The sequence below is a fragment of the Homo sapiens genome, chromosome 7 (assembly GCF_000001405.40).
Source record: "Homo sapiens chromosome 7, GRCh38.p14 Primary Assembly".
Classification (NCBI taxonomy): domain Eukaryota; kingdom Metazoa; phylum Chordata; class Mammalia; order Primates; family Hominidae; genus Homo; species Homo sapiens.
The window spans coordinates 97,737,745-98,013,360 of record NC_000007.14 but is presented as its reverse complement, the minus strand read 5'-3'; the positions used below and the strand labels follow the sequence as shown (position 1 = coordinate 98,013,360).

Genomic DNA, 275,616 nt, shown 5'->3' with positions numbered 1-275,616 from the left:
CGTGGTGGTGCATGCTTGTAATCCCAGCTACTCAGGCGGCTGAAGCACGAGAATCACTTGAACCTGGGAGGCGGAGGTTGCAGTGAGCCGAGATCGCGCCCCTGCACTCCAGCCTGGGCCACAAAGTGAGACTCCATCTCAAAAAAAAAAAAAAAAAAAAGTTTGAGCAGGCCAAAGCAGCTGGAATTTGCAGGATGGAATCCCGCAAGAGAGATATGCAAAAAAAACCAAACTCTGCAGCTTTGCAAAGGAAACCTCTTGACTCGGAAGCTGAGGGGGATCAGCTCACGCATGGAGGAAATTATCCGAGCAAGACCAGGGGAAGGAATCACACAATAGAAACAGGCAGAATAATTCCAAAGTCTACAAAAAGCTGGGAACCGTTCGTGTTCCCAGCAGGCAAAGTGAAAAACCTCGTAATACACAGAGCACTGAGTCAAGCATTCAGAGGGGTATTGCTTTCGTGGTGCGGCAGAATTGGCCCTAGACTAAGGGTTCTGCAAGTCTCAAAAGGACCATGCATCTGGGCACGGAGGTTCATGCCGGTGATCCCAGCACTTTGGGAGGCCGAGGAGGGTGGATCACCTGAGGTCAGGGGTTCAAGACCAGCCTGGCCAACATGGTGAAACCCCCGTCTCTACTAAAAATACAAAAATTATCCAGGCGTGGTTGTGCGCACCTGTAGTCCCAGCTACTCGGGAGGCTGAGGTGGGTGCATCGCTTGAACCCAGGAGGCAGAGGTTGCAGTGAGTCGAGATTGTGTCACTGCAGTCCAGCCTGGGTGACAGACCGAGACTCCCTCTCAAAAAAAAAAAAAAAAAAAAAGGATTATGCCATTTCCAAGTCACTTAACCATGTCCCAGAATAAAGCTCAAGAATATATTTTTTAAACAAGAATATTCAGCACCCAACCAGGTAAAATTCACAATACCTGGTGTCCAGTAAAAAATCACCAGGCATGGCAGGAAGTGTTGGCTCACACTTATAATCACAGCACTTTGGGAGGCTGAGGCAGGAGAATTGCTTGAGGCCAGCAGTTCAAGACCAGACTGGGCAACATAGCAAGACCTCATCTCTACAAAAGTAAAACTAAAAAATTAGCCAGGTGCGGTGGTGCACACCTGTAGGCCCCACCAGATGAGAGGCTGAGGTGGGAGGATCGCTGAAGCCCAGGAGGTTGAGGCTGCAGTGAGCTATGGTGGTGCCGCTGCACTCCAGCCTGGGCAACACAGCAAGATCCCGTCTCTAAAAAGTAATAATCACCAGGTATGCCAAGAAGCAAGGATTATACCCCAGGAAGAGGAGAAAAACCAATGAAATGAAATGACAAAGATAGAATTAATAAAGAGATTAAAATAGCTACTACAACTATTTGATGTGTTCAAGAAGGTAAATGAAAATATGAGCATGTTAAGGGTAAGTATGATGGCTCACACCTGTAATCCCAGCACTTTGGGAAGCTGAGGCGGGTGAATCATGAGGTCAGGAGTTTGAGACCAGCCTGACCAACACGGTGAAACCCCGTCTCTACTAAAAATACAAAAATTAGCTGGGCGGGGTGGCACTTGCCTGTAATCCCAGCTACTCAGGAGGCTGAGGTAGGAGAATCGCTTGAACCCGGGGGGCGGAGGTTGCTGTGAGCCAAGATCGTGCCATTGCACTCCAGCCTGGGCAACAAGAGAGAAACTACATCTCAAAAGAGAGAAAAAAAAAAGAAAACTCGCTAGGCATGGTGGCTCACACCTGTAATCTCAGCACTTCCTGAGTCTGAGGCAGGTGGATCACTTGAGGTGAGCAAGGTGTCAGAGCCCCAGCACCAAGAAGTGGTCGATTGGAGGGTTGGTAAAAAGAATTTGCTGACATCAGGCTGGGCATGGTGGCTCACATCTGTAATCCCAGCACTTGGAGAGGCCAAGGTGGGTGGATCACTTGAGGTCAGCAGTTCAAGACCAGCCTGGCCAACGATAGCCAGGAGAAATGTAGCGATGGTGTAACCCCATCACTACTAAAAATACAAAAATTAGCTGGGCATGGTGGTATGGGCCTGTAATCCCACCTACTCGGGTGGCTGAGGCACGAGAATTGCTTGAACCTAGAAGGTGGAGGTTGCAGTAAGCTAGGATGGCACCACTGCACTCCAGCCTGGGGCACAGAGAGAGACTCTCTGTCTCTCAAAAAATAAATAAATAAAATAAAAATAAGAAAACTGATGTTCTGAGAGATTAAGTGAATTTCCCAAGGGCAGACAGCTAGAAAAGCCCAAGATAGGATGGGATATCCTGTCTCCTGAGCTTCTTTCTATACATTCAAGGTCATATCTAGATAAGAACATGAGGGTTTTTTTAAATTATTATTTTTTGGAGACAGGTTCTCTCTCTGTCACCCAGGCTGGAGTGCAGTGGCACAATTGTATCTCACTACAGTCATGAATTCCTTGGCTCAAGCAATCCTCCCACCTCGGCCTCCCAAGTAGCTGGAACTGCAGGCATGCGCTACCATGCCTAGCTAACTTTTTACATTTTTGTAGACATGGGGTCTCACTCTGCTGCTCAGGCTGGTCTCAAACTCCTGGCCTGCAGCAATCCTCCTGCCTCGGCCTCCCAAAGTACTGGGATTCCAATCGTGAGCCACCGCACCTGGCCAACATGAGAGTTCTTTTTTTTTTTTTTTTTTTGAGACAGTCTTGCTCTGTCACCCAGGCTGGAGAGCAGTGGCACGATCTCGGCTCACTGCGAGGTCCGCCTCCTGGGTTCACACCATTCTCCTGCCTCAGCCTCCCCAGCAGCTGGGACTACAGGAGCCTGCCACCACACCGGCTAATTTTTTTTTTTTTTTGTATTTTTAGTAGAGACGGGGTTTCACCTTGTTAGCCAGGATGGTCTCGATCTCCTGACCTCGTGATCTGCCCGCCTCAGCCTCCCAAAGTGCTGGGATTACAGGCGTGAGCCACCGCGCCTGGCTCATTGAAGCTTTTGGGTGACAACGTCTCTTCCTTGATGGTTTTCTTTTTGTTGATTTTTGTTGTTTGTTTTGTTTTGTTTTTTGAGACAGTTTCACTCTTGTTGTCCAGGCCGGAGTGCAATGGCGTGATCTCGGCTCACTGCAACCTCCATCTCCCAGGTTCAAGCGATTCTCCTGCCTCAGCCTCACGAGTAGCTGGGATTACAGGCTCCCACCTATAATTTTTGTATTTTTACTAGAGACGGGGTTTTACCATGTTGGCCAGGCTGGTCTTGAACTCCTGATCTTAGGTGATCCACCTGCCTTGGCCCCCTAAAGTGTTGGGATTACAGGCGTGAGCCACTGCGCCCGGCCAGTGTTTTTTTATTGGATGGTTTTTCCTGGGTTCTGAATCTCATGGGGATGTCTGCCCAATACAAGGAGACCCCCCACAAAGAGAACCCACATCATGGACAAGTGCAGATAGATAAAAATACGGGACCCTGGAGCGAGAGATACCGGCTCTCTCATTATGTGGGGTTTAGTTGCAATTTCTCCTTAATTAACTCACTTAAGTCTTCATTAAATGTTGCCTCCAGCTCATCCGTAAGTTGAGACGGAGCCGCTCATATTTCTTGTTCATGAAAAAATCAGCGTCCTATAGCATTTTGTTTCTTTTCTGCTATAGCATTTCACATGTGCCTAAGCAGTTTGGGGCTCTCCCGATATGTGTGTGTATATATATATGTTCTTATTGTTCCTGCTCAAAAACTGAAACATTGATTTAGTGACCACAGAGTTGGCCAGAGAGCAAAAACAGCAAGAACAGGTTTTGGGTGAAAACTGCTGGAGAACTTCTTGGCAAGAAGTCCTCAAATGGGGTAGCCTGGAGGTGGCTCACTAATGCTGACACCAAATGTGTGTGCCACAGGTGGTGGTGGTTATAGTTGTTGCTGGTTTTTAGCAGGATGGGAGGGAGATGTGCTTTAAGAATCCCAGTTCTGGCCGAGCACGGTGCCATGGCTCACGCCTGTAATCCCAGCACTTTGAGAGGCCGAAGCGGGCAGATCACCTGAGGTCAGCAGTTCGAGACCAGCCTGGCCAACACGGTGAAACCCCATCTCTACTAAAAATACAAAATTAGCCGTGCTTGGTGCCGCTTGCCTGTAATCCCAGCTACTTGAGAGGCTGAGGCAGGAGAATGGCTTGAACCCAGGAGGCGGAGGTTGCGGTGAGCTGAGATCGCACCATTGCTCTCCAGCCTGGGCAACAAGAACGAAACTCAGTCTCAAAAAAAAAAAAATCCCGGTTCTTGGGGAGGAAGTTGGAATAGAACCAGTTGCGTCATGTGATAGACACTTCCACTGTGTTTTCCAAAGGAAATTTACATTCAGGAAGGAAAACATGTTGAAGAGTGGAAGGAGAGCCAAGAGAGTTGCTAAGTACTTGGGTAATGCATTTCTTATTCAGAGGAAAGTGAGTTTAGCAGGGAAGGAGGGTTCCAGTTCCTCCCTCACCAGTGCTTGGCATGGGTCAGCCCTCCTCATTTTGGACATTTTCATTAATGTGTGTTGGCATCTCATTGTGGTTTTATTCATTTATTTATTTATTTATAATTTGTTGTTGTTGTTAGAGACAGGGTCTCGCTATGTTGCCCAGGCTGGTCTCAAGTTATCCTCCCCTGGGCTCAAGTTATCCTCCCACCTCGGCCTCCCAAAGCATTGAAATTGCAAGCATCAGCCACCACACTCGGCCTAGTTTTTAATTTAAAAAAAATTTTTTAGAGACAGGGTCTTGCTATGTTGCCCAGGCTAGAGTACAGTGGCTATTCACAGGCACGAACATTGCACACTACAGCCTCAAACTCCTGAGCTCAAGTGATCCTCCTGCCTCAGCCTCCTGAGTGGGTAGAACTATAGGTGTGTGCCACTGGGCCCTCACGGTGGCTTTAATCTTCATTCTCTAAGGATGAATAACATTAAGCATCTTTTCATGTGCTCGTTTGCCATCCATATTGGAAGTTCGTTTTAAAGATAGGATCCATACACCAGCATGTTTGTACTGTGAAAGAAGATAAATTATCAGGACCCTGAACTCACTATGCCAAAGAGAAAGTCAAGCTTGGAAACTGAGTCATGCATTACTGCCTTCCCTTTTGTTCCCAAACGGAGAGCTATATTTTCATAACCCCATGTCCTAGCCTCAAGCATAAGCCAGGTGCCCACCAAGATAGAAGGTTACGTATCTTCCCAGATGGCTCCCTCACAAGTTGCTCACAAAGTGAGACCCTAATTCTTTCAGGATATATCTCCCCCTATAAACTAGCCCTAAAAGCAAGTTCTGTTAAATCTCACACTGACAATGTCAATTACCAGCTTATTTTCACATGGATAGGACAAGGACAAGACCATAAATCATCCTTCCACCTACCCTGAGATAAATGCAGCATGGCCCTATTCCCCTACTCCCTCTTTTCATGTTTACTTTGTTATGTAAAATGCAGATTTACTGAGCTCAAGATGAATGCAGCATAAACTCTTTACTCCCTCTTTTCACATTTACCTTATGTAAAATGTAGATTCACTGGGCTTAAGATGAATGCATCACAGACTCTACTCCTTTTCAAGTTTACTTTATCTTGCGTAAAATGTAGATCTACTGAGCTCAAGATGAATGCATCATGGACTCCTCTACTCTTTTCACATGTTTATCCTATGTAAAATGTAGATCTACTGGGCTCAAGATGAATGCATCATGGACTCCTCTACTCTTTTCACATGTTTATCCTACGTAAAATGTAGATTTACTGAGCTCAAGATGAATGCATCATGGACTCTTTACTCCCTCTTTTCATGTTTACTTTATCTTATGTAAAATGTAGATTTACTGGGCTTGAGATGAACGCAACATGGACTCCTCTACTCCCTGTTTTCATATGTTTATCTTATGTAAAATGCAGATTTACTGAGCTCAAGATGAATGCATCATGGACTCTTTACTCCTTTTTTCACATGTTTTACTTTACCTTATGTAAAATGTAGATTTCCTGAGCTGGAGACAAATGCCTCATTGACATGTAAAATGTAGATTTATTGATCGCTAATCAGAGCCTTGAGAGAATGGGACCATTTGCCTCTCTGCCTACCCTCCCTTCCTTTATCCCTCCTGCTTGCTCTTTCCCCTTTAAATAGTGAAGTCCCCAAACCCTCTTTGGAAACTCACAGGTCACAGATGCTCCTGTGGCTGATGTTCCTCCTGGGCGTGTCCTCAAACTGCTGCATCAACCTCAGTCAATGGGGACTCATGCCTCAGTCCCTTTTTCAGTTAATATTATGTTAATGGGAAAGATCTATTAGGGAGAGAGAAATTGATGGCACAGGAGAGGGAGGGGGGAGTACCTGGAGTGATGTGCTTGAGAGGGTGGCAGGAATGGAATCCAGTTTAGATGGTGGAGGGGCTGGCTTTAGATAGGATGTGGATGGTTCATTTTTTTTTTTTTTCTCGAGACGGAGTCTCGCTCTGTCACCCAGGCTGGAGTGCAATGGCATGATCTCAGCTCACTGCAACCTCCACCTCCTGGGTTCAAGCAATTCTCCTGCATCAGCCTTCCAAGTAGCTGGGATTACAGGTGCGCGCCACCACGCCCAGCTAATTTTTTGTATTTTTAGTAGAGATGGGGTTTCACCATGTTGGCCATGCTGGTCTCAAACTCCTGACCTCATGATCCGCCTGCCTCAGCCTCCCAAAGTGCTGGAATTACAGGCGTGAGCCACCGTACCCGGCCTGATGGTTCATTTTATAGCTAAGGCAGGAAGGCAGAGTGAGTGGATGCAGACGCTGGGAGAGGGCCGATGTTGTCTAGGGAACCTGGGGACACTCTCTTCCAGTCGTTACTATTTTCTCAGTTAAGGAGAAGGCAAGGTCATCTGCTGAGGATGAAGACATGTTGGGGTTTGAGAAGGAGATCAGGAATGCAAGAATGATCTGGAGAACAATGGGGCAAAGAGGGGGCCAGGTGCTGTGGCTCATGCCTGAAATCTCAGCACTTCAGGAGGCCGAGGCAGGAGGGTCGCTTGAGCCCATGAGTTCGAGACCAGCCTGGGCAACATGATGAGATCCCATCTCTACAAAAAATAAAACATTAGCCAGGCATGGTGGTGTGTGCCTGTGGTCCCAGCTACTGGTTGGGGGGGATGCTATGGTAGGGGAAATCACTTGAGCCCAGGAGGATGAGGCTGCAGTGAGCTGTGATCACACCACTGCACTCCAGCCTGGGTGACAGGGGGAGACCTTGTCTCAAAAAAAAAAAAAAAAAAAAGGAGGAAAAATGACCTTCACGGTGTTCTAAAAAGCAGTGGCTTCCAGTTCAGAAGGGGTTTGCTGCTCTCTGTCTAATGAGTTGGGGTTCTCTTTTCTCCTCCACGTTCTAGGGTTTTGATGCCTCTTAGCATCACCATCTCTCATTTGGGGAGCAATTATGATTGTTTAGTAAAAGCTCAACTTTTTTAAGAAGCAAAACCAGCAAGAAAATTCAGCATGTCTCGGTTTTCTAGATGGCATCCTCAAAGATCACACCCAGGCGCTTAATAATTTAGCCTTTTGGGCAAAGTTCTCATTAGAATATATCAAATAGGCTGGGCACGGTGGCTCACACCTGTAATCCCAGCACTTTGGGAGGCCGAGCCAGGCGGATCACCTGAGGTTGGGAGTTCGAAACCAGCCTGACCAACATGGAGAAACCCCATCTCTACTAAAAATACAAAATTAGCCGGGTGTGGTGGTGCACGCCTGCAATCCCAGCTACTCGAGAGGCTGAGGCAGGAGAATTGCTTGAACCCGGGAGGCGGAGGTTGCAGGGAGCCGATATCGTGCCATTGCATTCCAGCCTGGGCAACAAGAGTGACACTCCCTCTCAAAAAAAAAAAAAAAAAAAAAAAAAAGAACTAGGGAAATAGAGTGTGATTTCCTGGCAGGAATTTTGACTGGCATGAGACATTTGACTTAAAAGACCTGCGGAAGACAGTGGGCAGCGGCTGTAGTTTGATACCATTGGATATGACCTGGGATTCCCATTAACCAAATTTGGTGTCATCATGACCCAGTCACCCGATCTAGTCACCCTGAGCCCCTCTGCAAGTGCTTCAGGTGTTTCCTGGCCAGTGTCGGCCGACGAGTAGTGTGATTTGCAAATGCCTGCATTATTCATGTTTTTGATCTATTCTAATGAGAACTTTGCCCAAAAGGCTAAATTATTAAGCGCCTGGGTGTGATCTTTGAGGATGCCGTCTAGAAAACCGGGACATGCTGAATTTTCTTGCTGGTTTTGCTTCTTAAAAAAGTTGAGCTTTTACTAAAGATTCATAATTGCTCCCCAAATGAGAGATGGTGATGCTAAGAGGCATCAAAACCCTAGAACGTGGAGGAGAAAAGAGAACCCCAACTCATTAGACAGAGGGCAGCAAACCCTTCTGAACTGGAAGCCACTGCTTTTTAGAACACCGTGAAGGTCATTTATGGTGGCCATCCCATTCCCATAGCTTGTCAGCCAAGGCGTTTTTTTATTAGGCTGGTGCGAAAGTTATAATTGCAAAATTATATTACAGTTGCAATAATGCAAAAACCACAATAACTTTTGCACCAACCTAATTAATAAACATGAGTCACCTCTAGCGATGGGAGAACACTAAATTCATGAAATACAACATACTCAGCTGTGACCTGGAAGTCCCAGAGAACTGTTCTGGGCTTGGGGAACACATACCCTGTGCATTTAGAGACAGTGAGTTTAACTGTGCATTTAATACATAGGTAACAACAATACTGAAATCTTTTGTTCTTTTATTCATTTTCGGAAAAGAAAATGCATATACACATCTAGATGTAGGTCAAATATGCCACACTCTTGATAATAATAGAGTTGTCTTCATTTGGATAAAGATTTTAATCACTTCAGTCCCATAATTTCGGGGCAGTTTAAAAGCTATTCATGAATAGTATAGGTATTTGTACAAAAGTCCAGTATTTTTCTGCTGGGTGCAGAAATTTTTCTGGCTCGTGCCTGCAATCCTAGTGTTTGGGGAGGCTGAAAAAGGAGGATTGCTTGAGGCTAGGAGCTGAACACCAGCCTGGGCAACATAGCAAGACCCCCATCTCTACAAAAAAAAAATTTAATTAGCTGGGTGTGGTGGTTAGCGCCTGTAGTCCCAGGTACTTTAGAGGGTGAGGTGAGAAGGAGCCATTGAGCCCAGGAGTTCAAGGTGACACTGAGCTATGATTGTGCCACTGCACTCCAGCCTGGGCAACAGAGTGAGATGAAGGACAGAAGGAAGGAAGGGGGGAGGGAGGGAGGGAGGAAAGAAGGGAGGAAAGAAGGAAGGGAGGGAGGGGGGAAGAGAAGGAGGGAAGAAGGAAGGAAGGGAGGGAGGGAGGGAAGAAGAAAGAAAGGAAGAAAAGAAGGAAGGAAGGAAGGAAGTTAGAAAGGAAGGGAGGGAGTGAGGGAAGGAAGGATGTTGAATTTCCTACCTCCTTGATAGGATGGGAGGGATTGGAGTGAAAATTAGATTGACTTATTATATTAAAAAACCAAATGTGTTGTTTGATTTTCTCACATCTGACCTGTGTACTGAGAATTTAAACTCACTCAACTCCCAGTAATAACTGCTAAAACCATTTGGGTGAATTTCTCTGTAGCCTTTTACTGATATGTGGTGGATTTGTATTGTGTCAATTTAGCAAAACTGGGACTGCATTTCCTAAAATTCCCCTCCCTGCCTATTTCCAGTTTATTGTGAGCAAGAAGACATATCTGTGGAGGGTGGAGGTTGGCACTGGTTACCATGTGACCCGCTCCCACAATTGTGTAAGGTCCAGTCCCTATAACCGCCATCCTGTGTCTATAAATATATATTTTCCAATTTACAAAATGCATTTAGCATAGTGCCTGTTTCACTTTACAATATGTGGTGGATATTTTTCCGTATCATTAAGTAGACTTGTAGACTATCCTTTTATTTTTTATGGCCCATCAATTAACAAATCCCCGCACATTGGACGTTGAGGTGATTTCCAATTGCTAAGAGAAGCAAAATCTTTGTGTCCGTCTGCAATAGTTTGTTCATTTTTCTTGCAGTTCTTTAAGAAAAATTCCTCCTTGCCTTCTGGCCTGTATTGTTTCTGATCAGAAGTCTGATGTCACTGGGTGCAGTGGCATGCACCTGTAATCCCACCTACTCAGGAGGATTGCTTGGGCCCAGGAGTTCAAGACAAGCCTGGGCGACATAGCAAGACCCCATCTCAAAAAAAAAAAAAGAGAGAGAGAAGTCTGATGTCAATCTTTTCTTTGTTCCTCTGAACATATTGTGTCTCTTTTTTCTGGCTGCCTTTATGATCTTCATCTTCTCTTTATCACTTGTTTTAAACAATTTTATAATAATGCGCCCTTTATACATGTTGGCTCTTCCTCCTCCTCCTCCTTTTTCCTCCTCTTATTTTTTCTGGAGGTTCATTGAGCTTCTCGAGCCTACTTTCATCCAATGTGGAAAATTTTCTGCCATTATTTCTTTAAATATTTTTCTGTTTCTTCCTCTTTCTCCTTTCCTCTGAGACTCCAATTACATGTATATTAGGCCACTTGAAGTTGTCCAATAGCTCACTGATGTGTGGTTTTATTTCTTCCAGAATTGTTTCTCTCTGCGTTTCAGCTTGTATCTTTTCTATTGCGATGTGGGGGTGTTTGGGAGGGGATTGGTTTTGTTTTGGGGGGTTGTTTTTTTTTTTAAGACGGGGTCTTGCTATATTGCCCAGGCTGGAGTGCAGTGGCACAATCTTGGCTCAATGCAGCCTTGACCTCCTGGGCTCAGGTGATCCTCCCTGGTAGCTGGGACCACCAAACCTGGCTACATTTAAAAATTTTTTTTTGTAGAGATGGAGTTCCACCATGTTGTCCAGGCTGGTCTCAAACTCCTGAGCTCAAGTGGTCCACCCGCCTCAGCCTCCCCAAGTGTTGGGATTACAGGAGTGAGCCACTGTGCCTGGCCTCTTTCCCATTGCTCTGTTTTCAAACTCATTACTCTTTTTTTCTTCAGTGTCTAATTTGCTAATCCCATCCAGTGTATTTTTCATTTCTAGCTTCACTGTGTTTTGTTGTTGTTGTTGTTGTGTTGTTTTGTTTTTTTGGAGACAGGGCCTACCCAGGCTGGAATGCAGTGGCAAGATCACAGCTCACTGCAACCTCAACCACCTGGGCTCAAGCGATCCTCCTGCCTCAACCTCCTGAGTACCTGGAGTCACAGGCATGCACCACCACACCCAGGTGAACTTTTTAATTTTTGTAGAGATGGGGGTCTCACTATGTTGCTCAGGCTGGTCTTGAACTCCTGGCTTTAAATGGTCTCCCACCTCAGCCTGCCAAAGTGCTGGGATTACAGGTGTGTGCCACTGCGCCCAGCCACTCTCATCTTTATTTCAGCCTTTTCTTCCCCCAACAATGCTCTAGTAAGCTCAGGAAGACACAGCCAGCCAAAGGTCTAAAGGGCTTTTGCCATCAATTTCACTGAGTAATTTAGAGCAAGTGTCTAAGAGTGAGGGGGAAAAAAGACATAGCCAATAGTCTCTCAGATAATTTTAAGGAATTTTCCTCTCCTGCAGCATTTGGATAAGAAATGATGTAGCTTCTGTCTTCCTTTGAGAGTCAGTTAGAAGGCACTGGGAATGTGAAGTCTGACACCCATAACAGCTCTGGGCTACCCAGAAAGTCAGCTAAACCAATACTCATGCCAAGAGCTACTGAGTCCAGGCCGGTCACAGTGGCTGACGCCTATAATCCCAGCACTTTGGGAGGCCAAGTCAGGTGGATCACCTGAGGTCAGGAGTTCGAAACCAGCCTGGCTAACATGGTGAAACTCTGTCTCTACTAAAAATACAAAACTTAGCCAGGCATAGTGGTGTACGCCTGTAATCCCAGCTACTTGGGAGGCTGAGACAGGAGAATTGCTTGTACCCAGGAGGCAGAGGTTGCAGTGTGCCGAGATCGCGCTATTGTACCCCAGCCTGGGCAACAGAGTGAGACTCTGTCTCAAAACAAACAAACAAACAAACAAACAAAACAAAACAAAACAAAAACGACTGAGTCCTAAGTTCTAAATAGCTGGGTTGACTTCATACCATTGGCATTCTGAATACAGTACTAACAGAAAGCTGCAGGAAGAAAAGAGAGAAGAGAGGAACTCAGGAACCATGAATGTTCCCCACGAGGGGGTGCCAGGCCCTCCTAGACCCACCTGTGAACCTACCCCTTCCCCAAGGCCATTGGCAGCTGGAGTCTTAAAATACTTCCTGCAGCTCTAGCTGGGCATGGTGGCTCATGGCTGTAATCCCAGCACTTTGGGAGACCGAGGCAGGCGGATCACTTGAGGTCAGGAGTTCAAGACCAGCCTGACCAAAGTGGTGAAACCCTGTCTCTACTGAAAATACAAAAATTATCCGGGCATAGTGGTGTGCGCCTGTAGTCCCAGCTACTCAGGAGGGTGAGACAGAAGAATCACTTGAACCCGGGAGGCGGAGGTTGCAGTGAGCCGAGATGGCGCCACTGCACTCCAGCCTGGGCAACAGAGACTCCATCTAAAAATAAAAATAAAATTTAAAAATTTAAAAAATATATTTCCTGCAGCACTGTATCCTCCCCTATGATCTCATTCCCACCTGCACCCTTCTCCAGTCCCCTCCCACCTGCACCCACGTGCATTACCCCAGAACAGTTTCTTCTGCACTACCCAGCAACAACTCACCGCCCCACCCATCATCCGCACGTGCTCACCCTGGCGGCCTCATCCTAACCTCTCGGAAGCATTCAACTTGCCGGGTCCATTCTCGAAGCATTCGTACCCTCGCTCCCGCCCCTGACATTGGCTGACCCAGGACAAGAGCACAGAGGCCCACGTGCCACGTGTGTGAATTGCAAGTGAAACTGACAAGTGGTTAAATACAGTATGTTTGTGCCATCCTCCAGCCTTGACAAGAGTATTCTCATAGCAACAAAACCATAGCTATGACATCTTTGCTTTGTTTTCTTTGTTATTATATATTTTGGGCAGAGGAGTAGGCTGACATTTGCAGAATCCTTTATTTTTATTTTTATTTTATTTTATTTTATTATATTTTTGGAGACAGAGTCTCGCTCTGTCACCCAGGCTGGAGTGCAGTGGCATGATCGTGGCTCACTGCAGCCTTAATCTCCCAGTCTCAAGCCATCCATCCTTCCACCTCAGGATCCTGAATAGCTGGGACCATAGGCTTGTACCACCCCGCCTGGCTAATTTTTAAATTTTTTTTAGAGACAGAGTCCCACTATGTTGCCCAATCTGGTCTCGAACCCCTGGGCTCAAGCGATCCTCCCTGCCTCAGCCTCCCAAAGTGCCAGGATTACAGGCGTGAGCCACTGCCCTCAGCCTTTGCAGAATTCTTTATGCATTCTCATAGCAGCCTGTCCATTGGCTGGGGCCAGAACAAGCCCTTATTAATAATAATTTCTTCTCACTGGGGTTCTGAGCTCTGTGTCCTACAAAATAAGCCATTAGTCCAGGCCGTGTAGGAAAATCAGGGAACCAGAGATTTCAGCACACATCTGAAGGCTGGTACGTTCTGGCCATCTAATCTCTGAAATTTAGTTTATCTTCATCTGTAAAATGGGAGCATCAATACCTGCCTTAATGTTCTGAGCAGTGAGGTATCTTGTGGAAAATGTTTGCTGCTTTGCTGAGTACAGAAGTGCTTGACATATCAGCACAGAGGCTTAACGCATGTTAACATAAGTATGCAGTCTTAGCCAATGTTTAATCTGGGTACCCCATGGCCCACTCAAATTGACATACAAAATTAACTATCACAACTACCACATGAAATTCTTGTAAATATCACGCTAATTGGTGAATATCTTTTTTTTTTTTTTTTTAAAGACCGAGTTTCGCTCTTGTTGCCCAGGCTGGAGTGCAATGGCACGATCTCAGCTCACCGCAACCTCCACCTTCCAGGTTCAAGCGATTCTCCTGCCTCAGCCTCCTCCCCAGTAGCTGGGATAACAGGCATGGTAATCCACAAATTAAAATGCCCAGAAAGCCGGGCGCAGTGGCTCACGCCTGTAATCCCAGCAGTTTGGGAGGCCAAAGCGGGAGGATGGCTTGAGCCCAGGTGTTCGAGACCAGCCTGGGCAACATAGTGAGACCCCCCTCCCCGTCTCTACAAAAAATAAAATAAATTAGCTGGGTGTGGCGGCGTGTGCCTATAGTCACAGCTACTCGGGAGGCTGAGGTGGGAGGATCACTTGAGCCCAGGAGGCAGAGGCTGCAGTGAGCCATGATTGAACCACTGCACTCAAGCCTGGGTGACAGAGTGAGTCCTTGTCTCAAAAAAAAAAAAAAAAAAAAGAGATAGGGGTCTCACTCTGTTGCCTAGGCTGGTCTTAAACTCCTGGCTTCAAGCAAACCTCCCAAAGTGCTGAGATTATAGGCTTGAGCCACCGCACCCTGCCTGACCTGGGATATCTCTCCCTTGTTCATCACGGGGATAATAATATTTCAGAGTTGTTGCCATGGTTAAATGACACAACATCATGTTGGTGAACTGGGCAGTGTTGCACACACTGTGAAGCAGGGCAGGCTTCACGGGTGTGAGACCTGTGGTCTTCAGGGTCCTGCACTTAGAAAGCCTGCACACTTGATTCAATCCGCTGAGGCCCCCATAGTGAAATTCTTTGAACAAGAGGACTTGCATTTCCTTTTTTCTTTTTCTTTTTTTTTTTTTTTAGGGATGGGGTCTTATTATGTTGCCCAGGCTGGAGTGCAGTGGCTATTCACAAGCATAATCCCACTACTGATCAGCACAGGAGTTTTGACTTGCTCCGTTGCCAGCCTGGGCTGGTTCACCCTCCTTAGGCAACCTGATGGTCCCCTGCACCCAGGAGGTCACCATATTGATGCCAAACTTAGTGGAGACACCCAATCGGCAGAGCGAACTGCAGCCCAGAGCTCCCGGGCTCAAGCAATCCTCCTGCCTCGGCCTCCCAAGTAGCTGGAACTACAGACACCAGCCACCGCGCCCGGCAGGACTTGCATTTTCACCGTGCACCGGAGCCCACAGATTACGGGGCCAGCGGTAATTAGGGGACTTGTGCCATTTCCACACCCACCATAGGTCACGAGGGATGCATTTTGCCCTGCCCCGTGGGTAATCAAAGCTGTAAACCCAGGAGAGGTCAGCTCTTATAGATGGGGGCTGTGCGCTCCTGGGGATCCCCCATCCTTGTTATTCATTCATTCCATTGGGAAACACACAAGCTGTCCTTTTCACGCAGCCCTAAGACACTTTACGGTCTTCGTTTGTAAATAGCAGTCACTTCGTTTCACGAAGGAGCTTGTCCCAAACCCCCATGTGTAAACTTATTTAACCAATTATTGCTCAGTCTGTGAGTGGGAAAGGAAATCCACTCGTAGAGAAGTATCTCATTTATAAATAAACACTCCCATAACTCTGGATCCCACCCCATCCCCCACGTCACTACACAGAGATGGCTGGATGCAGAAACTCAGATTCAGAGAGCCAGTTCATTCACTGCTCAAATGTGTTCATTGAATAGTTACACTGTGACAAGGAATGTGCCAATGAAAGACCGAAGATAAAAATGGACGATGGGGCTGGGCACGGTGGCTCACACCTGTAATACCACCACATTGGGAGGCCAAGAAGGGAGGATGGCTTGAGCCCAGGAGGTCAAGACTGCGGTGAACCACAATCGCATCATTGCACTCCAGCCTGCATGACAGAGCCAGACCCTGAATGTACAAAAATTAAATTAAAAAATTAAGGCCAGGCGCAGTGGCTCATACCTGTAATCCCAGCATTTTGGGAGGCTGAGGCGGGTGGACCACTTGAGGTCAGGAGTTCAAGACCAGCTTGGCCAACATGGTAAAACCCTGTCTCTACTAAAACTACAAAAAAGTCACAGGGTGTGGTGGTGCACACCTGTAATCCCAGCTACTTGGGAGGATGAGGCAGGAGAATCGCTTGAATCTGGGAGGTAGAGGTCGCAGTGAACCTAGATCTTGACATTGCACTCCAGACTGGGCAACAAGAGCAAAACTCCATCTCAAAAAGAAATTTTTTTTTAAATTAAATTAAATTTAATTTAAAAATCAGCCTGGGGTGGTGGCACATGCCTGTAGTCCCAGCTACTCAGGAGACTGAGGCAGGAGGACCACTCAAGCCCAGAAGCCTGGATAATTATTTAGTTATTTTCATTTTTTGTAGAGATGGGTTCTTGCTTTGTGACCCAGGCTGGTCTCAAACTTCTGGGCACAAGCAATGCTCCCGCCTCGGCCTCCTAAAATGTTGGGGATTACAGGCATGAGCCACCCAGTCCAGCCATGCTTGGGTTTTTTCAAAACCCACCTGGCTAGGTTGGAGGTGACCCCGAGTGGAGAAGGGTTAAGAGGCCACCACGGTTGTTTCCATTCCCAAAAGAGATGCTGGTGGCTTGGGCTGGGGTAGTGACGGTGGTCCATGAAGAGAAGAAGAAGTTAGGAGATATTTAGGAAGACATCTGTTGAGAGAACATGGAAGTGGGTCCACGGTGCTCTCAACTAGCCCATCATACATGATGGAAGGAGGGTCTCCCATGCAGTCAAGAGTTTTGTCCCCACAAGGGCAGCCAGGCTGGGCGCGGTGGCTCACGCCTGTAATCACAGCACTTTGGGAGGCTGAGGTGGGCGGATTACTTGAGGTCAGGAGTTGGAGGCCAGCCTGACCAACACGACGAAACCCCGTCTCTACTAAAAATAATTAAAAAATTAGCCGGGCATGGTGGCAGGCACTTGTAATCCCAGCTACTCGGGAGGCTGAGGCAGAAGAATCTCTTGAACCTGGGAGATGGAGGTTGCAGTGAGCCGAGATCGTGCCACTACATTCCAGCCTGGGTGACAGAGCGAGACTCTGTCTCAAAAAAAAAAAAAAAAACGATCTACTTCCACATCTTCCTCCTGTTCTTTCCTGGGAGCAATTAGGAATTGGTGGCCAAAATAATGAAGACTACTGAATCAACGTTTAAAAATTGTTAATATATACATATACATGATATACATAAGCATTACATTACATAAATATGCAAATATGATAAACAACATATCATTATGCATATGCAACATATGTCAGATGCATAACATGATATGCAACATAAAATACATAATATGAAATTTACCATCTTAATAATTTTCTTTTTTTTTCTTTGGAGAGACAGGGTCTCACTCTGTTAACCAGGCTGGAGTGCAGTTGTGTGATCACAGCTCACTGCAGCCTCAAACTCCTGGGCCTAAGTGATCCTCCCACCTCAGCCTCCCGAGTAGCTGGGACCATAGATGCACACAACCATGTCTGGCTAATTTTTTTTATTTTTTGTAGAGTCGGGGTAGTGCTTTGTAACCCAGGCTGGTCTCAAACTCCTGGCTTCAAGCAATTCTCCCGCCTCGTCCTTCCAAAGTGCTGGGATTGCAGACATGCACCGCCTCACCCGACCCATCTTAAACCTTTTGAAGTTCAGTGGCATTAAATATATTCACATTGTGCAACTGTCACCACCATCCATCTCCAGAACTTTCTCATCTTCCCAATCTGAAACTCTGTCCCCATTAAACACTCAATCCCATTACCCCTCCCCCCAGCCCTGCTAACCACCATTCTGTCTGTCTCTGTCAGTTTGAATATTCTAGGTACCTCGTATTAGTGGAATTATACAATATTGTCTCTTTGTGTGAATCTATCTATCTATCTATCTATCTATCTATCTATCTATCTATATATATTTTTTTTGAGACGGAGTCTTGCTCTGTCACCCAGGCTGGAATGTAGTGGCACAATCTCGGCTCACTGCAACCTCCACCTCCCGGGTTCAAGCAATTCTCCTGCCCCAGCTTCCCAAGTAGCTGGGATTACAGACACCCACTACCATGCCCGGATAATTTTTTTGTGTTTTTAGTAGAGACAGCGTTTCGCCACATTGGCCAGACTGGTCTCGAACTCCTGACCTAAGGTGATCTGCCCACCTCAGCCTCCCAAAGTGCTGGGATTACAGGTGTGAGCCACGGCGCCCGGCCTGAATCAATATTTGATGCTCAGATTGCACATAATGGAATTCAAGTTGTCATCTTAAGTGCCTCCTTGATTCAGAAAACATGTTCACTGAATATGTTATCTTTTTAAAATTTAAATAAATACAATATTTTTCTATAGAGATGGGAGTCTCACTACATCACCCTGGCTGGTCTCGAATTCCTGGGCCCAAGCAATCTTCCCATCTCGGCCTCCCACAGTGTTGGGATTATAGGCATGAGCCACCACTCCTGGCCTTGTCTCTGGTATCTTTATTTTCTTTCAGAAAAATAGCATGAACATAAAAAGTATCTTGGTTTAACCCATATGCTACTTTGATTTAAATGAGCAGATTTTTAAAAAATGTTTTATCTCTATGGACAATTGTAAACACTCCCAAAGAAAAAGAAAGGACTCAGCTAGTTTCTATGGCAACTTAATGTCAGAAACCTAATTCAAAACTCTTAAGACTTATTTTCAGAAACTTTTTTTTTTTTTGAGACAAGGCCTCACTGTGTCACCCAGGCTGGAGTGCAGTGGTGCAATTGTAACTTGCAGCAGCCGGTACTTCCCAGCCTCAATCAATCTTCCCACCTCAGCCTCCTGAGCAGCTGGCACCGCAGGCATGCGCCACCATGCCTAGCTGATTTATTTTTTTTCTGAGACAGAGTCTCGCTCTGTTACCCAGGCTGGAGAGCAGTGGCCATGATCTCAGCTCACTGCAACCTCTGCCTCCCGGGTTCTAAGTGATCCTCCTGCCTCAGCCTCCGGAGTAGCTGGGATTACAGGCATGCACCACTACGCCGGGCTAATTTTGTATTTTTAGTAGAGACAGGGTTTCACCATGTTGGCCAGGCTGGTCTCGAACTCCTGACCTCAGGTAATCCACCTGCCTCGGCCTCCCAAAGTGCTGGGATTACAGGCGTGAGCCATCGCACCTGGCCGGGGCTGATTTATGATTATTATTTTTTTGTAGAGACAGGACCTTGTCATGTTGTCCAGGCTAGTCTTGAACTCCTGGGCTCAGGAAATCCTCCCACCTTGGCTTCCCAAAGTGCTGAGATTACAGGCATGAGCCACCACACCCAATCTTTAGAAACTTCTTTAAGGGGCTGGGCAAGGTGATGCTGGTTGGGAATCGTATTTTCAACTTCTTTTTGCTATTTTTATTTATTCATTCATCAAATAACTGCTGAGCGCCTAAATATAGGTCAGTCCTGGGCTAGGCACTGGGGAATAAAATGTGGACAAGAGATAGGGTGCCGGCTGGAGGTTTGGTCATTTAAGAGAGGCTGCAGGTATCCCTGAGAGAAACTCTTCACTGACGACACTAGGGGGTATACCATCCTGGTAGGAGAATATATTTGGGGCAAAGTGAAGATGCCCACTGTTTTACCCAGGAAAGAGTCTGAGGTCTTGCTCTAGGTATCCTGAATTGTCTACTTATTTATTTATTTTTTTTTTGAGGTAGAGTTTTGCTCTTGTTGCCCAGGCTGGAGTGCAATGGCATGATCTCGGCTTGCCACAACCTCCACCTCCCCAGTTCAAGTGATTCTCCTGCCTCAGCCTCTCGAGTAGCCAAGATTACAGGCATGTGCCACCATGCCCAGCTAATTTTATATTTTTAGTAGAGACGGGGTTTCTCCATGTTGGTCAGGTTGGTCTCGAACTCCCGACCTCAGGTGATCTGCCTGTCTCAGCCTCCCAAAGTGCTGGGATTACAGGCATCAGCCACTGCACCCGGCCTGAACTGTCTACTTCTAAGCCACTGTATGTTTCTCATTGCAACATGGGATCTATTTTTGCACTTTTTAAAAACTTCAGGCTGGGCACAGTGGCTTACGCCTGTAATCTCAGCACTTTGGGAAGCCGAGCAGGGTGGATCGCTTGAGTCCAGGAGTTTGAGACCAGCCTGGGCAACATCGTGAGGCCCCCGTTTCTACCAAAAAAAATACAAAAAATTAGCCAGGTGTGGTGGTGTGCGCCTGTAGTCCCAGCCTCCTGGGAGGCTGAGCTGGGAGGATTGCCTGAACCCAGGAGGTCAAGGCTGCAGTGAGCCGAGATCACACTACTGCACTCCAGCCCGAAGAGCAAAACTCTGTCTCAAAAACAAATAAAAATAAAAATGAAAAACAAACAAACAAAAAACATGACTCCAGCTTTTAAAAAGGAGATCCTAGGCCAGGTGCGGCGGCTCGCACCTGTAATCCCAGCACTTTGGGAGGCCAAGGCAGGTGGATCACTTGAGGTCAGGAGTTTGAGACCAGCCTGGCCAACATGGTGAAACCCCCATCTCTACTAAAAATACAAAAATTAGCCGGGTGTGGTAGCATGTGCCTGTAATCCTAGCTACTCGGGAGGCTAAGGCAGGAGAATTTCTTGAACCCGGGAGGCGGAGGTTGTAGTGAGCTGAGATCATGCCTCTGCACTCCAGCCTGGGTGACAGAGCAAGACTCCGTCTCAAAAAAAAAAAAAAAAAAAAAAGGAGATCCTGACACATGCCACAACACAGATGAACCTTGAGGACATTATACTCAGTGAAATAAGCCAGTCTGAAAAATACAAATACTATATGATTCCACTTATATGATGTCCCTAGATAAAGCAGTCAAACTCTTTTTTTTTTTTGAGGTGGAGTCTCGTTCTGTCACCCAGGTTATAGTGTAGTGGCGCAATCTCAGCTCACTGCAACCTCTGCCTCCCAGATTCAAGTGATTCTCCTGCCACAGCCTCCCAAGTAGCTGGGATTACAGGCTACCATGCCCAGCTAATTTTTGCATTTTTAGTAGAGATGGGGTTTCACCATGTTGGTCAGGCTGGTCTCGAACTCCTGACCTTGTGATTTGCCTGCCTCGGCCTCCCAAAGTGCTGGGATTACAGGCATGAGCCACTGTGCCCGGCCAGTAGTCAAACTCTTAGAAGCAGAAAGTACAATGATGCTTACCAGGAGCTGGGAGGTGGGGGAACAGGGGAGTTGTGGCAGCTCAATGGATACAGAGTTTCTGTTTTTCCAGCTGAATAAATTACAGAGATCTCTCATTCAATAATGCACCAAGAGTTAACAATATTGTACTATACATACACTTAAAAATGGTTGAGATTATATATTTTATGGAATGTGGTTTTTACCCAATAATTAAAAAGAAGAGTCTAGCACAGTGCTGGCCATATAAAGCCTCAATAAATGTTTGCTGAAAATTAAAAAAAAAAAAAAGGCCAGGAGTGGTGGTTCACACATGTAATCCCAGCACTTTGGGAGGCTGAGGTGGGAGAATTACTCGAGCCCAGGAGTTCAAGACCAGCCTAGGCAACATGGCAAAACCCTGTCTCTCCAAAAAATATGTATATTAAAAAAATTAGCCAGGCATGGTGGTGTGTGCCTGTAGTACCAGCTACTCGGGAGACTGAGGTGGGAGGATCGCTTGAGCCTGGAGGTCAAGGCTGCAATGAGCTGAGATTGTACCACTGCACTCCAGTCGGGGCAACAGAGCAAGACCCTGTCACAACAGAAACAAAATCTTGAGGTGTCTAGTCCTGGCCTCAGCCTCAGAGTATTTGTTTCTGAACTTGTTAGTTTTGGGGGTTGGGGATGCTGGTTTGATTTCCTCCTTTTTGCCTTTTGAGTGTGTGCAATTTATGGTATAGCTGGGAAACGTAAAAGTCAAGAGTTTTGTAGGAAAATCACGTCACTTAGCCCTGTCTCCTGTGCCGGACGAGTCCTGTGTGTGCACTTGGTGACAATGGCTTTGAGTCTTCAACTCCAGATTGAGGTCAGCCTTACACATCCATAGTTCCCAAAGCTGAAAACAGGCCTGCCTCCAACGGTACCTGCTAACATCTGGGGAGCTTTTCAGCTTACAGAGCACCCTGTATGTGTTTGTCTTAGTTCAGGCCACCATCTCCAGCTTACCAGGCTCTAGAACCTTCTCCACACTTTGCCAACAGGGTTCGTTTGCAGAATTGAAACCTTAGTTAAGGTTTGTTGAGGTTGTTGTTGTTGTTGTTGTTTTTACAATTGGCTATTCCCACCCACATTCCCTTGAGACATAAATAGAAAAAAAAAAGAGGTTTCCTGAGTAGGACAAGACATTTGAGCTGCATCCACTTGATCCTTGAAAAGGAAATCTAAGAGGTTGTAACTATCACTTTTTCTAGCCTATATAAGGTAGGTCAGTAAGGTAGCAAAAGCACATCTGTTGTTTTGCTCCTTCAACTCTTTTTCCTGATTCTTCCTGGGGGAAAACCTAAAACGGTGAGTAACTGGTGGACCCATCAGACCCCAGACTCTTCTTCACTGCATGCATTCATATTAGGCTCAGGTGCTTAGACTCCTGTTTTCCCATGGCTCTGACATCTGGAAGGATTTTAATCTCTGGGAGATGGGCTTTTCATCCATCTGCTTCCCACCTTTCAGGACAGGTAGCATGTCTTCTTCCACAGAATGTCTGCAAGCAGCCCAAACTGTATCCTTTCCCACGTGGAATTTGCAACAGTGCATCTCTCGGACTGCTGTAGGAAAATGCCAGTGCATTTGTAACATGGTTTACGGCTGCCTATGCAAATGACTGATTATGTCAGTATAATTTTTATAAGAAAACAATTGAATCCTTCTTTGGGTCATGTTTTTTTTTTTCATTTTTGGCATATATTCAAAAGAAGGCTCTGAGACAAAAAGGGCTGGGGTCTTTTTGGTATCTGGTTTTAATTTGGATATTCTGTCCCGTCACTTAATACAAAACCATGCTTATCACATTTTAAAAATTCTAGACAGGCCTGGCTTGGTGGCTTATGCCTGTAATCCCAGCAGTTTGTGAGGCCAAGGCAGGCAGATCACATGAGGTCAGGAGCTCGAGACCAGGCTGGCAAACATGGCAAAACCCCATCTCTACTAAAAACACAAAAATCAGCCAGGCCTGGTAGTGCGCACCTGTAATCCCAGCTACTCGGAAGGCTGAGGCAGGAGAATCACTTGAGCCCAGGAGGTGGAGGTTGCAGTGAGCCAAGATTGTGCCACTGCACTCCAGCCTGGGTGACAGAGTGAGACTCCATCTCAAAAAAAAAAAAAAAAAAAATCTAGACACACATACAGTTTCAGTGGGCCTGGGAAGATGTGTTTCCCCTGGATGTGCACGTTCCTGTTTGTGGCTTATCGCCTCTCGTTTATTCTGTGTGAGTAGGTAGAAAATGAGCATCACGGACGTGCTCAGTGCTGATGACATTGCAGCAGCGCTCCAGGAATGCCAAGGTAGAGGGGACGTGGGGCGGGGGTGGGATTTCCTCACAGCTTTGCCCCTCCAGCGAGGCAACACAAAATCAAAATGTAGGCCAGGCGGCCAGACGCAGTGGCTCACGCCTGTAATCCTAGCACTTTGGGAGGCTGAGGTGGGTGGATCACGAGGTCAGGAGTTTGAGACCAGCCTGGCCAAGATGGTGAAACCCCATCTCTAATAAAAATACAAAAAAATTAGCCAGGCGTGGTGGTGGGCACCTGTAATCCCAGCTACTCGGGAGGCTGAGGCTGAGAATTGCTTGAACCCGGCCTTTTTTGTAGACTCTGTCTACAAAAAAAAAAAAAATGTAGACCAGGCATGGTGGCTCACATCCGTAATCCCAACACTTTTCGGAGGCCAAGGTGAGAGGACTGTTTGAGCCCAGGAGTTTGAGACCAGCCTGGGCAACATAACAAGACTCCATCTCTACAACATAACAATAAAAATAAAAACTAGCGGGGCATGGTGGCATGTGCCTGTGGTCCCAGCTACTCTGGAAACTAAGGTAGGAGGATCACTCAAGCCCAGGAGGTTGAGGCTGTGGTGAGCTATGATCGCTACACTGCACTCCAGCCTGGACGACAGAGTGAGACTCTGTCTCTAAATAAATAAATAAATAAATAAATAAATAAGTAAATAAGAGCTTGGCTGGAAAATTCATGGAATCAGAGAAGAAAACTACTATTTATTAGATAACTAAAATTATAGAGATCTGGGATCTGAGCACACGATTACACTTCTGTAAGACAAAAGAAACCTACTAAACATGAAAGCAAGAAATCACTGAAGGGCCAGGTGTGGTGCTCACACCTGTAATCCCAGCACTTTGGGAGGCCAAGGCCGGTGCATCACTTGAGGTCAGGAGTTCAAGACCAACCTGGCCAGCCTGACAAAACCCTGTCTCTATTAAAAATACAAAAATGAGCTGGGCATGGGGGTGCATGCCTGTAATCCCAGCTACTCGGGAGGCTGAGGCAGGAGAATCAGTTGAACCTGGGAGGCAGAGGTTGCAGTGAGCCGAGATCACGCCACTGCACTCCAGCCTGGCGACAGAGTGAGACTCTGTCTCAAAAAAAAAAAAAAAAGAAAGAAAGAAATCGCCAAAGGCCATTTAGCCTGTTGAAATCCAGTGATTGCATTTCCCCCTACCAATTAGACCAGGGATGTTGGGGGCTCGGCCACACAGCCTGTAAAGTGGGCCAGGGGGAGGGGGAGGCACAGAGGAGAGGAGGAGGGAAAAGGAAAATGGACAAAACCAAGTGGAGGAGGGAAGACCGGGGCGGAGGGGACATGGGATGCCATCACAGAGCCATCAAGTCTTGGCTGTCCCAAAATCTTAGACCAGTTGAGCATCCCCGTAGCTCAGGGATATTGTTGAAGTGTTTTTAATCATCTGTGTTTTCAGTACCTTGGCCCCAACATAGAATGTGATCCAATGAGTGTCAGAATAACCCATTCTCTGTTCTTCAGACCCAGACACTTTTGAACCCCAAAAATTCTTCCAGACGTCAGGCCTCTCCAAGATGTCAGCCAGTCAGGTGAAGGATGTTTTCCGGTTCATAGACAACGACCAGAGCGGGTATCTGGATGAAGAAGAGCTTAAGTAAGCTTTGTCCTGAGGCTGTCTGGTACCTGGCACTGCTGGGTGGGCCTGGGGTGCAGTGGGGGCCAGGTTGCTCAGTATTTCTTCAATGGCCAGCCTTGGTGTTGGTCATTCGGCCAAGCATCATTAAAGCAAAGGACATGAGTCAGTTGACCGCACATCTACCCATGCAAAGCCCTCAACATGGGCAGTGAAGACTACAGGTGCAAAGATTCTTTTTTTTTTTTGAGACAGGGCCTCACTGTCACCCAGGCTGGAGTGCAGTGGGGTGATCTCAGCTCCCTGCAGCCTCCGCCTTCCAAACTCAAGTGATTCTCATGCCTCAGTCTCCCAAGTGGCTGGGATTACAGGTGCTTGCCACCACATCCAGCTAATTTTCATATTTAGAGTAGAGATGGGGTTTCACCATGTTGCCAGGCTGGTCTCAAACTCCTGACTTCAAGTGATCCTCCTGCCTTGGCCTCCCAAAGTGCTGGGATTACAGGTGTGAGCCACCGTGCCCAGCCGCAAAGATTCTTTCATGTAAGGGATTTCCTTTGGCAAATGGACTTTAAAAAACTAAAAACTTGGCTAAGCGCGGTGGCTCACGCCTGTAATTCCAGCTACTCAGAAGACTGAAGCACAAGAATTGCTTGAAATCAGGAGGCAGAGGTTGCAGTGAGCCCAGATCGTGCAGCTGCACTCCAGCCTGGGTGACAGAGACTCTGTCTCAAATAAATAAATAAATAAATAAAAATTAAAACCACTAAAAACTTAAAAATGGGCCAGGCACTGTGGCTCACACCTACAATCCCAGCCCTTTGGGAGGCTGAGGTGGGTGGATTGCTTGAGTGAGCCCAGGATTTCAAGACCAGTCTGGGCAACATGACAAAACCTTGTCTCTACAAAAAAAAAATACAAATGTTAGTGGGGCATGGGGGGGTGCACCTTTAGTCCCAGCTACTCGGGAGGTTGAGGCAGAAGGATTGATTGAGCCCAGGAAGTTGAGGCTGCAGTGAGCCATGATGGTATCACTGCATTCCAGCCTGGGTGACAGAGCAAGACCCTATCTCAAAAATAAACAAACAAACAAACAAAACCTTAAAAATGAAGTGCCCACCATTGGTTTCTACAGCTTAAGGAAACCTTTGCTTGCTAAGACCTTGGCTAATTATTGCAGGTGCTGGAAACAGATGATATGCTTAAAGGAAAAACAAAAGTCTAAACACAGGGATGCACGACCTTTTTGAAAATCCCCATGGATCTTTATTATCCTGTAGGTTTTTCCTCCAGAAGTTTGAGAGTGGTGCCAGAGAACTGACCGAGTCAGAAACCAAGTCCTTGATGGCTGCGGCGGATAATGATGGAGATGGGAAAATTGGAGCAGAGGGTATGTCCACACGTGTACGTAGCATAAAACACTCTAGCTCAGGAAGCATCCGTGAGGGGTTGGGCTGTGAGATCAAACCAATGTGGCTTAAAATCTCCCTTTCTTAACCTTACCGAGCCTCAGTCTTCTCATCTGTAAAATGAGACTAAAGTAAGGATGCAAATGATGTGTGTAAAAACCCTGGCATAATTCTCGGTAGGTATATAGAAGCTGGTCACACTGGTCATTGTCTATGAGCTGCAAAATATCCTTCACCTGACTAGGGGACTAGCTAGCTACCTGGCCAATTATTTGTACCTGCCAACCATAATGCACCTGCATATAGCGCGAGGTATTTCTACCAGTGGGGTTTGAACCCCTCAGAATAAGGGAAAGATTTACATCCTCAGACCAGGGTCCATTGGCATGCGTAGGAAGGCCTCTTCATCTTCAAGGGTTTAGACAAATATATTTTATTGGACATTAGCCCGCCAAGGGGATAATATTAAACAGAGAACAAATAAGCCAACCTCATTTATTGAGTCTTCCGTAGGCAGAATCCTAGGTTTGAGCTTTAGAATACACTAGCATAGCTGTAGGACTATTTTCACTTGATTTTGTCATGTTGCTAGCATGCTTTTTAACTACTTTGTGTCTGCCAACTCAGCAGAATGTATGGTGGTCCTTCTGGTGGTGCTAATTTGAAATTTAAAACTGCTACGTTAGATGCTTATTAAAAAAAAAACCTGTTCAAAATTATACCACTATCGCTTACTACATGGGAGTTAATGCAGATAGATAGCTCATAAAAACAGATTAGGTAAGGGGGGATTGCCTTATTTAAACATAACCACGGGCTGGGCGTGGTGGCTCAGGCCTATAATCCCAGCACTTTTGGAGGCCAAGGTGGGCAGATCCCCTGAAGTCAGGAGTTCAAGACTAGACTGACCAACATGGTAAACCCCATCTCTATTGAAAATATAAAAAATTAGCCGGGCATGGTGGTGGGCACCTGTAATCCCAACTACTCGGGAAGCTGAGGCAGGAGAATCACTTGAACCTGGGAGGCAGAGGTTGCAGTGAGCCAAGATGGCACCATTGCACTCCAGCCTGGGCAACAAGAGTGAAACTCTATCTCAAAAGAAAAAAAAAAGATAAACATAACCATGAAGGATTTCCAAATAAACAAAGCTTACCAATAAATATAAAGCAAGTCCCCAGTTTTTTATATCAATCTGTAACATCCATACCTTGTTATTATTACTATTATCCTTCTTTTAGTAACAGAAACTTTTGGAGTTTGGTTCAATGGAGGAAAGTCAGTTCAAAGTCCCACCCTATCAAATATATCCTAAAAATGCAATACCCAGCTACAGAATAGAGAAAGAAAATCTCCCCTTCCTGTCTGCAGACAAAAAGTTAAATGTTCACAGATGGTCACAGGTAATTACAGTGAATTCATGCATTATCAGGGAGAAATGATGGGCTTGACAAGTTCTAATTCAAAGACCTCTATTGCAAAGCTGAAGATGTTTGTTAAATAAGATTGTTCAGAGAAAAGGAACCCTGTGGACTTCCTTGAGATATAGTCATTGATACCCAGGGTTTTTTTCTTTCTTTCTTTCTTTCTTTCTTTTTTTTTTTTTTTTGAGATGGAGTCTGGCTCTCTCGCCCAGGCTAGAGTGCAGTGGCATGATTTCGGCTCACTGCAACCTCCGCCTCCCAGGTTCAAGTGATTCTCCCGCCTCAGCCTCCCAAGTAGCTGGGACTACAGGCACATGCCACCACGCCCGGCTAAGTTTTGTATTTTTAGTAGAGACAGGGTTTCACCATTTTGGCCAGGATGGTTTCGATCTCATGATGTCATGATCCACCCGCTTCGGCCTCCCAAAGTGCTGGGATTACAGGCATGAGCCACTGTGCCCGGCCAGTTTTTCTTTCTTTTGTGCCCTCCAAGGGGGCCATGCCCATCATCTGACAATTTTCTTTGCTTCCTTCCCTCTTTGGAATTCTCACTGGCCACGGCATGTCTGTAAAGAACGAAGCCACCTCCACTGACCCTGTTCTCACCTCTTCTGTTCTAGAATTCCAGGAAATGGTGCATTCTTAAAAGCCCCAGTCTCTGGAGAAAAGAGAGAAAGGGATAATCACCTGGAAGGATTCCAAAGCCCTGGGAATGGGGAACCCCACATCCCATCCCTACCTAATTTGTTAATTTTCCCTGAAAACCTTCTGCAGTTTGCTCATTGTTTTAGCGAGGTCACGAGAGAGTCACTCATGACTTTCTTGGTGGTGGGTATATGCCCTGACAACTTCTGTAAGCCCCCCTTCCCCCAACAGGCAATGCCTCTAAAAATCACCCAATAAAGACAGGCTTCTCAACATCTGCTGTTGTGTGGGCGTGTTTTTTCCTCAGCACGACACTCAAGCAAGCTGGGACCAAAGGCTTTTTGTAGGATTTCTGGTCCCATCAAGCTTGGAGCGGGCCACACTGGTGTTATGGTCGAGCAAACAAGGAAATCAGGTTTTGGAGGGTGTTTTTGGTTGTTTCTTTAGAGTCACAAATAAATGCCATTGTCAAGCTAGGATTTTTCTCAGCAAATCTTCTGACACTGAAATTAATAGGAAGGGATTTTAGCCAGCATAAAATCACTCTTTTTTTTTTTTTTTTTTTTTTTTTTTGAGACAGAGTCTCACTCTGTCACCCAGGCTGGAGTACAGTGGCTCAATCTTGGCTCACCGCAACCTCTGCCTTCCGAGTTCAAGCTATTGTCCCACCTCAGCCTCCCAAGTAGCTGGGATTACAGGCGCACACCACCACGCCTGGCTAATTTTAGTATTTTTAGTAGAGATGGGGTTTCACCATGTTGGCCAGGCTGGTCTCAAACTCCTGACCTCAAGTGATCCACCCACCTTTGCCTCCCAAAGTGCTGGGATTACAGGTGTGAGCCACTGTGCCCAGCCAGTCACTCTTACCAGTGTGTTTTCTGCCATGTGTTAGAAAACCACTTTGCTTTTAATTAAAAGCAAAAGGTACAAGACAAAACAGAATACGTGTCTGTAGTGGTCTGTAAAGCTCAGGAGAGACTTGCGATTCCAGGTTAGTACAAACGGACCCATTTCCTCTTTATTATTTATTTATTTTGAGACAAGCTCCAGCTCTGTTGCCCAGGCTGGAGTGCAGTGGCACGATCTCAGCTCACTGCAACCTCTGCCTCCTGGACTCAAACCATCCTCCCACTTCAGCTTCCTGAGTAGCTGGGACTACAGGCATGCACCACCACACCCGGCTAACGTTTGTGTTTTTGGTAGAGGTGAGGTCTCACTGTGTTATTTAGGCTGATCTCGAACTCCTGGGCGCAAGCGATCCTCCCACTCAGCCTCCCAAAGTGTTGCGATAACAGGCGTGAGCCACCGCATCCGGCCTTACTTTTTATTGTTTATTTAATAGAGATGGTGGGGGAGGGTCTCACTATGTTGCTCAGGCTGATCTCGAACTCTTGGGCTCAAGCCATCCTCCCACCTCAGCCTCCCAAAGTGTTGGGATAACAGGCATGAGCCACTGCGCCCGGCCTTACTTTTTATTGTTTATTTATTAGAGATGGTGGGGGAGGGTCTCGCTCTATTGCCCAGGCTGGTTTGGAACTGCTGGTCTCAAGCCAACCTCCCACTTCAGCCTCCCAAAGTGCTGGGATTGCAGGTGTGAGCCACCACAGATCCATTTTCAAGTCCTTTTTCTTCTTTTCATTTTGAGACAGTCTCACTCTGTCACCCAGGCTGGAGTGAGGTGGCACGATCTTGGCTCACTGCAACCCCTGCCTCCCGGGTTCAAGCAATTCTCCTGTCTCAGCCTCCTGAGTAGCTGGGATTACAGGTGCCCACCACCACGTGCAGCTAATTTTGTATTTCTGAAGACAGGGTTTCACCTTGTTGGCCAGGCTGGTCTCGAACTCCTGATCTCAGGTGATCCACCTGCCTAGGCCTTCCAAAGGATTCCAAGCCACAATTAGGCATGCACCACCATACCTGGCCATCTTCTTCTTCTTTGAGAAACAAGCTATCAAAAAAAAAAAAAAAAGAGAGAGAGAGAGAGAGAGAGAGAAAAACGAGCTCTCAGAGAGGCTCACCTGCTCTCACCCAATCCTCTGACACCTCCCCCTTCTCTTTCTCAGCCACTGGTTTCCTGGCTCTAAGGCGATTCACCTAAGCCCAATACACCTAGCCTTGCCTTTGGTTTGAGGTGAGCCTCCGGGGTTCTGTTACAGGGCTGTCATTAGGGCTGGGCACTCTTAAGCCAGGAAATTCTCACCAGGCTGGTTTCCAGGTGGCACATTAAAGTTCTTCTCTCAGGCTAACCCTGCGAGTTGAGGACTCCTGGGAACAATTGAGGCATTTTCTGGAGAGCTTGTGTAAAAGCTCACACTTTTTACTAAACCCTCCAGCTCACAAGAGGCCTTGGGGCTCTTCCAGATTGCTTCTGGCACACTAACCAGCTTAGTGGCTTTTCAGCCTCTGTTTTCTAGAGGGTCATGTTAAATGCAGTTCCTCAAAGTATGGGGCACATACTAGCAGGGGGCCTCAAGATGACTTAGGGTGACAGGCACAAACTTTTTTTTTTTTTTTTTAACAGTATCACTCTCAGCATAGTGACTTTTTTTGTTTTTGTTTGTTTTTTGAGACAGAGTCTCACTCTGTCGCCCAGGCTGGAGTGCAGCAGCTCATTGCAACCTCTGCCTCCCAGTTTCAAGCGATTCTGCTGCCTCAGCCTCCTGAGTAGCTGGGATTACAGGCATGCACCACCACACTCAGCTAAGTTTTGTATTTTTAGTAGAGACGGGGTTTCACCATGTTGGCCAGGCTGGTCTCGAACTCCTGACCTCTGGTGATCCGCCCACCTAGGCCTCCCAAAGTGCTGGGATTACAGGTGTGAGCCACCACACCTGGCTGAGCCTTGATTCTTAAAACAATCCACAGTTTGCCTTCACCGCCACACCGTACACTGGTATTCTGCTCTGCTATTTTCTTTTCACTCCACCGACCGTCCCCAGCTAAGGATTCTTTATCTCATCAACAGTTCTAAATGGGTGATTCTGTCGTTCCATGGGGCTTCTGACCACCATAGACACCTCAAAGAAACAACGTGGATGATAACGCTTTTTAAATCACAGTTGTGAGTTTTTCACGGACCAAGAACTCCATTACCCACTGGAGCTGCCAAGACAACCTCACCCTAATCTAGGTTAAGAGCATGGATTTCTCTCTCTCTCTCTTTTTTTTTTTAAATAGAGATGGGGGGGTCTCACTATGTTGGCCAGGGTGGTTTTGAACTCCTTGTCTCAACCAGTCCTCCCTCCTCGGCCTCTGAAAGTGCTGGGATTACAGGCATGAGCCGTATGTCCAGCCTAATTTCTCTTATTTCTTTTCTGTCAATCAGGAGGGCACCTGAATAGGAAAAATGACTAAAGGGGTTATATGGAGCCACCAGGGGACACTGTGTCATTAAGTCTTACATAGCAAGACCCCATCTCTACAAAAACAAATTCGTGCCCAAAGAGGTTTACTTGTATTCATAGGTGGAATTAAACGCCCCAAGAGCATTCCCCAAATCCAAACACCACAGTTAAAAACTGGTGTGAGTAAAGACAAGACTATTAGCACTGGATTAGGTCAAGACTATTAGGTCTGACTGTCTTAGGGAAAATGCTTAGATGTATACAAAGGGATAAATAGCCAGAACATTTTTTTTTCTTTTTTCGAGTCAGAGTCTCGCTCTGTTGCCCAGACTGCAGTGCAGTGGTGCAATCTCAGCTCATGCAACCTCCACCTCCCAGGTTCAAGCAATCTCTTGCCTCAGCTTCCTGAGAGCTGAGATTACAGGTGTATACCACCATGCCCAGCTAATTTTTGTATTTTTTGTAGACACGGGGTTTTGCCATCTTGGCCTGGCTGGTCTCAAACTCCTGGCCTCAAGTGATCCACCCGCCTTGGCCTCCCAAAGTGCTGGGATTACAGGCATGAACCACTGCACCTGGCTGGATTTTCTATAGGTAGAATTTTAGTTGGTTATTCATAAATTTTATTCATTTTACTGTCTCAAAACTACAATTCAAATGGACAATTATTTTTGTCCATTTCGAATAACAGTACACTACTTTTTCATTCTTCCAACCCGATCTTAGGGACTTCATTTCAGAGTCTCTGTCAACAGACAATAAGCAGCAATAATGAAGCACTATCTCTATTTAACACCCAAGAATTTCCAGGTGGTACACTTACATGAAACCTAATAATCTCGTCTTTACTCATACCAAAGTTTAATTATGTTATTTGGATTCTGGGTATGCTCTGGTGGGGTTGAGGGGGGATTTATTTCAACTGCTCATACAAGTAAAACTCTCTGGGGATTAGAAAAAAATTTTTTTAGAGATGGGGTCTTGCTATGTTGCCCAGGCTGGAGTGTGGTGATGCAATCACAGCTCACTGCAGCCTCCAACTCCTGAGCTCAAGTGATTCTCCTGCCTTAGCCTCTCAAGTAGCTGGGACTACAGGTGCTCACCAACTGCACCCAGCTAATTTTTGTATTTTTTGTAGAGACAGGGTCTTGCTATGTTGCCAGGGGTGGTCTGGAACTCCTAGCCTCAAGTGATCCTCCCACCTGAGCCTCCCAAAGTGCAGGGATCACAGGCATGAACCACCATGGCTGGCCTCTTTGCACATTTGAGCATATTCATTAATTAGCACTTTTTGATTTAGTTGTTATTTTTCTAAGTTTGCATTTTGTAAAAAAAAAATAATAATAATTAGCATTTCCAAGCCTTTGATGGGAAGTATAATTTTAAAATAATTTTTTTAAGTTACCTGAGTTTAGTCATTACATGAATTTCATACAAATTTCCTATTCAACATGTATCTCACAATAAAAAGAATGAAAGGAGATGCAGTAAAATTTTAATCCTAGTTATTGCCAGCTGGGAGGATTACAGAACAGGGAGAGAAGACTGGAGCCTTTATAAACGTGCAGCTGGGTGGGGTTCAGGGGCTCACGCCTGCAATCCCAGCACTTTGGGAGGCCAAGGCGGGCGGATCACCTGAGGTCAGGAGTTCGAGACCACCCTGGCCAACATGGTGAAACCCCATCTCTACTGAAAGTACAAAAATTAGCCAGGCGTGGTGGCAGATGCCTGTACTTCCAGCTACTTGGGAGGCTGAGGCAGGAGAATCGCTTGAACCCAGGAGGTGGTGGTTGCAGTGAGCCGAGATCGCACCACTACGCTCCAGCCTGGGTGACAGAGAGAGATTCCATCTCAAAAAAATAATAAATAAATAAATAAAAAGAGATAAAATAAAGTGCAGCATAGTAACTAGAGAAAATGAAGGAAAAAAATTAAAATTAAAATTTTAAAAAAGACCAGTCTGGACAACATAGGGAGACCGTGTCTCTACAAAAAAACTTAAAAATTAGCTGGGTGTGGTAGCATGCACCTGTGGTCCCAGCTACTCGGGAGGCTGAGGTGGGAGGATCCCTTGAGCCTGGAAGTTGAGGCCACAGTGAGCCATGATCATGCCACTACACTCCAATCTGGGTGATAGAGCGAGACCCTGTCTCAAAAATAAATTAATAAAATAAATAAAATGAAAAGAGATGCAGAGTTTGCCCAATAACTATCACTAAACCAAAGTAGTAATAAATTCTTTTTTTTTTTTTTTTTTGAGAAAGAGTCTCTCTCTGTTGCCCCCAGGCTGGAGTGCAGTGGCGTGATCTTGGCCTACTGCAACCTCTACCTCCCGGGTTCAAGTGATCTTCCCACCTCAGTTTCCCAAGTAGCTGGGATTATAAGCGCCTGCCACCATGCCCAGCTAATTTTTGTATTGTTACTTGAGATGGGGTTTCACCATGTTGGCCAGGCTGGTCTCAAACTCCCAATCTCAGGCGATCCACCCATCTCAGCCTCCCAAAGTGCTGGGATTACAGGCATGAGCCACCGCACCTGGCCCAAAGTAGTAATAAATTCTGATTTCAAAAAAATCTTTCATGCCTAGAGTGTGTCCCACACTCAAATTAATGAAAGCTTGGCATGCTATTCTGTTCCCAAAATTTCTATTCATTGTTTGACTCATTTGTATGTATTTTCATGTATTGAAGGAGAATGTTAAATATAACATACCCAAAATGAAATCAAAACTCTAGAGAAAATTAGAACAATCCAGAAAAGGGATTGACAAACATATAACCACCTTTATCTTTGCGCTTGCCTTCTCAATTTTTACCTAATTTGTAGATGACCACAGGTCTACCTCAAGAGAGCTTATTCTTAGCACCAAAATGATGTATGTTGACTTTGTTGTTGTTGAGACAGAGTTTCGCTCTTGTTGCCCAGGCCAGAGTGCAATGGTGCAATCTCGGCTCACCGCAACCGCCACCTCCCAGTTCAAGCGATTCTCCTGCCTCAGCCTCCCGAGTAGCTGGGATTACAGGCATGCACTATCACGCCTGGCTAATTTTGTATTTTCAGTAGAGACAGGGTTTCACCATGTTGGTCAGGCTGGTCTCGAACTCCCGACCTCAGATGATCTGCCCACCTTGGCATCCCAAAGTACTGGAATTACAGGTATGAGCCACCATGCCCAGCCATATATTGACTTTGAAATGAAAGTCTACGGCCAGGTGTGGTGTCTCACACCTGTAATCCCAACACTTCAGAAGGCCAAGATTCAAGGATCACTTGAGCCCAGGAGTTTGAGACTAGCTGGGGCAACATAGCAAGATCCTATCTCGAAATTTAAAAGTTAGCTGGGTGTGATGGTGCGGCTATTGTCCCAGGTATTCAGGAGGATGCCTTGACCCATGGAGTTGGAGTCTACAGTGAGCTGTGATCGCACCACTGCACTCCAGTCTGGATGATAGACCAACAACCTAGCTAAAAAAAAAAAAAAAAAAAAAAAAAGAAAGAAATGAAGGTCTAGATTGCAACGTAGGTCACAGAGTTGAAAAATTAGGCATCCTATTATTTTCCCTAATTGCTTATAAAACAGGACTGGAAGTGTGGGCTTTCATTTTGACTATTTTTACTTAATTGTAATTTTGGCTTATAGTTTGGGAGAGTAGTTCATATTTTGGTAGAACATGATTTATTTATTTATTTATTTATTTATTTATTTATTTATTTATTGAGATGGAGTCTCACTCTGTCACCAGGCTGGAGCGCAGTGGCACGATCTCGGCTCACTGCAACCTCCGCCTCCTGGGTTGGCAATTCTCCTGCCTCAGCCTTCCAAATACCTGGGACTACAGGCGCCTGCCACCGCACCCAGGTAATTTTTGTGTTTTTAGTAGAGATGGGGTTTCACCATGTTGGCCAGACTGGTCTTGAACCCCTGACCTCAGGTGATCCACCCACCTCGGCCTCCCAAAGTGCTGAGATTACAGGCGTGAGTCACCGCGCCCGGCCAGAACATGATCTTAAAACCAGCTTTGTGTGTTTGCTTTGGCAGCACGTATACTAAAATTGGAACAATACAGAGATTAGCATAAAAAAATAAAAATTTAAAAACCAGCTTTGTGAATGTTTAGTTGTTGACTAATAAGAATTATTAAAATACTTCAAACATTATCTAGTATTTTGCTTCAGCATCTGTACATGATGAAGTATTTATAAGATTTTGTAAATACTATAAGTACCACTAATTAGTAAATACTTTAGTAATTTGTAAATACTAAGTATTTTAATATTTAGCACTACTATATAATTGCACAAAATCTAATTAATTAGTATTTTGTAATAGTTATTTGCTAAGTACTGCAACTCAGTAAATATGTTAGTATTTTGTAAGTAGTCATTTGCTAAGTACTGCTACACAGTAAATACTTTCATATTTTGTAAGCAGTCATTTGCTAAGTACGGCTATCCAGTAAATGTTTTAGTATTCTGTAGGTAGTCATTTGCTAAGTACTGATACTCAGTAAATGCTTTAGGATTTTGTAAGTAGCTATTACTAAGTAGTAGTACTTAGTAAAGACTTAGTAGCAGTATTTACAAAGTAGTTCTTTCTAGCTCATAAGCAAAGCATAGCAAAACAGTGAAGATAGGAAATACTTGTCTATTTGTACAGGTTTACAAGGTACGTAGTTAATTCTCTGTCATGACTGCAGTTTAAGTTTATGTAATGAGCACTCCAGAATCCAATTGCAAGCAAAAACCTATCTTCTATCTCTTCTGCTCATGTTAAGGTATGCGGTTACTTTGCAAACACTTAAGAAGACAGATGAAATTGGAATCACCAGGATGGTTTCCACCTGGCCTGTTAATTTATTCACTGGAAAGACTTCATTTGCATATGTTTTCACAGGTTTCAAAAAGTCAGCTTTTTTTGGTGGGGGGCGGGGATAGATTTTGACATTGTTTTCCTAGGGGCTCTACAATGAATGTAAATCTATTCACCTTAAATTATTATGTTTTTGAGACATGGTCTTGCTCTGTTGCCCAGGCTGGCATACAGGGGAGCGATCACAGCTCACTGCAGCCTCGACCTCCCCAGGCTCAAGTGATCCTCCCACCTCAGCCTCCTGAGTAGCTTGGATACAGGTGTGTGCCACCCCGCTCAGCTAAGTTTTGTATTTTTAGTAGAGACGGGGTTTCACCATGTTGGCCAGGCTGATCTCAATCTCCTGACCTCAAGTGATCTGCCCGCCTTGGCCTCCTAAAGTGCTGGGATTGCAGACGTGAGCCACTGTGCCTGGCCGGAACTGTGACTTTCTACTTGGAACTGAGCTCCCTTTCCAACACCAAAATGTGTCTTTCCCACAGCTCATTCCCTTGGAATTTTGAGTTCGCAAATTCTTTGTGCAAAACATCTAACTTCTATTTCTGTAACTGAACTTGATTTGAATTCCCATTGTGCTGGGAGTCAGAATCTTAATTATGTCAGGTAATTAAGCAACCTCTTCTCCCTTCTTACCATAGGCTGGGGGAAAGAGTCGAGGCCCCACATGGGACTGGAGTATTCTCAGTCAGAACAGTGAACACAGAGTCATCCTCAATCCTCTCTACTCTCGTGGTCTTGAGGGGCCACTGCTACCTCCTCCTGGTCCTGACCTTGAGGCTTCTCAGCACTGGCTTTCTCTGAATTCCTTCTATGCACAAGTAAATCATTCAGCTTCTTCCTGAACAATAAGGATATCTCGTCCAGATACCCCTGTTCCATGGTTACTCTACTGTTACTGAGCCATGCTGGACCCAGAGGGGAACTCTGCAAAGCTCACCACCTCCCCCAGCTTCCCCAGGGAGAAAGACACACACACCCTCTCCTCTGAGACCTCCAAACCTATGCGGGTATCTGTCATCACTACCACTCCTGCCTCGTATCCGTGCACACCCAAGGACTCTGTTTGGAGAGGCAGATGCATTGAGGTCTAAGCGTTCTTGCATCCTTAACTTTGAAACCATAAAAGCATGTTCTTTTCTTTGATCTCTGGATGTTTCATTTTGTTTTTTGGCATCTCCCTCTTTCGATGCCTCCTGCAATGAATTGTATGTGGGAGGAAGGGAGAGGCAAACATGTACAAGGACACAGAGGTATCCTGGGAGAAACTATGACTCATACTCTAAAATATTAATCTCACTCACTTGTATAGCACCTTGTGCTTTATTTTTATTTATTTATTTATTTTTTGAGGCAGAGTCTCACTCTGTCCCCCCGCTGGAGTGCAGTGGCGCAATCTCAGCTCACTGCAACCTCCGCCTCCCAGGTTCAAGCAATTATCCTGCCTCAGCCTCTGGAGTAGCTGGGACTACAGGCACCTGCCACCACGCACGGCTATTTATTTTTATTTTTTAGTAGAGACAGTGTTTCACCATGTTGGGCCTCAAACTCCTGACCTCAAGCGATCTGCCAGCCTCGGCCTCCCAAAGTGCTGGGATTACAGGCATGAGCCACCACACCCAGCCAAAACATGTATTTCTCATGGAATAATTTCATGCACTAGAGCAAGCTAATTGGGAAAGTCAATAGCAAGGGACAGTAGCAATCGTTTATGAAATAATGATTAGGTGCTGGCACTTGATGCACATTCATAGTCCCATTTAACTCTTCAAGTGAAATTCTCACTTGGCAGGAATTTACTATTAGCCATTTTCCAAATAAGAGATACAGACGAGAGAGTCTCTATCTCTTCTTTGGTGCAAGGAGATTGGTGCAGTCGGTGAATGGCAAAAGTGGATATGTACCCAGATCTGTCTCCAGTCCAAATTCCAACTCATCACTTCCCTAAATGTGATCTATTCTGCCAGGCTGGATAAGGGAAGTGGTTCTGCTTCCAAACTTAATATGTGACAGATGACGCAATCTAAACCAAAGTCTTCTTGAGTTTGGTCAAACCATATGCTGCCAAGGCTTGAATCCAAACAACCGTAACGAGCCATCCCAACTATGCCACAACCCACACACCTCAAAGGCAAGGGAATCCCAGGCGACAAGGTCCAGGAACAGCCACTCTGGTGAGTCTGCCACCTGTGATATTGCTCCCATGGCACACACAGTGCCCCATCTGCCTCCAGACCTGCGCTGAAGGAATGGGGGAAAGGGGCAAACTTTGTAGGTGTGGGTGATCCAGTGGTCACTTGAGGTCTCTCAAACAAGGACTCTGTAGATTATGCTAATGGGCCAAACAGAAATGTGTTTCTTTTCTTTCTTTTTTTTTTTTTTTTTGAGACAGGGTCTTGCTGTGTTGCCCAGGCTGGAGTGTAGTGGTGCAATCTTGGCTCACTGCAACCTCCACCTACTGGGTTCAAGTAATTCTCCTGCCTCAAGCCTCCCAAGTAGCTGGAACCACAGGCATGTGCCACCACGCCTGGCTAGTTTTTTGTATTTTAGTAGAGACGGGGCTGGTCTGGAACTCCAGGCCTCAAGTGATTCACCCACCTTGGCCTCCCAAAGTGCTGGGATTACAGGCATGAGCCACCGTGCCCAGCCTTGTTTCTTTCTAAATGAGGCTTCCTTTGTGTCTTTACATTTCCTTCTACAAAAAAACTGCCATGGCACAGGGGCTTATGCCTATAATCCCAGCACTTGGAGAGCCCAAGGCCAGTGGATCACTTGAGCCCAGGAGTTCGAGACCAGCCTGGGTTAACATAGTGAGACCCCAGCTCTACGAAAAATTTAAAAATTAGCCAGCCATGGTGGCATGCACCTGTGGTCCCAGCTATTCGGGAGGCTGAGGTGGGAGGATCACTTGAGCCCAGGAGTTCCAGGCTGCAGTGAGCTATGATCTGGCCGCTGCACTCCAGCCTGGACAACAGAGCAAAGTGCTGTCTTAGAATAAAATACTTTTTAAATAAACTAAAAACAAAACAATGGGCCAGGTGTGGGTGGCTCACATCCGTAATCCCAGCACTTTGGGAGGCCAGGTGAGGCAGAATAGGGCATGAGGGTAACCAAGGGTTAAGGCAGAAACAAAAGAACAGCAGGTGCAGCCAGTTCTAGGCAAGATTAGGCAGCATGGAGGCCACGTGTTCATTCCGTCAATCAGGCGGAGAGGGGGGCGGGGGGAGGGTGACAGCTTCTGATTGACGGCGGGGGGTGGGTGGTGGTGCGCAAGTCTCCACTTCAGCCTCTGATTGGTCACAGGCCAATCCTTCAGAGGGTGTAACCAATCGGAGGCATCTAACGGGCACCTAGGGGCGTTACCTAATTCTTCCAGCTTAATAAAAATCCTGACGGGTGCTATCGAACCGTTTGCTCTATCCCGCTCCTGCTGTGTGAATTGTACTTTCGCTTCAATAAATCTGTCTCTTCCTTACTCCGGTTTTTTCTTTTGTTTCTTTTCGTTGCTTTGTTCTTTTGCTACTTTGTGCATTTTGTTCAATTCTTTGTTCAACACGCCAAGAACCTGGGCAATCCACGGTCAAGACCTTCCATCCAGTAACAGAGGCAGGAGGATCCCTTGATGCCAAGAGTTCGAGACCAGCTGGGGCAACAAAGTGAGACCCTGTCTCTACTCTCTAACTCTCTCTCTCTCTCTCTCTCTCTCTCTCTCTCTATATATATATATATATATATATATATTTTAATTATCTGGGCATGGTGGTGCATGCATGTGGTCTCAGCTACTCAGGCTGAGGTGGGAAGATCGCTTGAGCCTGGGAGTTGAGGCTGCAGTGAGCTATGATGGCACCACTGCACTCCAACCCGGGTGACAAAGCGAGATCCTGTCTCTAAATTAAATTAAAAACAATACCACCAAAACAACAACAGGTTGGGCGGTGGTGTCTCACGCCTATAATCGGAGCACTTTGGGAGGTCGAAATGGGAGACCATGTGAAGCCAGGAGTTCGAGAGCAGCCTGGGCAACACAGACCCCACCTCTACAAAAAATAAAACTGGCCTTGATGGCGCGCCCTGTAATCCTAGCTACTTGGGAGGCTGAGGCAGGGGGATGGCTTGAGTCCCAGAGGTTGAGGCTGCAGTGAGCTGAGATCCCGCCGCTACACTCCAGACTGGATGACAAACTGAGATCCTATCAAAAAACAAACAAACAAACAAACAGTGCCCCACTCAGTTTTTCCTGAAACGCGCAACCCTCGCCCGTAGCCAGGAGAAAACTCCGCGAGCCAGCAAAACACAAACTCGGCCGGGAAACAGACAACAAGGCCACCCTGGGGTGCCAGAAGAGGACGCTGCGAGGCGGGTTCTTCTTCCTGGTCGGCGGCGAGCGCTTCCGGGGTGGTGGCGAGGGAGGCGGAAGTGCGGTGTTCTAGCAGGTGGCTGCTTTCTCTGGGCTGGCTGTGGGAGGCTCCCGAGGTGGGGACCCGGCCGGGATGGCTGCAGCGGCGGCCGGGGCTGGGAGCGGGCCCTCGGCGGCCCAGGAGAAGCAGTTCCTGCCGGCGCTGCTGAGTTTCTTCATCTACAACCCGCGCTTCTGGCCGCGGGAAGGAGAGGTATGCGGAGGGGGCGGCGCGTGAGCGGGCGGCGTCGGTGCCCCCCAGGGGCGGCGGCCCTGTGGTTCTGCCCACCTCGAGCGGCACTGACCTAGCCTGCGTTGTGCCAGGTGCTGAGCCCGGGCCGGGGGCTGCGGCGGGGACCTGACAGCAGGCAGGGACCGCTTCAGGTCCTGGGTCGATGTCTGTCTATGGAATAAAGCCCCGTCAGGTCTGTATCACTCCACACCCCAGGTTCAGTCTCTTTGCGCTTTGCGTTGCGTCAGTTCTGGGAAATTAAAATTGAACTTGGCTTTGTTAAGTGGGTAGTCCCCAACTAGAAGCGTGGAAGCAGAGTGGCAGACGCTAGCCTTCAAATGATGCAAGCCTGGAGGACCCTGTAAAAGTTTTCACCCAAATGAGGAAAATTAGTTCCGGGACACGTGTGTGTGTGTGTGTGTAAGTTAGTTACGGGACACGTGTGTGTGTGTGTAAGTTCCGGGACACGTGTGTGTGTGTGTGTGTTTTCTGAGGTGGGGACGGCGACTTTCTCAAAGGATGTCCGGAGCTGTGTTTCGTTACCAGCAAGTCAGAGTTCTTTTAAAGACTGTCCAGGCTGGGCGCTGTAACTCACGCCTGTAATCCCAGCACTTTAGGAGGCCGAGATGGGAGGATTACTTGGAGCCAGGAGTTCCAGACCAGCCTGGGCAACAAAGCAAGACCCCCGACTCTACCAAAAAAAAAAAAAAAAAAAAAAAAAAAATCGAAAAATGAGCCAGGTGTGGTGGCACGCACCTGTATTTCCAGCTACTCAGGAGGCTGAGGCCAGAGGATCGCTTGTGATTGAGGCTGCAGGTGAGCTGTAATTGGGCCACTGCACTACAGCCTGGGTGACAGAGACCCCATCTCCAGAAAAAGAAAAAAAAAAAAAACTCGTCAGTTCAAATGCTTGGGAACTGGCTGGATTTAATTTTCAGGGAGCTATGTGTCTGCAGATGTGCAAACCTTTATTTCTTACAAGCATTGGTGTATTACAGATTAGCTCTAGGAAAGAAATATGGAGACTTGAGTTTTCATAAAAATTACCTGGTGCTACTTCAGATGTGACTTATTGACTATCGAAATTGCCTTCTGACTGTTGGGCAGTATTTGCACAATGATGAGATAATTCCTGTTATTATTTTAAATAGAGACGAGGTCTCACGGTGTTGCCCAGGCTGGTCTTGAACTCCTGAGCTCAGGTGATCCTCTCACCTCGGCCTCTCAAAGTGCTAGGATTACAATTCCTGTTTTTCTAAAACCGGTTTTTCTTTGGTTTTGTCATTAGCATGTGCGACACAAGAGGTCGACACTGAACTTAGCGTTTTCAATAGCTAAGATGAAATGTTTCTATTCATGATGTGCTTCTGTTTCCTCATGTTTCAGGAGGAAAATAAGATTTTATTTTATCATCCAAATGAGGTAGAAAAGAAGAAGAGGCCGGGCTCGGTGGCTCAAGCCTGTAATCCCAGCACTTTGGGAGGCTGAGGCGGGCGGATCACGAGGTCAGGAGATCGAGACCATCCTGGCTAACACAATGAAACCCCGTCAATACTAAAAATACAAAAAAATTAGCCGGGCGTGGTGGCGGGCGCCTGTAGTCCCAGCTACTCGGGAGGCTGAGGCAGGAGAATGGCGTGAACCCGGGAGGCGGAGCTTGCAGTGAGCGGAGATCGCACCACTGCACTCCAGCCTGGGCGACAGAGCGAGACTCCGTCTCCAAAAAAAAAAAAAAAATAGAAAAGAATGAGAAGATTAGAAATGTCGGATTGTGTGAAGCTATTGTACAGTTTACAAGGTAATACCTCTAAGTGTGCCTTTAGAGTTCAGTGAATTCTTAAAACTGCTGCTGGAGAATTGTCCCAAACATATTTTTTTAACCTTTGTAGGACCTTTAGCCCATCAAAACCTGCAAAATCTTTACATACGCAGAAGAACAGACAGTTCTTTAATGAACCAGAAGAAAATTTCTGGATGGTCATGGTATTTACATACACAGTGTATCTTTCTGAAATTGTATGGTGAAGTTATGGGTGATCTTTACTATTCAGAATTTAGCAAAGTTCTCTGGCTATTGCATCCAAGTAAAATTAAAATAAAATTCGTTGCAGTTTTAAAATCAAGTTCTTCCTGTTTGCTTTATTCGTTCTTGGGGCTGCTTTAAGAAGCTGTGTTTCTGGTGCTGTAGCATGTGCAAAGTTTTTAAACTAAGGCAAAATAAACATGGTCTAATGAATTCATTGTATAATTTCAGTTTATCAAACTTTGTAGGTTGTTCGGAATCCTATAATTGAAAAACAGTAAAGATGGAAAACCAGTTATTGAATATCAAGAGGAGGAGTTGTTGGTAACGTGTCATTGTTTATTTATTTATTTATTTATTTAAATGTATTGCTGAGTATGTTGAATGCCTTCCTTGGTCAGATTTAAACTAGGTGGCTTTTGTGGAAGTTTCTCGGGGTATATAGCACAGGTTTATGTTTATCATTTACATGAGCATAATCTTTTTAAAATGTATATGCACCCTATCTCACTAATACCTTCTATTCCTCATCTGTATTGAAAGCCCTCCTAAAGTAAGGCTTACTGATTCACAAATTAGAGTTTAAACACTTCTGGCTGGGAACAGTGGCTCACACCTGTAATCCTAGTACTTTGGGAGGTCGAGGCAGGCAGATCACTTGAGGTCAGGGGTTCAAGACCAGCCTGGCCAATGTGGCGGAACCCTGTCTCTACTAAAACTACAAAAACTGGCCAGGGATGGTGGCGCACACGTGTCATCCCAGCTACTTGGGAGGCTGAGGCAGGAGAATCGCTTGAACCGGGGACGCAAAGGTTGCAGTGAGCCAAGATTGCATCACTGCACTCCAACCTGGACAACAGAGCGAGACTCCATCTCCAAAAAAAAAGAACGCAAACACTTTTTATCAGCACACGACTATGGTGGGACCAAGTTTGTAAACATTATCCTGTTTGGCCAAGAGTCAGTGTACCTTTGCCATCTATCCAGTAGACATTGTTTTTCCCTTGAACTGATATGTGTGCTATGTTTTCGTGTGTGTAGGACAAGGTTTATAGCTCGGTGCTGCAGCAGTGCTACAGCATGTACAAGGTAAGCATGGCATTCTTTCTCAACTCAGAGTCCAACCACTTACGCCTATCTCTAGGCTCAGGGTTGTTTAAAGAGAAATCTGTAAATGACTGCAAAGTGACTCTGTATTTGTCTTAGAGAAGAAAATAATGAGGCCTTTGAAACAGGTAGTGAGGTTTATGCCTACATTTATTCAGTAAGTATTGAACTCCCTTCTCTTTTCTCAGCCTTATAGTAGGAATGTGTCCCCATTGATGAAAAAGTGTGTCTATGTGCTCAAGGAATGTACAGAATGCAGATAATTTTATGATTTAAAAGTTTCAGCGAGACAGGGCACTGTGAATCACACCTGTAATTTCAGCATTCTGGGAGGCTAAGGCGGGAGGATTGCTTGAGCCCAGGAGTTCAGGACCAATCTGGGCAATATAGGAAGGCCCCATCTCTACAAAAAATTTTATAAAAGTTAGCCATGTATCATGGTGCATGCCTGTAGTCCCAGCTACCTGGGAGGCTGAGGTGGGAGGATCGCTTGAGCCTCAGAGGTCGAGGCTGCAGTGAACTGTGATTGCGCCACTGCACTCTACCCTGGGCAACAGAGCGAGATTCCATCTCAAAAAAAAAAAAGGATAAAAAGTTTGATGATTCCATTCATTGAGAGGAAACTGAAAAATAACAAAAATGTGGGTGATATTCTGTATGTAAATTGAAACTTCAGGATAAGTTGAAATTTTTGAAAGATGCCTAAAGCAATTAGGTGGTTTCATAAATGAGACAACATCACTTAATGGTAGTTTTTGTAACATATTTTTAACTTAAGTTTTCTCATGTAAATAGTCTCTGTATTGAAAAGAACTGGGAGATTTAATAAGCTGAATTAATAATTCCCTAGAGCCTATATCTTGCTTGGCACATAGGAGATAGCCAAAGTCAACATCTATGTGAATTCTTGAATTCACACTTCCTTGGTTCACAAAAATTGGCTGTCATAAGTGTAACTTTGACTTACTTGATTCCTCTTGTTTTTTTGTTTTTTGAGACGGAGTTTTGCTCTTGTTGCCCAGGCTGGAGTGCAGTGGTGTGATCTCGGCTCACTGTAGCCTCTGCGTCCCAGGTTCAAGCCATTCTCCCGCCTCAGCTTCCCGAGTAGCTGGGACTACAGGCGCGCATCACCATACCGGGCGAAGTTTTTGTATTTTCAGTAGAGGCGGGGTTTCGCCATGTTGGCCAGGATGGTCTTGATCTCCTGACCCCGTGATCCGCCCTCCTCAGCCTCCCAAAGTGCTGGGACTACAGGCGTGAGCCACCGCATCTGGCCAAACTTTCTGATGAAAACTCTAAGTCCACCTAAGCTAAGGACAGGAGTTACAGCTTCCATGAATTTTAAAACCAGACCCACCGATTTGAGTAAGCAATTACTCTCTTGAAGGAGAAAAGTCAGAAAACATAATGATGAAATCACTAGGACCTAACTGGCATGTGGAATTATTTTCTGCTTATGAACTATCAACTTTAATTTCATTTCCAGATGACATGGTCTCAGCTGTTCTACAGTGTTTATAAATGTTCTAAATCAAGGGAATTCATCAATCTAGTAGAATAAAATATTTGAGTTCTTAATTTCCTTTAATTAGGATAACCTTTTTCTTCAAGTGAAGAGAATGGTTTTATTACATAGTTTTCTTCGGAAAAGATAGGCTGTATTTTCTAGCAGTTACGAATTTGTTATGTATGATGATCTGGTTCTTGGAACATTCTTGAATCTAGTGTCTCTAAGGCAGGTGTGTACAGCAAGAAGTGAATAACACAGAAATCAATGATGAAAGCATTAGAAGACAATTGAGTCTGTCAGAACTGCAAAATATTGCTGAGTGTGGATTGCTCTGAAATCTGAAAACATTACTTGTGAATTGCTTCTATTCAAAATGCAGACACAATGCCAGGTGTTGGTTTACTTGTTTCCCATTTTTCAACCCTCGTTTCTAGGCAAAGGTGTCCAAATTATGCAGACCCACAGAATCTAACAGATGTCTCTATATTCCTCCTCCTAGAAGTCTCAGGGGATCCAGAACTGCAGCCAGTCCTTGCTGGGCTGTTCCTGTCCATGTGCCTGGTCACGGTGCTGGGGAACCTGCTCATCATCCTGGCCATCAGCCCTGACTCCCACCTCCACACCCCCATGTACTTCTTCCTCTCCAACCTGTCCTTGCCTGACATCGGTTTCACCTCCACCACGGTCCCCAAGATGATTGTGGACATCCAGTCTCACAGCAGAGTCATCTCCTATGCAGGCTGCCTGACTCAGATGTCTCTCTTTGCCATTTTTGGAGGCATGGAAGAGAGACATGCTCCTGAGTGTGATGGCCTATGACTGGTTTGTAGCCATCTGTCACCCGCTATATCATTCACCATCATGAACCCGTGTTTCTGTGCCTTTCTAGTTTTGTTGTCTTTTTTTTTCTCAGTCTTTTAGACTCCCAGCTGCACAACTTGATTGCCTTACAAGTGACCTGCTTCAAGGATGTGGAAATTCCTAATTTCTTCTGTGACCCTTCTCAACTCTCCCATCTTGCATGTTGTGACACCTTCACCATTAACATAATCATGTATTTCCCTGCTGCCATATTTGGTTTTCTTCCCATCTTGGGGACCCTTTTCTCTTTCTCTAAAATTGTTTCCTCCATTCTGAGGGTTTCTTCATCAGGTGGGAAGTATAAAGCCCTCTCCACCTGTGGGTCTCGCCTGTCAGTTGTTTGCTGAGTTTATGGAACAGGCGTTGGAGGGTACCTCAGTTCAGATGTGTCATCTTCCCCCAGAAAGGGTGCAGTGGCCTCAGTGATGTACACACTGGTCACCCCCATGCTGACCCCCTTCATCTACAGCCTGAGAAACAGGGATATGAAAGGTGTCCTGCGGCAGCCGCACGGCAGCACAGTCTAATCTCAATATCTTATCTGTTCCATTCCTTTGTAGTGTGGGTTCAAAAAGGCAGCAAGGTCAAATAATGATAACACAGGGTGAACACCTACTGTGATATTAGGAGTAATACCTCCCTAGGATATAAAGAATACTGTCACACAGTATACACAAAAGGGGTATAACCACTGTGATATTAGAAGCAATATCTCCCTATAATATGATGAAAATTATCACAGGGTATGCCCACTGTGTGATCTTAGGAGTAATCTTTACCCTGGATATTATGATTAACATCAAGGGTGTACACACCCGGGGTACACGCACTGTGATATCAGGAGTTGTATCTCCCTAGGATATTATGAATCATATCACAGGGTATACACTATGTGTGTACATCCACTGATATTTCAAGTCATATCTCTCTATGAGATTACAAATAATATCAAAAGGTGTACACCCCCGTGACCTATTAGGAGTAACGTCCTTCCAGGGTATTACAGATAACGTCACAAGGTGAACACATTTTGTGACATTTTGTACACCCTTTGTGACATTGAAAGAAACATCCCCCTAGGATATTACGAGTAATGACAGGCGGTGTACACACACGGTGTACACCGTCTGTGCCATCAGGAGTAACATTCCCCTAGGATATTATGAATAATACCACAGCAGGTGTACACACATGGTGTACACCCCATGTGACATTAGGAGGAACATGCCCCTAGGATATTAGGAATAGTATCACAGGTGTTGAATATGCATGATATACACCCCTGGTGACATTAAAAGTAACAAGCCCTTAGGATATTATGAATAATATCACAGGGAGTACACCCCATGTGACATTAAAAGTGACATCCCCCGAGGATATGATGAATAATATCAGAGGGTGTACATGCATTGTGACCTTAGTAACGTCTCTAGGATATTATAAATCGTATCACAGGGTGTACACGCATTGTGACATTGGTAGTAACATCCCGCTAGGATATGACGAGTAATGTCACAGGGTGTACACCCCCTGTGACAATAGTAACATTCCCCTAGAATATGACGAATAATATCACAGGAGGTACAGCCCCTGTGATTTACGAGTAACATTTCTATATAATATTACACGTCATAGCACTGTGTGACTCTGTGTACACCCTGTATGACATTAGGAGTAACATCCCACAAAACAATTACGAATAATATCACAAGGTGAACACCCTCTGTGACATGAGGAATAACGTAGTTTTAGGATATTATGAATGATATGACAAGGTGTACACACCCTGTAATGTTAGGAGAAATAGCCGTCTAGGATATTAGGAATAATGTCACAGGGAACACACCCCCTGTGACATTAGGATAATACGAATGATATGCCAAGATGTACACGCATTGTGACATTCGTACTAATATCCCTCTGGTATACTATGAATAATATCACAGGGTGTACATCCCTGTGACATTAGGAGTAACATCCCCCTTGAATAGGAGGAATAATATCACAGGGGGTACACACCCTGTGACTTTAGGAGTATCAGCGCCCTGGAATATGAGGAATACTGTCCCAGGGTATTAACCACCTGTGACCTGAGGAGTAACATCCTGTTGGAATATTACGACTCATATCACAGTGTGTACACCAACTGTGATATTAGGAGTCCTATTTATTTTTAGGATATTAGGAATAATATCACAGTAGGTGTACACAAATAGTATGTACGCCCACGGTGATATTAAAAGTTATATCTCCCTAGGGTATTCCGAATAACATCACAGTGGGTGTACACCCACTGTGATATTTGAAGTCATATCTCCCTAAGATGATAAAAAAATCAAAGGGTGGACCCTGTCTGTGACATCAAAAGTAACATCTCTGTGGCTATTCCGAATAGCATCACAGGGTGTACACAGCCTGTGACGTTAGGAGTAGCATCCCCATAAGATATTCCGAGTAATATCACAGGGTGTACACCCCATGTGACATTAAGAGCAACATCTTCTTAGGATATTACGAACAACCTCACAGGGTGTACGCCCCCTGTGACTTTAAAAGTAACATCCCCCTAGAATATTAGGAATAATATCATGGGTGTACACCCCGTGTGACATTAGGAGTAACATCTCCCTAGGATATTACAAAGAACATCACTGGGTGTACGCCCTCTGTCTTATTAGGAGTAACATCCTTCTAGGATATGAAGAATATCACAAGGCGTACACACACTGATATTCGGAGAGATATCTCCCTAGGATATAAGGTGTATCACAGAATGTACACGCATGGTGTACACCCACTGCGACATTAAAAGCAATATCTCCCTATGAGAGTATGAGAAATATCAAAGGGAGAACACTCTCTGTGATATTAGATGTAATGTTTACCATGGATATTACAAATAATATCACAGGGTGTACACACATGAGGTACACCCACTGTGGTATTATTTGTACTGTCTTAGATATAATTCTAATATAACACGGAGAGCTATAACTCTGTAGTATCTGAGATATTACAAATAATATCACAGTCTACACATAGTGTACATAGTGTACACCCACTGTGAGATTTACAGTAAAATCTCCCTATAAGACTACAAATATTATCGAAGTGTGTGCACCCCCGTGACCTTAGGAGTAACATCCTTCTGGATATCAGGAATCATATCATGAGGCATACACACCCTGTGACATTTTGTACACTCTTTGTGACATTCAAAGTCACAGCCCCCTAGTATATTACGAATAATATCAAAGGCGGTTGATGCACACGGTGTACACATCCTGTTACATTAGGCGTAATCTTTTTCTGTGATTTATGAATATCACAGAAGGTGTACACACATGCTGTACACTCCAGGTGACATTAGGAGCAACACCCCCCCAAGATATTAGAAATAATATTACCAGGGTTGCATACACATGGTGTACTCTCCCTGTGACATTAGCAGCAACATTCCCCTAGAATATTACGAATACCATCAGAGGGGGTGTACACACATAATGTACGCACCTTGTAAAATTAGGAGTAGCATCTCCCTACGATGTTATGAATAATATCACAGAAGGTGTACGCACATGGCCTATACCCCACGTGATGTTAGGAGTTACATCTTTCTAGTATGTTAGGAATAATACCACAAAGGTGTTCACACATGGTTAACAGCATATGGAATATTAGGATTAACATCCCTCAAGAATATTACAAATAACATCACAGGGGCTGTGCACACATGGTGCACATGCCCTGTGACATTAGGAGTACATTTCCCTGGCACATTGCAAGTAATATCACAGAGTGTACACCTTCTGTGACATTTGGAGTAACATCCCCTAGGATAGTATGAATAATATCACAGGGTGTACATCCCCTGTGACCTGAGGAGTAACATCCTTCTAGGACATTGTGAATAACATCACAAAATGAATGCACAGCCCCTGTGACACGAGGAGTAACATCCACCTAGGATATTCTGAATAATATCACAGAGAGTACACCCCATGTGACAGTAGGAGAAACCTCCCCCGAGGATATAACGAACAAATACAGAGGATGTACACGCGTCGTGTCACTAGCATTAACATCCATTTAGGATATTACGAATATTATCACAGTGTGAACGCCCCCTGTAATATTAGGAGTAACATCCCCCTACAATATTGGGCACCATATCATACGGTGTACACCCCCTGTGACATTAGAGGTAACATTTCATTAGGTTATGATGAATAATATTACAAGGTGTAAGGCCCCTGCGACATTTGGAGTAACATTTCCATAAAATATTACGAATAATATCACTGTTTGTACACCACGGGTGACATTAGGAGTCCCAGCCTCCAAAATTATTATGAATAACTTCACAGGGCGTACACCCTCTGTGACATTAGGAGTAACATCTTTCTAAAATATGACGAATAAAATCAAAAAGTGTACACCCCATGTGACATTAGAAGCAACATTGCCCGAGGATATAAGAAATAATATCAGATTGTGTACGTGCATTGTGACATCAGTAGTAACATCCCTTTAGGGTATGACGAGTATTATCAGAATGTGAATACCATCTGTAACATTAGGAGTAACATCACCCTACAACATCGGGAATAATACCACAGGGTGTACACCACCTGTGATATTAGTGGTAATATTTCTTTAAGATATTATGAATAATATCACGGGGTGTACAGCCCCTGTGAGATTAGGACTAACATATCCAAAAAAGCTTGACAAATCATATCACGGTTTATACACCAAGTGTGACATTAGGAGTAACATCCCCCAAAACTATTATGAATAACTTCACAGATTGTACACGCTCTGTGATATTAGGGGTTCACATCTTCCTAGAATGTGAAGAATAACATCACAGGAGGAACACCCCCGTGATATGAAGGGTAACATCACTCTAGGATATTACGAATAATATAACAAAGTGTACCCAATTTGTATGGTAGGAGTAACATCCCCTGGGATACTACAAATCATAGCACAGAAAGCGCAGCCCCTGTGACAACAGGAGGAACATCCCCTTAGGATATTATGAATAACATCACAAGGTGTACACACATTGTGACATTAGTAACAATAGCCAGCTAGTAGATGGTGAATAATATCACAGCGTGTACACATTTGCAACATGAGGAGTCACATCCCCCTAGAATATGAAGAAGAATATCACAGGGTGTACACACCCTGCGACTTTACGATAATCATCCCCCTGGATGACTACAAATAATTTCACAGGATGTGAAACCCCTGTGACAATAGGAATAATATACTTCTACGATATGACAAATAATATCACAGTTTGTACACCCACTGTGATATTAAAAGTTATACCTCCCTCAGATATGGTGAATAATATCACAGGGTGTACCCTCTGTGGGATACTAGCAGTCATGTTTACCATGGATATTACAAAGAATATCACAGGTGTAAACACATGGGGTACGCCCACTGTGATATTAGGAGTTATGTCTCTCGAAGATATTAGAAATAATATCCCAGTGGGTGTACCCCATGTGTGTACACCCACTATGATACTTTAAGTAATATCTCTCTATAAGATTACAAATAATATCGAAGGGTGTACAGCTCCCGTGACATTAGGAGTAACATCCCCCTACAATATTGGGAACAATATCACATGGTGTACACCCCTGTAACGTTAGGGGTAACATCCCCCCAGAATATTACTAATAATATCACAAGGTGTACACGCATTGTGACATTAGTAGTAATATCCAGCTAGCATATTTTCAATAATATCACAGAAGGAACACACGTGTGACATTAAGAGTAACATCCCCCGAGAATACTTAGAATAATATCACAGGGTGTACACCCCCTGTGACATTAGGAGTATCATCTCGCTAGAATATTATGAATAATGTCACTGGGTGTTATCTTCTGTGACATTAGGAGTATAGACCCCTGGAAAATTATGAATACTTTCACAGGGTCTACACCCCTGTGACATTAGGAGTAACATCCTTCTAGAATACCACGAATCATATCACAATGTGTACACCCCCTGAGTCATTAAAAGTAAAACTGTCCTAGGACATTACGAAATAGAACACAGGGAGTACACCCCGTGTGACATTAGAAGTAACATCCCCCTAGGATATAATGAAGAATATCAGAGAATGTACCTGCATTGGGACATGAGTAGTAACATCTTAGGATAATACGAAGAATATCAAAGGGTGTACACACATTGTGAAATTACTAGTGAACTCCCGCAAGGATATTACGAATTTTATGACAGGTCCGACTCGCCCTGTGACATTAGTAGTCACCTATTCCTACAATATTATGAAGAATATTAAAGGGTGTATAGGACCTGTGACATACGAGTAATATTTCTAGAGAATATGACACGTAATATCACCGTGTGTACACCCCGTGTGACATTAGCAGTAACATCCCACAAAACTATAACGAAAAATTTGACAAGGTGTACACCCTCTGTGACATTAAAAGTAACATTTCCCTAGAATATGACGATATTATCACAGAGTGTACACCCTCTGTGATATGAGGAGTGACATCTTCTAAAAACAATACAAGGAATTTGACAGGGTGTAGAAAACCTGTGACATAAGGAGTGACATCCCCCAAGTATATTACCAATAATATCAAAGGGAAAATACACCGTGTGACAATAAACTAACTTCCCCTTAGGAGACTAAGAATAACACCCCAAGGTGTACACACATTGTGACATTCTTTTTATTGTCCCGCTAGGATATTATGAATAATACAACAGGGTACAGAGTCCTGTGAAATCAGGATTAACATTCCCCTAAAATATTACGAACATCGCAGGGTGTATCCCTCCTGTGATTTTAACAGTCGCATCTTCCCAAAATACGGAAAATAATGTCCCAGGGTGTCAACCAAGTGTGGCAGTAGAGAAAATCTCCCAGGAGTAAGGTATTAATAACCCCCCACGATGCGGGCAGTAATATCGCCCCCCTCTCCCACCCTGGATATTACGATCCACATCGCAGGGGGGCGAGGGTGCCCACCGAGATGCGGTGAGTAATATAAGCCCCCTCTCCCCCCCTGGATATTAGGACCCACATCGCAGGGAGGCGGAGGCCCCCCTCGATGCGGGAAATAATCTCACCCCCCTCTCTCCCCTGGATATGACGATCCATATCTCATGGGGGCAGGCGTCCCCGCCACTCGGGGAGTAATATCACCCCCCATTCCCCACATGGATACGAGGATCCACAACGCAGGGGGGCGGGCGACCCCCCCCCCATGCGGGGAGTAATATCACCCCCATCTCCCACCCTGGACAAGACGATCCACATCGCAGGGGGACGGGCGCCCCCGCGACGCGGGGAGTCATATCAACCCCCTCTCACACCCTGGATATGACGATTCACATGGCAGGGGGGCGAGGCGCCCCCCGCGATGTGGGGAGTAAGAGCCAGCCCCTCTTCCCCCCCTGGTTTTTAGGATCCGCGGTGGACTCACAGCCTGTTTACCATATTGTGAGCAATATCACCTCCTTGTCTGGAGATTATGATCTGTTTCACAGACGGGTGTACACCCGTCTGTATTGGGAGTAATATCATCCTCTTCCTCCCTGAATATTAAGAAGAGTATCACAGGGGTGTTTCCACTCCCTCGGATATCGCGTGTCATATCCTCCTCTCCCACGTTGCAATTAGAAACAATATCAGTGGGGGCGTGTCCAGCTTCTGTGATATTGAAAGTAATGTCATCCTCTTCCCTCCAGGATCATGGGAACAATATCCCTGGGGGGTGTCCACTTTCTGCCATATACGTAGTCATATCACCCCCTCCGCCTTGGAATATTATGAAGGACCATCTCACACTGGGGTGTATACTTTCTGCGATATTGGGAGTAATATCAACCTCTCGGCCTCTGAATATTAGGAAGAATATCACAGGGTGGGTGTATACCTCCTGCTCTATTATGGGGAGTCATATCTATCTATTATGGGGAGTAATATCATCCTCTCCCTTTCAGGATATTAATAACAATTTCACAGGCTGAGTGAACACAGCCTGCGATGCTGGAATTATTATCACTCTCTCCCCCTCGGGATACTAGGAAGAATATCACAGAAGAGTTGTACACTCCCTGCGATATTGGGAGTAATATCATATGCTTCTTCCGTGAATATTAGGAGCGATATCACTCGGTGGCTGTACATTGATTGCTATGTTGGCAGTCATGTCATACTCTACCCGCTGGGTATTAGGATCGGTGTCACAGGGTGAGTGTACACCTACTGCGATATGAAAATTAATATCATGCTCTCCATCCCTGGATATTAGGAACAATATCACAGGTAGGTGTACACCCTCTGTGGTGTTAGCAGTAATAATATTCTGAATTATTAAACATCAGTCTTATTAATAATTATCAATGGTAATATTAATTAACAGTATAACGTTATTAATCATTAATGATTATTTCAAGATATGATTATGCATGATTAAAATTAATTATTAATGTCACTTTTTATATTAGTTATTAATCTTAATATTAATTATTGTTTTATTACCAACATCACTTATGATTGAAGTAACATTAATTAGTGATATCATTATTTTATTATTAATAGTGATATTACTATTATTTATAGTAACCATTAATGTTTTTCATCCGTACTAAGTTTTACTGTCTCTACTGTAATTATTAATATTGATGATTACTATTAATTGTTATTATATTTATTAATATTAATAATTAATAGAACTGTTCCCGATATCCGTGGGAGAGAGGATATTACTCCCAATATCGCAGAAAGTGTACACCCCTCTATGATGTTACTCCTAATAGCCGGGGGGTAGAGGATGACATTATTGAAAATAGCGCAGTGGGTGTACATCCCTTCGGTCATCTTGTTCCTAATATCGTGGGGTGGGAGCGGATGGTATGACTCCCAATATCGCAGGGGGCAGAGACCTCCCCTGTGATACTGTCCCTAACATCCAAAGGTGGAGAGGATGATATTTCTTCCAATTTCGCCGGGGGTGCACAACACCCTTGTGATATTGATCCTAATATCCAGGCGGCGAGAGGATGATATTAGTCTGAATATTGCAGGATGTGTACACTCCCTAGGGATATTGTTCCTAATATCCAGGGACGGAGAGGATGATATCACTCCCAATATAGCCGGGGGTGTACACCCCTTGTGTGACATTGCTCCTAAAGCGCAGCGGGGGAGAGGAAGATATTACAGCCAATATCGCAGGGGATGTACACCCCCTTGTGACATTCTTCCTTCTATCCTGGGAGGGAGAGGAACATACTAGCGGCAATGTCGCAGGGGCTGTACACACTCACTGTGATATTGTTCCGAATATCCGGAGGGGGAGAAAATGATGTTACTTCCAATATCGCAGGGGGTGTACATCCTCCTGTGATATTGTTTCTTATATTCAGCGGGAGAGGATGATATTACTCCGAATATCGCAGGGGTTGTACACACCTCCTGCGATACCGGGAGTAAGAGCCAGCCCCTCTCCCCTCCTGGCTCTTAGGAGCCCCATCGCAGGGGTTGAGGCCCCACCCCGGGGTACGGGGAGTAAGAGCCAGCCCCTATCACCCCCTGGCTCTTAGGACCCCCATCGCAAGGGGGTGAGGCCCCCGCGATGCGGGGAGTCATATCACCCCCCTCTGGATATGACGATTCACGTCGCAGGGGGGCGGGCACCCCCTGCGATGCGGGGTGTCACATCGCCCCCCTCTCCCCCCCTGGATATGACGATCCACGGTGATCACACAGCGTGTTCACGTTATTGTCAGTAATATCTTCTCCGCCTCTGGAAATTACCAACTATGTCGCAGACGGGTGCACATCCTCTGCGCTCTTTGGAGTAATAGCATCCTCTTTCCCCTTGATATTAAGAACAATATCACAGGAGTGTTTTTACCCCTAGGGGCATTCCGTGTAGTATCATCCTCTCCCACGTTGAAATTAGGAACAATATCACTGGGGGCGTGTCCACCCCATGCGATATTGAAAGTAACATCATCCTCTTCTCTCCTGGATCATGGGAACCGTATCACTGGGGTTGTGTACACTTTCTGCGGTATTGGGAGTAAGATCATCCTCTCCGCCTTGGAATATTAAGGACCATATCACAGTGGGGCTGTACACACCCTGTGCTATGAAGAAGAGTATTATCCTCCCCTGCCCTGCACATTGGAAAAAATATCACAGAGTGGGTGTACACCTCCTGCGATGGGGGGGTGATATCATCTCTTCTTCTGGATAATAGCAACAATAGTACACAGGTTTGTACACTTTCTGTGATATTGGGAGTAATATCAACCTCTCCACCTTTGAATATTAAAAACAATATCACAGACTGGATGTACACCCCCTGCGATATTGGGAGTCATATCAGCCTCTCCTCTCCGTGGATGTTAGGAATAATATCCCAGGATGGGTGTACACCTCCTGCTGTATGGGGAGTCATATCGTCCTCTCACTTCCTGGCTGCTAGGAACAATATGAGAGGGTGGGTGTACACAGCCTGCGATATTGCGAGTAATATCACCCTCTCCCCCTCCGGATATTAGGAACAATGTCACAGAAGAGGTGTACACTTCCTGAGATACTGGGAGTAATAGCATTCTCTTCTTCCGGGAATATTAGGAGGAATATCACCGGGTGGATGCACACCCACTGCTATCTTGGGAGTAACGTCATACGCCACCCCCTGGAGATGATATTCGGATCAATATCACCGGGTGGGTGTACACCTACTGCGATATTGAACGTCATATCATGCTCTCTCCCTCCCTGGACATTAGGAACAATATCACTGGTGGGTGTACACCCACTGAGGTATTAGGGATAATATTCATATTAATTCTTCCTCATTTATAACATGAATATGTATTACCAATATTAATATTAATATTAAGAAATCATTGCTAAAAATAGTGTTCAGATTATTAATATTACTGTTAATTATTAGGAGCTAATATGACAGTTTTCTAATGAATAAGATCAATATCACTCTTTAAGACCAGGCGTCATTAATCATTAATATTCATCATTTATTGTTATCGTGAGTATAACTCTTTAATACGAATTATCATTATTATCGGTATTGATTTTAAGAATTATATGATCAGTTATTAATATTGATAATTATCAGTATCAATTAATAATTGAGATTATTAATTGCGGTAAGTAACATTGCGCCATTCCACCCCTCCCTCGGCAACCCGTTTACGACCCAAAACAGGGATCCAAACGCCCCTGAGAGAGCAGCGGTATACTGGGAGAGAGGAGGATGGTCACGTGGTGGAGAGACGTGTTTTTGTGTACCAGCCCTTCACCTTTGCCGACCTTCTCAACTGGGAAAACAATACCCCGTCCTAGAGCGAAAAGCCGCAAGCACTAATTGATTTGCTCCAAACTGTTATCCAGACCCACAACCCCACCTGGGCTGATCGCCACCGGTTGCTCATGTTACTCTTTAAGAGAGATGAAAGGCAAAAGGCGGAGAGGGCTCCACGTAGCAACTAAGTGGCTAGAGGAACATACACCAGCTGATTATCAAAAACCCCAAGAGTATGGAAGGACCCAGTTACCAGGAACCCACCCCCAGTTGGACCCACACGAAAGAGAGGATATGCAAAGGCTAAACTGAGACAGGGAAGCTCTCTTGGAAGGATTCAAGAGGGGAGCTCAGAAGGCCACAAACGTTAACAAGGTCTCTGAGGTCATTCAGGGAAAAGAAGAAAGTCCAGCACAATTCTACCAGAGACTGTGTGAGGCCTATGGTATGTATACTCCCCTTGATCCTGATAACCCTGAAAATCAGCGCATGATTCACATGGCTTTAGTCCGTCAAAGCGCGGAAGACGTTAGAAGAAAACTGCAGAAGCAGGCTGGGCTTGCAGGGATGAATACATCACATTGATGAGAAATAGCTAAGCAGGTGTTTGTAAACAGGGATGCAGTAAGCCGCGAGGGAAAGTGCAAAGAGAATGAAGGTCAGGCCCGGTGAAACGCTGACCTGTTTGTTAGCTGCAGCAATCAGAGCTGTCCCCTCAAAGAAGCAAGGGAAGGGGGGCCCTGGGAAAGAAACTCAGCTTGGCTGTCAGAGTTTGCAGCGTCACTAGTATGCTTATTGTAAAGAAATAGGATAGTGGAAGAACAAATGCCCTGAGCTCAAAAGAAAACAAGGTGACTCAGAGCAGGAGGCCCCGGACAAGGAGGAAGGGGCCCGGCTCAACCTGGCAGAAGGGTTATCGGACTGAGGGAAACCAGGCTCAAGTGTTCTCAAAGAGCCTCTGGTCAGAATGACAGTCGAGGGTAGAGACATTGTTTTTCTTGTAGATAGCGGTGCTGAACATTCGCTAGTAGCCGCCCCGGTCGCCCCCTTATCCAGAAAGACTATTGACGTCACCAGAGCCACGGGGGTTTCAGCAAAGCAAGCTTTCTGCTTGCCTGGGACTTGCACTGTAGGAGGACATCAAGTGATTCATCAGTTTTTGTACATGCCTGGCTGTCCCTTGCCCTTGTTGGGAAGGGACTTGCTTAGCAAGCTGAGAGCTGCTCTCTCTTTGACAGAACACAGCTCTTTGCTGCTAAAGTTACCCACCACGGGAGTCATTATGACCCTTACGGTCCCCCGAGAGGAGGAATGGAGACTTTTGTGAACTGAGCCAGGCCAAGAGAGAAGACCAGCTCTGGCTAAGCGGTGGCCAAGAGTACAGGCAGAAGACAACCCTCCAGGGTTGGCCAGTTAAGACTGGGGCCCAGCCGCTTAGGCAAAAACAGGACCCGGTCCCCAGAGAAGCTCTTCAAGGTATCCAGGTCCTTCTTAAGCACCTAAGAACTTTGGGTATGATAGTTCCTTGTCAGTCTCAACGGAACACTCCCCTCCTGCCTGTTCCCAAGCCATGGACCAAGGACTACAGGCCGGGACAGCATTCACGCTTGCTTAGTCAAGCTACCCTGACTTTCCATCCAACAGTACCTAGCCCGTCCACATTGTTGGGGTTGCTGCCAGCCGAGGACAGCTGGTTCACCTGCTTGGACCTGAGAGACGCTTTCTTTCCTATCAGATTAGCCCCGGAGAGCCAGAAGCTGTTTGCCTTTCAGTGGGAAGATCCGGAGTCAGGTGTCACTACTCAGTACACTTTGACCGAGCTTCCCCAAGAGTTCAAGAACTCCCCCACCATCTTCAGGGAGGCGTGGGCTCGAGACCTCCAGAAGTTTCCCACCAGAGACCTAGGCTGCGCGTTGCTCCGCTAGGTTGATGAGCTTTTGCTGGGACACCCCACGGCAGTCCGGTGCGCCAAGGGAATGGATTGCCCTACGCCAACACCTGGAGGACTGTGGGTGTAAGGCGTCCAAGAAGAAAGCTCAGATCTGCCTACAGCAGGTACGTTCCTTGGGATTTACTATCCGACAGGGGCAACGCAGCTTGGGATCAGAAAGAAAGCAGGTCATTTGTAATCTAGCAGAGCCTAAGAGCAGAAGGCAGGTGAGAGAATTCTTAGGAGCTGTGGGATTTGTAGACTGCGGATCCCAAACTTTGCAGTATTAGCCAAGCCTTTGTATGAGGTCACCAATGGGGCGGGGACCGGGAACTTTTTGAATGGGGATCCCAACAACAGCAAGTCTTTCATGAGTTAAAGGAGAAACTTATGTCAGCCCCAGCCCTGGGGCTACCCTATCTGACAAAGCCTTTTACATCCTATGTGTCAGAGAGAGAGAAAAGATGGCAGCCGGACTTTGAACCCAAACTGTGTGGCCCTGGCTGAGGCCGGTGGCCTACCTCTCCAAACAACTAGATGGGGTCTCTAAAGGATGGCCCCTGTGTTTGAGGGCCTTGGCAGCAACTGCCCTGCTAGTACAAGAAGCAAAGAAGCTGACTCTTGGGCAGAACCTGAACATAAAGGCCCCCCATGCTGTGGTGACTTTAATGAATACTAAAGGACATCATTGGCTAACGAATGCCAGACTCACCAAGTACCAAAGTTTGCTCTGTGAAAATCCCCATATAACCATTGAAGTTTGTAACACCCTACACCCCGCCACCTTGCTCCCGCTATCAGAGAGCCCTGTCGAGCATGATTGTGTAAAATTGTTGGACTCAGTTGACTCTAGCAGACCTGACATCCGGGACCAGCCTTGGGCATCAGTAGACTGGGAACTATACGTGCATGGGAGCAGCTTCTTCAACCCCCAAGGAGAGAGAGTTGCAGGGTATGCAGTGATAACCCTGGACACTGTTGTTGAAGCCAGATCGTTGCCCCAGGCCACTTCAGCCCAGAAAGCTGAACTCATTGCTTTCATTCGGGCCTTAGAACTCAGTGAGGGTGAGACTGTCAACACTTACACTGATTCTTGGTATGCCTTTTTAACCCTTCAAGTGCATGGAGCATGCTAGAAAGAAAAGGGCCTATTGAACTCTGGGGGAAAAGGCAGAAAATATCAACCAGAGATCTTCCATTTATTAGAAGCAGTATGGAAACCCCACAAGGTGGCAGTTATGCATTGCAGGGGACACCAGCGAGCTTCCACCTTGGTGGGCTTGGGGAATTCCCGCACTGACTCAGAGGCTCGAAAAGCAGCATCTGCCCCTTTCCAGGCATCAGTCACAGCTCCTCTGCTCCCTCAAGCACCTGATCTTAGACCTGCTTATTCTAAAGAAGAAAAGGACTTTCTCCAGGTAGAGGGACAAGTGATGGAAGAAGGATGGATTCGGTTACCAGATGGGAGAGTAGCTGTGCCACAGCTGCGAGGAGCTGCAGTTGTACTGGCTGTGCAAGAAACCACCCATCGAGGTCAGGAGTCACTGCAAAAAGTTGTTAGGCCGGTATTTCTACATCTCGCCTTTCTCAGCCCTTGCCAAAACAGTGAGGCAGTGATGTGCCAGCTGCCGACAGCATGATACGAGGCAAGGTCTAGCCATTCCACCCGGCATACAAGCTTATGGAGCGGCCCCCTTTGAAGATCTCCAGGTAGACTTCACAGAGATGCCAAAGTGTGGAGGTAACAAGTATTTACTAGTTCTTGGGTGTACCTACTCTGGGTGGGTGGAGGCTTATCTAACACAAACTGAGAAAGCTCGTGAAGTAACCCGTGTGCTTCTTCGAGATCTGATTCGTAGATTGGGACTGCCCTTCTGGATCGGCTCAGATAACGGGCCTGCGTTTGTGGCTGACTTGCTACAGAAGACGGCAAAAGTATTGGGGATCACACGGAAACTGCATGCCGCCTCCCGGCCTCAGAGTTCCGGAAAGGTGGAGCGGATGAATCGGACTATCAAAAATAATATTATTGTCTTCCCCGCTGGATATGTAAAACAACACCACGAGGGGCATCAAACCACCTGCTACATTGGAGGGAATCTTATCCTCTCCCCACCTCCTCCGGTCCCGGATATTAGAGGCAATAACACAGGGGTAATGTACACCCACTGCTTTATTGGGAGTAATGTCATCCTCTGCCTTCTTGGATATTAGGAACAATATCACAGTGTGCGTGTATGCCTGTCGCGAAATTCAATGGAATGTCATCCTGTGCCTCCCTGGATATGACGAACAATATCACGGGGGATGTACAACTTCTGAGATATTGGGAGTGATCTCATCCTCTCCCCTCTGGAAGTTAGGGACAATATCACAGGGGTAGTGTACACCTTCTGTGACGTTGGGACTAATATCATCCTCCCGCCTCCTGGATATTAAAAACCATGTCACAAGGGGCGTGTACACACACTTCGATATTGGTATGAATGCCATCCTCTCCCTCTTTGGATATTCGGTGCCATGTTTCAGGTGGGGTTTACACCACCCGCAATATTGGAAGTCATGTTACTTTCTCCCCCCCCCGGATATTAGAAAGAGTATCACAGGGGGGTGTGAACAACCCTTGCGATATTTGGAGTCATATCTTCACCTCCCCTCAAGAATATTAAGAACAATATCTTAGGGGTGGGGGTTGTACACCCCCTTTCATATTCGATATCATCCTCTTCCCCCCTGGATATTAGGAACAATATCAGGAAGGGACGTACAGACCCTGCGACATTTGCTGTCATGTAATTGTCTCTCCCCTAGATATTAGGAAAAATGTCACTGGGGATGTGAACACCTCTGCGATATTGAGAGTAGTATCATCCTCTCCCCCCTTGCATATTGGGAACAATATCACAGGTGGGGCGTACTGCCTCTGTGATATTGGGAGTACAGTTATCCTCTCTTCCCCTGGATACTAGGAAGGGTATCAGAGGGGGAGGGTGTACATTCCCTGCGATATTCAATGTCACCTTATCCTCTCCCTCCCAGGGTATTCAGAACAATAGGACAGGGGGGTGTACACCCTCTGCGAAATTGGGAGTCATATCATCCTCTTTCGCTCTGGATATTAGGAACAATATCACAGGGTTGTGTACCCCCCCTGCGATATTGGGAGTCATATCATCCTCTCTCCCTGTGGATATTAGGAAGAGTATCACAGGGCTGTGTAAACCCCCTGCAGTACTGGGAGTAATATCATCCTCTCGCCCTCTGGATATGAGGAAAATTTTCACAGGGGTGTGAACACTCCCTGCGATATTGGGAGTAAGATCATCCTCTCCACCCAGGAAATGACTAACAAGGTCACGGGGGGGTGTACTTCCCCTGCGATATTGGGAGTAATGTCGTCCTCCCCAAACCTGGATGTTAGCAATGAGATCACAGAGGGGGTGTACACACCCTGCGACATTGGAAGTAATATGATCCTCTCCCCAACTGGATACTGGGAAAGATACCACAGCGCGGGTATACGTTTCCTACGCTGTTGGGAGTAATATCATTCTCTTCCTTTCTGGATATTAGGGAGAATATCACAGGGGTGCTGTACAATTACTTCGACATTGGGAGAAACATCATCCTCTATTTTCCTGGATATTGGGCACAAAAACACAAAAGGGTGTACAACCCCTGCGATGTTGGGAGTAATAGCATACTCTCCTTCCCTGGATGTTAGAAAACAACATCATAAAGGCTGAACACCCCCCGCGATAATGGGAGTCATGTTTACTCTTTCACAGGCCATTTGGAACAATATCATCAGGGGTGTTTACAAACAGGGGTGGTGTACACCCCCTGTGATATTGGGAGTAACATCATTCTCTCCACCTCCGGATATTAAGAACAATATCCCGGCGGGAGGTGGTACACCCCCAGTGATATTGCGAATAATGTCATCCTCTCCTTCCCTGGATATTAGGAACATATCACAGGGGGGTGTACACCTTCTGTGATATTGGAAGCAATATCATCCTCTCCCCCGCTGGATATTAGAAAAAAATATCACTCACGGTGTACACCCACTGTGATATGAGGAGTAATATCTTCCTAGGGTATTATGAATAATTTCACTGTCTGTACACACATGGTGTACACTCACTGTCATATTAGGAGTAATATCTACCTAGTAGATAACAAATAACATCGCAGTGTGTACACCCACTTTGATATTAGCTGTAATATTTTTCTAAGTTGTTACAAATAAGATCATAGAGTGTACAAACATGGTGTACACTCACTGTGATATCAGGAGTCATATCTCTGTAATATATTATGAATAATATCACAGGGTGTACACCCACTGTATTATTAGGAGTAATATCTCTGTAGGATATTACAATTAAGATCACAGGGTGTAGAGCCACCGTGATATTAGGAGCAATATCTTTCTAGGATATTACAAATAATATCACAGGGTGTACGTCCACTCTGCTGTCAGGAGCAATATCTCCCTAGGATATCAAAGATCCTATCACAGGGTGTCCAATCTCTGCCTTCCAGGCTCTAAGGGATTCTCCTGCTTCAGCCTCCCGAGTAGCTAGGGTTACCCGCCACCATGCCCGGCTAATGTTTTTTTATTTTCACTGGAGACGGGGTTTCACCACGTTGGCCAGGCTGGTCTGGAACTCCTAACCTCAGGTGATCCATCAGCCTCGGCCGCCCAAAGTTCTGGGACTACAGGTGTGAGCCATGGTGCTGGGCCAAGAGTTATATATTCAATTCATTTGGAAACACAGCTCCCATCTTTGAGTGTGCATGTACTTTTATGAAGAAATGATGTCAGAAAACTGAAGGATGATAATAAATACGAAAAGTAACAGGCATGTGAAAAGGTCTTCCGATTGAGAACTATAAGGTTTGATTTCGTTTTCAGATAATGGGTTCCTAGCTCTTGTGTCGTCCTTTTACATATTCTACATCAATGGAAGTTGTAGCACGGTGTCAGAATAAAGTAGAGTGTATTTCACGGCTTCTTAATTTCTTTCAATTAGACTGAGATCTTTTTCTTAAAGCGAGAAGGACATTGTCATTGCATTGTATTTTTTCTGAAAAGAGTAGGCCGTATTTTACTGAGATCACGGATTTGTTATATATGATGTTTTGGTCTTCTAATATTCTTCAGTGGATTTTCTCTAAAGTAGTATGTACAGAAAGCCTTGTATAGCAAAAGAGTAAATCACGTAATAATTCTGAGATTTTTTGGAATTGTCATAACTGAGAAACATTGCTGGCGGTGTATGGTCCGCAAGTGTGAAAATGTTCCTTGTGAATTGCTTGCATCCAGCATTAAGGACTGGTTTTTATCTTTTATTTTTCCAATCCTCTTTCCTTCTCAAGGTGTCCAAGACACACAGAGCCACAGAATCTCACAGATGTCTGAGAATTCCTCCTCCTGGGACTCTCAGAGGATCCAGAACTGCAGCCGGTCCTCGCTTTGCTCTCCCTGTCCCTGTCCATGTATCTGGTCATGGTGCTGAGGAACCTGCTCAGCATCCTGGCTGTCAGCTCTGTCTCTCCCCTCCACACCCCCACCTGTGCTGGGCTGACATCGGTTTCACCTTGGCCACGGTTCCCAAGATGATTGTGGACATGCAGTCGCATAGCAGAGTCATCTCTCATGCGGGCTGTCTGACGCAGATGTCTTTCTTCATCCTTTTTGCATGTATAGAAGGCATGCTCCTGACTGTGATGGCCTATGACTGCTTTGTAGCCATCTGTCGCCCTCTGCACTACCCAGTCATCGTGAATCCTCACCTCTGTGTCTTCTTCGTTTTGGTGTCCTTTTTCCTTAGCCTGTTGGATTCCCAGCTGCACAGTTGAATTGTGTTACAATTCACCATCATCAAGAATGTGGAAATCTCTCATTTTTTCTGTGACCCCTCTCAACTTCTCAAACTTGCCTGTTCTGACAGCGTCATCAATAGCATATTCATATATTTCGATAGTACTATGTTTGGTTTTCTTCCCATTTCAGGGATCCTATGGTCTTACTATAAAATCATCCCCTCCATTCTAAGGATTTCATCATCATATGGGAAGTATAAAGCCTTCTCCACATGTGCCTCTCACCTAGCAGTTGTTTGCTGATTTTATGTAACAGGCATTGGCATGTACCTGACTTCAGCTGTGTCACCACCCCCCAGCAATGGTGTAGTGGCGTCAGTGATGTATGCTGCGGTCACTCCCATGCTGAACCCTTTCATCTACAGCCTGAGAAACAGGGACATACAAAGTGCCCTGCGGAGGGTGCTCAGCAGAACAGTCGAATTTCATGATCTGTTCCATCCTTTTTCTTGTGTGGGTGAGAAAGGGCAACCACATTAAATCTCTACATCTGCAAATCCTGCCCCTTAGTCACATTATTTTTGTGGCTTGATGGCTTTTATTCCTTTCCGCATTTCCTTTGTGAATATTGCTTTCTTCGTTATGCCTTTAACTGGAATGGGTGAGGATTCTGGGATCCTTTGTTTAGCAGAAACCTCATGACTGAATCCTCTATACCTAGGCAGCCTCTTTTAGTTTCTGAGTAATAACCCTGTCATCCAGGTGGAATCACAACCATCTTTTTATATACACGAAGTCCTCACTTCGTTTTGGAATTCCCTGAAAACTGACTTTATGGAAACAATGTACAGGAGGTCCTCCAACACCATTGGTTGTTCAAAGTTGTGTAGTTATACTGTTGATAAAAAATAAGTGGTTTCACTATACATCATTTTGCTTCGAGGTGAAGTTTCCAAGAGACTTTCAAAGATGTTAAGTGAGGACATACTGTACATCAAATTCATATCCTCTTCCACAGTTCATCTGGAATTTCTTTATAAACTGCTTCTAGAGAATCTATTTAGGCAGGTTATGTGTAGAGATCCATGTCGCCCTTCCTCAATCTTGGTTTTGAGTCAACTCACCTGGGGAGCTTACAAATGATGAGGCCCTGGGTCTCAATACCTGAGATTCTGATTTCCTTGCACCTGTGTGAGCATGTGGATTTTTTTTTTTTCTTTTAAAGCACCAGAGGTGGTTCCAATGATGAAGTTTTTGGAGGCATCAAGCTCCAATGTGTAAGAACAGAAATTAATTGTAATATGATTTCTTCAAATATTATCTTCAAATGCATTGTCCATCAACACCATACAAATGTTTATTATGCTGTTTTTTCTTACCATTTCGCATTTTCTATTTCTTTCTTTTCCTTATTTTTTGAGTCAGAGTTTCACTCTTGTTGCCCAGGCTGGAGTTCAATGGCACAGTCTTGGCTCACTGCAACCTCTGCCTCCCGTATTCAAGCAATTCTCCTGTCTCAGCCTTCCAAGTAGCTGGGATTACAGGCATGCGCTAACATGCCTGGCTAATTTTTTTTTTTTTGTATTGTTAATAGGGACAGTGTTTCTCCATTTTGGTCAGGCTGGTCTTGAACTCCCGACCTCAGGTGATCCGCCCGCTTCTGCCTCCCAAAATGCTGGGATTACAGGCATGAGCGACCGCGCCCAGCCAGCACTCAGCATTTATATTTTACATTTGTTGAAGTTGTAGATTTATACACACATTGATTGCTGCTTTGTTATACACTTGCATATACATAAGATGGGAAATAGAAAAGAATAAAATGGACACAGTATCCCTGAGGTTTCACATTCTGAGACATTTTAAAAATATTTTCTCTTCAGAAATTTGTTTCAATGAAGAAACTGTGGTATACACACCCAATGAAGTATTATTCAGCCTAAAAAGGAAGAAACTCCTCTCCGCTGCAGACAAAATGGATGAGATTGCAGGTCTGTATATTAAAGGAAAGAAGCCAGGCACAGAATGACAAATATTTCATGTCCTCACTTCTATGTAGGAAGAAAAAAGACACCTTGGCCAGGTGTGGTGGCTCAGGCCTGGAATCCCAGCACTCTTGGAGGCCGAGTCGCACGGATCACTTGAGTCCAGGAGTTCGAGACCCGCCTGGCCAACATGGTGAAACCCCGTCTCTACGGAAAACACAAACAATGAGCCGGGCATGGTGACGCATGCCTGTAGTCTCAGCTACTCAGAGGGCTGAGGCCCAAGAAGTGCTTGAACTCGGGAGACAGAGCTTGCAGTGAGCCCGGATTTTGCCTGTGTACTCCAACCTGGGCAACAGAAAGAGACTCCATCACCCACCTACACACAATAGGAATCTCAGGAAGGTGGAAAGTATAAAGGTGATCAGCAGACACTAGGAAGAAAAGGGGTGGGATAGGGAATGAAGACAAGTGGATAATTGTGTCCCAAAATACAGAAAGATGGAACAAGTGAGTTCTAGTGTTTGATAGTACAGTATGAAAATTTTAGTTCACAAGAATTGCTTGCATATTTCCAGATGCTTTGGTAAGAAGCTTCCTAACTTTCTCATTATGCTGGTTTTTAAGCTCTTCTCTTTCCACTCTTGAAATCATGCTGGTTTTTTGTTTTTTGTTTTGAGATGGAGTTTCACTCTTATTGCCCAGGCTGGAGTGTCATGGTGCAATCTTGGCTCACCGTAACCTCTGCCTCCTGGGTTCAAGCGATTCTCCTGCCTCCACCTCCCTAGTAGCTGGGATTACAGGCATGCGCCAGCACGCCCAGCTAATGTTGTATTTCTAGTAGAGACGGGGGTTTCTCCCTGTCGGTCAGGCTGGTCTTCAACTCCTGACCTCAGGTGATCCACCCGCCTCGGCCTCCCAAAGTGCTGGGATTACAGGCGTGAGCGACCGCGCCCGGACCATGCTGTATCCTTATCTGTTGTCTGTTGTTGTTTGTTTGTTTTGGAGCCCAGAAATAACTTCTCACCTATATGTTCAAATGATTTTTCACATGAGTGCTAAGAAAGCTCATTGGTGGAAAAGCAGCCTTTTCAAGAAATGGTGTTGGAGAAACTTGATTTCCACATGCAGAAGAATGAAGGTGGACCCTATGTCACACCAGGTGCAAAAATTAACACAAACTGGATCAAAGGCCTCACCCCAAGGGCTAAAAGTATCATACGCCTAAAAGAAAACATTGGCCACGCTTTCATGACATCAGATTGGGCAATGTTCTCTGGGATATGACACCAAAAGCATAGGCAACAAAAGAAAATTAGATTCCTTGGATTACATCTAAATGACAGACACTTTTGTGCAGCAAAAAACACTGTGAACTGAGTGAAAAGATAACCCATGGATTAGGAACAATATTTGCAAAGCATATATCTGAAAAGAGGCTGATATCCATCATATATAAAGAACAGCTACAACTAAACAACAAGAAACCCAAAGCATCCCATCAACAATGGTCAGAAGACTTGAGTAGACGTGTTCCTAAAGAAGATATAGCAATGGCCAATAAGCATCTAAAATGATGTTCAAAGTCACTCATCATAGGGAAGCACAAATCAAACCAAGAATGTCATACCACACATTAGGATGGATATGATAAACAAAAAAGCATTGGTGAGACTAGAGGGAAGTAGGAATGCTCGAATATGATTGGAGGGAATGTAAAACCATGAAGGAACGGGGAAAATAGTATGGCATCTACTGGAAAATTTAGAAACAGAATGATCAGATGTTCCCGCAGTTTCATTTGTGGGTACCTACCAAAAAGAATTAGAAGCCAGGAGTGGAAGACAGATTTGTGTACACCCATATTCATAGCAGCATTAGTCACAACAGCCAAAATGTGGAAGCAACCCAAGGGTTCATGGACAGATGAATGAAAAAGCACACTGCAGTTCCTTTATACAATGGAAGACTATTCAGCCTTAAAAAGGCAGGCACTTCTGGCCAGTGCGGTGGCTCACGCCTGTAATTGCGGCGTCTTGGAAGACCGAGGTGGGCGGATCACCTGAGGTCAGGAATTCAAGACCAGCCTGGCCATCTTGGTGAAACCCTGTCTCTACTGAAAATGCAAAAAATGAGACGAGCGTGGTGGGGTGTGCCTATAGTCCCAACTACTCGGGAGGCTGAGGCACAAGAATGGCTGGAACCCGGGAGGCGGAGGTTGCAGTGAGCCCAGATTGTGCCACTGCACTCCAGCCTGTGCGACAGAGTGAGGCTCCATGGAAACACAAAACAAAACAAAGTCAAACGAACAAACAAACAAAAGACAAACAAAAAAAAAAAGAGAGGCACTTCTGACGCAGGCCGCAACATGGATGAACCTTGCAAACATTATCGTCAGTGAAATAAATGAATCCCAAAAGGATAAACACGCCCAGGCTCAGTGGCTCACACCTGTAACCCCAGCACTTTGGGAGGCTGAGCCAGGCGGATCACTTCAGGTCAGGAGACCAGCCTGGCCAATATGGTCTCTATTAAAAATACAAAAATTAGCTGGGCGTGGTGGCGCACGCCTGTAATCCCAGCTACTCCGGAGACTGAGACAGAAGAATCGCTTGAACCCACGATGTGGCGGTTGCAGTGGGCCGAGATCATGCCACTGCACTCCAGCCTGGGTGACAGAGAAAGACTCTGTCTCCAAAACAAGAAAATTAAACACGGTATGATTCCACTTATCTATCAAGTGTCTAGAGTAGTTAAACTCATAGAGTTGCAAACTAGAAAGGTGGCCCCCAGGGGTGGGCAAGAGAGAGGAGTGGAGAGCTTGGTGAATGGGTGCCATTTCCATTTTGAAAGATAAAACTGTTCCGGAGACGATGACGGTGATGGTTGCTAAACAATGTGAACGTACTTAATGTCATGAAACTGTAAACTGAAAAACAGTGGAAATTGTAAATGTTTATACTGGCCATTCTATATGAACTAATATATATTTATAATTTTTAATATTTATACATGGTATATTTTCCCACAATAAAGATGAAAATTAAAGCAGTTGGATGTTTAAAAAGAAAAGAAAGAAGTTAAGAATACACACCAGCTTTCTCCTGATTAGAGGAAGAGCCCCAAAGCTTCTATGGACACTCACTTTTCTCTTCTTCTTCTTGCATTATTATGAGGAAATCCTTAGTGGTTGGGGAACTTGGGCGACTTTGGCTAATGAGGAGGTCTGTGCCTTGAGCTCCCAGGCCACAGAATAGTAAATAGTCTGTGCCTCCAGCCCTGCAGTGTGAGGTTGCAGTCCTGTGGGCTCCACAGACATCACCTGTATCAGGAGGCTCATGTCTTACCCTGTCTTCTTGCCAGCCTCAAGGACGGAGTCTGAGCCTCCATGGTGCACCACACAGGGAGGACAGTGGACCTGTTCTCCGTGGTCATGGCCCAGCAGAGGGGAAGGGCAGTTCAGTGAGTGTAGGCAAAAGAAAGAGCGATCAGACTCTTACTGTGTCTATGTAGAAAGGAAAGACATAAGAGACTCCATTTTGAAAAAGGCCTGTACTTTCAACAATTTCTTTGCTGAGATGTTGTTAATCTGTAGCTTTGCCCCAGTCACTTTGAACAAACCACTTTGACCCAACCTGAAGCTCACAAAAGCATGTGTTGTATGAAATCAAGGTTTAAGGGATCTAGGGCTGTGCAGGACGTGCCTTGTTAACAAGTTGTTTCCAAGCAGTATACTTGGTAAAAGTCATCGCCATTCTCTATTCTCAATAAACCAGGGGCACAATACACTGTGGAAAGCCTCAGGGAGCTCTGCCCTTGAAAGCGCCGTATTGTCCAAGGTTTCTCCCCATGTGATAGTCTGAAAAGTGGCCTCGTGGGAGGAGAAAGACCTGACCATCCCTGAGCCCGACACCAGTAAAGGGTCTGTGCTGAGGTGGATTACTCAAAGAGGAAATCCTCTTGCAGTTGAGAGAGAGGAAGGCCGCTGTCTCCTGCCTGCCCCTGGGAACTGAATGTCTCGGTATAAAACCCGATTGTACATTTGTTCAATTCTGAGATGGGAGAAAAACCGCCCTATGGTAGGAGGTGAGACATGTTGGCAGCAATGCTGCCTTGTTATTCTTTACTCCACTGAGATGTCTGGCTGGAGAGAAACATAAATCTTGCTTAGAGACACGTCCAGTCATAGTACCTTCCCTTGAACTTCCTTATGACTTAGACTGTATTGCTCACATGTTCGTTGCTGACCTTCTCCTTATTATCACCCTGCCCTCCTACTACATTCCTTTTTGCTAAAATAATAAAAATAATAATCAATAAAAACTGAGGGAACCCAGAGGCCTGTGCTGGTTCAGATCCTTGGTATGCTGAGCGCCGGTCCCCTAGGCCCACTGTTGTTTCTCCATACTTTGTCTCTGTGTCTTATTTCTTTCCTCAGTCTCTCGTCCCACCCGACTAGAAATACCCACAGGTGTGGAGGGGCAGGCCACCCCTTCAAGTGAGTGCTGAGGGACGGTTGGGAGCCTTGTTTGTTTCCTCCTCCTCAGGACAAACAGGAGAATGCGCTGGGCAGATGTGAGGAGACCAATATGCAAACTCTGTCCTCAGCAGACTGTGGAGTTTCTGTTCTTGGTTGTGCTGGGGGTCTCAGAAATCTTATTCAAAATTTTTCTTTCCTCCCCCACTGGTTGTCCTTTTCACAGACATCTCACCCATGATAGCAGGGAATCAGTCCCTCTAAACTATTCCCTAAGAACAACAAAGAGATTATGAAGGTGATGATGAGGATAAAGAGGATGATGACAGACACCATGGCATCATGAACCCTTACTGAGGGCTTCCTAAAGGCCAGGCTCTGAGCTCTGCGCTCTATGCAGCTGGTTTCATTTCATCTGCATAGTCTCCACGTTATTAGTGCACATTTCATGATGATTTTACAGACTAGAAAAGGCGCAACGGATTTTCATGTAGCTTGTACCAGATCACGAAGTCAAAAAGGGTGAAGTCCAATTTGAACCAGGCAGTCTAAGTCCAGACACATGGCATTTGGCCAGTCCTCTCCCTGCATCCAACCTGCCCTCTCAAATCCTCATCACTCAGGCCGATGGCCCTGCTCACTGTGCCCTTCCCTTTCGGGGTTCCTTGTAGACCACATCTAGACCAGTGGGTGCCACAATCACTGTGTCATGTATAGAAAGGGCAGTTGAGATCACATCAAGGATTCCAGAAAGAATTGGCACAGGATCATTCGGGACGCATCCCTCCCTTGCCCCTGTTCCTGGCTTTCCTTACAGCTCTCGACTTCCTCAAAGGAGTCATCAATTCGGAGTTTGGCTTCCATTCCTATTGAGGAAGCTGGAAAGCGTTTCAAAAATGCTCCTCTGATGTGCCTGTGGTTAAGACCTCTGAGCTCTGCTTAAAACTTTTGGAAGCTGGGCGTGGTGGCTCACGAGTGTAATCCCAGTCCTTTGGGAGGCTGAGGCAGGCGAATCACAAGGTCAGGAGTTCGAGACCAGCCTGGCCAACATGGTGAAACCCTGTCTCTACTAAAAATACAAAAAAAAAAAAATAAAAAATTAGCCAGGCAAGGTGGCATATGCCTGTAATCCCAGCTACTGGGGAGGCTGAGGCAGGAGACTCCTTTGAAGCCGGGAGACAGAGGTTGCAGTGAACCGAGATCACGCCACTGCACTCCAGCCTGGGCAACAGAGCAAGACTCTGTCTTAAAAAAATAAATAAAGAAAAATTACGAAAAAATGTGCTTGGATGGGCTTGGCAAACTTTAGCCATTAGCTCACGTACCACTTCGGAAGGGCATACCTTCAGTCACTTCACCCTTTAATCCCTTTGCTCAAGACTAAAGTTCTGAGAGGAAGTCTAATCGGCTGAGTTGTGTCCATGTGGGCAGTGCAGGAAAGGGTGCAGCGGGAGGCGGCTCCAGGGACGTCTTTGGCTTCCATCATGGGAGAGCAGGCGCCTGGATTATCCACCCTAACAAATCTGGACAAAGGAAAACGAGGTTCTCTGAGGAAGGAGACATAGAGCCCAAGGAGCTAACCAAGAGACAAGTAGTCATCCTGTCTTGTCATTTTCTTTTACACATGTGTGTACATTATCTTACACTTATCACTTTGTTTTCTTTCTCTCCTTTAATTGCACCCGGTTGCCAAAAGTGAAAATAAAATGACAGTATTAATTAGCCAGGCGTGGTAGCGGGCGCCTGTAGTCCCAGCTACTCGGGAGGCTGAGGCAGGAGAATGGCGTGAACCCGGGAGGCGGAGCTTGCAGTGAGCCGAGATCGCGCCACTGCACTCCAGCCTGGGCGACAGAGCGAGACTCCGTCTCAAAAAAAAAAAAAAAAAAAAATTGAAAGTATTGAGATAGCTCAGTAACTGACTTTTGGTCAATTGCCTTTTCATATAGTGAACAGCTGCCCAAACGATTGTCTCTGTCACTGTGCAAATTTGCAAGCGTTTGCATGATCACTCCCAATCCCCCAACACAGGGCTGTGTTTAGTTCACAACACAGGGCACAATTTAGTTCAGTGTTTTGCTCTCTGCAACAGGGAGTTTCTGATCCATTACAGGTTGCAGTAAAAACAGGGGTACCATAAGCAACCACCTCTTTCCTCAACGATGTGATGAAAGCAAAAGCCAAGTAGCTCCATATATCCAACTTAAAAATATAAAAAGTTACGCCCGTGGGCTGCAGTTGGAGCTATGGCGGCGGCAGCTGTCACTGGGCCTAGCCCGGGGTGTGGACCTGGGGACTCCCCAAAAGGGCCCGATGTGGAGGCTCACGGAGCGTCGGCAGAAGGCGCACAGGATGCTAAAGCTTTACAACGGCCTCTCGGAAGGGGAGGCGGTGGGACTCCCCGCGGGGCCCGACCCCCTGGACCCCACTGATCTGAACGGGGCGCATTTCGACCCGGAAGTTTACCTAGACAAGCTGCCTAGAGAGTGCTCTCTGGCCCAGCTGATGGACAGTGAGACGGACATGGTGCAGCAGATCCGGGCTCTAGACAGCGACATGCAAACCCTGGTCTATGAGAACTACGATAAGTTCATCCCAGCCACAGAAATTGACAAACAGCATAAAACTCTATGAGGAATTGCAGGAGACCCAGAATTTCCCAAATAACCTTGTAAAAGAAGAACAAAGTTGGAAGACTCACACACAAAAAAATACATACATATATATAAAGTTGTGTTTTCATTCAGTTGTAAATGTTTAGTAATTTCTATTGTGATTTTTCATTTAACTCATGAAAGGATATTTTTAATTTTCCTAATGTATGCTTGTGTTTAGCTATCTTCTTGCTGTTGACTTCTAATTTTGTTGCATTATGGTCAGGAAAATGTGGTCTGGACAATGTCAATTGTATAGTGGATTTTGTTGAGACTTCTTTATGGCCTAATATGTGGCCAGTTTTTTTTTTTTGTTTTGTTGTGTTTTTTTGTGCAAATTCGCCACATGTTGTTAAAAGGAATGTGGATTATTTGTTTTTTTTAGGAGAGTTTTTATTTTTAAATAGATAAGTTTCTCAGTGTAATTGAAATCTAGCTTCAATTAACAATATGCTAGATTGCTCAAACCTTAGGATGTTAGTCAGTGTAACAATAGACTGCTGCTGAGACGAATAAACCCTGAACTCTCAGTGGGTTGGCACCCATAGCATAGTCTGGTGCAGGGCAGGGGTTCTCCTTGGGGGCCCTTGTCCAACAGTGATTCAGAGATTCTGGAGGTTTCCATCTTTTAATTCTGCCATCTCAGAGTTTTTCACTTGTAGCCATATGGATAGGAAGAGAGGGAACATAGCTCACACTTGCCTTTGACAACCTTGGCCTGAAGGGATTTCTTACATTCCTATTGGTGGAAATGCAGTCACATGGTTCCAAACTAACTGCAAGTAAGGCTGGGAAATGTAGTCTTTCTGCATGTCCAGGAAGAGGAATGGTGTGAACACAGCATTGTCTTTGATACACTAAGCATGTGCTAAAGAGTTCTTACTCTTATAGGAGGTTTGTCTGTCCTGTGTAACTTTCTCAGTTTTTGCTTAGTTTCAGGCAATGTTGTTTGGTGCATTCAGCTTGATGATTATTATGTCCTCTTGGCAAAGTAGTCAAGATTCCCATCAGTTTACAGATAGGTCAGGAAATGTTAATACTTTAAAAGGCCCTTCTATTCCTCCACTCTACAGATAAGGACAACAGAGTCCTAGAGAGAGGAGGTCATGGGTCTCACTCATGAGTGGCAGCATTGAAACCAACATGGCAGTAACTTTGCCTTTCCCCCATCATGTTGTTCTCCCTCTATCTTCACTCTGCTGATTTCTTCACTTGCTCCATACAGACCTCCCAGTGCCAAGTGTATAAGCGTGTCCAGAATTGGTGGGTCTCACTGACTTCAAGAATGAAGCCGCGGACCCTCCTGGTGAGTGTTACACTTCTTAAAGTTGGCGTGTCTGGAGTTTTTTCCTTCTGATGTTCGGATGTGTTCGAAGCTTCTTCCTTCTGGTGGGGTTCGTGGTCTCGCTGGCTCAGGAGTGAAGCTGCAGACCTTCACGGTGAGTGTTACAGCTCTTAAGGCTGCACGTCTGGAGTTGTTCATTTCTCCTGGTGGGTTCATGGTCTCGCTGGCTTCAGGAGTGAAGCTGCAGACCTTCTCGGTGAGTGTTACAGCTCATAAAGGCAGTGTGGACCCAAACAGTGAGCAGCAACAAGATTTATTGCAAAGAGCAAAAGAACAAACTTCCACAGTGTGGAAGGGGACTCCAGCTGGTTGCCACTGCTGGCTTGGGCAGCCTGCTTTTATTCTCTTACCTGGCCCCACCCACATCCTGCTGATTGGTCCATTTTACAGAGATCCTGAATGGTGTGTTTTGACAGGGTGCTGATTGGTGCCTTTACAATCCCTGAGCTAGACACAAAGTCTCCCCACGTCCCCACTAGATTAGCTAGATACAGAGTGTCCACACAAAGGTTCTCCAAGTCCCCACCATAATGGCTAGATACAGAGTGTCGATTGCTGCATTCACAAACCCTGAGCTAGACACAGGGTGCTGATTGGTGTGTTTACAAACCTTGATCTAGATACAGAGTGTCGAGTGGTGTATTTACAATCCCTTAGCTAGACATAAAGGTTCTACAAGTCCCCATCAGACTCAGGAGCCCAGCTGGCTTCACCCAGTGGATCCCGCACAGGAGCTGCAGGTGGAGCTGCCTGCCAGTCCCTCTCCGTGTGCCCACACTCTTCATCCCTTGGGTGGTCGATGGGACTGGGTGCCGTGGAGCAGGGAGCGGTGTTCGTCGGGGAGGCTCGGGCCGCACAGGAGACCACGGAGTGGGGAGGCTAAGGAATGGCGGGCTGCAGGTCCCGAGCCCTGCCCCGCGGGGAGGCAGCTAAGGCCCGGCGAGAAGTCGAGCACAGTAGCTGCTGGCCCAGGTGCTAAGCCCCTCACTGCCCCGGCCGGCAAGGCCAGCCGGCAGCTCCTAGTGCGGGGCTGCCAAACCCACGCCCACCTGGAACTCCAGCCGGCAGGCAAGCAGCGCGCGTAGCCCCGGTTCCGGCTCACGTCTCTCTCTCCACACCTCCCTGCAAGCTGAGGGAGCCAGCTCCGACCTTGGCCAGCCCAGAAAGGGGCTCCCACCATGCAGCCGCGGGCTGAAGGGCTCCTCAAGTGCCGACAAAGTGGGAGCCCAGGCAGAGGAGGCACTGAGAGCGAGCGAGGGCTGTGAGGGCTGCCAGCATGCTGTCACCTCTCATAAGGAGTGATTAATCTGAGCTTCTCCAGAAAGTCCATTCCTGGTAGGCACTGGGAATAAGAAATCTCAGAGTATAAAAAAACATCAAGTGGTAGCACTTTTGTGAATGGCTCCCAAATTAGATCCTTTACTTTTTTTTCTTTTTCATGAAGCACAGTTGCCCAAAACACGCTCAGCCTGAGATGAAGCACATATTAGAGAAAGGTTCTTTCTATAGCATTATGTATTACTCGAATGAGCATTAAAAAGAGGAGACGGGACATGCTCTCTCTAGCTATTATTACCTGCACTATAGAGTTGACATACACAAGCTCATTATTGCATTATGTTTTATTCAACAAAATAACTTTAATGTTGAAGCTTAAATTGAATTCGCTAAAACATCTTTGTCTCCAGCATAGTGTGCCTCAAGTGTCTCCTTGGTGCCTGAATTTTCTCCAGAATTATAGTGCTGAAGCTATGGAAATGGTGAAATTATATGCAATCTGCAAAACAATGTGGCTATAACGTGGTAATTGGCCTTCCACATAATTAAAGGAACATTTCCTCATCAGAGCTGTTCCATCAGAGACCCAAAGGTTATCGTTGTACAAATCACCCACTTAGGAAAACCTTTATTCCCAGTAGCCTATACAAATCTGGTTATGCAAACAGATTTGCTTATTCAGTAACATTAATGGCTTCTCATAGTTAAAAAGTCATCAATGTGTTTGACCTATAATCTGTTTCCTCTGTGACCAAGTGTCATTTTTATTTTGACAGTTAGGAGCCTTTTGACTCTTTCACAGCTGGCATGAAGGTACAGGGAGGGAAATCTCAAAAACCAACAACCTGTGTATTCCCAGACTATTAATCATAGAAAATCACTTCAACTGGATTACGGTCTTGTACCTGGCAGAAAGGCTGTTATGAACATTGGAATTGGATTTTTACACTTGATATGACACTTCCTTGAGTCAGATCAGATTCGTGTTTGATAGACTCTTGCCAAAAAATTGCTCCAGGGTCTGTGCAGTAGCTAAAGCCTTTTTGTTGTTGTTGTTGTTTTAAAAGTAGCATTAAATGTTTTCATGAAGACCTTCCCAGTCGTGATTTTATTGGGAATATGGTCTTTAGCTCTGGTCCTGAATAACTCACACTGAGGAAACCTCTAACAAGTGTTGTATTGGAAGATGTCTGATGGATGGTTGGTTTTAATAACAAATCTCTTCCCTTTTTCTGTCCCCTGTGTTCTATTCTCTTTTCTCTACACATTATTCTGGGAGGATTCACCTATTCCCAAAGTCCTTTCCTCTTTATTTCCATTTCAGAGCTCTCTGTATAACTCCAGGCTGACGAATCCAACGGCCCAGTTTTTATCTCCACTTGGCTGTCTTTCTTGCATTGACCTCATCTTACCTTGCCTCTCCTGATTTCCTCTTCTGCCTGGGCTCATCACATCAGATTCACACCACCATCCACCCAGCTTCCAAAACACCTGGGCCTCCTCCTTCATTCCTCCCTCTGTCTCAGTCAAGTTAGTCTACTGTCTCCTCTCCATCCTCACTGCCACAGCCTTGGTCTAGCCAACCATCTTGTCTCACTTGGCGTATTGCAGCCTCCTACCTGGTCTACTCACCTCCCACTCTCCTCCAGTCAGACTGCTCTTTTTATAGCACAAAGTGGATCATTACTCCCCTGCATAAAAACATCTACTGTCTCCCTTTGTCTACAGGATAAACACGACAAATAACCTTTAAGATTTGGCTCCAACTTACCTCTATATTAGTCAATTTTTATAATTATATAAACATCTCTCAGCTCCTCACCCTCTCACGTCTCGATTTGTGCACATGCTCTTCCCTCTGCTGGGAATGATCTTCCACACCTCTCCTATCGACCTGGCTAATTCCTACCATTTTGTAGTCTTCAACTGAGGAGTCCTGTGGTGGAGAAGGATTTCTCACCACCTGATAGAGATTGCATGCCCACCCACCTCCGGGCTTTTATTTATTTATTTATTTTTTTGATGGAGTCTCGCTCTGACCATGCAGGCTGGAGTGCAGTGGCGCGATCTTGGCTCACTGCAATCTCCGCCTCCCGGGTTCAAGCAATTCTCCCACCTCAGCCTTCTGAGTATCTGGAAATACAGGTGCCCGCCACCACATCTTGCTAATGTTTTTGTATTTTTAGTAAAGACAGGATTTCACCATGTTGGCCAGGCTGTTTTTGAACTCCTGGTCTCGAGTGATCCACCCACCTTGGCCTCCCAAAGTGCTGAGATTACAGCATGAACAACTGCACCTAGCCAATCGGATGCCCCTTCTATGTGCTCCCATTGCCCCAGGCATACTGTCACCATAACTTTTACCATTCTGAGTTGAAAATGATTTTTTTTTTTTTGCTTTTTATTTCTCTCATTAAATGCAAAGCTCATTGAAAAGAGGATGGTGGTTGTTCACTGTTGTACTACTAACCTTTGACTCAGTGTCCTGAGGTTGGCTCTAGAGTTGTGCACACATGTTCAGACATTGGAGCACATCTTGTCTAGCACCTCTTTTGAGGTGACTTAGAGAAAAGTCAGTAGGTACTTCCCCAAGAATGAAAGATAAGCTTCACCTAAACCAGTTCTTCAAATTCAGCCTGCATTAGTATCCTCTGAGAGCTTGTTAAAAATACAGTCTCCTAGAGCCCACTCTTCAAGAGTCGGTGAGTTGCTTCATCATCAAAATATATACAGAATTCAGGCAGTTTTCAGCGCCAGCCTGGTCTGAGCCACTGTGGACTCCCACCTGCAGAATCTCCCTGCTGGTCTCCTTGCTTCTGCTCTTACCTTCTTATTGCCCATTCAAGTAGCCAGGGTGATCCTTTTTAAAATTTTTTTAAAATTTTTTTGAGATGAAGTCTCACTCTGTTGCCCAGGCTGGAGTGTAGTGGTGCTATCTCAGCTCGCTGCAGCTCTACCTCCTGGGCTCAAGCCATCCTCCCACCTCAGCCACCTGGGTAACTGGGACCACAGACATACACCACCACACCCGGCTAATTTTTGTATTTTTTGTAAAGACACGGTCTTGCTATGTTGCCCAGGCTAGTCTTGAACTTCTGTGTGCACCCACCTCAGCCTCCTGCATTTTTAGGAGGCCCCTCTTGTAGGGATTTTGATGCAGAGGCCTGGGTGCCTCATGTCTCCTCCCATCTCTCTCTGTCTTTCTGTCTCTGTCTCTCTCTCTCTTTCCCTTTGCCTTATAGCTGCCCTGGGGACTAGACTCTGCCTTAGGCATCCCTCTGACTCTTGTTTGCTTTTACACTGAGGCTGCTTTAAGTTGCACATTGATCTGAAGCCTTGGGCTTCTGTTCCTATTCCTTGCTTTTGTTGGAAGGGCCGTGCAGCTTCTTGACAAATTGCAAAGGTGCCCACGAGTTTCCAAGTCCCCAAGAACCAAACCAGATGACAAACAAAGATGCAGCCCACAGCTGGAGAGACAGATTTCATGTCCACACAGAGACTCCAAGATGCTGAACTGAAATCCACCCCAAAACCTGCTTTCTCTCTCATTTAAGTTCAATGTGAACTGGGGGCTTGCAGGGCAGGGCTGGTGACCATTCACAGGGCAAAGATGCTTTGAAATGGCAACTGAGAATGGTGTGGTTGTTGACAGATGGCACATCAGAGCATAGATTAACATGGAAAGAGAAACTCACCCCTTGGGGGGAGTGTGTGAGGCTGGCAGCCACACAGAGGGCTTTTCCTGCGAGCTCTTGCATAGATGCAAACAGCCAGGAGGTTTTGCTTTCTGAGCCTGAGTGGAACCATGTTCCTCCCTGCACGTTGCCGCTCTGCAGCAAATGTTTATTCCTGTTGCATTGATTAAAAGTGCTTACCAGGCCGGGTGCGGTGGCTCACGCCTGTAATCCCAGCACTTTGGGAGGCTGAGGCAGGCAGATCACAAGGTCAGGAGATTGAGACCATCCTGGCTAACACTGTGAAACCCCGTCTGTACTAAAAATACAAAAAATTAGCCGGGCATGGTGGCGGGCACCTGTAGTCCCAGCTACTTGGGAGGCTGAGGAAGGAGAATGGCATGAACCCAGGAGGCGGGGCTTGCAGTGAGCCGAGATTGTGCCACTGCACTCCAGCCTGCATGACAGAGCAAGACTCCGTCTCAAAAAAACAAAGTGCTTACCGAAGGGGTTTGAGGGCAGTGGTGACAGTGTGAGTTATGGCTCTGCCGGCTGCCAGTGGAGCCAGCCGCTCTGCACAGCCGTGCAAGCGTGTTTTGAAAAGTGGCTCAGCCAGCCAGGAGTGACTGGCTGTAAATATTGCTGCCACAACATCTTGTAGCCTGATTGGGGCCGTGTTTGCAGAACCCCTAAACCACTACACTTGTTCAGGCTTAAAAATAAGCTTACTTTTGTTTGTTTGTTTTGTTTTATGAGATGGAGTCTTGTTCTGTCACGGGGTTGGATGTAGTGGCATGATCTCGGCCCACTGCAACCTCTGCCTCCTGCGTTCAAGTGATTCTCCTGACTCAGGCTCCCGAGAAGCTGGGACTACAGGCGTGTGCCATCATGGCCAGCTAATTTTTGAATTTTTAGTACAGACGGGGCTTCACCATGTTGGCCAGGATGGTGCGATCTCTTGACCTCGTGATCTGTCCACCTTGGCTTCCCAAAGTGCTAGGATTACAGGCGTGAGCCACCGTGCGTGGTCAAACATAAACTTACTTTCTTACCTCTTCTGCTGAACTCTATTTGCTTCTTTTCTCAACTTCTGCTGAACTCTATTTTGCTTCTTTTTCCTGGATAAAGCTCTTCTTTATCCAGAAGAGCTTTTAGCAACAAAGTTACCCAATGCCCTTCCCTAGTCTCTCCTTGCAACTGGCTCTCCGCGCGGGGGGGGGGGGGGTGAGGGGGTGGGTGGGTAGGAGGATTGACAGAACCAATTAACATGACTGTTTGGAGGACTCTCGCTAGCCCCAGGAGGTGTTTGCATTTTTAAATTGGTTAGTAGTGTCAGAATGTTTCATGAGTAAGAGCACAGCCTCTAAGTTGGATGCCATGAATTTAAATCTCAACATGGCCATTTTGTATATAACCAGAGGATGGATTTGGGGACCCAATGGATCTACCATGACATGAACTTGCACCAACATTCACCTGACCTCCAAAATGCCTATTCTGTCTGGTAGACCCTAGTCTCGCCCTAGTGCCAGTTCAGAGCCTGTGTCCAGTGATCCTGCACAGGGCCCATTAGTTCCTTTTCTCCTGTTCAGTCATCCTGGTAAAAGGCTGTGTATTCCCTTGGGGGCAGGCTGGGAGAAAGATTGACAGTATAAATTTTTTGCAGTGGAGCAGAGTCCTTTCTGGAGGGGACCTGGCTTCCCATTCAGACAAGGGACTCCGGGTTTGTGAACTGGCTTATGTCTGGGAATTGACTGGGGACTGTGACTCTGTTTTTATGATTCAGATTAGACTTCTGCTCACCTGACCTAGAACTCTTCTGCAAACACAGATCCAGTAAAAATGTGGCAGGCTTCTTATCTATTTCACTTCTAGGAATGCCACGATCAGCTGGCACCATAGGTCTCTGCGAGTCAGGCTATTCTGGTTGCAGCTTTGACTCTGCTGTCTTTTATGGTAACTGCATCCACTTTGCCTTTGGGGATTGAGTGCTCTGATCACTTGGCCCCAGCCCCTGTAGTGTGCCTATGTCACTTACCCTCTTTATACCTCAGTTTCCTCCTCTATAAAATGGGCATCCTCATTGCACCCACCCCAGGGCTGCTGTGGGGTATAGATGGATTAGCATATGGAAAGTAATAGAAGAGGGTCTCATAGCCCATGTGTCGTTATCAGAATTATTTCGTGACAGGGGAGAGCTGGAGGAGAGAGGAAGGTGCTGAGCAGACCCATGTGCTCTCCCACCAGTGTTTCCTGAGCACCTACTATGTGCTGCCCACTGTGAGAGCTGTTAGGGTTGAAATAGGGAGCACAGCAGGGCAGGGGCTGCCATCAGGAGCTTAGTGGGGAGACCATTGTGCAACATGTTTCCAGCGCTTGGGGTGGAGAAGTTCAGGGAGTACAGGGACCTAGGATCCTGGGCAGAATCATGGAAAGGACACAGCCTCCCCAGCCTCTCCTGCCTCCTCTGCCTCCCTGGCCTCCTCTGCTTCCCTGGCCTCTCCTGCCTTCCTGGCTTCCCCTTCCGCCCCGGCCTCCCCAGTCTCCCCTGTCTCTCCTGCTTTTGAGGTGGGCCAGGAGCTGCTGGTGCTCACTTAGCCTGTCCTGGACTCTGGGTGTAGCACTTCGATGTCCAGAAAATACCCCCGGGTTCAGGTCATCACACAGCCAAGGCAGGAGCTCCACACTGACACTAAGGGTGCATCCTGGGCTCATTCATCAGGGCATGCCTCCAAAATATTTCTCCACGTCTCCTCCCTTTGCCCACCTGCATTGTCTCTGTGCCTCAGCCCCGGCTGGGGGCCTGCAAGGATCCCCTATATCCTCTGCCCCTGCACGGCTGGGTCCCAGGCCATCTGTCCGCCCACCACACCTCTCTCACCTTGTCCACCACGCTCCAGCACCACAGTCCTCTTTCTGCTTCTTTCCCAGCCTCTGGGCTTTTGCACACGCTGTTCCCTCTGCCTGAACACCCTCCACTGGGCTGAGAACAACTCTCTGAGACCTCTCTCAGCTGTTGCTTCCTTTGGAACAGCCGCTGCTGCTGTCACTCTCCCAGCTCCAAGACCTGCTGAGCCTCCTGTCTTTTTTAGTTCCCATGTCCCCAGCACTTCTCCTTGGCCTCCTTTGGCCCAATTGACAATGTCCATTCTCAATGCCTTCTCACCCAGCGCTGAGCCCCACTGGGTGAAGGCAATGCCTGTCATGTTCACCACAATATCCCCTCCCCCATCACCACGACTGGTCCACAGTGATGCTCAAAAAAGATCTGTTGGTAGGCAATGTGAAGGTGCATTCATGTCATCCTGCAGGCGGAATTCTCCACGAGTTTTGAGCAGCCTCGGTTTTCCCACCACCTCCAAATCATGCAAGACACAGGGTAAGAGCAAAGACAAGGTGGCTGTGGCCGATGTCCACCCTCTCGGGGCGTCCCTTCTCTTCTCTCCTCCTTGAGCAGGGAGACCATCGGGGTGCAACCTGGTTGGGGCGGGGAGGAGGTGCAGGGCCTGGCCAGAGCGGGCCTGGCCACGGGCAAGGGACAGCGACCCCCGGGCCAGGACAGGTGAGAGCGGCGCAGGCCCGGGCCCGGCGTGGCGGAGGTGCGCGTGAGCGGCCAGCAGAGGGCGCCAGAGAGCCAGGAGCGGCCCGCAGAGGAGCCCGCGCCGGCCCCGGTGCCCACCTCCGCGCCGCGCGGACCCTCCGAGCCCGCGCTCAGACGCCCCAGCTCCGCCGAGAGGCCGCTTGCGCCGGGTCCTTCTTCCCCAAATGCAGGCAGAGCCCCCGGAGCCATGGCCAGCCCTTCCGGCAGCTCCAAAGCCACTGGCAAGCCCCGAGGCAGGGATGGCCGGCCCAGGAGGGAGGAGGACGACGTCCCTCCCGAAGAGAAGAGGCTGCGGCTCTTGCTGGAGGGGGGAAGCGCACAGCCCCAGGACTGCGAGGACGGGGAGGACGCGCCGCGGCCGGGCAGGGAGGAGACCGGCACCCAGACAGGTGGCGACGGCAGAGGAGTAAGTGACGCGGGCGCGGGGGTCCGGGGGTGCCGGGAGCGCGGGGGTGCTGGGGACGCGGGGTAGGGGCGGCGGGAGGCTCCGTGGCCTGCCCCGGGTTAAAGCTGGGAGGGCGGCCTTCATTCTGAACACATTTAGGCAGCACGGGCAGCCCTCCTCGCCGTGGGCTGCATCAGAGCCCCCCTGCCCAGTCTTGGGGTTGCTCCCGGATGCTGTCTGGGAGGCTTGCTCATGGTGACATCCTCATCTCCCCGTGCACGTTACTGCATTCAGAGCTTGGGTCACCTGGACACTGAACTCTGAGTGAATTTTCTCTGAGATCCCGGGAGAAGGAGGACAGTTCTCTGGAAGGTTTTCCAGGGCCGATCACGGAAAGGATGAGAAGGGAGAGGTTCTGGTCGGGGACACAATTACGGTGGCAGTGTAACATCAGGAAACTTTATTGCGTGAAGTCCCTCTCACTCCCTCTACCTCCTTCTTTTACGTGGACTCTGCCAAAGACCAGGATACCAGAATGCACTGCAGTGACCAAACGTAGTGGGACCTTGGGAACGCGAGTCTGGAGCCAGGCGGCTGGGGTTTGCATCCTGGTTCTGCCCCTCCTTAGCTGGCTGACATGGCACAAGCCACTTACCCTCTCTGAGCCTTACTGTCTTCAGTGGCAAATGGATCTGTCAACAGGCCCCATTGCCTGGGGTTGTTACTGCTGAGATTAAGGGATGCTCGTCCATAGAAAGACTTAGCGTTGTGCCTGGCACATAGTGTATGGTGGATAAATGGGACTTAGGACTAAAACTCATGCCTTGGTGTGTTTTTGCAGTGATGTTTTGTTCTGGGGTGCATCACAAGAGACAAGGTTCTTGGCCGGGCATGGTGGCTCAAGCCAATAATCCCAGCACTTTGAGAGGCCGAAGGGGGAGGATCGCTTGAGCCCAGGAGTTTAAGACCAGCCTGGGCAACATGGTGAAGCCTCATATCTACCAAAAAAAAAAAAAAAAAAAAAAAAAAAAGCCAGGTGTGGTGGTGTGTGCCTGTAGTCCCAAGTACTTGGGAGGCTGAGGTGGGAGGATTGCTAGAGCCTGGAAGGTCGGGCTGCAGTGAGCTGTGATCATGCCACTGCACTCCAGCCTGGGTGACAAAGTGAGACCGTTTCAAGCAAAAGAGAGAGAGAGAGACAGACAGACCCACAAGAGTCTTAAGCCAGAATCTCCATGTTAAAATGCTTTCTGGAGGCTAAAATGATGATATGTTGATAATGAAATATTTAAAAGGCAGAAACCCCACTGAATTTTTTGGTCCACAAAGGGAAATGGGAATCGCATGACCTGAAGGATGATGGAGGAACTGAACAGAAACCATCCTTGTTTCCTGAATCTGAATATGGCACGCTCTTTTCGCGGCGCCTGTATCTGCTCAGTCTGGCGGCCCCTTGAAAAGAGGGAATCTTGATTTTCAAACTTAAAATTTGGCCCAAAGCCCACTGCTGCCCACAATGCCCGCCAGACCCATTCCTCTTCCCTTTTAGTTTCTATGGGAATACTCTCTTTGAAGAACCCATGAAGAAGTGTCAGGCTGGTGTGAGGATCAGCAGTGATTTCTTTGAGGAGGAGAGCCTGTTTCTTCACTCACAGGCCATGTCTGAGTGGATCAAGAAGAACAGAGTGCCCTTTTATGAGATTTTGTCTGTGTAGACCATTAGCTTGGTAAAAATGTCAAAACCATCCTCATTCTTTAATAGCAGATTATTTTGGACTTTTCTCTGCAAGAAGCAGCATGGGCATTCAGATGCTTTTAAGGATAAAATGTTCTTTCTCATCACCAGGCCTGGTGCTCTGGATGGCTGAGGTTTTAATGTGACTGGATGTCCCTTGGAGTGGCTCCCAGGCTGTGATCTCGTGGTTGGGTGGCAAGGGGTTGCTTTATTCGGTGTTGGCTAAAGGATGTTTTAGCAGGTAAATCGGGACCCCAGGAGACCCTGAGTGCCAAGTCCTGCTGCAGGGCATGTGTTTATGGTGGGGAGGCAGGGGGGTGGAGGGTGGGGGGCATTGATTTCCTGCCAATATCAGAAGTTTCACAGGCTTCTTGTGTATCCATAAACACCCATCCCATTAAGACGCCTAGAAAACCTGGCCCTCCCCAAGCCTTTATTGACCGCTTGTGAATGATCCCAGGGTGTGTCTGACCAACAGCTCTTCCTGGAGGGAGACAAGTCTCTCCTAGGTATTTGGTTATCAACCTCAACCATTTGCTCAGCCTTCCCCAAGACCAGGCACCTCGGCAGAGATTTCTGGGTTGTCAGGCAGAACCGAGCATTCAAGGGTGATAACTCACTGGAGTCCCTGAAATCCCTGATTAACGCACCAGGTAAAAGCATCCAGGGTTGAAACCAGATCAGGAAGGTTATTGTCAGCCTGGGGCTCCTGTAGAGGTGCATCCACGTTGCAGGTATTTTCCCTTCTTGCTGAGGAGAAACCTGGGTTTCTCAGCTTTGGCACAGTCACAACACTTGGGGTCAGACCATTCATGGTGGTGGTGGTGGGGCCGTCCCGTGTATTGTAGGATGGTTAGCAGCATCTCTGGTCTCCATCCTCTAGGTGCCACTCTACCCTCCCAGCTATGGCTACCCCAGATGTCTCCAGATGGTTTCAAATGTCATGGAGCAAGGGAGTGGTACGTGAGCAAAACCACCCCAGTTGAGAGCCATTGGTCTACATTTGTGGAAATGTTTGAGGGTGAGAGTGTCGAGCTTGGGTCCCTGCTGTACCCTTTATGAGCAATGCGGTCTTGGAAAATTAATACTACTCCAGGGACCTCAGTTTTCTCATCTATAAAATGGAGATAAATGAGATACACTTTCATAGGAAGGTTATATGGGATTTACTGAGATAATAAGACAGTACATGGAAAATGCTGGGCATAGCATTTATTTATTTTTATGTTTTTTAAAGATGGAGTCTTACTCTGTTGCCCAGGCTGGAGTGCAGTGGCATGATCTCTGCTCACTGCAACCTCCACCTCCTGGGCTCAAGTGATTCTCCTGCCTCAGCCTCCCGAGTAGCTGGGATTACAGGTGCCCACCACCACACCTGGCTAATTTTTGTATTTTTAGTAGAGATGGGGTTTCACCATGTTGTCCAGGCTGGTCTCAAACTCCTGACCTAAGGTGATCCGCCTGCCTCGGCCTCCCAAGGTGCTGAGATCACAGGTGTGAGCCACCACGCTGGGCTGGGCATAGCATTGTAACACAGACAAAGCACAAAATACTTGGGCAATATCTTTTTACATTTGGCTTGTCTAGACTCCATCCTCCATCCCCTCATGCACTGGTGTGGTGCAGACCAGAATATCACCCACCTAGACTGCAGAGTGGATTTGGGTGGCATCTTGGCTTTCTGCACAAGACTTGCCTGTTCCCCACCACATCCCCCTGGTTCTCAGGGTCCAGGATTCCAGGAAGCAGGGATGTGGGCAGGCAGGGTAGGTGGCCCACCCAGTTCACTCCCACGCTGGGGACCTGCAGAGCTGGCTGTCCGAGACAGGGTGTTTGGACCAACATCTGGGTTTCTGGATTTCCATTTGAGCACAGCTGGACTACACAGGCTGAAGCTTTCTCTGCCGAGATATAGATATTTCCCTGGTGACGATCTTTCAAGCTGACATGAAGACATGGCCACCCACTGGAACGTGGTGTGTCTGCCGTGGCGCTCTTGTAATTTGTGAGGCAGGCTCCTGAGGAATGCAGTGCATAAGTGGGAAATGGTGGGAAGTTCTCGCATCCCCCCCTGGCCGAAAGTGCTACCTGCGCATGTTGGTGGACAGTCCTTTGAGCAGGAAGAAGACATGAAGCACATTCCTGTTAGCTACGACAGAGAGGGGCAGGGTACACACTGGACATTTCAAGCCCCTCCAGAGAAGCAAGTCTTACTGTGCTGGGAGTACTTGTGGAGTGCGGGCTGTGTTGCCCTGGGCTTTAATTATTTCAGGAACATTTAACCGCAGGGTTGGCAGGCCGGATCTTGATATGTGTTTCTCAGTTGGAAAGACTTTGGACCATAGGGAAATGTCTTCTCAATTCTTTTAATTTCATTAAGGTTGTCATTTTTCTTCTTGTGGCCTCTGGAATGTGACACAGAACTCAAGGGACAGGAAGGAGATGAGTTGGAGGCTGGGACAGGGGTCCCTGCCAGGGATGCTGGTGACTCACATGACGGTGTTGATGTGTGGAGTCCGGTGCCTGGTTTAGGGAATATTCGTGGGATATGTTCCAAAGGACTGACGGACCTATCAGGTACTGGAGGTGAATGGTCAAGTCTGATCTCAGGGCTGACAGTGTCAGGCAAGGACAGGAAGTTGACGTTGGACTCATTGGCTGAGGTTGCTTGGGACCCAGGGGGCAACGTGTGCCAGGACAGATGGGTCTGGGGCTAGGAAGGCAGGTTTGGGCTGGAGACTTGGGCTTGGGAGGCATCCCAGGTAGACAGTGGTTGAGGCTGTGGAAATGACCGTGATTGCCTGGGATGAGAGTGGAGACGGACAAGATGGGGGTTTTGCTCTAAGCCTGGGGAACCCACCTCCCATGTTCAAAGGATTCTCCTCCCTCAGCCTCCCAAGTAGCTGGGAATGCAGGTGCGTGCCACCATGCCTGACTAACTTTTGTATTTTTAGTGGAGATGAGGTTTGGCCAGGCTGCTTTCAAACTCCTGACCTCAAGTGATCGGCCCACCTTGGCTTCCCAAAGTGCTGGGATTACAGGCATGAGCCACCATGCCTGACCATTTTTAAATATTAATTTTTATGAAATATTTTCAAACACATTGGAAAAGTCAATCATGATTTGAAAACTTTATCAAAATCCAATCAAATGTCAGTTAACCACTTAATTGTGGATGAGTAAGGAGACTATTTTGACCAAAACGTGTTAGAACAATTACCACTTATAGAAATAATCTATGTTTTAATGTTTTAGTTGAATTAAACAATCTTTTATATTCTGTCCAGGCGCAGTGGCTCACACCTGTAATCCCAGCACTTTGGCAGGTCGAGGCTGGCGGATCACCTAAGGTCAGGAGTTCGAGACCAGCCTAGCCAACATGGCGGAACTGTCTCTACTAAAAATACAGAAATTAGCCAGGTGTGATGGCACACACCTGTAATCCCAGCTGCTTGGGAGGCTGAGGCAGGAGAATCATTTGAACCTGGGAGACAGAGGTTGCAGTCAGCCGAGATCACACCACTGCACTTCAGCCACCTGGGTGACAGAGCGAGACTCTGTTTCAAAAATAAATAAATAAATAAAATAGAATTCTGAATTTTATTTTTAATAATTATTTTGTAAAAAGAATGTCTTGTTTTTTGGAGTTGTTGAATTTATTTAATTGACAAAAATTATGTACAAGAGGGTACAACATGATGTGATTGAAGTATGTATACGTTACAAAATGGCTAAATCAAGCTAAATAACATCACCTCCCAGACTTATTTTTTTATGGTGAGAACACTTAAAAAATCTGCTCTCTTAGTGATTTCCAAGTGTATGTTATGTTGTTATTAACTATAGGTACCATGTTGTCCCATGGATATCCTGAACTTATTCTTCCTCTCTAAAAATGACATTCTGTGTCCTTTGGCATCTGCCCACTTCCCCACCCTGGCAACCATCATTCTACTCTGCTTCTGTGAATTCAACTTTTTTCTTTTCTTTTTCATCCTTTTTTTTTTGAGACAATCTCATTCTATTGCCCAGGCTGTAGTGCAGGGGTGTGATCTTTGCTCACTGCAGCCTTGACTTCCCAAGCTCAATCAATCCTCCCACCTCGGCCTCCTGAGTATCTGGGAGTACAGGCATGCACCACCACGCTCCACTAATTTTTGTATTTTTTTGTAGAAATGGGGTCTTGCTATGTTATGCAGGCTGGTCTCGAACTCCTGGACTCAAGCAATCTGCTGGCCTCAGCCTCCCAAAGTGCTGGGATTACAGGCATGAGCCACCATGCCTGGCCGAGTTCAACTTTTTTAGATTTCACATATAAGTGAGATCATGTGGTATTTGTCGTTTTGTGCCTGGCTTATTTCACTTAACATAATATCCTCCAGGCTCATCCATGTTGTCTCAAATGGCAGGATTTCCTTCTTTTTGAAGGCTGAATAGTATTCCATTGTGTATGTACACTACATTGTTGCTGGAAGTGTAATGGAGACCAGTTGGGGGAGGAGGGGGAAAAGATTCACTCTAAGTCTAGATGCTCCGGCACCCACCCAGGATGTGTGCAAGGAAGTGCAGGATGCTCCTGGTCTTGCAAACTGTGGTTTGTGGGACTCCAAAGCCCCTATCCTTCCACAGTGCTTTCTGTCTTGTTATCACATTTCCTTGGAGGAGAGCCCAGCCTTGGTGGAGAGCCCTGCTCTGGCTTTGTCCCTCGGCATGAGATGGCAAAGGATGGTGCTGCTGGGAGACCCTCACGTCTGCACACTGGGGGCTGCTTGCCTTCTCCATTCCTCCTTCAAGTATCTGAGCAGCTCCTGTGTGCCAGCTGCTGGTCTACAAGATGGATCGGTCCTTGGAGATCATGCTGTAGCAGAGGAGGCAGGCTGTAGCCCACACGCCACAACCAGCCCCCTGCCTGTTCACACAAATAAAGTTTTATTGGAATACAGCCACACCCATTTCAGTGCATATTGTCTGTGGCTGCTTTCCTGCTACAATAGAGAGTTGAATAGTTGGGACAGAGACCTATGGCCTGCAAAGCTGAACTATTTACCATCTGGCTCTCAAGAAAAGGGAAAAAAATGCTTATCTTTGTACCCCGACAGTCTTAGATTAAGAGTACTTTGTACCACCCTGACGTCCCAGGCAGCCATGAGTCCAGCCACCCCTGAAATGTACACAAGTCTGGGCTAGGGTTGCAGCAGGTGAGTCCCAATTTTGCAGATCTTTGGCATCAGGGGCACAACCCAGGATTTTGAGTGGGGTTTCCTCACCACTGTGGCTGGGCACTGGGCTAGTGTGCTTTCTGATTTTTGTATGGGGAAGAGAAAGGAGGGAGGAAATGGCAACTTGTTGCCCTGTTCTAACATTTTCCTAAGATGGGTCTCCAGGCAAGGGCTTGGGATCTCACCTTACACAGCTTACAAAACCCAGTGAGGCCGGCTGTCTTGGCGCTGCCACTCTGAGGGATGGAGCCCCCAAATTACTAGGAAGGGAGAAAAAAGAATGGTTTCTGCAAGCACAAGAAGTGGCGTTATTGAAATTAACATTTCCCCCAAGTTTTATAATGTCTAGGCATGCATATTTAAGTGTCTGTCTCAAAAGCTCTTGCTAATAACCAGATGGTGCATTTAATTTCCTTTTTTTGTTCTCTGAGCAACATGCAGCTTCCTACACAGCCCTCCTTGCAGGCAACTGCACTGAGGTGACAGTCCTCCTGACTGCCAGCACAGATCCCCAGGGCCTCTGAGAGCCCTGTATTCTGGGGGCAGCCTTTCCCCCTTCTATTTGGCCCCAGCTGGAAGGGGGCAGGTTACCCACAGTGCAGCACAGGGCTCCTGCCTTAGCTTAGCTTAGCTCCTGCCTAAGCACAGGGCTCCTGCCTTCTCTAGGGAGTCTGGCTCCCTCTGACCCTCTAGACCTCACCAGCTGAGGATCAGAGCCCCGGGGCAGGAGCCAGGGCCGGGGGGCATTGGGGGGTGGTTTGAGAGTACAGCTCTGGAGGGGGGCAGGACGGGCCCAGGAAAAGCTGCTCAGGGGAGACTGCCAAGAGATGGCAGAGTTAGGACAAGAGGGCCAGGCATGGTGGCTCACACCTGTAATCCCAGCACTTTGAGAGGCCAAGGTGGGCGGATCGCCTGAGGCCAGGAGTTTGAGACTAGCCTGGCCAACATGGTGAAAACCTGTCTCTACTAAAAATACAATAATTAGCCGGCCATGGTGACACCTATAATACCAGCTACTCGGGAAGCTGAGCCACGAGAATTGCTTGAACCCAGAAGGTGGAGTTTGCAGTGAGCTGAGATTGTGCCACTGTACTCCAGCCTGGGCAACAGAGCAAGATTCCATCTCAAAAAAAAAAAAAAGTCAGGACAAGAGGAGGAGGGAAGAGAAGGGAGCTGTGGGGCAGTAGCCAGGACCTTAAAGGCACAGAAGAGGAAGCTTGGATTTCCAATTCCAAAGGACATGAAGTCACACACCTTTATTTAACCTGCTCCAGGTGAGGCTGGGCTTTGTGTATTTTCCTTGCTTTCCTTTTCCTTGTGTTCAGGCTGTTGTAGAAACAGGTACACAGGGGCTCTGTGTGGCGCCCTGTTCTAGTTGCCTTCTGGAAGCATGGGGTGCCCTGGTTTCCTTGGCTTCTTGTCCCCCTTTCCTCCTGCCACCCCTGACTGTGCACCCCACCTTATCCCTCAGACCATCCTCCTGGAGGGGACTGGCCAGGGCTTGTGTCCTTGCTAGTCTCTAGGAAGGAAGACTCTGTGGCTTGAAAGCTTGTCGGCTTAAGTTGCAAGGTGTAGGTGCCTGGGAGGGCATGTGCACGGCCCTCTTGACTGATCCATTCATGTTTTTCTTTTTTGACTCTGTCCTATGTTGTCCTGATGGAGGGGTAAGCCCCTGCCTTCTGCCTTTCCTGCCTTGGACTCTTGCAATTGGACCAGATGAGAGGGTCTGAGAATTCAAGCAATGCAGGCCAGGCATGGTGGCTCACACCTGTAATCCCAGCACTTTTGGAGGCCAAGGCGGGTGGGCCAGGAGTTCGAGACCAGCTTGGCCAAAATAGTGAAACCCTGTCTCTACAAAAAATACAAAAGTTAGCCAGGCTTGGTGGTGTGCACCTGTAATCCTAGTTATTTGGGAGGCTGAGGCAAGAGAATCACTGGAACCCAGAAGCAGCAGGTTGCAGTGAGGAGCAGGTTGCAGTGAGGAGGAGGTTGCAGTGAGGAGGAGGTTGCAGTGAGCCGAGATTGTGTCCCTGGACTCCAGACTGGGCAATAGAGCGAGACTATGTTTCCAAAAAAAAAATATTTATGTAGAAAACAAAAAACAAAACATCCTCTTGATTTGCTTTTCTTGATCTTGCTTCTCAGAGGTAACACTGGGAAGGGTTGGGGTATACCTCTCCACACCTTTTTCTTTGATTTCTTTTTATTTTTTATTCTACGTTCTGAGATACATGTGCAGAATGTGCAGGTTTGTTACATAGGTATACATGTGCCATGGTGGTTTGCTGCACCCATCAACCCGTCATCTAGGTTTTAAGCCCCGCATGCATTAGGTATTTGTCCTAACGCTCTCCCACCCCTTGTTCCCCACCCCCGACGGGACCCGGTGTGTGATGTTCCCCTCCCTGTGTCCATGTGTTCTCATTTTTCAACTCCCACTTATGAGTGAGAACCCGCAGAGTTTGGTTTTCTGTTCCTGTCCACACCTTTTTCCTCTGTGCACACAAGCACATGTATTTGCATATGTGTTTATTGTAACCTTTTTTAAAAAGTAAAAATGGAATAATGCTATATTTATTCTTTGGAAAGCCTGCTTTTCAGGCAGCATGTCTTTGACATTGTCTCACGTTGGAACCTGGGTACCACCTTCTTCTCCCAGCAGTTATTCTGACGTGTGGATGCACCACGCTTCGTTTAACCAGCCCTGCACCGATACGTCTTTGGATGGTTTCCGCCTTTTCCCAATCACAGACGGTGTTCTGATGGATTTCCTTACACACATCACTTGGTGCTCTGTGCCTGCATTTCTGTGAGATGTTCCTGGAGGTGGGCTGTCTAGGTCAGAGGGGGATCTGTGCTTAATTTGCATCCTGTGCAAAATTCCATCCAGTCATCCGGCTCCCCAAGGGCTCACATGGTACTGTCCTGTGTAGACATCATCTTCTGCAGATGATGGCACGACCGCCTCTCTTTCTTTTACTCACACCAGTCTGCACCCTGGTGTCCTGGGGGGTCCAGCCCCTACCTGCTTGTCTGCCCCCACCCCACAGTCCCCCCAGCCCCTGCTAACAGGGACTCTGGCTTCTGAGCTCTGGCAGACTGCCTCACTCTGGAGAAGTTTGCTTTCTCAAACAATCCTGGCAATGTTACTGCAAATCTCGAGGCCTGCATTTGCCTTCTTCAGGCCTCAGTTTCCTCAAAAGTAAAATGGGGTTAATGTGATGCTACTGTCTGCATCCTAGAGCTGCCATGAGGGTTCAGTGAGATCACTGTTGAGAGCACGTTCACAGCGCCGGCCTTGTGCGCAGTCAGCACGTGTAGGGCAGGGCTGTTGCTGATACGTGGTTGACTGTCATTGCTAGACTGTGGCTTTACCAGGGGCATTGTCTTTAGTGCCAAGCCCAGAGCCACCCCTAGTACCTGCTGTGTTTATAGAGTGATTGAGTGTCAGGGTCAGAGACTAGGGCAATGGCAGCAGAAACAGAGGAAAGAAGTGGGGCTTCTAATAGGTCCTGAGCCAGTGGCCCTTGAGATGAAGACTTCTTGCCAAGGTCTGGGGCTGTGCTGTGTGTTCTAGGCCCGAGACTGGAAGCTAGGCCTGGCTGCAGCCCCGGCTGAGCTGGGGAAGTGCAGGTCAGCATCCTGCTTCATTAGGACACCTCCAAGCCCAGCTTAGACCTGGATGCCAGGTGACCCTCTGTTTACTCTGAGCCCAGACAGAGGACAGGGAAGTGTGCAAGTGTGGGAACCCTCATCACAGCCCTTGACTCTGTAAGGCATATGGGCTTGTGCACGTGTGTGAGCACGGCCGTGGCTTCTCTGTGAGTTTCAAGCTCGAGGTTGTGTTTATGCAGGGTTAGGCTTGCCAGGTAAAATACAGGAAGTCCAATTAAACCTGAATTTCTCATTAACCTTTTTTTTTTTTTTTTTTTTTTGGTGCAAATATATCCCATGCAATATTTGGGACCTGCTTACCCTAAAAAATGATTTGTTGTTTATCTGAAATTCAAGTTTAACTGGCATCCTGTCTTTTCACTTGCTATGTATGAGAGTTCCGTGTGGGGGTTATGAGTGTGCATTTATGAGTTCCCATGTGAAGGACTCTCCAAGTGTCTGTAGGTGCCAGGATGGAGATGGACAGAGAAGATCCTCTCGGGCCACTTTAGTGGCACCTAGAGACTGTGGGGTAGGACACTTCAGCCCCAGGGGCCTAGGCAGCACTGTCCAGCACCTGTGTGCTCCTGTCTTCTTCATAGGGTCTGACTTCCCTGCCATCTCTCTCCAAATACGGTGGCAGGAGCTATCCCATCCGCCCCCATCTGGAGCTCGGCTGCCCAGCCAGACAAGATGGCAAACAGTGTGCAGATGGCTGCAAAGCTTTCCCCAGATCCTTCTGCAAGGGGACTGCAGATGAAATGGAAGCCCTCATCCTCACCGCCTCCCCCTTCCAGAAAACCCAGGCAACAGCCACCTCTGAATGCTGCTTGGGAAGCTTCTCCCTCCTGGTGATTAAACCACCCCAAATAAATAAAGCACTGCATTTCCACCATAGGCTTGTTCACATGCACGCAGCCTATTGTCTTGGATCCGCCTGTGTGCCTGATCCATCATGAGGGGTTCTCCTCTGAGGTGCTTGCAAAGAGCTGCTTGCAAAGAGTTGCTTAATTTTCATCTGAAAGACTCTGTAGAAACCAGGCCCAGCTTTGGAAGAAAACCTTTTCTCCCCCTTTAGCAAATTCTGTGTCATTCTTTTTTCTTTCTTTCTTTTTTGAGACGGAGTTTCACTTTTGCTGCCCAGGCTGGAGTGTAATGGTGCAATCTCGGTTCACTGCAGTCTCTGCCTCCCAGATTCAAGCGATTCTCCTGCCTCAGCCTCCTGAGTAGCTGGGACTACAGGCACCCACAACCATACCCAGCTAATTTTTTTGTATTTTTAGTAGAGAGGGAGTTTCACCATGTTGGCCAGGCTGGTCTGGAACTCCTGACCTCAGGTGATCCAACTCGGCCTCCCAAAGTGCTGGGATTACAGGCGTGAGCCACCATGCCTGGCTGGAATTCTGTGTCATTCTGGATACTTATCATGACTTCAAGCATCTAGGACTCTGTCCTGGGTATCCTGAGCCTGAGGGTGTATGTGTGTCCAGCTGGCTTGGAGGTTGTCTACAGGCAGGTTGAACTTGGCCTCTGAGTCCATGGCAGCCTCACATGGGAAATACCACCGAAGAGCCTCATCGTGTGCTTTTAGGAGATAGTTTCTATTTAGTCATTGCTGAATCTGTTACAGAGAGGGTCTCGATTTCTTGCAAGTCCTGTATGAGGTCGGTGCTGTGATTATCCACATGTTCACTTGTTCTCTCTGGCCTCTTTCAGGCTCTTGAACTTCCTTTGCTCTTTTCCTGCCACAGGGCCTTTGCATATCGGGCTCTTTCTTCCTGGAAAGATTTTCCCTCTCCCTGCCTCTTCACCTGGTCACGGTCTCATCTGACAGTGGAGTCACTACATCCTCAGGGACGCCTGGCCACACTGACTCAGTCACAGCAACCCCCTGTTATCTGCTTTCATGACACCAGGTGCCTCTCTGTGGTAGACACTAGCTCAGCTACGGCTTCCTGTTTCTGTGCGTGTCATCCTTCCCCTTCAAGACTGTGGTCACCGTGAGGGCCAGGGCCATGCCTGTTCGTGATTCTCATTTGTGTCTCTGGTGTTTAGTATATGCTTACCTAGAATTTGATTAATGAATGACGGCATACCCATTTTACAGATGAGAAAGTTGAGGCTCAGGAACATTGTGTAACTTGCTCAGTATTAGATAGTGATGGTTTGAAGCGATCTGGCTGGTCGCTGGGTGCACACTCTTAACCACTTCAGTATGGTTCTTCTCTCATGGTAGCTCTCCAACAGCAGGAGTGAGAGACAATTTTAGGACAGGTGTAGCCAGAATCCCAGGGGTTATCCTAGAAGGTGGTGTCAGGACCATGCTTGCCTATGGGCCTTCTTACTGTATTGCATAAAATACTCAGTTTTTCTGACTTGCCTTTAGTAAAGACCTTAGCAATATTTGAAGCACAGTTGTCTGTAGGAAAGGGTGGGTGTTTATACTTTTTTAAAAAGGAGTCTATATCATATTTATCTTGTGGTCTGCCATGCCCCCCGCTCTTCTTCAGCTTCAGTTATGCAAAATTCACACTTCTTCTCTTGAGTGCCTCTCTCTTACCTGTTCAGTTTCTTTTCTGTGTTCGAGATTGCTTAGAATTTTTCCCCATTACTACAGCCTGCTTCCCACCTGTATCCCCCAGCCAGCTTGTTCTGGATTTTGTCAACAACAGTTCCAGCGTTTAGTGAGGGCTGGACTGAAGGAAAGCCTTGGAAAAGCCTGTGTGATGAAAGGTGAGATACCTAATGTGCAGGCAGACATCAGGGTTAATTCAAAGGCTGGAAGAAGGGCTCACCTGGAGGACTGGAAATGTCTTTGAGCTGAAGGTCATGTGCAGGTGGAACGAAGAGGGTGAGCCTTTTGGGGTGAACTGCAAGTAGTTGATAAGATCCCTGTCCCCATGATTGGGGAAGTCTTGATAAGCATCCTCAATGTGATGGAGGGATCAAAGAACCCATGGCTCTACCTGTCTAGCATGGCAGCAACATGACACAGCCAAGTTATTGATTATTGGTTGCCCAGCTGTCATCACTCAACATCTTCTGTTAGTTATAGCTGTAATTTGCACTAGTTGTCAATGCCAGTTTTGACTTTCCTAGCCAATAAAGTGTTCCGAGAGTGGCGACTAAGGCTGAGCACTACCCATAATCATGAGTATTACAGAGGCAAGCCCCCTTGCCCACCCACCTGCAGGTGATGACACACCCTAGGAAATCACTCAGTTCTTTGGAGGACCCTGAAAAAATGCTCAAGTCCATCTGTTCATCTGTCCGTCCATCTATCCACCATTCCATCCATCCATCCATCCATCCATCCATCCATCCATCCATCCATCCATCCATCCATGCATCCATCCATCCACCCACCTACCCATCTATCCACCCACCCACCCACCCATCTATCCATCCAACCCACTCTCTTATGCACCCAGCTATCATCCACCTACCCACCCACCAACCCATCTATCCATCCACTCACCCATGCATCTATCCACCCATTCACTCAGCTACCCATCTATCCCCCTACCCGTGCATCCATTTATCTATCCCTCCACCCCCTCACCCACTTATCCATTTCTCCACCCACTCAGCCATCCCTTCACCGACTCAACCATTCATTCATTCATCCACCTGCCCACCCACCCATCTTTCCATCCACCAATCTATCCACCCACCCACCCATGTATCCATCCACTGCTTGTCCTTCTGTTCATTTATTCCACAAAGACTCATTAACCACCTACTAGATTCTGGGGAGGTATCTGCTCTAGTAATTGAGAACATGGTTTCTGGAATCTGATTCCCTGGGCTCAAATTGAGCTGCCTCCTAGCTAGCTGCTTGGGCAAGTTATAGAAACTGTGCTTTGATTTTCTTATCTGAAAATTGGCTATTAATAGCTTCTACTCTTGCAGATATAGTGAGGATTAAATAAGATGTCACATTAAAAGTGCATCATCGACACTCAATAGAGATTAGGTTTTACCATTCATTATTATTCTTGGCAGATGCTGCAGATAACATGGAGAGCATACGAAAGGCACATGTTTTAACCAATAGTGACATACAAGTGCTAAGTTCTGCAATAGGGGAAGGGCAGAAAGCCATGGAGAGGGCCTGGCCCAATCCTGGAGCCTCAGAAAAAAGTTCCCCGTTGAATTGCTGTTTTAGCTGAGACTTCTGGGATGGGTAGTAGTTGGAGATCCCAGACAGGAGGTGACCGAGTTAGCAAGGGAAAAATTGGGTCCTGGCACCCATGGCAGAGTTGAGTGATCCAGTCTTTCTGTCTCCACTGGCTGGAAGTCCACCAGATCTGGGAATGTCCAGTTGGGGGAGGGGGCTGACAATGATCATGACCTTCACCTGTCCTCACATGTCCTCTGTGTATCTGCAAAGCCTCTGCCTCAGTCTCCTCTTCTGGAAAGTGGGATTGGAAACCACATCTGCTTCTCTCCCAGGACTGCTAGGCAGACAAGATTAGATGGCAGGTGAGAGCTCTTTGAAAATGAAAACATTCTGCTATTTGAATGCAAAGTGTTCTTCTTTGTCTGTGATGTTTCCTAATCTGTGAAATCATACTGGACCTCGAAGCTGTCTATTAAAAAAAAAATAGCAAATTGGCTGGGCAGGGTGGCTCATGCCTGTAGTCCTAGCACTTTGAGAGGCTTAGGGGGTTGGATCACTTGAGGCCAGGAGTTTGATACCAGCCTGGCCAATATGTGAAACCCCATCTCTACTAAAAATACAAAAATTAGCCAGGTGTGGTGGCGTCTGCCTGTAGTCCCAGCTACTCAGGAGGCTGAGGCACAAGAATCATTTGAGCTCAGGAGGCAGAAGTTGCAGTGAGCCGAGATGGCACCACCGCACTCCAGCCTGGGCGACAGAGCGAGGCTCTGTCTGAAAACAGAAAAAAAAAAAAAAAAAAAAAAAAAAAAGCAAAGTTAACACTTCCTCCATCTCTCCCCTAGGGGAGGCAATTTGTCAAAGATTGTTGTTGGATTTTACACACAGGGAAATCTAAGGAATGTGTGGAAACCAGACCAGGACTCTCGTCTCCCTGTTTACAGGGTCTTAAATGGGGGAGCCACTTTGGGTTCTTTCCACAAGATTGCTTTGTAAAAAAAACAAGAAGCAAACAAACAAACAAAAAACTCAAAAAAACAGCCCTGACCTAAATATTCACAAGGGACCTTAGGCAATATCTGCAAACAAAAGTGAGTGATGAGTGGAATCTGTCATCTTTACAACTAAGACAGCTCCAGAGTTGAAGCAAGTGGAAATATCTCTAGAGACAGAGACTTGGGCGGGTTTTGCCAGTTACAAGCTAGGAGAACCTGGGCAGGTTTACCTCTCTGAGCTTCTGTGACCTTGTAAAATAGGCTGCATTGCGCTAAACTTGCGGGAGGAGTCCCAGCATCCTCCTGTGCACAAGGCTGGTTTCTTCCCATCCTTTTCCTTGTTCTGCCTCTCTCCTCCTCTCCAAGAGATGAATGCATTTGGACCCAGTAGGGGCCTATGTTTGCAAAAGCTCTCAGGTGATTCTAATGCAGGCAGCCTGGCTCTGGCAGTGAGTTCTTGGACACTTCTAGAGGCACATTTACTAGTGAGGAAGGTCACTGTGTGCTGAAGGCATGACTCATCTTCCATTCCTTTCTTCCATGAAGCAAGGCGCATGGGTCGACTGAGCTGGGAGAGTCCACAGTGTCAGCCTCCCCCACGCTTCCCTCCCTCCTTATTCCTTGTGTGCTGTACTTTGTCTTGATTTCCTGTACTCTGCACCAAGCCAGGAGATGGTAAGATCTCAAAAAAATCATTTTTTTGGGAAATGGGATCAAGAGGGTTTTTGTTTGCTTGTTTGTTTGTTTGAGACAGGGTCTGTTGCCCAGGCTGGAGTGCAGTGGCGTGACCTTGGCTCACTGCAGCCTTGACCTTCTGGGCTCAGGTGATCCTCCCACCTCAGCCTCCTGAGTAGCTGGGACTGCAGGTGCACACCACCATGCCTGACTAATTTGTTTATTTTTTGTAGAGATGAGGTTTCACCATGTTGCCTAGGCTGGTCTCAAACTCCTGGGCTCAAGCAGTCCTCCATCCACCTCGGCCTCCCAAAGTGCTGAGATTACAGGCATGAGCTGCTGTGCCTGGCCAAGGTTTTTTATTATTATTATTGTTATGAAAACTTTTCGATAAACATAAAAGTAGAGAGACTAGTTTAATGAGCTATCATATACCCATCACATAGATTTAAAAACTATTAACATTTGCAATATTTACTCCATTTGTTTTTCTGAAGTATTTACAAAATAGTTTACAGTAGTTATGTAATTGCATCCTGATATTCACCCCTACGTAATTTACTTTCCCTCTAAAAACATGAGGGCAGTTTTTATATGATCATTGTCATACCTAATCAAATTACCAGTAATTCCTTAATATCCTCTAAGATCAAGTTTACATTCAGATGTCTTGTCCTCAAAATGTCAATTGTGATTATTTTTTTCTTTGAGCAAAGATAATAAGATCTCAAGATTTAATGACAGAGATTCCATGTTAGCCCTGATGTCTAAGCTCTGTGGTCCATTGTGGCTTTACTTGAAAGTCTAAGGCTAGGCGTGGTGGCTCACATCTGTAATCCCAGCACTTTGGGAGGCCAAGGTAGGTGGATCATGAGGTCAAGAGATCAAGACCATCCTGACCAACATGGTGAAACCCTGTCTCTATTAAAAATACAAAAATTAGCCAGGTGTGGTGGTGGGTGCCTATAGTCCCAGCTACTCGGGAGGCTGAGGCAGGAGAATCACTTGAACCCGGGAGGCGGAAGTTGCAGTGAGCTGAGATTGCACCACTGGACGCCAGCCTGGGTGGCAAGAACGAGACTCTGGAAAAAAAAAAAAAGTCTCTCACTGTGGTCTCATAATAAAAGGACACTCCATTTCCCATCTGGCCCCTGCTCCTTAATGTTAGCCCCCTCCTGTGGGGAGGAGGGGGTGCCTTTCAGCGCAGGTTCAAACATTCCCAGGGCTGGCTCTGATCCCAATAAAGCCCATCGTCATGAATGAATGCTTCCCTTGCAGGTTATTCTAAGTATTGTAAATAGTGCACGTGGAGTGTCCTCATGATGCCTGGGATGGTAGTGAATATTTATAGGTTTCTTTTAGTGCCTTTTTAAAAATTATTTTCTATAGTTCCATGTTTCTACAACCCTTAGGAACATCAGAATCATGTGTGTGTGGGTGCTTATTAAATAAACCAGTTCCTGGAGCTCACTCCCAGTGACTGCCAGTCTGATGATTAGGGGCTCAGCTAGGACCTAGGTTTGCAAAAGCTCCCAGCTGATCTCATGCAGCCAGCCTGGCTCTGGCTCTGGCTCTGGGAGCTGGGTTGGGAACTAGTCTTTGGTGCTATTCTGCTGAAACTTCAAGTTGGGCTCTTTGACTCCGTCTTGTATTGTCATCACTTGTATTCAGGTCTGTTCTTCCCCTGGATTGTAAACTCCTTGATGTCTGGGTCATCTCAGCTCATGAGCTGAGCTTTCAGTGGGTGCTCAGTGGAACAGATGCTGAATGGAGTCAGGCTGTAGGGAGGCCAGTGTGTGTTGGTAAGTGAGAGACAAAAATCATTTTAAAAAGAATCTTTTTGCCCTTCAGTTGTGTTTGCCATGAGTTAATGTGATTTACTCTAGTGGAAGCCAGTGCAGCTTAAGTGGAGGTCTTGCCCTGAAATGGAGCCAGGTTATGGATCAGCAGAGCTGCCAAAAGCGTTTTGGGGGAAATGTTTCTGTGTCACCCTCAGTTGATTGAACTCAAGTTTTCACTCCCGTTTAACACCACGTGGGGGCCATTCTGACTTCTGCGGAGTGGGTATGATCAGATCTTCTGTAAAAGTGTAAGTGAGGGGGCTGGGCACGGTGGCTCACACCTGTAATCTTAGCACTTGGGAGGCTGAGATGGGTGGATCACTTGAGGCCGAGAGTTTGAGACAAGCCTGCACGACATGATGAAACCTCATCTCTACTAAAAATACAAAAATTAGCCAGGCATGATGGTGCATGCCTGTAATTCCAGCTACTCAGGAGGCCGAGGCAGGAGAATCACTTGAACCTGGGAGGTGGAGGTTGCAGTGAGCTGAGGTTGCACCACTGCACAGCATTCCAGCCTGGGTGACAGAGCGAGACTCTGTCTCAAAAAAAAAAAAAAAAAAAAAAAAAAAGTGTATGTGAGGAAACTGGAATTGAGCTTGGGGATGTTGGGGGATGGAGGTACTTCATTTACTGAACAACAAAAACCATAGGATACCAATGCTGGAGGAAGAAGCATCATCCTCAGTTTCTACTAACTCAACCACGCATGAGATGGGGACTTGGTGTCCGAGAGAAAAGCTTCTTTTTAGGTCTTCAACCTTGATCAAACCATTTCTGAATTCCTCATACACATATAATCAGGTGCTATGAGTGGTACTGATTGGATAATCTTTCTGTCATTTCCTGTGCTAGGAAGGAAAATACATGTACAGCCAACTTCCTTGAGGGTTCGTTCTTTTGCATCAGGGTGTCTCAAACTGCTGCCCTTAAAACACCTGTAAGAGAATCATCCAGGCGGCTTGCTCACTCTGCATGCAGGCCCTTTAGAATGAGAGTCAGAATCCCTGGGGCTGGAGCCACAAAATGAAATGACATTTCAACGAGTTTGTCATCATGTGAGAGAGAATAGGTGAGTATTTGGATACCTATAATACAAAGTAGATTCAAAAAGAATGACTTGATTATTTTAAATGTTGTGTTTTAAAAAATTTAATACAGAAAAGGCGGGGCGCTGTGACTCATGCCTGTAATCTTAGCACTTTGGGAGGCCAAGGCGGGTGGATCATTTGAGGTCAGGAGTTCAAGACCAGCCTGGCCAACAAGATGAAACCCCATCTCTACTAAAAATATAAAAATTAGCCAGGCAGTAGTGGTGCGTGCCTGTAATCCCAGCTACGGGGGAGACTGAGGCAGGAGAATTGCTTAAGCCTGGGAGGCAGAGATTTGGTGAGCTGAGATCGTACCACTGCACTCCAATGTGGGTGACGATTGTTTAACCACCACCAAAATGGGTTCTGAGTCCAACTATTAATATGAAGATGACATCCATTGTGGTCTTGTACATTTTGTTGCCTTTCCGGGGTGAAGGACATTGGTGACCATTTGTTTCCTCTGGAGCGGTCGATTGGTCATGAACTTCCTGGTCCAGGTAGTTACTGTGTCATTCATGATGGTGGTTGATCCTCAGGTAGTTAGGGAGGAAAATAAACAAGAAGTTATATATTTAAAATCACGTTTCAATTTTAGACCTGATTAATTGACTTAATAAAGGGCATTAGCACTTCTACTTCCTACAGTCCCTCCCTTTAGCTCTGGAAACTAGTTATTTCTAGGTTGTTTTATGTTGTTAAGGTTGACCACCTTCTCTTTCTGTTCTGCAATCATAGTCCTATCACTAGCCTTTTGTCATGGTCATTCAATTCACAAGTTGCTTATTTTTTAATTTCTTGGCTGACTAAATTTTATTATGAAGACTTTTTTTTAAAGAGCTCAAAAATACTGTATTCTTTAAGTTCTTCAGCTTGTGATAGTGTCTTTTGCCTATTTTAATTGGGCAATAATTTAGCTGGCTATAAAATTCTTGGATTATACTCTATTTCCCTTAGAAATTATAGGCACCCATCCACAGACATTTCATTGTGCTTTTTTTTTTTTTGAGATGGAGTCTTGCTCTGTCACCCAGGTTTGAGTGCAGTGGTGCGATCTCGGCTCACTGCAAGCTCTGCCTCCTGGGTTCACACCATTCTCCTTCCTCAGCCTCCCGAGTAGCTGGGACTACAGGCGCCCGCCTCCATGCCTGGCTAACTTTTTTGTATTTTTAGTAGAGATGGGGTTTCACCGTGTTAGCCAGGATGGTCTCGATCTCCTGACCTCATGATCCACCGGCCTTGGGCTCCCAAAGTGCTGGGATTACAGGTGTGAGCCACTGTATGAGCCCAGCCTCATTGTGCTTTGTACTAACCCCCTTTCCCTGGCCTCTTCCGGCTTGTCTTCTCTCCCAGTAGTTTCTTCATGAAGAGGCCATGTGCTATATTCCATGAGATATTTCACACTCAAAGAAGACTTCTTTTATACTCTTTTGATAATTTGTCGGGGAATCACTGTCTTGATTTATAAGGGAGTTTGTAATAAATACAGTAAAAGAGAAACACAACATATTTTGAGACATCAGAGAAGGAAGACACCAATTCTATTAATATTTGGGGTTAGCAGGGAAGGCTTAGTTAAGAGGTAACATTTGAACTAAGCCTTGAAATAAGGGAAGGATTTGGCCACGCAGTAATGGTGAGAGAGTAGAAGCAAGACATGATGGTTAGTGTTATGTATCAATTTGACTGGGTTGTGGGGTGCCCAGATATTTGGTTACACATTATTCTGGGTGTGTCTCTGAGGTATTCTGGATGAGGATAACCCTTAATTGGTAGACTGAATAAAGCAGATTGTCCTCCCCAATGTGGGTGAGCCTCATCCAATCCACTGAAGGCCTGAACAAAACAAAAAGGTAGAGTCACAGAGAATTTGCTCTTTTTACCTGATTATATTTGAGCTGGGATATCAATCTTCTCCTGACTTTAGATGTGGACTCGAGTTGGAACTATATCATTGGCTGTCCTGGGTCTCCAGCTTGCTGGCTGCAGACTCCAGGACTCCTTAGCCTCCATAACCACGTGAGCCATCTCTTACAACAAATCAATCTGTCTCTCTCTATGTGTATAGCTCTACCTCTATCTCTCTGCTCTTTCTCTGGAGAACCTAGAATAATACACAAGGTTATATTAGAGAAGAGGATGACCCAAGGAAAAGCATGGAGGCAGAAAACTGCAAAGAGGGTTTGGGAAGACTGGGGTCCTGATGGGGAGTTTGGATTTCACTGTGTGTAGCATGGAGAATCCTTGAAAATATTCAAGAGGTGAAAATTGTATTTGTGGAAGAACACCAGGAGTATGTGAAAAGATAACCACTCACTCCATTTTAGCTCCACTGAAGGGGGCATCAACTGGATGCACTGGGGACATGGGTTGGAGGGTAGTTGAGGCCATATCTGGAGGATCTTTACTTCTAGGCTGAGTCTGAAGTTATCTTTCTGGGGAGTGGGAGATTACAAATCTTTGAGCTCCACTCAAGAGATGGTTTTGCTAACAATGGCAGGGCGACGGTGGTGGTGGTGGTGGTGGTGGTGGGAAACTGGTAGCATGAATTCTAACTGGGCTTCTGTTATTCTAGCCGAGAAAATTGGGGAATGGACTTTCAGTAGAATAATACAGATCTGGGAATCAACTGCATGGAGGAGGTAGTTATAGGTGATGAGATGTCTCAGGGACAAAGTTTGGTAGAAGGAGAAAAGATACTAGGCTAGTACAAAAATAATTGCTGTTTTTGCCATTACTTTTAATGGCAAAATCGGCAGTTACTTTTGCACCAACCTAAGAGGATGCAAACTTCATAGCCATCTGCATCAGAGGGATTGATGAAGATCAACAAAGTTTAGGAACACAGGAAAGGAGCGGGGAGGGTAATGACTTGAGGGCATAGCAGGGATAATCAAGGTTTTTCTTGTTAGCATGTGGAGACTTAAGCATGATTATATGTTAAACACCTGGCACATATACGGTGCAAAATATTTATGAGTGAAATGACAAGTGAAGGTGGTGAGTCATGGGAGTTCCAAGGGAACGGATGATAAAGGCAGGTCTCAAATGAGGCACAAGTGGAGAAGGTAGCTTGGAAAAGGAGAAGGATGCTTCTCCTTATAACATGGGAAAGGCAGAGGAAGAGGGTCAAGATACAGTGATCTAGGGGTGAGATGGAAGTGAGTTGAGAGAACTCAACTCTGGGCTCTGAAACCCCTAGGGATGGGTGTTGGGGGCTTTGAGATATGGAAGAGGTTTAAAGTCAATTGTTATAGCAAATATGGTTTGGAATTTATTTGTGATACTTAAAAATATTGCTGAACAGAAGTGAAGTCTACCCTAGAGTTGGATGGTGAGATTATTTAGTGGAACTACCAGATCCATGTTGTGATTCCTTCCAGTATCATTCAGCAGCCCTTGGGCAGTTGCGAGGCAAGTCATCAATGGGGTATGGAGATTTTCCAGGTGGGTGTGGTTGAAGAAAGGGAAGAACAAGTTTAGGAGCACATTACAAGAAGAAGGTGACTGTAAGGTCCAGGCTGAGCAGGAAGGTAAAGCAAGAAGGAAACATGAGGTTGTGAAGAGAAGTTTAGAGGGATGAGGAGGCAGGAGAGGTGAACAGTTGCATGATGTAGCTAGAGTGGCGATGTTAGATCTTGGGGCCAGAGATCTTTACAATGATTATGAAGATCAAAGGGCATTAGAATCAAGCTATAAAGAGCCACTGTTTGATGTTGGGATGTGAGGATGCTGCAGGTGGATGTCTGCACATTGATGGTGAGAACATGGTCATCCTGGCCCTGCTGGGTCTTTGCTAAAGAGACTGTGCTCTGTTCTTGGGGCCGTTTTCATCATCTGATTAGAGCAGTGGTCCCCAAATGGTGTTCTTTGGACCATCTGTATAAAATGTTCATAGGTCAAGGATAAAATGGAAAAACAGAGAAAATGTCACAGAAATGTGCCTATTGTTGAAAGACCACCAGCTGTCGTTTTTGGAGGATTGTTCTTTATTCTAAAAATGTATATATTCTATTCTATTAAAACATTTTTGTATTTGCATTTTTTCTCTTTTATGAAATGCCATGGGGTAGAAATTTGTAATGTATCCAATTCTCCTGTCTTCATGCATTGCCCTGTGGTGGGGGAGGGGATGTGGCTAGTACTGGCCAAGAGGCTGGGGGCAGAGGTGCAATGTTAGACTTCTAGCCTGGAGCATTTAATTCTTAGTACAAGACTCTCTAGCATTCTTCTCCCTCTGTTCCCTGCTTGGTGATACTCGAGGTATTGCAACCCCCATTAACCTTAGTCTTAGGGCAAGTTTGATGGGAAACAGAGCACCCCACACCTCCCTGCAGATGTAGCATGAGTGAGAAAAACAACTTCTGATGTTTGAAGTTACCAAGATTTAGGAGTTGTTTGTTATTGCAGCAAAACCTCACCTATTCTGACCAATCATGGTGGAATTTCTCTCTCTCTGTGTGTGTGTGTGTGTGTGTGTGTGTGTGTGTGAAACTGGTAGTTTAAAAAAGTTCCTTCTTACCCAAAAGAAAAAAAGATAGCAACCTTATGTTTGTTCTCAAATTAAAAAAATATTTTTACTCGTTTATAAAATAGAAAAATCTGAGAATCTGTAGCTTAGAGAACTACAGTGTGGGATGTCTATAAAGACCAGGTTATTTTATCAGCTCCTAACACCCCTTAATAGAAGCTTAGCCAAGACTTGCACTACTTCAGTCTTTCCCATTCCACATTCCATGGACTCTTGAAGAGACATTGATTAAACGGTGCAGCCATGAACCACCCTAACTCAATCCTAGTGGCAGAACCCCCCTTTTACTGCAGAATGAGCTTCTTGCTACAGTGATACTGCAACCCCTTAGATATATCCTGTACTAATTATATTAAAACACGACCAATGCTTTTGCTTTGTTGTCCCCCAAATTAAACACATTAATCATGAGAACCCAGAGAATTGGATTTAGTGTAACTGATTCCAAACTGTCAGTAAGAACATAATTAAGTTATATTTTTCTCCAATTCAAGTAAAAGAAAATTGACAATAAAATGCTGATCAATATGTGTAGCTCACGAGGTAGAGCCTGCTTTGAGATGCAGAAGTGTTTGTTTTTTTTAGATCTATATTCTTGAGTAAAGAAAAAGTCCATCTCTCTTTCCTAGAGGGGAAGACTTTCAGAGCTGGGCTTGGCAACAGCCTGACTATCAGAGGCTGAATTAAACAAATAGGTACCTCCCTGGAGTGAATGGTGCGTTTCTCCTGTTCGGGGAACCGTGCTTTTATGGTGGAGTTTGTGTTCTGTCTTGGTCTCCGGATGTGTGTATCTGTGGGTGGATGTCTGCATGTAAATGGCAGTGTATACCTGTGTAGGTGTGTACAAAATTCCCATGTGAATCTCAGCTTTGTGGGGATCTCCGGTTCTTGAGCCCAGTAGATGCCATTTGAAGAAAAAAATCACTTGAAAATGAGACAGAAAGAATGGAAACTAAATCCTAGCTCTAAAGGCACCAGGCTGATTAAAAAAAAAAAAAAAAACTCTGGATCTTCTTTGTTTTGGACTCTACCTACCTCTAAATGACATTTCTGTTTCCTATGAGATGATTAGAATGAAAAAGATCCTGAGCACGAAAGAGCAGATACTGTGTGATAGTGTGTATGTCAGGGTGTCAGCTGTGACACTGCTGACATTTTGGCTCAGCAATTTCTCTGTTCTATGTGTGGGGGTTCCCTGTGCATTTTAGGATGTTGAGCGTCATCCCTGGATCCCTGCACTCACTGGATGCAGTAACACAACTCCCCCCAAGTAGACACAACCCCCAGTGTCTCCAGATATTGCCTAATGTCCCCAGGGGGCAAAATAGCCCCATCTGAGAACTGCTGCTTTCATAAAGTACAATGTCAGGTGAAATAGGTGGAGGCTGTTTGTAGTCAGGGGTTAGTAGAGATGGAAGAGACCCCAGGAATATCCTGGAAGGGTCTGTAATATTTTGTTTCTTGAATTGGGTGTCAGCAATATGGAGATGTTCAGTTTTTTGTTGTTGTTGTTGTTGTTGTTTTGAGGCAGGATCTTTCTCTGTCACCCAGGCTGGAGCACAGTGGCACCATCATGGCTCACTGCAGCCTCTGCCTCCTGGGCTCCAGCAGTCCTCCCACCTCAGCCCTCCCGAGTAGCTGGGACTACAGGCATGTGCCACCACTGTTGCCTAATTTTTTATTTATTTATTTTTTGTAGAGAGGAGTGTCTCACTATGTTGCCCAGGCTGGTCTCAAGCTCCTGGGCTCAAGCAATCTGCTCATCTCGGCCTCCCAAAATGCTGGGATGACAGGCATGAGCCACTGCGTCTGGCCAGTATGTTCAGTTTGTAAGAAAAGTACTGTGTTGACCTCTTCTATGTGCACATTTCTTTAAGTAATAATTCAATAAAGCATTTAGAAAAATTGGTCGTAATAGGAGTGATTTGTAGAGTGATTGGCATGAAAGCTGATCACCTTAATTTGAACTACTCTGAAATGAGCACCAGGGGCCACCAAGAGGACCCTTTCAAGGTGTCATAGCCAAGGAGAGGAGTGTGTTGTTTACATCTCTGCATAAAGGATTTGCTGGTTACATGGAAGGATGAAGCCTCCTTCTGAGGACAGAGGCAGCAAAGCAAGTGGAAGCCCAAAGCATTGAGCTTTCCAAATGGACTTTGCTGAAATCTTGTGGATGACTCATGCTCTTAACATACACCCATGTACATATTGTCCATATACACATTAATTCTGTAACAAGGCCCACACTTAAGGGTTTTTTTTTTCTTTTGAGACAGTCTTGCTTTATTGCCCAGGCTAGAGTACAGTGGCATAATAGTGACTCACTGCAACCTCCACCTCCTGGGTTCAAGCAATGCTTGTGCCTCAGCCACCTGAGTAGCTGGGACTACAGGTGCACAACATCATGTCTGGCTAATTTTTGTATTTTTAGTAGAGACGGGGTTTCACCATGTTGGCCAGGCTGGTCTCAAACTCCTGGCCTCAAGTGATCTGCCCACCTCAGCCTCCTAAAGTGTTGGGATTACAGGTGTGAGCCACTGCGCCTGGGCCCACACATAAGGTTTGAGTTGAGATAGAGAAACTCTGGCAGGACTGAGGAATTGGGCCACAGTCTGTGGGAAATATGCACAATTTCTGGAATCTTCTATACTTCCAGAGTTCTCACTCTCTGTCTCCTGTTTATTCAACAAACTTGTATGGAACCACAGTGTGTCTAGAACTTGCCAGGTGTGGAGGATAAAAAGATGACTGAGATCGGGCATGGTGGCTCATGCCTGTAATGCCAGCACTTTGGGAGGCCAAGGCAGGCGGATCACTTGAGGGCAGGAGTTTGAGCACAGCCTGGCCAACATGATGAAACGTCTCTACTAAAAATACAAAAATTAGCCAGGCATGGTGGCATGCACATGTAGTCCCATCTACTTGGGAAGCTGAGGCAGGAGAATCGCTTGAACCCAGGAGGCAGATGTTGCAGTGAGCTGAGATCACATCGCTGCATTCCAGCCTGGGAGACAGAGCGAGATTCCATGTCAAAAAAAAAGATGACTGAGATACAGACTCCCTCAGAGTTGACTCTAACACAAATTAGGTAAGAGCCCAAGGTCTGGCTGGGCCAGCACCTTGATCGGCCTCATCCTGCAGCGTCTACTAGAATGAAGAACACTTTTTTCTTTACCCATGAAAATGTTTTGTGCTTCATACCCACAAGTGCAATTTGTGTTAATTCTGCAAAATTTGCCATATAACTGTGCCTGTATTCTTAGCATTTTTCCTTTGAGAGATTTCTCAGCATATCATCTTTGGACTATGTGGAATTGGAAATTTACTTAGAGTCAACAACAAGTACAGGAAAGTCAGTTCTTAAGAGTTAGGTTTTCAAAGACAGTGGATAAAATAAAAAATCTAGTACAGTCAAGATTATACGTGCAAATCCCCTCATCATTCATAAAGTTTAGCAGTCAGTCTTACCGTGGCTCACCAGGTCCAATCCATACTTCTTCCTCCACGATTGGAGCAGAGGGTGATTTTTTTTCTGAGCAACTGATGAAGTCATTTAGAGACCATTTGCAGTAGGAGCCATGTGTACTAGAGACCAATCAATGTGCCCTCATGGCAGCATTTCTGCCTCTCTCCCTCTTTGTTCTTGCCAAGTACCCACAGTTCATTTTCCATAGATTGAAAGAGCCCAAGTTGGGCCTATATCTAGGAGTACAATTGCTGGGTCATTTGGCAACTCTATGTAGAATTGTTTGGGAAGTTGTTAAACTGTTTCTCACAGTGGCTACACCATTTTAATTCCTACCAGCAGTGTATGAAGGTTCTAATTTCTCTGCATCCTCACCAAAACTTGTTATTTTCTGTTTTTTTTTTTTTTTTTTTTTTTTGAGACAAAGTCTTGCTCCATCACCCAGGCTGGAGTGCAGTGGCACAATCTCAGCTCACTGCAACCTCTGCCTCCAGATTCAAGTTACTCTCCTGCCTCAGCCTCCCGAGTAGCTGGGATTATAGGCACCTGCCACCATGCCTGGCTAATTTTTGTATTTTTTTAGTACAGACAGGGTTTCACCATGTTGGCCAGGCTGGTCTCACACTCCTGGCCTCAGGTGATCCACCTGCCTCGGTCTCCCAAAGTGCTGGGATTACAGGCTTGAGCCACTGCACCAGGCCAATTTTCTCTATCTTCGATTCTAGCCATGCTTATGGGTATGAAGTGGTATCTCATTGTGGTTTTGATTTCTGTTTCCCTGATGATGAATTTCATTGAGCATCTTTTCATGTGCTTATTGGCCACTTGTATGTCTTCCTTGGAGATGCGCAATATTTTCATATTCAAAAATGAAAGCACAGGTCCACACAAAATTTTGTACATGAATAATTACAGTAGCATCACTCCTAATAACCCAAAGAGAGAGTTAATCCAAATGCCCATCACCAGATGAAGAGATACACCTATTGTTGTCTACCCACATGGTGGAATATTATTTGATCACAAAAAGGAGGAAAGTACATACGCTACAGCGTGGATGAACCTTCAAAACAGATGAAAGATCACATTCTACATGATTTCATTCAGATGGAAGTCTATAGAAATAGGAAGTCGATTAGTGGTTGCTTAGGGCTGGTAGGGGCATGGGAGGATGGGGGTGTTAGCTAAAGCGTATGAGGTTTCTTTTTGAGGTCATGAAATGTTCTAAAATTGACTGGTAATGTTTGTGTACATCTCTGAATATATTAAAAACCATTGAAATGTAAAAAATGCAAAGAAAAGCAGCCCAAGTTGCAATTTTATTCAACACTTGATTGGCTTTAAAAATAGATTCCAGGCTGGGCATGGTGGCTTACACCTGAAATCCCAGTGCTTTGGGAGGCTGTGGTGGGAGGATTTCTTGAGGCCAGGAGTTCCAGGCCAGCCTTGGCAACATGGCAAGACCCTGTGTGTACAAAAAAAGAAAAAATAAATAACAGCTGGGTGCAGTGGCTCACATCTGTAATCGCAGCACTTTGGGAGGCTGAGGCGGGCAGATCACCTGACATCAGGAGTTTAAGAGCAGCTTGGCCAACATCGTGAAATCCCGTCTCTACCAAAAATATAAAATTTAGCCTTTTGGTACTCCGAGCAGCACCATGGCAGTTGTTAAGAACAAGTGCCTTATGAAAGGTGGCAAAAAGGGAGTTAAGAAGAAAGTAGTTGGTCCATTCTCTAAGAAAGATCAGTATGATGTGAAAGCACCTCCTATGTTCAATATAAGAAATATTGGAAAGACTTGGTCGCCAGGACCCAAGGAACCCAAATTGCATCTGATGGTCTCAAGGGTCTTGTGTTTGAAGTGAGTCTTGCTGACTTGCAGAATGATGAAGTTGCATTTAGAAAATTCAAGCTGATTACTGAAGATGTTCAGGACAAAAACTGCCTGACTAACTTCTATGGCATGGATCTTACCTGTGACAAAATATGTTCCATGGTTGAAAAATGTTCAACAATGATTGAAGCTCATGTTGATGTCAAGACTACCGATGGTTACTTCTTTCATCTGTTTTGTGTTGGTTTTACTAAAAAACACAACAATCAGATACTGAAGACCTCTTATGCTCAGCACCATCAGTCTGCCAAATCCAGAAGAAGATGATGGGAATCATGACCTGAGAGATGCAGACAAATGACTTGAAAGAAGTGGTCAATAAATTGATTCCAGACAACATTGGAAAAGATATAGAAAAGGCTTGCCAATTTATCCTCTCCATGATGTCTTCATTAGAAAAGTAAAAATGCTGGAGAACCCTGGATTTGAAAGGCATGGAGCTTCGTGGTGAAGGTAGTAGTTCTGGAAAACCCACTAGGGACGAGACACATGCTAAAGTTGAATGAGCTGATGGATATGAACCACCAGTCCAAGAATCTGTTTAAAGTTCAGACTTAAAACAGTAGCAAATAAGAAGTCCTATTTGTGAAAAACAAACAAGAAACAACAATGAAAGAGCAAAATTAGCCTGGTGTGGTGGTGCATGCCTGTAATCCTAGCTACTCAGGAGGCTGAGGCATGAGAATCACTTGAACGCGGGAGACAGAGGTTGCAGTGAGCCAAGATTGCACCATTGCACTCCAGCCTGGGCAACAGAGTGAGACTCTCTCCAAAAAGAAGAAAAAAAAAAGTATCCGCGCTTGGTGGCATGCGCCTGTAGTCTCAGCTACTCTGAAGGCTGAGATGGGAGGATGGATTGAGGCCAGGAGTAATTTGAGGCTGCAGTGAACTATGATTGTGACACTGCACTCCAGCCTGGACTGCAATGACAGCTGAAAATGACAGGATTTCATTCTTTTTTATGGCTGAATACTATTCTATTGTGTGTATATTCCCATTTTCTTTATCCATTCATCCATTGATTGACACTTAGATTGATTCCATATCTTGGCTATTGTAAATAGTGCTGCAGTAAATATGGGGGTACAGATATCCCGTTGATACACTGATATCTTTTTTTGGATATATACCCAGGAGTGGGATTGCTGCATCATATGGTAGATCTGTTCTTAGTTTTTTGAGAAATCTCTGTACTTTTTTTCATAATGGCTGTACTAATTTACATTCCCACCAACAATATACAATAATTTTCTTTTCTTCACATGCTTGCCAGCATTTGTTGTGCTTTGTCTTTTTAATACCCATTCTAACAAGTGTGTGATGATATCTCATTGTGGTTTTGATTTGCATTTCCGTGATGATTAGTGATGTTGAATATTTTTTCATAAACTTGGTGATTTGTATATTTTCTTTTGAGAAATGTCTGTTTATTTTTTGATAGTTTCTTTTGTTGTGCAGAAGCTCTTTCATTTAATTAGATCCCATTTGTCAATTTTTGCTTTTGTGGCAATTGCGTTTGGCATCTTCACCATGAACTCTTTGCCCATCACTACGTACCGGATGGTATTGCCTAGGTTGTCTTCAGCGTTTTTATAGTTATGGGTTTTACATTTAAGTCTGTAGGCCATCTTGAGTTAATTTTTGTGTATGGTGTAAGGGAGGGGTGTTGTCTTTTCACTCTGTTGATTGTTTTCTTTGATACGCAGAAGGTATTTAGTTTAATATAATCCCATTTGTCTGTTTTTGTTGCTTGTACTTTTAAGTGTTAGCGATACAATCTTTGTTCTCAAGAGTTTCTCCTGTGTTTATTTCTAGTAGTTTTATAGTTGTGGCTGTTACATTTAAGTCTTTAATTGATTTTGAGTTTATTTTTGTAAGTGATGAGAGATAAGGGTCTAGTTTTATTCTTCTCTGTTTGGATATCTAGTTTTCCTGGCACCATTTAATGAAGAGGGTGGGGTGTCCTTTATTCAATGTATGTTCTTGACAGCTTTCTTGAAAATCAGTTAGCTGTAAATATGTGGATTCATTTCTGGATTCTTTAGTCTGTTTCCTTTGTTTTTGTGTCTGTTTTAATACCAATACACGCTGTTTTGGTTACTATAGCTTTGCAGTATATATATATATATATATATATATATATGTGTGTGTGTGTGTGTGTGTGTGTGTGTGTATATATATACACATATATACATATATATATACACACACACATATACATATATACGTATATATACACATATATATATATATACATATATATATGTGGTTTTTTTTTTTTTCTTTTTGAGATGGAGTCTTGCTCTGTCGCCGAGGCTGGAGTGCAGTGGCGTGATCTCTGCTCACTGCAAGCTCTTCCTCCCGGGTTCATGCCATTCTCCTGCCTCAGCCTCCTGAGTAGCTGCTGGGACTACAGATGCCCACCACCACGCCTGGCTAATTTTTTGTTTTTTTTTTTTTAGTAGAGACGGGGTTTCACCGTGTTAGCCAGGATGGTCTCGATCTCCTGACCTTGTGATCCACCCGCCTTGGCCTCCCAAAGTGCTGGGATATAGGCTTGAGCCACCTCGCCCGGCCTCTTTGCAGTATATTTTTAAATCAGGTAGTGTGAGGCTTCTAGCTTTGTTCTTTTTGCTCAGTATTGCTCTGGCTATTTGGGGTCTTCTGTGGTTCCATATGAATTTCAGGGTATTTTTTTCCTGTTTCTGTGAAGAATATAATTAATAGGGATTATACTGAATCTCTAGATTGCTTCAGGTAGTATGGTCATTTTAACAGTATTAGTTATTCCAACCCACAAGCATAAGATGCCTTTCCATTTGTTTGTGTCCTTCTCAATTTATTTTATCAGCGTTTTGTGGTTTTCATTGTAGAGGTTTTTTGTTTTTTTTTTTTTCCTCATCCTTGGTTAAGTTTATTCCTAGGTATTTTATTTTTGTAGCTATTGTAAATAGAATTTCTTCCTTGATTTCTATTTTAGCTAGTTTGTTACTGGTATATAGAAACATTACTGATTTTTGTATGTTGATTTTGTGTCCTGAAGCTTTACTGAATTATACATCCGTTTTTAAAAATGTTTTTTATTTTTTATTTTTTGAGAGAGTCTCACTCTGTTTTCCAGGCTGGAGTGCGGTAGTGCAATCTTGGCTCACTGCAACCTCCACCTCTCGGGTTCAAGCGATTCTCCTGCTTCAGCCTCCCAAGTAGCTGGGATTACAGGCACCTACCACCATGCCTGGCTAATTGTATTTTTGGTAGAGACAGGGTTTCACCATGTTGGCCACGCTGGTCTCAAACTCCCAACCTCAGGTGATCCGTCCACCTTGGCCTCCCAAAGTGCTGGGATTACAGGCATGAGCTACCATGCCCAGCCTAATTTATTTTAAGAGTTTTTTGGTAGAGTCTTTAGGTTTTTCTGTTTACAGGTATAAGATTATGTCATTTGCAAAGTGAGACAATTTGACCTCCTTTTGTCCATTTGGATGCCTTTTATTTCTTTATCTTGTCTGATCACTCTGGCTTGGATGTCCCATACTGTGTTGAATAAGAGTGGTGAAAGTGGACATCCTTGTCTTGTTCCAGTTCTTAGAGGAAAGGCTTTTCAATTTTTCCCAGTGAGTAGGATGTTAGCTGTAGATTTGTCACATATGCCTTTTCTTAGGTTGAAGTGTTCCTTGTATGCATAATTTGTTGAGAGTTTTCATCATGAAGGAATGGTAAGTTTTACTGAGTGATTTTTCTGCATCTGCTGAGATGATCAGATAGTTTTTGCCTTTCATCTTGTTGATGTGATGTATCACATGTATTGATTTGTGTATGTTGAGCCATCTTTGCATTCCTGGGATAAATCCCACTTGATCATGGTATATTATCTTTTTCATTCCTCATTAGATTTGGCTTGGTAGTATTATGCTGAGAATTTTACCATCTATGTTCATTAGGAATATTGGCCTGTAGTTTTCTCCTTTTGTTGCGTCCTTGTCTTGATTGGATATCAGGGTAATGCTGGCCTTATACAATGAGTTAGGAAGAATTCCTTCCTCTTCAATTTTTGGGAATAGTTTGAGAAGAATTGGTGTTTGTTTTTCTTTATAAATTGGGTAGAAATCAGCATAAAAGCCTAGTCTAGGGCTTTTCTCTTTTGGGAGACTTTATGTTACTGAGTCAAACCTGCTATTCATTTTGGGTCAGTTCAGGTTTTCTGTTTCTTCCTAGTTCAATCTTGGTAGGCTGTGTATGTCTGGGAATTTATCCCTTTCCTCTAGGTTTTCCAATTTGTTAGCCTATGGTTGTTCATAATAGCCTCTAATGATCCTTTTTATTTCTTTGGTAACAGTTGTAATGTCTCCTTTTTCATTTCTGATTGTATTTATTTGGGTCTTTTTTTTTTTTTTTTTTTTTTTTGGTTAGCCTCACTAGTGGTTTATCAATTTTGTTTAACTTTTCAAAAAACCAACTTTTATCTTGTTGATTCTTTGCATTTCTTTTTTGTCTCTGTTGCATTTGGTTCTGCTATGTTATTTATATTTTTTCTTTCTACTAATTGTGTGTTTGATTTGTTCTTGCATTTTGAGTTCCTTGAGGTGCATCATTAGGTCGTTTATTTGAAATCTTTCTACTTTTTTGGTGTAGGCATTTATTGATATAAACTTTTCTCCTAGTACTGCTTTTGTTGTATCCCATAGGTTTTGCATGATGTGTTTCCATTTTCTGTTTAAAAAAAATTTTTGATGTCCATCTTAATTTCTTCATTGACCCAATGATTATTCAATAGCATGTTTAATGTCCATGTATTTGTACAGTTTCCAAATTTCTTCTTCTTATTGATTTCAAGTTTTATTCCATTGTGGTCTGAGAAGATACTTGATATGATTTTAATTTTTAAAATTTTATTGAGCCTTGTTCTGTGTCCTAACATATGGTCTATCCTGGAGAATGTTCCATGTGTTGATGAGATGATTGTATATTCTGCTGCTGCTGGATGAAATATTCTGAAAATATCTGTTAGGTCCATTTGGTCTAAAGTGCAGCTTAAATCAATGTTTCTTTGTTGATTTTATGTCTAGATGAACTGTCCAATGCTGAGAGTAGGATATTGAAGTTCTCAACTATCATTGTATTGGACTCTATCTCTCCATGTAGATTTAATAATATTTGCTCTATGTCTCTGGATGTGCTTGTGTTGGTTGCATGCATATTTGGAATTGTTATACTTTGTTGCTGAATTGATCCCTTTATTACCATATAATGACCTTCTTTGTCCTTTTTACAGTTTTTGACTTAAAGTCTGTTTTATCTGATGTAAGTTTAGCTACTCCTGATTATTTTTGATTTCTGTTTGTGTGGTATATCTTTTTCCATCCCTTCACTTTCAGTCTGTGTGTGTCTTTACAAGTGAAGTGAGTTTCTTGTAGACGTTGTTGGGTCATTTTTTATCCATTAAGCCTGTCTCTATCTTTTAGGTAGGTAATTTAACCCATATTCGAAGTTATTATTGATAGGTGAGGACTTATTCCTGTCATTTTGTTCATTGTTTTCTGGTTATTTTGTATATCCTTTTGATATGGTTTGGCTGTGTCCCCACTCAGATCTCATCTTGAATTCCCATGTGTTGTGGGAGGGATCCAGTGGGAAGTAGTTGAATCATGGAGGCAGGTATTTCCCATGCTATTCTTTTAATAGTGAATAAGTCTCATGAGATCTGATGGTTTTAAAAGGAGGAGTTTCCCTGCTCAAGCTCTCTCTTTGCCTGCTGCCATCCCTGTAAGATGTGACTTGCCTCTCCTTGACTTCCGCAATGATTTTGAAGCCTCCCCAGCAATGTAGAACTGTAAGTCCATTAAACCTCTTTCTTTTGTAAATTTCCCAGTCTTGAATGTGTCTTTATCAGCTGTGTGAAAATGGACTAATACAGTAAATTAGTACCAGAAGTGGGGTGTTGCTAAAAGATACCTGAATATGTGGAAGTGACTTTGGAACTGGGAAACAGGCAGAGGCTGGAACAGTTTGGAGGGCTCAGAAGGAGACAGGAAAATGTGGGAAAATTTGGAAGAGATTTCCTAGAGACTTGCCCAAAATGCTGATGGTTATATGGACAATAAAGTCTAGGCTTAGGTTGTCTCAGATGGAAATGAGGAACTTGTTAGGAACTGGCACAATGGTGACTCCTGTTATGTTTTAGCAAAGAGACTGGTGGCTTTTTGCCCCTGCTGTAGAGATTTGTGGAATTTTGAACTTGAGAGATTTAGGGTATCTGATAGGGTATTTGAACTTGAGATTTAGGGTATCTGATAGAAGAAATTTCTAAGCAGCAAAGCATTCAAGAGATGACTTGGGTGCTGTTAAAGGCCTTCAGTTTTATAAGGGAAGCAGAGCATGAAAGTTTGGAAAATCTGCAGCCTGACAATGCAATAGAAAAGAAAATCCCATTTTCTCAAGAAAAATTCGATCTGGCTGCAGAAGTTTCTTTAAGTAACTAGAGTCAAATGTGAATCCCCAAGACAATGGGGAAAATGTCTCCAGGGCATGTCACAGGTCTTCATGGCAGCCCCTCCCATCAAAGGTCCAGAGGCCTAGGAAGAAAAGATGGTTTTGTGGCCTGGACCCAGGGACCCATGTTGTGAGCAGCCTAGGGTGCCTGAGTCCTAGCCACTCCAGCTGCAGCTAAAAGGAGCCAAGGTACAACGTGGGCTATGGCTTCAGAGGGTGCAAGCCCCAAGCCTTAGCAGCTTCCACATAGTGTTGAGCCTGTGGGTGCACAGAAGTCAAAAATTGAGGTTTGGGAACTGCTGCCTAGATTTCAGAAGGTGTATGGAAATGCCTAGATATCCAGGCAGGAGTTTGCTGCAGGGGCAGGGCACTCATGGAGAACCTCTACTAGGGCAGTGCAGAAGGGAAATGTGGGGTCGGAGCCCCCACATAGAGTCCCTACTGCAGCGCCACCTAGTGGAGCTGTGAGAAGAGGGCCACCATCCTCCAGACCTCGGAATGGTGGATTCACTGACAGCTTGCACTGTGTGCCTGGAAAAGCTGCAGACACTCAATGCCAACCCGTGAAAGGAGCCAGGAGGGGGTTTAAACCCACAGGAGTGGAGCTGTGGCCTTTTTTCTCCCAAGGCCATGGGAGCCCACCTCTTACATCAGCATGACCTGCATGTGAGACATGGAATCAAAGGAGATCATTTTGGAGCTTTGAGATTTGACTGCCCCACTGGATTTTGGGCTTGCATGGGTCCTGTAGCCCCTTTGTTTTGACAATTTTCTGCCATTTGGAATGACTGTGTTTACCCAATGCCTATACCCCCATTGTATCTAGGAAGTAACTAACTTGTTTTTGATTTTACATGCTCATAGGCAGAAGGGATTTGCCTTGTCTCACATGAGACTTTGGACTGTGGACTTTTGAGTTAATGCTGAACTTAGTTAAGACTTTGGGGGACTGTTGGGAAGGCATGATTGGTTTTGAAATGTGAGGATATGAGATTTGGGAAGGGCCAGGGGCAGAATGATACAGTTTGGTTGTGTCCCCACCCAAGTCTCATCTTGAATTCCCACATGTTGTGGGAGGGACCTGGTGGGAAGTAATTGAGTCATGGGGGCAGGTCTTTCCCATGCTGTTCTCATGATAGTGAATACGTCTCACAAGGTGTGATGGTTTTGAAAAGGGTAGTTTCTCTGCAGAAGCTCTATCTTTGATTGCTGCCATCCATGTGAGACATGACTTGCTTCTTCTTGCCTTCCAACGTGATTCTTAGGCTTCCTCAGCTATGTGGAAGTGTAAGTCCATTAAACCTCTTTCTTTTGTAAATTGCCCAGTCTCAGTCAGGTATGTCTTTATCAGCAGTGTGAAAACAGACTAATACACCTTTGTTCCTTTTTTCTCTCATTATTTATGGTTGCAGTTTGGTGGGTTTCTTTAGTGGTGATGTTTGAATCCTTTCTTCTTTGTGTGTCTGAACTACTAGTGAGTTTTATACTTTCATGTATTTTCATGATGGTAGATATTGTTCTTTTGCTTCCCAATGTAGGACTCCCTTAAACATTTCTTGTAGGACCACAACAAACAAGACACAAACAAACAGTCTTTTGCTTATCTGGGAAATACTTTTTTCTCTTTTATTATTACTATTTTTTTTTTAGCAATGGAGTCTCACTCTGCCACCCAGGCTGGAGTACAGTGGCATGATCATAGCTCACTGCAGCCTTGAACTCCTGGGATCAAATGGTCCTCCTGCCTCAGCCTTTTGAGTCTCTGGAATTGCAGATGTGAGCCACTGTGCCAGGCTTCTTCATTTGTGAAGGATAGCTTTGCTGGATATAGTATTTTTGGCTTACATTTTTTTATTTTTATTTTACTTGTAGTATACATCCCCTTTTCTCCTAGCCTGTAAGGTTTCTGCTGAGAAATCCCCTGTTAGCCTGATGGAGATTCTCTTATAAGTGACTTGATGCCTTTCTCTTGCTGTTTTTAGCATTTTCTCTTTGTCTTTTGACAATTTTACAATAATGTGCCTTGGAGAAGACCTTTTTGAGTTGTATTTATTTGGTAATCTTTGAGCTTCCTGCATTTGGAAGCATTCAGGAAGTTTTCAGTTATTATTTTATTAAATAGGTTTTCTATGCCTTTACCCATCTCATCTCCATCCAGAACTCCCAGAATTTCAGTTTTTGGTGACATATGTGTCCCATATGTCATGTAGCCTTGCTTCATTCTTTTTTCTTTCTTTTTGTCTGACTGGATTATTTTAAAAGACTAGTCTTCAGGTTCAGAAATTCTTTGTTTTGCTTGATCTAGTCTATTGTTAAAGCTGTCAATTATCTTTTGTATTTATTTCAATGATTTATTCTCTTCCAGGATTTGTGTTTGGTTCTTTGTTATGCTGTCTATCTCTGTTGAATTTGTCGTTCAGATACTGAATTGTTTTCCTGTTTGGTTTTTTTTTTTTTTTTTTTTTTTTGTATTCATTATCTGTGTTCTCTTGTATCTCCCTGAGTTTCTTTAATAACATTATTCTGAATTTTTTTCAGGCATTTCATAGATTTTCTTTTCATTGGATCTGTTGCTGGAGAATTATTGTGCTTCTTTGGAGATGTTATGTTTCCTTTTTCATATTTCTTGCATCCTTATGTGACTATCTGTGCCTCTGACATAACAGTCATTTCTTCCAATTTTATGGATTGGCTTTTATATGGGAAAGACCTTTTCTTATAGCTGTATCTACAGTGTTCATTGGATATCACACTTTGGCTTTGATTCTGGGTGGGTACAGTGGTATAGTCTGCATATGATTCCTTCAGCTGTAATTGGCATGAGTGGTGCCTGTGAGTCATTCAGTGGCTTAGACTGCAGTGTTTTTTTTTGTGGTTGTTGAGATGGAGTCTAGCTCTGTCACCAGGCTGGAGTGCAGTGGCACAATCTCAGCTCACCGCAACCTCTGCCTCCCGGGTTCAAGCAATTCTCCTGCCTCAGCCTCCTGAGTAGCTGGGACTATAGGCACGTACAACCATGCGCAGCTAATTTTTGTATTTTTAGTAGAGATGGGGTTTCACTATGTTGGCCAGGCTGCTCTCGAACTCCTGACCTCGTGATCTACCCGCCTCGGCCTCTCAAAGTGCTGGGATTACAGGCGTGAGCCACCACACTTGGCCAGACTGTAGTTGTTATTGGAGGCTGTGGTGAGGCTTTGCTGAGGATGGGGATGCCAGGAAGTCTTGTCCTTCAGCATCAGTGGTAGCGGTGGTGGACCAGGTGTGTCAATACTAGGGACTGTGGGCAGTGTTTGTGGGCACTGATGATAGCCTGTCTGCGTGGGCCAATCCCTGGGCCTCCAGGTGGCTCCTTTGGTTGCTGGCAGTGGCAGCACTGGGCCAAGTGGGCAGGTGCACCACTGGGCTCCTGGGTGGTGTGCGTGGCAGGCTGATCTCTAGTTCTCCAGGTGACATATGCAGGTTCTGGTGGTGGGTAGGCAGGCATTTCCTCAGGCCTCTCAGTAGTAAGTGTGAGCACTAGCTCTGGAGGCAGATGAGTCAATCTCCAGGCCCCCAGATGGTACATTCAGGCACCAGCATATTCCTATGCATTTCTAGATAAAAGTATTTTTCAGAAAACCTGAGTGTATGTCCTATTAATACAACTAACCCTCATCAGCTCTGCATGAGAAGAAGGGGGAATTCCCTCAGTAGAACAGTCAGAATGGAATCACAGACTTGTTTTTAGCCAGTCACTGGTAAGGGGGGTTAGGCTAAAATGATAAGCTCAGAATCTAAACCTTAGACTAGGGAATGGCAAACTTTTTCCATAAAGATGCAAACGGTAATATTTTAGGCTTTTGGTCTAGATAACCTCTGTCGTAGTGACACAGTGGTGCCATCGTAGCCTAAAAGCTTATGTAGACAATGGATAAATCAATGGACCTGGTTTTATTCCAGTAAAACTTAATTTATACAGTCAGAGGGCCAGATTTGGCCCTTGGTCTATAGTTGGCCAACCCTGTTTAGAGCAGTCAAAATTTATTCCCTGGGGCTGGGCCAACTTTTTCTTAAAAAAAAAAAAAAAAAAGAAAGCAACCCACTGTCAGAATAAAATAAGGTTTCTATTTAAAAAGAATAAGAGGCTGGGTGTGGTGGCTCATGCCTATAATCCTAGCACTTTGGAAGGGTGAGGCAGGAGGACTGCTTGAGGCCAGGAGTTTGAAACCAACTTGGGCAATATAGTGAGACCCTCTCTCTGCAAAGAATAAAAAAATTAGCCAGGCATGGTGGCACATGTCTGTAGTCTTAGCTACATAGGAGGCTGAAGGGTAAGATCACTTGAGCCCAGGATTTTGAGGTTACAGTGAGCTCTGACTGTACCATTTGTACTCTAGCCTAGGCAAAGAGGGAGAACCCAAAAACAAACAAACAAACAAAAGGTTGGTTGGGGCGGGTTGGAGAAGAAAGTATTTCTGAATTTCTGGATAGGTTACTGGTAGTGTCAGGCCAAACAAGCTCTACAGTCATATTCATTATAAATAAAGGCAACTAGAAGATCTCCATCTAGCTATTAAAAATTGGTTAAAATCTACAGAGATAAAGGATGGTGACCCTTGTATCAGTTAGTTGTTGTCACAAAATGCTGCATAACAAGTCACTCCAAATCTCAGTGGCTTAATACAACAATCGTTTATTTTCATGGATCTATGGGTCAGCTGAGGATTGGTCAATCTAGCATGAGCATGTCTGGGAAGCTCGACTTTGCTCTTGGTGTCTCTTATCTTCTGCTGGAAGCAGCAGTCTGGCCTGGGCTTGTTCTCATGGTGATAGCAGGAGTGAGCGAGCACAATTGAATGCACACTTTCCAAGTTTTTGGTCATACAGATTAATATTCCAGTGGCCAAAGCTAGACACAATTCAAAACTCAACATTAGGGACTGGAGAAATATACTCCGATTCTTCAGTGGGAGGAACTGCAGAGACAAATGACAGAGTCTTGGATACAGGGAGGACATGCATCCATTAATGTACCTTAATCAATCGCAACCCTCTAACCACCAATACAATTAAGTAAGTATTGGTTGAATGCACTTGTGCCTGAATGCTTCTGGCTGCAGCCCAGGCAATGGGGGCCTGACTGGGGAGGGACCATAGCAGGGACTCGATGTCCTGCAGGTCTGCATGTAATTGTGCACGGCCGACTCCACATTGGTCATGGATGACTTGCTTTATCCTGCGTCCCCAAGGGGCAACGATTGGCTGATTATATTTCTGAACAATTTTGACAAAGTTGTTTTCAGGAGCCCAGGAAGCAAATCAGTTGTAGATTTGAATTTTGCAGGGGGTCAGAATTGTTGAATATATATATAGACTTTTACATGCTGATAATTATTTCCACATCACAAAGATGGCCGGCTATTAGGAGGCTGCTGTTCAATTCCTTTGCCCTGTGAACTCATGAGCTGTGTCTATGTGGGGGGCACTCAGTTGTTAGAGCTGTTTTCCTTCATAATAACATCAGCCAACGTTCTAAATAAATTCAGGAAATTAAATAGTCTTCCCCAGACAGGTACTTTGCCCTTCTAAAGTGAATTACACATTCTAAAATAAAACACAGTCACATTAAAAAACCAAAAGGTCTTTGTGTCAGGTTGGTCTGGCTTCAGCAAAGATAATATTAGCCTCCAGAGTAGAAGATCCGTGGAATCCACAGTATTGCATTTGGCAGCCCCACGTCTTGTTTTCTTTTCTTTTTTTTTTGTTTTTAACTAAAGGAGTTGGCAATTTTATTTTCACATTTCCCTATACAAATGAAAACTGCATCTTTTTTGGCCCCACTTCTCCCCTCCAAAACTATTCTCTTTGATAGGGCAAGGGGGCAAGTCTTCCTTATGCTGTTAAGAAAACCCGATATCACAGCAGCATGATCTCCTGGTGAAGGGAGCAGGTAAATATAAAATTCATATAGGCCAGGCGCAGTGGCTCACACCTGTAATCCCAGCACTTTCGGAGGCTGAGGCGAGCGGGTCACGAGGTCAGGAGATTGAGACCGTCCTGGCCAACATGGTGAAACCCCGTTTCTACTAAAATAAAAAAAAATTAGCCGGGCATGGTGCACACGCCTGTAGTCCCACACTACTCAGGAGGCTGAGGCAGGGGAATCGCTTGAACCCGGGAGGTGGAGGTTTCAGTGAGCTGAGATCATGCCACTGCCCTCCAGCCTGGGCGACAGAGGAAGACGCTGTCTCAAAAACAAAACAAAACATTACAAACAAAAAAAACACAACAGTAACAACAACAAAACAACACTGATGCAATGAGGCCTCCCCTCTATCCTTATCTGTCTGGTTGAGTCATTCTGGGCTGACTGGGCACCATCATGAGACGGGCAGGAGGTCTCATCATTGGGCACCCAGGCATCATGGGCATGTGGCCTCCCATGGGCGGCCTCATTCCAGGAGCAGGTCCCACTGGCATCATCCCAGGAGGAGGAGAGCCCATCATTGGCATCATGGGCGGGCCCCCCATATGGGCTGCTGCCATCATTCTGAAATGTGCGAGAAGTGTCAAATACACATTAGATTGTGAAGACTTAATATAAAAAGAAAGCAAAGTATTTTGTTATTGTTAAAATATTTTATACATGTTGACCTGGTATTTTGGATAGATTTGTTTAAATCTGTGATATTATTCCAATTACGTTCACTTCTTTTGTTTTACTTTTTAAAATGTGGTTACTACAAAATGCAAAAGTAAATATGTGGCTTGCATCATATTTCATCACATTTAGTGTGGACCCTGAGGATCTAGGGGAGTTATGAGCCTTAAGTTGAGGGTGACCCAGGTCAATGTGAATTGCTCTGAAAGAGAAGCAAAGGGCTTAAAGAGAATGTATAAATGGAGAGAGGGAGCTCAGTCTCACAGGGTGAGGAAAGGCTTTCTTTCTTACACAGTCTGGCACTTCTTCCAAAGATTAAACACAGAGTTCTATGACCCACCACTTCCACTCCAGTTTATGAAAGAAATGAAAATATATGTCCGTCCAGAAACTTGTACACAAATGCTCATAGCAGCATTATTCATAATAGCGCCAAAGTGAAAACAACACAAATGCTTGTCTACTGATGAGTGGAGAAATAGAACATGGTTTGACTATGCAATGGAATATTATTCAGTCATCAAAAGGAATGAAGTACTAACACGTGCTACAACACGGATGAACTATGAGAATATTAAGCTAAGTGGAAGAAACCAGTCACAAAAGGTCACATATTCTAAGATGTCATTTATATGAAATGTCCAGAACACGCAAATCTATGAAGACAGAAACCCTGTCTCTACTAAAAATACAAAATTAGATGGGCGTGGTGACACATCCCTGTAATCCCAGCTACTCGGGAGGCAGGAGAATTGCTTGAACCCGGGAGGCGGAGGTTGCAGTGAGCCGAGATTGTGCCACTGCACTCCAGCCTGTGACAGAGACTCTATCTCAAAAAAAGTAGATTGTCAGGGCTTAGTGGGAGGAGGAAATGGCAGGAAACTGCTCATGGATACAGCGTTTCTTTTTGGGGTGATGAAAATGTTTTAAAATTGATCATGATGGTGGTTGCCGAGCTCTGTGAATGCACTGAAACCATTGATTTGTTCACTTTAAATGGGCAAATCATACGGTACCTGAATTATATTTTAATAGTTATATTAAAAAAGTAAAATCTTCCTTGAAGAGATGACCTAAGGAGAGGCCTAGGGGGTGGGATGAGTTCACTATGTAGAGAAATGAGGAACAGCATTTCAGGGTGAGAAACAGCGTAGTGAAGTCCCTGAGGTTGATAGGCATAGAGCAGATTTAAGGGACTTTTTTTTGGAGACGGACTTTCACTCTTGACGCCCAGGCTTGGGTGGAGTGGTGCGACCTTGGCTCACGGCAACCTCTGCCTCCCGAGTTCAAGCGATTTTCCTGCCTCAGTCTCCCGAGTAGCTGGGATTACAGGTGCCATCCACCACACCTGGCTAATTTTGGGATATTTAGTAGAGATGGGGTTCCACCATGTTGACCAGGCTGATCTCGAACTCGTGATCTCAGGTGATCCAGCCGCCTCAGCTTCCCAAAGTGCTGAGATTACAGGCGTGAGCCACTGCGCTCAGCCAGATTTAAGGGACTTTCAAGAAGTTTGTGTGGCTGAAGGCTTCAGGGCAAGCGAGAGAATCAGGAAATGAGGCTGGAGAAAGAGAGGGGCTAGGTCATGGAGGGTCTCACATTAGTGTGTGGAAACTTCACACGAGTGGTCCCACCTTGGGCATTCCACCTAACTACTCTGTGTCCCAGCTTCCCCACTGGTGAAATAAAGGGCTGATGTAGGGATGGAATGAGATAGTGTGTGCTCAGTAAAGGTGACCTTTTATAATTTTTTTTTTTTTTTTTTTTTGAGATGGAGTCTCACTCTGTCGCCCAGGCCGGAGTGCAGTGGCGCGATCTCGGCTCACTGCAAGCTCCACCTCCCGCGTTCACGCCATTCTCCTGCCTCAGTCTCCCAAGTAGCTGCGACTACAGGCGCCCGCCACCACGCCCGGCTAATTTTTTTGTATTTTTAGTAGAGACGGGGTTTCAACGTGTTAGGGAGAATGGTCTGGATCTCCTAACGTCATGATCCGACCGCCTCGGCCTCCCAAAGTGCTGGGATTACAGGCGTGAGCCACCGCGCCCGGCCGAGCTTTTATCATTGTTAACCGACACAGCAGAGGGAGCCATTGAAAGCGAGTGATCGGTTTGGATGCACCTTCTGAAGTGATCGCTTTGGTCCCTGTGAAGAGTGCAGATTGTCACAGGGCCAGGGGAAGACAGAGGCCAGTGAGGAGGCATTTGCAGTCAAACAGCTGGAGGTGATGGTGGCTTGGTTTATAGTGGTGTCAGGAGAGTGGCTGAGCAGTGAACGGATCTGAAAAGATTTAGGAGGTAAAACCCACGTGACTTGGTCACTGAATGTGGGTTGGGTGGGCTGGAGGGAAGGTAAGAAAGAATGAGAAGAAAAACATACCCAAGTGGGCCCTCCAGCCTAAGGTTACTTGAGGTCCCTTTGTGAAGAGGAATGTTTGTGTTTATGATGAAGATGTCTAGACTTTCAAAGGCCATTTGCAGTATTTTTTTTAACAGCCAACAACTCCTCCTTCCCTATGCCCTAGACATATGAATTTTTTTTTTGCCCTAATTTATCACAGAGGAATGAATGTTTATTTGCTTTAATGAGAAATGCAGAATGCCAATAAGAAAGCATATTAAATTAATCTGGATTGCTGTGAGGGAGTTAAATCTGTTTAGATGTGCACCAGTGTTACTATAATAGTTTGGCCTAAACCCATTTCTGGCCTGCGGCTGCAGGAGGTTGACTCCCAGCTTGCTTCCATTTGAAAGATCCCAGCAAAAAGCACACTTGGCATTTCCAGCCAAACCCACTTTGTGCAGCGAAGGAAAAGTTGAGGAGTGCCTCTGTTGTTTTCCCCCAAATCATTTGGCAGAAATGTGGCTGGGAGCTTCATTGCTGATTTTTTCAGTTTTAATATTGCTGTGGAAAGCCTGTACCAACACTCAGCCATGTTTTTCATCCACAGCTCCAGTCTGGGCTGTGATTTGTTTTTCCTTTGAGTGACACAACCTTATTTTCCATTACGACTCAATGCAAATAGACACTCATGCACCACCACCATCACTCCCCCTGCTTGGCGGAGGGAAGTCAATGGAGTGATTCTAGTTTGGTGTTCATATCGGTGGTATTTATTTATTTATTTATTTAATCTCTCTCTGTAAGTCAATGGAGTGATTCTAGTTTGGTGTTCATATCGGTGGTATTTATTTATTTATTTATTTATTTATTTATTTAATCTCTCTCTGTCTCCAGGCTGGAGTGCAGTGATGCGATCTCGGCTCACTGCAACCTCTGACTCCCTGGTTCAAGCGATTCTCCTGCCTCAGCCTCCCGAGTAGCTGGGCTTACAGGCATGTGCCACCATGCCCGGCTAATTTTTTGTATTTTTAGTAGACACGGGGTTTCACCATGTTGGCCAGCATGGTCTTGATCTCCTGACCTCGTGATCCGTCAGCCTCGGCTTCCGAAAGTGCTAGGATTACAGGCGTGAGCCACTGCGCCTGGCCTGGAGTTGTTTTTAAAAGCACATTTCTCTCAAATTAACTCCGGGGTGTCCCACTGTGACTTGGGAAAAGGTTGGATTTTCTGGAGGGGGAAAGTCAAACTTCAAATAGAATTTGGAGGCTGCCACTGTGGCTCATGCCTGTAATCCCAGTACTTTGGGAGGCTGAGGTGGGTGGATCATTTAAGGCCAGAAGTTCGAGACCAACCTGGGCAACAGGACGAGACCTCGTTTCTACTAAAAATATAAAAATTAGCCAGGCGTGGTGGTACATGCCTGTAATCCCAGCTACTTAAGAGGCTGAGGCAGGTGTTATCGGTTGAACCTGGGAGGCAGAGGTGTCCTGTGTCCAAACCCCATGAGGCGTATCAGCTGGCTGAAGATAAAATCGGTCACGCTGTGTTGGGATTGGGGTTGCTGTTATCATCCCTCATCCCCACCCCTGCTAGGCATCCACAAACAGTCATCTTCAATGAGACGTCCCTCCTGCCCCTGGCTGCCTTATTTCATCTGCACCCAATCGTATCCATTGCTTGTCAGTGGGTCTCAACCTTGGCTGCACCTTGGAATCTCCTGGGGAGATGAGACGATACCAAGGCTCTCTCTCACTTAGCGTGATGTTGCCAAGGTCCATCCACATGTAGTAGGCACCAATATTTCCATTGTATGGATACAGCACATTTTGTTTGTTCATTCATCAACCAAATGGCCATCTTGGTTGTTGCTACCTTTTGGTTATTATATATATTACATGATTCCATTTATGTGAAAGGCCCAGAATAGGCAAATCTATAGAGGCAGAAAGCAGGTAAGTGGTTGCCAGGAGCTGGGGGAAAGGGGAGGGGATGGAGAGTGCTTGATGGATACAGGGTTATTTTTTGGGGGGGCGGGGGGTGTTAATGAAAATGTTTTGGAACTAGACAGAGATGATGATTGCTTAACATTGTGAATGTATTTAATGATACTGAAGTGTATGGTTTCATACAGGGACTTGTATGTTATGTGAATTTTGCCTCATTAAAAAAATACTGCTAGGAGCAATGGCTCATGCCTGTAATCCCAGCACTGTGTGAGGCCAAGGTGGGCAGATCACCTGAGGCTGGGAGTTCGAGACCTGCCTGGGCAGCATGGTGAAACCCTATCTCTATTAAAAATACAAAAAGTTAGCCAGGCGTGGCGGTGCACACCTGTAACCCCAGCTACTTGGGAGGCTGAGGTAGGAAAATGGGTTGAACCCGGGAGACAGAGGTAGCAGTGAGCTGAGATCGCACCACTGCACTTCAGCCTGGGTGACAGAACAAGATTCCATCTCAAAACAAAACAAAACAAAACAAAAACACACACACACACACACAAAAACCAAAAATACTGATGCCCATGTTTCATCCCCAAGGGATTCTGTAATAATTGATCTGGGCTGCAGAGCCCGGGCACTGGGGTTTTAAAATCTCCCCAGGTGATTCTGATGTGCAGCTGTGTTTGAGAATCTCCTTCTGGAATGAACTTGTTCATGTTTTACTTCTGTTGTTTTCTAGCCTGCCAATGTCTTTCTGTTTCCCTTCACATCTTTGGGGGGTAATTTTTACAATGCAGTCTTAACAACCAGCTGCCTCAAAATGCACTGGGATCCCTCGTAACCAGGTAGCTCCCCATCTCCAATTCTGACCTGCCAAGTCAGAATCTTGTGCGTGGGGCCCAGGACTGTACATATTGAAACAGGCAGTGACCTGGGAACTATTTCTGAACACCCCTAGGTTTCCCCTGTGTTCGCCCTTTCCTTTCACATTTGGACCCCTTTGTGTGCTGACCACTGGGCTGTTTCACATGGATGTAACATAAAAAAGACAGGCCAGGTGCATTGGCTTATGCCTGTAATCCCAGCACTTTGGGAAGCCGAGGTAGGCGAATCACTTGAGGCCAGGAATTCAAGATCTGCCTGGCGAACATGAGTAAACCCCGTCTCTACCAAAAATATGAAATTAGCTAGGTGTGGTGATGCACACCTTTGATCTCAGCTACTCAGGAGGCTGAGGCTGGAGAATCCCTTGAGCCCAGGAGGCAGAGACTGCAGTGAGCCGAGATCACACCACTACACTCCAGCCTGGGTGACAGTGAGACTCTTAAAAAAAAAAAAAAAGACAGAGATGATCCTTCCTTTATGGAGCTCTCAGTAAAACAAGAAAGCTCACGATGTCCTGGCATTTGTCAGAAATACATTTGGTATATGTAGCTGGGGTCACATGCTTGACATGCCTATTGAAAGCTTCTGGGTAGGAAGAGAACAATCATCACAGCATCACAGCCTGGCATAACTGTCTCCCAGGACAGGTCTCCCTGGGGAGACTGAGACCACAACTCTGAAATCAGAGCTTAAATCCAGGTTCTACATTTCGCTCAGTAATGTACATGATGTAGGACAGTTTTTATATTAGTTATCTATTGCTGTGCAACAATATTACTGCAAACTTTGTGGCTTGAGACAGCACACAGTTATCACTACGTGGTTTCTGTGGGTCAGGAATCCAGCGTGACTCAGCTGGGTTCAGTGCAAGGCTGCAACCATAATGTCAGCCAGGGCTCAGTTCTCATCTGGAGGCTTGACTGGTGATCTGCTTCCCTTCTCATCTGGTTGTTGGCAGCATTCAGTTCCTTGCAGGCTGCTGGTCTCAGGGCCCCAGGTTCCTGCTGTCCTCAGCTTCCTGCCACATGGGCCTCTCCATCTGGCCACTCATGACATGGCAGCTCACATCTTCAAAGCCAGCAAGATAGCCTCCTAGCAAGACAACTTAACATCCTATCTAACATAATCACTACATCCCATCACCTCTGCCATATTCTCTTGGTTATAAGAAAGTCATAGGTCCCTTTGTCAGACGAGTAGATAGCAAAAATTTTCTCCCATTCTGTAGGTTACCTGTTCACTCTGATGGTAGTTTCTTTTGCTGTGCAGAAGCTCTTGAGTTTAATTAGATCCCATTTGTCAATTTTGGCTTTTGTTGCCATTGCTTTTGGTGTTTTAGACATGAAGTCCTTGCCCATGCCTATGTCCTGAATGGTATTGCCTAGGTTTTCTTCTAGGGTTTTTATGGTTTTAGGTCTAACATTTAAGTCTTTAATCCATCTTGAATTGATTTTTGTATAAGGTGTAAGGAAGGGATCCAGTTTCAGCTTTCTACATATGGCTAGCCAGTTTTCCCAGCACCATTTATTAAATAGGGAACCCTTTCCCCACTGCTTGTTTTTGTCAGGTTTGTCAAAGATCAGATAGTTGTAGATAATGTAGCATTATTTCTGAGGGCTCTGTTCTGTTCCATTGGTCTATATCTCTGTTTTGGTACCAGTACTATGCTGTTTTGGTTACTGTAGCCTTGTAGTATAGTTTGAAGTCAGGTAGCGTGATGCCTCCAGCTTTGTTCTTTTGGCTTAGGATTGACTTGGCAATGTGGGCTCTTTTTTGGTTCCATATGAACTTTAAAGTAGTTTTTTTCCAATTCCGTGAAGAAAGTGATTGGTAGCTTGATGGGGATGGCATTGAATCTATAAATTACCTTGGGCAGTATGGCCATTTTCACAATATTGATTCTTCCTACCCATGAGCATGGAATGTTCTTCCATTTGTTTGTATCCTCTTTTATTTCGTTGAGCAGTGGTTTGTAGTTTTCCTTGAAGAAGTCCTTTACATCCCTTGTAAGTTGGATTCCTAGGTATTTTATTCTCTTTGAAGCAATTGTGAATGGGAGTTCACTCATGATTTGGCTCTCTGTTTGTTATTGGTGTATACGAATGCTTGTGATGTTTGCGCATTGATTTTTATCCTGAGACTTTGCTGAATTTTGCTATTTTTAGTAGAGATGGGGTTTGCTGAATGCAGCCCCAGTCACGTACTCCCTTCTTGGTCAATCGATCACGACTCTCTCATGATCACGACCCTCTCATGTGGACCCCCTTAGAGTTGTGAGCCCTTAAAAGGGACAGGAATTGCTCACTTGGGGAGCTGGGTTGTTAGAGACGTGTGCCACCACTCCCAGCTAATTTTTGTATTTTTAGTAAAGACGGGGTTTCCCCATGTTGGTTGGCCAGGATAGTCTCGATCTCTTGACCTCGTGATCTGCCCACCTTGGCCTCCCAAAGTGTTGGGATTACAGGTGTGAGCCACTCCACCCAGCCCAGAGAAGGCTTTTCATACTTGCTTGGCAGCCTCCTGCATCCTACGCCATCACCTGGCGCTCACAACCTGTGGGCTGCTCTCATCCGTGATCATCTCTCCCCAGGCCTGCTGTTCCTTGAGAAAGGAAGTTGTAATGGGCAGAATTCTAGGACAGCCCCCAAGAGAACCCCTCCCTTATATCTGCTCCCTGTATCATCTCTTCTTGAGTGTGTGCAGAGCTTGTGATTTGGCCAAGGGGAAGGAATTTTGCAAATGTGATTATGGTCACACTTGCTTTGTTAAGCACATTTGCTCAGCTGACTTTGAGTTCATCCAAAGCAGGATGATCTTAGGTGGGCCAGACCTAATCAGGTGAGTCTTTTAAAGGTGAAGTTTCAGAGATTCAACCCTTAGCCTCCAAGGAGACACAAATGGCCATGCTGTGAACTGTCTTTGGAGGTGGCAGCTCTAGGAGCTGAGGGCCTTCGTTCAACAATTGCAAGAAATTGAATTCAGTCCACAAACTGAATAAGCTTGGAAGAGGACACTGAGCATCTGATGAGACCCCAGCTGACACTCTGGTTGCAGTATTGTGACCCTAAATAGAAGACCCAGTTAAACCCTGCCCAGACCCTTGGCTCATGGAAACAGATAATAACTGGATGGTGTTTTAAGCTGCTCAGTTTGCACTGGTAAATCCACCAACAGGAAAGTAATATAGAAGTTAAATGGGCCAGGCATGGTGGCTCATGCCTGTAATCCCAACACTTTGGGAGGCTAAGGTGGGTGGATCACAATATCAGGAGATCGAGACCATCCTGGCCAACATGGTAAAACCCCGTCTCTACTAAAAATACAAAAATTAGCCAGGCGTGGTGGCACGCACCTGTAGTCCCAGCTACTCAGGAGGCTGAGGCAGGGGAATCACTTGAACCCAGGAGGTGGAGGTTGCAGTGACCCGGGACCATGCCACTGCACTCCAACCTGGGCAACAGAGAGAGACTCCATCTCAAAAAAAAAAAAAAAAAGAAGTTAAATGAATACTTTTGACCATTGATGGAAGTTGCTTTCATTCCCTCTTACTTAATCATCTTTATCTTAGCCCTGAAAGAGGGATGCTTTAACCCCATTTGTAACAAGTGAGTCTGAGGCTCAGGAAAGTGATAGAATTTAGCAAAGTCCACCTTGCTACCTGGTGGCCCCAGCTAGAACTCAGCCCCAGGTCCATATACCTAAAGTCATTACAGCGTCCACTAAAATTTTGCCCCTCTCTCGATGCCTTCCTCTTTAGAAGCCTGTTCCTTCAGGGATAGATCCCAACTCAGTGTTACAAGGTACTGAACTCTGATTTTCACAAAATATAGTAACTGCCCCCCAAAATTAATAATAGTATTTTTGAGCTGGGCACGGTGGTTCATGCCTGTAATCCCAGCACTTTGGGAGGCTGAGGTGGGTGGATCATGAGGTCAAGAGATCGAGAGCATCCTGGACAACATGGTGAAACCCCGTCTCTACTAAAAATACAAAAATTAACTGGGAGTGGTAGCAGGCACCTGTAATCCCAGCTACTCAGGAGGCTGAGGCAGGAGAATCGATTGAATCCAGGAGGCAGAGGTTGCAGTGAGCCGAGATTGCACCACTGCACTCCAGCCTGGCAACAGAGCAAGACTCCGTCTCAAAAAAAAAAAAAAAAATATGTTTGAGTCCTTATGTGTCAACCACTGGGCTATCCCAACACCAATAGCTATTATGATTATGATTATTTTTTCCATTTTATTGATGAGGAAACCAACACATAGAAAGGTAAAGGAACTTGCCAAAGGTGACGGTCACACAGCCAAAGAGCTGTAGAAGCAGCACAGGAATACCAGCAAACTCACAGCCAAGCTCTGCTTTTCACCTTCACATCATACAGTCCTCAGACTAAAACCCTAACTCTGACCTTCCAAATCAAAAATCATACTCAAGGCCGGGTGCGGCGGCTCATGCCTATCATCTCAGCACTTTGGGAGGCCGAGGCAGGTGGATCACCTGAGGTCAGGAGTTCCAGACCAACCAGGCCAACATGGTGAAACCCCATCTCTACTAAAAATACAAAACTTAGCCAGGCGTGGTGGTGGGTGTCTGTAATCCCAGCATTTTGGGAGGCTGATGCATGAAAATCACTTGAACCCAGGAGGCAGAAGTTGCAGCGATCCATGATCATGCCACTGCACTCCAGCCTGGGCAAGAGAGTAAGACTCTGTCTCAAAAAAAAAAAAATTGCCTAATAATAGCTTGGAAGTGCACATGTCTTCTGTGAAGGTTGATGGACTACAATTAGCTTCAAAACACAAATAAGTAACTGTGTTTAAATGAGGCCTTCTGTGTAATATCTAGGGAAAATCAATGTGGCTATTCAAATTTGTTTCCCCTTCCAAGCACAGAGAAGTTGCTCATGACTCTGTGATCCGTTTTGTCCAATGAACCATGAGCAGCAGCAGCAACTTGAGTCACCTCCAGGTGGAAGTGTTAAGAGGCTCTATGATCCACCACATTCCGTTTCCCCTGAAGGGTGATCAAGGACACATGCAGAGATGGGGCTTTTGTCAGCCTGGATCCCTGAGTGAACACAATGAACAGACCACCACACAATGCCCTAACACAGCCCAGACATGCAACGTGACCAAGAATAAGCCTCACTGTGGCCAGGCATGGTGGCTCATGCCTGTCATCCCAGAACTTTGGGAGGCCAAGGCGGGTGGATCATTTGAGGTCAGGAGTTCAAGACCAGCCTGGCTAACATGGTGAAATCCTGTCTCTACTAAGTACAAAAATTAGCCAGACAGTGGTGGCATGGGCCTGTAATCCCAGCTACTCAGGAGGCAGGAGAATCACTTGAGTCTGGGAGGCAGAGGTTGCAGTGAGCTGAGATTGCACCACTGCACTCTAGTCTGGGTGACAGAGTGAGACCCTGTCTCAAAAACAAACAAATACCTCACTGCATGGAGCCACTGAGATTTGGGGATTGTCGTTACTGCACCAGAACCCAAATCATCCTGACCGCTAGGGTGTCCTAACTAGGGTTTCTTCCCAAAAGCAAAGGCATTTTTAAAGTTCGTGACATTTAAACAAAAGAGCAAATACCAATATCTACCACTTCGTCAGGCTAACAAACCCAAACAAAGCCAACAGCCAGAAGTTAAAATAAACAGATCATTAGGTTGAAAATAGAACTGTCAAAACAGGCACAATTGACTTCATTTAGTGATTGCAAAGAACATCAGGCAAGACACACGTGTGGTCATCATAACATTTATCACATGCTTAATTGCACATGTTTGACTAAGAAAAACACAAAGTATTTAAGCTCATCTGTAGTTCAAAGTGCCTATCCGTGTATTTATCTATTCATCCTGATGTATTTATTGAGCAACTCTTTTGTGCCAGGCACTGTGCTGTGTTGCGGGAAGTCAGGGACCCCAAACGGAGGGACCAGCTGAAGCCATGACAGAAGAACGTGGATTATGAAGATTTTATGGACATTTATTAGTTCCCCAAATTAATACTTTTGTAATTTCTTATGCCTGCCTTCACTGCAATCTCTAAACATAAATTGTAAAGATTTCATGGACTAAACTTATCACTTCCCTAATCAATACCCTTGTGATTTCCTATGCCTGTCATTACTTTAATCTCTTAATCCTGTCAGCCGAGAAGGATGTATATCGTCTCAGGACCTGTAATAATTGCGTTAAGTACACAAATTATACAGCATGTGTGTTTGAGCAATATGAAATGTGGGCACCCTGAAAAAAGAACAGGATAACAGCAATTGTTCAGGGAATAAGAGAGATAACCTTAAACTCTGACCGCCGGTGAGCCAGGCAGAACAGAACCATATTTCTCTTCTTTCAAAAGCAAATGGGAGAAATATCGCTGAATTCCTTTTCTCAGCATGGAACGTCCCTGAGAAAGAGAATGCGCACCTAGGGGTAGGTCTCTAAACTGGCCCCCCGGGGCGTACCTGTCTCTTATGGTCGAGACTGCAGAGGTGAAATAAACTCCAGTCTCCCATAGCACTCCCAGGCTTATTAGGAAGAGAAAATTCCCACCTAATAAACTTTGGTCAGACCGGTTGATCTCAAAACCCTGTCTCCTGATAAGATGTTATCAATGACAATGGTGCCAAAACTTCATTAGCAATTTTAATTTCACCTTTTGCATCTCCTTGAAATGTCTGCCTTTGCACACTCTCCCTGAAAGAGGAGGGCAAGGGAGCCAGGATAGAAAGTGAGGTGGAGAAGTGTAGAGCTCTGGACGGACAAGCAGGAGATACGCAGCACAAGGAAGCACACTAGGTAACACACCAAGCAGGGGAACCTGTCTTTCACTACATAGGCAAGATGCTACGGGAAATGGGCTCTGGGTTTACACAGATTATGACTCAGTTCTCTACTGTTGTGAAGCTGTGTTTGGATAAATCCCTCAACTTTTCTGAGTCTTATTTTTTCATTTGTAAAATGTAGATAGAAGACCTACTTTCCCACATTGCTCTCAGGTTTAAAGTACGTCAATTAGGATACAGCAAAGTCTGTTTGATACTGAAAACTTTCCAGCAACAATGAACCTTAGAACAAGTCATCTCTCATCTTTGCTCTTGCCTGTAACTACTAAGCGACTACTCCATCTTCTGTTCTTAGGGATTTTAAATTGTTGACGTTTTTGATTTAGTCAGGAATGCGTTGTATGGGGATATCAAACCTGCATGCTCTCCAAGCATTGACTGTAGTCTGATCTTAGTAGGTCGTGCACATATAATTTTACTATTTCTCAATTTATTTCGGTGCTGATGTAATTAGTAAAATACGATTTAAGAGTGTTATGATACTTTTTAAAAATCGTGATGTCTTTTCTTCATCAAAGAGATACTTAAAAGCACATAATCATCTTGTGGAGGCAAGTTGACAAAATCCTTTTTGAGATTCTAAAAGGAATCTTTGTACTTAAAATGTTTAAGGACCACTGATGTATTTTGGCTTCATGTATCAATTAGATTTAGATTTTATTGTTTTAGAGATGGGGGTCTCCCTTTGTCGCCCAGGCTGGAGTTGAGCTCACCTCAGCCTCAAACGCCTGGGCTCAAACTATCCTTCTGCCTCAGCCTCCTGAGTTGCTGGGACTACCATGGTGTGCCACCAATTTTTATAGAGATGTGATCTCGCTGTGTTTCCCAGGCTGGTCTTGAACTCCTGGTTTCAAGTGATCCTCTTGCCTTGGCTTCCCAAAGTGTTGGGATTACAGGCGTGAGCCACCGCTCCTGGCCCCGATTTATTAATAGATCTTATAAGGACATTTTAGGCCTCACGCATCAGTTTCTTAGGACAAGCTTTTCTCTGCACTGCATAATAAATCAGACGGCAGTGCAACAAAAAAACGGTGATGATTTCCCGAAGAACAAACCAAGTTCAGAAGCCTCCCTAATTGTCAGAACAGCAGGTAGCCTGGGCGGAGCTCTGAGGCTATCCTTAAACAGGCGCACTGAGACGCAAGGCGCTGGAAACAAAAGAGCTCCTCCTTGCGCCCTTCCGCCGCCCCACTTAGTCCTGCTCCGCCCCGGACACCCCGCGGCCCCGCCCCTGTGCGCGCTGGTTGGTCCTCGCAGGCATGATGAAACTTCCCGCACGCGTTACAGGAGCCAGGTCGGTATAAGCGCCAGCGGCCTCGCCGCCCGTCAAGCTGTCCACATCCCTGGCCTCAGCCCGCCACATCACCCTGACCTGCTTACGCCCAGGTGAGCCGGGTCCTGCGCCCCGTGCCCTGCGCCCCGCGCCAGCATCCTCCTCGCGTGCCCTGGGGCTGCTCCGGAAGGAAGGGGTGGAGGATGCGGTCTTCAGCCTGGCACCCGGCAGACGCGGTTCGCGGGCGCCTGCTGATGCTGCGGCTCCTGCGGTAGGGAGGGCGGGGCGGACGCCTAGCGATTGTTACGCACCTGACAGCTAGCGGAAGGACCTTTCTGTCCTGGTTCCCTGAAGCATCGAGAGGGAACCGCGGCCGGCAGGCCGGACCGCTCCGGAGAGGAGGCAGCGGCAGTTTGAGCCCCTGTAAATGTTATATGTGTACTTTTTTTTACTATGTGGCGTCGAAGCCTGTGGACATTTTCGCGGTCCGGGTCCCTGCGGCGGACGGGTCGGATCGTGCTCGTGGCCAGGGCGCAGTCAGGTGTCGCGTGGTCCTGATCTAGGAAGAGACTGCGGCCTTATCACCGTCTCGGTGTCTGCTTTCACCTTCAACTGCCCCCCTCCTCACCTGGACCGCTCACCCTCCTCCTCCCCTCTCACCCCGCCATCCCCACCAGTCCCCACCTGTCTCTGTAGACTGCAAGACTCATCAAGTGACTTGCTGAGCAAACCCTGCCGAGAAGAGGTCTGTTTAGGGACACAGGCGACCAAGTACAGAAAAAGGCAAAAGAACTAGCATGCCTTTTTCAATGGCTGTCATTTTGCAGGGCTGGCTTCAGATGATTGTTATAGCTTTAAATAAAAAGGACAGTTTTCATCTCGGCCCGTGGCCTACATTATTTCTTTACTGTCCATTGCCCTGGGCGCTTGACTAATAATTTAACAGCAGTTTTTTTTTTTAAATTTTAAATCATGATTCATAGCATTGCTGTAAGAGTAATTAGAGGTAAAGTAGGGCTTGAACCTGTCTGTAGTTGGTTACTTACTGAGATCTTAATATAAAAGTAAAGGGAGAGGGTGAAGTTGTAAGTAGCACTAAGTGGAATAGAAATTAAATGCACTGAAACTGCCATGTCCAGTTCGGTAGGCGCTAGCCACCTGTAACTGTTGAGCACTTGAAGTGCTGGCTAGTCCTAACTGAGATGTATTGTGTTAAATACACTGGATTTTGTCGTTGGAGTAGGAAGAACAGTGTAAAATATCTGCTCGATAATATTTTATATTGATTACATATATGTTAAAATGTTACTATTTGGGACATACTGAGTTAAGTTTATTTAAAATTAATTTCACCTTTTTCTTTTAATGGGGCTACTAGTATATTTAAAATTACATATGTGGCTTACATATATATTTATTGGACAGCACTGTTCTAGAAGTTTAGGAAGAAATAAGAAAAATATTGAGAACAGGTAGCGGCAGTAGGAACTTTGCCCTCCTATAAGACTGATTCCAATAAAAATAATAGGTTATAGTTTTAATTGGCTTTTTCCTACTAGAAAAAATAAGTGTACTTTACATGCCTCTTTGTTCTCCCTTTTTCCCCTCCAGTTTAGTGGTTAGAATGTATTTATTATAGCAGGATTAATACAGGGATTCACTAAGCAGCGTTAAGAAGACTTAGGTAACTGATTCCCTGATGACCATACTTGATTTTCAAAGCACTTTCCTAACCCGTTTTAAATTGATATAGAGTCAAAGGCAGATGGCTTATTAGTAGTCATCTCATTTAAATCTTATGGAATTTTTCCAGTAAATCTCAAATAATTTGTTATAGGCTATTTGGGCTATTTGGTCAAGTGCATGGAAGAGACAGCATAGGACATGTGGTACTTCATTTCCAAATTGCTTGAGATGATTTTCATTCTAACCATATATTATTTGGTTCTGGTTTTCCGGAAAAGCCAGCTAAACCTTTGGTTCTTTTAGATATAAATGAAATATCATCAAAGAATAGCTCAAAGTGACTTATGCAACTTGAATGTATATTTTTTCCTTAGGGTGTTTATCCCAAACTATTTGGGCATTTGCTGCAATTCGCAGTTTTTTTAAAAAAAACACCAAAATAGTTATTTTTCAAGTTAGAGATGTTTTAATTAAAACATCTTGTTTTTGGTGTATCCATTGACATTCTCAAAACGGAATGTATCTGGACCTCTGTGTACAATCTTCGTAGCACTCAGACACTGAACAGAAAGGCAGTCATCACTGCCAAACAGGGCCCAAATGCCACACATGGTGCAATGTGTCATTTTGAGCTGGCAGCAGCCAAATAAAACAGCCCTTTATTTCACAGTTGAGAATTTGAAATTGGAAAGTAATTAACGTATGTAAGGGTGATTTATTTGCTTCCGGGCTTATAGGGATGAGCTAAGTTTTTTATTAGGGATGTTGTTGGTGTATATGTCTCACCTACTTTGCTTCCTTACTGAACAATGCAACTTTGAGACAGAAATATTTGAGAACATTTTTGTCAGTGAGGACATTTTGATAGTGAATATTTTGTATCTTCTATTAACTTGAAATGTTTTATTTGTTATAAAGCCAGGATATCTGATATCAAATTAAATTGTTTTTTTTTTCCCTTTAGATTTTCTTCAATCACATCTGAATAAATCACTTGAAGGTAACCTAGATGTAATATAGTGAAATGCTTGAAAGAGCTGCGTATCTTTTACACTTACAGCAGTATGATTTTCTGTTGTACCCATTATATGGTACCTGCAGCTAGTTCAGATAAAGAGGGCATTTAACTGTCAAGGGAACCTGAGAGGAGACTCTAGTAATCTGGAAAGTCTGTTGGATCTTTGAGGGATTTTGGGATGGTGAGAGTGGGGCTAGGATCTCTGGCTAGGTTGGAGCCAGCCTGCATTTGTATCTGTATCTTGGAAGCAAACTTAGAATGCAGAGACAGATGTGGCATGGACGCTGTCAGCTCTAGCCAACCACTAAATCCTAAGGTGGGAGAGATGCAGGCTTTGGCTAGGTGCTAAGCTGCTGTAGCCGGTTGAATGTAGAGGTCACTATCTTTTCCGAATACCTGTAAGTAAATTAAATCATTCTCTACTCCCATGTGCCTGCCAACCTAATGGGAAATCGCTATAGAAAAGATGGTTTAAATTTTAGTCTTTGAAGTGGTTTATGCACGTTTCCGGAATCAAGATTTAATGCAGAGTTGGATTGGATATTGAATATTTTTGATTTGTCTGCTTTTCTCTCCATAGAAAGCTTATAGCTTCATTGCACCATGTGTGGCATTTGGGCGCTGTTTGGCAGTGATGATTGCCTTTCTGTTCAGTGTCTGAGTGCTATGAAGATTGCACACAGAGGTCCAGATGCATTCCGTTTTGAGAATGTCAATGGATACACCAACTGCTGCTTTGGATTTCACCGGTTGGCGGTAGTTGACCCGCTGTTTGGAATGCAGCCAATTCGAGTGAAGAAATATCCGTATTTGTGGCTCTGTTACAATGGTGAAATCTACAACCATAAGAAGGTGAGGAGAAAGAAACCAGATGTCTGGATGCGATTAAACTTCAGAGTTTGTTGGTTACGATGATGTTACATATTCTGTATCATGCTTTTTCCTTTGCAAAGCACTCTATGTTCGTTATCTCATTTGCTCTAAGTATGTAAATAGGGAACTGATGAATAAAAAGGTGAGTGAAATGACTTGGTCACAAAAAAAGTGATAAAAATGGGGATTACAGTTCAGTTTCATTGACTCTTAGAATTTTTTCTCCTTCTCCCCAGCTTTTCATTTTGAAAAAATTCCTAACATACAGTAAAGAACAGAACAACAAGCACCTAGATTAAATAGTCATTAATGTTTTGCCATAGTTGCTTGATTTTTCTTTCTACACACACACACACACACACACACATGTTTTTGCTGAATCATTTGAGAGTACAGTGCAGATATTATGACACTCCTAAATATATAAGCATTTATCTCCTAAGAATAAGGACATTCTTCTACATAACATCAATGCCATTATTAAACCTAAGAGTCCATAATACCACCTAATATCCAGTTAATACTTAAATGAAATTTCCCTAAGTGTCCCAAGAATATTTTTATTTATTTATTTATTTTGAGACAGAGTCTCATTCTGTCACCCAGGCTGGAGTGCAGTGGTGCGATCTCGGCTTACTGCAACCTCTGCCTCCCAGGTTCAAGCAATTCTCCTGCCTCAGCCTCCCAAGTAGCTGGGACTACAGGCACCTGCCACCATGCCCAGCTAATTTTTTGTATTTTAGTAAAGACAGGGTTTCACCATGTTGCCCAGGGTGGTCTGGAACTCCTGAGCTCAGGTAATCTGCCCACCTTGACCTCTCAAAGTGCTACCAAGAATATCTTTATAGCTGGTTCTTGTTTGTTTTGAGCCAGATTTCATTCAAGGTTCATGCATTTGGTTGGTATGTTTCTTGGTATTTTTTGAGACTTCTTGATAGATACCTGTCAGGCATTGATAGAGATTTACATCCTAATCACATTTTGGACATTTTTATCTGTGAACAATAGCTTTTGTCATTGTTTGTTGCCTGCTCATAGGAAGACTCTTAATAATAGTCTTCTCATTTAAAAAGTTTTAAAATAGTTATTCAGGAAATTCCTTTTACACATTTCTTTATTCCTTTATTAAGGGTCTACTATGCACCAGACATCATTTTTCTAGGTGATTGGAGATGAAATGGTGAAAAGGAAAGGCAAGAATGGAATTTCCTGCTAGTGGGAGGTAGAAGAAGAGAGTATTAAAAATTTTTTCTAAGTCAAATAATGTCATATACATGAGAACGCTAGGTGGTATTATGGCATTATCAGCTTGGCTTTCCCCTTAAATGAAATAGGAAGTGCCCTGTTTCACTTGAACAGTGTTATTTCTTTTATTAAAAAGTTACAAGAAGTTAAATATTTTGAAAATAATTAATTTCTATTCTAAATTAGCCAAATGTTATATTTGTAAAAGTAGAGAAGTTTGTTCCATTGCTTCTACCAAGCATCTAAGTTTATGTAGTTGGGGCAGCTAGCAGTCTGTCTAATGAGCAGAATGTATACTTTAGGCTTATATAAAGTATTCAGAAATCCCCCCCACACCTCCTTTTTGGTAAAAATAAAGTTTACCACTACAATAAAATACAGCCAGAGGTGTACTGGGAGTAGAAGGAGACTGAATGAAAGAAAGGAGGAATGGGGTAAAGGCTGGGGCAAAGAGCAGGCCCTCTCCCTGCAGGGGAGTATCAGGGCCTGCAGCCAAGTCAAATGACAGCATGACGTCAGGAGGCAAGATTTGAGGGCTTTTATTTAAGGTGCAGCATTGGAGTTTGGTTTTAGGAGAGTAGGAAGTAATACATCCGTTACCCAAAGGACCCTTCTCCTTTTTAAATAAGTTACCTGCAAAGTTTAGGCCAAAGAGGTGGGTAAGGTAGATTTGGGAAGCTGTTGCTTACTAATATCACCGAATGCTTTATGGTCACTAACCCTTCAGGCAGTTCAGCCCAGAAGAGTCAGCAGAAGACTGTTTACAGGCCCCCACCTGCTAGTTACAGATCATCCCTGATAGAGCAGAGAGGGGTGACCAGGTAGTGACTTTGTAGTCACTGGAGGCAAAGCCCATTTTTGGACAGTTCAGTGAGGACTTATAGACAAAAGATTCACAAATTATGGAGTGAGTTGGATGGAGTGTGAAGCATATTTATGGGTCATGCACATACATAATAGGTTTACTTTTTGAAATTTGAAAGCATGTTTTAAGCTTATCTAGGATTTCCACCTGATTTAAACCTCTTCTTTCTCTAATGTCAGCCAAAAACCCGAGTACAAAGAAGAAAGAGGAATACATCAAGGACTTTTCATCCTCATAGTTTGCCATTAATGGCTCATAGTTTGCCGTTGATGGTGGAGAGTGTCAGAATTGGGGAGTAGCCTAATCAAACCTTCTTACTCTGCATGCAGTGGCAGACAGTCCCTTTGCTGTTCTTTTGGGGAATGCAGACTAATAAAGCGCCACCGTCATTTTATCTATCAGTAAGGAGTAGCTTTAATGCTGCTGCAGTGGTGGAAGCACTGGGCATTGTCATCCACCCCTGGGGACCAGCAGCTTTGTTTTGGATCATGTATCTGTTATTGTGATGGAGCCATTTATTTTTCAGGGAATGATGCCAAATGATGTTTGTCCCTTTGCTTTACATTTTTATAGCTAGGACTTTGAAGCTGAACTGGAGGAACTTCTTAGCCAATACTATCTTCTCAAATCAAAAGTTTATAGTTGCAAAAGACACGTTTTTTAGTGTCATGGCAACCAGGCAACCTATTATCTTAACTTAAATTTAGAGGTTGAGCATCCCTAATCTGAAAATCTGAAATTTGAAATGCTCCAAAATCTGAAACTTTTTGAGCACTGACATGACATTACATGTGCATTTTGATGTCACAGTCAAAATGCAGGTGTAAAACACGCAGTTTATTTGGCGTTCCCTAGGGAAAAAAGACCCTCTCAGCCCGCTTCAGCTGCAGTATAACTTTTCTACACATGCCCGGATTTCCCCATGCAAGCACGCCCACAAAGGGTAATAGAATGGCACATGTTCAAGCTGGATACGCCATTGGCAGGATCCCCACAGATGGGACTTATGTGCATTATCCATTGTGTATTTTTGCTTATTTTCTGCTCTGTGGTGTTAAGATACTGAAAATGTCAAAAAGACCTGTAGATATTTCTATGAGCAGCAGTGATAAGGAAAAGTAGAAACACTTATAACACAGAAAGTCAAGCTGTAGGAGAAACTGGACTGTAGTATAAAGGTATAGATGACATGGTGAAAATGTGTGATAGAGATATTGAAGGACTAGAGCTACCTGCATTCATAACAGAACAAGAGGTCATGTCAGTTTATAAAATCAAAGAGAGCCTTCCAAGACAAAAGCCATTGTTAATGAAGCAGATGACTCTGGAGAAACATTTAAAAGTCATCTGGCCGAATGCCTCTTCAATCTCAGAGGACCCGCTTCCTAGTTGCTCAGCTGCTTCTGATGTTTCTTCTCACCTGAAAAAGGAAAAAAAAATACAGTGTATAGTAACCTTTTAATCAAAACGCAGCATTGTAGGTGGAGTCTGAAAGCCTGCCATTGTTTGTACAGCTGTTTAACAGCTGATGCAGGTATTCTGGTGATTCTACTATGCTACTTATTACTTTCTTACTGTATTAATGGTATGTCATATTTTATAAGCATATGAAAATGATTGCTCATCAGCAGCATAATAAATTCAGAGTCAGGAATGATGGTCAATGATGTCAAACAGCCACAGATTTTCCACATGGTAGCTGAGATAGTGACCCCTTTGCTTTCTGATGGTTCCATGTATGCAAACTTTGTTTCATGCACAAAATTATTTGAAATATTATATAAAATTACCTTTAGGTTTTGTGTATAAGATATATGAAACATAAATGAAGTTCATGTTTAGACTTGGGTCTCATGCCCAAGATATCTCACATATATGCAAATATTCCAAAGTCCAAAACACAAAACACTTCTGGTTCCAAACATTTCAGATAAGGGATACTCAATCTGTATATATATAAATATATGTATGTATTACATATATGGTATGTATATAATATACATTTCCATCCCTCCACAGGTTACTGTTCTGGCACATTCCCATTATGTTCTGTTTATCAGACTGCAACTAAAATTTTCATGGGTTCGGCTTTATGTTGAACAGAATTTGCAGAATATGAGTTGAAGCGAACCATAGTTTAATAATGCTGTGATTCTCCTAAATCACCAAAGTGCATGAAAGGATTATAGAGCTCAGAAATACTGAAGCATCTTTGCAATAAAAAATTATTAGTGAATGTACAAGGAGTCTAACATTTTGGTTTTGCTTTCGCTTCCTAAGATGCAACAGCATTTTGAATTTGAATACCAGACCAAAGTGGATGGTGAGATAATCCTTCATCTTTATGACAAAGGAGGAATTGAGCAAACAATTTGTATGTTGGATGGTGTGTTTGCATTTGTTTTACTGGATACTGCCAATAAGAAAGTGTTCCTGGGTAGAGATACATATGGAGTCAGACCTTTGTTTAAAGCAATGACAGAAGATGGATTTTTGGCTGTATGTTCAGAAGCTAAAGGTAATAATAAATTTTTCTATAGATTTTCATTATTGTCTTGGTTGTACGTTTTCTTTTAAATTATATTTGAAAATCTCTTAGAGAGCAATCCAGAATTTTACAAGTGACTAAGTTATGAGTCTTTACCTTTTTTTAAAAAAACAGAGGAGTTGTACTCTCCTTTTCAGCACTTAAATTCTGTAATCCTTGAAGGATGATTCTTTAGTGCAGTCGTTTATTTTTTGCTGTGCTAATATGCTCTACATCTAGCTTGATCTTAAGTGCAGTTTTAAGTTTTCCTGTGTCATACTATAATCGTAGGGTTGACTCTGCAATTATTGCATTGTGGTACTTTGCGCAGTTATAGCACAGCAAGTGTTAGGATTTCTAAAACAGCTTTATTGATAATTCACATACCATGTAATTCACCCACTTGAAGTATACAGTTCAGTGGTTTTTAGTATATTCACAGATGTTGGTAAACAACACTCCAATCAGTTTTAGGATTGTTTTTCCACCTCAAAAAAAACCAAATCAAATCCTATGCCCTTTACCTTAGTTTTTGCTGGCAGGATCAACTAGGTTTTTGTTTGTTTGTTTGTTTGAAGAGATGGGGTCTTGCTCAGTCGCCCAGCCCAGGCTGGAGTGCGGTGGTTTGATAGCTCAGTGCAGCCTTGAACTCGTGGGCTCAAGCGATTCTCCCACCTCAGCCTCCCTAGTAGCTAGGAGTATAGGCATGCACCACAACACCCTGCCTCCTGTGCCCTTTAGCTTTGAATTCCATCTCTCCATATCCATCAGCTGCACCCCTGCAGTTGTAGCCCCGGCAATCACCAGTCTTTCTGCCTCTGGATTCCCTATTCTGTATGTTTCATATGAACGGGATTATATATCATACCGGCTTTTGTGACTGGATTCTTTCACTTGGTATAGTGCTTTCAAGATTTGTCTATGCCGTAGCATGTATCAGTACTTACTTCTTATGGCCAAATGATATTCCATTACATGGATACACTGCATTTTGTTTATTCGCTTGTCAGTTGATGGACATTTAGGACATTATTTACCCCTTTTGGCTATTATGAATAATGCTGCTATAAACATTGGTGTACAAGTTTTTGTGTGGACATTTCCCTTGGGTGTATATCTAGGAGTAGAATTGCTGGGACACATGATAACTATGTTCAGTTGAAGAACTGCCAGACTAATTTTTGAAATGGCTGCATCATTTTTTATTCACTCCAGCAGTGTATTAAAATTTCTGTTTCTCCACATCTTCACAAACAGTGTGTGACTTTAATTCTAGCCATTCTAGTGTATGTGAAGTGGTATCTCATTGTGATTTTGATTTGTATTTTCCTGTTGACAGTGATGTCCAGCATCTTATCTTATGCTTATTGGCCATTTGTATATCTTCTTTGGAGAAATATTTGTTCAGATCCTTTGCCATTTTTTTTTCCTGTTAGGGATCATTTTATTTTAAAAACATAATAGACTTTATTTTTTTTTTTGAGCAGTTTTAGAAAAAATTGAGAGGAAAGTGCAGAGAGTTCACATATGCTCCCCCTACAGTGCCCCTGCCCAGTTTTCCCCACTCTTAACATCTTGCATTACTGTGCTACATTTATTAGATTTGATGAACTGATACTTATATATTAACTGAAGTTCATAGTTTACATAAGGGTTCACTCTTTGTGTTTTATAGATTTTTGGATTTGACAAATGTTTAATGCCATGTACCCACCATTACAGTATTATGTAGAACAGTTTCATTGCCCTAAAAATCTCCTGTGCTCCACTTATTCTTTCCTCCCGTCCTCTTCCTCCTAACCCCCCAGTCATTACTGATCTTTTTGCTTTCTCTCTCACTTTGCCTTTCCCAGAATGTCGTATAATAGTTGTAATCATATAGTATGTAGCTTTTTCAGACTGGCTTCTTTCACCTAGCAGTATACATTTATAGTTCTTCTGTGTTTTTTCATGGCTTGATAGCTCATTTATTATTATTATTATTATACTTTAAGTTCTAGGGTACATGTGCATAACGTGCAGGTTTGTTACATATGTATACATGTGCCATGTTGGTGTGCTTGCTGAATAATATTCCATTTGTTTGCATGCAATGCAATTTGTTTATCCATTCTTGAATTACCCATTTCTAATTGAGTTATTTTGTCTTTTTATTACTGAATTGTAATAGTTCCTTATGTATTCTAGATACAAATCCCTTCTGTTCATCAGGGTTGCAGGATACAAGATGAATATACAAAAATCAATGGTATTTGACACACTTTAACTGAATACTACATACTTAAAATGAGCAATCAAAATGAAATTAAGAAAGCAACTTCATTTATAATAGCATCAAAAAGAATAAAATACTTAGAAATAAATTTAAGAAGTGTAAAACTTGTACTCTGAAAACTATAAAATGTTGTTGAAAGAAATGAGAGGAGATCTAAATAAATGGAAAAGTATCCCATGATCATGATTTGAAGGCTTAACATTGTTAAGATGGCAGTCCTCCCTAAACTGATTTACAGATTTAACTTGATCCCTATCAGAATCCCAGATGAGTTCTTTGTGAAATCTACAAGCTGACTCTCAAATTCATATGGAATTGCAAGAGACTAAGAATAGCCAAAACAATCTTTTGAAAATGAAGAACAAAGTAGGAGACCTCATATTAACTGATTTTAAAACTTACTACAAGACAATGGTAATAAGGACAATATAATACTGACAGAAGGATAGATGTATAGACTAGTGGGATAGAATTGAGAGTCAGAAATGAACCCATACATATATGATCAACTTATTTTTGACAAGGGTGCCAAGATTATTCAGTGGAGAAAGAAGTTTGAAAACTGGCACAGGGGCAACCAGATATGTAACCATATGCAAAACTTGGAGTTGAATCTTTACCCAACATCGTATACAAAAATTATGGATACAGAAAAATGGATCAGGCCAGGCGCGATGGCTTATGCCTGTAATCCCAGCACTTTGGGAGGCCGAGGCGGGTGGATCACGAGGTCAGGAGATCGAGACCATCCTGGCTAACACAGTGAAACCCCGTCTCTACTAAAAATTAGCCGGGCGTGGTGGCGGGCGCCTGTAGTCCCAGCTACTCAGGAGGCTGAGGCAGGAGAATGGCGTGAACCCGGGAGACGGAGCTTGCGGTAAGCCGAGATCGCGCAACTGCACTCCAGCCTGAGTGACAGAGCGAGACTCATCTCAAAAAAAAAAAAAAAAAGGATCAAATGAATCAGTTTTGAACTAATCCACTTAAATGTAAGGGCTAAAACTATAAAATCCCGAGAAGCAAACATAGAAGTAAATTGTCATGACCCTGGATTTGGCAAAGCTTTCTTAAATATGAGACCAGCAACAATAATAAAAATCAATGAATTGGACTTCATCAAAATTAAACATTTTTGCACATCAAAGGACACCATCAAGAAAGTGAAAAGACGGCCCACAAGTTGGAAGAAAATACTTGCAAATCATGCATAGCACTTTTTGATGGTAAACTTGAGGAAGACATTTATCTTTTATCCCTTACCTGTGCAGCAGTAACATCCTAATATCTCTCTCCCTGCCTCTTTTTGCCATTCTTTAAATTCTTTCTCACTTAATTTTCAGATTTAATATTGGCTGAAGCAGGGATAATGAGATCAATCAAAGGGGTCCTTAGGACACTAGTCACAGTGTTTGTACTAATACTGGAACTGGCTTATTTTCAGGCATTTCTAGTGTGATCAGATGGCAAAGAACAAGCATATATATATGTCAGTTGCCAGGACTGCTGGGAAAGCCTGGTAAAGAGAACACTGGGGAAAAGCAGCCTCCTGCTCCCCTGGGCCTTCTTTGAGCCTGATGATCACTTGATATGGAACTTACCCTCTGAAATTCCTTAATTGTTCTTTTCTATATCCTTGACACTGTCCTTTTCCAGACCAAATTATCTCATCTGGAATACTGCAACAATTTTCTTTTCTCAGTGCTTTTAGAATAACCTGTCAAAATCTCATCTGATTATAGTATTGCCTGCTTAAAACCTTTTAATTACTCCCCATTCCCTATCCGGGTTGTGTAGCTCACTTGAGCTCTGCTGGCTGGTGAGGGAATCTGGGTCCTTTTTCTGGTATTTGAATTCAGTGCTACACAGGTTACTGGCTGGGTAGACAATCTCAAATTGTAAATCACGAGTATTCCATGTAGATAGTCCATTACGATCTACAATAAAACATTGATGTTTGTATCAAAGATCATGGTGATGAGAGGTTGGGTACTGTACTGTCTGTGAGAATTTATTGAGGAAATTTAAGTTATATGGTTTTATTCACATATAGTGTATAACAACTAGTTAAGGGATAGATGTCTTCTTATCTGACTTTAAAGTAGGTAAAAGTGGATCATTGTACTTGTTAAAGGTCTGGGAACCATGGCTGTGTTCTGAAAATACCTCAGTGATGACAAATAAATGACTCCCAGCCTATCATAACATTAGGACTCCAGTTCATCCCTTTGCTTCATAAGTGTGTCTTTTCCTTTTGTGTATTTGCTTTAGTATAGAAAATAGGTTTTCTTGATTAGAAATCTAAGAAGAAGAAATTGAACACTGGAGATTTTTCTATTTCTTTGAATTACGAAAAGTTAGTGTAATTTGGCAGTATATCCCTGTGCCATTATTGTCTCTCAGGTAAGTAGATGGTAGGGCTTAGGAAAATAGAAAATTTTTTTTCCTATTTTGCTTATTTAATGGGTATGTGTTTGTATTAAAAAGGGAAAATAGGAATGTAGATGATGTTAACTAATCGTGAAAGTTATTGGGAAGGGTTACCTAATTTGAATAAAGGTATCATTGTGAATTTCTAGGTCTTGTTACATTGAAGCACTCCGCGACTCCCTTTTTAAAAGTGGAGCCTTTTCTTCCTGGACACTATGAAGTTTTGGATTTAAAGCCAAATGGCAAAGTTGCATCCGTGGAAATGGTTAAATATCATCACTGTCGGGATGTACCCCTGCACGCCCTCTATGACAATGTGGAGAAACTCTTTCCAGGTAGCAGACACCCACCCACCTATTCCCCATCCTTCTCCAAGGGAAAAAAATTTTAAGTTGTATTCTCCCATCATTTGAATGATTTTAGTTTCAAGACCTACTTCCTATTTTGTTTGGAGGGAACACATTAAGATTTGGCACACTCCACCATTGAGTAAATACCATCATGATAGATGTTGATGATTGTGTATTTCATTTCAATAACTAATCCAGCCCAAGATTTTCTGGAGCTGTTTGATTTACTGCTGTGTTTATAGGTTTTGAGATAGAAACTGTGAAGAACAACCTCAGGATCCTTTTTAATAATGCTGTAAAGAAACGTTTGATGACAGACAGAAGGATTGGCTGCCTTTTATCAGGTGAAGTCAATTAAAAAAACCTAATTATATTTCATGTGTGTTTAATTGAAATGATTTGTAGCCATCCCTTTGGTTTTTACTATAAAATATTTACTGTATGATTTACTCTTTCCTTCATTATAGGATGGAAATGATTTTTTATAAGCTGTATTTAATAGTCATAGTCATACTCCAACTTGAGTTACACTATAGCTATGTTATTGGTGTTAAGAGTGAGTCAGTGAATGTTCTTTAGAATTCTGTGTAGTGATTTTTAACCAATTCAAATACTACTATTATCACAGTTTATATATTTTTCTCTTGTTGAAGTTGATTTCAGTTTATAAAACTTGGCGGATTTTAAATAGTAAAACTATGATCTTGGTGTTTATCAGGAATATACATCTTCTGTCCCTGTCTTATGCAAGGCACATAACTAGGACACTTCCACTTCCTCTTTTGCATGTAGGGGGCTTGGACTCCAGCTTGGTTGCTGCCACTCTGTTGAAGCAGCTGAAAGAAGCCCAAGTACAGTATCCTCTCCAGACATTTGCAATTGGCATGGAAGACAGCCCCGATTTACTGGCTGCTAGAAAGGTAAGGTGCTGTCTCTGTCCCTTGTGTAGTGTAGTTAGAGTAGACTTGTTATTAGAATGAAAATGGAGTCAATAATGGGTGATTCTACTGCTGCTGTATTGACTGGGTCAATTGTTTTAAATTGATTGTATTAAAATAGAATGAAATGGCTGTTGGATATGCACTGTGTTGTACACTGTCCTCTGTGTACTTTTATCTGTTATGACCCATGCAATTCTCACAAAGACCCTATGATGATAAGTATGCTCTTTTGAAAGTAAAGGTGTCTGGGCATGGTGGCCTACACCTGTAATCCCAGCACTTTACGAGGCTGAGGGAGGTAGATTACCTGAGGTCAGGAGTTTGAAACCAGCCTGAGCAACATAATGAAACTCCATCTCTACAAAAAAATACAAAAACTAGCCAGGCTTGGTGACGCATGCCTGTAGTCTTAGCCTTATGGGAGCCTGGGTGACAGAGTGAGACCTTGTCTCAAAAAAAAAAGAAAGTAAAGGCATAAGTCAGGTGCAGTGGCACACACCTATAGTCCCAGATACTTGGGAGGCTGTGGGGGGAGGTCTGAGCTCAGGAGTTCAAGTCCAGGCTGGGCAACGTAGCAAGACCCCATCTTGAAAAATTAAAAAAACGGGTTTTTTGTTCGTTTTTTTTTTTTTTTTTTTTTAAACGTAAAGGCATAGTATCATGGCTAAGACTGCAGACTTTGGAACCTGACTTGTGGTTTGAAATCCTGGCTCTACTCATTTATGTAACCAAAATAATAGTGTCTGCTATGGGGAAATTTTAAGGTGAAATGATATAATTCATGTAAAGTAAGTAGGGTAGAACTTAGCATGTAGTAAGTACTTAATGAGTGTTAGCTGTTATTATTATTTTTGAAAGTACTGTATTTAGAATACTGTGGGCAGAGGGCAGCTTGTCTGTATTCAGTGAGCGGGAGACCTAGTTCCCACTATGGAGGACTTTCGTAGCATGGATGAGAAAAAGCTAGAGAGCAGTCTCAGTGCAAGGTAATCAATGCCGAGAGAATCCAAAATAGCCAAGGAAAGCAGAATGAGGGGAAGGGCCATTCTATATAAGAATAACATCCTGGATATAAAATTAGGCATTTAAGAAGGACCAAAAAAGACCAAGCTTAGCGTGGGACCATGTTGGACTAGAGAGAGATGAGGTGGGTTAGGTAAAATAGGTAGAGAGGGAGGTGCCAACTGGGAGAATGGTTGAAGCCTTGGCACCAGAGGAGCTGAGGGGAGACTTACTTCCTGGTGGTGGAGTTGAAGCAGGCGAGGGAACAGTGCTGGATGGGGCTTGTATGTGGTGGGCTGTAAAGTCATTTTTCTTTTTTTCCCTTGTTTAGTTTTCACCATTGTTAATTCATAAAGCTTTGTGAACTCCCATCATGTTTGATTTTCAAGGGAAGTTATTTTCTTTAACAAGTAAATGGGTATTTCTTTATATAATAAGGTGGCAGATCATATTGGAAGTGAACATTATGAAGTCCTTTTTAACTCTGAGGAAGGCATTCAGGCTCTGGATGAAGTCATATTTTCCTTGGAAACTTATGACATTACAACAGTTCGTGCTTCAGTAGGTAAGGTATTATGATATTCTTAAATAAAAAGCTTTTTTTAATACTGAAAAAAATGTAAGGTTTAAAAAAATTATTTCAAGCCATAGTTTTAAAATGTTATTTAAGGATGAATGCAAATTAAATCCCTATGTTACTGATTATTTAAGACCACTTAAGAATTCTCTGAATCTCTTTTGGAGTGAAGGGAATAGTAAATACGTAGTTCAACCTCCACATTGTTGGTGTCACTGTTGGTGTTTCCCCAGGGAGCAGATACATATTTTCTGCCCTCTACCTCCCATTTCTCTTATAGTTTCTTGGGCTACAGTCTATATACAGTGAGGAAATAGGTCTTTTTGGTAATGCATTTTTGATAAGAAATAGTCATTTTAGATATATTCCATCACACAACTTACCAGTCACTAGCTATCATTGCTCTGCAAACAATACTAATTTTATCTTGTAGATAATGTATCTACTGAGATTGGAAGTATACCCCAAATCAGACTGATCCAGTGTTATTGAGCCTTTATATGCTACTGCCTCCCTTGAGAGACTTGCCTTGGAAGGCAAAAATATCTTAGGTATTACAATGGTTTATGGCCCTCCAAAACATCACAGTAAATAAGCAGATAGACAGGATAGCTCTGGTATTGGAATTTCATGGGGCTGGGGTGAGGTTAGGAAAATAAGTGTCTAAAAAGGCTCTCTAGCTGAGGTGATAATAAAAACAAGGTTGAGAAGAAACACTGGTTTAGAGAGATGTGGTGCAGGACCAAGGAGGCAAGTTTAATAACTTATATAGTCTCCCCAGCTTTATGTGAAATCTGGTAAATGGGGAGTGGCAGGGGGAAAATACCCATCAAAATTAACACTAAACCACCAAAACGGTTATTCTTATTTTTGTGTCATAATACCACTATGAAAGGCATGATTTTTAGGTATTTGAGTCATTGTTCAGCTTAGCAAAGTTTTGAGGTGGACATTCTTGGTCTAAAAACATTAGAATTTTAAAACCTGTTTAGAAAATGACAAAATGGTTCCGGGTTATTTTATTTTACAGTAGTACTTTTGGATTAAGTACATATAAATGGCTTATAAATACAAGGTCATTATTGTGGAAACTACTTTATATTAATATGAAGTCCAGTATAGTAGTAAAGCTTTCAATTATTTCCAAAAATCAAATCAAAGGCATTTTTGGTGGAAGGTTATGTTGACATTAAAGTTAATTTCTCTCTCTCATTTAAGGTATGTATTTAATTTCCAAGTATATTCGGAAGAACACAGATAGCGTGGTGATCTTCTCTGGAGAAGGATCAGATGAACTTACGCAGGGTTACATATATTTTCACAAGGTAACCACTCTGAAGTGGAGGGATATTCATGCTATATTAAGAAAAGTATGAATTGTTTGACTATTTTCTATCATCTTTCAGTATGACAGTGATATTTTTGAGTATCTTGTGAGGTTACAAAAGGGAATCTGATAGTGTTTGCTTTCTATCTCTTGGGGAAGAAAGAAATTTTAATGTGTCAGATAATTTTTATTCTTTAAAACTAGTTACAGCTGGGTATGAGGGCTCATGCTCATACCCCCAGCTGCTGAGGAGGCTGAGGTGGGAGGATCACCTGAACCCAGGAGATTGAGGCTGCAGTGAGCTGTGATTGCACCACTGCACTCCTGCCTGGTTGACAGAGTAAGACCCCGTCTCTTAAAAAAAAAAAAAAAAAAGTTAAAAATAAATAAATAAAACTACTTAAGCTTGAGAATCCCCTTTCTGCCATTTCTTAGCATCCTGTGGAATTATGACTGTTGCCCATTGTGTTCATTTTATTCTAATATTAGCAGTTTGGTAGGAAGGAAGGCATGTTTTGTGAAGCATTGCTTACCTCTGTTCAGTTATTTACTCCCTTCCCTAAATTTGTTTAACTTTTTGTCTTATCCACCTTTAGGATTGGAGAGGGAGAAAGAAAAACTGCTTTGTGTGCCAAAAGCAAAACTCTTGGTGTTTTTGTTTGTGAAATAGGCTCCTTCTCCTGAAAAAGCCGAGGAGGAGAGTGAGAGGCTTCTGAGGGAACTCTATTTGTTTGATGTTCTCCGCGCAGATCGAACTACTGCTGCCCATGGGTAATATTTTTAGAGGCTATTGTAAAACAAAAACAAAAAAACACCAAAAACAAAACAAAACAAAAAGCTCAATACCCTGAGAAAATAAAAATCAATAGCTGATTGGCTATATGTTACATATAGTTGGCTATATGTTACAAAGTGTGACTTTTATAGAGAAAATGAAGCTGTTTCTTAACTTTGTCCCAAAAGGATTAGGCCACATTTCAAAGTGGTGTTGTGGTATATGGAGAGAAGTCTTCTTCCATAGGTTGTTTGAGGTGGAGTTTTCACCTTTAAAGGGTAACAACATTCTGCTCACATCTGAACAACCAAGATGGAAGAGGCAAGGCTGCTACAGCAGCTACCGTTAAGTGTTTTAAAGAGAAGTAAAGATCGTAAACATCATGTGACAAGTAGTGAGTGCCCACCATGCCCATGTGGTGCTGTAGTGACCCTGAGGGAATAGAGTAGTGAAGATACAAGGGGTTTGATTACATTATAAAGAACCAGGTTTCTTTGGTTATCATTTCTAGTTGTCTAAAGTTATGTTGAAGAACTGAAGACTTTTACTGTACAGGATAAACAACTGACATTAAATGTCTTAGTTGCCTCTGCTGAATCACACCTAGATAAGGATATAATTAAATATGGGTTTGAGGAATGAACTGAATCTGGTCATTATCCTCTCTGCTTGTCCTAACTAGAGTCACTAGGCTTCAGGAAACCGGTGATTTGGAATTTGATGAAATATAGTGGGACACTGGTTTATATCGCATATTGTATGTGAATTTTTAATCAGTGGCAAAAAAATACTGTATCGTCATCACAATTGTTAGAAGAGATGGTCTCACCTAGTAAACACTGAGTTAGGTCTAGGCAAGGTATTTTCTTAATGATTGGGTCACTCATGTTTTGTAACTTTTTCTGCTTTTTGAAATATGCATTTAACTATTCCTAGAAGGGAAAGTAAAAGTAATAGTCTCAGTTAGTTTTACTCCCTAGATGACATGATATATGTATTATTTTAAATGAAGATTTATTTTTTGTATCTATTCATTAGTGTAGGGCAGTCATTAGGAGGCTTGTATGTGACTGTATGACCTTAACATTTCTTAAGATCTGGTTGAATTGATGGGAAACTGAATCAGAACCTAACCTGGCAGGCACTAAATACCCATTTTAATTTAGATTTTCTTCTTTTCTCCTTTAAGTCTTGAACTGAGAGTCCCATTTCTAGATCATCGATTTTCTTCCTATTACTTGTCTCTGCCACCAGAAATGAGAATTCCAAAGGTAGGTAAATCAACTCAAGGTAAAACTGTCCATTGCCATCAGATTATATTTGTAATTTTTACCTGATGCTCCTTTTTTTGTCACGTCAGAATGGGATAGAAAAACATCTCCTGAGAGAGACGTTTGAGGATTCCAATCTGATACCCAAAGAGATTCTCTGGCGACCAAAAGAAGCCTTCAGTGATGGAATAACTTCAGTTAAGAATTCCTGGTTTAAGATTTTACAGGAATACGTTGAACATCAGGTATAATGTCTTTAAAAACATTTTCAGGAATAAGACAGTTTGGATGCAGAGCTGTCATTGCTGTTCATTTTGTATTTAGTTTGAATGATACATGTATTTAGTTTGAATGATACATGTATTTAGTTTGAATGATACATACATCAGATATCTCTCTGATAGGATGTCCCTATCAGAGAGATTCAGAGTCTCTGTAAACAATTATCTCTTTTGTAAGAATTACGTAAGAATTAAGTAGCATGAAGGATTATAAAGTAGCATCTAGAATCGAGAGAGAGAGGAGACTTACTACTAATCATCACTGATTTTCATTTATCAGATTTTTGGGCACCTGCTGGGTGCCAGATCTTGTTAGGCACAAATGACTAAAACAGAGCCACCAAGTATTAAAAATATGCATATGAGTGTTCTTTAAAAGGCACTGCAGCTATCCATATTATGAATACTTTAGCATTTTCTAAGTGATGGGTGATTCAAAGGGTCTCATACAAGTTACAGTCACGTCTTAACATTTTCTGTTTCGTGAAATGAGACTAAACACAAGTATTTCCTGCCATTTTAAGCCATTTTGCTCTTATATGCTTATTCTTACAGGTTGATGATGCAATGATGGCAAATGCAGCCCAGAAATTTCCCTTCAATACTCCTAAAACCAAAGAAGGATATTACTACCGTCAAGTCTTTGAACGCCATTACCCAGGCCGGGCTGACTGGCTGAGCCATTACTGGATGCCCAAGTGGATCAATGCCACTGACCCTTCTGCCCGCACGCTGACCCACTACAAGTCAGCTGTCAAAGCTTAGGTGGTCTTTATGCTGTAATGTGAAAGCAAATATTTCTTCGTGTTGGATGGGGACTGTGGGTAGATAGGGGAACAATGAGAGTCAACTCAGGCTAACTTGGGTGTGAAAAAAATAAAAGTCCTAAATCTAAACCATTGCTGTAGTCATTTATGTTCATGCAGTCTCTTCATAAGAGGTAACTAGAACTGTTTTGCTGTATCACAGTAAAGTGGAGGGTAAGCTAGGAAAAGGGAAAATGATCAGATGTCTGCAAGAACTCACAGCCCTCTCCTGGCAGAGCTGCTTTAGATGACATTTGCATCTTGTGCCCGTGTGGCTTCCTTCCAGTCCTTGCCTCATCTTAGGGACGTCATCAAAGGACTACACTATTTTTGTTCTGCCTACATTCCTAACAGCTGCCTAGGCAGACTCAGACTTGAATCTTCTATAGGAGTTCATCACAGCTCTATTTTGCAAGATAGTAGTTCATTTTTTTCTCTTTTATGTTGAGCCAAAGCCACTTCTGGAGACTTGTCCTAGAGCAGGGGTCAGGCTTTTTTTGAATTTTTAATTTGTTTTTAATAAAGAGCCAGATAGTAAATATTTTAGGCTTTGTGGACCTCTTTTGGAACTGTTCAGCTCTGCCATTATAGTGCAAAAGCAGTTACATAGGCAATATGTAAACAAACGAGCGTGGCCATGTTCTATTAAAAGTTACTTATGAAAGCAGATGGTGGGCCAGATACGGCCTGTGGGCCATAGTTAGTTGATTGCTGTTCTAGAGGAACAACTAAGCTAACTAAGCATTTCTGATGAAAGTCTAAACCTTTGTCAGATGAGTAGATTGCAAAAATTCTCTCCCATTCTGTAGGTTGCCTGTTCACTCTGATGGTAGTTTCTTTTGCTGTGCAGAAGCTCTTGAGTTTAATTAGATCCCATTTGTCAATTTTGGCTTTTGTTGCCATTGCTTTTGGTGTTTTAGACATGAAGTCCTTGCCCATGCCTATGTCCTGAATGGTAATGCCTAGGTTTTCTTCTAGGGTTTTTATGGTTTTAGGTCTAACATTTAAGTCTTTAATCCATCTTGAATTAATTTTTGTATAAGGTGTAAGGAAGGGATCCAGTTTTAGCTTTCTACATATGGCTAGCCAGTTTTCCCAGCACCATTTATTAAATAGGGAATCCTTTCCCCATTTTGGAATCTATTCATCTGTCAAAGGGCTAATATCCAGAATCTACAAAGATCTCAAACAAATTTACAAGAAAAAAAAAACCCCTTCAAAAAGTGGGCAAAGGATATGAACAGACACTTCTCAAAGGAAGACATTTATGCAGCCAACAGACACATCAAAAAATACTCATCATCACTGGCCATCAGAGAAATGCAAATCAAAACCACAATGAGATACCATCTCACACCAGTTAGAATGGTGATCATTAAAAAGTCAGGAAACAACAGGTGCTGGAGAGGATGTGGAGAAATAGGAACACTTTTACACTGTTGGTGGGACTGTAAACTAGTTCAACCATTGTGGAAGACAGTGTGGCGATTCCTCAAAGATCTAGAACTAGAAATACCATTTGACCCAGCCATCCCATTACTGGGTATATACCCAAAGGATTATAAATCATGCTGCTATAAAGACACATGCACACGTATGTTTATTGTGGCACTATTCACAATAGCAAAGACTTGGAACCAACCAAAATGTCCAACAATGATAGACTGGATTAAGAAAATGTGGCACATATACACCACGGAATACTATGCAGCCATAAAAAAGGATGAGTTCATGTCCTTTTTAGGGACATGGATGAAGGTGGAAACCATCATTCTCAGCAAACTATCACAAGGACAAAAACCCAAATGCTGCATGTTCTTAGTCGTAGGTGGGAATTGAACAATGAGAACACATGGACACAGGAAGGGGAACATCACACACCAGGGCCTGTTGTGGGCTACAGGGAGGGGGGAGGGATAGCATTAGGAGATATACCTAATGTAAATGTCAAGTTAATGGGTGCAGCACACCAACATGGCACATGTATACACATATGTAACAAACCTGTACATTGTGCACATGTACCCTAGAACTTAAAGTATAATTAAAAAAAAAAGTGAGTACCATAAAAAAAAGTCTAAACCTACTTGAAAGAGAAAGTACAATAACGCATTCAAAGAACAGGTAGAAGATTTTCATTTGAATGCTCATTGGTTGTTTAGGGACAACATTTTGAAATACATTATAAAGGTGAATTTAGTTCTTAGAAACTTTTGAAAAGGGAATTGCTGGTGTACAGATAAATACAAGGATGCTTAATAGAGGAGTGAGTAGGCAGAAAATTATCTGGTAAGTTGGAAGAAGGGTGTATTTTAGGCTACCCATAAGCCTGTATGATTTAAGAATATCGCTAAGAAAGTGAGGAAAGTCATTCATCTTAGATGACTTTTTTTTGTTTGTTTTTGTTTTGTTTTAGACAGTCTTGCTCTGTCACCCAGGCTGGAGTGCAGTGGCTTGATCTCAGCTCACTGTAACCTCCACCTCCTGGGATCAAGCAATTCTTGTGCCTCAGCCTCCCAAGTAGCTGGGATTACAGGCAGGTACCACTGTGCCAGCCAATTTTTGTGTATTTAGTAGAGATGGAGTTTCACCATGTTGGCCAGGCCAGTCTCAAACTCCTGGCCTCAAGTAATCTACCCACCTTGGCCTCCCAAATTGCTGGGACTACAGATGTTAGCCACTGCACCCGGGCCTAGTAGATGACTTTTAATGATAATCTTGTGTTTGTAGGTGCTTAAGTTGCCTAAACCTAGAATGATTTGATTCTAGGCATATTTATTCCTGGTAAAGCCTCAGACAGCCAAGCTAAATGACATCGAAAATACTTGGGAAACTTGGTTGAGAATGATTACACAGTGTACATGACAAGATTCATGTATGACATAAACCCCAAATTGCCAGTTTTCCAGGGAGTGGGGTCTGGCTCTAGATTTTTAACTTTAGTGACTGAGATTTGGCATATTTAGTTATCACCCAGAAGTTTGATAGTAAAGATACTTAGTTAAGCCAATTTCATAGCAGCAAACTATACGTCAATTATAATGGCAGCACCTTTCTGGATTTCAAACTACACACAAGGCTTATAGAAGGTTCTTGGCACAAAGAATAAAGCTAGCTTTTTCTCTTCTTTTGCAATTTAAATTATAGAAGATTTGAAGAAACGGCCCTTGAATTGTTGTACACATGACTTAATAGCTCACTTATTGGCTAAACCTGTTTTCCTGGATATTGGTAATTTAGTGCCAAGGAGGCACTAATCTACACAGCATCTCTAACAGCCAATAGTCCAGTTCTTTTGAGCATAAACTAAAAGATTATTAGCTGATGTCATTCTGCCATTTCAGTCTGATGTGAGCACTGTCGTGAATGACCCGCCCTTTAGAGGTTTATTTCACTTTCTCTTAAAATCTGCTAAAAGGTACCGTATAGTTTGACAGAATGATACACTTCTATTTTAAAAAAAAAGAAAAGTAAAATCCACCTAAAATCTACTTTTAAAGTTTTAACATTTTCTTGAAGATCTTTTGCTACAAAGGGACAATTGTATATGTGTGGTAGGTTATCTTGGTTGACATAAGGCCTGAAAGCTTCTTAAGTCCTTTACAAGGAAAAACATAAAAAGGAACTAACCTTAAGCCTATGATAGCCCAGTCTCCAGAGGATTATACTTTGTGGGAAATTTGCTTGTATTAGACTGTGATATGAACATCTTGAGCCCACGGAGTCAGAGCATGCTCCTGAATGCCTCCTGTCTTGGAATTGCCTTAGTTTGGTCTAGAATCTTTGATAAAGGATCATTGGACTAGGTCCCTAAGAAGGGAAAGTCTGGCCACGAAGAAGCAAAGTGGAAGCTGGGCAGGGAGGCAGTTATGTGTGGTTCTAGACTGTGCAGTGGAAAAATCAATACCAAGCATGTACTTTGCAGCTTTTCTAAGTACTTTTATTGTGTTAGCTCATTCCAATCTTAGGAAGTGTGGCAGATTTTATTTTCTAAAAGTGGCCATAGCAGTGTTCCTGGTCCCATGTACTCTTCCGGAGCCTGGCTGCCCCCGTGAAGAAGCAGCCTATTTCTTCTCTCCTTGAGCCTGGGCAAGATTTTGCAATTGCCTAGTAGTAGAATACAGTGGAAGCGATGCTGCATGACTTCTGAAACCAGGTCACAAAAAATGATGTAGCTTCTGCTTTCTCTCTTTTGATGTATAAGGAAGCCCAGGCCACGTGGAGAGGCTGTATGTGAGTTTGGGCTGACTCCCCTAGCAAAGGGCTTAGTCGACAGCCAACAGCAGCCACCAACTGCCAGCTGTGTCAGGGAGTGAGGCTCCAGATGGTTCCAGCTGCTAATCTTTGAGTATTCTACCTGGAGCCCATGCATGGGAAGGAGAGATGAGCCATCCCTGTTGTGTGCTCTGTCCAAGTTCTTCATTCACAAATCTGTGAGCATAATAAAAAAGCTTGTTTGACACCATTAAGTTTTGTGGTTTCTTACACAGGCATAGTAACTGAAACAGATGAACACTGTTACCCCCATTTTACACATATTAAATACGTTGCTCAGTCATTTGGCTAATTAGTAAGTGGTGGAACCTCAAATTAGCTAGGTAGGTTGACTGCAGAGCCTTTGAGTTGTTCTTTTCTAAATATTGTCTTGCAATGTCAGCCTGAAACTATATCCTGGGTCTCTGGTGTGAGTTGGGAGACTAAGGGAAAGGGCTTTTATTGGGAGCAAGAACAGGGATTGCAGGGAATCTCCCAGGGATGGCAGTGAGGCTAACTGTTTTCTGTAATGGCATGAGCTAGGTGATACTGAAAAAACAATTCCAAAATTTCAGTGCATTGTCACAAAAGGTTTTTTTTTTTTTTTCTCAAACTATGTGTCCACCTTAGCCCATGGGGGGCTCTGCACATTGTTGAGGGGGTTATAAGCACTCTGGAACCGAGGCTGATGGAGGGACGACCTTGACATAATTCCACCATCAGCAAGGCAGGGGATGGAGAAAGTGGTGAATTATTTACTGAAACTTAAAGCTTCCACTCTGAAGTGACACATCACTTTTGTTCACATTACATGTAAGTCACGTGGCCACACCTAACTTCAAAGGAGCATGTACCAGAAAGGAAAATAAAATATCTGGAGAATAGCACTAGTGACTCCCCAAATCTGCTCTTCGGTAACAAAATACTGAATTCACTCTCCTATGCAAGAAATATATTCACCCCCTTTGGAAGGTTACAACTGTGGAATTCCATTGTGCAAGGATTCCAAGCCCAGAGTTTAGGATCTCTGGGTGATGTACTTATGTGGAAATCTATTTCAGGGCTGGAGACGGCACTTCATGAACTAAGAAAAAAGTGATCTGCTCCCCATCTGTCCACTGCATAATTCAGCAGGAATAGAATAACTGCGGCAACAACAAAACATATTCAAAAAGAATAAAACAGAAGAAATATAGCAAGCCCTACTTAGGAGCAATTTTGACATCCTGTGGTCAGTCACTTGAGGGCCTCCAACTCCAGCAGAAAATTACCCTTCAGGGCTCATCAGCCGCCAAGTCATCAATGTGTTGGCAGAAGGAGGCAGATTGAAAGAACTGGGAGAATCAGTATCTGAGCACAGGTGAGAAAGGGAACAGTTTGTAGGGAAAGGGTTGATTTCGAGCAATAAAGCCAATTTGGCTCATACCATTATAATTGTGGTTATACAGAGTAAGTGTTAACATTAATTGGTTACCCTTCCTGAGTGCCAAGGACTGCTCTAAAAGGTATAATCAGTCTTCACAACAGTTTGTGAAGTTTGTTCCTTTGAGCTCATCCATGTTTTGTGGATAAGGAAAGCAACATACAGAGGTGTTACATTGCGTGCCTGAGGTCACATAGCTAACACCTAATAGAAGTGGGATATTGGATCCCAGGTTTCAGGGTTTTAGAGACCTTATGCTTAACCCCTACTCTGTGTTACTTTTCAAAGGGATAGACTATAGAATATAATTACATACATGGAAAAATTATAATTCCATATTTTTTCTCTACTTCTGTCTTGTTAATGGGAGTATATGGCCTATTTTATGGGTAGCTCATAAGTTATTTAGGATATCTATAAATTTAAGCATAAGATACTATTTTAATTTTTAAAATTTGCCATGAGCATGTATATGTATGCATCAGTGGAGTAATTTAGATCTTCTGTGACTTAGATGTGATTTTGATCTTTGTGAGTTTTTACCTGATTTCAGGACCTACCTAGTCAATAAATTGATACTGATAAATTAATTCATAGTCCTCTTTGCAACTTGGTGAATTTTTAATAATACTAAGAAAGCCATACCTAGAAATTGCCAGTATATTTTACAAATTGCTTGTGGCAGTATAAAATATTTATTTACTATCTGAGGGCTACAATATAAAACAAAACCACAGGGTGGCAGCAACAACACATATTTTTCTCTGGAGGCAATTTTATGCCTTTTCTGAAAGGTAGTGGTGTGGGGAAACTTTTATGCTAAATTGAAGAGATGACATCTTTATTTCATAAAATCACCCACGCACCGAAGCTCTATAATTTGCTATAAGTAATTAGTGAGCAGTTTTAATAATTAGCTATAAGTAATTAGTGAGCAGTTTTAACTTGTAGACATCATATGACTGTTGTACAGGCCACTATGAACTTGTATATGTATTGTTTTTGTGAACCTTTTATCTCCCTCTTCTTTGATCCACTAGCCTAAACATACCTGCACGATGTGTATTCTTACATAAGTGAGATCCTTTATAATCTGGAAGGTAAGAAAAGATGTGAACAACCTCAAATCTGCTATTTGCTTTTTGAATGTAGCAAAAATCTACATAAACTCATTTTCATAATTACCCACTCTACTAAACCCTGGCTTGTCTCAGTTTATGCAAATGTAGCTAAAAGACAAAATGTGTATTGAGCACTTAGTTTACACATAATACCAGCTAATGTGTACTGATGACTTACTGTGCACCTAACACTGGTGTACAACCATACTCAGTCTCTATGACAATTCTGGGAGGCACCCACTGTTGGTACCATCCCCATTTTATGGCTGAAGAAACAATGTATAAGCAGCCCAAACACTGAACAAGAAGATGGTCAATTTGTGGCCAACAGACTCGTCTGTCAATTATAATGGATACCACAGAAAAGAGCTCCATATTACAAGGCAATTTGCATATGTAGACAGATGATTCATAGAACTTGGTGAGCCCCCATTACGATGACCTTCTTTCTATGTAAGAAGTGCCTTTAGTTCCTACCAGCAAAGCTGTATCCTCTATCTATTAACTTTATGCTTCACAGAATTGAACTCACAGGTAGTGGATTTAGTGGAAATGTTGGAAGTTATGGAGCAGCAGGTTTGAAAGTGGAGGGGCAGGTAAGAACCCAGCATGTCTGTTGGTCCATTTCAGGGAGTGAGAAGAAAACACAGTGAAAAAGAATGATTTAGGCCGGGCGCGGTGGCTCACGCCTGCAATCCCAGCACTTTGGGAGGCTGAGGCGGGCGGATCAACTGAGGCTGGGAGTTGGCGACCAGCCTGACCAACATGGAGAAACCCCATCTCTACTAAAAATACAAAATTAGCCGGACCTGGTGGTGCATGCCTATAATCCCAGCTACTCGGGAGGCTGAGGCAGGAGAATCACTTGAACCCAGGAGGCGGAGGTTGTGGTGAGCCAAGATCGCGCCACTGCACTCCAGCCTGGACAACAAGAGTGAAACTCCATCTCAAAAAAAAAAAAAAAAAAAGAATGATTCATTATTGCATAAAGTGGCTGGGTTTCTGGGGCTCTGTACCAACTGACCAGATCAAATTCAATGAACTGCTAGCTTGGGAGCTTTGCTAAACACACTGAAGGCAACCTTATAGCAATCCTATTACATTATTCTGTGACCAAGGATAATGTAAGACATTATCTGTTTTATTTGGCACAGGAGTTATATAGGTTGTATGCTCCCAAATGACCACACGGTGGGGTAGGATGATCCTCAACTGACTGTTCAACAAACGGGAATTTTTCTATTGGTTTTAACATCTGAATCTTGTGCATCTGTTAATTTGTAGTTTAGCTCTTTTTGTGGTCATAGATTAAAACCAAAACCCCAGCTAATGACCTTGTACACATCTTTGTCATATTGTGCCATGTGATACGTAATGTCACAGACCTTGGATTGCATTGCAAAGCCACCTTTCTTCCATCTTCCTGACATTGAAATACACTATTTCCCGTGCTCCACCCTGACTCTGATTCACTTTGGCTAGTGGTGGGGGAGGTCGTCTCCCTAGCAGAAATAGTGAATACAGGAGAAAGCAAGGGTTGGGAAGGGCCACTGGGAAAGGGGGGGAAATGTGAGTTCTTCTTTGGGCAGTAATATGGTTTAGATGTTTGTCCCCTCCAAAATTATGTTGAAATGTGACCTCCAATGTTGGAGGTGGGCCTAGTGGGATGTATTTGGGTCATGGGGTCAGATCTCTTACGAATGAATGGCTTAGTGCCATCCCCTTGTTGATGAGTGAGTTCTTGCTCAGTTAGTTCACATGAGATCTGGTTGTTTAAAAGAATCTAGACTCTCCCCCCACCCCTGCCCCCACTCTTTGCTCCCTCTCTGGCCATGTGACCTGCCTGCTTTTCCTTTGTCTTCTGCTGTGAGCAAAAGTTCCCTGAGGTCTCCCCAGAAGCCTAGCAGATGCTGGTGCCATGCTTGTACAGCCTGCAGAACTGTCAGCCAAATAAACCTCTTTTCTTTATCAGTTACCTAGTGTCAGGTATTCCTTTGTAGCAATGCGAAAGTGAGAGGTGACAATGTGCTAGCAGCTTTCGCTCGCTCTCAGCCTCCGCATCCACTCTGGCCGCGCTTGAGGCGCCCTTCAGCCTGCTGCTGCACTGTGGGAGCCCCTCTCTGGGCTGGGCAAAGCAGGGGCCGGCTCCCTCTGCTTGCTGGTTGGTGTGGAGGGAGAGGCGCCAGCGGGAACCAGGGCTGCACATGGTGCTCACAGGCCAGCGCGAGTTCCAGGTGGGTGCAGGCTCGGTGGGCCCGCACTCTGAGCAGCCGGCTGGCGCCGCTGGCCCCGGGCAGTGAAGGGCTTAGCACCCGGGCCAGCAGCTGCGGAGGGTGCACTGGGTCCCCCAGCACTGCCTGCCCGCCTGCGCTGTGCTCGAATTCTCGCTGGGCCTCAGCCACCTCCCTGCGGGGCAGGGCTCTGGACCTGCAGCCCGCCATGCCCGAGGGCCCCCCCGCCACCACGGATGGCCAAGCCTCCCCTAGAGGGGAGCCGCCCCCTACTCCCCAGCGCCTGGTCCCATCGACTGCCCAAGGGCTGAGGAGTGTGGGCACGTGGCACAGGACTGGTGGGCAGCTCCACCCAAAGCCCCCCACACCTGATCCACTAGGTGAAGCCAGCTGGGCTCCTGAGTTGGGTGGGGACTGGGAGAACTTTCATGTCTAGCTGGAAGATTGTATATGCACCAGTCAGCACTCTGTGTCTAGCTCCGGGTTTGTGGATGCACCAGTCAGCACTCTGTATCTAGCTAATCTGGTCGGGACTTGGAGAACTTTTATGTCTAGCTAGAGGATTGTAAATGCACCAATCAGCACTCTGTGTCTAGCTCACGGTTTGTAAACACACCAATCAGTGCTCTGTGTCTAGCTAATTTAGTGGGGACTTGGAGAACTTTTGTGTCTAGCTACAGGATTGTAAATGCACCAATCAGCACTCTGTGTCTAGCTCAAGGTTTGTAAATGCACCAATCAGCACCCTGTCAAAACGGACCAATCAGCTCTCTGTAAAATGGGCCAATGAGCTCTCTGTAAAATGGGCCAATCAGCAGGATGTGGGTGGGGTCAGATAAGGGAATAAAAGCAGGCTGCTAGGCTCTCTTTCCATGCTGTGGAAGTTTTGTTCTTTTGCCCTTGGCAGTGAATCTTACTGTTGCTTGCTTTTTGGGTCTGTTTTGTGTTTATGAGCTGTAACACTCATGTCAAAGGTCTGCAGCTTGGCTCCTGAAGCCAGCAAGACGACGAACCAGATGGGAGGAAGGAACAACTCCAGATGTGCTGCCTTTAAGAGCTGTAACACTCATCGAGAGAGTCCGCGGCCTGATTCTTGAAGTCAGCGAAACCAAGGACCCACCAATGTGGGACACAAAAGGACTTAGAACAGGCAGAAAAGTTTGTGATGATGGCAGTGGACATATGGACCATGTGATATGTAATATACGTTATCACCCAACCAGAAATTATATACTGACATACTGCAAGGGGCCAGGCAGGTGAACATGTGAAGCCTCTTGGGCAGGGATGGGGAGCTGTGGCCAATGGCAAGGAAAGCCCAGGAACAGTTTGCTCCTCAGATCCGGCCTTTTCATGCCATGTGGCAACACTGGTGGTCTTTTATTGTGAGAGAATCCAGAAATCCAGATTTTTGTGGAAAAAAATTCCTGATTTTAAAGTATCAATTAAAATGGTTATTTTTATTTATTTATTCATTTTTTTGAGACGGAGTTTTGCTCCTGTTGCCCAGGCTGGAGTGCAATGGCACAATCTCTGCTCGCTGCAATCTCTGCTTCCCACGTTCAAGCGATTCTCCTGCCTCAGCCTCCTGAGTAGCTGGGATTACAGGCATGTGCCACGATGCCTGGCTAATATTGTATTTTTAGTAGAGATGGGGTTTCCCCATGTTGGTCAGGCTGGTTTTGAACTCCTGACCTCAGGTGATCTGCCCACCTCAGCCTCCCAAAAAATACTGGTTAAAATGTTTAAGAATTTTCAGGTTAAATAAACCATGTCCTGTGTGCTGAAATTAATCTAGATAAATTAATCTACACATACTCCGTACAACTCACACAATCAGTAGCCCTCCCTTGACTCTTCTTCTTAATAGACCATAACATTACTAAACACCAGAAGGAATTTTGTGCAGTTTTATTTCACCTCTGCCTTGTGGCATTCCTTCAATAAGCCTGTGTTGAGCGTCTTCTTGTCAGGCGTTACTCTACTCCGTGGAGAATAAGGACTGTACGTGTAGGGAAGGAAAATATCTTTTCCTCACCCATCCTAGGTTCATGGCTGAGGCTCCTATAACAAAATACAGATTAACAAGAAAAAGGCATACATATCTATTTATTTGTTTGTTTATTTAGGAGGCAGAGTCTTGCTCTGTCACCCAGGCTGGAGTGCAGTGGCGCAATCTTGGCTCGCTGGAACCTCCACCTCCCAGATCCAAGCGATTCTCCTGCCTCACCCTCCCAGGTAGCTGAGACTACAGGCACGCGCCACTATGTCCAGCTAATTTTTTTTGTATTTTGGTAGAAACGGGTTTCACCATGTTGCCCAGGCTGGTCTCGGATTCCTGAGCTCAGGCAATCTGCCCACCTCGGCCTCCCAAAGTGCTAGGATTACAGGTGTGAGCCACTGTGCCCAGCCAAATTTATTTAATGTTTTATGTGACATGAGAATCTTCATAAGAAATGAAGACCCAAAGAAATGGTTAAGCCAGTATATTTTTATGTTAGGTTTGATGAACAGTGGACCGTTGAGAAATGTGATAAGACAAAGAGGGCATGATCTGATGGCAACAAACAGGGAAACTTAAAAGACTGTTTGCTCAGATTCCTTTGTGATCCTTCATCTTTAGAGATAAGGACACTCCTTTTCTCTGGGTGTAGAGGACACCTCTTCCATAAGGGTCTTATGTCTTACTTTAGGGAAAGGTGAAAAAAGAAATTCTTCCTAGGTTTTATGATCTACTCCAGGGAAGAAGGGGGGCAGAGGAAACTCAGAGACTTCCCTGTTTCTGCCAGTTTTCAGGGTGCCAAAGTGTTATATTTTGGAATAGCATGTCCTGAACCCCATCCTGTGTTATCTGCCCTGTCATATATAGGTGTCTTGATTCTCTTGTCTCTGACAAAATTTTTAATTCCCAGTGGTCACGAACCATAGTGCTTTAGTTTTAAATATAGTATGGAGCTTAATTTGGAATCATGAGAGTAAAAGGCTCTGAATAAAGATGTTAATTGATTTATGTACCATTTGTGCTTATTCAAAAGACATCTCTGTCTCTATTTTGCAGAAAGAGACATAAAGATGTTTTTATTACGTGGAACAACTGGTAGAGCAATAGAAATACAGTCAATCTCATTCTCCCATCTGTTCTTATTTGCCCCTAGAACTAAAACTTCATCAGATGGTTCGGTGTTAAATGTGATAAAAATGTCAGCACTTTAGACTCATATCTGGCTTCCTGTTGGGCACCTCCACATGTCCTCTGCTGTTATCACAAATTTTGCTGCTCAACTCAGATCTCACATTCCCACATCCCAATTTCTTTTATATTCCCCATCTCAGCTGGGAGACTACCTTCCCCACCATCAGCCAGGTGAGTCACAGATCAGGAAGGAGCACTGGGCATGGCATACTTTAATGTCAGGAGCATGGAAGAAAGCTGGAATTGCAATGCAACCCAGGGTCTGAGAAAGACACAAACAGTGCAGTCTTGGACCATACTGACTTCTAGTCACATACAAATCACTCATATTTTTCAATTTTGACATTAGGACGAAGTATTTGTCAAGGTGGTAGGATGGGACATATTTTATTGAGCAGTTGTGTTTGCTTATTTATAACTTTTGCTCATTTAGATATGTGATACGTGGTATTCCATTTGTACTCTTGTACCAGTACCCACAACTGTTAGTAAGGTCAAAGTGATGCTGGTGGTGGAGGTGACAATTTCTTACCTGGACCCAGTGGCACTATGGATGGGAGATTCCTGCTTGTTGTGAGAGATGTCTGAGGCTTCCTTTGCCAGATTCTAAGATACAACCAGAGAAAAAAGAAGACCAGAATAGGAGTAGGGTTACCTGCCGGCCCTCCTCTGCTCCCCCTGAGGTTAAAAGGCTTCCTACATGCCTCTGCCTAGTGGCAGTGAGCAAGGATGGCTGGCATGGATTCACAAATGGAACAGGAGACTGTGAAAATGTATCCCAAGAGATATTTTGGGACTTGCTTACTTCTAAGAGAATAGTTGCAGTCTAGCAAAATGGGGGCACTGGGAGTGGGGACTAGACATGAAAGACTTGGAGATAGTGGGGAGAAAGGAGTAACATGGAGCAGAGAAGACAGGTACAAACAGGATAGTTTTCAATGACCTCAGAAATGTTCTATTGTCCCACCCAGAAGGTGTAGTGAGATCAATGCCTTCTTAAGGTATAGAGAATGAAAAAGCCAGTGAGGGAGAGACTGATTTATTACTGGGTGCAGGGGGCACCTGATATTCAATCCCATCTCTTACATCTGTATTATTTAGGTTTTTTCCCTAAAAACCCTGGTAAAGAACTGCTTGAAGTGTGTGTGTCTGTGTGTGTGTGTGTGTGTGTGTGTGTGTGTGTGTTTCTTAGGCAAGATGCCCATCAACAGAGGAAATAGATTACCTGAAATCTCTACTCTGTCTCTCCACAAGAGCAGGCATTAGAGACCCATCCCAGCAAAAAAAATGCAGATCCATACTATTGGTTTAAAGACAAGAAGCCTAATGGGATCATAGGTCTGGAATAAAGAGCTGACCAACCTTCCTCTCTGCCCCTATGGTCCCCACAGTGGTGCATGTCACCTAAGGCAGGGTGCAAGGTAATCTGTTGAAATACAGGGGAAGCTGAACTTCTATTTTTCATTTTTTCCTTTAAAATTTCTATTTTTGTACATCATTTACAAAATGTATGGCATGTCAGTACATTAATAATTAAATATATATCATGCTCTAAATTTTTTACTGATGGTGTGGACAAATGTTGGAAGATCATAGTACTCATAGATAAAGTTCACACTCCCTTCATACAGCTTACAAGAAGTCCTTACATTATTAGGCTAAATGCCTATCTCTCCAGCTCATAACTCACCATGCTTTGTTTGCATGCTCAGGCAATTCCAGACTGTCTGCAGTTTCTGCCACACATCAAGAAGTGAGGAAAGCAGGCCGGTTGCGGTGGCTCATGCCTGTAATCCCAGCACTTTGGGAGGCCGAGGCGGGCAGATCACCTGAGGTCAGGAGTTTGAGACCAGTCTGGCCAACATGGCAAAACCCCGTCTCTAATAAAAATACAAAAAAATTTGCCGGGTGTGGTGGTGCATGCCTGTAATTCCCAGCTACTTGGAGAGGCTGAGGCATAAGAATCACTTGAACCTGGGAGGCAGAGGTTGCAGTGAGCCGAGACTGCGCCACTGCACTTCAGCCTGGGCGACAGAGGGAGACTCCGTCTCAAAAAAACCAAAAGACCAAAAGAATAAAAAAAGAAGTGAGGAAAGCAGAAAATAGGACAGAGGAAAAGTTAAGCAAAGATGAAGTTTCTGCTGTAGTTCAGCCTTAGCCTGCTCCCACCGAGTTTGAATGGCATACCAAAGTTGGCATCACCTTAGGATGAGGGGGCCAGGTTTTGCAGGCCTGTATGTCAGCCCTCACCTGTGAATGCCTTTGGAGGAAGTCAGAGTCTTCCGGAAACTTCCAGGTGAATAGCAATTCTTCAGAGAAGGCTGCAGTTGTGAGCCATTAGTGGCTATCATTCACAGCAGCTGGCGAACTTGGTGTACCTATCTGGTAAGGGTTTGGGGTGGAAGAAGCACCAACAGCATTACTGCATTTTGCCAGACTGATTTCTACAAATGTGTAATGAGCTTTACAGGAATGGTAATCATGCAAGAAAACTGTTGTTTTATTCTTCATCAACATGCTAATTGTAAGTCTGGCAACTTTTTTAGTCTTGTGTGTTTTCCCCTTTAAATACAGTTTTATTTTTGGTTATCCAGCCCTTCTAAAACCTAACTTATTTTCTAAATACCTTAGTTTCTGAATCTTTCTTTGCACCTAGATAATTTCTGTTAATCTGTGAGACTTACCTTAGATGCCGGTTTCTCTGGGAAGCCTCCTTCAATCATCTACAGCTGGGATACTTTCCTGCCACTCAGCTCTCATAAAATCTGATGTAGTCTGATTTTCATGACACTATAGCAATGTTGTAGAATTATCTAGCTATATGAATTATCTAGCTACGTGTCTGAGTCAGTCAGGATTGGTCAGGAAAACAGAAGGCACTCCGTGTTTTGGGGGCAGAAAGGGTTTGTTATTAGGAATTAGGGGCTTGCTTGACTATTGGAAAGGCTGGGGAGTAGTGAAGACCAGGCAAGCCAGCGGGAAGGAAGCGGACACTGGAGATCTTATCCTGAGGCAACAGGGCAGCGGGTTCTCAGGAACTTAACAGCAAGCTGCTGCAAGTCTTAGGAATCTCTAAGAGGTCCCCCAGCGTCTCACGGTGCAGCAGCAACACAGATGGGTTCTCAAGAGCTCACCAGGGAGCCACTCTGAGCCTCTCATTTTCTTCAGTCAGGATGCAGTTGCCTCTAGAGAATAAAACTTCTCTATTTCTTCTGTCTTCCACATCTTGAGTGACTTCTATGGGAAACTCCGTGTCCTAGGTAAATGGATTGTGGGAGAAGACCTTAAAAGGGATGATGGTGATGCGCAGTTGACAATAGATGATTCAGCATAGTATCTCATGATAAATGTCAAGAGACAAAATTGCAACAAGTTTAGTTAAATGATCAAATTGGCTTTTATTTGTGATTCATGAGTCAGGTAGCATCTCATCTAAGAAACAGAGTGGTGCTCTGTTGGGCGTGATGGAAGAGTCAGTTTTTAAAAGCTTGAGCAGGAACAAGGAAACAGCATAATACAAAAAGCAGATTGGTTAACAGCAGGTTACCTTCCTTGTAAGGGTTAAAGCAGAGGGGACTTTCTGATCATATTGGCTAAAACTGGCCTGTTTGGGGTTTGGCTATTATTTCTTTTTCTCTTTTAATTTCTCAGAAGGTCAGATTAACAACTTAGTTTCAATTTGGTGATATGGAACTTTAGCATGGGTTACTCCATTTTGGTTTGATCTGTTGGGGCCTAGTGCAGGGAGCTTAGTTCAAACCAATGGCCTTCTAGAAATTTTACTTAACAGAGTGTATGAGCTTTTCACCAGCTGGAGAATGTATCTTTCTCATGTTTATGTTCCCAAAGTCTAGTGCAGTTCCTGGAAAATAAAGGTGTTCAATAAATGTTCATTAAATAACAGAATAAGTGATGAGGAGAGGACAATAGCTCCCCAAAGTCAGATAATTTTGGTTATGTTATAAACGATGTTATCAGAGATCAGTAGTTCATCTCCAGAAGAGCCTCGTGTTTAGTAATTTACGGTAGAGATAACGGCAATTCAGGTTGATATTTTTTCTATGCTGACCAAAACTGTCACATTTCTGAAAGCTAAAATCCTAGGTAGAAGGAAACCTTTGCAATTCAGGGCACTGAAGCTGTTGAGGCATGTTAGGCCAATCTCTGCAATATTATTACCTCTTTTCAACTTTTTCTTAAATTTCTTCCAGCGCTCAGGAACCATGTGTATATTAAGTGAGCTGCCACGAGGTGGCACTCTTGCTTATTTGTTGTAGTAGGCCACTGCCTTCTACACAAGGGATGTGATGGAGCCAGAAATGTTAGTCTTAAAGCGACTAAACTGCCCCTCAAATTAAAACATTGTCGTTAGTTGAAGTAAGATACACACATTGCTTCAAATAAGAATTAAAGCAAACGCGAAAATGAAAGAGAAAATCAGAGCCTAATGTCGTTGTCTATAATGCTTTCACCATCTGAGTCACTTGTCAATTGGCACTAGAATCTTGTTCTCCAAGGTGTCCCCAGGGGCTCTTCTTCCCAGTTACTCTGTCCCTGCTTCGTGTGTAAGGTGGGATGATTCAGAAGTTTATTGTCTTATCTTACTTCTGAAGTCTATGGGGGACTCAATTTTCTTCTTTTTTGTTTGTTTTTGAGACAGTACCTCCCTCTGTCATCCAGGCTGGAGTGCAGTGGTGTGATCACGGCTCACTGCAGCCTCGACCTCCATCCAGGGCTCCAGCGATTCTCCCACCTCAGCCTCCTGAGTAGCTGGGACCACAGACATGCACCACCGTGCCTGGCTAATTATCTTATTTTTTTTTTTTTTTTTATAGAGACAGGGTTCCCCTATGTTCCCCAGGCTTGTCTTGAACCCCTGGGCTCAAGCTATCCTCCTGCTTTGGCCTCCCAAAATGCTGGGATTACAGGCATGAGCCACCACAGGTGGCCTGGAATCACTTCTCTATGGGAGAAAAACCCCAGCAGGTGAGTAGGCTTTTAAATTAGCTCAAATTATGGCTAAGAAAGTGTTGGTCATGACCAATAGAGGCACACTTGCTGTAGCATGACTGAAATCCTTCCCGTTAAGATCCACAAATTTCCTTCCAACCAAATTAAAGCTTTCCATAGGACTTACACTTTTTTTTGAAATCACAGAAGTAATCCATGCTCATTGTATAAAACCCCCGAAATAAATATAAACAAAGAGAAGAAAGAAAAACATAATTAATCTCAGCCTCAATAACCAATAGCATTTTAGGGAATGTCCTTTATTACCAATTTATTTATACATGTGATTGACTTGGTATACTCTTAGTACATACTCTGTTCCAGGCACCATGCCAGGTTTTGAGTTTGCAAAGAAGAACAAGATTTTCTCTACAAGACAAATATAGCCCCCTCTCTCTGATTATATAAACACATGCATATATAAGTTTTATAAAAAGGTCATATTTTACAAACAGTGGGCCCTCTGTGTCTGCCATTCTGCATTCATGAGTTCAACCAACCACAGATCAAAAATGTTTGGAAAAAATTTTTACAGTACAATAGAAAGTAATACAAATAAAAACCAATGTAGTATAACAACTACTTACATAGCGATTGCAATGTATTAGGTATTATGAGTAATTTAGAGAAGATCTGATGTATCTGAGAGATTGCGTGTAGGTTAGATGCAAATACTATGCTAGTTTATATCCGGGACTTGAGCAACCTTGAATTTTGATATCCACTGGGATCCTGGGACCAATCTCCATGGGTGTGGAGCCTTGCGTTTCCCCATTAATGATATACTAAGATCATTTTTCCATGTCCCTAAATACTTTTCAAAGGCATTATTTTAATTTCATAATATTTTATTTTCTAGATATACCATAGTTTATTCATTAAATTTTCCTATTCTTGAAAATATACGTGTATCTACTCTTTTACTACAAAAAATAATGATTCATGACTATGAACATATAGTCAGAATGAATAAGATCTAGTATTTAATAGCACAACAGGGTGACTACAGTCAAAAATAACCTATTGTACATTTCAAATTAACTAAGAGTATAACTGGATTGTTTATAACAGAAAGAAAGGATTCATGCTTGAGATGATGGACACTTCCATTTATCCTGATTTAGTTATGCATCATATGCCTGTATCAAAATATCTTATATACTCCATAAATACATACACCTACTATATACCCACAAAATAAGAAAAAGAGATTCAGTGAACAATATTGTAGCCAATTTTTTGCCTGCAACCACAATTACATTCCTAGTCTAAATTGCCAAAGTTGGGGTTGATGGATTAAATGACTTTTAAAATTTTAAGGCTTTGCTAGCTATGTCTAAATTTCCTTCATAAGGGCAACATCAATTTTGTCCCTATTCTTGTACTTCTGTGAATCCTCACCAATACTGAGTGTTTTCATTTAAATATATTTTCACTGTAGGTAAAACATATAAATATATTTATATTTAATTGTTGTTTAAATGTATATTGTTTATACCTGATTACTAATGAGGTCGAATATGGTTTTTTATGTTATTAGCCATTTGTCTTATTGTTTGCTTGCTAATTCCTCAGTTCAGTTTTTTATTGGACATTAGTTTTTTCTCATTGCTATGTAGGGATTTTTTGTATATTTATTAACCCCTGCAGTTATGTTTCTAGTTTCATATTTGTATTTTATTTTGTATTCTGTTTTTGTCATACAGAACTTAACATTTCATAAGTATTTTTTATTTTATCTTATTTTTTGATAGGCATTTTTCCTTTAAAGTTTGTAATTTTAGATTAGAAAATCATTTAGGCATCATTTAGAAAGAAGAGTAGAAGCAAGGATGAACATTTTTATTTGCTCATTGGAAATTATCCTCTAGAATTAGCTCTCTTTTCTTTGATTTAGAATTTCTCTAAAGAATACTTGACCCTGCAATAGGGAAGTTACTAAATCCTTCAACTTCTTTTGGGAAGCCTTCCCAAAGATTGTTAACTGGGAGAGAGGGCAGCACTGTTTCCTTGGGGGCCATTCTGAAACATATGGGAGCGTTTCCGGTTCCCATACATATATGACTGGGACAATCTACTGGCACTTAGTGGGTAGGATCCAGGAATGCTAAACATCCTGTAATGTACAGAACAATGAAGAATTGTTACTCCTGACTAAGAATAGCAGCTCCCATTGAGACAAACTGTTAGACTATCCAAAGACATCTTTAAAAAATACTGTTTCTTGAAAACATTGTATCAAAACACATTTCCAGCAGAGACGTGGTAGTATTTTTTTCCACAATGTATTTATATATGTACACGTAATGGATTGGATGAAATACATCAAACCTTTGCTTTAATAAGGTTTAAATTGCTTTATCCAATCTGTCAAGATAACATAGGCTTGAGTTGAGTAAGGTCACTAGACAGGTGACTGGTTATCAATTTGACTTATCAGGTAAGTTAAATTACTGATTTGCTCAGAAAGAGTTGCAGAGGGGTTGGAATTAATTAATTGGACTTGTAAACTGAGAGTAGTTATAATCTTAGTGATGCTAAAAAAAACGCTAGTGGGGATACCTCTCTTTCCCATTTCATCATGCTCTCATTCTGTATTCTTTAGTAAAGATTGTGACCTCATGGTTGCCAGTGCAACTGCTTTTGCTCAATATTATTTTTCTGATTGCTCTGGGTGCTGTTTGTACCAATGCAAATGTAGAGGGCAGGAAATAGACAAGTGTATTTTTATCTGTTAGTGCATCGTTCCTGGAAATATAATTATTTTGTTCACCTGAAACTGCCTTTGATCAAACAAGTTGGTATAAACCAGAGGGGTTTTTTTTGTTGCCAGCCGATGGCAGTGATTATTAACTTGTCATTCCAAATACAAGGTGTTGGTTTTACCCAGGAGTCTAAAGTGCTATATTAATTGCAGGGTTTATTGTGTTCTAGTAAAAATTAGTAAGAGTCACACACTGCCTTTGGGGGAGAGGACTGAATTTACATGCTTCATATAATGTCGTTTAAAATATTAGTTAACAAGACATGGAACACAGAAGAGTTATAAAATTTACTTTTATGCAAAATATTGAATAGTGACAAGGATTTAACAACAAAATTTGATTATTGTGACCAAATCAAGTAACATGTCTTGGAAAATTAGATTCTAAAATATACTTAGAATATGATAAACTTGTTCTTTAAGTTTTAGCTCCAGAGAAGGATGTAGCAGTAATGGTTGATTGTTCTTTGCAGGCACTGGCAAGATACATTCTGGAATACAGACAACAAATGATGCAGTCCAAATGGAAGGAATCATCAAAAAGGTAATGGAAATCAAACTACAAACACCACCTTCCCGTTACGTAAGTTCTTGGATAGTGTATGCAAATCTGAGGAAGATATAGTGGAGCTGTAGAAGTCTAGGAAGAGTCCACTAAAATGGTCAAAAGAAATGAACAGGAACCATGTTAAGGTGGACTCAAAGGATGAGTCTTCACCAAACAATAAAGGGGAAATGGGAATGTGATCAGAATGATTTTTTTCCATGGTCATTGGGCATTGGTTTACCTTCTAAAGGGGTTAATATATGCTTTCAGATTTGTACATTCATGCAATTTGCATATCAAGAGTGTGTAGAAGATAAAATTGCAAACATGTTGAAGGCAATGCATCTAAATAAGGTGTTTTCTAGTAAGTTTAAAAAGGGAGAAAATGAAAGTTTTGGAGATACATCCCATCTTCTGAGGTTGAAGTAACTGAGTGAAGATAGCTTTGCCTTTCTACAAATGACTGTGGGTTATGGAGACAGGTCACTTGAGCTAGAAGAACTCAAACCCCGTGCCAGAGATTATGTTTATATTTTTATCAGAATTACAATTCAGTTTGGAAAGGTAAATGCAAATCATTGTACTACCATGAGTCTAGAAAATTAATAGATTGAATTGACTCTTCAATTCACATATTGAATAGTCTTATTGGAGGTGTTCAGAGGAAGCTGGACAGATCTTATTGGAGATGCTAGAGAAGACTTATGCATTTGATGTGACCAGATTAGATTTGTGATTCTATGACTTACTCTTTTGAAAGGACTGTTAAGAGAGGAAAATGAAGATCAATCTTATGAGTAGTATGAACCTAAATATAAAATGTTTTGATTTAGGGCCAGGCGCAGTAGCTCACGCCTGTAATCCCAGCACTTTGGGAGGCCGAGGCAGGTGGATCACAAGGTCAGGAGATCAAGACCATCCTGGCTAACACAGTGAAACCCCGTCTCTACTAAAAATACAAAAAAATTAGCCAGGCGCGGTGGCAGGCGCCTGTAGTCCCAGCTACTCGGGAGGCTGAGGCAGGAGAATAGCGTGAACCTGGGAGGCGGAGCTGGCAGTGAGCCGAGATGGCGCCACTGCACTCCAGCCTGGGTGACAGAGCGAGACTCCGTCTCAAAAAAAAAAAAAGTTTTGATTTAGCAATAGACAATGGAGCTGCAAGTTCTCTTTATTTCTTTTATTTCTCTGTCTCCAAATTGAAATTACCTGATTTATTTATTCAGTAGATATTTGTAAAGCTCCTACTCTGAGCCAGCACTATAGGCCCACAGTAGTTTCTCAATACGTGTTAATTTAATGGACAAATTATAACTAGTAAGAGGACAGGGAAGATCAAACCATAGTTTCCCTCCTCACGTGGGCAGAAAGAAAATAATGAGGAAGAGAGGAACACAGTTGAAGAAATGGGCTATAGATCTACTGAGGAAATAACCATAACGTGAAGTCCTAAAAGTTTCCCTAAGTAATTCTTTGACACTATCCCATAAATTTTGAAATGTATTTTTATTGTCACCTGTTCAAAATACTTCCCAATTTCCCTAATGATTTCTTCTTTGACCTGTGGGTTTCTTAGAAGTATGTGATTTAGTTTTCAAGTATTTGGGGAATTTTCCAGCATTACTTTATTTGTTGATTTCCTATTTTATTTCTATTATGGTCAGAAAGCATTGTTTGTGTGATTTGAATTACTAAAAAATTATTAAGTTTTTAAAACTTTTATTTTAAGTTCAGGGGTACATGTGCATGTTTGCTATATAGGTAAACCCATGTCATGAGGGTTGTTTTGTCATCCAGGTATTAAGCCTAATACCAAATAGTTATTTTTTCAGATCTTCTCCCTCCTCCCATCCTCCACCCTTTGATAGGCCAGAGTGTGTGTTGTTTCTATGTGTCCATGTGTTCTCATCATTTAGCTCTCACTTATAAGTGAAAACATGTGGTATTTGGTTTTCTGTTCCTGCATTAGTTTGCTAAGGATAATGGCTTCCAGCGCCATCCATGTTGCTTCAAAGAACATGATCTCATTCTTTTTTATGGCTGCATAGTATTCGATGTTGTATATGTACAACATTTTCTTTATTCAGTCTACCCTTGATGGGCATTTAGGTTGATTCCATGTCTTTACTATTGTGAACAGTGCTGCAATGAACATGCATGTGCATGTATCTTTATGACAGAAGGATTTATATTCCTCTGGGCATATACCCAGTAATGGGATTGCTGGGTCAAATGGTAGTTCTGTTTTTAGCTCTTTGAGGATTCGCCAAACTGCTTTTCACAGTGACTGAACTAATTTACCTTCCCACTAACTATGCATTTTCTTTTCTGTGTAGCCTCACCAGCATCTGTTGTTTTTTGGCTTTTTAGTAATAGCCATTGTGACTGGTGTGAGATGGCACCTCATTGTGGTTTTGATTTACATTTCTCTAATGATCAGTGATGTTGAACTTTTTGTCATGTGCTTGTTGGCCACATGTATGTCTTCTTTTGAAAAGTGTCTGTTCATGTCCTTTGCCCACTTTTTAATGGAGTTATTTATTTTTGCTTGTTGAATTTTTAAGTTTCTTATAGATTGTGGATATTAGACCTTTGTCAGTTGCATAGTTTGCAAAAATTTTCTCCCATTTTGTAGGTTGTCTGTTTATTGACAGTTTCTTTTGCTGTGCTGAAGCTCTTTAGTTTAATTAGATCCCATTTGTCAGTTTTGCCTTTGTTACAATTACTTTTGGCATCTTTGTCATGAAATCTTTGCCATTCCTATGTCTAGAATGATACTGTCTAGGTTGCCTTCCAGGTTTTTATAGTTTTGGGTTTTACATTTAAGTCTTCAATCCATCTTGAGTTGATTTTTGTATATGGTGTAAGGAAGGGATCCAGTTTCAATCTTCTGCCTATGGCTAGCCAGTTATCCCAACATCACTTATTGAATAGGAAGTCCTTTCCCCATTGTTTGTTTTCGTCAGCTTTGTCAAAGATCAGATGGTTGTAGGTGTGTGGCCTTGTTTCTGGGTTCTCTATTCTGACCCATTTGTCTATGTGTCTGTTGTTGTACCAGCAGTACCATGCTATTTTGGTTACTGTAGCCCTGTAGTATGGTTTAAATTTAGGTAGTGTGATGCCTCCAGCTTTATTCTTTTGCTTAGGATTGCCTTGGCTATTCAGGCTCTTTTTTGGTTCCATATGAATTTTAAAATAATTTTTTCTTTTCTTTTGAGTGACTGTACAGAATGGGACTTTTGGATTTGGGTAGTCACTTAGTATATTGCCAGCTGAAGTAAAACTAGCTGCTAGCGCTGCTGTAATAAACAACCCACAGATCTCAGGGCTTAACATAATAAGAGTTTTTATATTTTTCATAGCCTAAATAGTAAGGGGCAGCTGTTTCTTTAATGATTGAGGTACTCAGTCTCCTTCATCTAGTGGCTTTATCATCCTATAAGTTCTTTTCAAATTTCTGCACTGGAACCTCTGCATTCAGTTGCCTAATGAGCAAAGAGAAAGAATATGAAGATGATATAAGAAGTTACAGGAGTCAATTTTGAAAGTGTTTTATAATACTTCTGCTCACTTTCCACTAATCGGACTCCAGTCACATGGCCCAACATAGTAAGGTGGGCAGAAGATGTTGTTTAGGGGAGTTCTCAGGAAGAAGATAAACAACATGGATAATGAGGAGTGCTAGTGTTCTCAGCTGTAATAAGTTTACAATTATGAACTAGGCTATTAGATAAAGGCATATATTCCTTGAATATTTATACTTTCTGAAGTTATTGGTTACTTTCATCTCTAAACAGAACATCTTAAGCTTTCTTTCTGTAAAACTGCAGAAAATTTCAATAAAGTCCTTATAGGATTGCTGCTTGTCACGTCTCACCCAATAGCTGTTCCTGGCTTTTGATGTTTCATCTCTGCTACTGCAGGCTGACCCAATTTGCTATAAATATGAGCACAGCTCCCTTTCTTCATTCTCTAAGACCACACCAATGCAAGCTAGACAATAGGTAGTAGTGATTATCAGCAAAGCTTTATTGAAGGCCTAGATGTACAATCAAGGGGGCATTCCAACATGGAAAAGAAAGGAATTCAATTTGCTGTTTCAAAGCTCCAGCAACCAAACCCTACCATGGAAGTTTCTCTGCAGATCTTAGGATCTGACCTATTGGCATGAATCTAGAGGCCATTCAAAGGCTGTCTCCCAATTTCTTCTTTCTCTTATCCCAAAGTCCTTCCGTAAACAAACAAACCAAACAAATAAACAACCTTTTCTCAGCTGCCAGAAGAAATCAGCAAAATGCTCACTTAAGAATACCATACCTATTGGCTAAGCAACCAATCAAGCAACAACAAAAGCTATGGGAAATAGCTTTTCTGCCAAAAGGAATCATCTTTTACCTCATTATGCTGGAAAATTCCAACCACTTTAAGACTCATTATTTCCCATACAAAGTAGTCTTTTGTTCTTGCTTTGTCCATCTAAAAAGGCTTATTTATTTATTTATTTATTCATTTATTTTGAGATGGAGGCTTGCTCTGTTGCCCAGACTGGGGTATAGTGGCATGATCTCGGCTCACTGCAGCCTCCACCTCCAGAGTTCAATCAATTCTCCTGCCTCAGCTTCCCAAGTAGTTGGGACCACAGTCGTGCACCACCATGCCCAGCTAATATTTTTTTGTATTTTTAGTGGAGACTGGCCAGGCTAGTCTCGAACTCCTGACCTCAGGTGATCCGCTCGCCTCAGCCTCCCAAAGTGCTGGGATTATAGGTGTGAGCCACCACGCCCCATCACAAAAAGCCTTTAAATAACTTCCCCAAATAACAATTTTCTCCCTCAAGTGCTCTCCTACTTCTTAGAAAAATGATTCCTCATACCCCCTTGCTTTGTTTTTCTGTTTGATTCCCTCTGACATTATTTCTCCTTATACCAGTGGTATATTCCAGTAAGGCTTTTATTATAACTTTAGGAAATGTTTAAAAAGCTAAAGGAAATCTGAACTTTCAGACAATCGTTAGGAAAATGGTGCAGACATTCTCAACCTTGTCTGCACATTAGAATCACTGGGGGAGCTTCTAAAAATCTTGATCCTCAAACCACACTCCAGAACAATTAGATTAGAAAGAGGGAGGAGACGAGAGTTAGATATCTATTACTATACTTTTGAAATTTCTTCATGAGATTCCAATGTGCTGTCAAGATTGAAAACTACTGGATTAGAGAGACCCATCAGCAATTTAAAGGAGTTTACTTTCAGATGATGGTTAAATTACAACCAGGTATATGTGTTTTCAGAAGTAGAGAGCTAGGTATACCTTTAGAGTGATTTCTCTAGGCAAATAGCCTACAATTCCCTTGGATTATCACTGTTTGAAGATGCTGACAGTAGAATATGATGTATTGGCTTCCATGTGGATTTAGATTGCTGTTTTTTTCCACAAGCAATAGCATCAACCATGATAATAACTTGGCTGTCAAATATGCACATTTCAAACCCGGGAATGATTCCCATTATCAGTTAAATTTTATCATGTAGGGGTAATTAAGACATTTTACAATAAGTATAATTTAAAGTAAGGAAATCGTATTAAATTTCCCATGGCTAAGATTATTAGACAACTAGTAAAGCTTTTAGAAGCAATGACATGAAGGAAATGCAAGAACAATTAAATAACTTTACAGATATTCTAAATTCTCAGCTAGTATATAGCTCTATGTGGTATTAATAAATTAACATTAATTTTCTGTGCCCAGGATTATCTTCCCAAAATAATGAAAATTGTCTGAATTCCACCTTTTCTACAATTAAATAGCTGTTTACGAAGTATATTAGCCCATTTTCATACTGCTATGAAGAAATACCCAAGACTGGGTAATTTATAAAGAAAAAGAGGTTTAATGGACTCACAGTTTCACATGGCTGGGGAGGCCTCACAATCATGGCAGAAGGTGAAGGAGGAGCAAAGCACATCTTACATGGCGTCAGGCAAGAGAGCATGTGCAGGGGAGCTGATCTTTGTAAAACCATCAGATCTTATTCGCTAACCATGAGACTTATTCACTAACATTGAGAACAGTATGGGAAAACCTGCCCCCATGATTCAATTACCTCCCACCAGGTCCCTACTATAACATGTGGCGATTATAGGAGCTACAATTCAAGATGAGATTTGGGTGGGGACACAGCTAAACCATATCACAAAGGAATTGGAGAATTTTGTATGTATATATTCTATGTATTGCTTTCAAGATTTTTATTCATTTATTTTTTTAAGATGGGGCCTCACTCTGTTGCCCAGGCACTATAGTCTCCAACTCCTAGGTTCAAGCAATTCTCCCACCTTAGTGTCTGTTTGGGCTCCTGACTAGCTGGGACTACAGGCAAGTGCCACCATGGCTAGCTACAAGATGTCTTCCTTACCCTAAAAGTACATTCAACTCTTACTTATCAGGGACTGATTAAATGGCTGCCTTGCTTCTGTTGTTCCCATTCTTATCATTCCACTTCTGTCTGGGATATCAATACATTTTAGTCTTCCAAATCAGAAACTTTCAAGTCATCTTTGACTTTTTATTCTGCTCCCTTCCCAAACTCCAGGGCCATTAAAATAAATTATTTCTCCCTTTGGAATATCTTTCAGATGTTGTGCATCATCTACATTTCAGCTGCCCCTTTGGAGAATAGGCTTTTATTACTGAGCTTCCTAGCTGGTCTCCCAGTCTTCATCAGTCTCTCTCTTTTGAATTAACCCTGCTTTTCTATGAATTTTACCTTCATAGTGATCCCTTTCAGCAAAGCCACAAATTCTAAATCCCTTAGCCTGCTTCTTAAGGCCTTTCATAAGGAGATTTTTCCCTGAGTCTCCAACCTATTTCCTGCTATTCCAACACCCATCTGGGCTGACAATGTAGATTTTCCATAGGAAAGTCTAAAAGATTTTTTTAAAGGGGAGATGATGCTTACAGATAATTATTAGGTAGTTTAAAAGTTGTTTTCAATGCTGCACAATTCCCTGAAGATGCAGTCTAGTTGATATACAAAATACAATTTATTTATTTCCTCTAGAACCAATTGCTCTGTTCCTTGGGTAAATCACTTGGCCACTTGCCTTGATTATAAGGAAATGATAGTTAACCCCTGATCCCCATTTATTTCTTTAACAATGAGCAATCAAAGGAGATGGTAGGCAAATAGATGTGGGACTCATGAGAAGTTTATGAGTCAAAAAGATGTTATTGTTGGTTTTGAAATGCATGCGAAGCTCATCCATTAAAGAATCAGCTCCTCCCACTCTCAGGAAGATAGCACTAGAGGTACTGATTAGTGTGCCTGCTCCCCTCTGCTTCTTTAACTCTATGGAATTGCCCTAGTCTTCAATCCTTGCTGAAGAAACAGGCTCAGGGGATCAAGTTTTTTACTTTGTAACCTACTTTTCCCAGTTTTTTGGACCCGGGGTGAGTGGGCAATGTATGTTGGGCTCCTATAACAAAGTACCATAGACCGAGTAGCTTATAAACAACAGAAATTTATTTCTTACATTTCTGGAGGCTGGAGGTTCAAGATCAAGGTGCTGGTAGATTCAGTGTCTAGAGAGGGTCGGCTTCCTGGTTTGTAGACCTTCTAGCTGTGTCCTCACATGGTAGAAGAGGATAACTGTGGTCTCTGTAGCCCCTAATACGGGTACTAATCCCATTTTTCTTCAGGGTTCCACCCTTATGCTCTAATTACCTGCCAAAGGCCCTAACGCCTAATACCATTACATTAGGGATTAGATTTCAACATGCGAATTTCGGAGGATGCAAACATTCAGTCCATAGCTGACAGTAAACCTAAAGATAGCTCAATCACAGACCCCAGCCAGTGGCCTATGGCTTAGCTGACTTAATTATATTTACTCTTCAGGGAGTTTGAACTAAGTAACATCAAGAGGCTTGGAAAGTTAATGGTGGTAGCTGAAGGATGCAAAAAAATTAGTATTTTTAACAACAATTTCCTCAACATTTTGCTCATTTTATTTCATTTACCACCTCCACTTTCTTCTCTTAGATTTTAAAAGCAAATCCCAGATACCATGTTATTTCATCTCTAAATACTAAAAGTTTTTTAAAAAAATGTTTTTATAGAATAGTAATTTTTAAACATTGTCTGATACCCAGTCCACATTCAGATTTCTCCAGTTGTCTCAATTATGTCTTTTTACAGTTAGTTTGAGTTAAAATCCAAATCAAACGTTCATATTACATTTGGTTATTCCGTGACAGCTCCCTCTGGTTGTTTGGTCCTATAGAATTTCTCACATTCTGAATTTGGCTGATTGCTTCTTTAACCTTTTAAAAGTTAAATGTTTCCTTCTATCCCTTATATTGCCTAGAAACTGAGAGTTGGAGGCTTGATTAGACATTCAGGTGAAATTTTTAAGGCAAAATCACTTTATAGCTACTGTTGTATAACTTTTTAGTAAGCCCCGTTATGAAGCACATCATGTCTGGTTGTCCTCTTTTAGAAAAGCTGGCCACATATATTGTTTGTCACACTTCCCATAGAGAGTTGGAGTCTCTTTCTCCTCCCTTCAGTCTGGGCTAAATCTTGTGGCCTGCTTGGCCTGCAGAATGCTCACAGCCAGTTACAGGCCCAGACTCCAGGAAAGCCGGCCAAATGCACATCTAGGGAAGCTTCTCTCCTTGGCTCCTTCATCTTACTTTCTCCCTCCCACTATAGTGAAGCATTTTTTAAAAGTTAGTTTTTGGTTCATCCTTTCATTATTTCTTTATGAAAATATAAATAAATATGTTTATTTATATATTTTTATTCTTTTTTTACACAAAAAGTAAAATACTGGAAGTAGGATACTATACATGGCTTTTTTCCCTTTACAATATAACCTAAAGATCATTACATATCAGTATATATTGTTCTCATTACTTTTTATAGTTACACAGTTTTCCATCATTGCATGTATAATAGTCTACTTAATCCGTCACCTTTTGATGGAAGTTGGGTTGTTTTCAGCTTTATGCTTATGCAAATGATGTTACAATGAATAGCTTTGTGTAGATATCATTTGGATTTTTTTGCCAACATGTCAGAGCTAGATTTCCAGGAGTGAGGTTGATGGGTGAAAGGGCCCATGTATAACTTTGCTGGGTGAGGTCAGCTGAAATTGAAGATAGCAAAGGGAATCTATTGGGAGAGGTGAGAAGGCAGTAGAAGCACTGAGGAAAGTGGAGACCCAGAGAGAGCAATGAGGTGGTCCCTTAGCCGGCCACTGGGAGAGCAGGCAGTTCCTAGAGCCACCTGAATGTCCTTTGAGTGTGGGATTCCAATTTTAGGTCTGATTCACCTGTATCTTTAAAAAATATTTTCTTAAGGTAACCTGAGTGGGACTCTGATCTTTGGAAACAAAAGAGTTTAACTAGAATAGTGAGTGAAACTATATTGAAAAGTTTCTATCATTACTATTTTTATAAATTTCATTTAATCTCTGATATTTTATTATGAAAATCTTCAAGCACACAGAAAAGTTGAAAGAATAGTACAATGATCATCTCTATAGCCACCATCCAAATATGACAATTATTAATATTTTTCATGTATACTTTTATTCTGTAGGATAATTTAGACTAAGTTTCAGATATCATCACACTTCAGTTCCTAAATACTTCAGTATGGATTTCCTAAGAATAAGGACATTCTCCTAAATAACTACAACACTGTTATCAAAACTAAGAAAATTAGCAATGTTTTCCTAGCGTCATCTAATATTTCACACATATTTAAATTTCCACGTAATTTCTAGAATGATTTTATAAATTCCTTTTTTTCAAGGCATATCCAACCAGGATACATGTACTACATTTGAAATATATATGTAAACATAAATTCATGTTAAGGAAATATGCTTTATTTTATAGTTTATTAAGTTTTATTAGAAGAATTTTATACTTGTGTTGAATAAATTTTAGCATCTATGGGGAAGATCAAGTAATTTTTTCCCCTGACCTCTTAATATGATGAATTTTATATTAATGGATTTTTCAATATTAATTTTCTCTTTAATTTCTTCAGTAAACCCCACTTGGTCATGATATATTTTTAGAAGGCTGCTGTTGGATTTTGCTTGCTAATATTCTATTTAAGATTTTTGCATTGCTGTAAGTGCCAGTGGTCCATGATTTTCTTCTGTGTGTGTGCAAAGCAATAATGTTTATTAGGTTTGGTTGTCAGTGTTATGCTCACTTCAAACTCTTGGAGTTTTCTTTTTCTTCTTTATGCTTTAGAACATTTAAAATAGATTGGTATGATCCATTCTTTGAAGGTTGGTATAGTTCCCTTAGTATAGTTTGTAGGCCTTGTGCTTTCATGGGGCTAGGGATAGGTTTTCTATTTTTTCTATTTCTTCTGTAAAATGTGATATATTTAAACAACTTGAAAATAATATTTGTTGGGTTAGTTTTGGTATATTAAGTTTTCTTAGAAAATTATTTGTGACATAGAGGTTTTCAATGTGTTTGTTAGTTTTTTGGTATACATGCAAGTAACCTGTTATAATTTTTAATATTCTGTATTTGATGGTTACTTCCTCATTGCAACTTTTTATCTTGGGTATATGTGCTTGGAGTCTTTTTTCCGATGAGAAGAGCTAATGCTTTTCTATTTTTTTTTTTATCCTTACACATAACCTTCTTTCACTGAAAAGTATTTATACTAATATTGTTATGCTTTTAACAATTTATTCCTTCTGGTTTTTTGAGGTAGTTGCTTTCTTGTTTTCTTTCTAACTTTTTGAGTCGGATATCTAATTAATTTTTATTTCATTTAATTGACTTAATTTATATTTAATGTTATTAATTTTCCTTTGATTACAGTTTTAATTATATTCCATAGATTCTGAGATGTAGTATTTGTATAAATATTTTTAGAAATTTTGAAATTTCAGTTTGTTTCTACTTTGACCCAAGAATTATGTAATACTAAGTTTTAAAATTTCTAGATAGAGGGGTGTTTTAAAATTTTATTGTGAATTTCTGGTTTATTACATTGTGATTAGATAACATTTTTGATTATCCTTACTTTGATGAGACTTATGAAACTTTTATTTGTTTGTTTGTTTGTTTTGAGATGGCATCTCACTCTGTCCCACAGGCTGGAGTGCAGTGGCATAATCTCGGCTCACTGGAACGTCTGCCTCCTGGGTTCGGGTGATTCTCCTGCCTCAGCCTCTCGAGTAGCTGGGATTACAGGCGCATGCCACCATGCCCAGCTAATTTTTTTCATTTTTTTAATAGAGACAGGGTTTCACCATGTTGGCCAGGGTGGTCTAGAACTCCTGACCTCAGGTGATCCACCTGCCTCGGCCTCCCAAAGTGCTGGAATTACAGGCATGAGACACCATGCCTGGCCTCAGGTTTTCTTTATGAGTTAATACATGGTTAATTTTTATTAGTGTGCCATGTTTACTTGGAGAATAAAATGATATTACCTAAGTTTTTGTCTATTCTTGCTTCTCCTGTAGCTTCTGAGTTTTGAATTTATTTCTGTGTCATTTGGGTGCATAAGATATTATGGCTTTTTGTAAATTGTAGCCTTTAGCATTAAAACTAGTCCTTTTTTATCTTATTTAATGTTTTCTGGTCTAAATTCTACATTACCAGATATCCCAATCTCCAGTTTTTGTTTGCATTTTCCTAGTATACCTTTGCTGTCTCTTTATGTTCAGCCTTTCTGAATAACTTTAAGTATGTCTTGATTCTGCAATTATGTTTTGATTTTTTGTGAGTCAGTCTGATCATTTAAAAAAATCTTTTTGATTATAAAAGTAATATGTGCCTACTGTAAAATAACTGGGAACTGTAGAGATATAGAAAAAGAAAAAAACAAGCACTTCTAACCTTCTACTCCAAGGACAATTACCAGCATTAGGTCACATTTCATTTAGTTGTTTTTATCTTCTTTATAAAATATTTGTTATAAAATATTTCTACTATATTTGTTGCCTCTTTTGAAAGGAACATTATTCTTCAGGACATGAATTTCATTTTTATGTGCTCCCATTTCAAGTTTTCAGAATAACCCCTCGTGTATATATACTAAAGTTCATGTAGTTTTTTTTTTTTTAAAGAACTGTCATCAGATTTCTTGTAAAAATTTTGAGTGTCTTACATTTTGTGATTATGTAGAATATACACTCTACTCTCTGGTCTGGCAACATCTTCAAGAGTGGATCAATGAGAGTTGAATGACCATGTAATTTGTTCTCTGAACTGGGATTTTTTCAAACTGAAGGGGGTGCTATTGATATTTAGCTCAAAATAACTGGCATAGGAAGTTGATGCTTTGATTATCAATGTTGCCTTATGGTTGAAGGATGTGAAGCACAGAGAGGTTAAATAACTTGTTCAAGGTCACACAGCTCATATATTAAAAAAATTATTTTAAAGATAGAGTCTTGCTCTGTCATGTGGGCTGAGAATACAGTGGTATGATGATAAGTCACTGAAACCTCTAACTCCTGGCCTCAAGCAGTCCTCCTTCCTTAGCTTCCCAAAGGGCTGAGATTACAAGCATGAGCCACTGTGCCCAGCCTCACACAGCTCATAAATGGCAGAACTGGGATTTGAACCTAGGCAGTGTGGGTCAAGCATCTGCATCACTAACTGCTATGTGACCTAGTCTCCTGTAATCATTTTTTAAGTTTACAATTCAGTGGCATTTATTATATTCATAATGTGCAACCATCACTACTATCTGGTTCCGCACCTATTTTCCCCACAGTGTAATTTTTTACTTTATTTCTTACTGTTAAATAATATATGCACATATTTATAAGGTATATGTGATATTTTGATACATACATACAATGTGTAATGATCAAATCAGGGTATTTAGGATATTTGTCACCTTAAACATTTATCATTTCTTTGTGTTGGGAATGTTTCAAATATTCTCTTTTAGCTATTTTGAAATATACAATATATTATCGTTAACTACAGTCACCCTGCTGTGCTATTGAACACTAGAACTTATTCCTTCTATCTAACTGTTGATTTTTTAATTTTTTTTCATTTTTAGGGAGATTTATTCAACAATTAATATAACAAGACCTTCCCCTAGAAAGCTTCTTAGGGATACACAGCACTTTTCAGACCCATAAAATAGTTGTGTAAAAGTGATCAAATTTCACATTGTGAAACGAGACACAATGCAGCTTTTTAAAATGCTGACGAGGCATGAGCAACCTGGTGGCTTTCTTTTGCTTTTTGACTACCGTATGATCTGAGCATGTTTTGAAGTGGAGGAGAAAAGTGAACAGAAATCAGTGAACTCCATCAGAGAACCATGGTAGGTTTATTCATGAGCTGCTAAGAGCCACCACGTCCTGGGTTTCTTTGTTTTGCAGCAACAGTAGCTGGAACACAAACATTGAGCTCATGATCCACCGACATTTCCTCATTGGCTTCTGCCATTTAGCATTGCAGGCCCAGCCCAGTTTGATATTTTTATTCCTTTACAATTAAAATGTTTTGGTTTTTGATGTTGTTGTTGTTGTTTCTGCTTGAATACTTCTGGAATTTTGTCTCTATCCCTGCAATTTAAATATTCCCTGGAATATGGCTAAATATAGATCTGATGTTATTAATCTTGCCTAAAGTGAAGTGAGCCTTTCAGTCTATACACTGAAGTGTTCTGCTTTGTGGCTTTTCCAGTGGTTCCATTTATTTGTTTGTTTTCCAGGAATATTGTTAGGAACATTCCCAAGCTGAGGAGCTGGTACCCACTGATAATCTGGAACTTTGAGTTCAAGCTGTTCCCTTCTACTGCCCAGCTGCCCCGTCATTGCTGTCCTCGGTCTAAGGGCCAGCAACGGAAAAGAGTAGAGTGGCCTCCTAAGTATGCATAGACTATGGGCTCAGTTTACTCTAGGTTGCAGTGAACACTAGCAATGGACATGTCTCGAGTTAATGCTTTGACCTCGGGATTTTAGGACCTAAGACTCAACATTTGCCTTTTATAACGTCCATGCAACCCACCCCTGCCTGTTATGTGACACATTCCCCCTCTCAGGCCTAAGTTTATAGCTCTCTGGCTATAAATTTCTAAGCATGGGGTCTACGCCAAATGCTGGCACCAATAAAAACAAGTGAGACAAGAAAACCCACCCTTTACTTCCACCTCCTGAGGCTCCTCAGTAAGGAGATATTGAAGCTTCTAGAGTAAACGCACAGGCAGCATGGAGGAAGAGTCATGCAGGTCCCCATGAAAAGATATCTGACTTGAGATCACTCCCATTTGATAGGAGTAGCATTTGCTATTGAGAAAGCATTCAAAAGTATTCCCATCCCCCAAACTAACTATAACTTTATTGTTGAATCTCTGTTTCTCTGTTCTGTATCTTACACACCTATAACTTTCCCTTTCAACATTTTTATCTCTTTCTGGTAAAACGGCTTAAATTCACCTTTGTCATTACCAGTCCATGTCTGCATTGTGAATTCTGCTCTTTGCTGCTTTCAAACCAGATTTAATTTGGCTTTTGTGCTTGGCATCCTCTTCTTGTCTCTATGATTCTTCAATTTTCCTTTTGTTCCTTTTTACCTCTTGTATCTTTTGTTTAAAAAGGTAAAAATTCTTCAATTTTACCGCTTATCTTGATGTGTTTTTTTCCTGTCTTTCGGATTTGGGCTCCTATTTCATTAAATTCTTGATGTACATCCTAATTAATACACCAAGGAAATTTCTTCTGGTTCTTATGCTAGTTATTTTGCAGTGCAGTGCTTTTCCCTGAGTCTTCAGCAGGATGTTCCCCTCCCCTATTCCTAGCATTTTTCATTCCAACTCTCCTATGTGGGTTTCTTTTTTCTGGCTTACTTATTATTATTATTATTTTTTTTTTCTTTTTTTTTTTTTTTTTTTGATACGGAGTCCCGCTCTTTAGCCCAGGCCGGATTGCAGTGGCACAATCTTGGCTCACTGCAAGCTCCGCCTCCCAGGTTCACGCCATTCTCCTGCCTCAGCCTCCCGAGTAGCTGGGACTACAGGCGCCCGCCACCGCGCCCGGCTAATTTTTTGTATTTTTAGTAGAGACGGGTTTTCACCGTGTTAGCCAAGATGGTCTCGATCTCCTGACCTTGTGATCCACCCGCCTCGGCCTAAAGTGCTGGGATTACAGGCGTGAGCCACCGAGCCCAGCCTATTTTTTTTTTATTATACTTTGAGTTCTAGGGTACGTGTGTAAAACGTGCAGGTTTGTTACATATGCATACATGTGCCATGTTGGTTTGCTGCACGCATTAATTCATCATTTACATTAAGTATTTCTCCCAATGCTATCCCCCCCATCCCTCCATCCCATGACAGGCCCTGGTGTGTGATGTTCCCCATCCTGTGTCCAAGTGTTCTCATTGCTCAATTCCCACCTATGTGTGAGAACATGCAGTGTTTGGTTTTCTGTCCTTGCTATAGTTTGCTCAGAATGATGGTTTCTAGCTTCATCCATGTCCCTACAAAGGACATGAATTCATCCTTTTTATGGCTACATAGTATTCCATGGTGTATATGTGCCATATTTTCTTAATCCAATCTATTACTGATGGACATTTGGGTTGGTTCCAAGTCTTTGCTATTGTGAATAGTGCCGCAAGAAACATACGTGTGCATGTGTCTTTATAGTAGCATGATTTATAATCATTTGGGTATATACCCAGTAATGGGATGGCTGGGTCAAATGGTATTTCTAGTTGTAGATCCTTGAGGAATCACCATACTGTCTTCCGCAATGGTTGAACTAGTTTACAGTCCCACCAACTGTGTAAAAGTGTTCCTATTTCTCCACATCCTCTCCAGCACCTGTTGTTTCCTGACTTTTTAATAATTGCCATTCTAACTGGTGTGCGATGGTATCTCATTGTGGTTTTGATTTGCATTTCTCTGATGGCCAGTGATGATGAGTATTTTTTGATGTGTCTGTTGGCTGCATAAATGTCTTCCTTTGAGAAGTGTCTGTTCATATCCTTTGCCCACTTTTTGATGGGGTTGTTTGATTTTTTCTTGTAAATTTGTTTAAGTTCTTTGTAGATTCTGGATATTAGCCCTTTGTCAGATGGGTAGATTGCAAACATTTTCTCCCATTCTGTAGGTTGCCTGTTCACTCTGATGGTAGTTTCTTTTGCTGTGCAGAAGCTCTTTGGTTTAATTAGATCCCATTTGTCAATTTTGGCTTTTGTTGCCATTGCTTTTGGTGTTTTAGACATAAAGTCCTTGCCCATGCCTATGTCCTGAATGGTATTGCCTAGGTTTTCTTCTAGGGATTTTATGGTTTCAGGTCTAACATTTAAGTCTTTAATCCATCTTGAATTAATTTTTGTATAAGGTGTAAGGAAGGGATCCAGTTTCAGCTTTCTACATATGGCTAGCCAGTTTTCCCAGCACCATTTATTAAATAGAGAATCCTTTCCCCATTTCTTGTTTTTGTCAGGTTTTTCAAAGATCAGATGGTTGTAGATGTGTGGTGTTATTTCTGAGGGCTCTGTTCTGTTCCATTGGTGTATATCTCTGTTTTGGTACGAGTACCATGCTGTTTTGGTTACTGTAGGCTTGTAGTATAGTTTGAAGTCAGGTAGTGTGATGCCTCCAGCTTTGTTCTTTTGGCTTAGGATTGTCTTGGCAATGCTGGCTCTTTTTTGGTTCCATATGAACTTTAAAGTAGTTTTTTCCAATTCTGTGAAGAAAGTCATTGGTAGCTTGTTGGGGATGGCATTGAATCTATAAATTACCTTGGGCAGTATGGCCATTTTCACAATACTGATTTTTCCTATCCATGAGCATGGAATATTCTTCCATTTGTTTCTGTCCTCTTTTATTTCGTTGAGTAGTGGTTTGCAGTTCTCCTTGAAGAGGTCCTTCACATCCCTTGTAAGTTGGACTCCTAGGTATTTTATTGTCTTTGTAGCAATTGTGAATGGGAGTTCACTCATGATTTGATTCTCTGTTTGTCTGTTATCGGTGTATAGGAATGCTTGTGATTTTTGCACGTTGGTTTTGAATCCTGAGACTTTGCTGAAGTTGCTTATCTGCTTAAGGAGATTTTGGGCTGAGATGATGGGGTTTTCTAAATATACAATCATGTCATCTGCAAACAGAGACAATTTGACTTCCTCTTTTCCTAATTGAATACCCTTTATTTCCTTCTCCTGCCTGATTGCCCTTGCCAGAACTTCCAACACTATGTTGAATAGGAGTAGTGAGAGAGGGCATCCCTGTCTTGTGCCAGTTTTCAAAGGGAATGCTTCCAGTTTTTGCCCATTCAGTATGATATTGGCTGTGGGTTTGTCATAGATAGCTCTTATTATTTTGAGATATGTCCCATCAATACCTAATTTATTGAGAGTTTTTAGCATGAAGCGCTGTTGAATTTTATCAAAGGCCTTTTCTGCATCTATTGAGATAATCATGTGGTTTTTGTCTTGGTTCTGTTTATGTGATGGATTACGTTTATTGATTTTCATATGTTGAACCAGCCTTGCATCCCAGGGATGAAGCCAACTTGATCTTGGTGGACAAGCTTTTTGATATGCTGCTGGATTCATTTGCCAGTATTTTATTGAGGATTTTCGCATCGATGTTCATCAGGGATATTAGTCTAAAATTCTCTTTTTTTGTTGTGTGTCTGCCATGCTTTGGTATCAGGATGATGCTGGCCTCATAAAATGAGTTAGGGAGGATTTCCTCTTTTTCTATTGATTGGAATAGTTTCAGAAGGAATGGTAGCAGCTCCTCTTTGTACCTCTGGTAGAATTCGGCTGTGAATCCATCTGGTCCTGGACTTTTTTTGGTTGGTAAGCTATTAATTATTGCCTCAATTTCAGAGCCTGTTATTGGTCTTTTCAGGGATTCAACATCTTCCTGGTTTAGTCTTGGGAGGGTGTATGTGTCCAGGAATTTATCCATTTCTTCTAGATTTTCTAGTTTATTTGCATAGAGGTGTTTATAGTATTCTCTGATAGTAGGTTATATTTCTGTGGGATTGATGGTGATATCCCCTTTATCATTTTTTATTGCTTCTATTTGATTCTTCTCTCTTTTCTTCTTTATTAGTCTTGTTAGTGCTCTATCTATTTTGTTGATGTTTCCAAAAAACCAGATCCTGGATTCATTGATTTTTTGAAGGGGTTTTTGTGTCTCTATCTCCTTCTGTTCTGCTCTAATCTTAGTTATTTCTTGCCTTCTGTTAGCTTTTGAATTAGTTTACTCTTGCTTCTCTAGTTCTTTTAATTGTGATGTTAGTGTGTTGATTTTAGATCTTTCCTCCTTTCTCTTGTGGGCATTTACTGCTATAAATTTCCCTCTACACACTGCTTTAAATGTGTCCCAGAGATTCTGGTACATTGTGTCTTTGTTCTCATTGGTTTCAAAGAACATCTTTATTTCTGCCTTCATTTCGTTATTTACCCAGTAGTCACTTCAGGAGCAGGTTTTTCAGTTTCCATGTAATTGTGCGGTTTTGAGTGAGTTTCTTAATCCTGAGGTCTAATTTGATTTCACGGTGGTCTGAGAGACAGTTTGTTGTGATTTCTGTTCTTTTACATTTTCTGAGGAGTGCTGTACTTCCAACTATGTGGTCAGTTTTGGAGTATGTGAGATGTGGTGCCAAGAAGAATGTATATTCTGTTGATTTGGGGTGGAGAGTTCTGTAGATGTCTATTAGTTCTGCTTGGTGCAGAGCTGAGTTCAAGTCCTGGATATCTTTGTTAACCTTCTGTCTCATTGATCTGTCTAATATTGACAGTGGGGTGTTAAAGTCTCCCATTATTATTGTGTGGGAGTCTAAGTCTCTTTGTAGGTCTCTAAGGACTTGCTTTATGAATCTGGGTGCTCCTGTATTGGGTGCATAAGTATTTAGGATAGTTAGGTCTTCTTGTTGAATTGATCCATTTACTATTATGCAATGGCCTTCTTTGTCTCTTTTGATCTTTGTTAGTTTAAAGTCTGTTTTATCAGAGACTAGGATTGCAACCCCTGCTTTTTTTTTGCTTTCCACTTGTTTGTTAGATCTTCCTCCATCCCTTTATTTTGAGCCTATGGGTGTATCTGCCCATGAGATGGGTTTCCTGAATACAGCATGCTGATGGGTCTTGACTCTCTATCCAATTTGCCAGTCTGTGTATTTTAATTGGGGCATTTAGCCCATTTACATTTAAGGTTAATATTGTTATGTGTGAATTTGATCCTGTCATTATGATGTTAGCTGGTTATTTTGCCTGTTAGTTGATGCAGTTTCTTCCTAGCCTCGATGGTCTTTACAATTTGGTATGTTTTTGCAGTGGCTGGTACCGGTTGTTTCTTTCCATGCTTAGTGCTTCCTTCAGAAGCTCTTGTAAGGCAGGCCTGGTGGTACAAAATCTCTCAGCATTTGCTTGTCTGTAGAGGATTTTATTTCTCCTTCACTTATGAGGCTTAGTTTGGCTGGATATGAAATCCTGGGTTGAAAATTCTTTTCTTTAAGAATGTTGAATATTGGCCCCCACTGTCTTCTGGCTTGTAGAGTTTCTGCTGAGTGATCTGCTGTTAGTCTGATGGGCTTCCCTTTGTAGGTAACCCGACCTTTCTCTCTGGCTGCCCTTAACTTTTTTCCTACATCTCAACCTTGGTGAATGTGACAATTATGTGTCTTGGGGTTGCCCTTCTCTAGAGGTATTTTTGTGGTGGTCTCTGTGTTTCTTGAATTTGAATGTTGGCCTGTCTTGCTAGGTTGGGGAGGTTTTCCTGGATAATATACTGAAGAGTGTTTTCCAGCTTGGTTCCATTCTCCCCATCACTTTCAGGTACACCAATCAAATGTAGATTTGGTCTTTTCAAGTAGTCCCATATTTCTTGGAGGCTTTGTTTCTTTTTACTCTTTTTTCTCTAAACTTCTCTTCTTACTTCATTTTATTAATTTGATCTTCAATCACTGATACCCTTTCTTCCACTTGATCGAATCGGCTACTGAAGCTTGTGCATGCGTCATGTAGTTCTTGTGCCATGGTTTTCAGCTCCATCAGGTCATTTAAGGTCTTCTCTATGCTGTTTATTCTAGTTAGCCATTTGTCTAATCTTTTTTCAAGGTTTTTAGTTCCTTGTGATGGATTTGAACATCCTCCTTTAGCTTGGAGAAGTTTGTTACTACTGACCTTCTGAAGCCTACTTCTGTCAAGTCGTTGAAGTCATTCTCCATCCAGCTTTGTTCCATTGCTGGTGAGGAGCTGCGATCCTTTGGAGGAGAAGAGGCACTCTGGTTTTTAGAATTTTCAGCTTTTCTGCTCTGTTTTCTCCCCATCTTTGTGGTTTTATCTACCTTTGGTCTTTGATGATGGTGACCTACAGATGGGGTTTTGGTGTGGATGTCCTTTTTGTTGATGTTGATGCTATTCCTTTCTGTTAGTTTTCCTTCTAACAGTCAGGTCCCTCAGTTGTAGGTGTGTTGGAGTTCGCTGGAGGTCCAGTCCAGACCCTGTTTGCTGGGTATTACCAGCAGAGGCTGCAGAGCAGCACATATTGCAGAACAGCAAATACTGCTCCCTGATCCTTCCTCTGGAAGCTTCATCTCAGAGGGTCACCCAGCTGTATGAGGTGTCAGTCGGCCTCTACTGGGAGGTGTCTCCCAGGTAGGCTACATGGGATTCAGGGACCCACTTGAGGATGCAGTCTGTCCATTCTCAGAGCTCAAACACCATGCTGGGAGAAGCACTGCTCTCTTCAGAGCTTTCAGACAGGGGAGTTTAGGTCTGCAGAAGTTTCTGCTGCCTTTGGAGTATACAGAGGCAGGCAGGCCTCGTTGAGTTGTGGTGGGCTCCACCCAGTTCAAGCTTCCTGGCCGCTTTGTTTTCCTACTCAAGCCTCAGCAATGGCGGATGCCCCTCCCCCAGCCAGGCTGCCGCCTGGCAGTTCCATCTTGGACTGCTGCGCTAGCAGTGAGCAAGGCTCCGTGGACATGGGACCTGCTGAGCCAGGTATGGGATATAATCTCCTGGTGTACCATTTGCTAAGAGCATTGGAAAAGTGCAGTATTAAGGCGGGAGTCCTGATTTTCCTGGTATAGTCTTTCACAGCTTCCCTTGACTAGGAAAGGGAAAACCCCTGACCCCTTGCGCTTCCTGGGTGAGGCGATGCCCCACCCTGCTTTGGCTCACCCTCAGTGGGCTGCACCCACTGTCCAACCAGTCCCAATGAGATGCACCAGGTACCTTGGAAATGCAGAAATCACCCGTCTTCTACGTCAATCACGCTGGGAACTGCAGACTGGAGCTGTTCCTATTTGGCCATCTTGGACAGAAGCTGTTTATTTTTATCCATTAACTAACTTCTCTCCCTATTCTCCTCCCCCATACACCCTTCTCAGCTCCTGTTAGCTATCATTCTATTCTTTACCTTCATGAGATCAACTTTTTTTAGTTCCCACGTGTCATTGAGAACATGTGATATTTTTGTCTTTCTGTGCCTGGCTTACTTCTCTTAACATGGTGACCTCCAGTTCCACCCACGTTGCTGCAAATGACAGGATTTTATTCTTTTTTGTGGCTAAATAGCATTCTATTGTGAACATATTGTGCTACATTTTCTTTATCCATTTATTCATTGATGGATACTTAAGTTTAGTTCATATCTTGGTTATTGTGAGTTGTGTTGATATATTAATTTCTTTTCCTTTGGATAAATAATCAGCAGTGAAATTGCTGGATTATATGGTAATTTTATTTTATTTATTCATTTTTTTTTGAGGTGGAGTCTCACTCTGTCGCCGGGCTGGAGTGCAATGGCACAATCTCGGCTCACTGCAACCTCTGCCACCCAGGTTCAAGCGATTCTCCTGCCTCAGCCTCCCAAGTAACTGGGATTACAGGCGCATGCCACCATGCCCAGCTAATTTTTTGCATTTTTAGTAGAGATGGGGTTTCACCATGTTGGCCACGATGGTCTCTATCTCTTGATCTTGTGATCCACCCACCTTGGCTTCCCAAAGTGCTGGGATTACAGGCATGAGCCACTGCGTCCAGATGGTAATTCTATTTTTAACTTTTTGAGGAACCTCTATACTATTTTTCATAATGGCTATAGTAATTTACATCTCCACCAGCAGTGTATAAGAGTTTCCTTTTCTCTGCATCCTCCACAGCATTTTTTTTTTTTTTTTTTTTTTTTTTTTTTTTTTTTGGTAATAGCTATTCCAACTGGGGTAAGAAAATATCTCACTGTGATTTTGATTTGTGTTAGCGCTGTTAAGTATTTTTTCATTACCAGTTGGCTTTTTGTATGTCTTCTTTGGAAAATATCTTTTTACTCTGTTGATTGTTTCCTTTGCTGTGCAGAATCTTTTTAGTTTAATATCATCTCATTCATCTATTTTTGTTTTAGTTGCCTGTGTTTTTGAGGTCTTACCATAAAATTTTTGCCTAAATGAATGTCCTGAAGTGTTTTCCCCTATGGTTTCTTCTAGAAGTTTTATAGTCTTGAGTCTCTTGTTTAAGTCCTTAATCCATTTGAGTTGATTTTTGTATTTTGTATATGGGAAGAAACAGGGATCCAGTTTTATTCTTCTGCATATGAATATCCAGTTTACCCAGCACCATTTATTGAGGAGACTGTTCTTTTCCCAATATATGTTTTTGACACCTTTGTCAAAAATCTGTTGGCTGTAATGATTTTCTGTTAGATCTAATACCGTATGATTTATATATCTGGTTCCTTTGGTGTTGGGTGTACATATATTCAAAATTATTATATCTTCTTGCTGAATCGACCCCTTTATCATTATATAATGACCTTATTTGTCTCTTCTTACTATTTTTGACTAAAAAGCCTGTTTTATCTGATATACGTTAGATACTTCTGCATGATTTTGATTTCCATTTGCATGGAATATCTTGTTCCATCCCTTCACTTTCAGTTTACATGTGTCTTTACAGGTGAAGCAACTTTCTTGTAGGCAGCAGCATATAGTTGGTTTATTTTATTTTTATTTTTTTGAGATGGAGTCTTGCTCAGCCACCCAGGCTGGAGTGCAGTGGCATGATCTTGGCTCATGCAGCCTCCGCCTCCCAGGTTCAAGTGATTCTCCTGCCTCAGCCTCCCAGGTAGCTGGGACTACAGGCATGTGCCACCAAGTGCGGCTAATTTTTGTATTTTTAGTAGAGACAGGGTTTCACTATGTTGGTCAGGCTGATCTTGAACTCCTGGCCTCAAGTGATCTTCCCATCTTGGCCTCCCAAAGTGCTGGGATTCCAGACATGAGCCATCATGTCTGGCCTCAGTTGGGCTATATTAAATTTATTTAGCCAGTATATATCTTTTAATTGGGTAATTTAATCCACTTACATTCAAATTTATTATTGATGTATGAAGTTTTGTTTTCATCATATTGTTCATTGTTTTCTGGTTGCTTTGTATATCCTTTATTCCATTCTTTCTGTCTTATTGTTTGTCATAGCAGTTTGCTGGTTTTCTGTAGTGGTAAAATTTTAGTCCCATCTCTTTCTCATTTGTGTGTCTGCTCTACCAGTGAGTTTTATACTTTTTTGTGTTTTCATGATGTTAGATATCATCCATTCACTTTCAAATGTAGGACTCACATAAACATTTCTCGTAGGGCTGCTTTACCGGTAATAAATTTCCTCAGTTTTTGCTTGTCTGGAAAGATTTTATTTCTCCATTTTGAAGGATGGATTTACTGGGTATAGTTTTCTTGGTTCTCAGTCTTTTTTTTCCTTCAGTACTTTGAATATATCATCTCATTTTCTTCTGGCCTGTAAGACTTCTGCTGAGAAATCCAATGTTAGTCTGGTAAGGTTCCCTTCTAAGTGACTATATGCTTTTCTCTCACTGTTTTAGAATTCTGTCTTTATTACTGACTTTTGACAGTTTGGCTATAATGTACCTCAGAGAAGGCCTTTTTGCTTGATTCTATTTGGGGTATATTTGAGCTTTCTGTATCTGGATATCTATTTCTCTTGTAAGACATGGAGACATGGGAAGTTTTCCGCTATTACTTCATTAAATAGCTTTTCTATGTCTTTGCTCATCTCTTCTCCTTCTGGAAAACCCAAAATTTGAATATTTGGTCACTTGATTGTATCCCACATGTTCATTCTTTTTTATTCTTTTTTTTTTGGTGGGGGAGGGTGCGGTTATTTAAAAGACCTGCCTTTAAGTTTAGAAATTATTTCTTCTGCTACATCTAGTCTATTGTTAAAGTTCTTGATTGCATTCATTGATTTCTTCAGTTCCAGGATTTCAGTGTGGTTCTTTCTTAATGATATTTATCTCTTTACTGAATTTCTCATTCAGATCATGAATTTCTAATTTCTAATTTTATGTTTTTCTAACTTATTTGTATTGTTTATCTGTGTTTCCTTGTATCTCACTGAGCTTCTTTAATGCCATTATTTTGAATTATTTTTCTGGCATTTTACAGGTTTTATCCCTCCCATTAGAATCTATTGCTGAAGAATTATTGTGATCCTTTGGAGATATCATGTTCCTTGCTTTTTCATATTTCTTGTGTCTTTATGTTGATATCTGCACTTCTGGTGTAACAGTCACTTCTTCCATTTTTTTTGGATTGGTTTTTATGGGGAAGGACTTTTTCTGTACATATATCTATAGTGTTAGTTGTATAGGTGCTTTAGCTTTGATTCTGGGTATGTGTTGCAGTATAGTCTTTGAATGATTTCTTTGGCTACAGTCAGCATCAGTGGTGCCTGTGATTTTCTCAGTGGCTTAGGTTGCCCTTGTTAGTGGAGGCTGTGGTTAGGCTTTGCTGGGAATGGCTAGGCAAGGCAGGCTAGTCTTCAGGCCCCCATGGTGGTAACGGTGGGCTAAGCATACCTATCCTTGGGTCCCTGGGCAACATATGCAGGCACTGGTGTTAGTGAGTCCAAATAGGCCAATTCTTGGGTTTCCAGGCAGCTTGTTCAGGTGTCAACTGTGGCAGCAGTAGAATTTGTGGTTTGGTGGGGTGTCCTTGGGCGTCTAGGCAGCATTTGTGGCATCAGCCATGGTGGTAGCTATGGTGGGTCAACTCTTGTAACCCAAGGTTACGTGTGTTGGTGCCAGCAATGACGGTAATAGTTTGGTAAGGCCAGTCTCCAGGCCTCCAGGTGGTGTGGGCAGGTGGGTCTCACTGGTGTTGGTGGCAGCAGGCTGTGAGGATCCATCCTCAGGCTCCTGGGAGGAGTACATGGATACTGGCAGTAGTGGGTGTGGTGGTCTCCAGGCCCCTGAATGTCGTGCTCAGGAGCCAGGAGCAGGTGAGCTAGGCCTTCGTGTTAAGCCTCCTGATGGTGTGCATTTTTAACATAAGTGTCAGACAGGGCCGGTTGATCCTCAGGCCTCCAGACAGTACTCAGATAGATTTCTTGTTTTCATTAATGTCTTTATTAATTTGCTCTTGACTTTGACATTCATATGGTTGACATTTGGTTAAGGAAGTTTTGTTTGTTTTTGTTTTTGTTTTTGTTTGTTTTTTGAGATAGAGTCTTACTCTGTCACCCAGGCTGGAGTGCACTGGCATGATCTCAGCTCACTGCAAACCTCTGCCTCCCGGGTTCAAGGGATTCTCCTACCTCAGCCTCCCGAGTAGTTGAGATTACAGGTGCCCACCACCATGCTCAGCTAAAATTTGTATTTTTAGAAGAGACGGGGTTTCACCATGTTGGCCAAGCTTGTCTCAAACCCCTGACCTCAAGTGATCTGCCTGCCTCGGCCTCCCAAAGTGCTGGGATTACAGGCATGAGCTACCATGCCCAGCTGGGTTAAGGAAGTTTTATCCACCCAAAAAATGTCCTTAGTTGAAAACTAGACATCAAGGATACCATCTTCACAAGTGAGGATGGATACATAAAAAATGCTGCTTTCTGTGTCAAAGATCAACACATTTTGTTTGACAGCAACCATCCTGATCAAGCCTTAAGCAGTAGCAGTGGCATTTGGGTAACTGGCAATACAGAGACCAGTAACATTTATAGCATTGTTTGCACCTTGGCACTGAGAGTCATTAAAGCTCTGGTACTGTGGTGATGTCCCAGCTTGCCAAAGTGAGCTCCTATAATTTCGTTCATTTCGTTCAAACCAAAATTTTAATATATATATATATATTTTTTTTTTTTGAGACAGAATTTTGCTCTTTTTGCCCAGGTTGGAGGGCAATGGTGTGATCTCAGCTCACTGCAACCTCCGCCTCCCGGGTTCAAGCGATTCTCCTGTCTCAGCCTCCCAAGTAGTTGGAATTACAGGCATGGACCACCACACCAAGCTAATTTTGTACTTTTAATAGCAACAGGGTTTCACCATGTTGGCCAGGCTGGTCTCAAATTCCTGACCTCAAGTGATCTGCCCGCTTAAGTGCTGGGATTACAGGCATGAGCCACAACATCTGGCCAGAAATTTTTTTTTCTTTTCTTTTCTTTCTCTTTCTCTCTCTCTCTCTTTTTTTTTTTTTTTTGGAGTCTCGCTCTGTCACCCAGGCTGCAGTGCAGTGGTGCAATCTTAGCTCACTGCAACCTCCACCTCCCAGGTTCAAATGATTCTTGTGCCTCAGCCTCCCTAGTATCTGGGATTACAGGTGCGTTCCACCACACTCTGCTAATTTTTGTATTTTTAGTAGAGGCAGGGTTTCACCATGTTGGCTAGGCTGATCCCAAACTCCTGACCTCTAGTGATCCTCCTGCCTCAGTTTCCCAAAGTGCTGGGATTATAGGCATGAGCCACAGCACCCAGCTTAAGCCAGAAATTTTAAATCTCCTCTTTGTACTCTCCCTAGACTGCCTGTCTTACTGGAGAGTTGAGTAATCAAATCATTGCCCAAGCATACACTGGGCCCCAATAATCATATTGCGGAGTTCATTGTAACTTGACTAGTTGCAGTATCAGTGATCAGTCATGTTATGTCTGTAAAGGTGACATAATGTGGCTGAGTATTGGCAATGATCTCAATCTCCTCATCCTGAAAGACACCCTCTTAGGAATGGATGGTGAAGGATCAGTGCCAGTTGCAAGTTTCTTCAACATGGCTGCAGGGGAAGCCTGATCTAGCTCACTAGAGAAAGTGACACCAGAACTGCTGCTGCATTCAATAACTATTATTTCAACATGCAAAAATATGAAGACATTCAAAGAACTGTATGATAAACTTGACTTTGAAGTTTGTTTTCTCACATGTTTCTTTATACTTTAAGTTAAATTATTTTATTTTATTTTATTTTTTAGAGACAAGGTCTCACTCTGTCACCCAGGCTGGAGTAGAGTGGCACAATCATGGCTCACTGCAGCCTCGACCTCCCTGGGCTCAGGTGATCCTCCCACATCAGACTCCCAGGCAGCTGGGACTGGAGGCGTGTGCTACCACACCTGGCTAATTTTTGTATTTTTTGTGTATTTTTTTGTAGAGACAAGGTTTTGCCATGTTTCCCAGGATGGTCTCAAACACGTGGGCTCAAGCAATCTGCCTACCTCAGCCTCCCAAAGTGCTGGGATCATAGGTGTGAGCCACCCTGCCTGGCCCGTTAAATCATTTTAAAGGTTTTTTAAGGTTTAAGTATGTTAATATTGCATTTTGTCTTCTCCAACTTGCATTTTTCATTCAATGTTTTGTTTATGAGATTTATCTGTGCTTATATGTATAGCTCTAATTCACTGTTGCATAAAATTACATTGTTTGAGTATATCCAAATGTATTTATTTTTCCATTTTCCTCATGATATATTATTAGAATGCTTTCAGTTTTTTCATTTTTGTGAACAATACTGCTGTGATTGTGAATGAAAAGCTCATCAATTAAAATAAACACTGTATCAAAAATATCTTAATGAAATATAAAAGATAATCTACTGAATTTATTTTCAGTATGCATAACCAACAGAGGGTTGGTATTCAGGATGCATAAAGAACGCCTACAAATCAATAGGAAAAAGATAATAAAAACCTCAGTATAAAAATGAGGAAAAACTTGTGAGACAATTTATGGAGAGCAGAAGAGTAAACTTGAGTGACTAATAAAATATTAAAAGATGCTCCATCTCACTAGAAATAAAAATATGCAAATAAAACTACAATAACTGTGCCCATCATGCTATACAAATTTGAAAAAACATGGCCGGGCGAGGTGGCTCACGTCTATAATCCCAGCACTTTGGGAGGCTGAGGCAGGCAGATCACAAGGTCAGGAGTTCAAGACCAGCCTGACCAACGTGATGAAACCCCGTCTCTACTAGAAGTACAAAAATTAGCCAGACTTGGTGGTGTGCACCTGTAATCCCAACTACTTGGGAGGCTGAGGCAGGAGAATTGCTTGAACTTGGGAGGCGGAGGTTGCAGTGAGCCGAGATCAGGCCTCTGCACTCTAGCCTGGGTGACAGAGCAAGACTGTGTCTCAAAAAAAAAAAAAATTTGAAAAACATAATGAGCCCAAATGTTAGCAAAGATATGGCTTGATACATATCCTTTTTATTTGGCTTGTGGAAGTTTAAATTGGTACACCGATTTTGGTGCGTAAATTGGCAGTATCTAGAAAAGTTAAAGAGAAGAATACCCCTGACACAGTACCTCCACTGCTGAGAATATATCCTAGAGAAACTCTTATCCAGGTATCCAGGGAGATGTATACAGATGTTGTTTATAGTTATTTTTAATGAGCATTTTTCTGTTAGAGTAATTTAGAGCATGCCGCTCAGACTAATTTTAACAATAGAATGATTTAGCTATCTCCATCTTTAATTGATCAGTGTGTTAATATAAAATAATTTTGATGGCCAGCAAAATTATTTAATGATTCAAATTCACATGTTTATTTTCTTTTGCATTTATTATGTGCCTACTGCATACTAGGTGCTATGTTAGATGGTGGAGTGAATAAGGCATAGTAACTACTGGCTGTAATTTTTCAGTTTTAAAAAATTACTTAAATATTTCTATCTCTGTTCTTATAAACATCTCTATTCCAGAAGACAAGTTCCAGCTTTATAGGAAGTGTAATATTCTCTGGATTAACCCACTCTTGTTTCCCGTCATCTGTATCTTGTCATGACCATGGAGGATGCTCAGTAATCACTGGTTGGTGGTGATCAGTGATAAAGTTCTTGTCTACCTATCTCCTGGGCTCTCATCTGTAAAGAGACATTAAAGACATTCATTTAGTCACTAATAGGAAATGAATAAATGGATACAGAATGACTTGTGAAACTACAAAACAGACAAGAATAATTTTCTGAAGTTCCATCTTTCAGAGCTGTCCCATGCCCAGCTTCTGAGATGCAGAAAAAATAAGAATAATAAAATATGAAAAAGAAAAAAGAGAAAGAACTTCTGGTGTACTCTTAGTATACTTTCTAATGCATTGCTCCTAAAGCATTTCAAAGCGAAAATGAAATGCTTTTTGAAAGTTTTTTTTTCTTTAGAGGATGTTTGTTTTCTATTTACCAAATGCAGTATCCTATATATATGAGACAAACCAATTTTTCTATTCCACGTATTCATCAAATTGGTGAACATTTCCCTCTCAGTTGGCAAATTTGATTTTAATCTGATAAGCTTGATTTCAGAATCTGCAGTGTTCATCTCATCAAATCTGCCAATAGGATGGAAACATTGCAGCCAAGCAATGAATAATTATTAATCATTTTGTGTGAAGTTTTGGGAAAAGTAACCTAAGCTTATAGGCAACATGAAAAAGTCTCTCTCTTGTGACAAAATAATCTGTGCTTGTAGCATACGTATCCAAACTATGCACTTCTGGCTGAATTTTTCCTGCTTTGTGTGGAAGCAATGAAGAGCACAGATACATTTTGCTTCTCTTTGGTTTTCCTGCAAGGAAGCTGGTCAGACTCAGGGGATGGTCATCAGCATCCATAGCAAAAATGTGTTAATTTCATAGTAACAGTGCATGGCAGAGAGGGTAGATAAACTCTGAATAAACTACACCTTCACTAGTCCTACTCGAACACTTTGGGAGAATTTCTGCTACCTACCATGACCTCCTTTGCTTTATTTCTACTGAAGAATTCTACTCCTTGGGGTCCTGGGGCAAGAATGTGCCTCTTATATTCAAACATACCATATGTTGTTACCACCCCACAGAAGCAGAATTGGCCCTCACCAACAATTTAGTTTTGATGTCCAGATCAATAATGCTACATACACACAAGTTATGAAATGTTTATTACTTGTATAAGGAGGCTTTCTGGGGAGAGCGAGGCTTGAGAGAGCAAGGAAAGGAGAATGGCTTGGAGTTTTTGTGGTGGTTAGTGGGTGGGGTTGGGATTAGATTGGAATTGCACATAGGCAGAGGCTTGTCGATATGGTTTGACTGTGTCCCCACACAAACCTCATCTTCAATTGTAGTTCCCATAATCTCCACTTGTCGTGGGAGGGACCTGGTGGGAGGTAATTGAATCACAGGGGTGGTTCCCCCATGCTATTCTCATGATAGTGAGTAAGTTTTCACAAGATCTGATGGTTTTATAAGGGTCTTCCCCCTTCACTTGGCTCTCATTCTTCTCTTTCCTGCCTCCAGGTGAAGAAGGCTGTGTTCCTTCCCCTTCCACCATGATTGTAAGTTTCCCCAGGCCTCCCCAGCCATGCTGTGAGTCAATTAAACTTCTTTCTTATAAATTACCCAGTCTCGAGTATTTCTTCATAGCAGCATGAGAACGGACTAATACACTTGTGTAATTTGAATTTCCTGCTGTAATCAAAGGTGGAAGTATCCCGGGTTTCCTATCAGTTTGCCCATATATGGGGCAGACGATGAGGCATAAAAGTTCTCATCAACAAATAGTGTAAGACTTTATTATACCATCTGTATCCTCTGCTTCTATCAAGCAAATCTCTCACTCCTTAGACTGGGGAGAGGGGATAAGGAATAAATTGCTGTTTTTACCAAGACAGTGACACTTAGAAATTCCATTCACTTTCAATGCACTAAGTACGTTACATCATTACTTCTTTAATTTGGGCTTATTCTGTCTGCTTAGTTGTAACATCATGCATTGTATTAAACTTTCTCTAAATTTAACATTTATTTACATATTTTTGCTTGCTTAAACTCCTCAGTATTTAGAGTGTTCAAGTACAGTTTAAAAATACATATTTATTAACCTAATCTGATTAAGTAGTCTAAATATGTGCTCTCAATTTTAGGCTAAGTAATAAGTCTGGTTTCAAACAATGATATTCAAATAATACTTGAGGTAGAGGGTGGTATTAATAGGAAGAAACTAGAGAGAACACAGGGCTTTCTTCCTTCCATAGCTATGCAAGAGAATCTAAGATATGAAAAAAAAATTAGATAATTAGATGTGCAGAGAAGCACACCTTTCTCTCTTCCTCTGGTTAAAGAGGATGAAGGGTTTCTAAATAGGGTGGAGAAAATCATCAAAGAAGAAAGCCAAAGAGATAAATATTCTGGGGATTTGTGACCACTGTGGATGGAAAGTGGGTGAGCAGCAAGTACTCACAGAGGTGGGAAAACACCCAGGCTCACTTCAGGCAAGGCTTTGCCCTGGGGCTAGACCAGACTTGGGGAGAGGCTCTTCTGCCTGGGAAAATTGTGGAGCAGCTCCAACAGTGGGTGTAGCGAATGAGAGGCTTTTCTTGACCAGAGCTTCAACATAAAGATGACAGAAAACTGGCCAGGGCTTTCACGAATTTCATGAGGCTTGGGAAGAGAATGATGGGCAAGAGACAAACAAGTATGCTAAGTAGAAATGCAAGGAGATAGGTGAAAACTTCCTATGAAAAAATAGGAAATTGATACATTGGAGTCATCTTTGATATCAGATACCAGTAGATGTATACAAGTGGAGATGATACCTACTCTTAGGAGAAACACAGCAAAATAAGTTGGGATCGAAATTCCAGAATATATTCATTTATGTGTTCCCTCATTCAGTCTTCAACAAATCTTTTCAAGTGCTTTTTATGTACCAGGCTTAGTTTCGGATATGGGAATAAAAATGTAAGGAAGATGAAGACTCTATTTTCAAGAAGTCTGTGGTTTTGTTTAGTGCCTGGAAAAATGGAGGGATGAAGTCTTGACTAGGTTCAAGTCCCAGGAAAGTCAGGATGTAGAGAACAAAACTAAGCATATCTCACATTTATATCTACCAAGGCTTTAGTAACAGAGGACACATTATTTTTTGATTGATAGGGAGCTGACTATAGATATGTTTTTCTAGAACTAACATATACTTAAAAATATAGAAATGCAACTTAAATGTCAGTAAGGGGCTTCTCTACCCCTCAAGACTTAGGCAAAATGGATGTAGAACTTCAGTTTTCTGCGAATTCCTTAAGGCCGGAGTGTGAATGGGGCTAATTGATCATCTTAAGGTCACTTCACCTATGGAGTTATGGATTGCCACCGTTGCAACCCTTGCACAAACTTTGCCTTTTCTTCAGTTTCCACCCCTGCAACACCTGAACTATTCACTGGCAAGGAGAAAGATCACCATGATTGAATGGCCTTAGAGCAGAGTTTCTCAACCCCAGCCCTATTGACATTTAAGGCTGGGTAATTCTTTGTTGTGGGGGTTATTCTTTGCATTGTCAGGACAGTGTTTAGCGACACTTCTGGGCTGTATTCATGAGATGACATTAGCATGATAGTAGTAACCTCCCCTCAACTTGTGACCAACAAATGTTCCCCTGGTGTTAAAATCACTCTCAGTTGAGAACCACTGGCTTAGATTATTCATTCTTCACTTTGGAGTGGGTTTTGGCAATGGTGTGGAGCTAGAGGGGTGATTGTGGGATGGATGTCAAGGAGTGTTGTGAATATTTGCTAGTTCAGGGCCAACCTGTCACACAACTCCAGAAGGCACCCTTCACCTTGTGTTTTATGTATTGGCACTCCTACTACACATATCTCTCGTGAATCGTGTTCCTGGAGTAGTTTAACACAGAAGTACCATAATAGTTATCTACCCAACATACAATCTCCCCTTTCATTCTCAGTAACAGATTCAGGCCCCAACCTGTCAGGAGCATCAGCTCTGACACACTGTGGATTAGACAAAGTTCATCTTTAATATTCTCAGCCTTCTCTGTCTGTTCCTCTTTGCTTTCTTCAACTTTTCCCACCCACTTCCATCCTCAAGTTTCCTGGCAGTTACAGTCCTCTTGTCAAGGACAAAGTCCACTGTGAATTAGTGTCATGGGCCTGAGGAGGGGCTGATAAAGGAGTGAATCTCTCACAGTGGAAGCACAGGCCCTAGAACACTTGGTGATCATAATAATAATAGTATTAGCTAATATGTCGACCACTACTAGATGTCAGTTACTTTGCTAGACACAGTATTTGTATGTCTCATTTAATCTTAACTACTATTTTCTGAGGCAAGTGCAATTGTCATTCCCACAAAACAAGGAAGTTTCCCAGTGTTAAACAGCTAATAGGTAACAGACTTGGACATTGAACCCTGGCGGTCCAACTCCAGGGTTGGGGCTCCTAACCACTTTTCTGTAAAATGGCATCTCAAATTAGACCATACAAATAATCACTGTGGAGATAACCACTTCCTGCACTCATGTCAAAGTCTGTCCTTGTCCGTTCCTATAACAGAGACAGAACTGAAGAACTGTGCTCTACCTTCAGGGATTAGGGTGGGGAATCGAGGAGGCCAGTGAGAAGCACCAGCCAAATAGTCTGGTTCTAGGGTTGTCTCAAGGTTAGGTTTGACTCAGCTGAGATGGATATCTGGGGGCAGCTAGACATTGTATAAGGATAAAGTATGAGGCCAGATCACATTTGAGCTGGAGAGAAGAACACCAAAACCAAAGCGCTAAAGTCTCAAACAGGAAGCCAACCATGCGCGGAGCTGGTAGACTGTGGAGGCCCATGTGGAAGGGAGATCCAGTGTGGCCTAAGGTGAGCACTCAGCAGCCAAGATGCCTGAGTGTTTTTAGCTGCCTATCCTGGGAGCTGGCTGTCCTGGGAGGTTAGACCTGAGTTAAAGGCAGAGAGTTGGGGATGGTCCATCGTGTCCCATGGGAGCACAGCATAATCCAGGTCTTCCTGGGTTGGTAACCACAAAAAATGAACATAGAAACAGGACTCTACCCACTCCTGCAAGACCGACATTCTACATGGCTTCAGGAGCAGATGGAGTTATCAGTTACTCAGCAGGTATGACTTAGAGAAACAGAAGCACCAAAGAAAGCACCTTTAGCCTCCAAAATCTCTCTCCTAGCTGCCTTTTATGGCATGTAAAATTTTGCCACCATAGATTCATTTATTTGGATTAGAGCTCATGTAAATGTCCATAAAAGGTAAGATGGCAAGCTTTCATCTTCCATTGGTTACTTAAGAGTGGATGAGTTTCCATTGTGAAAGCAAATGAGTGATACGGTTTGGCTCTGTGTCCCCACCCAAATCTCATGTCAAATTGTAATTCCCAGTGTTGGAGGAGGGTCCTGGTGGGAGCTGTTTGAATCGTGGGGGCAGACTTCCTCCTTGCTGTTCTTGTGATAGAGTTCTCCTGGGATCTGGTTGTTTAAAAGTGTATAGCACATCCCCACCCCTACTCTGGCCACTTGAAGACCATGCCTGTTTCCCCTTCTGCCGTGATTGTAAGTTTCCCAAGGCCTCCCCAGAAGCGGAAGCCTGTACAGCCAGCAGAACTGTAAGCTGATTAAACCTCTTTTCTCATTAAATTGCCCAGTCTCAGGTATGTCTTTATAGCAGTGTGAGAACAGACTAATACAACAAGCCCTTGTGGAAGGTACACAGAGCAGGTAAGTTTAGAGGGTGGCCTAGAAGGGAAGGACAGATTCTGGGTATTAAGAAATGTTCAGTAAGAGTAAGGCCAGGTAGGCACAGCCATGGTAACTCATTTTAGTCGGGGGCAGAATGAGGACACAGGGACACAGTGAGATGGGGAGTTACTGGGAATGAGAAGAGGAACAGAAAAGGTGGTGAATGTGTGGTCACAGGGGAAGGGTTGGTGATACATCAGAACTCGACTTGTTAGTTACCTCAAAATTTGAGGGTCCCAACACTTTGATTAGGGTCTTTTCTGTTGTCGAGCTTCATTTTGAATATTTGTCCCCACTAATCTTTTTTTTTAATACGTAAAATTTTTCTTTGTTGTCTTAGGTTAACCTCTTTTTCTTTCTCTGTGCATATTGGGTGTGGCAACATCACTTAGTTTGAGTAACTCGGACCAAAAATTTCCCTGTAAAATATCCTTGCCAATTTTCAGGGAATTCAAACGTATCCAAAACTCACAACGTCCTTTGGTAGTAATGCAGGAGTGTTGTGCAGCAAAACACTCTTAAAGATGATATATTACGGCATAATTTCACCAAATGCTAGTTCTGCTTTGAGTATTTTGCAGAGTATGGGAAAATAGTTGCAATGGTGGCAATAGAGAGTTGGAGCATTTTTACACTTAATCATTAAACATGGAGTTATAGATATTTAAGCAGAATATCAAATGGGAAAGCAAGCTGTGTACATGAACAAGGACTATTCAAGAAAATAAATAACTCTGCAGACACCATCAGAAGCTCAGGAATGTGAACATTCAGTAAATGCTCGTGCTGGGAGGGATGTTTTATTAACGCCATGTCATTAATAGTTTCAGAAATGTCTGTAAAATATGGCTCTTGAAGTTGAGTTTTATGAAATTGAGATGTACCCGAGAAAAGTGGGAATAGCTAGAGTTTCTTTTGGCAGGAGCCTGGCAGGACAAGGAGATGCTGTGGGGTGGGAATAGCTGAGTAGGGGGCAGAAGGAATAGCATACTAGGAGTAGTGTTACCTGAAGGCAAATATGAGGAAGGAGGAGCCAGGCTCTAGGTCAAGGGAATGATCCTGCAATGGAAGTCAGGAGCATGGTCATATCTGATGGAGTCAGTGTAACTGGGTGTAGAGTGTGCACCTGGAGGAGGGTGGAGTCTTGTCCAGGTCTTCGCAGAGGAGTCTTTTAGATGGCCTGCCCTGCTCACAGTATCCATTTTAGGCTCTCCTTTTTTTGTAAAAAATAGATTTTTAACCTTTAATTCAATTAAATATGAACTATTTCAGGCATAGAAACAAGGATTAAGAGCCTAATAAACTCCTATATACACATCACTCAGCTCAGAAAATAACATAGTACACATACTGTTGAGGCCCCTGTCCAGAGGTAAGCACTATCCTGAATTTCATGTTTACCATTGCTGCTAGCATCAGAGTTCTATGACATATGTAGGTGTCAATGTATATAGTATTGTTTTACATATTAAAAATTTATTGGTCGGGTGTGGTGGCTCACACCTGTAATCCTGGCACTCTGGGAGGCTGAGGCGGGCAAATCACCTGAGGTCAGGAGTTGGAGACCAGCCTGGCCAACATAGTGAAACCCTGCCTCTACTAAAAATACAAAAATTAGCTGGGCATGGCCATGTGCACCTGTAATCCCAGCTACTCAGGGGGCTGAGGAAGGAGATTTGCTTGAACCTGGGATGTGGAGGTTCCAGTGATCCAAGATCATGCCATTGTCCTTCAGCCTGGGTGACAGAGTGAGACTCCATCTCAAAAAAATTTTTTTTAATTAAGGATATATACTTTCTGCAAAGCTCACTTATTTCTGCTCAACATTATGTTTTTGAGATTTACCCATTTTAATTGTTGCATAGTATTCCATTGAATAAATATTCCACAATTCGTTATTTATCCTCCTACTGATTGATGTATATGAGTTTTTCTAGGGTAAATGCCTAAGAGTGGAAATTCTAGACCATAGAATTTGTGCATCTAAAACTTGTCCCAATAATTGTAAGGGGCAGTTATTAACTCGTAGGAGTTATTTATTTATTCTAGACTCCAGTTCTTTATCAGTTTATACGTAACAACCAGTGGCTTCTTTTTTATTTTATGGTGTCTCTCTATAAATAGGCATTGTTTAATTTAGTTGAATTTGCTGATCTTTTGTTTTAGATTGTGCTTTTCTACCTTAGGGTTATAAAGATGTTCTTCCAAATTTTCTTAAGTTTTAAAGTTTTGATTTTTAAATTTAGTCCTCAATCCATTGAAATTTGTTGTTGTATATAAAATGTGAACTACTAAATAACATTTTAAATATGGATGACCCATTGTCCTAACACAATTGTTGAAAAGTCCATCATTTTCCCACTGATCTGTGAAGGCAGCCTGTTTCTATATATCAGTAGGTACGTTACAGCATTGAGATTCTGCACTATTTACTTGTCTATTCTAATGCCAGAACTACTAGGTATTATTTACTATAGCTTTTATAATAAATCTTAATATTAGGGTTTTTTGAAATTTAAAAACGCTATTGCTAAAAAATGCTAACATTCATCTGAGCCTTTAGCAAATCATAATCATTTAGCTGGTGGAGGGTCTTGCCTCAATGTTTGATGGCTGCTGACTGATCACAGTGGTGGTTGCTGAAGAATAGGATGGCCGTGGCAATTTCTTAAAATAAGACAACAATGAAGTTTGCCACATCGACTGATGCTTCCTTTCACAAAAGGTTTTTTTATAGCATGCAATATTGTTTGATGGTATTATACTCACCATGGAAATTCCTTCAAAATTGGAGTTAAATCTTTTAAACTCAGGGATTTTTTCTGACATAAGTTTAGATGAAGCTGAGTTGGACAGCATTTAAGTAAACATAGGTGAAAAAGGCACCAAATTATACATAGATATTTTCCTCAGAGTTTATTCTTATTTTACATATTTATCTTGATTATTATCATTTGCCTTTTGCTTTTTCATATTAACTTATGAGAGGGTTTTAAAATTCCTTCAAACACTCTGATTAAGAGTCTAACAAAGCTTGTAGTTAGAGAAGTCAATTACTTCTTCAGAAACAAAAATGTTTTGGGGCTTAAATCAACAATGAGATACCACTATATACCTATTAGAATGGCTCAAATCCAAAATACTGACAACACTGAATGCTGGTGAAGATGTGGAGCAATGGGAGATCTAATTCATTGCTGGTGGGAATGCAAAATGGTATAGCCACTTTGGAAGACCATTTGCAGTTTCTTACAAAAATAAATACAGTATACTTTTACCACAGAATCCAGCAATTGTGCTCCTTGGAATTTCTCCAAATGTGTTAAAAACTTATTTCCACACCAATAACTGCACACAGATGTTTAGAGAAACTTTATTCATAATTGCCAAAACATGGAAGCAAACAAGACGTCTTTCACAAGGTGAATGGATAAACAAATTGTATATCCAGACAATGAAATACTATTCATTGATTTTAAAAAAATGAGCTATGAAGCCACACAAAGTCATGGAAGAACTTAAATGCATATTGCTACATGAAAGAAGTCAATCTGAAAAGCCTACCTACTGTATAATTTCAACTGCATGATAATCTGGAAAAGGCAAAAATGTGGAGACAATAAAAAAGATCAGTCTTTGCCAGGGTTTTGGGGGAGGTTTGGAGGAATGAATTTTTTCAAAAATGTTATTGGAGAACTAACTTTCAGAATGAGGCAATGAGATTGAACTAGATTGAGTTGGATATCCGTATTATTTGCTTTCATAGCACCTTGTTTTCACCCAGAATATGAGATATATCTCATTCCTGTAATTAGGGGGTGAGCTTCTTGAGGGGAGTGAACAGTTTTATTTATTGTTTTATTACCAGTGGTAGTGGACAACCCAGCACTTGTTTGGTGCTCAAAACGTTTGTGAATTAATGTATAGCTCTGATGATGCAATATAATAGGAACTTATAAAGGAGATGGGAGGAAGACTACAAGGAAAAAATACATAAGATGAACGAATGCTCATTTGTCATAAACAAACAGAATAAAAATGAAACAATAAAACCAGACCTTAAGCCCCACTATATTTTCCACAGTCACACTTTATGCTTAGATGTGAAGATTTCACTTTCCTTGGATTCACCTGCTTCTATAGAGATAAATCTGCAAGTAGAGGATGTTGCCATAAGTTTGTGAGTGTGCCTTCTGGAAGGTCTCTAGGGTGGAGGCAAGCATGCTTTTCTTCCTTACAAAAATCCCCCTAATATAGCTAACTTAAAAAATGTAAGTAAACATTACATTCAAAGGAAAATAATGTAGATCAGGTGTCTAGAGGAAAACACCTGGGTGTAATTTGGTGTCATCTTCACTTATACTTAAATGTTGCCCAGGCCAGCTTATTCTAACCTCATACCAGACACTGACTCTATTTGCCACTATGACTTCTTGTTCTAGTTCTTCCCACCCCAAGCTTTTTACTATTCCCTGTCAACCCTTTTTACCCAACCCTCAACCAACCAACCAACCAGCATTATCTCACTTACAGACATCAAAGGTGCCATCAAGAGGGGGGCAGCATATGCCATTAAATGGGAAAACCTATTTTCAGAACCCTGGTTAACTAACAAGGGGTTAGTGTCCAGAAGAGATAAAGAACCCTTATGAATAAATAAGGAAAAGGAAGTCAATCCAATAGAGGAAATGGGTAAGAAAAAAAAAAACAGAAGTGCGGGCTGGGTGCGGTGACTCACGCCTGTAATCCCAGCACTTTGGGAGGCCAAGGTGGGCAGATCACCTGAAGTCGGGAGTTTGAGACCAGCCTGACCAACACAGAGAAACCCCATCTCTACTAAATATACAAAATTAGCTGGGCGTGGTGGCTCATGCCTGTAATCCCAGCTACTCGGGAGGCTGAGGCAGGAGAATCACTTGAATCTGAGAGGCAGATGTTGTGATGAGCTCAGACCGCACCATTGCACTCCAGCCTGCAAGAGCAAAACTTCATCTCAAAAAAAAAAAAAAAAAAATGAAAGAACAGAAGTGCTACTGAATACTGCCAAATGAGCCAATTAAATTGGCAGAAGCTAGAAAGACTGATAATACTAACTGCTGCCAAAGATGCAGAGCTGTGGCAACTCTCATTCAGTGCTGGTGAGCATGCATATTGGTACAACTACTCTTTTTTTATGTATTTTTATTATAGTTTAAGTTCTAGGGTGCATGTACACAACGTGCAGGTTTGTTACATATGTATACATGTGCCATGTTGGTGTGCTGCATCCATTAACTTGTCATTTACATTAGGTATATCTCCTAATGCTATCCCTCCCCACTCACCCCGCCTCACAACAGGCCCCGGTGTGTGATGTTCCCCTTCCTGTGTCCATGTGTTCTCATTGTTCAATTCCCACCTGTGAGTGAGAACATGCGGTGTTTGGTTTTTTGTCCTTGCGATAGTTTACTGAGAATGATGACTTCCAATTTCATCCATGTCCCTACAAAGGACATGAACTCATCCTTTTTTATGGCTGCATAGTATTCCATGGTGAATATGTGCCACATTTTCTTAATCCTGTCTATTGTTGTTGGACATTGGGGTTGGTTCCAAGTCTTTGCTATTGTGAATAGTGCCGCAATAAACATACGTGTGCATGTGTCTTTATAGTAGCATGATTTATAATCCTTTGGGTATATACCCAGTAATGGGATCACTGGGTCAAATGGTATTTCTAGTTCTAGATCCTTGAGGAATCACCACACTGTCTTCCACAATGGTTGAACTAGTTTACAGTACCACCAACAGTGTAAAAGCATTCCTATTTCTCCACATCCTCTCCAGCACCTGTTGTTTCCTGACTTTTTAATGATTGCCATTCTAACTGGTATGAGATGGTATCTCATTGTGGTTTTGATTTGCATTTCCTTGATGGTCAGTGATGATGAGCATTTTTTGATGTGTCTGTTGGCTGCATAAATGTCTTCTTTTGAGAAGTGTCTGTTCATATCCTTCGCCCACTCATTGATAGGGTTGTTTGTTTTCTTCTTATAAATTTGTTTGTGTTCTTTGTATATTCTGGATATTAGCCCGTTGTCAGATGAGTAGGTTGTGAAAATTTTCTCCCATTCTGTAGGTTGCCTGTTCACTCTGATGGTAGTTTTTTTTGCTCTGCAGAAGCTCTTTAGTTGAATTAGATCCCATTTATCAATTTTGGCTTTTGTTGCCATTGCTTTTGGTGTTTTAGACATGAAGTCCTTGCCCATGCCTATGTCCTGAATGGTATTGCCTAGGTTTTCTTCTAGGGTTTTTATGGTTTTAGATCCAACATTTAAGTCTTTAATCCATCTTGAATTAATTTTTGTATAAGGTGTAAGGAAGGGATGCAGTTTCAGCTTTCTACATATGGCTAGCCAGTTTTCCCAGCACCATTTATTAAATAGGGAATCCTTTCCTCATTTCTTGTTTTTGTCACATTTGTCAAAAAGATCAGATGGTTGTAGATGTGTGGTATTATCTCTGAGTGCTCTGTTCTGTTCCATTGGTGTATATCTCTGTTTTGGTACCAGTACCATGCTGTTTTGGTTACTGTAGCCTTGTATTATAGTTTGAAGTCAGGTAGTGTGATGCCTCCAGCTTTGTTGTTTTGGCTTAGGATTGACTTGGCAATGCAGGCCCTTTTTTGGTTCCATAGGAACTTTAAAGTAGTTTTTTCCAATTCTGTGAAGAAAGTCATTGGTAGCTTGATAGGGATGGCATTGAATCTATAAATTACCTTGGGCAGTATGGCCATTTTCACAATATTAATTCTTCCTACCCATGACCATGGAATGTTCTTCCATTTGTTTGTATCCTCTTTTATTTTGTTGAGCAGTGGTTTGTAGTTCTCCTTGAAGAGGTCCTTCACGTCCCTTGTAAGTTGGATTCCTAGGTATTTTATTCTCTTTGAAGCAATTGTGAATGGGAGTTCACTCATGATTTGGCTCTCTGTTTGTCTGTTATTGGTGTATAAGATTGCTTGTGATTTTTGCACATTGATTTTGTATCCTGCAACTTTGCTGAATTTGCTTTTCAGCTTAAGGGGATTTTGGGCTGAGACAATGGGGTTTTCTAGATATACAATCATGTCATCTGCAAACAGAGACAATTTGACTTCCTCTTTTCCTAATTGAATACCCTTTATTTCTTTCTCCTGCCTAATTGCCCTTGCCAGAACTTCCAACACTATGTTGAATAGGAGTGGTGAGAGAGGGCATCCCTGTCTTGTGCCAGTTTTCAAAGGGAATGCTTCCAGTTTTTGCCCATTCAGTATGATATTGGCTGTGGGTTTGTCATAAATAGCTCTTATTATTTTGAGATATGTCCCATCAATACCTAATTTATTGAGAGTTTTTAGCATGAAGGGTTGTTGAATTTTGTCAAAGGCCTTTTCTGCATCTATTGAGATAATCACGTGGTTTCTGTCTTTGGTTCTGTTTATATGCTGGATTACGTTTATTGATTTTCGTATGTGGAACCATCCTTGCATCCCAGGGATGAAGTCCACTTGATCATGGTGGATAAGCTTTTTGATGTGCTGCTGGATTCGGTTTGCCAGTATTTTATTGAGGATTTTGGCATCGATGTTCATCAGGGATATTGGTCTAAAATTCTCTTTTTTTTGTTGTGTCTCTGCCAGGCTTTGGTATCAGGATGATGCTGACCTCATAAAATGAGTTAGGGAGGATTCCCTCTTTTTCTATTGATTGGAGTAGTTTCAGAAGGAATGATACCAGCTCCTCCTTGTACCTCTGGTAGAATTCGGCTGTGAATCCATCTGGTCCTGGACTTTTTTTGGTTGGTAAGCTCTTAATTATTGCCTCAATTTCAGAGCCTGTTATTGGTCTATTCAGAGATTCAACTTCTTCCTGGTTTAGTCTTGGGAGGGTGTATGTGTCCAGGAATTTATCCATTTCTTCTAGATTTTCTAGTTTATTTGCATAGAGGTGTTTATAGTATTCTCTGATGGTAGTTTGTATTTCTGTGGGATCAGTGGTGATATCCCCTTTATCATTTTTTATTGCGTCTATTTGATTCTTCTCTCTTCTCTTCTTTATTAGTCTTGCTAGCGGTCTATCAATTTTGTTGATCTTTTCAAAAAACCAGCTCCTGGATTCATTGATTTTTTGAAAGTTTTTTTTGTGTCTCTATTTCCTTCAGTTCTGCTCTGATCTTAGTTATTTCTTGCCTTCTGCTAGCTTTTGAATGTGTTTGCTCTTGCTTTTCTAGTTCTTTTAATTGTGATGTTAGGGTGTCAGTTTTGGATCTTTCCTGCTTTCTCTTGTGGGCATTTAGTGCTATAAATTTCCCTCTACACACTGCTTTGAATGTCTCCCAGAGATTCTGGCATGTTGTGTCTTTGTTCTCATTGGTTTCAAAGAACATCTTTATTTCTGCCTTAATTTCATTATGTACCCAGTATTCATTCAGGAGCAGGTTGTTCAGTTTCCATGTACTTGAGCAATTTTGAGTGAGTTTCTTAATCCTGAGTTCTAGTTTGATTGCACTGTGGTCTGAGACACAGTTTGTTATAATTTCTGTTCTTTTACATTTGCTGAGGAGAGCTTTACTTCCAACTAGGTGGTCAGTTTTGGACTAGGTGTGGTGTGGTGCTGAAAAGAATGTATATTCTGTTGATTTGGGGTGGAAAGTTCTGTAGATTTCTATTAGGTCCACTTGGTGCAGAGCTGAGTTCAATTCCTGGATATCCTTGTTAATTTTCTGTCTTGTTGATCTGTCTAATGTTGACAGTGGAGTGTTAAAGTCTCCCATTATTATTGTGTGGGAGTCTAAGTCTCTTTGTAGGTCACTCAGGACTTGCTTTATGAATCTGGGTCCTCCTGTATTGGGTGCATATATATTTAGGATAGTTAGCTCTTCTTGTTGAATTGATCCCTTTACCATTATGTAATGGCCTTCTTTGTCTCTTCTGATCTTTGTTGGTTTAAAGTCTGTTTTATCAGAGACTAGGATTGCAACCCCTGCCTTTTTTTGTTTTCCATTTGCTTGTTAGATCTTCCTCCATCCTTTTATTTTGAGCCTATGTGTGTCTCCGCATGTGAGATGGGTCTCCTGAATACAGCACACTGATGGGTCTTGACTCTTTATCCAATTTGCCAGTCTGTGTCTTTTAATTGGAGCATTTAGCCCATTTACATTTAAGGTTAATATTGTTATGTGTGAATTTGATCCTGTCATTATGATGTTAGCTGGTTATTTTGCTCGTTAGTTGATGCAGTTTCTTCCTAGCCTCGATGGTCTTTACTTTTTGGCATGATTTTGGAGTGGCTGGTACCGGTTGTTCCTTTCCATGTTTAGTGCTTCCTTTAGCTCTTTTACGGCAGGCCTGGCGATGACAAAATCTCTCAGCATTTGCTTGTCTGTAAGGTATTTTATTTCTCCTTCACTTATGAAGTTAGTTTGGCTGGATATGAAATTCTGGGTTGAAAATTCTTTTCTTTAAGAATGTTGAATATTGGCCCCCACTCTCTTCTGGCTTGTAGAGTTTCTTCCGAGAGATCAGCTGTTAGTCTGATCGGCTTCCCTTTCTCTCTGGCTGCCCTTAACATTTTTTCCTTCATTTCAACTTTGGTGAATCTGACAATTATGTGTCTTGGAGTTGCTCTTCTCAAGGAGTATCTGTGGCCTTCTCTGTATTTCCTGAATTTGAATGTTGGCCTGCCTTGTAGATTGGGGAAGCTCTCCTGGATAATATCCTGCAGAGTGTTTTCCAACTTGGTTGCATTCTCCCCATCACTTTCAGGTACACCAATCAGACGTAGATTTGGTCTTTTCACATAGTTCCATATTTCTTGGAGGCTTTGTTCATTTCTTTTTATTCTTTTTTCTCTAAACTTCTCTTCTGGCTTCATTTCATTCATTTCATCTTCCATCACTGATACCCTTTATTCCAGTTGATCGAATCGGGTACTGAGGCTTGTGCATTTGTCACTTAGTTCTCATGCTGTGGTTTTCAGCTCCATCAGGTCCTTTAAGGACTTCTCTGCATTTGTTACTGTATTTAGCCATATGTGTAATTTTTTTTCAAGGTTTTTAACTTCTTTTCCATGGGTTCGAACTTCCTCCTTTAGCTCAGAGTAGTTTGATCATCTGAAGGCTTCTCTCAACTCATCGAAGTCATTCTCCATCCAGCTTTATTCTGTTGCTGGTGAGGAGCTGCATTCCTTTGGAGGAGGAGAGGCGCTCTGATTTTTAGAGTTTCCAGTTTTTCTGCTCTGTTTTTTCCCTATCTTTGTGGTTTTATCTACCTTTGGTCTTTGATGATGACGACATACAGATGGGGTTTTGGTGTGGATGTCCTTTCTGTTTGTTAGTTTTCCTTGTAACAGTCAGGACCCTCAGCTGCGTGTCTGTTGGAATTTGCTAGAGGTCCACTCCAGTCCCTGTTTGCCTGGGTATCACCAGCGGAGGCTGCAGAACAGCGGATATTGGGGAACAGCAAATGATGCTGCCTGATCGTTCCTCTGGAAGTTTTGTCTCAGAGGAGTTCCCGGCCGTGTGAGGTGTCAGTCTGCCCCTACTGCAGGTTGTCTCCCAGTTAGGCTACTTGGGGGTCAGGAACCCACTTGAGGAGGCAGTCTGTCCATTCTCAGATCTCCAGCTGTGTGCTAGGGAATCACTACTCTCTTCAATGCTGTCAGACAGTGATGTTTAAATCTGCAGAGGATTCTGCTGCCTTTTGTTTGGCTATGCCCTGCCCCCAGAGGTGGAGTCTACAGAGGCAGGCAGGCCTCCTTAAGCTGAGGTGGACTCCACCCAGTACGAGCTTCCCAGCGGCTTTGTTTACCTACTCAAGCCTCGGCAATGGTGGGCGCCCATCCCCCAGCCTTGCTGCCACCTTGCAGTTTGATCTCAGACTGCTGTGCTACCAGTGAGCAAGGCTCCGTGGGCGTAGGACCCTCTGAGCCAGGCGTGGGATATAATCTCCTGGTGTGCCGTTTGCTAAGACCATTGGAAAAGTGCAGTATTAGGGTGGGAGTGACCTGATTTTCCAGGTGCCGTCTCTCACTGCTTTCCTTGACTAGGAAAGGGAATTCCCTGACCCTTGCACTTTCCGGATGAGGTGATGCCTCGCCCTGCTTCGGCTCATGCTCGGTGCGCTGCACCCACTGTCCTGCACCCACTTTCTGACACTCCCCAGTGAGATGAATGCAGTACCTCAGTTGGAAATGCAGAAATCACCTGTCTTCTGCATCGCTCATGCTGGGAGCTGTAGACTGGAGCTGTTCCTATTTGACCATCTTGGCTCCACCCTCCAATAATGAGAAATCATTTGATATCATTGTATAACGGGCAGAGTTGGTATAAGAATTTTCCTTAACACTGGTTAAACATTGAGAAATTTGAAAATAAAACTTGAACTTTTTGTGGTAGACAGAAAAATAACCTCAGCTTTATTAGGCTTATGGAAAGCCAGTTTGAGAATTTATATTCCAGACAAAATCCACTGGTTGGGTCAAGTGCAGTTTAACTGTATGTCATGAACAGATCTTTTCCTTGGTTATTTACTTTAGATTTTGAGAGAAATTTCTCAATATGACATGAGGAATGGTTTGGCTACAGGAATAAAAGGAAATAGTATTAAATTTCCTGCAGAGGAGAATTACAGTTAGACAGCAGTGACATCCTCAGAATTAGGATTTGAGGAAAGTGCACGAGTCAAAATATCCTGAGTACTCAGATTTAGAAATGGCTGAATGAAAGCAGTGAGTAGAAGAATGACCTGGGAGCATCCCCTTAGTGTTTCAGTGATCCTTGAAGCTGGGCTAAATCTGGGGAAGCAGCAGGGGCCTTGAATTACTCAAAGAATTTGGCTTTGGCTTTGACTTTTGTCCTGAATGTACAGGTTAAAAGGACACACAGTCATACCACTCTCCAAGATAATATTATTATCAAAATGTGTAATATAATTTTTGTTTCAGAAGCAAGTAAATGGGGAGGTCAATGTGGGTTAGTGTTTTTAGGAGAAGCTTCTAGTTAGGATAATAGACTGAAAATAAGTTACAAAATCATCCATCTCTAATACTTCACACAATTAGCAAAAATAAATACCAAATAGCAGGAAGAAAATCATCCACAACAACCAAACAAAAAGAGGCATAAGGTAATACAATCAACCACAGCCACCACCATCAACAAGCTTGGCACCTGAGGAAGAAGCAAAAGGCTCTTGTATTCTTATGCAGACAGAACAGCAGAGCAACGTAAGTTCTTAACCTCCATGCTCCAGAAAGCATACAAGTGAGTCTGCTAAACTCTGACAATACTGAACTGTCAGAAAAAATTGTGAAGTTCTTTGAAATAGATTTTAAAAAAAGAAAAACCATTAAAGATTTTACTTACTGTCCTGTCTAGTGCTGTCTTCCAGGTTATCTCTGCCTTTCACTGTTTTTGAATTACATTACAAGTCTATAATTTGTAGGGAAGTGATAGTAATGCAAATGCTTTTTTTCTGTAAAAGTATTTTTCCAGAAATGTCCAGTGCCATGCAATTGATTATTGCCTTGTGGATTCTGACCAGTTTCACTAGGTTTTGTATCTATGTATAAATTCATTTTAGCATTTCTTATCTGCCTGTATGTAGGTGATATTTTGAATTCTAATTTGAACAGGTATATATATATATATATATATATATATATATATATATAGAACATAGAAGACATTATTTATATTTGGGGAAACAAATTATAATCTATTGTGCTAAGAATATGGAGTGGGTAGGTTATCCAATGTGTTGGCACACAAATTCATAGTACTTTAGGTCATAGTACATTTTTATAATTCTTTTTGTTTCTGTAAATTCAGTAGTAATATTCCCTCTTGCATTTATTTTATTTTATTTTATTATTATTATACTTTAAGTTTTAGGGTACATGTGCACAGTGTGCCTGTTAGTTACATATGTATACATGTGCCATGCTGGTGTGCTGCACCCATTAACTCATCATTAAGCATTAGGTATATCTCCTAAAGCTATCCCTCCCCCCTCCTCCCACCCCACAACTGTCCCCAGAGTGTGATGCTCCCCTTCCTGTGTCCATGTGTTCTCACTGTTCAATTCCCACCAATGAGTGAGAACGTGCGGTGTTTGGTTTTTTGTCCTTGCGATAGTTTACTGAGAATGATGACTTCCAATTTCATCCATGTCCCTACAAAGGACATGAACTCATCATTTTTTATGGCTGCATAGTATTCCATGGTGTATATGTGCCACATTTTCTTAATCCAGTCTATCATTGTTGGACATTTGGGTTGGTTCCAATTCTTTGCTATTGTGAATAGTGCCGCAGTAAACATACGTGTGCATGTGTCTTTATAGCAGCATGATTTATAGTCCTTTGGGTATATACCCAGTAATGGAATGGCTGGGTCAAATGGTATTTCTCATTCTAGATCCCTGAGGAATCACCACACTGACTTCCACAATGGTTGAACTGGTTTACAGTCCCACCAACAGTGTAAAAGTGTTCCTATTTCTCCACATCCTCTCCAGCACCTGTTGTTTCCTGACTTTTTAATGATTGCCATTCTAACTGGTGTGAGATGGTATCTCATTGTGGTTTTGATTTGCATTTCTCTGATGGCCATTTTTTCATGTGTCTTTTGGCTGCATAAATGTCTTCTTTTGAGAAGTGTCTGTTCATATCCTTCACCCACTCGTTGATGGGGTTGTTTGTTTTTTTCTTGTAAATTTGTTTGACTTCATTGTAGATTCTGGATACTAGCCCTTTGTCAGATGAGTAGGTTGTGAAAATTTTCTCCCATTCTGTAGGTTGCCTGTTCACTCTGATGGTAGTTTCTTTTGCTGTGCAGAAGCTCTTTAGTTTAATTAGATCCCATTTGTCAATTTTGGCTTTTGTTGCCATTGCTTTTGGTGTTTTAGACATGAAGTCCTTGCCCATGCCTATGTCCTGAATGGTATTGCCTAGGTTTTCTTCTAGGGCTTTTATGGTTTTAGGTCTAACGTTTAAGTCTTTAATCCATCTTGAATTGATTTTTGTATAAGGTGTAAGGAAGGGATCCAGTTTCAGCTTTCTACATATGGCTAGCCAGTTTTCCCAGCACCATTTATTAAATAGGGAACCCTTTCCCCATTGCTTGTTTTTCTCAGGTTTGTCAAAGATCAGATAGTTGTAGATATGTGGCGTTATTTCTGAGGACTCTGTTCTGTTCCGTTGATATATATCTTTGTATTGGTAGCAGTACCATGCTGTTTTGGTTACTGTAGCCTTGTAGTATAGTTTGAAGTCAGGTAGCGTGATGCCTCCAGCTTTGTTCTTTTGGCTTAGGATTGACTTGGCGATGCGGGCTCTTTTTTGGTTCCATATGAACTTTAAAGTTTTTTCCAATTCTGTGAAGAAAGTCATTGGTAGCTTGATAGGGATGGCATTGAATCTATAAATTACCTTGGGCGTATGGCCATTTTCACGATATTGATTCTTCCTACCCATGAGCATGGAATGTTCTTCCATTTGTTTGTGTCCTCTTTTATTTCATTGAGCAGTGGTTTGTAGTTCTCCTTGAAGAGGTCCTTCACGTCCCTTGTAAGTTGGATTCCTAGGTATTTTATTCTCTTTGAAGCAGTTGTGAATGGGAGTTCACTCATGATTTGGCTCTCTGTTTGTTTGTTATTGGTGTATAAGAATGCTTGTGATTTTTATACATTGATTTTGTATCCTGAGACTTTGCTGAAGTTGCTTATCAGCTTAAGGAGATTTTGGGCTGAGACAATGGGGTTTTCTAGATATACAATCATGTCATCTGCAAAAAGGGACAACTTGACTTCCTCTTTTCCTAATTGAATACCCTTTATTTCTTTCTCCTGCCTAATTGCCCTTGCCAGAACTTCCAACACTATGTTGAATAGGAGTGGTGAGAGAGGGCATCCCTGTCTTGTGCCAGTTTTCAAAGGGATTGCTTCCAGTTTTTGCCCATTCAGTATGATATTGGCTGTGGGTTTGTCATAGATAGCTCTTATTATTTTGAGATACGTCCCATCAATACCTAATTTATTGAGAGTTTTTAGCATGAAGGGTTGTTGAATTTTGTCAAAGGCCTTTTCTGCATCTATTGAGATAATCATGTGGTTTTGTCTTTGGTTCTGTTTATATGCTGGATTACATTTATTGATTTGCATATATTGAACTTGCCTTGCATCCCAGGGATGAAGCCCTCTTGATCATGGTGGATAAGCTTTTTGATATGCTGCTGGATTCGGTTTGCTAGTATTTTATTGAGGATTTTTGCATCAATGTTCATCAAGGATATTGGTCTAAAATTCTCTTTTTCGGTTGTGTCTCTGCCCAGCTTTGGTATCAGGATGATGCTGGCCTCATTAAACGAGTTAGGGAGGATTCCCTCTTTTTCTATTGATTGGAATAGTTTCAGAAGGAATGATACCAGTTCCTCCTTGTACCTCTGGTAGAATTCGGCTGTGAATCCATCTGGTCCTGGACTCTTTTTGGTTGGTAAGCTATTGATTATTGCCCCAATTTCAGAGCCTGTTATTGGTCTATTCAGAGATTCAACTTCTTCCTGGTTTAGTCTTGGGAGGGTGTATGTGTCCAGGAATTTATCCATTTCTTCTAGATTTTCTAGTTTATTTGCGTAGAGGTGTTTGTAGTATTCTCTGATGGTAGTTTGTATTTCTGTAGGATCAGTGGTGATATCCCCTTTATCATTTTTTATTGCATCTATTTGATTCTTCTCTCTTTTCTTCTTTATTAGTCTTGCTAGTGGTCTATCACTTTTGTTGATCCTTTCAAAAAACCAGCTCCTGGATTCATTAATTTTTTGAAGGTTTTTTTGTGTCTCTATTTCCTTCAGTTCTGTTCTGATTTTAGTTATTTCTTGCCTTCTGCTAGCTTTTGAATGTGTTTGCTCTTGCATTTCTAGTGCTTTTAACTGTGATATTAGGGTGTCAATTTTGGATCTTTCCTGCTTTCTCTTGTGGGCATTTAGTGCTATAAATTTCCCTCTACACACTCCTTTGAATGTGTCCCAGAGATTCTGGTATGTTGTGTCTTTGTTCTCGTTGATTTCAAAGAACATCTTTATTTCTGCCTTCATTTTGTTATGTACCCAGTATTCATTCAGGAGCAGGTTGTTCAGTTTCCATGTACTTGAGCACTTTTGAGTGAGTTTCCTAATCCTGAGTTCTAGTTTGATTGCACTGTGGTCTGAGACACAGTTTGTTCTAATTTCTGTTCTTTTACATTTGCTGAGGAGAGCTTTACTTCCAACAATGTGGTCAACTTTGGAATAGGTGTTGTGTGATGCTGAGAAGAATGTATATTCTGTTGATTTGGGGTGGAGAGTTCTGTAGATTTCTATTTGGTCCACTTGGTGCAGAGCTGAGTTCAATTGCTGGGTATCCTTGTTAACTTTCTGTCTTGTTGATCTGTCTAATGTTGACAGTGGGGTGTTAAAGTCTCCCATTATTATTGTGTGGGAGTCTAAGTCTCTTTGTAGGTCACTCAGGACTTGCTTTATGAATCTGGGTGCTCCTGTATTGGGTGCATATATATTTAGGATAGTTAGCTCTTCTTGTTGAATTGATCCCTTTACCATTATGTAATGGCCTTCTTTGTCTCTTTTGATCTTTGTTGGTTTAAAGTCTGTTTTATCAGAGACTAGGATTGCAACCCCTGCTTTTTTTTGTTTTCCATTTGCTTGGTAGATCTTCCTCCATCCTTTTATTTTGAGCCTATGTGTGTCTCTGCACGTGAGATGGGTTTCCTGAATACAGCACACTGATGGGTCTTGACTCTTTATCCAATTTGCCAGTCTGTGTATTTTAATTGGAGCATTTAGTCCATTTACATTTAAAGTTAATATTGTTATGTGTGAATTTGATCCTGTCATTATGATGTTAGCTGGTTATTTTGCTCGTTAGTTGATGCAGTTTCTTCCTAGCCTTGATGATCTTTATAATTTGGCATGTTTTTGCAGTGGCTGGTACCGGTTTTTCCTTTCCATGTTTAGTGCTTCCTTCAGGAGCTCTCTTAGGGCAGGCCTGGTGGTGCCAAAATCTCTCAGCATTTGCTTGTCTGTAAAGTATTTTATTTCTCCTTCACTTATGAAGCTTAGTTTGGCCGGATATGAAATTCTGGGTTGAAAATTCTTTGCTTTAAGAATGTTGAAAATTGGCCCCCACTCTCTTCTGGCTTGTAGAGTTTCTGCCAAGAGGTCCGTTGTTAGTCTGATGGGCTTCCCTTTGTGGGTAACCCGACCTTTTTCTCTGGCTGCCCTTAACATTTTTTCCTTCATTTCAACTTTGGTGAATCTGACAATTATGTGTCTTGGAGTTGCTCTTCTCGAGGAGTATCTGTGGCATTCTCTGTATTTCCTGAATCTGAATGTTGGCCTGCCTTGCTAGTTTGGGGCAGCCAAGATGGCCGAATAGGAACAGCTCTGGTCTACAGCTCCCAGCGTGAGCGACGCAGAAGACGGGTGATATCTGCATTTCCATCTGAGGTACCAGGTTCATCTCACTAGGGAGTGCCAGACAGTGGGTGCAGGACAGTGGGTGCAGCGCACCGTGCGTGAGACGAAGCAGGGCGAGGCATTGCCTCACTCGGGAAGTGCAAGGGGTCAGGGAGTTCCCTTTCCTAGTCAAAGAAAAGGGTGACAGAACGCACCTGGAAAATCAGGTCACTCCCACCCTAATATTGCGCTCTTCTGACGGGCTTAAAAAACAGCGCACCACGAGATTATGTCTCTCACCTGGCTCGGAGGGTCCTATGCCCACGGAGTCTCCCTGATTGCTAGCACAGCAGTCTGAGATCAAACTGCAAGGCGGCAGCGAGGCTGGGGAAGGGTGCCCGCCATTGCCCGGGCCTGCTTAGGTAAACAAAGCAGCCGGGAAGCTCGAACTGGGTGGAGCCTACCACAGCTCAAGGAGCCTGCCTGCCTCTGTAGGCTCCACCTCTGGGGGCAGGGCACAGACAAACAAAAAGACAGCAGTAACCTCTGCAGACTTAAATGTCCCTGTCTGACAGCTTTGCAGACAGCAGTGGTTCTCCCAGCACGCAGCTGGAGATCTGAGAACGGGCAGACTGCCTCCTCAAGTGGGTCCCTGACCCCTGACCCCCGAGCAGCCTAACTGGGAAGCACCCTCCAGTAGGGGCAGACTGACACCTCTCACAGCTGGGTACTCCTCTGCGACAAAACTTCCAGAGGAACGATCAGACAGCAGCATTCGTGGCTCACGAAAATCCGCTGTTCTACAGCCACTGCTGCTGACACCCAGGCAAACAGGTTCTGGAGTGGACCTCTAGCAAACTCCAACAGACCTGCAGCTGAGGGTCCTGTCGTTAGAAGGAAAACTAACAAACAGAAAGGACATCCACACCAAAAACCCATCTGTACATCACCATCATCAAAGACCAAAAGTAGATAAAACCACAAAGATGGGGAAAAAACAGAGCAGAAAAACTGGAAACTCTAAAAAGCAGAGCGCCTCTCCTCCTCCAAAGGAGCGCAGTTCCTCACCAGCAACGGAACAAAGCTGGACGGAGAATGACTTTGACGAGTTGAGAGAAGGAGGCTTCAGACGATCAAACTACTCCGAGCTGCAGGAGGAAATTCAAACCAAAGGCAAAGAAGTTAAAAACTTTGAAAAACATTTAGACGAATGTATAACTAGAATAACCAAGACAGAGAAGTGCTTAAAGGAGCTGATGGAGCTGAAAGCCAAGGCTCGAGAACTACGTGAAGAATGCAGAAGCCTCAGGAGCCGATGCGATCAACTGGAAGAAAGGGTATCAGTGATGGAAGATGAAATGAATGAAATGACGCAAGAAGGGAAGTTTAGAGAAAAAAGAATAAAAAGAAACGAACAAAGCCTCCAAGATATATGGGACTATGTGAAAAGACCAAATCTACATCTGATTGGTGTACCTGAAAGTGACGGGGAGAATGGAACCAAGTTGGAAAACACTGTGCAGGATATTATCCAGGTGAACAGGTTTTAACACCTTATAGGTTCCTTCATTAATTAATGATTTAAATAAAATCTTTGGCATGCATTTATTTTATATCTATGTGAGTCCTGATTGTACCCTCTTTTAATAAGTATCCTTTAATATTACCAATGGTTTAGGTCTAAAAAAGATCACTGGGCATCTTTATGTTTTTTTCCCTCTGACTGGTGAGTAGTGAAAACATCTGGGAAGAAATAGATGCAATATGTAAAGTGTACTATGGAACTGATTCTTGGTGATAAAAATCAATGCTCTAAGGTCACATGTTGAACAGGGAACATGCTGGAGCCACCTCTGCAATCCTCCTTCCCCACCTCTAATTCCTCCCAGCCCCATCCCACTGCCTGCTGTCAACCTTCACACATGGAAGTAAGTGGAGTGAAACCTGGTAAAAAGCCCTTATGAAAACTCAGAAGAGAGAATGGAGCCAGGATATTGCAATAAATAAAGAACATTGCCTAAGTCATATTCTTCTCCTTCCTACCTACCATTTAATCACTGCCATTCCTTCAAATTACAGACAAGTGGATAGACTTAAAATACTCAGCTCTTAGACTGTATCCCTAAGAGTAAAGAAAAACTGGTTTCATATTTGGGGAAAAATCATAGCAGACAATCATAGCTTTTCTAGCTATGGTATTTTGCCCACATCCTTCAGAGCACTACCAGTCTACCTTTTGCCAGTATCTTTAACTCTTTTCCTTAAGGCCTCCTCTGAATTTACAGGAGGCTTCCTGACTGTGGGGTCGGGGCGGGGCAGGGGAGAGTTAGCGCTCCTCTGAGAGCCGGCCTTGACCAAATGACTGATAGCAGTTGATGTATGAGCACGTGAGCAACTTTGCTCCTTGGGTTGGATAACTTTGAGGAGCATATTTTGAGTTATTTCTCAGAATCTACCCGAGGAATTAAGCTCCAGTTGCCTCCAGTAGTGGCTAGCCTTATAGACACACCCTTTATTCAGTGACTTCCCTTCTAGCTCATTTCTCTACTCCCTGCTGGACTTTTACACTTCCCAAATAAATTACTTGCTATGGAATATTTGCCGTAGGATATGCTTCTGATTACCCAAATTAAGACAGGATTCAAAAAGCCATTCATAATATACCAAAGCACGTACAATGCCTGGCCAAAGCTGTCTAAGTGTATCAGCTAGGGTCCTAGCAAAAATGATGGCAAACTCAAAGGTTTTAACTGAAAAGCATTTAAGGAAGAAACTACTTACCAAAATTTGAATGATGTTAAGGAAACCAATAGGAGATGGAGAAGCACTGGAGACTAGCAGAGCCAGAAAGATATTTCCTAAAGAGAAGAGGAGAAAGAATTGTGCTAGTGGAGTCATGTCAGTGATGGAGCCGTGGAAGAGAGGCCACCAGGCAGAAGCTGCAACAGTAGAGGGATGTGGTCATCGTAAGACCATGGCAAGGCAGGAAAGGAGTGGGGATAAGTGCCTAGACTTTTCCCTCTTTCCATCTTCCAACCTCCTGCCAATTCTTCCTGTTGGCAGAACCCAATAAAAAGCCAGAGGGCACAGGAGTCTGCTGTGGTAATGAAATCAATGTAAGTCAGCCTCCTTGGTCACAGAGCATGTCAGAGGAGGGTATAAATGGATCTGGGCATGGTAAGAAGAAGGAAAATTATCAGCAAACTAAGTGAGTAATATCTAAATAAATGGAATGGAAACTATACAAACATTTGACAGCAAAATAAAAAAGGAAATAAGCAAGTATGCAAAAGATAGCCAATTCATTCTAAAAGAAAATATCAAGCAAGGAGCATTTGCTTTACACTATAGAACAACCTAATAAAAATTTGAATCTGATATAGAGCTCAAAAATAAGATGCTAATACAACAAAATGAGATTAAAAGAAAATTTCCAAACCCAAGGAAACAATTTGAGGATCAAATCTCAAAATAACAGAACTAATAAATGTACAGAAATGTCAAGAAACAGAATTAATATAGCTGATACTGAAAATAATGACAAGGAGAAATGAATAATCACAGATAAAGTTAATAAAAAGACAAAAAGATTAAAACAATTAGAGAAACTAATAAGTATTGAGGACAGAAAAGATCCAACATAAGAATGGCAGACATCTTTTAAGTAGAGAACACATGAAAGTAAAATAAGTATTAAAAATATGAGAAAATATCCCTACGATAAAGAATAAAAATTCTGATTGAAAATACTAATGAATTACAAGTAAATTTCATCCATAACACTCAACATGAACATATTCTAGTTGTAATGTTGTACCTTAAGGATGAAGAACACTCTAAGCATCCAGGCACAACAATCAAATCATCTACAAAGAGAAAAAAAAGTTGATTATCAGATTTCTCAATTGAATATTGCAAATTTTAGAGGCACTGGAGAAATCTCTATTCTGAGGGAAGTAAGGTGTAACTCAAGGATATTATACCAGCCAACATGTTTTTCAAGCAGAAATGCAATACCCAGATATTCTCAAGCATTGTTAGTAAAGGATCCTGAAGGAGCTGGGATTTGCGAACATCCTGATGATGGGCAATCGACAGGCTTGGAGGAGAGTAAGGAGTCTTTCTAAGGAAGAAAAGAGATCATTGGCAAAGATGTGGAGGGTGATTCTTGAAGATAGCAGGAAGACAATGATGGCTAGAATTGAGAGCATGTCTTGGTAAGTGAGGGAGACATAGTTACACAGGTAAGGTAGGCCCAAATCATGGAAGGCCTTTAAAGGCAGGATGAAAAATTATTTGTTTCAGTGGGTTAAGTGGGTTAAGAATGGGTCAGTGGAGATTCTTGGAAGGTAGATGACATATCAGTCATGTATCTCTGGTAGATAGTTATACCTATAGTTGCCATTTCCTGCAGAGCTTAGGACTATGATCAATTACTGCTTAGATTATCGCAATACTATACTACTACTACTCTGGGTGCCCAGTATATTATTTCCCTCAGTGCCTATGTAAACCAATGCAATTACAGTCTTGCTTGTAAACTTGGTGTTTAGACATGTTTGTGGACTCTTTCAAGTCATTGGATGAATTATTGTTCTGTCTTTTGTGTGCTCTCTTAAATGTGTCACCATTTCATATGTACTTTACTTACTGCTGCAGAATTCTACATGACCCCTCAGTAACCAGAATATTAATTCATCTTCCTAAGTGCTGACTTACTACCAAAGAGACGATTAAGCACTTGACTGTATGGATAAGTTAATTCTCAGTTGGCCAACAATAATAAAGTCTTTTGTATGAGTGGATTTCAGAACTTATTTTTTTCCCATTCTCAACAAGAATAAGTCAGTATCAAAACAGAAGAATGAAAAATGTATCCCTTTAATCAACAAATGTATCGTAGAGAACTCATTCTGTAGAAAGCTCTGCAAATGAGAAAGACAAGATTCCTGCTTTCAAGGGACTTGCTACCTAGTGTATCCGCAGTACAAAGAACAGGTAGTGAGGTGAAAGTGGAACAAAGGGTTATTTTAGATAGAGGAGAGGCTAGGTACTTCCAAGAGGTTGGAGGTTACTGGACTGGGAAAAACAGGTGGGATTTTTACAGGCTCAGATAAGGCTGAGGAGCAGAGTAACAGGAATCAAATTTGGTGACTGAGTGCAAGTTGAGTAAAAAATGAAAAAAGGGACCCTAAATCCCTGGTGAGGGGCCAATGCAGAGTCCAGGAGAAAGACAGAGAATAACTGAAATAGAGTTGTAGCTGTGGAAATGGACAGATGGGACAGCTACCAGCAGCAGGCGACACATTTTGGTCTGTGTAATAAATACATTTTTTACTGAGTTCAAAAAAGAGGCTTAAGATCCTCATAGATGGAGCATTGTCTTTGCAATATGCAAAGCCATCATTTGCCATTTCTTTTATTTTCATGATGAAGGGAAGAATCAGCTCTTTTATAGGAAGAACATAATTTTGAATAGTTGATATATATAATCTCAAACTAGAAATTATAAAGTGATCCTGTTTCCTTCAATAATCTTATGAAATTTAGTTTTGGTATCTCTCCCTTACATAAGGCTTTGTAAGCCTCTAAGTTTTGTTTAAAATCTGGTGAGTGAGCAAGAACTTCTGTAGCTCATTAATCTCCATGCCCATAATCTTCATAGCACAGCCTCAGAAATGTGCTGAATCCTGATATGTCTTTTGTTTCAGCTCAATGGAGCTCACAGCTGGGCCAGTGCTGTGGCAAGCTGCTGAATTGCCTGGTTTCTGTGGTAGGCAAAATCCTAAGATGATCTCCAACCTTCGAGTGTGGAAGGGACCTGTAAATATGATGGGTTATCACTCCCATGATTAGGTAATACAATATGGCACAGGTGGCCTTAAAAGAGGGCGATTACTCTGGATAAACCTGACCTAGCTAATCAGGTGAGCCTTAAAAGAGACTGGGCTCTTCCTGGAGAGCGATTGGAAGTCTGGGAAATTTGAAGCATGAGAAGATTGAATTCGAGACAGATTTGGCTCCGTTGTTGGCTGTGGACCACATGGCTAGGAGTAAGGGCAGCCTCTAGGAGTTCAGAGCATCTCCCAGGTGACAGCCAGCAAGGAAACAGACTTCAGTCCTAAAACCACAAGGAACTGAACTCTGCCACAACCACATGAGCTTGGAAGAAGCCCCGAGCTCCAGGTGCAAGTGCAGCTGACCAAGACCTTGATTGCAGCCTAGAGAAAACCTGAGCTGAGTACCCTCCATGGCATGCTTGGACTTCCAAACTACAGAATTGTGAGCTAAGAAATGAGAATTGTTTTCAGCTTCCAAGTTGGTGGTAATTGGTTCTGCTGCAGTAGAAATGAAATCAAATTCTAAATCTGAATTTTCCTGGGTTTAAGGAAATCCAGTAAATGATATTCCCACAACTACAACCAAATAATTATCTTGGAAACTAAGTAGAAGGTCTTGTCCTTGCTGCTCCAGTGTCACTGAGGGGTGGCATGACTTCTCTGTATGTCAGCTTCCTGGGTCATAAATGAAGAAGCTAGGTAAGATGGTATCTAGTTTCTCTAGCCTCAATATTCTATGATTCTCTTCTGGCCACTTCACCTATAACTGATAAAAAGAAAGCTGTTGCTACAAGAGTAATTCCATTTTCTGCTTGCAACATTGAGCGGGGAGGAGGAAGTGCACTTGCTGGAAATAATTCTGCAGTGCTTGCTGAAGATACGGTTTTATTTTTCTATCCCTACTTCCTGGTTCACTCACCTGTGCCACACTCATGAGATAGACATTGAAACCTATAGGGCCAGTACTCTGAGCAAACATTAGTACCTGTACAAATGGTTTGGTCCATCTTGGGAGATTTATGAATAGAAATAGTTTGAAAGATAAATGTGTCATGTTACAGGTCTGTTATCTCAAGCAGTTTCATCTTCATTATTTTATTTAAAACAAAACAAAGCCAAACTGCACAAAACAAGAAAATAAAAACATGTCAGTTGATCCAATAAGGATATGTTGTCTCTGCTTCATTGGCAGATGGAATATGCAATTTATTTCCAGCATATGACTCTTTCCCTGTTGCTATGGGCATAAAAATGTGTGGCATGCTTCACACACCAACTAAGTGCTGAGAAAGAAGAATGATGAGATGGTCATTGTATTGCTTCTGAAGCCAGGCGTCCTGACCTTCAATAAACTGGTTTTGTGCTGCAACTTAATAGATGGTAATGATTAAACACACTCAGTGATTCAAGTTTTCCTGTGAAGCCTGGATGAAATTCTAACTTGTAAAATCTCTATACCCGCCTCACTGTGATTGGGGACTCCTATTAACACAACAATCTGAGTCTTAGGATTTGTTTTGTTTTGTTTATTCCTCTTGTTGTATTTGAAGACTAAGAGGATATTTTTCTCTTTTGTAAACTACAGAACTTATTAAGGTTCATCATAGAGATATTAATAATGCAGACAAGCAAAAAAATTCTACAGTCCGAATTAGAGAAAAATCATTGTTCAATTCTGGATATGCCTCCTTCCGTATTTAAAAAATAAAGACATTTATTTGAATGTTGTGAAGTTGGGCACATCCAGGGTCTGTCTGTGCCACGGTACTAAATTGCCACTCTTCCACCTTTCACTTTCCCTGGCCTGTTTCCAGCGGCTTGTGACCCAGAGCTCAGAATAAACTCGTTCACCTTTCCCAGCCCACTTTTATTCAGCCATGCTCCCAGCAACCACTTTCCTCTTAAGCCAAGGGCTGACCTTCTTATCTAGTCCTTCCTCCCGCCTTTCAGTCCCTCAAAGCCTTTCCTTCCCTGCTTTCCCCTCCCAGGGCTTTTCTCTATTCACTGTATATTAAGGACATCAGTCCATGTCTGTGAATGTTGACTTGAATCATTATTTTAAGTGGTGGCATATCATTTCTTCAGATGCCTGTAATGTAACTTGTTGAGCCAATCCTACATTGTTAAACAATTTTTAGTTTTCACCGTAAAAAAAACCACTGTGATAAATGCCTTATTTGCAAATATTTGCCTTTTTTTTTGAGACAGGGTCTTGCTATGTTGCCCAGGCTGGCCTCGAACTCCTAGGCCCAAACATCCTCCTGCCTTAGCCTCCCCAGTAGCTGATGTAACCCAGAGTCCCTGGTTTTTCAGGTACCGCTGTGAAAAACTACTTCCTTGTAACTGTTGCACCGGGAGTTCTTGTTGTTTTAAATAGCTCCAAGAAGAAGTTCAGGCTCTGTTAAAAACAAACAAACAAACAAACAAAAAAAACTCCAGCTGTATCCAGAGTGGCCCGAGTCTAAGATGAACTTTTGCAAATGCTCCTCATCACTGTACTAAAAACCCCGCCCAGGAAGGAGCTCATTTGCTACGTTCTATTCATGAGACTGTGCCAGTGCTACATACAATGACTCAGCTAACCAGCCTATTAAAAATCCTGTTTTCACCTCTGTTCAGGGAGGAATTGCTTTGGGGAATTATCCCTGGTGTCCTTCTTACTTGTTGCAAATGGTAAAATCTCCTTGTTAATTAAATCTTCCTTGGTTGTGGTCATCTGACTGTCACCCGCTGAACCCTCCCCTTGTCTGGGTAACTCTGGGACTACTGGCACACACCACGGCACCTGGTTATATTTGTATCTTTGTCCAGTTATTTTCTTGGGATAAGGTACTACACATAGAGTTGCTGAGTAAACTGCTGTAATGGGTATTTGTCTTTTTTGACCATTCAGCATCTACTCACTCTCTTGTTTGGCAACAAAACTAAGCACTCTAATTCTTCGGGGGTGCCATCATCCCCTTTGTGTGTAGAATTGGTAGAATTATAACATAAATTGTCCTGCTCTCACCAGTCAAGCTAGGCCAATCAGATTATCTATTTTCTCTTGGTAGTAGTTCTTGAGGGCAATAATATAAGAAATTAAAAATATTGGGGGCTCGTTTGTTTATTCATTCTTTTATTCCATGAGGATGGTCTGATGATTTGTCCAGTTCCATTTTTTTTCCTGGACTTGGTTTTCCAACTTTCCCTTTGAGTCTGTGAACTATCCAAAATCCTTCCAACGAATTTATTTTTCACATAAGTTAGTCAAAGATAGTGTGTGTTAATTGCAACCCTAATGAAAACAAAGGAAACTAAAATTTTAAGATTTTAAAATATAAATCATCAAGCTGACTTTCCAAAATGTATCACTTTATATTCCTATCAACAATGTATTAAACCGTCCCTTCTCTCATTCCTTCCTTAAAACAGAATATTATAAAATATTTTAATGTTTTGCTGAACTGGTGAACAGTCTTTTACTTTACTGTCAGTTTTTTACTTTATGTATAGATGCTCCTAGACTTAACGATGGGTCTATGTTGTGATACTCCATTATAAGTACAGGGGCATCCTAAATGTATGTCACTTTCACACCATGGTAAAGTCAAAAAAATTTAAGACAAATCATTTGTATATCAAGGACCATTTGTATTTATCTCTACCTTTAGAAGACTTTTTGTACCCTGGGATTAAAAAATTCGAAATTCTTTTACAAAATAAGTTTTAAAAAATATTTAGATCATGAATCTCTTTGAAATGTTCTGGAATTTTGTTAGATGTAAGGCAAGGCTCTAATTCTTTCGGTGGTATTGTTGGCTATGGTGAGCCAATACTGATTCAAAGTGACTCTTTACTACCTTGACCAGCATTGGAATAGCTCGTCGTTTTCCTTTTGCCAACAAGCTGAGTCCAAAGACATCTGTTACTTTACCTTACTTTCTATTATGCAGATTTTTTCATATTCCCTTTTTCCTACCAAACTTATTTAAGATTTAGGAACACATATTTTAAAACCACTATTATATTTTAGTTAATTTTATCTTTACCTTTTAGAAGTTTCCACTTTGTGTATTTCAACACCATGTGATTTTTAAAGTAAATATTCATAAGTTATTTTCATTGTGGATTATATACTCCTTGTCCCATTTAATTTTTTTCTTTGAATATTGATATTAATTTTATAATACCGTGTTTCTTTTTTTAATCTTAATTGTTTTTGACCCGCCAGGTTTTTACATTGTTTTAATTTGTTTGATTTCCCTTGTCTTAGATAAATCTCCATATATAACATATAGTTTCAGCGATTTCACTTTTTATAGGCAAGTTTATCCTACTTGCATTTATTGTTATATTATGTGTGTTTGGCTTTGCATGTGCTATCTTTACTTATATTTCCAGTTTTACTATTCCTTCTCTTTTGATATGTAGTCTCTGATTTCTTCACGTTTTTACCCTCTTCCCTTCTCTTCCTTTCCCAGTTAGAAGATAAAAGCATATGCTTTTTATTCTCCTCGAAATTTTCTATGTATCTTTCAAATAAATTTATAAGTCTTTATAAGTCTGTGTTTCCTCATCTGCCAACTTTTGAAGTAAAGTTATATTTTCTGTCAGCCCTCAAGACAAATAATAAATAGATACTTTTTGTTTTTTCTTTTTGAGATGGAGTCTCCCTCTGTCACCCAGGCTGGAGTGCGGTGGCGCAATCTCGGCTCACTGCAACCTCTGCCTCCTGGGTTCCAGTGATTCTCCAGCCTCAGCCTCCCGAGTAGCTGGGACTACAAGCACGCACCACCACACCCAGCTAGTTTTTGTATTTTTTTTTTTTTTTTTTTTTTTTTGAGACGGAGTCTCGCTCTGTCGCCCAGGCCGGACTGCGGACTGCAGTGGCGCAATCTTGGCTCACTGCAAGCTCCGCCTCCCGGGTTCACGCCATTCTCCTGCCTCAGCCTCCCCAGTAGCTGGGACTACAGGCGCCCGCCACTGCGCCCGGCTAATTTTTTGTATTTTTAGTAGAGACGGGGTTTCACCTTGTTAGCCAGGATGGTCTCGATCTCCTGACCTCATGATCCACCCGCCTCGGCCTCCCAAAGTGCTGGGATTACAGGCGTGAGCCATAAATAGGTACTTTATATTATTACCCCTGCCTTTTCCCTTCATTGTGTTGGCATTTAAAAAAATTTTTGATCTAGTCCATTATCCTCAAACTGTTCTTATTTTTACATTATGTAGCGGTTTTTTAAAGAACTATAGCAATTACATTTTGTTCTATAACTCTTGTTAGCATGGTGATTTAGACTCAACTGAGTGGTCATCAACAGTCTTTTTACATTATGCCTCTTCCAATTGTGAGTTTTAAATTTCGTTTTATTTTTCAATTGGCTTTTTTTCCCCTTGATATATGAATGACCTAGGAATACCACATTTTGGATAAATTCTTTTTCTCCACAACACTTAGTGGACAGTTCTTCAGTTAGCATAATTAATTGCTAATTAATTAATTCTGCTCTCCAGCTACCACCTCCTCTGCCTGGAAGGTGTCCTTGCTTTTCTATCACAAAGCTTGTGGAATTGCTTTTTATCTTTTAGTTTCTGTAACTTCTTGAACTTTATGGTTCCTTACCGATTTTTTAATAGGGAACTCTCTCTTTTGGGTTGTATCCATTTCTTGTCATTATGAACAGTGTTTTTATATACATTTTTATACATGCTTCCTGAATATATTTATATAAAATTTTCTCTAGGATATATTTTTTGGAGTAGGATTCCTGAGTTTTATGGTATGCACATGTTCCACTTCACCAGGTAATGCGAAATTATTTTCCAGAGTGTTTAGCCAATTTCCATATAATACCAGCTGCATGAAAGGATTCCTATTGATGGGTCCAGATTCAGGGCAGGAGCAAGTATTATTCAAGCAGAGAATCAGTACAGGTACTTGTGCTCATAAAATCACTGGAATAACTAGGGAAACAAAAGTTAAGCCTGCCAGTGGAATAGTGAATTCAAGAGCACAGTACCATAGCTGAAATGCAAGGGACAGAAGCTGCTGTTGCTGTATATTGCAACCCTGAGTCTGGCTGCCACATCTGTCTTTAAGTGCTCACACTTCTATGGGCTGGCTTGCAAGCAATAACAGCAGAAGGAAGATGGCCTCTGCTTCATTTTACCTTCCAAAACTTGTTCAATACACCTATTAAACAACTGTACTTTTCTCTCTTGTTATTTTTTCCTCTCAGAAGAGGTTTTGCTCTTCCTTTCTTTTCTATATATATATATATATATTTCCCAATTCTTGGTTTTAATTAGGATTATTTCTGGCCCATCTCCCTGTCCTACCACGGAGGCCCAATGTTTAGTCCACCACTTTCTACCCTCCAAAATGTACAAAATATCTAGGCTAAAAAAATTTTTAATCAAAACAATTTATAAACCAATTAACGGTTTATAAAGTTAATTTAGTACAGTTTGACCAGCATTAAAAATGAAATAAAGGCTGGGCATGGTGACTCACCCCTGTAATTCCAGCACTTTGGGAGGCTGAGGCGGGAGGATTGCCTGAGCTCAGGAGCTCGTGACCAGCCTGGGCAACATGGTGAAACCCCGTCTCTACTAAAATACAAAAAATCAGGCAGGCGTGGCGGCAGTGCCTGTAATCTCAGCTACTTGGCAGGCTGAGGCAGGAGAATTGTTTGAACCCGAGAGGCAGAGGTTGCAGTGAGCCGAGATCACGCCACTGCACTCCAGCCTGGGTGACAGAGCGAGACTCCATCTCAAAACAAACAAACAAACAAATAAATAAATAAAAGAAAAATGAAATAAAATCGTATAGGAGAATATAAAAATAACAGTTTATCACATATAGTATATTCTTACATAAGTGTATTTTTTGACACCAATTATATACATACATGCAGTAGGTATGGATTTATATGTATTAGTTTTCTATTGCTGCCATAACAAATTACAAATTTAGTGGCTTAACATAAAAAGGAATGAATTAATGGCATTCTCGGCAACCTGGATGGAATTGGAGACTAGTATTCTTTTTTTATTTTAATTTTTAAAATTATACTTCAAGTTCTAGGGTACATGTGCACAACGTGCAGGTTTGTTACATATGTATACATGTGCCATGTTGGTGTGCTGCACCCATTAACTAGTCATTTACATTAGGTATATCTCCTAATGCTATCCCTCCCCCCTCCCCCTACCCCACAACAGGCCCCGGTGTGTGGTGTTCCCCACCCTGTGTCCAAGTGTTCTCATTGTTCAATTCCCACCTATGAGTGAGAACATGTGGTGTTGGTTTTCTGTACTTGTGATAGTTTGCTCAGAATGATGGTTTCCAGCTTCATCCACGTCCCTACAAAGGACATGAACTCATCATTTTTTATGGCTGCATAGTATTTCATGGTGTGTATGTGTCACATTTTCTTAATCCAGTCTAACATCGATGGACATTTTGTTGGTTCCAAGTCTTTGCTATTGTGAATAGTGCCACAATAAACATACGTGTGCATGTGTCTTTATAGCAGCATGATTTATAGTCCTTTGGGTATATACCCAGTAATGGGATGGCTGGGTCAAATGGTATTTCTAGTTCTAGATCCCTGAGGAATCGCCACACTGACTTCCACAATGGTTGAACTAGTTTACAGTCCCACCAACAGTGTAAAAGTGTTCCTATTTCTCCACATCCTCTCCAGCACCTGTTGTTTCCTGACTTTTTAATGATTGCCATTCTAACTGGTGTGAGATGGTATCTCATTGTGGTTTTGATTTGCATTTCTCTGATGGCCAGTGATGATGAGCATTTTTTCATGTGTCTGTTGGCTGCATAAATGTCTTCTTTTGAGAAGTGTCTGTTCATATCCTTTGCCCACTTTTTGATGGGGTTGTTTGATTTTTTCTTGTAAATTTGTTTAAGTTCTTTGTAGATTCTGGATATTAGCCCTTTGTCAGATGAGTAGATTGCAAAAATTTTCTCCCATTCTGTAGGTTGCCTGTTCACTTTGATGGTAGTTTCTTTCGCTGTGCAGAAGCTCTTTAGTTTAATTAGATCCTATTTGTCAATTTTGTCTTTTGTTGCCATTGCTTTTGGTGTTTTAGACATGAAGTCCTTGCCCATGCCTATGTCCTGAATGGTATTGCCTAGGTTTTCTTCTAGGGATTTTATGGTTTTAGGTCTGACATTTAAGTCTTTAATCCATCTTGAATTAATTTTTGTATAAGCTGTAAGGAAGGGATCCAGTTCCAGCTTTCTACATATGGCTAGCCAGTTTTCCCAACACCATTTATTAAATAGGGAATCCTTTCCCCATTTCTTGTTTTTGTCAGGTTTGTCAAAGATCAGATGGTTGTAGATGTCTGGTATTATTTCTGAGGGCTCTGTTCTCTTCCGTTGGTCTATATCTCTGTTTTGGTACCAGTACCATGCTGTTTTGGTTACTGTATCTTTGTAGTATAGTTTGAAGTCAGGTAGCGTGATGCCTCCAGCTTTGTTCTTTTGGCTTAGGATTGACTTGGCAATGCAGGCCCTTTTTTGGTTCCATATGAACTTTAAAGTAGTTTTTTCCAATTCTGTGAAGAAAACCATTGATAGCTTGATGGGGATGGCATTGAATCTATAAATTACCTTGGGCAGTATGGCCATTTTCACAATATTTATTGATTCTTCCTATCCATGAGCATGGAATGTTCTTCCATTTGTTTGTGTCCTCTTTTATTTCATTCAGCAGTAGTTTGTAATTCTTCTTGAAGAGGTCCTTCACATCCACATCCCTTGTAAGTTGGATTCCTAGGTAATTTATTCTCTTTGAAGCAGTTGTGAATGGGAGTTCACTCATGATTTGGCTCTCTGTTCATCTGTTAATGGTGTATAGGAATGCTTGTGATTTTTGGACATTGATTTTGTATCCTGAGACTTTGCTGAAGTTGCTTATCTGCTTAAGGAGATTTTGGGCTAAGACAATGGGGTTTACTAAATATACAATCATGTCATCTGCAAGCAGGGACAATTTGATTTCCTCTCTTCTTATTTGAATACGCTTTATTTCTTTCTCTTGCCTGATTGCCCTGGCCAGCACTTCCAATAGTATGTTCAATAGGAGTGGTGAGACACCCTTGCCTTGTGCCGGTTTTCAGAGGGAATGCTTCCAGTTTTTGCCCATTCAGTATGATATTGGCTGTGGGTTGGTCATAAATAGCTCTTATTATTTTGAGTTACGTCCCACCAACACCTAGTTTATTGAGAGTTTTTAGCATGAAGGGCTGTTGAATTTTGTCAAAGGCCTTTTCTGCATCTGTTGAGATGATCATATGGTTTTTGTCTTTGGTTCTGTTTATATGATGGTTTATGTTTATTGATTTGCGTATGTTGAACCAGCCTTGCATCCTAGGGATGAAGCCCACTTGATCATAGTGGATAAGCTTTTTGATGTGCTGCTGGATTAGGTTTGCCAATATTTTATTGAGGATTTTGGCATCGATGTTCATCAGGGATATTGGTCTAAAATTCTCTTTTTTTGTTGTGTGTCTGCCAGGCTTTGGTATCAGGATGATGCTAGCCTCATAAAATGAGTTAGAGAGGATTCCCTCTTTTTCTATTGATTGGAATAGTTTCAGAAGGAATGGTAGCAGCTCCTCTTTATACCTCTGGTAGAATTCGGCTGTGAATCTGTCTGGTCCTGGACTTTTTTTGGTTGGTAGGGTCTTAATTATTGCCTCAATTTCAGAGCCTGTTATTGGTCTATTCAGAGATTCAACTTCTTCCTGGTTTAGTCTTGGGAGGGTGTATGTGTCCAGGAATTTATCTATTTCTTCTAGATTTTTCTAGTTTATTTGTGTAGAGGTATTTATAGTATTCTGTGATGGTAGTTTGTATTTCTGTGGGATCGGTGGTGATATCCCCTTTATCATTTTTTATTGCGTCTATTCTTCTCTCTTTTCTTCTTTATTAGTCTTGCTAGCGGTCTATCCATTTTGTTGATCTTTTCAAAAAACCAGCTCCTGGATTCGCTGATTTTTTGAAGGGTTTTTTGTGTCTCTATCTCCTTCAGTTCTGCTCTGATCTTAGTTATTTCTTGCCTTCTGCTAGCTTTTGAATGTGTTTGCTCTTGCTTCTCTAGTTCTTTTAATTGTGATGTTAGGTTGTCAATTTTAGACCTTTCCTGCTTTCTCTTGTGGGCATTTAGTGCTATAAATTTCCCTCTACAGAATCCCAGAGATTCTGGCATGTTGTATCTTTGTTCTGGTTTCAAAGAACATCTTTATTTCTGCCTTCATTTCGTTATGTACCCAGTAGTCATTCAGGAGCAGGTTGTTCAGTTTCCATGCAGCTGAGCGGTTTTGAGTGAGTTTCTTAATCCTGAGTTCTAGTTTGATTGCACTGCGGTTTGATAGACAGTTTGTTGTAGTTTCTGGTCTTTTACATTTGCTGAGGAGTGTTTTACTTCCAACTACGTGGTCAATTTTGGAATAAGTGCGATGTGGTGCTGAGAAGAATGTATATTCTGTTGATTTGGGCTGGAGAGTTCTGTAGATGTCTATTAGGTCCACTTGGTGCAGAGCTGAGTTCAATTCCTGGATATCCTTGTTAATTTTCTGCCTCATAGATCTGTCTAATGTTGACAGTGGGGTGTTAAAGTCTCCCATTATTATTGTGTGGGAGTCTAAGTCTCTTTGTAGGTCACTCAGGACTTGCTTTATGAATCTGGGTCCTCCGGTATTGGGTGCATATATATTTAGGATAGTTAGCTCTTCTTGTTGAATTGATCCCTTTACCATTATGTAATGGCCTTCTTTGTCTCTTCTGATCTTTGTTGGTTTAAAGCCTGTTTTATCAGAGACTAGGATTGCAACCCCTGCCTTTTTTTGTTTTCCATTTGCTTGGTAGATCTTCCTCCATCCCTTTATTTTGATCCTATGTGTGTGTCTGCACATGAGATGGGTCTCCTGAATACAGCACACTGATGGGTCTTGACTCCTTATCCAATTTGCCAGTCTGTGTCTTTTAACTGGAGCATTTAGCCCATTTACATTTAAGGTTAATATTGTTATGTGTGAATTTGATCCTGTCATTATGATGTTAGCTGGTTATTTTGCTCGTTAGTTCATGCAGTTTCTTCCTAGCCTCAATGGTCTTTACAATTTGGCATGATTTTGGAGTGGCTGGTACCGGTTGTTCCTTTCCATGTTTAGTGCTTCCTTTAGCTCTTTTAGGGCAGGCCTGGTGGTGACAAAATCTTTCAACATTTGCTTGTCTGTAAAGTATTTTATTTCTCCTTCACTTATGAAGCTTAGTTTGGCTGGATATGAAATTCTGGCTTGAAAATTCTTTTCTTTAAGAATGTTGAATATTGGCCCCCACTCTCTTCTGGCTTGTAGAGTTTCTTTTGAGAGATCTGCTGTTAGTCTGATGGGCTTCCCTTTGTGGGTAACCTAACCTTTCTCTCTGACTGCCCTTAACATTTTTTCCTTCATATCAACCTTGGTGAATCTGACAATTATGTGTCTTGGAGTTGCTCTTCTCGGTGAGTATCTTTGTGGTGTTCTCTGTATTTCCTGTATTTCCTGAATTTGAATGTTGGCCTGCCTTGCTAGGTTGGGGAAGTTCTCCTGGATTATATCCTGAAGTGTATTTTCCAACTTGGTTCCATTCTCCCCGTCACTTTCAGGTACACCAATCAGACATAGATTTGGTCTTTTCCCATAGTCCCATATTTCTTGGAGGCTTTGTTCATTTCCTTTTATTCTTTTTTCTCTAAACTTCTCTTCTGGCTTCATTTCATTCATTTGATCTTCCATCACTGATACCCTTTCTTCCAGTTGATCGAATGGACTACTGAAGCTTGTGCATGCATGATGTAGTTCTCGTGCCATGGTTTTCAGCTCCATCAGGTCATTTAAGGTCTTTTCTATGCTGTTTATTCTAGTCAGCCATTGATCCAATCTTTTTTCAAGGTTTTTACCTTCCTTGGGATAGGTTTGAACATCCTCCTTTAGCTCGGAGAAGTTTGTTATTACCGATCTTCTGAAGCCTTCTTCTCTCAACTCGTCAAAGTCATTCTCCATCCAGCTTTGTTCCATTGCTGGCGAGGAGCTGTGTTCCTTAGAAGAACAGACACTCTGATTTTTAGAATTTTCAGCTTTTCTGCTCTGGTTTCTCCCCATCTTTGTGGTTTTATCTACCTTTGGTCTTTGATGATGGTGACATACAGATAGGGTTTTGGTGTGGGTGTCCTTTCTGTTCGTTAGTTTTCCTTCTAAGAGTCAGGACCCTCAGCTGCAGGTCTGTTGGAATTTGCTGGAGGTCCACTTCAGACCCTGTTTGCCTGGGTATCACCAGTGGAGGCTGCACAACCACACATATTGCACAATGGCAAATGTTGCTGCCTGATCATTCCTCTGGAATCTTTGTCTCAGAGGGGCACCCGGTCGTATGAGGTGTCAGTTGGCCCCTACTTGGAGGTGCCTCCCAATTAAGCTACTTGGGGGTCAGGGACCCACTTGAGGAGGCAGTCTGTCTGTTCTCAGATCTCAAACTCCATGCTGGGAGAACCACTACTCTCTTCAAAACTGTCAGACAGGGAAGTTTAAGTCTGCAGAAGTTTCTGCTGCCTTTTGTTCAGCTATGCCCTGCTCCCAGAGGTGGAGTCTACAGAGGCAGGCAGGCCTCCTTAAGGTGCGGTGGGCTCCACCAAGTTCGAGCTTCCCAGCTACTTTGTTTGCCTACTCAAGCCTCAGCAATGGCGGGCACCCCTCTCCCAGCCTCGCTGCCACCTTGCAGTTTGATCTCAGACTGCTGTGCTAGCAGTGAGCAAGGCTCCATGGGCATGGGGCCCTCCGAGTCTGGTGCCGGATATATTCTCCTGGTGTGCCATTTGCTAAGACCATTGGAAAAGTGCAGTATTAGGGTGGGAGTGACCCAATTTTCCAGGTGCCATCTGTCATGGCTTCCCTTGGCTAGGAAAGGGAATTCCCCGACCCCTTGTGTTTCCCGGGTGAGGCAGTGCCTCGCCCTGCTTCGACTCACGGTCTGTGGCCTGCACCCACTGTCCGACAAGCCCCAGTGAGATCAACCTGGTACCTCAGTTGGAAATGCAGAAATCACCCGTCTTCTGCGTCGCTCAGCTGGGAGCTGTAGACTGGAGCTGTTCCTATTCAGCCATCTTGGAACCTGGCTTTTTTTTTTTTTTTTTTTTTTTTTTTTTTTGAGATGGAGTCTCACTCTGTCGTCCAGGCTGGAGTGCAGTAGCACAATCTCAGCTCACTGCAAGCTCCGCGTCCCAGGTTCACGCCATTCTCCTGCCTCAGCCTCCTGAGTAGCTGGGACTACAGGCGCCTGCCACCACACCTGGCTAATTTTTTGTATTTTTTAGGAGAGATGGGGTTTCACCATGTTAGCCAGGATGGTCTTGATCTCCTGACCTCATGATCCGCCTGCCTCGGCCTCCCAAAGTGCTGGGATTACAGGCGTGAGCCACCGTGCCCGGCCGAGGAGTCTTGTATTCTAAGTGAACTAACTCAGGAATGGAAAACCAAACATCCTATGTTCTCATTCATAAGTGGGAGCTAAGCTATGAGAATGCAAAAGCATAAGAATGATACAATGGACTTTGGTGGCTCCAGGGAAAGGGTAGGAGGGGAGTGAGGGATAAAAGACTACAAATTGGGTTCAGTGTATACTGCTTGGGTGATAGGTGCACCAAAATCTCACCAATCACCACTAAAGAACTTACTCATGTAACCAAATACCCCTGTTCCCCAAAAACCTATGGAAATTAAAAATAAATTTAAAAAATAAAAAAATTTTAGTGGCTTAAAACAGCACCCATTTATTATCTCACAGCTGTGTAGGTCAAAATTTCCAATTCCCATAAATACCAGCTGCATAAAAGACTTCCTGTTTATGGGTACGGTGTGGTTCAGTGGAGTCCTCTGCTTAGAGTGCCACAGTATTGAAATAGAAGTGCCAGGCAGGCTGTATTCCTTTCTGGGAGTTCTAAGAATGAATCCACTTCCAATATCACTCTTGCTATTGGTAGAATTCAGTTCCATGTGGTTATTCTACTGAGGTCCTCATTTCCTTGCTGGCTGTCAGCTCAGGATATATAGCTTTCGGAGGCCACCCACAATCTTTGGCTCATGGCTCGTTTTCTCTGCCTTCAAAGCTAGCAGTGGACGAGAATGAGATGAAGTGAGTCAATTAGAGTACAAAATTAAAAGAGGCACTCACTTATGTAAGTGCATTTGCAGGACTCTGAAAGTGAATGCCTCTTTAAATTTCATATCCTGGGTATCTTATTCACCTCACTTACTCCTGACCCCACTGCAGAGTGTGTGTGTGTGTGTGTGTGTGTGTGTGTGTGTGTGTGTGTATGTGTGTGTGTGTGCGTATATTGTATCGCAAAGAATATTTTCTTTGAGTCAAAAACGTTTGGAAGACATTACTCTAGGCCAGTGGTTCTCAAATTTTAATGTGTATAAGTCACCTGGGAATCTTATTAAACTGCAGATTCTGATGTGGTAGGTCTGGGGTAGGGCCTAAGATTCTGCATTTCTAACAATGCTGCTGATTCCCAGAAAATACACTGAGGAAATTAACAAGCCCTCTAAATGATTCTGATATATGCTATAATTTCAGAACCACTCCAGTTCTCTTAAAACACTAATTACTGGACCCAGCTTCCAAAGTTATTGATTTAGTAGATTTAGGAAGACACTTAGGAAGTTGTTAGAAATACAGCCTTCTAGGTGATGCTGCTGCCACTGGTCCAGGGAACACACTTTGAGAACCACTATAGTGCTCTGGACCTCTGGGATCCAAACTTATCTTATCAGGCTGGAGTTCCTGCTTTGCTATCAGCTTCACATGGCTTATTGCAATTTCTCAACAGTGTCTTTCATTGATTTAAAAGCATATTTTAAAATATTCCTCCTTTTAAAATAGCTTAAATGATTTGAGGCTATATGACTTTGGGCTCTCTACTATTCCATATTGCTAAAAATTGAACAAAATTCACATTGCTTTTATTTGATGGTTCAGCATTTGTCTTAATTCAATTTATTTTATTGAGGTGCTGCAGGGTTCATTTAAAATTTTTCTTGGTTAGGAAGCTAAGTTGTTTTATTTTAGCTATACACAGAATGCCCTCTCTTCCCTCAAATTCAGTAAGTTTCAGGGAGGGTAAAATATAATATAGGCGTAAACTGCAGACAGAACTCAGAACATGATAGCCCAAAATATGGCATCTTGGAATACTGAGTCTTAAGCTGAAAAATTAAGAAAACTGCAGAAGCAGGAAGGTCTCTTTGACCTTCTCATGCCCCCCCTCTCTCCTCAAGCAGGCCATAGAAACTAGAATTCTTTTTTTCTTTTCTCCCCTGAAGTGGGCCATAAAACCAAGCTGACCTTCCCCTGAAGCAGGTTATAAGACCCTCATTCCAAAAGACCCTCACTCCAAACAGTCCTCCCTCTACCTGGATAAAAGGACCATCCTTATCTCTGAAGACACAGACACAGAAAAGAATATGAACAAACAGGCCTTGCTGAGTTCCCCCCAGTTTATTATCATTGCATCATCTTCCTTTTTGCCCAATCACGTTTCTTCACAACCATCTTTTTTTTTAAATCAGACTTAGCATAAAATACACAGAGATATTCCTGTTTTTTCAGATCTTCATTTCTGAGGCTTCTGTGTCACCTATAATTTATATTAAACTAACTCGTATGCTTTTATTAATCTGTTTTTTTGTTATAGGAGTCTCAGCCATGAACCTTGAGATGGTTAAGCAAAAGATGATACTTCTTCTCTCCTAGACTGCCATCTTTATCAGAAGCTCATGTCTTAATTTCTGATGGGTCTTCCTGAAAACTAAATTTTCCTTTTTAGCCTCTCTATCAAATAGATAGTAATCAGTAAATGAACATTAACTAAAATAGGGAAGGTGTTCAATAATTTTTAAAATTACAGGGGTTAAGATAAAGAATATTTTATAGCTCATCAATTATGAAACTCTAACATGAAAAACAATTCAATACACTGATCATTCTCAGGCATTCAATATATTGATCTTTAAGAGATGAAACTGAGTTCAAAGATTCCTTGTTCATCTCCATAATGCCAGTGCCTATCACAGAGCCTGATACCTAACAGACACTCAAAATGTGTGGCAAATGGATAGTGTTTGGATGAATGAACTATAGAATAGAGCAGCATTAGCAACTAGAATAAAATATTGGTTTGTCTGAATCAGACATGAGGTATATCATAACAAATTTGTTAATAATAGTAAAAATTATAAGGTTTTTGAAATTTGAAAAGAATAAAAGTTAAGGTAAAAAATAGCATCATTTTAATTCATTTACATTCTCTTTTGTTTTCTTAAGTTTAAGTATTTTGAGGGTCACCTCATTAGGAATTATTCACAATCTTCAGAATCTCTTGTCTCTTCTGCAGCTATCCATCTAGATATATATCTTGGGATTGCATCACACATGTTTTGTGAATATCATACATTGTGTTTCCATAGTAAAGCCCTTTTTAAGAAATACTGAAATATATCATCCAAATAATATATTTCATCATGTATAATAAAATAATTTTATCTAATTATTTATAATTAATGCCTATTACATTAAATAAAATGATATTTATATCAAACATTATTTTGGCCTAATAATTTATAATATAAATCACACAAGAAAACAACTACAGTTTATTTAAACATGAGTAGTAATTATTAATCATATATCATTACATAATTACAAATTCTTACATAAGTGATTAGCTCTTCAAAAGAACATTTTCCTTAAGTTTTAATAGTTTCTAAAATATTTGAACAGTTGTTTGCTTAGACATTTTTCTTTCTCAGTTTATTCTCCTTAAATCAAGACAATTACATCCACAAGCTTGTAAGAAATTTTTTATAAAGTTTTGGAAAAGGGAGGAGACGTGACATTCTCTTCTATATTATTACAGCAATTTTGAGGAAAACCTTGACAATCCAAAAAGCAAAGTGAAAAGAAAAATGAGATAGGCACATTGTTTAATATGCAACAAGCACTTTTTAATATTCTTTATACTATTGTTGGTTAATAGAACTTTTGAAGTTTTTTTTCCCCATTGAAAACCAGGATTTGAGGTGACCCACAAGATTGATTCATTTTCTGGGTCAACTGCAAAGAGGAGAGAGTATCTTACACTATTACTGAATAATAGAAGACATATGTAGTTAATGTAGAAAGTATACAAAAAATATAGTCTATCCTGGACATTGAGGAAAATACACTGGCATGTCTTCACTATGTATAACATTGACACCATCAATAATATATCACAATGATGATACGAGATAAAGTATGTTAGCCATCTAGGAGTATAGATAAGAACCCCTTCTAAGAGATCTTTCGCTATTAAAAAATAAGGTATTCTTTTGTTTGTTCTATGGAATATGTCACTGCAGGGTATTACATTAGAGATGCTTACCCACTCTGAACTTTTGTAAGGCTATTTTCTGTATTTCAGAACCACCTACATGTTTTCACTAATTTAAATAATTCTAGTCCTCTCTATATTCTTGTTTGCTACAAAATGACTCTTGAAAATGATAATTTCAGACTTTCAAGTTGTTGGTCTTATTTTATTCCAAGCTTTTATTGAATTGCTGGCAACTCAGAAGCTCCAGTATATGGTCACTTGGTACTTCAGCCCCATTGATCTTTCAAAAAATATTATATTACATCGCAGTGGGTAGTTGAAGATTTATTTAAATACAATTGTAAAGAAAGCCATCTAAACAAGCCTCCTTTCCACTTTATATACCTTGCCATTATGTAGAGCAAGTATTCTGAGAATGTAATTGGAGTACCTCTTTAAGATATCCAGTAATAATGTTACTCAACTGATTTATTTGTACATTGAAGTAGAGAAAATATCAGGACTCTCAAATATTATAGCCACCTTTAAAAGATAAAAATGTAGCCATTGTGGATATTTAGAGGAGCTGATGCAGATTCTGAAGGCAACTTCTGGAGTTCTATGCATATATTAAATAATGTTAGCATCATGGAACTAAGTGCATAACACCCCAAGGTCACTCTTTTGAAATGAACAGCACTCCTTGATGGATCAACCATAGTTCAACAAATTTCCCCTAGTTCCTGGGACTGCCTTTGTCTTTATGTTCATGGATGTTTTCTTAAGTTGTGGTGACAGGACAAGTGTGGAGAGGGAGGTTTAAGACCATGCTGAGGTAATTATTGCTGAAAAGAACTGAATTTGGTCAAAATAAGACTCACAAGCACGATCTTGATTTTTGAAATTGCCTTATGTATTTTCTGATGAACAGATTATTCCATTATCCAAGCCCAGGTCATGTGTCATCTTTTTTTCATTCATACATTTCTCCCTACCCCCATTCAATAAGCATGAGCGCCTGCTAGGGGCCAAGCACTATTCCAGGTGAAAGGGATCACCAGAGAGAAAGAAGAAAATGATATGTGCCATCACAGAGGTAATCGTACTTAAAAAATATTCTCTTATGGTAATTAACAGTTTTGTTATTTGGGCATATTTTAATCTCCTATTAGATATGAGGTGTTTTGATGTCAGCCTCATGGTCCAATTCATGAATATTTTCCCCATTGCACTTATCACAAGGTCTTACCACTATAAGACAATTAAGTGTGATGGATGAATGAATGATTACATAAACAGAGGAGTGAATGAATCAGTCTTTCTAGTCTATTATGTCTGAGCAATGCAACATAATTTTTACTCTTCTGAAATAGTATGAAATAAGCTCAACCTTTGAAATAGAGTCATATAAAATTTGGTGGCACCAAAAAGCTATTATAATAAAATTTTAAAAGTCTTCCAAATGTATTTGGAATTTCGGAATGCATTTTTGTAACCTAACATAACCAAATGAGGAAGGGAAAAAAGACTGCAAATATGTAATGATATATTTACCTAATAGACTTAACACCTATTTAGAAGAGGCCATTAATGTGTATTATAAGAGAATAATATTTTATGAAATTGCAGTAGGGAAGTTTTTTATAATTCCCTAAGTATTTCTTTTTGCATAATAATAACTCAATGAACAAAGCTTGGAAATTATCTCTGCACTTTGGTTTATTTAGAAAAGAGTTTCCTTTCATGTGTGTAAATGATCTTTGAAGAAATAAATTACACAGGTAAATATTTTTAGAAATTGAGATTAATATGAACAAAATTTAGGGAAGAGAGGAAAGAAAATGTCTATTGGAAATGTCTTCCACTGAGGCACCTTCCTTCTTTTGTGAGATGTCCATGTGGGTTTGGCATATTCCACTCTCTTCTTTAGCTTTTAATTTCTTCCTAGACTTCCTGTCCCAACATTGTCATTTTATCTTTACTTTTTTATATACCTAAATTATTTTGGTATACATTATTTTTGTTCATGAGCAGGCTCAATTACAACATTTTTTATGCAAGGTGTTTCACTTAACTGAACTTTGAAAAATGTTCTTCAGTTTCAAAAAGCATGGGGCAAGGGAAGGAGAATTTATTTCAAATTTATGGGTTTGTCCAGAAATTCAGAGGCAGAGTTACCCAATAGTAGTAAAATAGACCTATAGCTCCTCACATGTGCACACACACTTGCTTCACTCTTTCTTTCAAGAGGCAGGATAGTTAGCATAGGGGAAGGTGAATGTCGGTCACCACCACTTGCCATCAATTTGCAAGACTGATGTCTAGGGAAAAGTTTCAAATGATGGAGCTATGAAAGATGTTTGTCTTGAATCCCACAACTTTAAAAATTGTGTGTCTGTAATGTTACATACACACTGAAAAGTATATCATACATATACATATGGTTTGGAGAATGGTTATAATAAAATAAACAGCAATGTAACCCCCATGTTAAGAAATCAATAGAGTGAATAGACTCAATAGTTAAGAAATCTACCCAGTACTTCAGAAATGCCCTGTGTACTCCTCTTTTCTTTCCTCCAGCAAAGGAAACCACTGTCTGGTGTTTTGTGTTAATTACGTTCTTGGTTTTCTTTGTGGTTTTGCCACTTACTTATGTATCTCTAAACAATATATTGTTTAGTTTATTTTTGTTTTTAACTGAGTAAAAAGTGCAAACCTAGCTGCGTAAGGAAATGAGAATATTGCCACTCTTAGATGAAGGTTCCAGAGAAGGTAAGCCAAATAGAATTTCTGGGCCATGATCTGGTCTCACCTTCCTTTGGAGTTTACAAGTGCCCCTTCTGAGGAAACTGGAAAAGGCCATGAATTTGTCTTAGAAAGCATAAAGAAATTTGGCAGACAGTTGGGATAGACGTGGAACAAGATACCAAGAAGAAGCATGGCCCGAGGGAGTCGGCTGTTTTCTATTTTCTGTTTACAGCCCACAGAAGCCTAACTCCAGCTCTCAGGAGTATACTGAAGCCAAACCTTTCTACAGGATGAGATGAGAGTCCTCTGCTGATCCAGGCATACGGCTTAGAAGGGACAATGGGAACCTCATTAGCACATGGGCCAGTTCTCCTGAGTGTTCTGTTCCTTGGTTTAAAAGATAGCAGAATTTTAGCGGGAATCTTAGTGATGACAACCCACATCATATTGAATAACACTTTTGTAACCTATATTAGAAGCTTGAAGTACAGTGAAGTCTTCATCTCTAGAAAGAGATACCTGTTGGCCTGGCGCGGAGGCTCACGCCTGTAATCCCAGCACATTGGGAGGCTGAGGGGGGCGATCACGAGGTTAAGAGATCGAGACTGTCCTGGTTAACAGGGTGAAACCCCGTCTCTACTAAAATATACAAAAAATTAGCCAGGCGTGGTGGTGGGCGCCTGTAGTCCCAGCTACTGGGGAGGCTGAGGCAGGAGAATGGTGTGAACCCGGGAGGCGGAGCTTGCAGTGAGCTGAGATCGTGCCACTGCACTCCAGCCTGGAGGACAGAGCGAGACTCCGTCTCAAAAAAAAAAAAAAAAAAAAAAGAAAGAGAGAGAGAGAGAAACCTGTTATAACTCTTAAATGACATTTCTCCATCTCTGAAAATACTTAAACATCAAACAGGTAGTACATTGGCCTTCATACAGAATCGAGAAAGATCCAGTAAGATCTCATGCAAGCCTGTCTCTCCAACCTCATATCTCACCACCTTCTCTGTGCTGTAACCATGCTCAAATATTTGCACTGCTTGGAACACATCCTGTTTTTTTAATACCTCTTTGTTCTGTTCATATTGTTCTTGTTTCAGGGCTCCCTTCCTGCCTAATTTCCCTGGCAAACTTCTCATCCTTTAAGACTCTTATCTGTCTTATATGGGAATTATTCCTTCAGCCTCCTAGGTGGTACTCATCTCTGTGTTCCCACAATACTTTTCACTTATCACTGGCGTAACCTTATCAAGTTGTATTTTAATCGTTTTTCAACCTGCATATTCCCCCCACTTTCTGTGAGCTTCTTAAGATCAATGACTGCAACTCATACATTGTTTAACCATAACTGTATACCATTATCACATCTAAACATTAACAATAATTCCTTATTGTCATCGAATGTCTAGTGTTCAAGGTTCTCTGATTATCTCATACTTCATTTTTATTTGTTAATATAGGATTCAAATAATGTCCATATATTGTAATTGGTTGATATGTCTCTCAAGTCTCTTTTCATCTCTAAGCTACTCTTCCATTTCCTTTCCTTTTCTTTATCTTAAAATGTATTTGTTGAGGAGCTGGATATCTTTCTTTAGAATTTCCATTGTCTTTCCCATGAAGTCATTTATTATGCAACTCTAACTTTTTTATTTCCTCCAAACTGGTAGTTAGATCTAGAAACTTGATCAAGCGTGAACGTTTTTGGCAAGACTTCATACACAATGTTGTTTAATTCCATTAAGAAACACCTATAACCTGTTTATTTCTCATTTGTGATGTTAGTATTGATTGATGACTATTGCCTACATCTATTAGTTCATAGGGGCTGTAAAATAGTGATATTCTAATTCTTACATTTTTGTCTTCATTTGTTAGCTGGAATACTTCTATATAGAGAAATTTTTAACAGCTTATTTACTAAAGGCAGGATAAATGCTTGAATCCTTCCCTTTATTCACTACAATTAAAAATAACGAGTTGGTTCTCTGGCAAAAGACTAAGATTTGTTTTCTCTGGGCAGTTAATGCTTAGTACAATGACTAGCACATAAAAGGAATGTCCTAATAGTATGTTATATGAGTGAATAGAGTCAATAAATTAATACACAAGTTAAGTGAATGATTGAATCACACTGATTGTACACAACCCTATACATACAACACATAGCAGCCCTGTAAATGGCTGCTTCTTAAGACAGAGAGATCTGGAGGTCCTTAGCAGACTGATGTTCAGACATTCCAGGCCCCAGTCATGCCCACTGAGTGCTGCATGGTCCCAAGTAGGATGGGGGAACTGGCTTCTCGTAGCCCCACTGCAAGGTTCTGTAGCACTGGATTGCTGCCTAATTGGTTCTGCCTTCCATACTGATAATCAAACTCTGCACTGGCTTGTGCACATCTCCTACTAAGACATTTCTTAGGCATGCCATGGATATGTCAGTGTACAACTATTGATTTTTAGTACAGTTATAGAGTTGTGCACATCTCCACAATTTTAGAACATCATCTCAAAAGGAAACACTGTAGCTTTAGCAGTTACCCCCCATTTCCTTCCCACTGGCAACCACTAATATATTTCTGCCTCTATGGATTTGCCTATTCTGGACATTTTATATAAGTAGAATAATATGTACTCTTTCTTGACTGGCTTCTTTCACCTAGCAAAACATTTTCAAAGTTTATCTATGTTGCAGCATTTATCAGTATTTCATTTATTTTTATTGCAGGATAATATTATTATCATATGGATGTACTGAATTTTGCTTATTCATTCATCAGTTTATGGACATTTGGGTTGTTTTCACCTTTTCTCTATACGAATAATACTGCTATGAACATTCTTGTACAGGTTTTTGTGTAGACATATGTTCTCATTTCTCTTGGTTATATACCTAGAAAGGAAATTTCTGGGTCATATGGTAACTCTTACGTTTAACATTTTGAGGAACTGCAAACTGTTTTCCAAAATGACTGCACAATTATGTATTCCCAAATGCAATGTAGGCGGTTCCCAATTTTTCTACATTTTTACCAACACTTGTTACCTGTCTTTTTTATTATAGCCACCCTAGCATGGGTGAAGTGGCATCTCATTGTGAGTTTGGTTTACCTTTCCCTAAGGGTTAATGATGTTGCTTTTCATGTGCGTATTGGTCATTCTTTGGAGAAATGCCTGTTTAGATATTTGCCCATATTTGTCCCTTATCAGATATGTGATTTTCAAATACTTTCTCCTATTCTATGGGTTGTCTTTTCACCTTGTTGATAGTGACCTTTGACACAGAAAAGCTTTTAACTTTGGTAAGGTTTAGAAAAATTTATCTAATTTTTGCTTTTGGTGTCATATCTATGAATGCTTTGCTAACCCAAGCTGCAAAGATTTACTCCTGTGTTTTATAGTTTTAGGTCATACTGAAGGTCTGTAATCCATTGGAGTTAATTTTTGTGTATGGTGTGAGGAAGGAATCCTCCATCATTCCTTCACTTGTGGATATCTAGCTATCCCAGTACCATTAAAAAAGAAGACCATTCTTTCCCCCATTGATTGCTTGACCATGCTTGCTAAAAATCAGTTAACCATAAAATGCAGTTTTATTACTGATCCTCATTTTGATTGCAACAGTCTATATGATTGACCTTATACCAGAGCTGCACTGTCTTGATTATTGCAGCTTGGTATTAAGTTTTGACATTGGTAGGTATGAGTCCTCCAAGTTTGTTCATTTTCAAAATAGTTTTGGCTATTGTGGGTCACTTGGTTTATTACAAGAATTTTAGTATCAGCTCATCAATATCTCCAAAAGGTAGCTGGGAGAGAGCTTTGAGACCCACCTTCACCTTTAATATGTTATTGAGGTATATTATAATGATAAGCTTTCTAATGTTGCATCTCTGGGAAAGCCTTATTTAATCTTTTTTGTGTGTAATATTTTATAACATATAAAACATGTAAGTATATAATATGTACATATATTATAAAATTATTATATGTTATACATTGTTTACATAGCTTATATAATAGCATATACATAGATTTGTTATTTCTATTATTTGTTTCTATGGTCACAAGTGGGGATGGCCTACAATTTTCTGTTCTAGAGTCCTTCCTTTGGTTTTATATCAGGGTTAGGCTAGTCTTATTAAATGAGTTCAGTAGTTTCTTTTAGGTGTAGACTGACCTCATTAAATGTGTTGGAGAGTTAACTTGCCCTTATTTTCCTATTTCTGAAACAGTTATTAAAGATGGAAAAGTTCATTACTTTCATTCTTAGAGTTTTAGTTGGAATTATCTATTAAATGATCTGGGCTACTGCCTTTTAGATGTCAGTGTGGGTTAGGAGGTGTAGTTAATGAGTGTATAATGAGCTATAAATACTTTCATTTTCAGTGGGCTATTTTAATACTCTAATTTTGAAGAATAATAATTTCTAATAACCAAAAATTATACTTTCATACATTCATTGGTGTAGAATTTTGTATAGCAGTATCTTAAACATTTTTCCAACTCTTGTGTATATATAGCTATTTTTTGTCAATGTCAAGTTTTATCTTATCTTTTTTCAATAGCTTTCCAAAGTTTATCTCTTTAAAATTATTTCTTTCATTTTTTTTGTCCTATTGTTCAATTATCTGAAAATTCCACATATATATTTTAAAGTATGTCTATTTGGTAAAGATTTTTCCTTCTCAGTTTTATTAAGGTATAACTGACAAATAAAGATTGGATATATTTATGGTATGCAACTTGATGTTTTGATATATGCATACCTTGCAAAATCATGAAATCAGGCTAATTAACATATCTCTCACCTCACAAACTTTTGTTGTGTGTGAGATAAGAAAATTTAAGATCTATATTTTTAGCAATTTTCAATATGCAATAGGTTATTATTAACTGTAGCCACCATGCTCTGCAAGCTCAATGCTTCAGAACTTATTCACCCTGTCTAACTGAAACTTTTTTACCCTTTGACCAACATCTCCACATTCCTCTTCCCTTCCGCCAGCCCCTGGCAACCACCATTCTACTCTCTGCTTCTATGAGCTTGACTTTTCAAACTCCACATATAAGTGAGATCATGTAGTATTTGTGCCTGGCTTATTTTACTTAGCATAATGTCTTCTAGGTTTATCCATGTTGTTACAAATGATCAGATTTCCTTCTTTGAAAAGATTGAATAGTATTTCATTGTGTGGAGGTGTGTGTGTGTGTGTGTGTGTGTGTGTGTGTGTGTGTGTGTGTTGCATTTTTTTTATCCATTTACCTGTCAGTGGATGCTTAGTTTGATTCCATATCTTGGTAATTGTGAAGAATGCTGCAATAAACATAGGAATGCAGGTATATCCTCAATGTACTGATTTTATTTTTTAAAATATATATACCCAGAAGTGGGATTGCTGGATCATATAGTAGTTCTGTTTTTAAAGTTTTGAGGAATCTCCATACTGTTTTCCATAATAGTTATACTAATCTACATTCCCACCAATAGTGTACAAAGTTTTCCTTTTCTCCACATCCTTGCAACTTTTGTTGTATTTTGTCTTTTTGATAATAGCCATTCTAAGAAGTGTGAGGTGAGAGTTCACTGTGGTTTTTATTTGCATTTCCCTAATGATTAGGGATGTTAAGGATTTTTTCATATGTCTGTTGTCCATTTGTATGTTTTCTTTTAAGAAATGTCTGTTCTCATCTGTTGCTCATTTTAAAATTGGGTTATTCATTTTCTTGCTATAAGGTTGTTTGGGTTCCTTATATTTTTTGAATATTAACCCCTTATCAGATGTATGACTTGCAAATATTTTTCCCCTTTTGTTGGTTGTCTCTTCACTTTTGTTTTCTTTGCTGTGCAGAAGCTTTTCAGTTTGATACAATCCCATTTGCCCATTTTTTATTTTGTTGCCTGAGCTGTGGGAGTCATATCCAAAAAGTAATTTCCCAGACCTATGTAAAGAAGCTTTTCCCCTATGGTTTCTTTTAGTAGTTTTATAGTTTCAGGCCTTACAATTAAGTAAGTTATCTATTTTCAGTTGAGTTTTACAGATGGTGCAAGAAACCAGTCTAATTTCATTCTTTTGCATGTGTATATTCAGTTTTCCCAACACCACTTACTGAAGAGACTGTCCATTCCCCATTGTGTGTTCTTGCTGCCTTTGTTGAAGGTCATTTGACTGTAAATGTGTGGATTTCTTCTGGGCCTTCTATTCTGTTCCATTGGTCTATATATCTGTTTTTATGCCAGTACTGGGATGTTTTGATTATTATACCTTTGTAGTATATTTTGAAGTCAGGTAGTGTGATGTCTTCAGTTTTGTTCTTTTTGGTCAAGATGCTTTGGCTCTTCATGATTTTTGTGGTGCCATACAAATTTTAGAATTAAAAAAACTTTCTGTAAAAACCTCATTGGAATTTTAATAGGAATTTCATTAAATCTGTAGATCACTTTGAGTAGTACAGGCATTTTTATGATATTAATTCTTCTAATCCATGAAAATGATATTTTTCCATTTATTCTTTTCATCTTCAATTTATTTCATCAATATTTTGTAGTTTTCAATGTAGAAAACAATGTAGAAACTCCTTGGTCAAATTTATTTCTAAACATTTTATGTATTTTTAAAATGCTATGATATATAATATTATTTTCTTGATTTCTTTTTTGGATAGTTTGTGGTTAGTGTACAGAAATGCTGTTGATTTTATAGCTGATCTTGTATTATACAACTTTACAGAATTGATTGGCTCCAAGAGTTTTTTTGGTGGAATCTTTATAGTTTTCTATGTATAAGGTCATGTCATTGGCAAAAAGGGAAAAGTTTACTGCTTTCTTTTCAATTTGGTTGCTGGTTATTTCTTTTTCTTGCTTAATTGGTTTGGTTAGGGCTTCCAGTACTATACTGGATAGGAGTGGAAAGAGTAGGCATCCTTGCTTTGTTACTAATCTTGGAAAGCTTTCAACTTTTTACTGTGGAGTATAATGTTAACTGTAAGCTTGTCATGTGTGGCCTTTATCATGTTGAGAAACATAACAAAAAGAATATTAGTATATTCTTTATGTAGTTGTTGAAAGTTTTAATCATAAAAGGATGTTGAATTTCTCAAATGCTTTTTCTGCATCTACTGAAATAATCATATGATTTTTATCCTTCATTCTATTAAATCACATCAACTGATTTGCATATGTTTAGCCATCTTTGCAACCCAGAGATAAATGCCACTTAATCATGGTATATGATTTCTTTAATGTGCTGTGAAATTTGGCTTGCTAGTATTTTTTGAGGATTTTTGGGGTTCATTAGGGATGAAGATTCTTGATTGCATATGTCTATTTGTCTTAATTCTCTATATGTCTATTTAATTCCTCTTGCACTTGCTTACTTTTTGACTGAAAAAGTGTGACTTTTTCATAGCTATTATTTACACATTTTTAATACTTTAAAATATTTTGATTGGCATATATATACACCCTTCTTATAATAGAATGGCTATTATCTAAAAGACAAAATACAAGTGTTGCAAGGATGTGGAGAAAAGGGAAACTTTATACACTATTGGTGAGAATGTAGATTAGTACAACTTATGGAAAACAGTATGGAGATTCCTCAAAAATGTAAAAACAGAACTACTATATGATCCAGCAATCCCATTTCTGGGTATATATATATTTTAAAAAATGAAATCAGTACATTGAAAAGATACCTGCATTCCTATGTTCATTGCAGCATTCTTCACAATTCCCAGTAAAAAAATATATATATATATGTATATATACATATATATATATACACACAATTTTTAAAAATCTTTTTGGTAAAGTTGAGACCTTGCTATGTTTCCCGGGCTAGTCTCAAACTCCTGGACTCAGGCAGCCCTTTTTCCCTGGCTTCCCAAAGTGCAGGGTTTACAGGTGTGAGCCACTGTTCTCAGCCTGCTTTATATATTTTGACTCTACCTCATATTCATAAAGGTTCAGTGCTGTTACGTGTTCTTAGTAGATTATTCCTTTTATCAATATTAATAATCATTTTTTATTTCCTGGAATTTTTACCAGGAAAATTTTTTATTGACTTGTATGACAGTAAAATTGCCATATAATCATTATGTTAGTATTTGGCAGATTTTTAAAATATCCCTTTATTTTTTAACATTTTTCTATTTTTTTCAGGTTTGTCTTTTGGTAAATAATAAATAGCTACATTTTTTATCTTTTTAGCAACCTGACATCTCTGTCTTTTAATAGGTCTAATAAACCTACTCATATTTATGCAAATATAAATGTTTAGTTAGGTTTGTTTGTTTGTTTGGTTTTTTGAGACGGAGCTTTGCTCTTTTTGACCAGGCTGGAGTGCAATGGCACAATCTCGGCTCACTGCAACCTCTACCCGCCAGGTTCAAGCAATTCTCCTGCCTTAGCCTCCCAAGTAGCTGGAATTACAGGCATCCACCACCACACCCGGCTAATTTTGTATTTTTAGTAGAGACGGGGTTTCACCATGTTGGCCAGGCTGGTCTCGAACTCCTGACCTCTCAGGTGATCCGCCCACCTCGGCCTCCCAAAGTGCTGGGATTACAGGTGTGAGCCACCACGCCTGGCCTAGTTAGTTTTTTAACGAAGATTTTAAAAAAGCTTTCTTTCCTTCTGTTGATTAGATTGTGCTTTGCAACATTTTCCTTCTTCTGTTTTGATAGTTACTTATTCATCTATTCTTTTAGTTTTAGCCTGTGTATATTTTTAACTCACACACAGAAACTTACACATTCTTTGAGAAAAAGTCTGGATTATGTCCTAGCCTCCTCAATAACACAATAAATTTAGCATGTATTCATTTCCTTTTATACTGTCCTTCCTTCTCCCCCAGCTAACTCCCATGTTGACATCTTATCAGATTTTATTTCTAGATTGTTTATTTAACACACACATACATAACTCTTCAATTTGGCAATATTTTAAAAATGATTACTTTGCTCACCATATTTCTTATAATTATTTCCTCCCGGATTTAGTTTTCTTCTTGCTGAAATAAGTCCTTAGTAATTTTTTCAAAGAAGGTGGGTGTAAAGTTTCTGAGGTCTTATATGCGTGAAAATGCCCTCAATTAGTGAAAGAAGGTGAATGACTGAATTTATTTCACTGACCCTAGTAAGATCTGGGCCCACACCTCTTTCTCCTCACTTTTCCTTTCAGACCCAAATTGGGTAACAGCTGCTAGAACCTAAGCTTCAGTCTTTCAGGACCTGAATCCTGTCTCATTATTAATACAGCCCCATACCTTCTCTGAATTGGAACAGTGGACAATTTTCAGGATATAGTGAAATATTGACTGACCTTCATCAACCTAACATGTAAATTCTTATGTTTTGTTGTTGTTGTTGTTGTTGTTCATTTGTTTTCAGAAACAGGGTCTTTCTCTGTTGCCCAGGCTCAAATATGGTAGCACAACCATAGCTCACCTTAACCTCAGACTCCTGGGCCCAAATGATCCTCCCACCTCGCTCCCTGAATAGCTAGGACTACAGGCGTGTGCCACCATGCCCAGCTAATGTTTCATTTATATTTTTTGTAGAGATGAGGTCTTGCTTTTCTAAGACCAGGCTGGTCTTAAACTCTTGGCGTCAAGCAATCCTCCCATCTCAGCCTCTCAAAGCACTGGGATTATAGGCATGAGCTGCTGCACCCGGCTAATCTAACATATAAATTCCTTAGGCTTTCTGCTCTTCAGCAGAAATAGCTATTTTGAGCTATTCTCATGTTGCAATGGTTTTAATAAGGCTTAAGTTAACAGCTTTTAGTTGGCTTTTCTTCTTCCACAAATTCATCCTCACTGTTACATGATAGTTTGGTTAAATACTGTTTTCCTTAAGAATTTTGAATATTTTGTCCCCTTATCTCATGGCTGCAATACTCATCCAGTATTGCTAGCAAGTCTGTTGTCTGCAGTGGTCAATTCCTTATTCTGGGGTTGGCACCTTCCACTGTAGCCTCTGCAATTTCCTGCTAGGGCTATGGCTTACTATTGTGGCTTCCCTTCTGCTTCTTTTTTGGGGATTTACAAAATTTCTGATCTAATAAAAATCTTTCCTGTGTTTTGCACAAATCCCAACATATGTATTAACTTCCTTAAAAATATACCTTTAAAAATCATTCATAATGATTTCGTGTTAGAAGGAGAGATTTCAGCACGTGCTCAAATTGAGACAAGATGCTCTTATTTTTGTCTGTTTGGATGGATCCATGTGAAACTATATCCCTGGGGATGTAGAGAAGGACTTTTATTGTTACTGTATACTTTCCTTTATTTGGATTTCTGCTTATTAATTTCCCTTTGATTCAAGATAATAGAGCACACGTGTTGAATATCTTCCTTCTGCGTCCCCTGCCCCACCCCACCAATGCAGCTGCCGGCTTTCTCCACATGCTCAAGAGCCCTATATGTGCTGCTTACTTGTGTAGACAGCATTCAAGGGCTCCTACTCTTCTGTTTTCCAGTTGGGTTTGCCCAGTGGGAGGTACCGACAGGAGATCAGACAGCTGGGTGGCAATGAGGATGGGATATTTATTACCTGGTCACCCCACTCTCCTCCTCCCATCCATACTTGAACACCTTGTTTTGGCTCCACTCTTTTACTGAAGGCAACTGCCATCAAGCAGCCTTTTGCATACAGGGACCCTCATTTCTTCACGTTGATCCTTCTGGCATAGGGGTAGCTGTTGCTCCCAAGGACATAGCATGGAGAACCATATACCATTACTAGCTTCTCTACATGCTGCCCATAACTTTGTAACTAGTCCCTTTATTAACCCCTTCTCAAATTAGCTTGAAAATAATTTATTTTTGCCCTGGGCCCTGACCAATGCAGAAACAAAAACAAAACAAACAAAAACCAAAGCAATAATGTATACAGGTAAGTTTATATAGTTTGGTCTTTTTGCTGTTTCATAACAGAATACAATAAGAAAGAATATAGGTGAAGAAAACTTACTTTAAAGGAAATATAGCACAAAGAGAAAGTAATAATAAATTGTTTGAGCAGAAACTTAAACTGAAGTTTCTGTCCCTTTTCCTATTTGTGTTGCTACTGGGTTTCTGGGCCTAGAGGGAAAGCAGGCATGAGTGAAGTTCCGCCAATGCATGTCTTTATGTAGCACTGTGGGATCATACCACAGAGATTTATAGAATTTCAGAGTGGGAAGGAGCCACGGGGACTATTTAGTGCAGCAATGAACAGCACAAAGCACTGCAAATTTGTGATATAGCCTGGATTTAATTTGTGAAGCAAAGATTTAAATACCACCCCATGCTGTTGCTTGTTCAGTGTGTCTAGTGACTATAAACATTTTTTATGGCTAAAATATAGAACTAATTTTCACACTGGCATTTTGAACAGTAGCTTAAAATGGGAACAGGTAACATTCACTGAATGCTCGCTGTGTGTGAGAGAGTGTGTTCAAAGCTTTACAGGCATCATTTCACTCAACCCTCAGCTGAATGCCATGTAGTGAGTACTAGTGTTATTCTAATTTTACTGATGAGGAAAATAAGGCAAAGAAAAGTTAAGGGACTCGCCCATCTTTACAAGGCCATTCATAATGTGATAGAGCCAAGATTCAAACCTGAGTAGTATGACATTGAGTCCCATGTGCTTATCCACTAAAATTGTTCCTCTTGTTACAACAGCTATGCAGAAAAACTATATATATATGTGTAAATACATATGTAAATATATATATAACAAATACTGCTTTATGTCTAACAACATACCATATATGTTCCACATTATTAAATACACCATGATGCTGCTTTAAATGACTGTATAATATTCTGTTGTTTTAGTACGTTTGCTTAATCAATTTCATTGTTAGATATTTGCTCTATTTCCCCCTCAGTTTATTTCCAATCCTGACTCCTATTATAATCTCTGACCCCAGCATTTTGTTAAGCTTCATAACCCCATCTGTAAAATGATAATAATGACGATTATTTTTGTCATTGAGTGATTAAGTACATATATAATTTTAGCTAATGATTATTTATTATAATTATTATTCAATGGAATGTTAAACATTGCTGTTGGGGAGTGGGGCTCTAGGGGATGACTCTGGTTTTCTCCATTTTGCTTACCATTATATAATTTTTCATATTTAGATGTATTGTGTACTAAGGAATATGAGTTGGAGTTTTTTAAAAAAACATTTAATTGAAAATATGTATGTTAAAATATGCTTTAGCTCTTCTCTCCTACAAATGGTTTTATTGCTCACCAACAGTCACCAGTCCAGGCTAAATTCATTTTTTTTACTTCACTGAACAGTGCTTGTCTGCATTGTTTCACCACTGGTCAATACTTCACATGCTCTATGCAATCAGAAAATGATTCCAAGGACACTTATCAATCAAAATGCACAAGCCTCCCTCTCAATGCTTGGTATTTATTCCTGACGCATGTGCTTCTATCAGACAGAGAGAGTGTTATAGGTATTAGCAATTCACAGGCACTTCTTAGAAATGCTGGAAAGGAGTTCTTATTTTTGCTGTGAGGGTGTTGCCCTATTATCAACACCTCATCTTCCTGTATCATCTTCCGACAATCTTTGTGAGAATTTGATTTGCTATCTTAATGCTAGTGAGACTCAGGCACTGATGCATTTATACCTGGGCTCTGAGCAGGGCTGAAATGGTAGTGAGCTGATGTTTTACTCAACAAGAAAATAATCAGTGAAATATATCTTTGAAATAGATTATTATCCTATTTGTAAAAAGGAATTAAAAGCATATAAAACCAGAACTTAGCCTTTACTCTTTGGAATGCAAAATGCAATTGTGTTCTTCATAAATGATCTCATGACAAGTGATTTAGCAAAAAAAGTGCATGACAGAGAAACTGCATTTTAGACAAAACCGCTTTGAACCTATTTCACCTATTAAAGGAAAGATTGCTAATTGGACATAAATGTTAATAAAAGACATGTGACAAAAATCTTCAAGATATTTTTTCTTTTATTTAAAATGTTAGCTATCACAACACATCATACAATGAAATGAAGACATTAGAATCACATTGAAACTTTTAAAAACATCTCTATATAGTCACAAAACATGAAACATGCTTCAGAGATACAAATACAGTGTAATACCAAAATCTCAGTACATTTTCACCATGAAAACAAATAGGAAAAGCACAAGACTGTCAGGAGTTTCCTTCCTTTTCCGCAGTAGCTGACACAACTGCTTCAAAGCAATGATTTTTTTTCTTTAGGGACTGTATCATTGACAGGTTTTACAATTTCATTTAACACTGTGCTTTGTTGAGAAATAACCACTTATTTCTATTTTAAGGGAGTCATCATATTGGAATTAAAACACATGTTTACAATACATATTGGCACAATATGAAAAATAAACACTTTTTGAATTTTCAACCCCAAACAATTGTTATTAAATAAATAATTATTCCTCATAGTGCATGTCTTAATTTACCTGTCATTGCCCATTGACACAAATGAAGCTGAATAAATAATGTTAGGTAGTTTATTAACGTCTTCTTTCATAATTCTGCATTGCACTCCTTTCATAAGCCACTGAAAACAAAGAAGAGATAAAGTGTTTTTTAAGTGAATTCACTGAGGGAGTTACACAACTAAAGTTCAGGGCATATAGTAATTTATTTTAAACTCATAATGACATTTTCCCTCTACAGAAGTATTTCTAAGAATGTTATCTGCACATCTTCCAATCCTGCCTCAGTCTCTATTCTGATTGGAAATGATCTAACCACAGAACTCGGTTTCATTCATCATTCATCATATACTTGGTGCCCCCAAAGCATATTTCCACAATATATTGCAGTGTTGATTCTCAGCAGCTTTCTCAAGCAGTGGCAGATACCCATAGTGAATTCTAGAAAGGACAATGCCTAAAATAACCAGGAATACTAGTAGGATAAAAACCAAATGTGGGACTTTTATTCTAGCAGAGACCATGGGCCAAATCTAGAATACCATTTGTTCTTGTAAAGAGGTTTATAGGAATACAGACACACTCATTCATTTACATATTGTCTATGGCTGCTTTGGCCTAAAATAACAGATTTGGGTAGTTGCAACAGAGATTACATGGCTCACAAAGCCTAAAATATTTATAATCTGTTTCTTTTCAGGAAAAGTTTGCTGATCTTTGTTCAAGGGGCATCTAATTGTGTAGGGGTCTCTTCCTACCTTGTGGATACCTCCCAGTGATGGACTGCCCTCAAGACTAAAAACAGCCCATTTACCATAGGTAAGTCAGTTGAGCCATCTAAATACCATACTGTTTAACTTTTCACTAGCACCTTAATGGCCTGTGAAGCATTAATTATTGCTTCCAAAGGTATTTAACATATAGCTAGCAAGTAATTTAAATACATTGATTATCTGGACAAAAAAATGCCAAAATTGTATATTATATTATATTATATTTATTATATATAATTTCAAAGGGATCTGTAACCACAAAGGGGTAAAAATCAGACTGTTGCAATAAAAGTATTTTGGGATATTTTTCATCCTTAACGAATACCTTATAGACTTAGACGTATGGTATAGTGGAACTACTATGCTTTTTGAAATTCAGTATGGCCTGTATAAAATACTGAATGTAAACAGAAAGAGTAGAAAGATCTGTGAAGGATCTGTAGGAATAATAAGTGCTACTCTAAACAGTTTCCTCAGTGAGAAGATTTGCTGACAGAGAAGACAGGTAAAGGCACCAGTATTATCACTTCCCTCTTTTAATACTGGTCTTAAACACCCAGCTATCCTTTAAGTGCGGTTAACAATAAGCTGCATATTTTACATCAATTAAGTATGCACTTGTGAGGCAGAACAGTCTGAGCCAACACTGGACAGGCGTGAGGGAAGGAAACAGTTTATTTCTCATTCTGGTTTGATTATATTAGGAACAGGATGAATGGCCCAAGTTCAGTCTCTGACAAGCTTTAGGTAACATGACTCTATTCCTCAGAGAAATTAGATGAAAGCTAATGTAAACCAACTAAAGACAGACAGTGATTTAGCTGGAACATAATGTCCTCTTACATGGAAGCAGAGTTTCTTACCTGGTCTTTGAACCCTCTGAAGCCTGATATAAATTTTTGAGTGTATGAGCTGATGAGGGTTTCTCTGGGAAAGGGCATCTATCTAGATTTATCAGATTGTCAAAGGGGTCCCTGACCATGAGTGGGTAAAGATCAGAGGGCTATAGATTAAGGCTATGATAACCTTGCCTCAATGAGGTACATAAAAAGATCCCTGATTGACTGTGGATCATATCACATTTTTTTCCACATTTCACCTATTTATATTTCCTTAACTAAAATGGAGGAACAAAGATTTAGTTATAAATTGATCCTGATTCACTACAGTGATTTTTATCACTACTTAAAATTATGTTATTATTTTAAGTACATTTAATTGTATTTAATCTGTTCTAACTTGTACAATATCTACATTTGTAAAGTTAAGCATGTTCTGAAACCTATATCAATTCTGGAAATGGAAAGTTGATGACTAATATGATTATCAAGAAAACTACAATTAAGTGAGGACTAGTATGTATTGGTACAAATAAAAGCCATTGTGGTTTAAATTTATATTTCATTTCCAAAAGTGGGAAGATAATACATATTAATAAAACAATTACAAGTTTTTCATTAAGGCACATTGATAATTTC

The 275,616-nt window shown here is 42.3% G+C and overlaps 3 protein-coding genes, 1 long non-coding RNA gene, 2 other non-coding genes and 7 pseudogenes across 17 annotated transcripts in view, besides 9 other annotated features; 9 read left to right on the top strand and 4 right to left on the bottom strand.

Moving 5' to 3' along the window:
- Positions 14,739 to 15,036, bottom strand: RN7SL478P (RNA, 7SL, cytoplasmic 478, pseudogene; annotated as a pseudogene).
- On the top strand, positions 23,165 to 28,674 carry OCM2 (oncomodulin 2). Its single transcript, NM_006188.4, has 4 exons — positions 23,165 to 23,317; positions 24,813 to 24,945; positions 26,205 to 26,314; positions 28,378 to 28,674. The coding sequence occupies exons 1-4, from the start codon at positions 23,257 to 23,259 to the stop codon at positions 28,401 to 28,403; spliced, it is 330 nt and encodes a 109-aa protein (NP_006179.2). The 5' UTR covers positions 23,165 to 23,256; the 3' UTR covers positions 28,404 to 28,674.
- On the top strand, positions 41,003 to 46,953 carry CCZ1P-OR7E38P (CCZ1P-OR7E38P readthrough; annotated as a pseudogene). 2 transcript variants are annotated; one of them, NR_002822.4, is made up of 4 exons: positions 41,003 to 41,226; positions 43,516 to 43,591; positions 44,309 to 44,356; positions 46,384 to 46,953. The product of NR_002822.4 is annotated as a CCZ1P-OR7E38P readthrough, transcript variant 1 (transcript). The 2 variants fall into 2 exon arrangements; NR_148008.1 differs by lacking the exon at positions 44,309 to 44,356.
- On the top strand, positions 41,003 to 161,244 carry CZ1P-ASNS (CZ1P-ASNS readthrough). The gene is made up of 19 exons (NR_147989.1): positions 41,003 to 41,226; positions 76,201 to 76,281; positions 84,584 to 85,279; positions 100,257 to 100,348; positions 101,525 to 101,653; positions 103,325 to 103,455; positions 104,350 to 104,566; positions 143,548 to 143,583; positions 144,182 to 144,453; positions 148,865 to 149,102; positions 153,963 to 154,148; positions 154,406 to 154,507; positions 154,956 to 155,083; positions 156,545 to 156,671; positions 157,902 to 158,008; positions 158,607 to 158,781; positions 159,975 to 160,056; positions 160,146 to 160,301; positions 160,893 to 161,244. It is a non-coding gene; the product is annotated as a CZ1P-ASNS readthrough (long non-coding RNA).
- CCZ1P1 (CCZ1 pseudogene 1) lies at positions 41,040 to 44,356 on the top strand (annotated as a pseudogene).
- Positions 41,098 to 41,407: a silencer, noted in NCBI's record as "silent region_18389". NCBI's record gives its function as "represses an Ori minimal core promoter by ATAC-STARR-seq in GM12878 lymphoblastoid cells {active_cell/tissue: GM12878}" and the evidence as "EXISTENCE:reporter gene assay evidence [ECO:0000049][PMID:35858748]".
- OR7E38P (olfactory receptor family 7 subfamily E member 38 pseudogene) lies at positions 46,284 to 47,269 on the top strand (annotated as a pseudogene).
- MIR5692C2 (microRNA 5692c-2) lies at positions 48,880 to 48,956 on the top strand. Its single transcript, NR_049868.1, has one exon. It is a non-coding gene; the product is annotated as a microRNA 5692c-2 (primary transcript).
- MIR5692A1 (microRNA 5692a-1) lies at positions 49,635 to 49,703 on the bottom strand. The gene has a single exon (NR_049875.1). It is a non-coding gene; the product is annotated as a microRNA 5692a-1 (primary transcript).
- Positions 55,918 to 56,418: an enhancer, noted in NCBI's record as "H3K4me1 hESC enhancer chr7:97586255-97586755 (GRCh37/hg19 assembly coordinates)". NCBI's record gives its function as "activates a minimal SCP1, AML or CMV promoter by ChIP-STARR-seq in primed H9 embryonic stem cells {active_cell/tissue: H9 hESC(primed)}" and the evidence as "EXISTENCE:reporter gene assay evidence [ECO:0000049][PMID:30033119]".
- OR7E7P (olfactory receptor family 7 subfamily E member 7 pseudogene) lies at positions 65,372 to 66,378 on the top strand (annotated as a pseudogene).
- Positions 84,862 to 85,031: a silencer, noted in NCBI's record as "silent region_18388". NCBI's record gives its function as "represses an Ori minimal core promoter by ATAC-STARR-seq in GM12878 lymphoblastoid cells {active_cell/tissue: GM12878}" and the evidence as "EXISTENCE:reporter gene assay evidence [ECO:0000049][PMID:35858748]".
- On the top strand, positions 84,920 to 161,684 carry ASNS (asparagine synthetase (glutamine-hydrolyzing)). Of its 7 annotated transcripts, none has more exons than NM_001352496.2 (14): positions 84,920 to 85,279; positions 140,912 to 141,010; positions 143,548 to 143,583; positions 144,182 to 144,453; positions 148,865 to 149,102; positions 153,963 to 154,148; positions 154,406 to 154,507; positions 154,956 to 155,083; positions 156,545 to 156,671; positions 157,902 to 158,008; positions 158,681 to 158,781; positions 159,975 to 160,056; positions 160,146 to 160,301; positions 160,893 to 161,684. In NM_001352496.2, exons 4-14 carry the CDS (start codon positions 144,205 to 144,207, stop codon positions 161,100 to 161,102), a joined length of 1,686 nt encoding a protein of 561 aa, NP_001339425.1. In that variant the 5' UTR covers positions 84,920 to 85,279; positions 140,912 to 141,010; positions 143,548 to 143,583; positions 144,182 to 144,204; the 3' UTR covers positions 161,103 to 161,684. The 7 variants fall into 7 exon arrangements, with proteins under 7 accessions (NP_001339425.1, NP_899199.2, NP_001171546.1 ...); NM_183356.4 differs by lacking the exon at positions 84,920 to 85,279 and adding an exon at positions 141,365 to 141,642 and having other exon boundaries at positions 140,953 to 141,010; NM_001178075.2 differs by lacking the exon at positions 84,920 to 85,279 and having other exon boundaries at positions 140,953 to 141,010; positions 144,256 to 144,453.
- Positions 97,806 to 97,865: an enhancer, noted in NCBI's record as "active region_26303". NCBI's record gives its function as "activates an Ori minimal core promoter by ATAC-STARR-seq in GM12878 lymphoblastoid cells {active_cell/tissue: GM12878}" and the evidence as "EXISTENCE:reporter gene assay evidence [ECO:0000049][PMID:35858748]".
- On the top strand, positions 114,217 to 115,065 carry RPS3AP29 (RPS3A pseudogene 29; annotated as a pseudogene).
- Positions 126,710 to 127,493, bottom strand: SNRPCP9 (small nuclear ribonucleoprotein polypeptide C pseudogene 9; annotated as a pseudogene).
- Positions 140,357 to 141,072: an enhancer, noted in NCBI's record as "NANOG-H3K27ac-H3K4me1 hESC enhancer chr7:97501601-97502316 (GRCh37/hg19 assembly coordinates)". NCBI's record gives its function as "activates a minimal SCP1, AML or CMV promoter by ChIP-STARR-seq in primed H9 embryonic stem cells {active_cell/tissue: H9 hESC(primed)}" and the evidence as "EXISTENCE:reporter gene assay evidence [ECO:0000049][PMID:30033119]".
- Positions 140,722 to 140,811: a silencer, noted in NCBI's record as "silent region_18387". NCBI's record gives its function as "represses an Ori minimal core promoter by ATAC-STARR-seq in GM12878 lymphoblastoid cells {active_cell/tissue: GM12878}" and the evidence as "EXISTENCE:reporter gene assay evidence [ECO:0000049][PMID:35858748]".
- Positions 141,122 to 141,231: a silencer, noted in NCBI's record as "silent region_18386". NCBI's record gives its function as "represses an Ori minimal core promoter by ATAC-STARR-seq in GM12878 lymphoblastoid cells {active_cell/tissue: GM12878}" and the evidence as "EXISTENCE:reporter gene assay evidence [ECO:0000049][PMID:35858748]".
- Positions 166,620 to 166,800: a silencer, noted in NCBI's record as "fragment chr7:97475873-97476053 (GRCh37/hg19 assembly coordinates)". NCBI's record gives its function as "represses an EF-1alpha promoter that drives an FKBP-Casp9 reporter gene in an ReSE screen in HepG2 liver carcinoma cells {active_cell/tissue: HepG2}" and the evidence as "EXISTENCE:reporter gene assay evidence [ECO:0000049][PMID:32094911]".
- Positions 234,307 to 234,808: an enhancer, noted in NCBI's record as "H3K4me1 hESC enhancer chr7:97407865-97408366 (GRCh37/hg19 assembly coordinates)". NCBI's record gives its function as "activates a minimal SCP1, AML or CMV promoter by ChIP-STARR-seq in primed H9 embryonic stem cells {active_cell/tissue: H9 hESC(primed)}" and the evidence as "EXISTENCE:reporter gene assay evidence [ECO:0000049][PMID:30033119]".
- TAC1 (tachykinin precursor 1) overlaps positions 272,889 to 275,616 on the bottom strand; it is an 8,387-nt gene continuing 5,659 nt past the window's right edge. For all 4 annotated transcript variants that reach the window (NM_003182.3, NM_013996.3, NM_013997.3 and 1 more), the window contains one exon: positions 272,889 to 273,487. In NM_003182.3, the coding sequence (NP_003173.1) occupies positions 273,441 to 273,487 (47 nt within the window). In that variant the 3' untranslated portion in view covers positions 272,889 to 273,440. The remainder of the gene's footprint in view (positions 273,488 to 275,616) is intronic.

Excerpts from the sequence above, each read along its gene's own strand:
- OCM2 (NM_006188.4), top strand. The coding sequence starts at position 23,257 with ATGAGCATCACGGACGTGCTCAGTGCTGATGACATTGCAGCAGCGCTC. Across the intron at positions 23,318-24,812 it reads AGCGCTCCAGGAATGCCAAG|ACCCAGACACTTTTGAACCC; the intron begins GTAGAGGGGACG and ends TCTGTTCTTCAG. Across the intron at positions 26,315-28,377 it reads TGGGAAAATTGGAGCAGAGG|AATTCCAGGAAATGGTGCAT; the intron begins GTATGTCCACAC and ends CTTCTGTTCTAG.
- ASNS (NM_001352496.2), top strand. The coding sequence starts at position 144,205 with ATGTGTGGCATTTGGGCGCTGTTTGGCAGTGATGATTGCCTTTCTGTT. Across the intron at positions 154,149-154,405 it reads TGTGGAGAAACTCTTTCCAG|GTTTTGAGATAGAAACTGTG; the intron begins GTAGCAGACACC and ends CTGTGTTTATAG. Across the intron at positions 154,508-154,955 it reads GATTGGCTGCCTTTTATCAG|GGGGCTTGGACTCCAGCTTG; the intron begins GTGAAGTCAATT and ends TTTTGCATGTAG.